Source organism: Spermophilus citellus (genome assembly GCF_964194105.1).
Source record: "Spermophilus citellus genome assembly, chromosome: 9".
In the NCBI taxonomy this organism is placed as follows: Eukaryota; Metazoa; Chordata; class Mammalia; order Rodentia; family Sciuridae; genus Spermophilus; species Spermophilus citellus.
This window is the reverse complement of record NC_138191.1, coordinates 121433522-121684177: the sequence shown is the minus strand read 5'-3', so window position 1 is coordinate 121684177 and position 250656 is coordinate 121433522. Positions and strand designations below refer to the sequence as shown.

Genomic DNA, 250656 nt, shown 5'->3' with positions numbered 1-250656 from the left:
AAAGTATGCAGTAAACAGGTCCAAGTACCGGATGAGCTTACCACATAACCGGTTGAGAAAGAGCACTGTACCCACATCACAGGACACAGGAACATATAGTGAAAAACAAGTTTACCCTTTAAGTGACCTGTATGCTGGATTCAAAGGAACCAATGAGACACCTGTTATTGTGCTAGGCGGGAAAACAACTCCTTTTGCCCTATAAAAGATCTGTACCCCAAAGCCCGGTGTGCCAGTTCACCAAAGCTTCGGCTGAGGTTTTGCTGTGCACCCGCAGGCGCCTGTGTATTAATAAACTTGCCTCTTGCTTTTGCAGCCAGTGTGACGCGTAGATCTCTTTTGGACGGGGGATCTGAGGGTCTTTCACTGCAATAAAGATCTCTTGTTGTGGTCACTTTCCTTTCAACTGCCAGTCTACTTCTGGCCTCACTATGTTACCACTCTTTAAAATAAATCCTGCTTTAGGGGCTGGGCCTGGGGCTCAGTGGTAGAGCACCCACCTCGCATGTATGAGGCACTGAATTCAATCCTCAGCACCACATAAAAATAAATAAAGAGGGGCTGGGGATGTGGCTCAAGCGGTAGCGTGCTCGCCTGGCATGCATGCGGCCCGGGTTTGATCCTCAGCACCACATACAAACAAAGATGTTGTGTCCGCCGAAAACTACTAAAAAATAAATATTAAAATTCTCTCTCTCACACTCTTTAATAAATAAATAAAGATATTGTGTCCAACTACGACTAAAACATATATATATATATACCTGCTTTATATGCTTGCCTCCACATGCTTCTCTAATGTTCTGACTTAAACGTGTGAGGGAGCAGGACTCATCACTGATAACCCGTGGTATCACTAGGCAAGCACTTTACCACTGAGTTACAACCATAGCCCCTAAATTTTACTTGTTTGTCTGTTTGTTGTACACAATACCTTTATTTTATTTTTATGTGGTGCTGAGGATCGAACCCAGAATTTCAGTTTTTGGTTGTTTTTTTTTTTTAGTTAGACACAATACCTCTATTTTTTATTAATATTTATTTTTTAGTTTTAGATTGACACATATCTTTATTTTATATTTATGTGGTTCTGAGGATCAAACCCAGTGCCTTATGCATATTAGGCGAGCTATCACTGAGCCACAAGCCCAGCCCCCTTTATTTTATTTTTATGTGGTGCTGAGGATGGAACCCAGAGCCCAGCACATGCTAAGTGCTCTACCTCTGAGCCACAACCCCAGCCCTTTTTTTTTTAATATTTATTTTTTTAAGGGTGTGGAAATATAGCTCAGTTGAGCGCTTGCCTTGCATGCACAAGGCCCTGAGTTTAATCCCCAGTGCGTCTGTGCGCGCACGCATGCGCGCACACACACACACACAGAGATATTTATTTATTTGTTATCTGTATACACAATATCTTTATGTGGTGCTGAGGATGGAACCCAGTGCCCCATGCATGCTAGGTGAGCGCTCTACCTCTGAGCCACAACCCCAGCCCCCTAAATTTCCACTTTTGATAAGTAAAAACAATGTGTTGGGGAAAGGAAGGGAAACTATACTGCAATCTTGAACTTTTGGTTTTGAACCAGGAAGTGGTGATAGGAGTCTTTGAATAGTACATAATAACAAATGTGTGACAAAAATGATGACCAGAAGCCAGACACAGGGGCATAGGCCTATAATTCCAGCAGTTTGGGAGGCTGAGGCAGGAGGTTGGCAAGTTCAAAGCCAGCCTCAGCAAGGGTGAGGCACTAAGCACCTCAGTGAGACCCTGACTCTAAATAAAATACAAAATAGGGCTGGGGGTGTGGCTCTGTGGTCAAGTGCCCCTAAGATGATCCCCGGTACCAAAAAATAAATAAATAATGACCCTAAGAATCCTGGATGTTAATAGGCTATTGGAAGCACAGTGTGAAATGTTACTTTGTCCTGGTGCCAAATGCAGGTGTATTTGCCTCTTGTCAGCTACCTTTATTTCTGTCAATATAATTTCTGAACAACTATCTACTTACCTGATGGAAAAATTCAACTTCAGTTATCATTAGTACATCTAACTCTGAATGTGTGCGCCAATTTAGGCAGAAATGACATATTTAATTAGGAAATCTTCTCATCTAAAAATAGGACATTTCACCCTTTAAGATTTTTGTTTCATTTGGTTGTTTTTGCAGTGCTGGGGATGGAGCCCAGAGCCTCACACATGCTAGGCAAGGGCTCTACCACTGAGCTGCACCCCTAGCCACCATTTGAGGTATTTTTGTTTTTTATGTCCTTTACTGTGGTAGACAAGACTAATGGCACCTCAAAGATACCACTATTAATTTCCTGGAACCTATAAATATGTTGCTTTAACATGGCAAAATAAATTTAGCAGGTGTAATTAAGGTTAATGACCTGGAGATATGATTATGTTAGGGTAAGCCCAGTCTAATCACAAGAGAGTCAAAGCACAAGAATTCCATGCCCTGTTGCTGCTGCAGAAATGTGGAGAGCTATGAGCAAGAACCAGAAAAGGGCCTATAGGAGCCTCCAGTGGTTCCCAGCTGAGAGTAAGGGAATGAGGACCTCAGTCCTACAATCTGGTAGAACTAAATTCTGCCAACACCTGTTTGAGTTGGGGCTTCTCCCTTTGAGCAGCCCTGCTGAACCACTACTTTGGCCCAATGAGACTAATCACCTACAGAACTGCAAGATAATAAATTTGGGTTGTTTTAAGCCACTGAGATCATGGTTGTTTGTTACCATAGCAATAGGAAACCGATACATTCAGTGAAATTTTGCATTTTTCATATATATCTTGCTTATGTCTTGCTAGGTATATTCTGACATATATGATGAACTGTGAATAGAATCCTTTCATAATCTGTTGGCATTGTTTTAAATGTTTCAACAAGTAAATAATACCTAGAAGAATTAAATGAATAATATCTAATTTACTTAAATCCAAAATGAAAGGTTCCCCTCCCCCCAATATGTAAATTTCATCCTTTTACATTTATTGGAGCAACTGTAATGTTGAAATATAAGGGTAGGCCCCTTATGTTCAATGCAATGTTGGCCTTATCGTTTCCATTGGTGTCTTTTATTAATTAATTAATTAATTTATTTATTTATTTATTGGTACTTGGGATTGAACTCAGGAGTACTCGACCACGGAGCCACATCCTCAGCCCTATTTTGTATTTTATAAGAGACAGGTTATGACTGAGTTGCTTAGCGCTTCACCACTGGCTTTGAACCTTCGATTCTCTTGTCTCAGCCTCCCAAGCTGCTGGGACTACAGGTGTGTGCCACCCCACCTGGCTGGTGTCTGTTATTTATTACACTTTGTGTTTTTCACTTTTCCATTTTATTTTGCCTGAAAAAATGCTGGCTCGGATTCCCCCTGGCCCCCGGGGCTTGGCGCCAGCCCTGGTTTCTTGTGTGCACGCCAAAGAGGCCAGCTCCCAAGGCCTTGAAAGATTTGTGGTTTCTGTTTTCATATTCAGCCTATAACGGTCATGTGGGAACGTCCTGACCTGCTTGGGTCTGATAAGGTTTCTGGTTGAAGGCTTAGTATGAGTCGACAAGGACCACCTGCCCCCCTCCGTCCTTGCTCCCGCCTACCAGTAACTTTCCATTCTGTCTGCAAGAAATATATAAGTATGAGCTGAGATAATAAAGTCAGTCTCTCCTGGATGAAGAACCTTGGTGTCCTGTGAACTCTTTTAACCCCGACGTCTCTCGCCGGACTCGGTCCATTTCGCCGGACTCGGCAAAAAAAGTATCTCTTCTTTCTTCCCATTGTTCATTTAGAAGTTCTGCAATGTGTTGTCATGCCATTATATCAAGCCATTAACGGTTATCTTTCTATCTCTACCAAACAAACTTGTTTTTCCTCCTCTCCTTTTGTTGTAGGGTCAGATGAGGCAAGGACCTGAAGATCCCAGGAAACAGTTTTATTTGGCTGCAGCCAGGTTCAGAGGGCACAGCTTTTGCTGTAATCAATTAATCCCCTGAACCCTGAATTCAGGGAGTTTCAGAGTTTTATCCCCAGCATGTAAGGGGAGGGGCTCAGAAGTTCACAGTCTGCAGAAGTTCACATATAAGCAGCTTTTTCTTTCACTGTTTTGGGTAAGTTAACCCTTCAAGGACAACACCAGAGGAGGGGAGAGCTTCTTCTCCACTTTCTTTTCTCCCCCTGCCAGCTGTTACCATGGAGCCCAGTTGTAACTTATCTTAGAAATGTAGACATCTCTGTGAAGCCCAACTCAAGGCCAGAGGCCTTGTTTGCACATTTCTAAAAACTACTATACTGGATATGTTTATAAAAAACTAGTAAGGGGGTTTCCAGCACCTGGAGTGCTGGTATCTTCCTGGCAAGTAGTCAAGTAATATAGGGCAACACGAAAATAGGAAGTTTATCTACATTGAACTCTTTTTTTTTTTTTTTTTTTTTTTTAAAGAGAGAGTGAGAGAGAGAGAAAGAGAATTTTTAATATTTTTTTTTTTAGTTTTCGGTGGACACAACATCTTTGTTTGTATGTGGTGCTGAGGATCGAACCTGGGCCGCACGCATGCCAGCATGCCAGGCAAGCGCGCTACCACTTGAGCCACATCCCCAGCCCCAACATTGAACTCTTTTGCAGAGACTCTTTTGCTGACAGTCCTAAAATCAGCCATGGAGAAGATTCCTGGAGAAGCCCAGTTAAGACTTTTTTGTGGACAAATATTTATAAAATGTTTATTGTATTGTATACTGTTGGATAGGTGAAGAAAATTTTTATACTCATCCCTTACGTAACCAAAATTAAGTTTTTTAAACTAAAAGTTTAATGAAGGGGCTGGGTTGTGGCTCAGCAGTAGAGCGCTTGCCTAGCATGTTCGAGGCCTTGGGTTCGATCCTCAGCACCACATAAATAAAAATAAAGATATTTAAAAAAATAAAATAAAATAAAAAATAAAAGTTTAATGAAAACAAAGTTTTGACAAGAAATTTTGTTTTGCCTAGGGATTGAACCCAGAGGAATTTAATCACTAAGCTACATCCCTAGCCCTTTTTATTTTTTATTTTGAAACAGGATCTCACTAAATTGCTTAGGGCCTCATTAAATTACACCCTGCCATTTTTCTTTCCGGTTACCAGGAATTGAACTCCAGGCCACTCAACCACTGAGCCACATCCCCAACCCTATTATGTATTTTATTTAGAGTCAGGGTCTCATTGTGTTGCTCAGCACCTCACTTGCTGAGGCTGGTTTGAACTCATGATCCTCCTGCCTAGGCCTCCCAAGTGTTGGATGACAGGATTACCGTGTTCAGCATGTGCCAAATATTTTTAATTGGTGTATTATAGTTGTATATAATGATAGGATTTGTTACATATTCGTACCTGAACACAATATAACAATATAATTTAGTCTCCATAGTTTTGAAGTGTCAGAAATTATTCTAATTTTTTAACTTAAGGACTTGCCCATGGCTCCAGTATTTTCACTAAAAAAAAAACGTGTCTCAGAAACATCCAAAGGTGTCAGAGCAGTAGCAGAACTTCCTGATCCACAAGTCAAGGTCAACAGAGCCATGTACAGGACTCAACCTGAAGCAGCTGATCGCAGTGAAGACCCAGCACTACTCCAAGAAGTGACCTCCAACAGTGGTGGGGGTGAGCACAGTTCCCTCAGAAAGACAGGGTTAGAGCAGCTTCCACATGGAGCACCTCAAAATGGTGAGAGCTGCCAAGCAGAAATGAGCCTTATTACTTTCCTGAATAGTTGTCACAACAGTGCATGAGAACACCTTTATAACCCCCAGACAGGCCATCCCTCATTTTAAGTCATTATACTCTCCTGTGCTTATTTTTAGCACTTATCACAACTGTAATTAAATACTCATTTATTCATTTTGTAAGTGTGTTATTCCCATCAGAATGTAAATTGCACAAGGACAGGAACTTATTCTTTACTCTAGCATTCTGGGCAGCAAAATGCATATGGTAGGAACTCTGAGTTTACTGAATGAAGAAATGAAATAGAATCTCCAACAGGTTTTGAAAGACATAGGGAAAGGAAGGGAATATTTTAGAACAAGGTCTTAGCAAACTTGGAAATAGAAATGCCTGTTTCAGAATTTTGGGACAGAAAAGAAACCAGCTTGACTAGAGGAAAAGGGTTGGGGTGGGGGTTGTAAGATAAAGGGGCAGAGGGTGGGCCATGGGGGTGAGCATCTGCTTGTCAGACCAGCAGGGCCCTGTTTATCAGAAGCACTGAGTCCACCTTCCAGTTCCCTGGACCTACCAAGGTACCACACACTCTACCTGCCTGGATGGGAGGAAAGGAAACATTGGGGAAATAATGCTCAAAAGGCTTTTAACTCTCTTTTTAACTTTTTGATGAAATGTCCAGCTGTTTTACATTCCTGCCAGCAATGCATGAATGTTTCAGTTCCTGCACATCTTCACCAACACTTTATTCTTTTTAAATTATATTCCTCTTAGAGTATGTGAATTTAGAGGAGTTTCATTGTAAAGAGAAGACAATAGTTGGACTGTTGGCTAGAGAATGTGGTCAGATCAAGATTTTATAGGCAGGAATATATGTGGCGTGTTTATACACTGATGAAAATCGTCTGGTAGAAAGGAGAACATTGATGATACAGGAGAGGCTGGACAGCTGGGGAGCCTCGCTCCTGAGTAGGGGAGAGGATGCTTTCTCCAGACAAGTGGAGGGCTTGGCCTTAAGGGAACACAGGCCATTTACTGAGTTTAACAGGTGGAGAGGCAGTGCACAGACACACAGGTGAGGCTGGTGTGATAGCTTGGTGGTGAGTGCTTACAGAAGTCCTCTTGTAATTTTTCCCCCCAGGTGAAATAAGTAGTTGAGATTGAGAAAGGTAGGAGATATTGAAAGTCTGAAGAGAGAAGGTCTAAGGAGGGTAGGAGATATTGAAGATCTAAAGAGATCTAAATATAGTAATTTGGGATGAACTTGACCATAGCAGGACGACTGGGCATCACATAGACTCAACTGAAGTTAGCAACCATGAAGTTTTGTTTGTTTTTTTTCTTGAGTTCTTTTTGGATGGAACCCAGGACCTACAGATTGAACTGCCAGGCTACACCTCCAGCTCCAGTTTAAAAGGAGACCAGTCTATTATTTTTTCCTCCAGCATGTGATCTTATCATATTAGAGATTTTTGGTATTTGAATGAAGAAGTGAGTTAATAATGAGTTTATATTGCACAGAGAGGTTTTTTCCCCCTATCTGCTACTCATATTAGTTAAAGATGCTTTAACCTTAATTACTTCTGCTACATTTCTTTTGCTCTTAGATATTGTTAAAATAAAGCACCTAAGAACGGGGCTGGGGTGGTGGCTCAGTGGTAGAGTGAGTGCCTAGTATGTGTGAGGCCCTGGGTTCAATCTTCAGCACCACATGAAAAAAATAAAATAAAGGTACTGTGTTTATCTACAACTAAAAAATAAAATAAAAATAAAAAACCTAAGAACAAATTGAACATTTAATGTCAGTTCTTCTGGTCAACATAATTAGAATAAACAAGGATTGTATTTTAGTGCCTTTCTCTTGAGGATTATGTTGTTGAATATATAAAGGAAAATGGAAAACTATCAAAAACATTTTCAATCTGTCCAGTTATTGTTATTTTCAGAGAAGGGGGAAGCCAAAAGAAAATGGTAGTTTCCTTAAAGATCTGGCATTCATTTTCTTAACAGTTTCTTTCTAGAATTCTGAATATGCTTGATTATCCATTAATTTATTCATTTCTCAGTATTTCCTCTTTTATCAGTTATAGGAAAAACAAAACTTCAGGCCCTACCATGAAGTATATCATAGGCATTTGCATGCTACACTGTTTTTAGAAAAGGCAGATATACTTTTTTATTTTTTAAGATGTCTTTTTTTAATATTTATTTTCTGGTTATAAGTGGACACAATTTCCTTATTTTATTTTTATGTGGTGCTGAGGATCGAACCCAGTGCATCACGAATGCTAGGCAAGTGCTCCACCTCTGAGCCACAATCCCAGCCCCCATATATACTTTTATTTAAACCAGTTCTTTCAGAGAATTTGATCCTATGTAACATCACATAAAATTAGCACTAGTAGCTGGTGGTGCACTGCTGGCTCGGATTCCCCCTGGCCCCCGGGGCTTGGCGCCAGCCCTGGTTTCTTGTGTGCACGCCAAAGAGGCCAGCTCCCAAGGCCTTGAAAGATTTGTAGTTTCTGTTTTCATATTTCAGCCTATAGCGGTCATGTGGGAACGTCCTGACCTGCTTGGGTCTGATAAGGTTCCTGGTTGAAGGCTTAGTATGAGTCGACAAGGACCACCTGCCCCCTCCGTCCTTGCTCCCGCCTACCAGTAACTTTCCATTCTGTCTGTAAGAAATATATAAGTATGAGCTGAGATAATAAAGTCAGTCTCCCCTGGATGAAGAACCTTGGTGTCCTGTGAACTCTTTTAACCCCGACGTCTCCCGCCGGACTCGGTCCATTCGCCGGACGCGGCAGTGCACGCCTGTAATCCCAGCTACTCAGAGGCTAAGACAGAAGAATCATAAGTTTGAGGCTAGCCTAGGCAACTTAGCAAGACCCTGTCTCAAACTAAAAAAAAAATTTTTTTGAAGGGCTGGGGATGTGGTTCAGTAGTAAAGTGTCCCTGGGTTCAGCCCCCAGTGGCCTCCCACCAAATTAACACTGGTAAGGACAGAAAGTTATGAAATTTGTCAGATAAATTCAACCAATACATTATTATTTTCAAAATATAAGATTTTTAAATCTAAAATTTTTCTGGTAGCCAGGCGCGATGGTGCAGGCCTATAAACCCAGCAGCTCAGAAGGCTGATGCAGGAGGATCACAAGTTCAAAGCCAGCCTCAGCAACTTAACAAGGCCCTAAAGCAACTTAGGGAGATCCTCCCCAAAAAATAAATATCAAATGAAAAAGGACAGGGGATGTGGCTCAGTAGTTAAGCACCTCTGAATCCAATCCCCCGTAACCCCTGCCCCCCCCCCGCAAAAAAAAAAAAAAAAATGTCTGGCAGGGCCACTTTTCTGACAGGTAGCAGGGAGCTCACAGAGACTGCTTTGTCATAGCAATCCTGTGCTTCATTGACTCTTAATCAAAACATACGATTAGAATCTCAAGATATTTGTACTTCTTTTGTGAAGACTATTCAGTGCTTTGAAGAATTAACAGCTTTGGGCTGGGGATGGAGCTTAGTGGCAGGGCACGAGCCTGGCATGTACAGAGGCCTGGGTTTAATCCCCAGTATTGGGGGAAAAAATTGCAGCTTTGTGAACCTTTAGTGCTTGTGCTTTAGCCCTCCTTTGCGACCCAAGGGAGAACTTTGTCTTTACCCAATTGCAGGACACAGAGATTATCAGTGTGGGACAGTTTTCAAATACTCTTCTAAAAGCTTGATGCCACACCTCTGATCATTGTTTGCAAATGCATGTCAGCATAATATTTTTCTATTTCTCCGTGTCATGTGTCACACTTTACCAGACAGACGTGGAAATGAATAGGCAGTTATCTTACACAAATGTTAATAGCTATTTGGTCAACATTAACTCCATTGCTTAAGAAAAGCATAAACAATTTAATCACTGACTCTGTCCATATGTATCATCATTTTTACTGTGGGGAATCTTGTTTTGACCAAAGTATTATTTTCTTTGAAAATTCTGCCAGGCATGGTAGTGCATGCCTGTAATCAGCGATTTGAGTGGCTGACGCAGGAGGATTGCAAGTTTGAAGCCTGCTTCAGCAAAATAAAAATTAAAAAAAAATATATATATATATATTATGTATACACACACACACACACACACACACACACACACGTCTAGGGATGTGGCTCAGTGGCAGAGCACTCCTGAGTTCAATCCTTACTACCATAAAAGAAAGAAAGCACAGTGAAAAATAAAAAATGAACAAGCTATCAAATTACCAAGTTTACACTTACATGAATATAGTTGTATATTTAAAATTTGATTGTGAAGTTTTTTTTTCAGAATTTTTTCTTTTCTTTTCTTTCTCCAGACAGGGGCTGGCTAAGTTGCCCAGGCTGGTTTTGAACTTGTCATCCTTCTGTCTCAGCCTCAGGAGTTGATGGGATTATAGACATGTAACACCAAGCCCAGCTATTTTTTCACAACTTTTAAATTACAAGCACTACTTGGAAACAGAACCAATGTGTTGATTGAAAAACATAGTATTTTATTTCACAGGTTTTTTTTTTCCCCAATATAGCACAAAATGCAGAAGGAATCGGAGGTTTCCCTCCCAGTACCAGGAAGGGGTGTGTGTGTATCTTCATTTTGTCCTTCACATTCTAGAATGATTCCACTCACCACAATTGGAATCTTTTTTTTTCTTTTTTAATTTTTTAATATTTATTTTTTAGTTTTCGGCAGACACAACATCTTTGTTTGTATGTGGTGCTGAGGATCGAACCTGGGCCGCACACATGCCAGGCGAGCGCGCTACCGCTTGAGCCACATCCCCAGCCCCACAATTGGAATCTTGAACAGTTGTATTGGTCTGCTTGGGTTGCCATAACAAAATTCCACAGACCAGTGGCTTACACAATAGAAATCTATTTCCTCACAGTTCTGGAGGCACAAGTGCAAGGTCAAGGTGCCAGCAGACTTCTAGTGAAGCCTTTCTTCCTGTCTTGTAGGTCCCTGCTCTCTTGCTATGTCTTCACATGGCCTTTCCTCAGTGCTTGCACTAACCTGGTATGTCATCAACTTCTTATAAGGACATCAGCCCTATGAAATCAAGAGCCCACCTTTATGACCTCATTTTAATTATTGCCTACTTTTTTTTTTTTTTTGCAGTTTTGAGGATTGAACCCAGGAGAGTTTTGTCACTGAGCTATATCACCAGTCCATTTCTTATTTTTAATTTTGAGACAAGACCTTGCTGAATTGCTAAGGCTGGCTTTGAACTTGGGATCCACTTGCCTCAGTCTCCTGAGTCACTGGAATTATACGGATGTGCCACTATGCCTGGTTGTTTGTTAAATTTTGAGACAGGTTCTTGCTAAGTTGCCTACTGGCCTCAAACTTGCAATTTTCCTGCCTCTGTCTCAAGAGCCACTGGGATTACAGGCTTGTACCACAGTGCTGGGCTCAGTTACTGCTTGTTAAAGGCCCCGTTTCCCAGTATAATTATATTGAGGACTAGAGCTTCAACATATATATACATTTGGAGGGGACAGTATTCAGTCCATAACAGTAGTCATTAACAAACAGCATGCAAATGAAGATAATTTTAATTTGTGATTATTGTCCCAATGTATAAACCTCAGTGTTCCGTTGTCTCTGCTGTCATACAGAATTTGCTTTGAGAAAATTTGGATCCTTATTCCCTTCACTGACAATTCCTTTCCAATTAATTATACTAGATACATTTATTCAGCACTCAATGGTATTCTAGGAATTATTCTAGATCCTGGGGATATACCCATGAATGTACTAAAGCTCCTTTTCTTAACTAACTCGTAGTCTGTTTAGACTGTTAGAAAATCAGAAAATTGTTGCCTTCAAAGATATGTCGGAGCCAGGCATGGTAGTGCATGCCTGTTATCCCAGCAACTCAAGAAGGAGGTTGAGGCAGGAGGATTGAAAGTTTGAGGCCAGCAATTTAGTGAGACCCTGTCTCAAAATCAAAAATAAAAAGCGCTGGAGAGGGGTCTGGAGTTGTGGTCAGTAGTAGAATACTTGCCTCACATGTGTGAGGCACTGGGTTCAATTATCAGAATCGCTTATAAATAAATGAATCAAATAAAGGTCCATTAACTGTAAGGTCAGGCACAGGTGACCAAAAGGAGGAAGATTAAAAGCTGTTGACCAAGCCTTTATTGAGATTCCCTTGGGGGCAAGACCCTCCAGTCCAACAGAGTTGCACCCAGGCTCAGTCAGATTGGAATTTGGGGGGGCTTAGAGCAGGAATGGAGGGCTTGGGACAGGAAAGGGAGGTTTTTAGAGTCCCTTGTCCTCCTGCTGAGCTCTGTGTCCTTCCAGGATTGGTCAGGAGACCCCGCTTATTGACAGGTGGTTATGCAGCACCTGATTGGTTGTTCTTTCCTGCCTGCGGGTTGCCTGGTGCTTTGTCCCCTTAGCCACCTCCAACATCAACAGCTAAATATACCCAACTAAATTTACTCCAGGGTAAATGATGTCACTGAGAGACCCGATGGCAGCTGGTAAGGATTGAAAAGGGGGTCAAAAGCCCCAAAACTTAGTGTGTGTGTGTATATATATATATATATTTGTAAAAAGGGCTGGAGATGTCGTCCGTGATAGACTGTAAACCACTGTACCTAATAACCCAACTTGCTTATAGAAAAGAAAAATCCCATTCATTGGTTCACCTGTTTAACCAGTATTTATTGAGTGATAACTTTGAGCCTAAGACACAGTGATAAGGAAATAGGCTGAAGTTCCTGCTCTCATGAAAGAGACAAAGAAATAAATAAATAAACAGACACAGAATGTAATGCCAGATAGTGGCAAATATTGGGAATTAGAACCAAGGTAAGGAGAAAGAGGACGACTTATACAGGAGGCTGCCATGCATGGCATCAGGAAGCTTGTCCCCAGAGGCAGCCCCGGGGCAGACTTGAATGAAGGAGCAAGCCACATGCAGGTGTGCAGGGGAAAGTTCCAGGTGGAGAGGAGGAGCACAGGGCCTTGGGCAGGAGTGTGGTGACCTTCAAGGTCAGCAAAGAAACCCTGTGACTGACAGAGCCCAGTGAACCAGCAGGGGGGACAGATCAGCTCCCCTCAGGGCGGGCCCTCAGGAGCCAGGGCAACAAGGCTGTCATAGGATTTTACTTTACAAAAGCAGAAGCCACTGAAGCATTGTGAGGACAGCCTTGGGCCGGAGCCTAGCAACTCCATTTTAAAACTCCAGTTTGAAACCTGCAGTCTCACCAGGCTCACCTAAGGGAAACTTCCAGAATGTTCCTCAGGCACAAACAAGTCCCTTCTCCCCACCCTGACAAACCCAGAGTGAAGCCTCTGCCAGGCTGTCATCCCCCCAGATAAGGGGGGAAAGGCAAAAAGATCAGGGTGGGGCCACCAGACCAGATGTTTTAACCCCAGGGTAAATGATGTCACTGAGAGACCGGGTGGCAGTGTAATGCCAGATTCGTGGGACCCCAATAGACCTCCAGGAGCCGAATCCGATGCAATCACACAAGAGTCTTTATTGCAAGCTCGAGCCTGGATTCACAACCCTTTCCAAAGCAGTGGTCCCAGGGTGTGAGTCCTGGTCCTTTGTTCAAGTGAGATTTTATAGGGTTTTTTGCATCACTACATCACACAGCAAATAATTTCACACTGCGGGAAAATCAAACAACAACTCTTAACTTTGATTAGCACATTCACTGGCAGGAACAAGTTGGGTAGGGGTGATTGGTTAGTACAAGAGGGGGATTCCTTTGAACTGATTGGTTTAAGCCACGAGGGGTGTACGTGCTAAACTACATGGTTTCCCAACGTGTTATCAGCCACCATAAACTACTGGGAGGGGGTCATCTGGCATCCCAGGCATTTTCCCTGTCTCATGCTGATTGATGGTTGCTAGGGGGTTGCTATGGGTCCTCACCTAGCCTGAGTCAGGGACACCTGGCGCAGCAGATCTCTCCTGTTATTTGTAGATAAACAACTCAGCAAGGTGGGTATGTGCCTAGGAGTGCTCTGTGGGTCTTTCCAAGGACAAGGGTCACACCCCCTTCTTTGGACAGGCTTTGCTCTGAGGTAGAGGCTGGTTTCTCAAAAATGGAGTCACATCAGTTTCTCAGCAGCTGATAATGATTGAAAGGGGGTCAAAAGCCCCAGAGGTTAGTATAAATATTAAAGCAAATGAACAGACACTCAGCCAGCCGACACTGATGCCCTCACGCTGAGAGCCTGGTGAGGACCTGGGCTGACATCCCAGCTCTTCTCCTTGTTGGCTGATCCTCTGCGTCTTCCTCACCGCTGTCAAACTCTCCAGCCACATCTTGACCCTAGCGAGAGCCACAACTTCCCCCTACGACCCTCTCCTCAACCAGCCATCAGCTCCACCCCAGGAGAAGCCTGCCTTGGTTCCTGACCTGATCGCGGGGTCTGAGTGAGTGTGCTTCTGTGGACTTAGAGCCTAAGGCTGGAGACTTTTGATCTGACACTTGAGTTTAGCGCGCAGAGGAAATGTTTATCAAGAGCCTGTCATGATTAAGTGTGTTTGCGCTGGGTATGTGGCTCAAGTGGTAACGTGTTCGCCTGGCATGCGCAGGGTGCTGGGTTTGATCCTCAGCACCACATAAAATAAAAAAATAAAGATGTTGTGTCCACCGAAAACTGAAAAATAAATATTAAAAATATATATATTTTTTTAAAAAAGTGTTTGCAGTGCTTAAGTTAATCTAGAATTGTTTGCTGTGAATGGATTATCCTATTGCAGTGCCTAGCATTAAGGATTGTCGTTTCCTTGATTAAGAACCTAGAAAGTGAAATTGTATTGAGTGATTTGAGTGAATAAAGTATTGATTGGAAGGGGCAGAAGCGCATGGAGATTCTTTACTTTTCCCCCTGAACTGCATCTTTTGCCCATCTCGACAAGCATTCGGAGAAAAGAAATAGTATCTGTTTTGTATTTTTCAAGTCTCTGTTTGGCTGCTGTGTAGAGAAACAGGGAGGGAGATGAAGTCAGATACAACTGCAAAGGTTGAGTGGGAAACAATGGGGGGGGGGAGTGTGTGTGTGTGTGTGCGTATAGGCAGGCCCAACAGTATAATGATGAACCCAGCCTAATTCCATCTCAAGATTGGGAGCCATTTCATCTCAAAGTCATGAAAAGTTAATTTCTGTTTTACTATAAATTACTGTGATTTCTAAACTTGTTTGAAATTTCTGCCCTTGTCTTGAGCTCACCCCTGCCTGGCTCCCCTGACCAGATAAAAACCCTCTCTGAAACCTCAGTGGTACCTCATAAATTTTGATGTTGGGATGTGAATTTACTCCCTACCTTGAAATATCATGCCATCTAGATCATTAACCTGCTACCTGCCTTTGTATTATGCTTGTCAAAATCCTGTCAGCTGTAAGTTCTCAAGACACTCTCCTTTGCAACTTTTTGTGCTATAGAATCTTGTTCCTGGAAAGCTGGGGGGCTGGTCTCTAGCCTGTGTTAGGGGAGACAGCCGCTGATCAGATCTCTTTGTGTACACAAATACAAGCTTGCTTCAATTTGATTTAAAATTGGAGTTGGTGGTCTTTTCTTTGTGTCAGGGTCCAACAGTAATCCTAATTAATTAGAAATTTTAATCATAAAATGTTACACACGTTACACACATGCCTACAACATTCCTGCATGCACTCCTCTAATCTGTCATGTCATCCAAAACAAGGAAGAAGAAACTGTTGCAGCCACGAGGAGACTAAGGAGATACGACGACAAAGTGAAAGGTGGGGTTCTGGATGGGCCTCTGGAACGGGAAAAGGACAGTAGGTAAAAACCAAGAATCTTCAATATTAGTCCATCAATTGTGACAAATATTCCACAATAATGAAATATAATAAGGAAAGCTGAGAGGTGACATTTATATGGTAACTTTCTGTGGTATAATTTTTCCATAAGTTCATTTAAAAAGGTAAGCCCTCCAAACAATGTGACTGATATCCATGTATAAACGGAGATGGTTACACAAAATGTGAATAGACTTAACACCACAGAACTATGTACATTAAAATGGTTAATTTTAGATTACATTATATTTTGTAATTTTTTTTTTTTTTAAAGAGAGAGTGAGAGAATTTTAATATTTATTTTTTAGTTTTTCGGCGGACACAACATCTTTGTTTGTATGTGGTGCTGAGGATCGAACCCGGGCTGCACGCATGCCAGGCGAGCGCGCTACCGCTTGAGCCACATCCCCAGCCCCTTTTGTAATTTTTTTTAAAGGTTCCCTTTTGCTTCAAACTTTTTTCTGTCGACAAGGTTTAGAATTGGGTGACTTGGGGCTGGGAATATAGCTCAGTGGTACAGTAATTGCCAAACATGCACAAGGCCCTAAATTCAATCCCTAGCATGGGCAGTCGGGGGCACTAGGAATGGGCGACTTGCTGAAGTCAGAGCTGATATTTGGATGCAGGTTTGGCTGCCTTCAAAGTCCAAATTCTTTTTTCTTTATATATTTTTTAGTTGTCGATGGACCTTTATTTTATTTATTTATATCTAGTGCTGAGAATCAAACCCAGGGTCTCACAAGTGCTAGGCAAGCATATGGCTACCATTGAGCCACAACCCCAGCCCGCCAAAGTCCAAGTTCTTAACCACTCTGCTTCATTGTTATGAAATTCCTTAAGAGAGTCTTCCTGTCACTAATTGAATCCTCCTTCAACACGTCCTAGCAACTAATGCCCAGGTGATCTCCAGGTCCCTCAGAACATCTCACTCTCCTGTGCAGGGGATTTAAAGGGAGATCCACTGCTACCCATTCACATTAGGCATTCAGAAAGCCCTTTGTGGTCCAGGTGCCACGGGGCACACCAGTAGCTCAGGAGGCTGAAGCAGGAGGATCGCAAGTTCAAATCAGCCTCAGCAACTTAGTGAGGCCCTAAACAACTTAGTAAGACCCTTTCTCAAAATTAAAAAAAAAGGCTTGGGGATGTGGCTCTGTAGTTAAGTGCCCCTGGGTTCAATTCCTGACCCCCAAACACCCCCAAACGAAAACCCTTTATGAAATGATTGCAACTGACCTTTTAGGTCAAATGAATCCCTTTATTTTTCTTTGACAAGTCAACACGCACCCAGTACTGGATCTTTTCCTAATTCAACTGTTTCTCTCTCCAAAGTCTTTCCTTGGGTTTGTCTGTGCAGGCCCAGCTCAAACTGAAAGGTCTGCCTTATCCCATGAGCCAAAAGTAATTATTCAGAGCTTCTCTTCACGAAGGATAATTGGTCCTGAGGGGAAAAGCCACAAAGAGAATCCACTTAAAATAGAGACCAAAATGTCATAGTTAAGAAGCTTAAAAGGCCTGATTGTAGGAAGACAATCTAGGATTAAGCCCAAACAAACCTACCGTAATACCACGTGTAGAGCACTTACACACGTTTGTTATTCTTAATAAAAAAACATGAAAGGTGTCTATTTAAAAGCATATAGGCTATATTATTTATCTTTCAGCTACATAAATGTGATTATTTAAACAAAAGGACCAGTTAAAAGAGACAATAATAATTAATAGGAATAAACAATGTCTAAGAAATACAGAACAATTTTATATATTTCTATACTGATACAGCAATTAACTTTTAAAATTCATATTGAATATTTACTTCTATATATTCTTTTTTAAAAAATATTTTTAGTTGTAGTTGGACACAATATTTTTATTTTATTAATTTTTTTTTTATGTAATGCTGAGGATTGAACCCAGCGCCTCGCATGTGTTAGGCAAGCGTTCTACCGCTGAGCCGCGTCCCCAGTCTTCTCAATATTCTTAAAATGCAAAAAATAAGCTTTTGAAACTACAGTGGCCTGTTTGTCTCATGATTTCATGGGATTTGTGTGTGTGTGTGTGTGTGTGTGTGTGTGCATTTGTGTGTATGTTACTAAGAAAGGAACCCAGGCTTCACACATTCTAGGCAAGTGCTCCACCACTGAGCTACACCCCCAGCCCTTTTTATTCTTTTATTCCGAGACACAGTCTCACTAAGATATCCAGGCTGCCTCGTACTTATAATCCTCCTGCCTCCGCATCCTGATTAGCTGGTGTTACCCACCTGTGCCACAACACCCAGTTTAATAGGATATTTTTAAACTATTTTTTTTTCCTTTGAGATGAGGTCTCACTATGTTGCCAGGGTGGCCCCAAACTCCTGGGCTCAGGCAATGCTCTTACCTCAGTCTCCCAAGCAGCTGGGACTACCACTGGGCACCAGATGCCTGGATGTGTAAAGTCTTACTCTTCTGCCTTCCTTTTCCAGTAATACTTCTCTGAACCACCTGCAACCTGGAGGACACCTTTCTTTTTTTGCAGTGGTAAAACTGAACACAGTCAGATGTGAAATTCTCCTGGACTTGTAGCTTGCTCTTATCAAGTCCACATTACACGGACTCCTGGTGTCAGTCCAATGTGATGACATCACTCGGAATATTCTCTCAACAAAAACACTGGGCATGGAATACTTAGGGTTTTGCTTACTGGCAACAGCAGATCTTCAGACTTGTAGGAATTTATTTCTAGCTCTCCAAAATATGTCCATCTATCTTTTAGATACTGGGTAGACCACCTGTTTGTCAGTCAGTTCTCTGCATCCTCTACATCATAAAGGCTATGCGTGTCTAAAATGCTCATTATTTCTAAACATTCTGAAGTACAGTGAATGTTATTAAGTTAAACCTCTCCTCGGGGAAAATGGTTTTAAATCACAAAGGTAATTTTTTTGTTTGGAGGGTTTAGGATTGAATCCAGAGGCACTTTACCACTGAGCCACATCCCCAGCCTTTTTTCTTTTTTCCTTCTCTCTCTCTCTCTCTCTCTCTCTCTCTCTTTATGTTTTTTTTTTAAGAGAGTGAGAGAGGGAGAGAGAGAGAGAGAGAGAGAGAGAGAGAGAGAGAGAGAGAGAGAGAGAATTTTCAATATTTATCTTTTAGTTCTCGGCGGACACAACATCCCTGTTGGTATGTGGTGCCGAGGATCGAACCCGGGCCGCACGCATGCCAGGCGAGCGCGCCACCGCTTGAGCCACATCCCCAGCCCTCTTTCTTTCTTTCGACAGGTTCTTACCAAGTTGCTTAGGGACTCCTTGCTAAGTTGCTGAGTGAGGCTGGCCTTGAATTTACAATCCTTCTGCCTCAGCCTCCAGAGCTGCTGGGATTAGAGGCATGTACTACATGCCCAGCCAAGCACCAGAGGCAATCTGAATTTGTAAAATTGAAAGTGGATTTCAAAAGGATTATTGTTCTTATAAAGTAATTGAGAAAGTCTGTTTAACTTGGTTGCCCTTTTTTTTTTTTTTTGGTGATGTTTTGAATTCTAAAGCAACCTTCTTTCAAAAAAACAATGAGTCATTTTTTCACTGTTAGGAGTTTGTGTTGCAACTTATTCATAATATTAAATAACTCAGGTGCAGTCAACCTGTCCTTTCTAGGCTCCTTATGGCTTCTTCAAAGGTCTAAATAGTTCTGGACAAAAAGCATATAAATTTCTATTGTAGTTTAACACTTTTCTTCATTCTCATCCTCAATTTCCAAATTAAAGATGGACATTCTCAGGATTTCTATTTATATATTTATTTATTTGTGATGCTAGGGATCGAACCCAGGGCCTAGTGCATGTAAGGCAAGCATTCTACCAACTGAGCTGTATCCTCAGTCTCCTTTTCTTGCATTTTGAGAAGGAGATTTTACAGCAAAACAACATTGTAACATCGTTTCTATGACTGGCAACAATGACAGCCACAGGACAGGTACAGATCTAAACAGTCTATCTCCTTCTATTGCTACAAAGTAAAAAAAAAAAAAAAATTCATCTGCATCTTTTGAGGAAACTGAGAAGTAATGAAAAACTTTTATTAAGAAGGCCTCAATATCATGGAAAAGTAAATCACAATCCTTTTCAGCAGTCTTGTGTACAAGCTGAATAGGACATTAAGCATGTAAGATCTTTTCATTTTCTCTGGTAAGAAGCTTATAGACAGAATGGAATTTGCCAAAATTTACATGTGTACTCTATGCTGAATACATAGATAGGCAAAATCTAGTCTGTATGTGGACAAGCTGTCAGTAATTTTTTTATTTTTCTGTGGTTTCATCAAAATCTTCACAGATATCAAGAAGACCATTTGAAACACAGTTTTTCAAATCAAAGTACCAAAGAGCTAGGGGGAACAGTTTTTTTTTGTGTGTGTGTGTGTGTGTGTGTGTGTGTTGCTGGGGATTGAATCCAGTGCTTTGTGCATGTAAGGCAAGCACTCTACCAACTGAGCTAGATCCCCAGCCCTCGAACAGTTTTTTATTGCCATGATTCACCACTTGATATATTGTAGAGAGCATGATCACAGATAAGATCTGACCAAATCAGCTCTGCACTGCATGATGCTAACACACCTGTTATCAAAATTTCCCCTTTTGTTCGCCCACAGGACATTTAAGTTGCAACTTCTGAATCAGGAAATGCAACTTTACTCAGTCTCCCATAAAACAATCAAGGGGATGATATGATGATGAGTATTTATGTAGTGTGCTCAAGCTAATTCAGTGGCTACTGTTTTCAACTGAACATTGATGTCTTTGGGGGGTACCTTTTGCACTGATTCAAAAGAACTTTCATGTCTCATCCTGGACTTGGGAGATTCAGTCTCCATGTGTACTTTTATGTCTCCTTCTCCATCATACCCAAACCCGCATTTCTGGGGGGAGGAGAGATACTGGGGATTGAACTCAGAGCCACTCACCACTGAGCTACATCCCCAATACTTTTTATTTTTGAGACAGGGTCTCACTAAATTGCCCAGACTAGTCTCAACCTTGAAATTCTCCTGCCTCAGCCTCCTGAATTGCTGGGATACAGATAAGCATCACCACGCCCAGCTCCTCCCCAATTTCTTTTCTGTACCTCCTGCATGATCATGCTCTCTACAGCATATCAAGTGATGTGGTGAATCATGGCAATAAAAAACTGTTTGCCTTAGCTCTTTGGTACTTTGATTTGAAAAAAACAGAGTTTCAAGTGGTCTTCTTGACCTGTTTGAATAATTTACCTCCCTAAACCAATTATATGTGTCTTTCACTTGTCATTAAAATAAAGTAGCTGTTTACCTTTTGGTAATGTCTGGGTCATGCTGGCCCTGACGGTGTACTCAGGATACTATCACAAAGTTAAAATTAGATGAGCAAAAGCACAACAGTTAACTGGAGGGTTAACACCGATTAGAACTTAAGCTGCACACGCTTCAGAATTTAAGTTGCTCTGAAGGAATCCATCAATGGAGGACCCATTACCATAAACCTAGGTAACGAATGCCAATTCAGCCTCCAGCAAAAGACAGACCACTGCCATATTCATTTACCGATAAAAAAGTATTTTTTTTTTTTTTACCATTTCAGGCTCTTTTTTGGGCTACCATGTGGTTTTATATCACCCCTCCCAACTTTTCATGCTCTGCTGAAAACCACGACTTTTTGCACCCAAGAATGGTTTCCTGAAATGTGGAACTTTCAAGAACAATCCCAGACAATCCAGAGTAGCTGTTCACTAAAAAAATAATCGCTTACTCTCCCATTTTTGTGGGGACAGTTTGCTTGCTATTTTCATGTTTGCTATTCCGACTTTAGCAAATTATATTTTGATAATCTTTATATTTATCTGAGATAAATCGAATAAAAATGGTGAATCACATGTTTCTGGCAATAGTCCCTAAAAGCGTTGAATAGAATGCAATTTGTGTGTGTGTGTGTGTGTGTGTGTGTGTGTGCTGGGGATTGAACCCAGGGCCTTGTGAATGCAAGGCAAGCACTCTACCAACTGAGTTATATCCCCAGCTAGAATGCATCTTGGCATCACTACTTGGTACACCTGCTCCACAAGCTTATTTCTTTAGCTCTGAGACTCCTTGGCAAGTCAAGGTTGGTTGTTTCTAAAGTTTTCCCTGCACTGTTTTCTGCTATTTCCAACAGCTCCATTCAGTCTCCAAAAGACAAACATAGACTCATTAATTCCATACATGTCCCCCAAAAGCTAAGAATAACAAAGCATCATTTTGTTATAACAGCAATATAAAATGCTTACTCATGTTTATAAATCACATGATAATGATGTAAAAAGTAAAAAAAAAAAAAAAAGGTAGAGACAGAATAAAAGAGAAAGGTAAGTCAATGCCTTTTCTCCTACAGTCACCAGGTAGCTTTAGTCAAGGTTTGAAAATGCTTCTAAGAGCAGGGCATGGTGGTACACACCTGTCATTCCAGCAACTCAGGGAAGGCTGAGGAGTATCACAAGTTCCAGGCTAGCCTCAGCAAATTAGCAAGACTCTAAGAAATTTAGGGAGAACCTGTCTCCAAATAAAATATAAAAAGGGCTAGGGATGTAGCTCAGTGGTAAAGCACCCTTGGGTTCAATTCTCAGTATCCTCTTTTAAAAAAAAAATGCTATAAATGGTTAGGCAGATAGCTCAGTGGTAGAGCACTTACTTACTATGTACAAAGCTGTGGCCTGGATCCCCAGCACTGAAAAATAAATAAATAAATAAATAAATAAATAAATAAATAAACAGAAACGCAGCTAAGAGCTGGTAAACTAATGTTAGTCATTAATAGACATTTAAAAAGTTTCATTAAGTACTGCCTGCAGGGTCTGGGGGATAGCTCAGTAGTACAGCTCATGTTTAGCTGAGTTGGGTCCTCAGCACAACCATTAAAAAAAGAAAAAAGAAAGAAAGAAAAGAAAAGAAACAATATAACAATTTTAGCCTAACCACACACTGGGTCCCCGCCCCCCACTCTGTTTCTCCTTTTCTTTCCCTTTTGTACTGGGGATGGAACCCAGGGGTACTTAACCACAGAGTCACATCCCTAGTCCTTTATATGTTTTATTTCAGGGTCTCACTAAGTTTCTTAGGGTCCCGGAAAATTGCTGAGGCTGGCTTTGAACTTGCGATCCTCCTGCTTCAGCCTCCAAAGCCACTGTGATTACATGTATGTGCCACCGCACAACCACTGTGTGCCTCTTTTAATGACAAATGTTGTTTTCCTGGACCTCTCTCTCGATCTAGCCGGTTTCTCTCGGTATACCCTTGGGCCAAGGTCGCGTCGCGTAGCTCTTTAATAGTACGACCTTCTCCAGGAGCAGGACCTGCTCCGGGATCGGTGCCGCGGAGACGGGTAATCCCTCCGGGGCAGCAGCGGCGCCTCTCGGTACAGGCGCTGAGGGATCACGTCGGGCTCTGCGGGTGAAACCTCCAGCAGCACCTAACTCCACCGGGGGCGCCTTCTCCATCAGTCGAGACCCTGACCCGCTTCTGTCCCAGGGCCGCCTCCCACTCCTGGACGCCGACTGGGACCCGGACTGAGAGCTTCTGCAAGAGGGGCTCCCGTCTTTCGCGTGGCTAAGACAACTCTGCTCCCGGCTTATCTTCCTTTCTTTGAAAACGGTTGCTTCCCGAAAATCCAGGATATCTCCTAAATAAATAGTGGTTCTCAACCTTTTCCCCCGAGGGCGTATTGGGCAAAGCCTGGAGACACCTTTGGTCGTGACAACCGCTTGCAAACATTGGGTGGACGGCAGGTGAGCACAAGACAGCCACCCACAAACAGAATTATCCGACCCCAAACGTGAGTAGGCTGAGAAATCTTTCCCTGAAACAAATCGCCAAGGTCAAGTCCTGAAAGAGGGTCGAGGAGGCCGGCCTGGAGCTCAGGGAACCCACTGATAAGCCAAAGTGACAAGCCCCGCCTCCAGATTTGAGCCTGCCCCTCGCCGGGAGGTGGAGCTGCGGAGCTCCAACAAAAGCAAACAGTCCTTTAAAGGCCTGAACACGTAGGGCGAGTCCGCAAGCCACCACGTTTTGCACCACGAGACCCGAATGTTCACCTGCCGCGCACACCTGAGTTAGCGGCGGGACCAACCTCATCACTAGAAAATGCGCTGCGTCACTCAAGACGGACACTAAGGTCTAATGGACGCCTCCCTGTCTAGAGCTTAGGACACAGATAGACTTCTCACACTCAGCCTCGAAAGGCTTGCTCGGCTCTAGCACGTCCCGCATTCAGCACCGAACGTGAACTTGGCAAAGATGACTCCCCACCAACCGCGCCTGCGCATGCGCAGACGCGTCGGCGCGGTAGGCGTGGCTCCCCTAAGGCCGCCCCGTCTCCTCTCGGCGTCCCGCCCTCCGCCCTGTCTCCGCTTGCGCATCGGTCCCGGGGCGGAGCTGCTACATCCGGGCGTCTGGCGGCCTGTGGCTGTTTTGTTTTCTTGGCCGAAAGTCGGGGAAAGTGAGGCTGCCCGGCGCGACGCGACCCGGGGCTCCGGACCTACTGCACCCGCGGGGCTGGACGTAAGTGCCCAGAGACAGTGGGGGCGCGGCCGCCCAGGCCTTACAGCCTTGACTGACGCGGTCCTGTCGGGTTCCCCGCCCTGCGGGAGGCTGCGGGGTCGAGCTGTGCCCCGCTGGACCCTCCCCGGCCACTTCCTGCGGTCCTGCGCCCCGTCCTGCGCCCTGAGCCCTGCGCCTAGTGGCCAGACCCCCCGGGCCCGGAGGAGCGGGGCGGTTGAGAGGGCACGGCGGGCCTACCCCTGGGTCCTGGGACCCCCCACCCCCACTTCAAGGCTGGACGAGACCCCGAGAGGGAGTGTAGTCCGGCTGGGTCGCACGGCCAGGGGCGGCCGCGCCTCAGCCGGGACCCGCGTCACCTCCCCCCGGCGCGTCCACCCCCAGAGCTCCAGTCCCTCCGCCGCGCGGAGCGTGGGCTGCGGCGGGCTGCGGTGGTGCCTGCAGCAGATGCGGGGCGGGGCCGCTGGGCGAACGGAAAACCAAACTGGGTTCCTGTTCCTCCCAGGGAAGGAGAAAAGGGTGGATTTTCAGAATGGAACTCATTGGTTATCATCATCGGTTTTCGTAAGGAAGCTAAAAATTGAAGTGGTTGCACTTTTTAGGACATCCTGGATTTTGGACACCCGTAACTGCTGGCTGCAGAGCAGCTTAGTGCACGGGTTCTGATTTGCGGCAGGAGTTTGGGTGTTTCTGGAACGTTAGCAAGTTACATGTAATTCAGGCTCGGCGTGGAGGAGTGTTGTATGTAATTTGTTAAAGACAGTTTAGTTCTGCTGTGTTGATTTAAATAGAAGTGGATTATTTATTTATGGTCTGAATTAATATTAACCTCAGTTACGTGCTTGTGACGGAGGGGGTTCTGTTAGAACCAGAACTAGAGGTATTAAAATAATATGTTTTTTAATAGAAATGACACCAAGGGCTGGGGATGTGGCTCAAGCGGTGGCGCGCTCGCCTGGCATGCGTGTGGCCCGGGTTCGATCCTCAGCACCACATACCAACAAAGATGTTGTGTCCGCTGAGAACTAAAAAAAATAAATATTAAAAAAAAAAAAAAGAAATGACACCAAAAGGTTTGGAAAAGGAAAAAAAAATGAGGTGAAAGAAAGTGATGTGGGTAGAGGTAAAATGCAGTGAGGTGTTTTCTTTTTATTCTTTTTATATCTGGATATGAAGAAATATACGTTTTATGATAAAAAAAATGTGTAAATTTCCACGTGAAATTTTAAAAAATCAGGTTCTATGCTCTTAACTCAGCCAAAGTTTATCACTCCCCCACTGTCCCCAGGACGTCGGTGCTCCTGGACTGTAAATATCAAAAACAAATAATAACTTAGTTTGGAATTAAAGCAATACAAAAGAATTCTTCTGAGTTAGTCATCATTATACTGTTATTTAACATCATTTAAATGATCACTTAGGACTGGGGATATAGCTCAGTTGGTAGAGTACTTGCCTTGCATGCACATGGCCCTGGGTTCAATCCCCAGCACCATGAAAGAATAAATAAATAAATAAATGATCACTTAATGTACTAAATAGGATGTGACCGCTTTCAGAAGTTAAATTCTTAATTTTTTTTTTCAATATTTGGATACCCACCTTTGTTCATATTACTTAAATGTACCAAAACTGTCTTTTTTTTTTTTTTTTTTAAACAGTATTAGAGTAAACCCAGGGTCACTCTACCACAGAGCCATGTCCCCAGCCCCTTTTAAATTGTCCAGGCTGATTTTGAACTTGTGATCCTCCTGCTTCAGCCTCCCTAGTTCCTGGGACCAGATTTTGTTTTTCAAAGTTATGTGGCAGTTCATCAGAAACTAAATTGAATATTCTGAAGCAATATGTGGAACCAAAATACTTTACTTGTGTTAATTCTCTTTTGGGGGGCAGGTATATTGAGGATTGAACCCAGGGATGCTTTATCACTGAGCTACATCCCCAGTCCATTTTATCTTTTATTTATTTATTTATTTTTTTGAGACTGAATCTTTCTAAGTTGCTGAAGGTCTCACTGGGTTGCAGAGGTTGGCCTTCAACTGCCTCAGCCACCTTGCCCAGTTAACTATATTAAGTTATTCTTGAGCTAGTAACTATTTTCCACGAACACAAATCAGGTTTTCGAAGAGTAAATGAAAATGCTTTATTTAGTTGTGTTTTGTTTTCTTTTTAAGTGATCTGAAAAAATGTCTGGATTTCTAGAAGGTATGAGATGCTCGGAATGCATTGATTGGGGGGAAAAACGAAATACTATTGCCTCTGTTGCTGCCGGTGTTCTGGTAAGTGTCACTGATAATTTTGTCTATTATTATGACGTGTTTTTGCTTATGTTTTGAATTCTTCGTGATGTTTCAAAATATGGACTCTTTTTTTTAAACTTTTTTTAAAATTGTTTATTTTATTTATTTGTATGTGGTGCTGAGAATCGAACTCAGTGCCTCACACGCATGCTAGGCAAGTGCACTACCACTGAGCCACAACCCCAGCCCCTCAAAATATGTACTTTTTAAAAAACCTCTGAAAAACCAATGCATTTATTTTAATAAATTTTGATGTTTTGTTTATGGGGAGGGTTTGTTAATGGTTTGAAATTTGATTCAGTAGATTGGTTGGGTTATTTTAACTGCATGGTAAAAATGACATGATAAAACATTTTTTATGGGCTGGGGATATAGCTCAGTTGGTAGAGTGCTTGGCTTGCATGCACAAGGCCCTGGGTTCGAACCCCAGCACCAAAAAAAAAAAGAAAAAAATTTTTTTATTTAATAAAAAAGTATTATGCCTCATCATAGTGAGTACTGTAAGGTACAAGGCAGTATTGAAGAAACAATCTGGTTAAAACCAGTCAAAAGATATGATTGCATTTTTCCATAATCCAAAGTTGACTTTCTTCTCAATCTCATAAGAAAAATAGGAGGGCATCATTAAAATATATTGCTTAGAAATAATTTTCAGAATAAGATTCTTATTTACATGCAAATTCCTCAAAGGTCTGATATTTGTATGCTTTTTTTTTTTTTTTTTTTGATACTTGGGATTGAACTCAGGGACACTCAAAACACTGAGCCACATCCCTAGCCCCTTTTTTTATATTTTATTTAGAGACAAGGCCTTGCCAAGTTGCTGGGGCTAGCTTTGAATTTATGATCCTCCTGCCTCAGCCTCCCCAGTCACTGAATTACAGGCATGTGCCACCATGCCTAACCTACACCCTTTTTTTAATTTTAATTTTTGAGACAGGATCTCACTAAATTGCACAGGTTGGCCTAAACTCACAATTCTCCTGCCTCAGCCTTCTGAGTTGCTGAAATTACAGGCAAGTACCACCATACTGACTTCTTATAAACATTTTTTTTTTAATTTTTAATATTTATTTTTCAGTTCTCGGCGGACACAACATCTTTGTTGGTATGTGGTGCTGAGGATCGAACCCGGGCCGCACGCATGCCAGGCGAGCGCGCTACTGCTTGAGCCACATCCCCAGCCCCTCTTATAAACATTTTTAAAAAATATTTATTTTTCTAGTTTTCAGAGGACACAACATCTTTTATTTGTATGTGGTGCTGAGGATTGAACCCAGGCCGCACGCATGCCAGGCAAGCAAGCTACCGCTTGAGCCACATCCCCAGCTCCTTATAAACATTTTTTAAAGCTTTATTATTATTTTTCCATGAAGAAAATATTTTGAAGCCAGGCAGAGCGGTGCATGCCAGTAATCCCAGCTATTCAGGAGGCTGAGGCAGGAGGATCACAAATTTCAGGTCAGCTTGAGCACTTAGCAAACCCTGTCTCAAAATAAAAAATTAAAATGGCTGGGTATGTAGCTCAGTGGTAGAGCATGCCTGGTTTTAGTCCCCAGTACCACAAAAAAGAAAAGAAATTTGAATACATCAATCTGAGGGTTAAAAAAAATAGTCATTACTCATGCTAGCCAATAAAAATGTCATTAATAGCTTATGGATCTGTTTTTAACCTAATAGGAGTAACTTGATTAATCTATAATTGTTATTTTAAATAATGGCCAGAAGATGGCAATTTCTAGAGCTAACTGGGTCAGGGATGGGAACAGGGGTAGAATAGGTGGTTACTTTCAAAACCTTCAATCTTCTTGTCAGAATTTGGTTACTTTTATTATAAATTTCTGCTCAGATGATAAAAATATCTATGTAGTTTTATTTTATTATGTATCTGCCCTTGATAATATCCATAACCAAATTTCAGTTAGATAGATTATGATAGATTATACATAACCAAATTGTATTAAACTCATATCTGAAACCCTCTAAGATGTACTGTAATTCATCAAGAGGAGAAGCAGCTGCAGAGCTGTTATTCCATGACACTCAGAGGACAGCTAACTCTACAAACAATAATTGTTCCCCATTTTTAGTTTAAATAATTTTTCTTCATTTTAATCATGTCTTCCTACAGGCCTGTAATATATCAGTAACAGGGCAATTCTTGTGTCACTTGGAATCTGATCTGTTTTTTTTTTTTTTCTAGTTGTAGTTGGACACAATACCTTTATTTTATTTATTTATTTTTATCTGGTGCTGAGGATGGAACCAGGGCTCTACCGATGATCCGCAACCTCAGCCCCTGATCTAGTTCTCTTTTTTTCCATAATATTATTGTAAATTTTTCCTAGTTCACAAAGTTAGATTGAATACTTTATCACAACAATATAAAGTAACAATTGAAAGACTTTAGGGCATGTAATGCTTAACCAGCTATTAAGCCACGTGCAAATTATATGCAAGAAAATTATATGCAAGAAACAGAACATTTAAGAAATTTTTGAAACTCATTAGAAGGGACCTCTTCACTTAAATACCTTGTCTTCATTCCAGCCAGTCAGATGTGATAGTGCTGATATATATGAATAGTGTGAGAGAGAGAGAGAGATAGGGTCTCTCATTGGTGTCATCTGTTTTTGTTTCAGTTTTTTACAGGCTGGTGGATCATCATAGATGCAGCTGTTATTTATCCCACTATGGAAGAGTTCAACCACTCGTACCATGCCTGTGGTGTGATAGCGACCATTGCCTTCCTCATGTAAGTGCCATTGTTATTGACAGCACCTGCATAGGTCACCACAAGGTCAAATTGTTTTATGTATAATTGCAAGATTTACAGTTTTTTTTTTTTTTTAAAGATAGAGTGAGAGAGAGAAGGAGAGAGAGAGAGAGAGAATTTTAATGTTTATTTTTTAGTTTTTGGCGGACACAACATCTTTGTTGGTATGTGGTGCTGAGGATCGAACCCGGGCCGCACGCATGCCAGGCGAGCGCGCTACTGCTTGAGCCACATCCCCAGCCCCTCTTATAAACATTTTTTAAAAATATTTATTTTTCTAGTTTTCAGAGGACACAACATCTTTTATTTGTATGTGGTGCTGAGGATTGAACCCAGGCCGCACGCATGCCAGGCGAACATGCTACCGCTTGAGCCACATCCCCAGCCCCAAGATTTACAGTTTTAAAATATTATCAAGTTAAAATGTTGGGCATGATTTCAAAATCAAATAGTGGAGAAGGGCATAAAGAAAAGTGACAGTCCTCTTTTCCAGTCTTCCTTCTGTTCTCCTCTCCCATGTCTGTCTCCCCCTTTTCTCAGCTAGACTTTTATTTCTGCACTGCTAGAATTTAAAACCTCACATTTAAATCAAAAAACATGTTTAGGGAGGCTTAGACAGGAGGATCATGAGTTCAAAGCCAGCCTCAGCAAAAGCAAGGCATAAGCAACTCAGCGAGACTTTGTCTCTACATAAAATACAAAATAGTGCTGGGGATGTGGCTCAGTGGTCGAGTGACCCTGAATTCAATCCCTGGTACCAAAAAAAAAAAAAAAAAAAAAAAATCCAAGTATTTTATCTAAGGGATTATTCATTCTTCCCTCAAATATTTATTAAGCTTTTGTATTCCAGGTTCCTGTTCTAGGTGCAGGAGATACAGTAGTGATTAAAATAGAGAAAAATTCCTGCCCTTATGGAATTATACTCTAATGAGTGGGAAGACAGCAGCTAAGGAGAAGTTAAATTCACAGCATGTTACATGATGATGAGTGCAAGGAAGAAACGCAGAGAAGGAGCTGGGAGCTCTGAACAGGATGGGTAGACATTTTATATAGGATCCAGGAAGCTCTCACAAGAAGGTGGTTTTAGTAAAGACTGGAAAGAAATGAAGGAGCTGACTGTGGGGATAGACAGCAGAGGATCATCCAGGCAGATGAACAGCAGGTGCTCTGCTCTACAAAGGCTCTATGGCAGGGCAACGCATGGGACTGGAGAGTGTGATCAAGGGAGAGGGTGATGGGCAAGGTGGTCGAGCTTCTCTGTCACGTGGTATAGAGTAAAGCAATGTGAGGACTTTGCATCATTGTGAGCGTGATGGAAGCTGTTGGAGAGTTTTGAGAGTGATGTGACCTGATTTAACAGGATCATTTCCTCCTTAGAGACAGTAGACAAGGCCAGATGCAGTGGTATACACCTGTAATTCCAGCAACATGGGAGGCCGAGAAGGAGAAGCCAGCCTCAGCAACTTAATGAGACCCCATCTCAAAAAATAAAAAAGGACTGGAGATATGGCTGAGCACACCCCCGGGTTCAATCTCCAGGACCAAAAAGAAAAAAAACAATTAACACAATTCACTGCAAAGCCAGTGTGTTATGATAGCAGTTTGAATATTGTAACTCCTCACTTCTCAACAGATTTTCAAATGTATTTGGACAATATTCTTATACTCTATGAGCTTCTCAAATCCCTGTTGTACGTTAATTTGTTTCATACTTGGGTGATGCCTTTCTTTTGTTTTTTTTTTTTTTTTTTAGTCGTTGACGGACTTACTTGTTTATATGTGGTGCTGAGAATCGAACCCAGTACCTCACACATGCTAGGCAAGCACTCTGCCACTGAGCCCCAGCCCCAGCCCTCCTTTCTTACTTAGTACTGTTTTTCCTGGCATTTCTGGTTGCCTTGTTGACAAAAAGAATTATGTTTGCTGGAGGGTCCCTTTCATTCTGCTAAAAGCTATTCTGATCTTGATGGTTGCTTACTGTGTGGACTGAAATATAATCATGTTCAGCTTTATGTTTTTCCTGGAGTTTCTAGCTGCCTTTTCTCTCTTTTCTTGCATATTCTGTCATCATTCCAAAGTCTCAATGATGTTTGTTACTGTATTGTTATCCACTTTGGTCTAGAGCTCTCCATTCCAAAAGCCCCAGTCGGTTTCAGTGTGAAGTGTATAAGTGTATAAGCCACCTGTAGAGCTGCACAGTGGAACTTCCCCTCCCTGTTGCCTCAGGATTGGGTCCACTTTTTTCCCTAGTTTCCAGTCTTCACCTTTCTTCATCTTTCATACTGATTCATGCTCAAACAACTCTAAGAAAATAGAAGGTAAGCTCTCGGATCCTTGTTTGTCTGAAAATGTTTCCATTTCCCCTCATGCTATATTCATAGGTTGGTTAGATGTAGAATTCTAGGTCAATGTCATTTTACCTCAGAACCTGGAGTCCCTGCCCTGGGGTCATTGATGGGTATCTGATCTTATCCTTCCTATGCTGCTAAGAAGACTCAGAGGACTCATGTGTTACCTTTGCTCCAGGAGATTGTCTTGGATTCTGTCTTTGAGAATGAAACTGTCACCTCTCTGGCACTCCTCTTGGAGGCTACTATCTTGTTAGCTTCTCCTGTCTCTCTTTTTGCTCCACATTCTAGGAAATCACCTCGGTATCATCTTCCCACCTGAGCCATATTTTCATTTCAGGTCTTGTTTTTTTTTTTTTAATTCCCAAGGGTTTTCTTGTTTGAAGTGCCTTTATGCTTCTTCTGTGTTAGCCCTCAAGGTCTACTGTTTATCTGACATACTGCAGGCCTCTGCTGTAGTGTCTGGTGGCTCTTGTTATCTACTACTTGAACATTTTTTTTTTTTTTTTTAAGATCTTATAGTAGGGCTGGGGATGTGGCTCAAACAGCAGCGTGCTCGCCTGGCATGCGTGCGGCCTGGGTTCGATCCTCAGCACCACATACAAACAAAGTTGTTGTGTCCCCCGAAAACTAAAATAAATAAATAAATAAATATTTAAAATTGTCTCTCTCTCTCTCTTAAAAAAATGATCTTATAGTAGGCCTTTAATACATATAGAGTCTTTCCCATTTTTTTATATTTATTTTTTAGTTGTAGTTCAACACAATATCTTTATTTCACTTATTTATTTTCATGTGGTGCTGAGGCTTGAACCCATGGTCCTGCATGTGCAAGGTGAGCACTCCACCACTGAGCCCAAGCCTAGCCCCCCATTTTTAAATATATATCATTAAGCACATTAAAACATTCAAAATAATTTTGCATGTAGTTTAAGAATTTTTAGATTCATATTCAGTCTGTACCACATTTTTATGAGGAAGGAGTTGTGATTCCCCTTTACCAAATAAGAAAACTGAAAGGCAGAGGTTAAACTATTTGCCCAATAGTTACTTGATCCTGAGCCTATTTGATCACTTCAGCCCACTGTAATCAGGCTTTCTAGCCTGCCCACCACTTCACTGAAACCTTTTTCTAAGTGATTTCTCCATTGCCAAATCCAAAGATGATTTTTGGTCTTATTGTATTCCACCTCTCAGTAGCACTTAACACAAGTGATCACTTCCTTTTTTTTTTTTTTTAATTGATCAATTTATGTTACAGTAGAATGCATTTTGACATGTAGTACACAAATGGTGCACAACTTCTCATTCCTCTGGCTGTACATGGTTCAGAGTCACTCCAGTAATCGCACACGTTTATTTATTTATTTTTGTACATGATTAGAAACTTTAAATGGTTTTTTATTTTTTATTTTTTTTATTGGTTGTTCACAACATTACAAAGCTCTTGACATATCATATTTCATACATTAGATTGAAGTGGGTTATGAACTCCCAATTTTACCCCAAATGCAGATTGCAGAATCACGTCAGTTACACATCCGCAATTTTACATAATGCCCTATTAGTAATTGTTGTATTCTCCTACCTTTCCTATCCCCTACTATCCCCCCTCCCCTTCCCTCCCATCTTCTCTCTCTACCCCATCTACTGTAATTCATTTCTCTCCTTGTTTATTTTCCCATTCCCCTCACAACCTCTTATGTAATTTTGTATAGCAATGAGGGTAATCGCACACGTTTATAGGATATTAATATCCGTCTCTTTCTACCGTCCTTCCCATTCACACAGCGCCCCCTTTACCACCCCCCACCCCCCCCCTCCCCTCCACACAAACCAAAGTTCCTTCCTTCTTCTCTATCCCCCTGCCCCACTATGGATTAGTATCTTTATCAGAGAAAACATTTGGCTTTTGGTTTTTTGGGATTGGCTTATTTCACTTAGCATGATATTTTCTAGTTCTATCCATTTACCTGCAAATGCCATAATTTCATTATTTTTTTAGTCTGAGTAATATTCCACTGTGTATATATATACACCACATTTTCTTTATCCATTCATCTGTTAAAAGGCATATAGATTGGTTCCATAGTTTAGCTATTGTGAATTGAGCTGCTATAAACATTGATGTGGCTGCGTCACTATACTATGCTGATTTTAAGTCCTTTGGGTATAATCTGAGGAGTGAGATAGCTGGGTCAAATGGTGGTTCCATTTCCAGTTTTCTGAGGAATCGCCATACTGCTTTCCATAGTGGTTCACCAACTTGCAGTCTCACCAGCAATGTATGAGTGTGCCTTTTCTCCCACATCCTTGCCAACACTTATTATTGCTTGTATTCTTGATAATTGCCATTCTGATTGGAGTGAGGTGAAATTGCATTTCTCTAATTGTGAGAGAGGATGAAATTTTTTTCATATGTTTTTTTTTTTTTTTAAAGAGAGTGAGAGAGAGAAAGAGTGAGAGAGAGGGAGAGAGAGAGAGAATTTTTAATATTTATTTTTTAGTATTTGGCAGACACAACATCTTTGTTGGTATGTGGTGCTGAGGATCGAACCCGGGCCACACGCATGCCAGGCGAGCGCACTACCGCTTGAGCCACATCCCCAGCCCTTCATATGTTTGTTGATTGATTGTATATCCTCTTCTGAGAAGTGTCTGTTCAGATCCTTAGCCCATTTATTGGTTGGGTTATTTGGTTTTTTTGGTGTTAAGTTTTTTATATTCCCTGTAGATTAGTGCTCTGTCAGAGGTGCATGTGATGAAGATTTTTTCCCATTCTGTAGGCTCTGTCATTGCAATATTGTTTCCTTTGCTGAGAAGAAGCTTTTTAGTTTGACTCCATCCCATTTATTGATTCTTGATTTTACTTCTTGCACTTTAGGAGTCTTGTTCAGGAAGTCAGGTCTTAAGCCAACATGATGAAGATTGGGGCCTATTCTTTTTTTTTTTTATAATTTTTAGTTGTTGATGTACCTTTATATGTGGTGCTGAGGATTGAACCCAGTGCCTCAAACATGCTAGGCAAGTGCTCTGCCACTGAGCTACAACCCCACCCATACTTTTTCTTCTATTAGGCACAGGGTCTCTGATCTAGTGTCTAAGTCTTTGATCCGGTATGAGTTGATTTTTGGGCAGGGTGACAGAGGTTCATTCTGCTACATATGAATTTTAGTCTGAGTAATATTCCACTGTGTATATATATGAATTTCCAGTTTTCCCATCACCATTTGTTGAATAGGCTATCTTTTCTCCAGTGTGTGTTTTTGGCGCCTTTGAAATAACTATATTTATGTGGATTTGTCTCTGTGTCTTCAGTTCTGTACCATTGGTCTACATGTCTGTTTTGGTACCAATACCATGCCTTTTTTGTTACTATTGCTCTGTAATATGGTTTAAGGTCTGGTATTATGATGCCTCCTGCTTCATTCTTTTTGTAACGGACTGCCTAGCTATTCTGGGTCTCTTATTTTTCCAAATGAATTTCATGATCGCTTTTTCTAGTTCTGTGAAGAGTGTCATTGGGATTACTACTTGAACTTTTGATTGTCCTGCTTCTGAGGGATACAGATTCTAAGTGCAGGCTCCTCTTAATCTGTGTTGATTTATATTTCACAAATGTAAAGAAAACTTCATCTGCTGAGAACTACCTCATATTCTTTTTGTTTTTCTGGTATTGTATTTTTTTCCTCCCTATACTTTCATTTTTAATTAGGCTTTTGGGAGGGAGATGAAAAGGGGAGTCATTTTTCTGACCTTTTTAACCCAAATCTTTGTGGTTTTTTGGTTTTGTTTTGTTTTGTTTTGGTGGGGGGAGGTAACCAGGGAATGAAACCAGAGGCACTTAACCACTGAGTTTTGTTATTGTTGTTGTTGTTTGTTTGAGATCAGAGTTTCTTAGGGCCTTGCAAAGTTGTGGAGGCTGGCTTTGAACTTGTGACTTGTGATCCTTATGCCTCAGCCTCCTGAGTCTCTGGGATCACACACATGTGCCACTGAGCCCTGCAAGTGGTGTTTTTTTCATCTTCCTCTATTATATTAAAACATAGCATCAAATATATTCAGTGAGGAACCCGAAGTGCACAGATCATATTACATCTTAATAAGTCTTTGCTTATGTATAGACTTGTATAAGCACCACCCAGGTCAAGACTGAAACATTTTTGTCACCCTGGAATGTTGTCTTGCTGTTTTGCCAGTCACTACTTCACCACCCCAGCACACGCCCCAGTCCTGACCTCCGTCACTGTCGAGGTTTCTGAACGGTTACCTTGAGTTTTGGAGTTCTCTCTTCTAGGCTTTCACCTAATCCAATTGAAACTTCCCACGTTAATTTCAAGTTTTCCCTATACTTCTGTAAGGGTAATGTGGTTCTGATGGGGCTACCCTCAGCATCAGAACAGTTAACCATGCACAGGGAAAGGGTCTGACCTCAGGAGCCACCTGCCAAGCAAAGGGCTGGACTCTTTTTCTTTGAAGTTCAGCTGGTAAGCAGCTGTTTCTAGTTCCTTTCATTTTGTTGCAATTTATTTTATTGTAGCGATTTTGCTGTTAAAGTCCCTTGAGAGAGCTGGCACATTTATATTTCAACGTTGGTCCCAACTAAAAAGTTTTATTTTTGTTATATTGTTCATTCATTTTGTCCTCAGATCTTTAAAAAAATCATTTTGTTCCACTGTGGAGCGGTAGCAGCCCTGACTGGAGGAACGTGCTGAGGAGGTTGAGTGGACTGTGTCACGCAGCGTTCCTGCTGCGTTTCTGGCACTTAGCCATCGCAGAGCTGACTCAGGTTTTCATTAGATTTCGCCATCTGTTTGGCTTCAGTGAACGTCTTTTCAAGGTAGTGTCCAACCATGACCCAGCTGGCCTTTTAAGCCAGAATTCTTAATTGTAATTCAAGTGCATAGGAGTCAAAGAGCAGCTACTTTTTTGCTAATTACTTGTTGATTGATTGATTGATTGTTTAATTTTGAAGTACTGAGGATTAAACCCAGGGGCATTCTACCACTAAGCTACATCCCTAGCCCTTTTTATTTATTTTTTATTTGTAAGATAGGGTCTCACTAAATTGCCCATGTCAGCCTTGAACTTTCAATCCTCCTGCCTCAGCCTACCAAGTAGCTGGGATTACAGGCATGTGCTATCACACCTGGCTTTTTCTCTTATAAAGTTCTAGGGGCTGGGGTTATGGCTCAGGGGTAGAGTGCTTTCCTAGCATGCATGAGGCACTGGGTTCGATCCTCAGCACCACAGAAATATAAAAAAAGATTTTTTGTTTTGTTTGTTTCTTTTTAGCTGTAGATGGACACAATACCTTTTTTATTTTATTTATAACTAAAAAGTAAATATTTTTTTAAAAAAGTTCTAGTGTGGCTTTTAAAATGTTAGTAAATGTTTTATGTATTACTCTTTTTAATTAAAAATGCAGAATATACCAGATGCAGAAGAGAAACAGAAGTTACCTATAATCCCACCAAATTATAACATTTTGATATTTGTTCCACCTTTTCTTATACATATATTTTTACATACTTATTTTTTATTTTTTTGTAGTTGGACAGAATGCCTTATATTTTATTTGTATGTGGTACTAAGGATTGAATCCAGTGCTTCACACATGCTAGGCAAGCTCTCTGCCACTGAGCTATAACCCCAGCCCTATACATGTATTTTTAAAGTAGTAGTTAATTTATTTCTCCTTTCCTATACTCTTTTTTTTTTTGTACCAGGGATTGAATTTGGGTGCTCAAACACTGAGCCACATCTCTAGCCCTATTTTGTATTTTAGAGACAGGGTTTCACTGAGTTACTTGGTGCCTGGCTATTGCTGAGACTGACTTTGAACTTGAGATCCTCCTGTCTCAGCCTCCAGAGTTGCTGGGATTACAGGTGTGTGCCACTGCTCCCAGCCCCTTTTTCTATACTCTTAAACTGAATGATTGATTGATTGGTACTGGGGATTGAACCCAGGGCTCCTTACCACTGAGCCACAACCCATTTCTTTTTATTTTTGTTTTGAGACAGAGTCTCACTAAGTTGCTTAGGGCCTTGCTAAGTTGCAGAGGCTGGCTTTGAATTTGTGATCCTATCGCCCCAGGCTCCCAAGTTGCTGTGATTACATGCATGTGCCACTGTGCTCAGCTTTTCCTCCATTCTTCCTGACAAAGTTTAGTTCAGATACCATTAGGTGGGGTCAGGGATGACAGACATCCCCAGCAGAGGGCCAGGTGCATGCCAGGGCTAAGGCAGGGTGGTAAGTGTCTGCACAGGTGGACATCCACCTCTGGCTCTTAGGTCTGCACAGGATGGGTGGCGGGGCTGTAGGGAGGGCCGTGAGAAGACAGCCCTAGAGGGATGTGGGAGTCTTTCGTAGGGTGACAAGGCTGTCCATAATGGGGGTGAAGAACAGTCCAAGGACAGCTATACCTCCAAAACAAAGAGTGCACCTATACCCCGATCTTAGATTATAAATACCATTCTCTGCTGAAAGGGTTCCAGCTCTTTTTTGTTTTGTTTTGTTTGTTTCCTTTTAGCTGTAGATGGACACAGTACCTTTTTATTTTATTTATTTGTTTTTATGTGGTGCTGAGGATCAGACCCAGTGCCTCACACATGCCGGACGTGTGTGCTGTCCCTGAGTCCCAGCCCCAGCCCAGCTCCAGCTCTTTAAGCACATGGCTGCTTCTAGAGTGCGGGCGCACAACATGCGAGGAGAGTGGACCCTCCGAGAAACGCTCGACGATGGGTGGGATGTGTCAAAAGAACCTCAAGGACATCTCGACATTCAAGGCACCCTCAGGAGTCACATGAGGGACAGATAAATAATGGTGGAAATATACTTTAACCTTCAAATAAAATAGGAATCTATGGCTCTATAATGATATGAATAAATACAAAAATAAAAAGAAAATTTGTTTTATAGCAAGACACACGTAGTACTTCCCCACAGAATACGAGCTGCCTTGGGAGAAACCTAAGGTGAAGTCTGGCAGATCCCACCTAAGCAATCAAAGTCAACGTCATCATCAATGGGACAAATCAAAGCCCTGTGCCACCCGCTGGATGCATTGACAAGAAATCTGTTGCCTGTGTGTTCTTTCTGCCGCAGATGCATCTCCAAGATTAGTCATGAGCCATTAAGCAAACCCTAATGAGGGAGAGTCTGCAAAATAACTATCTTGAGCTCTTCAAAAGCATCAAGGTTATAAAAGTCATAAAAGGCTGAGGAAATGTTCCACTGTGAGGACAAAATGTGTCCCATGATTCTGGACAAGATCCTTTTGCTAGTGAGGATGTAAGTGGGGAAGCTCAGATAGGGTCCATAGAATAGATGACTAAGGGATCATGGTTTTGATTGTTGTGGTTCTATAGAATAATCATATCTGTAGAAATATGTAGGAATTTCTGGGATTATGAGGTATCGAGTTGAAAAATGTCAAATGCTGCAGGAAAAAAAAATATACTGTTCTGTAAATTCGAGAATAAATATGTCCCAATGCCAGACAAAAAAGTAGAAATCGTACACTCCAAATGTACCTAATGGTGGAGAGAAGGGCAAGGTATCTCATAGAGAGCTATGAAGTTTATTCATGTGGCTTAGCAAGAAAAAACAAGAGCTAAAAATCACTAACCTGAACATTTGCATTTTTTAATATGAAGGTTATTTTAAAATAAATTTTATGTATAAAAGTTAGTATTGAGTTCATAAAAATAATTGTAAGTATTTTGAATCATTCTAAAACTTTGATTTGTATGAATAAGTTAAGACCTCATGTTAATGTGTAAAACAATTAGGAGATAAATGTATTTTTGAACACTTTTATTGAGCATCTACTTTATGCCAAGCCTTGGTCTGGCACTGAGAATAAAAATAGGAAGCAGGATAGACATGGCTCTGCCCTCATGAATCTTTTTTTTTAAAGAGAGAGAGAATTTTTTAATATTTATTTTTTTAGTTATCGACGGACACAACATCTTTGTATGTGGTGCTGAGGATCGAACCCGGGCCGCACGCATGCCAGGCGAGAGCGCGCTACCGCTTGAGCCACATCCCCATCCCATGAATCTTACATTTTAGTTTCACACACACCAAGTGGGTATATGTAAGATGAATGCAATATTTTTTACTTGGTTTTTTTTTTTTTTTTTTTTTTTTTTTTTTTTTTTTAATAAAGAGAGAGTGAGAGAGAGGGGGACAGAGAGAGAGAAAATTTTAACATTTATTTATTTTTTTCTTAGTTCTGGGCGGACACAACATCTTTGTTTGTATGTGGTGCTGAGGATCGAACCTGGGCAGCATGCACACTAGGCGAGCGCGCTACCGCTTGAGCCACATCGCCAGCCCCATTTTTACTTGTTTTAATTAGTTATACATGACAGTAGAATGCATTTATGCACTTTGATATATCATACATAGATGGGATATAATTTCATTTTTCTGAGTGTATATGTTGCAGAGTCATATTGATCATGTAGTCACATATATACATACAGTATTAATGTCTGTTTCATTTTACTATCTTCCCTATCCCCTCATCCCCTCCCTTCCCCTCACTTCCCTCTACCTAATCTAAGGTAATGCTATTCTTCCCTAGTGCCCACCTGCTTATTGTGAATTAGCATCCGCATGTTAGAGAAACATTCAGCCTTTGGTTTTGTGGGATTGGCTTATTTCGCTTAGCATGATATTCTCCAACTCGAACCATTTATTGGCAAATGCCATAATTTCACTCTTCTTTAAAGCTGAGTAATATTCCATTGGAAAAAATATATATATTATATGTATATGTAATATATATCACATTTTCTTTATCCCTTCATTTATTGAGGGACATCTAGTTTGGTTCCATAGTCTAGCTATTGTGAATTGAGCTGCTATAAACATTGATGTGGCAGTGTCACTATACTATGCTGATTTTAAGTCCTTTGTGTATAAACCAAGGAGTGAGATAGCTGGGTCAAATGGTGGTTCCATTCCCAGTTTTCTGAGGAATCTCCATACTGCTTTCCATAGTGCAACTCACCAATTTGCAGTCCCACTAGCAATGTATGAGTGTACCTTTTTCTCCACATCCTCGCCAACATTTATTGTTGCTTGTATTCTTTTTTTTTAATATTTAATTTTTAGTTGTAGTTGAACATAATACCTTTATTTTATTTATTTTTACATGGTGCTGAGGATCGAACCCAGGGCCTTGCACATGGTAGATGAGCACTGTACCGCTGAGCCATAACCCCAGCCCCATTGCCTGTATTCTTGATGATTGCCATTCTGACAGAAGTGAGATGAAATCTTAGAGTAGTTTTGATTTGCATTTCTGTAATTGCTAGAGATGTTGAACACTTTTCATATATTTGTTGATCAATTGTATTTCTTCTGTAAAGTATCTGTTCATGGAAGTTGGCCCATTTATTGATTGGGATATTTGTTATTTTTTTTGTGTGTGTGTTTTTTGAGTTCTTTATATATCCTAGAGATTAATGCTTTATATGAGGTGCATGAGGTAAAGATTTTCTCCCAATCTATAGGCTCTCTCTTCATGTTATTGTTTCCTTTGCTGAGAAGAAACTTTTTAATTTGAGTCCATCCCATTTATTGGTTCTTGACTTTACTTCTAATGACCCACTTTGAGTTGATTTTTGTGTAGGGTGAGAGATAAAGGTTTAATTTCATTTTGCTACAAATGGATTTCCAGTTTTGCCAGCATCATTTGTTGAATAGGTTATCGTTTCTCCAGTGACTGTTTTTGGCATGCTTGTATAGTATGAGATAACTGTATTTATGTGGGTTTGTCTCTGTGTCCTCTATTCTGTGCCATTGGTCTACAAGTCTATTTTGGTGCCAGTACCATGTGGTTTTGTTAATATACCTTTGTAGTATAGTTTAAGGTCTGGTATTGGGATGCCTCCTGCTTCACTTTTCTTGCCAAGGACTGCTCTAGCTCTTCTGGGTCTCTTATTTTGCCGAATAAATTTCATGACTGCTTTTTCTATTTCTATGAAGAATGTCATTGGGATTTTAATAGAATTGCATTGAATCTGTATAACACTTTTGGGTAATATGGCCATTTTGATAATATTTATTCTGCCTATCCAGAAGCATGGGAGATCTTTCCATCTTCTGAGGTTTTTCTTCAGTTTCTTTCTTAGCTCTGTAGTTTTCGTTGTAGAGGTCTTTTACCTCTTTTGTTAGATTGATTCCCAGATTGGTTGGTTTGTTTTTGAGGCTATTGTGAATGGAGTACTTTTCATAATTTCTCTTTCAGTGGATTCATCGCTGATGTATAGGAATGTGTTTGATTTATTGGTTTTTGATTGTATATCCTTATACTTTGCTGAATTCATTTATTAGTTCTAGAATTTTTCTGGTGGAATTTTTTGGATCTTCTAGATACAGAATCATGTCATCAGTAATTAGTCGTAGCTTGAGTTCTTCTTTACCTATTTGTATCCCTTTAATTTCTTTCTTTTTGTCTAATTGCTGGCTAGAGTTTCAAGGATGATGTATGTCTAATATTTTGTAACTTCAGCTTGATATATTGTGAACTTATACCCCCGACATTTAAATTTTTCCAAAGATTCAATTTAGAGTGATACTTTATGAAACAGTAAAAGACTTTTTATGTTAGAATATGTATCAGGGATTGAAGAAAACGAGATTCTACCACCTGAATCTCTTTGATAATGGCATCAAAGCAAAAAGTTACTATTTTATTTGAACTACAATTATGCTCCAAACATTGGGCACTAATAGAAAACTATTACAAAAAAATTATTCCAAATTACATTTTAAGTAAATTTTGGATTGATAAGGGCCCATTTCCTTTCTACCACTGCCACATACAGTTCACTGTTGAGTGTGCCTGATGTGTACAAATGAAACCAGGAGAACTCTGCTGAACATTCTTTTACCTATTCTAATCTTAGCAAAAAATTTTGAGAATCTCGTACTCAGAATCACTTGAAGATCAGAATCCAGGTTTCTGAGCTCCCAGCCTGAAGGTCCTGCTTTAGTAGGTTGGGGTGAAGTTAGAGAATTTTCAAGCAGTTGACAGGTAGTGCTGACCCTGCCGTCTGGGGCCACAGCCACAGCTTTGGCAAGTGGCTGGCTGAGATGACTCAAGTAAAGTCACGTGAACGTGTTACCCAGGACTCATGAGGCCTGACATCGAATTTGGGAGACTTTAGCTTATTTTATCTAATAATTTGACATCATAGGCAGTTTCCCCTCAGGGTCTGAGGTCCTGACTTCTTGGTTTTATTTATTCACACAGGATTAATGCAGTATCAAATGGACAAGTCCGCGGTGATAGCTACAGTGAAGGTTGTCTTGGTCAAACAGGTAAATAAGTGCAACCAGCGTTTTACTATCTACGTTTTCATCCTCAAAATGAGAACTGCATTAAAGGGCAGAGGGAGGATGGTATATAGAGCAGAAAGTTGAAGTCACCTTTGGTCAGAGTTGGCCGACAGTGCAGAACACTGCCCAGGTTAAGTGCATGGCCCTCAGCAGTAGCAGGTAGCCATTGGTGACCGCTGGATCCGGTGGGGAACAGTTCATGGGAACACATGCAAAATAGAATATGTGGTATTTTAAACTATACCATATAGGGCTGGTGTTGTAGTTCAGTGGTAGAGCGCTTGCCTGGCATGTGTAAGGCCCTGGGTTTGATCCTCAGCACCATATGTAAATGAATAAATAAATAGACGATCCATTGACAACTAAAAAAATTTAAAAATAAATAAATAAATAAATAAACTATACCATATAAATTCTTTTTTCCTCTTTTTTTGCCTACCATATTTGGTTGAATTAGCATTTTGAAATAGAATCATAGAAATATTTTTAAAATTGTGGTAAAATCCTATAAAATTCACCATCTTAACCACTCACACATGTACAATCCTGTATTATTAAGAATGTGTCAGGGCTGGGGATGTGGCTCAAGCGGTAGGGCGCTCGCCTGGCATGCGTGCGGCCCGGGTTCGATCCTCAGCATCACATACAAACGAGGATGTTGTGCCTGCCGAAAACTAAAAAATAAATATTAAAAAAAATTCTCTCTCTCTCTCTCTCTCTCTCTCTTAAAAAAAAAAAAATCAAGGCTTTTAAAAAAAAAAGAATGTGTCAGGCTGGGCGCAGTGGCACAGGTAGTCATCGCCGCGGCTTGGGAGGCTAAGATGGGAGAATCATGAGTTCAAAGCCAGCCTTAGCAACTGCGAGGCGCTAAGCAGCTTCAGTGAGACCCTGTCTTTAAATAAAATACAGAGAAGAGCCAGGGATGTGGTTCAGTGGTTGAGTGCCCCCGAGTTCAATCCTCAGAACCTAAAATAAAATAAAATAAAAGCACATTTGTGTTATCATTTGAAAGTGTTCTTGGAGAACTTCAAACTTTGGAGCACAGTTTCTAGAAATATATAAGAGAATGAGCCTCTGAATATAGTGAGAAATGTGAAATGTTTTGTAGGAAGATTAAGTAAAATGTTTTTTAGCAAAGGAAATTGGGAGAAGTAAATACAGAATATACCCACTTGGAATACACAGACCAATAGATTTTTAGAGACACACATTCTGTAACCAAGAAAGAAAAAGGCCGACATCTCCACCAGTGAGGTTCCTAACACATCTTCTCCCACTGTTCCTGTTGTAGACATTAATGCATTTCCTGTTTGTTTTTGTTTTCTTTTTGGAAGTTAACTGAGCCGGCTGTGCCCTGTGCCAGGCAGCTCTGGTAACAGTCCCTCTTTGCAGGTGCTCGCATCTGGCTGTTCCTGGGTTTCATGCTGGCCTTCGGCTCTCTGATCACATCGATGTGGATTCTCTTTGGAGGTTATGTTGCTAAAGGTAAGAGAGATGCCGGCTGCATTTTACTTTAAGGAACACTGAAATTTTGCATTGAAGTCGGTTATTTTAGAATGAAGCTTTTTTCATGTAGATGGGCCAGCTCCTAGCAACGCATTTATACCTGAGCACATCCCTCCTTCCTGTTAGTGTGTGGTTCTGTTTGTTTTATATGTTTGTAGCCTTCCTTTCTTCTGTATCTTTTCTTCCAGTCCAGAGTCTGGTAGCAATGGCAAATAACTCAGAACTTTTCTGGCCTCCCAAAGTCTCAGAAGCATAATGTGTATGTTCTCTAGCTATTAAGCAAGTTTTGACTTTTAGACAGTGTCTGTACAAACTCTAACACCTGAGACTTGAGATGTATTCAGTTACGTCTCCCTGGTAATATGATGATGTCTTTTCCTTTTACATGGGAAAATTAACTAACATTTCATCCATGTCTGCCATAGAAGCCAGGGTAAGGAAAGCTCAGGAGAAGGCGTGCATTAGATCCCTGGTTGAAGTTCACCTTGAGGGACCCAAGAAAAATATGAAACCCATTTAATGTTACAGATGAAATCACCTGTACTTCTCATAGTAAAAGCATAACAAGAATGATATGCAAGAAGTGGACCAACCTAGATCTAATTTAGTTCTTTTTAAAAAATAACAATGTACTTTTTTAAATTTCTCCTTTTGGAGAATAGTTAAGATGTGTGATAAGTGTGGTGGTGCACACCTGTAATCCCAGCAGTTTGGGAGGCTGAGGCAGGAGGATCACAAGTTCAAAGCCAGCCTCAGCAACTTAGTGAGGTCCTAAGCAACTCAGCAATAACTTGTCTCAAAATAAAAACAAGGGGGGCTGGGGATGTGGCTCAATGATAAAACACTTGCCTGGCATGTGAAAGGCACTGGGTTCAATCCTCAGCACCACATAAAAGTAAATAAATAAAATAAAGGTATTGTGCCATCTATAACTAAAAAAAAAATTATAAAAATAAAAAAATATCTTCGGATATAGCTCAACGTTAGAGCGCCCAAGTTAAATCCCTAGCAAGAAAACACGTGTTAAATCCTTAGGTAAGAAAACCCCCATGCCTCAAAAATGTGCTGGCTCTTAGAGAATCACCAGTTCACGGGTCCAGAGGTCACATGGAAGCAGAACTTGGAAGGAAGCCCTGGATGCACCCCTCAGCACCAGGCCAACTCCCCTGCACACTCCTCCTCCCTCTGGTGCTGTTGGTCCTGGCCAGGCTGTCGCATGCCACTGTCAACTCTCTGAATTGAGATAATTTAGCTCCTATTTTAACACCTTACTTCTAAGAATAAAACGGAACTTTTATATTAAAATCATGGGTTTCATAAATTTTTATTAAAATTATTTAAATCTTATAGACAGGAATGATAGGCATTTGTAAGATGTATGTATTTTTTCTTTTGTTTACCCGATTTATTATCAAAACTGTTACCAAAAATGTAGAAATGAAAAAAAGCAAAAGAAGCTGTAATAACCTTACCACTCTTAAATATTTGGGAATGTTTCCCTTCTGTCCCTTTTGTTTGTTTGCCTGGTTTCCCGAGGGTGTCTCCACATCGGGTCCCGTCTCTCCCCTGCCCCCTTCATAATCTCGTTCAGCACAGCAGCCAGAGGAATCCTGTTAAAATGTGTCACCTCATGCCACATTTTGTCTCAACCGTCCAGTGGCTTCTCATCTCAAAATTAAAGTCAGGGTCCTTATGAGGCTGCAGGGCTCGGCAGGACGCTCGCCACCTGCCTGCCCCTTGCCTCTTTGATCTGTCCCATTTTCCCTGCTCTTCAAGGAGTCGTCCCTCTATGTCCCCCCTCAGGGCCTTTGCCCTTGCTCCCCCACTACAGGGTCCCTGCCCTCTCTTCCTCATGTCCTCACTCCAGTGTCAGCTTCTCAAGAGGTCTTCCTGGCCACCTGTGTCACATGTCCTCATTTGCTGTATTTCCTATACCAGTCCGCTTTATTTTCTTTCTAGTTTATTCTGCTCCGTGAGGGCAAAAAAAAATTTGTGAAGGGAAGGAAGGGAGCTGCTGTTTACTAAGCCAGCCCTGTGCTGTGGCACGTGTTACATTACTTAATGCATCGACCATAGTAACCAGAAAGATCAATTATCTTAGGCAAGAAAACTGACATTTGCTGGTACATCCAAAAATAAATGTTTTGAGGTCATAACCTTCTAAATATTTCATTTGTTTTTTTACAGAAAAACCCATAGTGTATCCTGGAATCGCTGTGTTTTTCCAGAATGCCTTCATCTTTTTTGGGTAAGTTGGTTTTGCGCTTTTCACCTCTTGGGCTTTTAATCCACTTTTTTTATGTTCTATGTTGTGTTTGCTTGTCCTGCCCTGCCAGCCCCGCCACCCAGCCACCCAGCCACTCCAGGCTGTGTCTCAGGAGTTCCCGCTGCAGGGCCACGGGGGCTTTGACAGCGGGAGCCACCAGGCCTTGCCAGGTACAAGCAGTGGGGGGGTTCTGCTTGTTCCCGGGCAGAGTCTGTGGCTTTCTTCAAGTTTTTAAAGAAGGTCCTAATCCAGAAACAGTTGGGAAACTATAGAACTTTTTCTTCCCCATCCCTTCCCACCTCTTAAAAAAAAAAAAAAAGAAGAGCCTCTATCCACTTGAACCATTAGGTACTACTGGTTGCCCTTAGTAAGAGCCAGCAGTTGGTATTCACAGTTAGTCTTTTCCACCACCAGGCATTTTTGCCATTTTATAAAGTCAGTTTGAAAATAAATATAAATTTAGATGTGGCAAGATACATGTCCTTGGGCTGGGGATGTGGCTCAAGCAGTAGCGCGCTCACCTGGCATGCGTGCGGCCCGGGTTTGATCCTCAGCACCACATACCAACAAAGATGTTGTGTCCGCCAAAATAAATAAATAAATATTAAAATTCTCTCTCTTTAAAAAAAAAAAAAAGATACATGTCCTCTGCAGTTAAACCTTGTGTCCTGAAACTGATGGAGAAACCTCAGAGGGTTTTGTTTTTAAGTAGAGCTATTGACTTTTTTTGCAGAAAATAATAACTGAAGCTTATTGAACAATTACTGTGTGCTAGGCACCATTCTTAGTGCTTCATTTACATGTACACTCTGTTAATCCCCATAGCCACTCTTAAGGTGTCACACCATTTTATGTGAGCAAACAGGCACAGAAAACATAGATAACCTGAGACCAGGTGGCTGAAATTCAGATTGAGGTTGTCTAACTGCACAGCCTGGTGTGGTGAGATCTGAGGTGAATTCAGCTGGCACTTTCTCTTTTGCTAAGTCTTCAACCAGTTGCTTAGTTAGTTATTTCCTTTCTCCCTTTAAGATTATAACACTTGGGCTGGGGATGTGGCTCAAGCGGTAGCGCGCTCGCCTGGCATGCGTGTGGCCTGGGTTCGATCCTCAGCACCACATACAAACAAAGATGTTGTGTCCACCGAAAACTAAAAAATAAATATTAAAATTTCTCTCTCTCTCTCTCCTCTCTCTCTCAAAAAAAAAAAAAAGATTATAACACTAAAAAAATATAAAATGAGTAAATCTCTCCTCCCCCTTATGAAATAAAATCTGAGTGAATCTGTTAGTCTGCAGGGAGGTGTGGCTGTGTGTAGGAGAGGGAATGCGGCCATGTTCAGAGCTCTCCTTCAAGTCACATGCTGAGGTTCGAACTTAAAGAAGAACCGTTATTCAGTTAAAAACAAATTAGGTTCCATGGCAGTACTAAAAGCAAATTGAAACTTGAGTTCAGCTGGTGGGCACTGCTGTGGGAACAGTTGTAGAGATTGCCTGCGGTTCTGACGTGCAGCACAGCAGTGCTTAGCGAAGGTACGAATTACCATTCCAGCAATCAGAGGCGGATGTCCGTACTAGAGGTGACCAGTCTCCTTCTAAAACAAAACCTAGCTCTGAGGGGTCTAAGAGATCAACTGGCCGTCCAGCCCAACCTGCCACAGCTGTTTTATTTGGCCAGTATAGAATTATTTTTGTTATTGAGCCAACATTTAAAAATCAGGAGAGTTGACATAAAAATCTGAATTTTGACTTTTTCATTAACAACCAACTGGAGCCACCTGGGTGTCCCTTTTCAATAGGAGCCGTTCTTCCAAGCAGTCCCACTGCCTGGCACTGAGGACCAGCTGCCCCTCGGCCCGCAGGCTGGCCTCTGCCCTGTCCACTCCACATGGCATCATGGGAGCTGGCCGCCTTGTGGTTGGCTCCCTGAAGCCTGGCGGCCTCTGTGCCCTGTCCTCCTCCTCGTCTCTTCAACAGTCACCTGGCCATGATGGACTCTTACCTGTCCTTCTACACTCCAGACAGCTTTTCATAAACATGGTTGCACTCTGGGCTTCTCCAGTGGGGCCTGGAGGACAGCATGGACACAGGTCACCCGAGCCCAAGGCCAGAGCGCTGGGAGGGCATCTTCCTGACACACCCGTCACTTGGGCTTTTCGTGGGTTTTTTTGCTTTGTTTCTGGCTCTGCCATGCCCGGTGAGATTTGGGGGGTGGGGCAGTGCTGGGTGGCACCCAGGGCTCTCATGTGCTGGGCAAGCGCTGGACTCCTCCCCGGCCGCTGGTTCTCTGAGGCCTCTTGCCTTTTGAGGTGCTGCTTGCTCTCCCTGAAGCATCTAGTCCATCCCTTGCAGGCTCTTGTTCCCACCAGACTCCAACTGAACTCCTGTTTGTCCCCAGAGCGACCCATACATTGTCACCTACCAGCCTTCCCTGCCTTCCGGGTGGGCTGAGCCCTGCATTTCTGTGCCGCCCCCCGCCCCGCTGGCCACATTGTGGTAACATACGTGAGCAGTTTGAGGACAGGAACTCTCAGTTATCTTTATGGCCCTCACATCTATCACATCTGGACACCCAAAAAAGGTGCCTTGCTGGCCAGATGAGCAGCTCAGTGAGGGGGCACTTGCCTGGTGAGCAGAGGCCCCAGGCCCCAGCCCGCCCTGCAACAGGGTGTGGAGTGAATTTGACAGAATCAGGTATGTGAGGGTCACGAAGCGTCAGCTGACTTGGAAGCATCCCATGCCCGTCTAGCACCTCTGGGTGAGGTCTGGGAAGGCGGTGTGGCCAGTGGCATGGCTGAGCAGGATGGGAGGGCACTGGGCCGCGGAGAGGCAGTCTGAGCAGTCACTCTGGTGCTCCTGTCCCGCCATTCTCATACTGTCCCTTTCTGCCACTCCGGGCAGTCACGTGGTGTTTCTGCTTTATCCACAGAGGACTGGTTTTTAAGTTTGGCCGCACAGAAGACTTGTGGCAGTGAAGGCGCGGTTCATGCAGCTCGCAGCCCTGCGTGGGTGTCCCACCGCCCACCCCCCGTATTTTGTGAAGCCATTTTCTAAACTTATTTCCGAGTGTAGTCTCCGCTTCGAGGTGCGCAGTGCTGAAGTCACGAGGGCAGCCGCGGAAGGCCTGCGGCAGCCAGCCCAGTCACCTGCGGTGTGCACTGATTAACTCGCAGCGCCGAGGGACACTGTTTCACACGAGGACTCCTGTCGGGTTTTATCATGGTCTGATTTGTAAAATTAAAATAAGTCACAAAAGAAATTATGGATTTATGAATATAAGAATTGTTTGATTTGAGGTCCAAAACTACAGTGAAGTGCCCCAAGACTTAATGTGGTTATTTAATTGTAGCCTCTTTGTGTCAAATCTTAAATATAAACATTTTCTTGTTTTTCAAAACTATTCAGTGGCCAGCCTTCTTTCTCATTATACTTTGGTTTTGGTTTATGCAGTTTTATCAACAATTTCTTTCCACATTTCTGAGGGGCTCTCATGGGGGAGTGAGCACATTGGAAGAGAGAGGCCTGTGACCCAGTCTCCGGGCACTCGTCCACTGCCACGGATTCGGGAGGAAGGAAGAAAGATGTAACGCAGCCAGGTCACAGTGTCCTGGACTCTAATGTTCACGTTTATCGTTGAGGGAAAGAGGGAAAGGAGAAGGACTTGACACCTGCTCTCAGGTGACACCATTTCTTTGTTGTTCTGATAATAAATTGGGACCCTGTGTTTCATTTTATATCTGAGCTGAACCACTCAGCTCAACAGACCAGCAAGGTCAATCATAATGACATATTAGCTACCAGAAGCCCTGAGTCTGTTCCTCTTGGAACTCCTTTGTCCCCGAGGCTTCCTATCTCTGCAAAATAGGGTACATGTTAGCCTGCGTGAAACACAGCTCTATCTTAGATGAATTGGATGTATGGGACTCTTCCATGTCAGCCACTGTCTGCCTACTGGTAGTTTGAATATTTCCCTGTCATCAGGACACTGTTCAAAGAAATGGAAATATTGCTGCTGTCATCCCCCAAGAAATGACTCACCCGCTGAGCCACATCCCCAGCCATTTTTTGTATTTTATTTAGACATAGGGGTCTCAGTGAGTTGCTTAGGGCCTTGCTAAGTTGCTGAGGCTGGCTTTGAACTCACAATCCTCTTGCCTCAGCCTCCAAAATTGCTGGGATTACAGGCATGTTCCACCATGCCCGGGGGCTTATGAGTTTTTTTGCATAGATGTATAGAATGTGGAAATGGGAGGGCATCTCACAAGTTGAAATCCATCCACTTTTCTATACATGAAACGACCATGGAAACATCTTCCCTCAAGGTCAGGTAACTAGTTCAATCCTGAGACAGTCCATCTCCATCCCACGGTTGACCCCAGCCTCTGTCCCCACAATGCAATTCAGGATAAGCTCAGAGTGCTGGGCTAAGAGCATGTTTGCAAGGACTGAATGTGAGTGAGTTCTTCATTTTCCCAGTTCTTATCTCTGCTCTGCTGCTGCAGACAGTTACCTGTCTAGCACCTTTCTGTTAAGCATGAGAAAGAATCTAATGATTGTTAATAGAATTGAACCAAAACCTTAATTATGTGTCTGCATAGTATCATCTGGTCTGGTAGTGTCATCTTTAGTGAAATCATATTATTTGAAACTACCATTAAATTACTACTTAAGCAAGTTTTCAGTCTTTTATTTTTTAATGTCAAATCCATCTCTGACCTTGTGCCATTCAACATAAGAAGACCTTGCTGTAGTGATATTGCGTACAAAGATGGGCACCAGGGACAGGAAGCTGGCTTGTTTCCAAGATCAGTCTGTCGTGTTATTTTTGGATGCTTTTGCTTAAAATCCGGCAGCCAAGTGAGGAAACTGTAAAAGCAAAGCAAACATTTATATTAGAGATGAACCCTCTTACATTTTATATTCATACTGATTCCAGTTTTATCCTTCTTTTTTTTTCTTGAGACAAGTTCTCATTAAGTTGCTGAAGCTGGCCTCAATCAGCGATCCTCCTGCCTCTGCCCCCAGTAGCTTGGATTATAGGTGTGTACCACCTCATAGAGCTGTGGCTTGAACTCTTGAAGCTTATATGAACCTAATTTTTTTACTGGTTTATTTTAGTTGTAGATGGACAAAATACTTTTATTTTATGTATGTATTTATTTTTGGGTACTGGGAATTGAACTCGCAGGCACTCGACCACTGAGCCACATCCCCAACCCTATTTTGTATTTTACTTAGAGACAGGGTCTCTGAATTGCTTAGCACCTCGCTTTTGCTGAGACTGGTTTTGAACCCGTGATCCTCCTGCCTCAGCCTCCCAAACCACTGGGATTACAGGCATGTGCCACCACACCCAGCCCATTTTATTTATTTTTATGTGGTGCTAAGGATTGAACCCAGTGCCTCACATGTGCTAGGCAAGCGCTCTACCACTGAGCCACAACCCCAGCCCCTGAACACTTTTTTTTAAATTTTGTTACCCAGGCTGGCCTTGAACTTGGGATATCCTCATGCCTCAGCCTCCTGAGTTGCTGGGATTATAGGTGTGCCTCAGCATACCTGGCGCATTTAGATTAATAATCACTTGGTGTTTATTTGAAAACCTCTAGTAATGGAAACTGGGCGCTCACTTTCTTTTTTTTTTTTTTTTTGGTGCTAGGGATTGAACCCAAGGTCTTGTGCATGTGGGGCAAGCAACTAAGCTATATCCCCAGCCCCGATCGCATTTTATAGATTAAAAAAAAAAAAATGGAGCCCAGCAATGTGAACTGCCTGGGCCTCTGCCTTCCCGGTGAGCAAGGACAGCATGCAGAGCCCCTTCCAGAACAGAGCTCTTAAGCCTCTGAGACCGGAAAAGGCCACCGCAGGCTCCTGATCTATTTTCCTACTTTAAAAGCTGGCTTTTCTCCTTCCATTGACAACCATTTATTGGACCCTCCTGTGTGCTTAGAACATTTATTTAAAACCAGAAGGGGGTGATACCAGGGTGGCAAGGCTAGGTTTTTTAAATTGCATAATTTAAAAAATTACGCAATAAAACATCTGCTTAAAACAGCAAGAGGAACTCAACACATTTTGCTGCATTTTTGGGTCCAGAGGGTACCGATGTTTATATTTCTTGGTATAAAATCATTTAAAAAGCGACCTCCAGGCACTAGAGGTGTAACTCGGTGGCAGAGCACATGCTGAACACACCAAGGCCCCGGGCTCCACCCGCAGCACCAGGGGCCTCCTGGTGTGGTGCTGCAGATACTGCAGTCAGAAGCCCATGGATGATCCGCAGCGCACTGTCCACCCTGCCCGCTGGTCCTGCCACCCTACTGAGTGCAAAACTTTCTTTTTTTTTTTTCCTGATACTGGGAATTGGAACCCAGGGCCTTGTGTATGTAATGCAAGCACTCTACCAACTGGGCTAGATCCCCAGCCCCTAAAACTTTCATTTTATGGCGAAATTGCCCCACTGCAGCTTGGGAGTTTCCAGTCACCAGGACTCAAGCCACCTCACAGCCTTTCCACAGACTCCACCGATCCGGGCTGCTGCACACTCCATCTGTCCTCGCAAATGGTCTCTTCCCCTGGAGGGCCTCTCAGTTCCGGCTGCCTAGCCCAGTCCAGCGCAACTTCAAGTTGATTTTCCGTGACGTCCCCAACCCCTGACCTCCTTCCTCTTATTCTTCCAGCAGCTATTGCCAGGGTGACAGTCCTACTAGGTAGATCTGTGCACATGCAGATTCTTCCCAGCTAAGTGCTTAAGCCCCACTTCCTGGGTCCTCCTCACCATGCTCAGAACAGGAGCTTGCCCTCTGTAGACTCACAAAAAAGCTCCTCATCCGACTTCAGAAAGGTTGATTGTGGAGTTAATTTTAAACAGTAGATGTCAGGGAATCTGTGTGCTTTGCAAAGCATGAAATAAAGTCCATGGTTTATTAATTGAAATAAAGAACTGAAGGAGCTGAGAGACGATTCATTCTCTTAGCAAAGACAAGACCCATGAAAAAATATGTTCTGAACTGAATTTTATAAATCAGTATCCACTGAGAATCACCATGACTACAGGGAAACAAAAGATTAGCACATCTGTGTCCTTGCGACCCAGAACCGTTTTCCTTTAGTTGGTCTCCCAGAACTTAAATGTCTGTCACAGATTAGCAGTTCATCTGTAGGGGAATAAGTTAGTGCATGAATGTGTATGTGTTCACAAACCAGACAAGGAAGAGTTGGACACCCCCTCTCAGCACCAAAGTGTGGGTCCCTAGGGAAGGAACAGCTGAGCTAGCTTCATTTATTATTATTATCATCGTTATCATCATTATTATTATGCACTGGGGATCGAACCCAGGGCCTCAGAGAAGCAAAGCACATGCTCTACCACTGAGCCCCGCTCCCAGCCCCAGAGCTAGCTTTAATGGTCCTTTCAACTCCAACTGGTTCAATGAAGTACAATAAGGGTATCCAATAATGTTTAAAATGTCTTGTTGGAATCTATGAAATATGATGTGTCATGAGTTTTGTAATGTTGTGAACATCCAATAAAAAAAAAAATTAAAAAATAAAAAAATAAAAAAAAAAAAAAAAAAAAATTTGGGAGTTCATAACCCAATTGATTCTAATCTATGAAATATGATGTGTCATGAGTTTTGTAATGTTGTGAACATCCAATAAAAAAAAAAAAATTAAAAAAAAAATAAAATAAAATAAAAAAAAAAAAAAAAAAATGTCTTGTTGGACAGTTAAAACAAACAAAAAACACTCCTGGATTTATCAGCTCTGCAAGTTTGAATCCTTGCCTCTTTAATGGATATTTGGCTTTCAAATGTAAGCTGAAAATGGTATTATTCTGAATAAGTGGTTCCACTGAGCTGCAAGAAAATAAATCAGCAGACCGCCCAAGTGGTGGTGGGCAGAAGAGCTGTTCTCCGCTGGCTGCCCGCAGCACGTGCATATGTGGTGTCTCTGGAGCCAAAGAGACATCTGTTCTGATTCCTCTCGTTCCATCTACTAGCTGTCATTTTGGACAAGTTACTTAAACTCCTTCAGCCCCAATCTCCTTATCTTTAAAATTGGGATACTCGCCCTCATGCAAGCTTATTGTGAGGATAAAATCTGATGATGCTGAAAAGCATCTAGCACAAAATCAAAAACAGCAGGCTTGCTCTGAGAGAGCCACTGTGTTCACACAACACTCCCTGGGTGGCTAAACCCCTAGTGATAAACTTCCACATTCACTTAGTGGTTTGTATTTTCCAGGATGTTGTTACAAATATTATTGCTTCATTTGATCTTCATACAGCCTAGTGAGATAGGGCTGGGCACTGGGGTGCATGCCTATAATCTCAGCGACACAGGAGGCTGAGGCAGAAGGATTGCAAGTTTGAGGCCAGTCTCAGCAAGTTAGTAAGACCCTCAGCAAGTTAGTGAGACCCTGTCTCAACGTTTTAAAAAATGCAAAAAGGGATGGGGATGTAGCTCAGTGATAAAGAACCCCTGGGTTCTTAAAAAAAAAGAGAAGAAAAGAAAAAAAGAAAAAGCAAACTATACTTACAGAAAGTAGTTGAGCAAGTGCCAGGGAATGGAACAAGGAGGGATAAAGAGTGAGCAATTTCAAAACGGCAATGTTTGGGGGTGATGAACGTGTTCCTTGTCTTGATTGCGTGATGGGGTCACAGACATGTGAAATGGATCCAGTTGTGAGTATACTTTAAGTAAATGTAATCCATGGCATGTCAGTAGGATCTAAATAAAGCTGTTGGAAGGGAAGGAGGAAGGAGAGGCCCTTCTCTCTCCAGGTCCCCTCTGCTTGTTCCCTGACAGCACGCTTGCCCAGGCCCACAGCAAAGCTGCTTCTGTGTCTCCTTCGTGGTCAGTGTGTTGGAGGTTGGTGGAGGAAGGACTGGTTTGGGAGAAGAGCTGGTGCCTCTTCTGCTCACAAGGCACGAGGCTGGGCCTTCACCTGACCTCTCTCGGCCAGCCTCCCTTGGCCATACTGACCCTGCTTGCCCAGCCTGCCATGACACTGGTTGGAGGATGGGTTTCCCCAGGACACACATCAGAGTGCTTTGTGTGCTGGGGGCGTGAATCTAAGGGAGAAGGGCAGCGGGCATGATCCTGACCTCCTTTCTAGAGCAGTCACGACCGTGAAAGCTACGCTGTAGGAGTCTGCCACAGCCCTTGAGTCCTAGAAGTGCTGAATCCTTTGGCTAAGAGACCCCAGATTCCTATTCTACACGTTTCCCTGTGTCCACTCTAATTTATCCAGAATTGTGTTCTAGATTCAGGGCTGTCACTCACTGTGAGGGCCTGCACCGGCCACGCCTCCACTCTGAGCATCTGTTAAAGGTTTCTGGGGTTTCTTCGACTCCTATAGTGAAGGTTCCATGACCCTCTGGTCCCACTATCTGCCTGCTTAGTCATCCAGATGGGAGGGCCAGTGTGGCCAGTGGCTCTTCTCTCCTCCCTGATCTTCAGAGACATCGAGGCCTTGGGGTGACCATAACCTTTACCAGCTCCCACCGACACACACACACACACACACACACACACACACACACACCTCTCAGGCGCGTGCACCATGGATTTGCTCCTCCCAGATGCTGTTCACCTGGTTTTTTGTCTGATAAACACCACGTTAACATGTGCACCCAGATATATTTTTAATCTTATCCACTCAGAAGCTATCATGTGAGTTGGTAAAAAAAAAAATCTTACCTCCCAGAAAGTTTGATCTTCAAAATATTTAGCCTCATGAGGTGCTTTCCAGATTTTGAGTCTTAGAAGCAAACCTTAAACAAATGATAATTGGGTGTTAAAACATGCGGAGCACAGCCTTTGTGGTCTCAAGATGAATCAGGATACTGTGCGTAGACTTTGGGGTCTCAATAGAAATCCTGTGGGGCCCACCTTTGGGGTCAGGCAAGTGGAAGCACTGTCCTTCCTGGACCCGTTTCACTAATTCTGTGGACTTTTTCTAAAAGGAACGGGCAAGAGCAGCATTTGCCAAAGGGTCCAGATGATGCTGAGCAGGTTCGGTGGCCCAGACTCTGACACCCTTCCCGAGTCGAGCAGAAAGTCCATGGCAACCGGCGCCTCACTCAAAAACTGACCTGTTCAAAACACAAGAGCCACCATGGACGGAGACTCCCCACACGCCCTGGCCGGTCAGTCTTCACCAGCCTCAACACCTCCCAGACTTCAACTCAAGACTCCACCTGTGGGGGCTGGGCTGTGGCTCAGTGGTGGAGCGCTGCCTGGCATGGGTGAGGCCCTGGGTGCACTCCTCAGCACCACACGTAAGTAAATAAAATAAAGGCTGATGACAACTAAAAATAATTTTTAAAACAGACTCCACTTATGTAGAGAGGATAGTTATAATCACTTGCTTTTATTCCTATTCTTTTTCCTGTCCAGTCTCTGCCCAGAGAGCTTAACCCTCGGGATCCCTTGGCTCTGTAGCCAGGTGAGCTTCCCAGAACATGTCGTGAGTGACACGTCATGAGTGAGGGCTGACCTTTTATTTGCAGCCAGAAAATGCTCCTCTTGGGTTTATCCCTATACATACGTGGAGAGGTTTTTAAAAGACAAGGGTCTAGCTAGGTGTGGTGGCGCCCGCCTGTAATCCCAGCAGCTTGGGAGGCTAAGGCAGGAGGATCATGAGTTCAAAGCCAGCCTCAGCAACTTAGTGAGACTCTAAGCAACTCAGTGAGACCCTGTTCCTAAACAAAACACAAAACAGGGATGTGGCTCAGTGGTTGGGTTCAGTCCCTGATACCAAAGAAAAAGACAAGTATCTGACTGTATTACTGAGGTTGGCCTCTAATTCCTAGGTTCAAACAATCCTCTTGCCTGAGCCTCCTGAGGAACTGGGACTAGAGGTACACACCACTGCACCCAGCTATCTTGGCATTTTAAATTATGATTGGTTCCAGTGTATTGAATAAGATTAACAAGAGAAGTCACGTGCTTTCTGAATTGATATTTTTCTTTGTGAATTGATACCTCTCGTTGATACTGGCATGCAGGGTGTAAACAGCACTCATCACATAGCTAGAATTATTCAGAAATCCTCTCTAGTGCCTATGTGAATTTTCCAGATAACTAAGGCTTCCCCTTATCACTGATGAACAGCTCTCTAAAATGTTTTTTTTTTGTGTGTGTGTGTGTGTGTGTTGTGGGGGGGAGGGACAGAGGATTAAAACCAGGGACACCTAACCACCAATCCACATCCCCATCCCTTTATATTTTTTATTTGAGACAGGGTTTTGCCAAGCAGCTTAGGGCCTCGCTAAGTTGCTGAGGCTGGACTTGAACCTGCAATCCTCTTGCCTCAGCCTCCCAAGCACTGGGATTACAAGCGTGCACCACCACACCTGGCTTAAAATATATTTTCTTGTCTTAAGAGACGACACTGAACAGATTTAGAGACTTAAAAAAAAAAAAAAAACAGCCATCGTTAGGAACATCCATCCATGAAACGCGCCGTGCGCCTGGAGGCCTGTGTCCAGCCAGCCTATTGGTCTGCGCCTGGCTGCCCAAGCGTTCCTTGTTCTGGGCTCTGGTTTTAAGAATTGCTTGTCCTCTCCTGGGTTCTGTGTTTCCACCTCCAACTTCTGCCCATGTGTGTCACCCCTGGAACCTATCCCTCCTCTCATCTGCTGCTTGGAATCTACCGGTACTGGGAAGCCCGCCCAGCTGGACAGTATTGTAGACAGGCCCCAAGGCTCAGTGGGGCCTCCCTTAGCCAGCCCCAGGCCTGGCTTCGGCAGTTCAGCGGGTGCTTTCTGGTTGTTTTGAGGCTTTTGGCCCCTCCCACTGTCCAGGTTTTTTCAGAGTTTGTGTGTGGTGTGGGCAGGGACCCAGGGCCTGGAGCTGGCCAGGCAGGGACACTAACTACCATGGAGCCACCCGCCAGCCCTGCCCAGTAGTTTTAGGCACCAGCTCCCTAAAGAGTTGGCCTTTGCTCTCCAGGAGTGCACAGGTGTCCTTCCCACTGTTCTGTTTTTGGCTCCCAGGCGCCCACCAGACAGTGTGCAAGTCGGTGTCACCCGTAAATACCAGCAAGGACGGCAGCTGGAGTCCGAGAGTCCCCATGCAGAGTTGCCAGATAGAATATAGGGTGCTGGTTTAGTTCCGAATTTGAAAAGTGGGTGCCTTGAGTTTCCATTTGCTAAAGGCAGCAGCCCAGCCTGGGCTTGGCTGGCGGGGCTTGGCTAGGCGGCCACTAGGAGCAGAGCGTCGGCTCACAGGGCCAGCGCTCCTCCGTGTCCACTCAGTCATCTCAGATTTTATTGACAGCTAAGGCCAGGCATTGAGCCAATCTCATGCCCTAAAATGACCCAGGTCCCTTCAAGAATCATCTTCATATACTTTCCCCGTGGGCAGGAAGCCCGGTGGTTATTACTGCAATCCTTTCATTTGCAGAGAAGCTAACCAGGCCCAGACAGAGGGAGAAAAGGCCAGTGTCACCCAGCCCATGTGTCTCCTGTGCCACTGGGCCTCTGTTTGGCTTCCACCCCCTCCTAGGGCACGTCCCACGGGGGCCTGACCAACAGGAGGGTTCGCTTGTGAAATGCAGCCGGCAGCTCTGGGCAGGTGTGATGGCCTCTCCCAGATGCCGGTCGGCAGCAGGCAGCCTCCGAGGGCCTTTCCATCTCTGAAATTATTCTATGATTTTTTTTTTAAATCAGGGTCTGAGCCCTTTGCCTCGTTGAGCTGGAGCTGAGGGGTCCGTTGGGGGGGTGGGGAGGGGAGGGTGCCCACAGAGCCAGCCCGGGGTGCCCACGGAGCCTGGGCCCGCGTCATACCGACCTGTCAGGAGACCGGAGGCCAGGCTCATCAACACGGCGAAGCTGAAAGCCCCCATCACCGTGAGCATCTGGTTGCCAGTCCTAGAGATGACAAAGCGGAGGGTCACTCAGGCACCCACGGCAGAGGTCGTCAGGGACGAAAGGACAGTTGGCATCAGCCACTGCCAGTATGGGCCACACGAGGAGACCACGGTCCCCGCCCCAGCTGGTCCCTATCATCACCCCATATTCCTGGAATACACTTCGGGCTATATTCCCAGGTCCCCCATCTTCCCAAGGCCACCCCAGGGCATCACTTTCTCTTGCTGAGAATCCAACCCAGGCCTCGCACAGGCCCCTGAGCCACCACCCCAGCCCCCAGGGCATCGCTTTCAAAGTTAAATAAGTACAGGGTCCCTGGGAGCTGGGAGTGACTTCCCAGGTTAGCCTCGCCCTCCCCTCCACTGCAGCCACAGACCGTCCTGCAAAACACGTAGTTTGTAAGTCTTTTCTGTTTCTCATTTCACAGCTCTGCAGGCGGTGGGCAGGTCCCCCTTTGGAAAATGAGGAAAGAGGAACCTCACTGCACTTCTGTTTCATCTTGGCCAGTCAATAAACCTGGCTTTCCTGGCCACTCGTTGTGCAGTGGGGGAAGGGTGACAGTACCCACCCGGTGGCATTGGGTGGGGGGTCCTGCAGACCCTCGTGCAGGGCAGGGGTGGAGGATTAGTACCTCGGCTGGAAAGGCAGCCAAGGCCCCTCCAGGTGGCCAGGCCAGGCCCCTATCTCTACGTCCTTTGTCTACCTTGAGAATTGGGCCTCCTCTCCAGCACCCAGCACAACTCAGGCCATCAACAGCTCAGGGAAGTGTTTGTTGAATGAATGAAAAATCAAGTAAATTGCCCAATTCCTTGATTCACTAACAGCAACTTTTAGAGAAAAACGCAGCACGTGTGTGTGAACCTGCAGACATTCTTAAACAGATGTAAAAGAGCTAAACATAAGGGAACAGTGATAAATTAGACTGCATTAAAATTAAGAACTGCTATTTATCAAAAGACACAAGAAAGTGAAAGTAACTCACAAAATGTGAGAAGATATTTATAATATGTGTGAGTGTGTTTAAATATATATATAAAACAAAGGACCCATATTTTGAATATATATAGAGTTCATACCAATTAATAAGTCAGAGAACAACACAATAGAAAAATGGTTTAGGAACCTGAACAGACATTTCACAAGATACTCAAATGTCCAAAAAGTGCCCTATGAAAAGTTCTCTCCCCACCCACCCAGTCCTGGGGATCGAACCCAGGGTGCTCTCTCAGTGAGCCACCACACCACCCCTTTATATTTTATTATTTGTTTATTTATTTTTTAGTTATAGGTGGACACAATATCTTTATTTTATTTTTATGTGGTACTGAGGATCGAACCCAGTGCCTCATGCACGGTAGGCGAGCCCTCTACCTCTCAGCCACAACCCCAGGCCCGTCCCTTCTCATTTTTTTTTGAGACAGAGTCTCACTACATTGCTGAGGCTGGCCTCAAATTTGTGATCCTCCTACCTCAGCCTCCTGAGTAGCAGGATTATAGGCATGCACCACCATGCCCAGCTAAGTGCTCCTTTTAACTAATCCTTGAGGAAATTAAAATTGAAACATTATGTTGGTAGCTAAATGGCTAATTAAAAAGAAAGAAAACACTAAGTGTTAGAGAACACAAACAGGGGAACTCTTCCATTCTACTGGTGATTAGATATGCGTGCACTGTCATGGAAAACCAGTGATATTGACCAAGACTTCGCATTTGGACACCAAATGATACAACAGTTCCACTTCTAGGCCTAAACTCAACAGAAGTGCATTCGCATTCTCAAAACAAATGTGCTAGAACATTCACAGGGGCAACTCCACAATATTCATACTCCCTCCAGACTTCAAACTGCCCACGTGCTCATCAATAAGGGACACTAAATCACATCATCTTCACACGTTGGGACACTTGTCCTCCAGCGACTCATCAACCATAAGGCCAAACTCATGGCCAGAGTTATTTACCTCATTCTCCTTCAACTTGGCTCTCTGCAGACAAGGAAGCTCATGAACTCCAACACGTGTGTCCTCACTTCCGGCCCAACAGGGGACATGCCCACCCAGTTACGCCCCTGCCACTACTGTCATAAAGACATTGGGCCAGTTACCTTCTCATGCTCTCTGCCACCTGGCCCCTGCATGTGATATGGTTTTGTGTGGCCCCCGCCTAGGGTGCTGGGCCTCTCCTTGCAGCGGAACATTAAATTCTCCTTTCCAATGACATTGGCCCCCTTAGCATTGCCACTCGTCACCTGTATGAATTAAGACCAAGCACGATGGAACACTATACTTCAGTGAAAAAGGAACAGTCTGGATGAATCGCCACAGCGCCGAGCAAAAGACTCCGGGCACGCAAAGCACAGGCCGCCTCTGCGGCTGCACCTACATAAAGCATAAAAGCAGGGGCTGGGGATGTGGCTCAAGCGGTAGCGCGCTCGCCTGGCATGCGTGCGGCCCAGGTTCGATCCTCAGCACCACCTACCAACAAAGATGTTGTGTCCGCCGAAAACTGAAAAATAAATATTAAAAAAAAAATTCTCTCTCTCTCTCCTCTCTCACTCTCTCTTAAAAAAAAAAAAAAAAAAAAAAAAAAAAAAGCATAAAAGCAGGCAAAACTGATGGAAGCTGCAAGAAGCCAGGTTAGTGGTGACCCTGGATGAGGCAGGGAGAGGTGTTGGGTGCTGTTTACATGGATATGTCATCAAATGGTAACTTCCTTTTCTGGATATAGATTATACTCTAATTAAAAGATTTTTTTAAAATAACAAGTGGCAGAATAGAAGTTAAACCTGCATCTACTGACCCATAATGCACGTTTTTGTTTATTTATAGATTTTTTTTTCCCTTTTTTTTTTGGTATCGGGGATTGAACCCAAGGGCACTTAACCACTGAGCCACATCCCCAGCCCTTTATTACACTTTATTTAGAGACAGGGTCTTGCTGAATTGTTCAGGGCCTTCCTAAATTGCCGAGGCTGGCTTTGAACTCGTGATCCTCCTGCCTCAGCCTCCTGACTTGCTGGGACTACAGGCGTGTGCCACTGCATCTGGCCCATAACAGTTTGGACTGTCCTGAGGCCACGGGAAAGCAGAAATGGATGAAGGAGAATTCATCACTGCATTAATAGTTCCCGGGAGTGGTATGTCCCCACCCCAGGCCAGGCCCTGGCTCTGCCTGCAGATTTCACACAATCCTGTCGGCAGTCTTCTGGGCCAGACTTTACATGGGTGCTTCCCAGAGCGGAAGTCCAGGTGGGGAAAGTGAACAAGCACCCAGCTCTGCAGCTTGGAACCAGGGGCTCTTGGGATTCCAACCAGGCAGGCCTGACTGTGTCAAGACCCTGTCTCAAAATAAACACAAAAAAGGGCTGGGGATGTGGCTCAGTGATTAAGCATCCTGGGTTCAATCTCCAGTACAAAAAAAGAAAGAAAGAAAAAAAAGAAGATGATGATGATTGTTAGGTCCTATTCCCAGTAGGTTTGGGTGGGGCCACAGGATTTGCATTTCTAGTAAGTTCCCTGGTGATGCTGAAGAGAATCACCACCCTGGAGAATCACAGAACCACACAGAACCCCGGGGACTTGAAGGTGGTTGGTCCGCAGGTTAAAGGTCTGCAACTCAGAACAGAATCCGGTCCACCCAATGTTACTCATGATTTTGAGTTTTTTCACCAGGGTTTGGGGAGCACGTGCCGAGCTGTGGACCCTGGCTTCCCTTGAAAACACTGGACCTGGTGACACTGAGCCTGGGTCCCTGCACAGTGATGGTTGCCTAGGCTCCCTGGGTGGGCCTCATTGTGTACGTGATCTGCCTGGCTCCTCCGGGCATCTGAGTTTGGGACGCTGCTTTTACAGAAGGGAGTTCTGAAGCCCAGAGAGAGGAAGCAATTTACCTAGAGTAACACAGCTCTCAGAACAGTGGCAGACACATCACTGGTGCCCGTTGCCTTTCCACACAGACCACCCTCCCCATTCCCGGGGGGTGTGTGGGGGGGTCCTCCTCACTCAATACTCCTGCATGGACAGCTCCCCACCCCAGAAGCTTCCTACAATTTGGGGCTATGGTCACCTCAATTGTTGGAGCTCCCCAGGATCCAAGAGGTGGAAGAGAACTCCACCCCTCCACAGTTTCTCAGAGATGCTTCCAATCACAAGCCACCCTTAGAGTCAGGTTCCAGCCAAGTGACCTTGGGCAGATCACTGAAGAGATTTTTTATATATATTTTAGTACAATGAGTAAGTAGCACTTAGAAAGCAGGCAGCAAGCGATGATATGAGTGATCACATCAACACTGTATCAGTTCATCTGTAAAAATGTTAGTCTCAATTTATAGGAGCCGCATCCAGCAAAAGTTCACACAAGCTGGGCACGGTGGTGCACGCCTGTAATTCCAGCAGCTCAGGAGGCTGAGGAAGGAGGATCATGAGTTCAGAGCCAGCCTCAGCAAACTCAGTGAGACCCTGTCTCTTAATAAAATACAGAATAGGTCTGGGGATGTGACTCAGTGGTCGGGTGCCCCTGAGTTCAATCCTGATAAGTTGAGTGCTTATTGCTATCCATTTTCTGGGGGACACATAACCTGCCTCTTGTCCAGAAGCCCATGATCCCCCCTCACAGTGAGAAGGCCACCAAGTCCCTTCGCTCTCTGTGCCTTGGGGCTGGCTTAGGACTTTCCTACCTCAACTTTTAAAATCTTAACCTTACATCAGGGGCACCCCGTAGCCTCCCAACAACCCAAGAGCAGAGACAGCCTCACTGTCCCCAGTCACACTTGGACAACCAAGGAGGGAGAGTTTCTGTGTCATCCCAGCAGGACACTGGAGGGAATGACTTCAAGACCAGCCCCTGCGGGCTCTTGACCTCAACCTGAACTCTGTAGCTTGCAAAACGGGCCCAGTGGGCTTTGGCGGATTGACCTGCTCTGCCTGCATTGATCGGGGCTCCTCCGCCCCACACCTGGGCCCTGCACCCAGCTGCCCCAGGGAGGAAGCGGCCTGGAGAAGTGACAACCGTCACATAGGAAGAATTTATCTACCAACTTATTTCCTGAGGCCTACTAAGTGCCTGGGCCCGAATGCACCCGCCTCCCAGGGCTCTGGGGACACTTCCTAGTGCACTGCGACAGGGCTGGGAAGTGAGCCGAGGTACCCACACCTTGGATGAAGAGGTCCAGAGCAGCAGCACAATGTAGGTGGCCACCCCGAGCAGGCCCGGCAGGCCGAAGGCGTAGTGCACACCGCTGAAGTCCTGGGTCACCTGCGCGTAGTTAAAACTCGCCTGGGGACAAATAGCATTATAAGTATATCTGCAAGCGACACTCCTCTGTTCCCTCCCCACCCTTTTTTACAGATCCTAGGTATCCAGGCCACCAAGGGTGATGGACGTGAGGCTGGCCTAAAGAAGCCTTTCTCACAAAAAAACAAATAACCCAATCAATAACTGTGCCAAGGAACTGATGGACACTTCTTGGAAGAGGATATGCAATCAATCAACAAACCTGAAAAAAATGTTCAACATCTCTAGCTCTTAGAGAACTGCAAATCAAAACTAAGATTCCATCTCACTCCAGTCAGAATGGCAGTTATCAAGAATACAAGCAACAATAAGTGTTGGCGAGGATGTGGGGGAAAGCACACTCATACATTGCTGCAAATTGGTGCAGCCAATCTGGAAAGCAGTATGGAGATTCCTTGGAAAACTTGGAATGGAACCATCATTTGACCCAGCTGTGCCTCGCCTTGGTCTATACCAAAAGAACTCAAAAACAGCATACCACAGGGACACAGCCACATCCATGTTTAAAGCTGCACAATTCATACTAGCTAATTTATGGAACCAACCTAGATGCCCTTCAGTAGATGAATGGATAGGGAAACTTTGGTATATACACACGATGGACATTACTCAGCACTAAAAGAGAATAAAATCATGGTATTTCCAGGTAAATGGATGAAGTTGGAGAATATAATGCTAAGTGAAGCAAGCCAATCCCTCAAAACCAAAGGTCGAATGTTTTCTTTGATGTAAGGAGGCTGACTCATAAGGGTGATGGGGGAGAGCATTGGAGGAAGGGAGGAACCTTAGAGCAAAGGGAGGGAGGGGAAGGGAGGGGGCAAGGTGATAGAAATGACGTGGAACGAGTAGACATCACTACCCTAAGTTCAGGTATAAGACACAAATGGTGTGAAAATACTTGGTGTACAATCAGTGACTTGAAAAACTGTGCTCTATATGTGTAATATGCAATGAGTTGCATTCGGCCACCATGTATAACAAATTAGAATAAATTTTAAACAAATAGAAGAAGCAGCCCTTCTCAGACTTGAACGTGCACTTACATCCCCTGAGACACTTGTTCAAACACAGAGAAGAATCAGTGGCTCTGAGTGGGGCCCGAGATTTGTCATTTCTGCTATTATTTTACTTATTTAGTTTTGCATGGTGCTGAGGATTGAACCCAGGGCCTCACCTGTACTGGGCAAGTGCTCTGCTGCTGAGCCACGGCTCCAGCCAAGACTTGGAGTTTCTGATAAGCTCCACAGTGGTGCCAACGCTGCTGCTCCGCAGCCCGCACTCTGAGTAGCCAGGGACTTGTGCAGTCATTACTCACATTCGAGGCTGATAATTCCGTGCTGGGGGCAGGGAGAGGCCGGCCTGTCCTTGTAGGATGTTTAGCAGCAACCTGGCTTCTACATTCTTTTTTTTTTTTTTTTTGGTACCAGAGATTGAACTCAGGGGCACTCGACCACTGAGCCACATCCCAGCCCTATTTTGTGTTTTATTTAGAAACAGGGTCTCACTGAGTTGCTTGGTGCCTTGCTTTTGCTGAAGTTGGCTTTGAACTCACCATCCTCCTGCCTCAGCCTCCCAAGCCGCTGGGATTACAGGTGTGCGCCCGGCTTGGCTTCTACATTCTACACGCGGGTAGCACCCCGCCTAGTTGCACCAAGGTGTTGTCACATATCCCCTGTGGCGGGGCGTGGGGGTGAACCTTGGTGTAGACAAGTTGAAGGTGAAGTCCGAAGGAAGGCCCTGACCACGCCACCGACTCCCATCCACTGCTCCCTCCTCCGACAGCCCAGGTGCAAGCTGCGTCAGGCTGTCCCTCCCGGAACCTCCACTGTCTTCAGAATAAGAATTTAGGTCAGTCCTTCAGCTCCGGCGATGCGACCTTCCACCTCTGTGGTTCCACCAGCTCCAGGGAACCCCCGTGCTCTGGCCACGAGAACGTCTCTCTGTCTCTCGGTTGGCCACGTGCTCTCCTCGCCGCCGAGCTGTTGTTCACGCAGCTCCTTCTGCCTCAAATACATTTCTTGCTTCTTCAATGACTTACCTGTCACCGCTCTCCTCAGATGTCTTCTGCTCCGGGACAAATTTCCTGACCCGACCCAGGCCAGCTTAGACGTCTAAACTCCAGGAGCGCCTGGCTGACCTTGCTGAGTTGCTGAGGCTGGCCTTGAACTCTTGATCCTCCTGCCTCAGCTTCCCAAGCTGCTGGGATTACAGGCGTGTGCCACCGTGCCTGGTCCCTTTTTATTCTTATTTTGAGAAAGGGCCTTGCTAAATTGCTGAGGCATCCTCCTGCCTCAGCCTCCCAAAGTCGCTGAGATTACCAGAGGGCACCACGTGCCCAGCCTTGTTATGCACCCTTTGTTGTTTATATCCTCCTTTCATCTCAGGGTTTCAAAGTCAGAGGACATGAAAAGACATCTGTTCACATGCAGAGATGAAAAGCAGAGGGCCTTATCTTTGGTCAAATCAAGCTTTGGTCAATTCTTTATTTTGAGTTGGAAATGACTCCTGGAATATCCATCGTTTATCCAAATTCAGTCTTCAAAAGTCCTTTTTCTCTGTGTCAGTCTTCAAACTCTTTAGGATTTGTTGTCCTTAGACATTTCTCTTAGAAATACTTGATAACTTAATACTTGATAAATACTTGATTGGCTAGTGTGCAGGATTCTAGTGTAATCATTACCTGCTGAGTACTGAAGGAAGAAAAATCCATCCCTGTGAAGAATTAAACTGTGGAGAGTGGACAGCACCTGGATTATCAGCTGGGTTTTCCCTCTCTGGGTGCTGCTCCTCCTACCCACACAGTTTTTTTTTTTTTTTAAAGTTGTTTTAATTGTAGTTGGACACAACACATTTATTTATTTTTATGTGGTGCTGAGGATCGAACCCAGGGCCCCGCACATGCTAGGTGAGTGCTCTACTGCTGAGCCCCAGCCCCCAGCACACCTTTTCTATTTTTTTTTAAGAGAGAGAGAGAGAATTTTAATATTTAATTTTTAGTTCTCGGCGGACACAACATCTTTGTTGGTATGTGGTGCTGAGGATCGAACCTGGGCCGCACGCATGCCAGGCGAGCGCGCTACGGCTGAGCCACATCCCCAGCCCCCTACCCACACAGTTTGTTAGCAGCAGCCCATGCATAAGCCCCTCCACCCCAGCCTAAGTGACACAGTCCAAGTTAAACCAAGGAGCCCCTTTTCCAGAAAATTTGGAATTGGGACCAAGAGATTCTACTTGGCTGCTTTTTTTTTTCTGGGGATTAAACCCGGGGCCCTGTACTTGCACTCTACCAACGGAGCTGTATCCCCAGCCCTACCTGGCTGCTTTCTTGAAGCAAAAGACCACATTCTACTGTGTGGAGCAGAAGAGGAGGCAGGTCCACAGAGTGAGAATAGAGCAGATATTCAGGAAAAGCAAAGAAAGAAGCAGAGCAGAAACTTCTTGGCATCTTTTCAAATGCAGTCATTCCAGGGTTTCCAGAAACATCCCTGTCCTTGGGTTCTAGAAACCCTGGCATCCTTAAAACAGATCCTTCTTATGCCTGAGCAAATTTGAATGAGCCAAGTACTTGTTCCCCAGCACCCTTGCACCAGCCAACCAGGGTGGGTCCCTCTCCCAGGCTTTGAAGCCAATCTAAGAAGGACCAGCACATGCCTACCACAGCCCATGCCCCCCCAGAGTGCCCATTAGGGACTCAGGAGTCTGTTGATTAAGCCCAAGCAGAGGGTATTCCTTGTCCAGTTCCTTACCAGGCACTTGGCTCCCCCAATGGAGATCAAGCCAGCCAGCAGGCCCAGCACCATGGCAATCCAAGGGGAGGAAATCAGGTAGGCTGGCGCACTCGAAGCCACGCCTCCAGCCAGCACAGCGTTGTGCACGTGAACCTGCAAAGAAACAGCAGGGGTGAATGAGGCGAGGCCGGAGGACTTGCCCCAAGCTGGAAAGTGGCTGCACAGCAACCCTGTAATGTCCCTCCTGCTCTGTTGTCCCTCAGTGGGGACAACATGGCCTTCATCCATGGGCCTGCCCCAGTCCCACCCCTCAGGCTGGGAGCCAGCAGTCCTTCTGATTGGGAAGCACACAGGGAATCAGTGGGCAGGGGACGTTGCCCAGCACCCTGGCCACCCTTATTTGTGATGTGTTCTTGGGCACTTCGAAGAGCAGGGTTTCGCCACTCCTTGGGACGGGATCCAGTTCAATAAGCCAAGCCTTGTCCCTGGGTCCCATCTCTGGGTGTCCTTCACTCCTGCAGAGCTGGAGTCTGGTCTTGCTCACATCTGGCCCCAGACCCCTGGGCTCCGGCACAGGTTCTGGGCTTTCCTGACCCGATGCCAAGTCCTGCCTCCACAGACGACCCCACCTGTGAGCTCCTAGACTGTCACCATGGAGTGCGCACATGGCAACGTCAACCTCCCCTCAGCTCTAGAACTAGGCTACGAATTGTCATCGGTGGCCACATTCCCTCCCTCTGCTCCATGCCCTCCATCCGTCATTTTCTCCCCAACACCTCCGGCTGGTAGATCTCTGCCTGATCATCATGGGAACTGGCTTTGCCTCTGGATTTCTCTTGTGACCCATCTGTCCTCCCCAAACTTGTACCTAGCCCCCTCACTACGTCAATGACGGCAGCTAATGCCGCCACTCCACATTAAGCGCTTTATATGCATCTCTCTTCATTCCCACTTTACAGATGGGGAAACTGAAGCTCAAAGAGTTGCAGTGGCAGCTTGGCCAAGGTCATGTGACTATTGGAACATTTTTTTCCTTTTTTTTTTTTTTACTTCTGATGATGTTAATTCCATCTGGAGATTTCTTGGGAAAAGAGGAGAGGCTGACTAACCCTGATCTAGTCTGTTCGGCTGACCGGGGTTTATGGTGGGTAGCTGGTTTCAGTAACTGGCAGAAATGGGGCTCAAATGGGGGCCTGTGTGTATAAATACTGGTGATTCGACTACTCCCTGCAGAGAGCCTGTGACCCTTTGACAGCCTCTAAGTCCCAGGGCCGTGGTGGCCACCTGGCCTCCTTCCTGTTTTGCCCACAGGAAGGCTTTGTCAGCCATGATCTTTCCGTGTGGCTGGCTCTGGGGTGGGAGCAGGCATGGATGCACCCAAATGCTGCCCAGGGGCAGCCCCTCCTCACCAAGTTGATCTTCCCATGGGGGTGAGCCAAAGCTGACACTGAGGTGGCCGTCACCGCGCTGACTGCCAGGGCGAAGTAGGTGTTGAGAAGAGCCGTCCTCTTGTTATCTAGAAGGTTCAGTGGAGCAGAGTTGAAACTTGGCCAGAATATCCACAAGAAGAGAGTACCTGGGGGGGACCAGAGAGGGTCACTGGCCAGAGCCACACTCGGGCTCCAAAGTCCTGAGCCTCCGGGGCTTCAGAGGAGGACCCTAGAGCTGGAGAGCCTCAGCTTGATCCCTGTCCAGCTGCACCACCTCGGGGACATCCTGGCTCCCCTGGACCCACGAGTTGGCAGGAGCCAGCTAGCACGCTTCACAGGCAGGGAAACCAAGGTCCAGGAGTTGAAATCTGTAACCCCAGCCTCCCGAGCCTGTCTGTGTTAACCCAGGGCTTAGTTTCCTTTAGTTTTGCAGCACTGGGGACCGAACCCAGGGCCTCACACACGCTCACAAGTGCTCAACCACTGAGCCACAACCCCGGCCCCCAAAGGCTCATTTTTGAAAATCAAAGTGCTGGGCTTGGAATGTGGTTCAAGCGGTAGCGCGCTCGCCTGGCATGCGTGTGGCCCGGGTTCGATCCTCAGCACCACATACCAACAAAGATGTTGTGTCCGCCGAGAACTAAAAAATAAATATTAAAAAATCTCTCACTCTCTCTCCTCTCTCACTCTCTCTTAAAAAAAAAAATCAAAGTGCTGCTTCAATTTGGTCCCATGGCCCAATACTCACATACCTGCTGCTGTTGGGCCCTCCGCCTGACTTCTTTTTTCTTTTTTTGGTGGGGCAGTACCAGGGATCAAACCCAGAGGTGCTCAATCACTGAGCCCACAACCACAGCCTTTTGTTTTTGTTTTTGGTAGATGAACACAATGCCTTTATTATTTACTTATTTATTTATGGATAGTGGTGGGTGCTGAGGTTTGAACCCAGTGCCTCATACATGTGGGGCAAGCGCTCCACCACTAAGCTACAACCCCAGTCCCCACAGCCCTTCTTTAATATTTTATTTAGAGACAGGGTCTCATTGAGTTGCTTAGGGCCTTGCAAAACTGCTGAGGCTGGCTTTGAACTCATGATCCTCCTGCCTCAGCCTCCCAAGCGGCTGATTTTGCAGGCGTGCTGTGCAGTAGCGCAGGGCTTCTGCCTGATTTCTTCCAAGCCCCTCCCAGCCACCTAAGCTGGTCACTCCCCCGCAGCTTTTCAGATACATTACTCCCTGTTCCTTCCCACCCTGTTCCTACTCACGGCCCCAGTTTTTCACTTGCCCGATTCCCTCCTTTCAGCTGAGGACCAAAGGACTGGATGAACCCAAACTCCACTGTAGTGAGCCTCCCTGTCCATCGGGCACTAGTGAGGAAATGCTTCTTTCAAAGGTAGGAACTCAACATGGGTCCCCGGGAAGGGCCTCAGGCCCTCCATCGAGGGGGGAGAGAGCCATTTTCACCACAGCCCTTTGGGAGGAAGGATGGAGCCTCACCCTTGCTACGACCTCCAGGAGGACCCTGAGCCATCTGCTGTCCCCTAACCCCGCACACTTCACCTCCGCCCCCTTGAGGCTCAGCCCAGGCAGGGGGTCGCCAGGCCACCTTGTCCTTACCCAGCATGCCAAACAAATTGGAGGGCGTAGCCATCTGGGTCTTCTTCTCCGATCCCTTGGGAAGAGGCTTTGCGAGGCACCTGGCCACAATCACCCCAAAATAGGCCGCGAAGATGGGGAAGAACATGATGTCCATGTGGTGGTCCAACTGCAAGGAAAGCCCAGGGGTCGTGAGTGTCCCCATCCTCTGAGCCTCCTGGAGGAGGCACGACTGGAAGTCACCAGGTGCACTCCGAGCTTCTCCCGCCTCTGCCAGCCGCCTCCCCCTCGGAGGTGCCCAGGGGCAGCGGGGTGAATTCCAAGGTCCATTTAGGTGAGTCAAAGGGCCACATGGACGTCACCCCCTTCTTCCCGCTTTTCAGCTGCATTTCAACTCTGCCTGGAGGGACGAGGGATAGAAATTTTGCAACAGGCAGCAGCCAGTCTTCCTCGGATGCCACACCACAGCCCTGAGCGCCTGCTGGACACAGGCTGGTCTCACCTCTCGGGTGTTAAGTTAGTGAGACTTCATAGCTCACTTAGGGGGCTGCTGGGAGCGGCTGCAGCTGTGCCTTCCCCAAATGTCCAGAATTGGCGGAATTTTTACTGTCTCTCCCCGTGGACCCCACCTTGCTTTGAGCCACTCTGTCACCCCAAATTCCTGCAATAACCTCCCACAGGACCCCTGTTCCCACCCTACCCCACTGACTGTTCTCCAGGCAGCAGAAGTTGACCTGAGTCCCACCTCATCTCTGCTCTGCCCAGAGTCCTGCAGGGGGTCCCGCCTCACTCAAGGTCACCCTTGCTGGGCCTCAGGACACCCCCCGCCATCTGCTCCAGCCCTGCCCCGGCACTCAGCACCTCCTGCGCACCCCCTTCCACCTGCTCCTTCCTCACCCCGAAGCAGGCCCCGGCTCTAGGCCATTCAGGTGCCTGGACGCTCCTTCCAGCAGGGGCAGAAGAAGGGCAGGTGGAAGCCGTGGTCTGTCCTGGGTGCAAGCAATAAGGTGCGTTGTCCCCAGAGACTTCACACCACACCAGTGCCAAACAAGGCTCTGTCCGTTTCTTATTGTCACCCTGTGTGACCTTCTGAACTCCTCTGGGCAGACACAATCTACAACCCTGCCTTGCGGGGGTCTTGTGCCACTGTCCTCAGACACCCCTGTGCTCACTGCCCTCAGTTGCTTGGGCAAGGCTTCCCTGCCCGCCCTCCCTGACACTTTGTCCCCCACCCCCAGCTCTTCGCATTTCCTTTCTTCATTTTATTTTTTCCCATAGTATTCTTTACCACTGAACACACCACACCTTTTGGCTATTTTTTGTTCATTGAACCTGCCTTCTGGAATGAAGTTCCAGCAGAGTTGAATGGTTTCACTGCCACAAGAGTTCCCGGTACATAATAGGTACTAAATAAATGCTCCTGAAATGGATGAAAGACAGTAAGAATCCCTCTGTTGTACATAAACATGCAAGTCTATGCAACTCCCTTATGAGAACTGCAAAGAGCCAAGCACACACCTCTAATCCCAGTGACTTGGGAGGCTGAGGCAGGAGAATCGCAAGTTCAAGGCCAGCCTCAGCAACTTAGTGAGACCCTCAGCAACTTAGAGAGAACCTGTCTCAAAATAAAAAGGGCTGAGGATGTAGCTTAGTGGTAGAGCATCCCTGGGTTCCATCCCTGGTACCACAAAAACCTGAAAAGAGAGCACATAATACATATATTTTTGGGGGGTACCAGGGATTGAACTCAGGGGCACTTGTCCACTGAGCCACATCCCCAGCCCTATTTTGTATTTTATTAGAGACAGGGTCTTACTGAGTTGCTTAGTGCCTAGCTGTTGCTGAGGCTGGCTTTGAACTTGCGATCCTCCTGTGGGTCCAGTCCCTTCCTGAGTCTAGCTGCATTTTCCACCCTTGGAGGTTGGAGGGTTTCTCTTTGTGGTGTGTGTGTGTGTGTTTGTGTGTGTGTGTACTGACTATTAAACCCGGGAGTGCTCTGTGACTGAGCTACATCCCAGTTCTTTTTATTCATTTATTTATTTTGAGACAGGGTCTTCCTAAGATACTGAGGGCCTTACTAAATTGCTATTGAATTTGCAATCTTCTTACCCCAGCCTCCAGAGTAGGTAGGATTACAGACGTGTGCCACCACACACAGTTTTGAAATCTTCATTCTAAATTCCTTTCATTCTGGGGCTGGGGATGTGGCTCAAGCGGTAGCGCGCTCGCCTGGCATGCGTGCGGCCCGGGTTCGATCCTCAGCACCACATACCAACAAAGATGTTGTGTCCGCCGAGAACTAAAAAATAAATATTAAAAATTCTCTCTCTCTCTCTCTCTCTCTCTCTCTCTCTCTCTCTCTCCCCTCTCTCTCTCTCTCACTCTCTCTTTAAAAAAAAATAAAAAAATAAATAAATTCCTTTCATTCTGCCTAAGAAAGCACCGATGATATTCTCTCCCTTGGAACCAAGGAGTTGTAATCTATTATTATATGAAACAGAAGAAGCAGGAAATGAGAGTGTGCCTATGTGAGTCCATGAGCCCATAGTGATATAAATAGATGGATGAATAAATAATAGACGGAGAAGGGAACATGGAATTAGAAAACAGAGGTTGGTAATTGTCAGAGTATTGATTGACTCAGGCCAGAATCAACGCTAATCCAGCTGGTGGAAGCCGAATGAGAAACAGAGTATTCACAGGAAGCATTTCCCAACATAGGTTTATTAATTACAGAGGGCAAAATAGTAACTTCACCGTGGAAGATCCTGGCAGCCACCACCTTAACCAAGTGATCAAAGCTAACACATCCAGTTAACAGGACAAACCAACAACATATCTCCTGAAACGATGTGCTACAAAGGAAACATTGCTGTTGTAGGGTTTCTGCCAAAAGTTGCATGCACTCAATCTTACCAGGAGGAAATGGAAGACAAGCCCACATTTTGTTGAGATGACTGGCTTGTGACTTCAAAACACATCAAAATCATGAAAGATAAAAGGATAAAAGGATTAAGGGATTAAGGACAGATAAGCTTCTAAAAAGACACGAGCCCTCAATGGAAGAGGTGATTCTGGACCAGAAAAAAATACTTTTTTCTTTTGTTATAACAGGATATTATTAGGACAATTGGTGACACCTGAATAAGGTAATAATATTAATGTCAATTTCTCAATTGTCATCACTGAACAATGGCTATGTAGGAGAACATGTTTAGGAAACACACACTTGGTCTGCAGGGTTATAAGAAAGTCCAACGCGCTCTCCCTCCCACTGTCTGCTTCCTGGCTGCCTTGATCCCTGTGGCTTTCCTCAGCCAAACCCTCCACCATGACCCTCTGCCCCCTCTGGGGCCCAGAGCCAAGGAGTCTGCTGACCACCCAACCTCGGAGACCATGTGCCTACAACAAACTTTCCCTCCTCTAAAAAACAAAGAAGAAGAGAAAATGCTGGTGAAGAGAGCTAAAGTGAAGGCACAGTCAGAACTTCCTGCAGTTCCCTGCGGACCACGGCCCTGCCTCCTCCCACTCCTCCAGCTACCTGGACGACCTGCCCACACCTGCCCCTCCCAGCCGCAGTGACACGCTGCCTCCTCCCGGAAGATGTTGGCACCTGCCCTTCCGCCTCTGCCCCCGTCACTCTGCCAAGGACACCTTGGTCCCCGCTCCTCCCCTCTCTTCCTTCACCCTCTCTGCTCTGAAACCTTTCCCTACATTTGACTTCTGCCACCCACACCCACCGTCACACCTCAGGCTTTGCCACTCCTGACCAGTAACAGCCACCTCCAAAATCTCAAATTGAGCCCCAGCCCCTGTGGCCCCGCCCCCTTCCTTATCCCCACCTCAACAATGCCCGTCAATCAAGCCTGAGGATGATGGTGAAGAGGAAAACATCATTGCCATGGCAACGCCCCCCCCACACCAGGCACCGCCCCCATCACTTGTGGACTCCTCCCAGCAGCCCCAGGTGTGGGGATTGATGTCACCCCAATCTACAGATAGGGAAACCAAGGCACGGGGGGGGGTTAAGTGCTCTGGTGATGCTGAGCTGAGATTTGAACCCAATGGCTGCAGGATTAGTGGCAGAGCTGGGAGACAAACCCCAGTCTTGGACCCCAAGTCCAGTGCTCTCTCTCCTAAACCAAGCTAGAGCTCGGGTTCTCACGTGGGCTCTGCCACTGTCTTGCTGTGGGACTGTGGGCAGTCCCTTCCCCCCTCTGGGCAGCTAGGAAGTTCAGCCAGGCCTTCACTCGGGTCCTGGTTATGGCAGAGGAGCTGAGAGGGGCCTCTAGAGGGGCATCACCTTCACCGATTGCTCCTCCAAACCTACATTTTTTATTTTTCTTTTCAATACTAGGGATTGGACCCAGGGGTGCTTTTGCCCCAGCCCTTTTTTAGTTTTTGTTTTGAGTCGGGGTCTCACTGAGTTGCTGAGGCTGACCTTGACTTTAGGATTCTCCTTCGCAGCCTCCTGATTGGCTGGGATGGCAGGAGAGCATCACCATACCCGACTCAAATCTCGACTTCGAGTGAATGTTTCTCCCGGCGAGATCACAGAGGTCACTACGGACACACTGGCTGACTTAAAAGAAGACACTGGCCAGACAACCTGCTGGACGCTCCGCAGGTAGGGCCCGGGAATCCCTTCTCTTTTTAAATATCCTGTAATGATCTTGTGAATATCCAATCCGACAGGTTCCTATTGTGGAAATAGAGGCCATACTCTGCGGTGTTCAAACACTGACCACAGACCACCCCTCTGCGACCCCCTTGGCCCTGTCTTTATATTTTTAAAGGCCCTCCGCACCCCCACTCGCCTTCTCGCCCCTCTTTCCAAGCCCCCCTCAGCACCGGGAGTCACCTGGAATACTGTCGAGCCGACTGTCCTCATGATGCCAATGGCTGTCACTTCCAGTAGCGTCATCACTGTCAGCTGCACCAAGTTGGCCTTCCCCAGGACCATCCCCGCGGAGATGAGCACGGTGATGGCGCTCATGGAGGTCGGGTAGACACTGGAGGACACAGGGAGGGCCAGTGTGACCACGTGGGAAGGCCACCTCTCTGCCTGGCCCTGCTCTAGGCACTGAGGACGCAAGGTGGGGACAAGGAGAGAAGGCTTCACCCACAAGAGGGCTGTCGCTGCGGTGGTACCTTTTGCCCTGTCCCCCGCAGAGCGAAGGTGGCTCTGCGTGCCCATCCTACCCACGGTGCTCGGAGGCTCTCACAGTCAAGGAGGCGGCCCGGGCCCAGGAGCCCCCGGGCCTGGCCACTGGGGTTCTGCCCGGGACTTCTTTTCGCCGTCACCATGCACAGACGCTCGATAGAGGGCGCCCTTGGCCTGTCGGCCCACCCGCCATGGGTCCCTGACACCCTGTCTCTGCGTTCCTTCTGCTGGCAATGGAGAAGTTGGCTGTGGATGCAGGACGTGCTTGGCTCCCATCCCAGCCTTGCACCCTGAGTAGCTATTTGATCTCACTGAGCCTGATTCCCCGTCTGCAAAATAAGAATGATGATCACACTTATCTCCTGGTGGTGCCCTGGGGATGGGAAGGAACAGTGCACCCAGCACCCCCACGGGCAGGAGACCTGGCCCATGGCCAGAGGCTGGCATCGGCCGCTGTGCCAACCCCTTCCTCCTCTTGGCAAATGAACCTGCTCCTTGTGGGGTGCAGGAGGGAGGGAAAGCCACTGTTGGTTGTCTTCAAGGTGCTTATGACTGAGCTGGGGAGTAGGCTTCCCCCCCAGCCTGTGGGCTAAGAGCCTGTGCTATCGAGAGGCCAGAGGGGTCTTGGGGAGGAGAGGGTGGCGCCAACTGGACTCCTCAGGGGACTTCCCGGAGGAGGCAGCACTGAGCCTCACAGTCCACTTTCCCCTGAGCATCTTGCTCTGGGGACCCTCCACCCTGGGAGTCCTTGCTGTTGTGACATCCACCACAACTATGATCACAATGCTATACAACAGGCTTGTAACAACGTCACCACCAAAAGCTAATCCTCAGGGTGACCACTGTAAGACCGTGATGAGTGACCACTCAGGACCCCATCGTGCAAAAGACACTGGACGAGAAGAACCAACTCCTGGCAATGGCCGCACTCCAGGTGGTGACCCACCTGCCCGGATCCAAAGCCCGAGCTCCAAAGTCTGGACACAGATCCTCAGTGTCCACTGCTGACATAATGTCCTGCTCCAGGCTCAAGGACTTCAGAGGGGGCACAGGGAATGGGGAAGGGACCAGGAGCGACCTAGCTCAGGGGTGGCTGCACGTCCATCATGCCTGGACAGCTGGGCCTTTTGAGGACTCTCACCGACAAGAGCTTTGTGGTTTTTTGGTTTGTTTTGTTTCTTGTTCTGGGGGTTGAACTCAGGGTTGCTTTATCTCTGAGCCATATCCCTAGCTCTTTTCACTTTTTATTTTGAGACAAGAAGAGTGGTCATTGCTATTATCACCCAGGGACAGTCCTCTGGAACTTTCGAAATACAGCCTTAAAAATATCACTCAGAGGGCTGGGGATGTGGCTCAAGCGGTAGCGCGCTCGCCTGGCATGCGTGCGGCCCGGGTTCGATCCTCAGCACCACATACCAACAAAGATGTTGTGTCCGCCGAGAACTAAAAAATAAATATTAAAAAATTCTCTCTCTCTCTCTCTCTCCTCTCTCACTCTCTCTTTAAAAAAATAAATAAATTTTTAAAATAAATAAATAAATAAATAAATCTGCCTCCTTTGGTTGCTGCCCGCCTCACCTGATCTGACAGTAGCTACACAGCTTTTAAAAAAAAAAATATATATATATATCACTCAGAGGGATGGGGTTGTAGCTCAGTGGTGGAGCACTCGCCTAGCACGTGTGAGCCCGGGACTCAGTCCTCAACATCACATAAAGATAAATAAATAAAATAAAGGTATTGTATCCATCTATAACTATAATAATAATAATAATAATAATTTTAAAAATTAAAAAAAAAATCAGAGCCGGGCATAGTGGCGCACACCTTAATACCAGCGGCTCGGGACACTGAGGCAGGAGGATTGCAAGTTCAAAGCCAGCCTCAGCAATAGCAAGGCACTAAGCAACTCAATGAGACCCTGTCTCTAAGTAAAATACAAAATAGGGCTGAGGATGTGGCTGGAGAGGCTGAGGCAGGAGAATCTCAAGTTCAAGACCAGCCTCAGCAACTTAGAGGGACTTGCAGAAACTTAGTAAGACATTGTCTCACAATTAATTAAAAAAAAAAAGAAGGAAAAGGAGGGGGGAGGGGGAGCACAGCTGGGAGGTGGCTCAGTGGTTAAAGCACACCTGGTTCAGTCCCTGGTATCAAAACACAAAACAAAACAAAAATCAGGATGGTATTGGGGTGTCATTTGGTGCTAGAGCACTTGCCTGGCACACATTGAGCCCTGGTTCAAGCCCCAATACCACCCACAAAAATCACTCGTACGGTTCCTTTGGTTTTCATTTTCTCTCCCGATAATCATCCTCTATCCAGCTTTCACTATGTGAGGGAAACAAAGGACGCAGCTCGCCGCGTGGCCCCACCCTGCCAGAATCAAGGCAGAATCCATTCAGTGCCAAGCCAGGTGGCATGATTTCAAGTGAGGCCCAGGAAGACAGGCAGAGGACCCTGCCCCAGGACGGCCCAGGCGCCCCCATCAGCCCAGCTCTGGTGACTGGCAGGAGGGATCCCATTGTCCCAATGTAGCCCAGTGAGGGTCACAGCCAGGAGAATCCAGGTGGTCTGGGGCAAGGTGGCACAGGTCCCCAATGGCCCCATCTTGTCTCCAGGATTGAGTCAGGGACCAGGAAGTCCCAGGGGACATCAGAAAGGAGCAGCCCTGAGACACTGCCCACTCTGACCTGCTCAAGTGCAGAAGTCTGAGGGCTTGAGTGTCCAGAGACAGGCCGTCAGAAGTCCCTCAGGGGACCCTTGTTACTCCCAGGTGGATACCAGGGTTGATCCAGTTCCCTTGGGAATCAGCGCCACAACTTTTTAAAATGAAAACTGTGGAGACCCCCCTCTACCCACCCAGGGCCACTGGGGAACTGGCTAGGCTGTGTTTCACGTCACGACCCCTCTGGAGTATGTGAGGAAGCCTACAGATAGTTATATAAGCTGAAGCCATCGCCACCGCTTAGCTGTGTGACCTTTCCCTCTCTGAGCCTTCATTACCTTATATATAAAGGTTGGACCTCAACCTATAAGGGCTAAACAAAACACCTGTGAAGGCTCATGGACAGCTAGCTGTTCAACAGCAGTGCCCAGAAGGTCTAGGTGGGGCTGAGGTGGCCCCCCATCAGGAGGGCTTCAGATGCCCCAGGTGCCTAAGACGGTATAACCATTGTATGGACACAGCAGAGTTGGAAAAAAAACAATAATATTCTTTTTTTAAAAATTTTTTTTTCGTTGGGGGTGTTGGGGATTGAGCCCAAGGAATGCTGAACATCTACCAATGAGCTACAGCATTCAGAGAATCTTTTTTTTTTTTCTCAATTTTTTTTGTAGTTGTAGATGGACAGAATACCTTTATTGTTCATTGAGAATTGAACCCAGTGCCTCACACATGCTAGGCAAGTACTCTGATGCTGAGCTACAGCCCCAGCCCCCTAAAACAACAAAATTCTTAAGGTAACAATGTCACTTAGTTCTTCCTATCAAGTGCTGAGCACCCAGATTAACACCCTTAACCCCAAGAACGTGTATGGCCCCGGGTTATTCTGTGCTCCTCTCTGATCAGTACCACTTGTTGTCCACTGTTCGGACTTCTAGCACCACGCTTTAGCTTAGCTGGCTCCTGATGTCTAATACAAGTGTATCTAAATGCAGCAAAGTCAGTTTAAGGTCAGCAACTCCTGGTTGTTTCTTAGCCTCATCTCTGAAGATGCATCTTTTCAGGAGGCTGTCTCTGCAGGTGGGATATGACTGTTTCTTTCTGTTTACTCTTTTTCTTAATTTTTCCATGAGCCTTTGTTGATTGAGTGACTTCATAAAATCATAATCAATCATAAAGAAAGCAAGGACCCCGGGAGGGCTGCAGATCTGAAGGCCCATGATACCACCGACCAGGGGTATCATATAAAATGCAGATGCCCAGCTAACTGTGCATTTGGGATAAACAATGAAGAATATTCCAGAATACGTATGTCCTTAGCATGGCATGGCCTCAGAGCTAGAAAGAGAAAGAGACATTCCTACTCTTCTAGAACCTTCCCTCTCAGACCCTATTTCCTCAATGACCCAAAGGTTACCTGGTCAGTTTGTTGGGCACCTTCCCACTGAGGAGCCACTCGGTGAAGCTGTCTGTCAGGATAGCCCACTGGATGGCCAGGACCAGCATGAAGAGGCTGAAGGCCACGCTGCTCCAGCCTTGTTTCTGCAAAGACGCGTTGAGGAAGCCCAAGCCCAGGACAGCCATGATGATAAACTCCTGGAAGACTGCTCAGAGAAGAAGGTGGGGAAGGAAGAGGAAGAGAACAAAGAGAAGTGAGCGTGAAATGAGTTTTACTGAAGGCTGCTGGAGGGCCACTGGGGATCACTTAAGGGTGTTTGGTCAAATCACTTTGCCTGCTGGCCTCAGTTTTCTCATCTGAACGATGGGGATATCGCCCATTTCTGCACAGGGCTGAGATGAGACAGAGGAGCTAATGCTGGTTAAGAACCTCAGGCAGGCCTGGCCCACTGTGAGCACTCGGGAAATGTAGCAATTATTTTTATTAATGAGCATAATGACACGGACAAGGGCCGAACACTGGGATCTGTGCTTGGCACATAGGTGACACTTAGTAAAGGTGATTGCTGCTAATACTAGGGATCAGGGACACCCCCGGTCATGCACGTGAGAAAATGAGGCCACAGCGGTGACTCGGTGACTCGACCCAGGTCATGCAGGAAGGAGGAGGCAGAGGCAGGCCGAGAGCTCCTTTGGATATGAACCAAATTACCCTCCCAGAAAACAGTTCTCCCCTTTGCCACCAGCTGCGAGGGTCCTGGTGGGTCAGCAGAAAACATCCAGTGTCCCTTGCCTTTCCTGGCCTCAGAGCCTGAGTGGAGGTTGCTGAGGCAGGGGAGTGGAAAAGTCCCACCTGATGGCAGGGAGAGCCCCCACAGAAGGAAGAGCGAGCACTGTGATTTGATTCCAGTTTTGAAAAATGGTTAGCAGCTTTACAGTAGCACTAGGCAAACTTGAGTTCAAATGAGCACTTTCCAGCTGTGTGGTCTTGAGCTGGTTACTCAGCCTCTCTGAGCCTCCGAATATGAAGTGTATATGATGTGCTGACAGTGTTTAAACACTTTTCATATTCCATCTCCCTTGGTCCTCAGAACAGCCTTTGAGGAGGTTACCATCACCTTCCTACAGATGTGAAAACCAGGGTGCAGAGGCTGTAAGTAACCTGCCTACAGTTGGCCCTAGCCCCTGCCTTTGACATCTCCGCTCTCCGCTCCCTCCTCTTCCCATTCACATTTATTGAATGACAACGGGTTGCCAGAATCACATGGTAGAACACACACAGGGACTCAGAAGGGCACAGGCCACTGTGTCAATAAGCACTGTATTAATGCCTGGAGAGAGATCCTGGAGGGTTTTTCTGTTTTTCCTCCTATGGATACTGTCTCTGGGTTTGGGAGACTTTTACTTTCTTTTATTTTCCATGTTTAACGTTGTCTCTGCAGCCAGCATGGAGGCAGAACACACAGGAAAGGAGAAGAAGGAGGAGGAGGAGGAGGGGGAGAGAAAAAAGCATAATCTCCAAGTTCAGAGGTTCTGTTTGGTCCTGACTCCATCATCTCCTATCAGGTTAAACCTTATTAAACTGCCAACAGGGGGCCAGTTTTGACCTATTAAAACGTTGGTTGACATGTCCACCTTGTGGCCTTAAATGCTGCTTACATTCCTTCAGCTTAAAGGGGGCGAATCTTCCCTCCTCGGAGGGGGCTGGCAGCTCTGGAGGAATTAACACTCTGTTCCAGTGTTCGGTGTGGCCGGACACAAGGAAGACGCTTGATAAACGGTGGGTGTTCATTACCATCATTATGACAATCAGCACGATAAGAACTCGCTGCCTCTGGTCTCCAGGCCTGGAAGTTCTTACCACTGAGCCCTCCCAGACCCGGAGAGCCCCTGGACTTGGAGGCCAGCTATCTATCTATTTATTTATTTAAAGGCTCAAGCCGAGATTGATTTAGGAAACCAAGGATTAGCTACTTGTAGGGAGAGAGAGCACCCGCTATCTTGAGAGTGAGAAAATCCTACAGAATCCTTTCAAGTCCACTTCCATAGAAGAGGGCACACACCCAGGGTCCTCCACATCTGGGTACCTTTGGTGGCTGTTGATGTTTCCAGATCAATCAGACAACCCCGGGATGCAGGAGGCCCCCAAGGAAGGACGACTACCCCAGGATCTGGGGGCTTGGACAGTGGGTGGGGACAGGGTTAGGAGGATCCGACTCTGTACCCCCACACCCAGACACGGTGCAGGAAATGTGTCCGTCTCCTGCTTGTGTCCTCCTGGCCATAGGGCAAGATCCCTTCAGGAGCCCGTGGGGCCCAGGGAGGTACAATGGCCAATGGCAGGCACCACTGGGAATGGGGAGGCCTGTGGCCGGGTGGGCACAGCACACCCCACTTGAGATATTTAAGTTCCACCTTTTGGCAGACACTGTTGTTAAACAAAGCTCAGCCGCCATTTTGCTGCAATGTTGTCTGCACAGGGCCCAGACCTACTGAAGATCCAGGGATAAGGGACAGCCCTTTATTTTCCTCAAGGGGACCAAAGAGAATGTGTGACTTTCCCAACGCCACCCGGCACACCCCAGTGGATCCCAGCTCTGAACTCCTGGTGCAGGGTCCCTCCTCCAGGCCTCGGTTTCCCTATCTGCAACACGTGGAAGCTGGGGTTCACATTCCTACAGGCCCTACAGGTCCTTGCAGTTCTAGAATATTCTGAAGAGCCATTTAGGGGAGGGAGGAGAGTGAAGACTCCCCAGGATGAGGGCAGAGGTGGGGCCCTGGGTCTAGAATGTCAAAGAAGAGGGCCGGAGAGGGGAGATTTCATGGCCTAGATGTCAACTTGATTCCAGGTGTCAAAGCTCATGGCCTTCTTCCCCAAGTCCCCGTACTGTCCTGGAGGGGGGAATCGTGCCCTGCCAAGAAGAGGAAATTAGGGCAGCAGTTTCCAGGAGCTGTTGACAGGACCCACGCACCCCAGCTGGTGGGTAATGTTCAGCTCAGGCTCCTCCTCCCTGGGCCCCTGTACCCTCTCACTTCCTCCCGGGCCCAGACCCACTCAATTCCTGACTCACTCCCTGGGGCCCCACTCAGGGCACCTCCATTGGTGTCAACCGCCCGCATCAGCCATGGGTCTGATAAGCTAATGGACACAAGGTGTTCAGGGGTGATAAGAAGTGGGTGTGCTGCGGGGGCCTGCAAGAACTGGGCCCAGAGATGGATTTGAAGTCAGGCCTTTTGGAGAGGTTAATGAAAACCCATGACTTGGAGAAAGAAGGCCCAACCAGGCAGCCGGCTAGCCTCCCTGTGAACAGCAGGGACGTGGAGGATGCCCACCCTCAGGGCAAGTGCTTCCCAGCCCCGCCCTCCACAGCCCAGGATCCCCTTTTGCATCTGGATCAAGGGAGACATGGTGCTGTTTACCTGGCCGGTCCACACAGCCAGTGCGGGGGCAGGGTGTGAATTCCAACAGTCCTCCCCACTGTGTGGTCCTGCCTCTCCATGCAGCGTGGACCGAACAGTGGCGAAGCGTGTGGGCATCTGTGCAGGTGCCAGGGTTCAGGACCTGGCTCCGCCTGTGTCCCAGTAAAATGGTGGGGAAACAATGGCATGAGCCACCCTCAGAGGAGCCTTGTGGGCACTGAGCTCACTGGCCCTGCAAATTGCTTCACCCAGCCTCGGGGGCCCACTCCCGGCCCCTGCCAGTCACCAGCTGTGTGGCTTTGGACAAGACTGTTCCCTCCCCAGGCCTGGTCATTCACTTGCAAAGAATGAACTGTGGATAATGCAGTTCGCCTCTCAGAGTCCATCTCATGGCCAGCGGCCTCCTGTGGGGGTGCCCCTGTGATTCTGGATGTGCCCACGCCCATCGGCCCCTCCCTCTGGCCCATGGAAAAGTGAGCACTAATATCCCTGAAGCCTGGGCCTGTTTCTGTGTCCAGGCCCTGGGATGGACCCCCACCCTGTGCTCCCCTCTGTTGATTGGGACGACCTCCACGGCCTGCCTGCCTCCCTCCTCCACGGCCTCTACACCCACTCAGCTCCCACCGGCAGCAGCTCAGGAAGAGGAAAGGAGATTTCCCAGAGGGACAGTCTAAGACCGAGCTACGGAAGGTGCCAGGGTTCAGGGTATTTCCATGTCGCTGGAAAAGCCCTCCTGTCTTCCCGTAGCCCTTCTCTGTGCTCTGAGAAGTACAGGGGCACCGGGTGGTGTCGACAGCACAGGATTGGGATGGTCTCCCAATGAGGCAGCCCCCAATGAAACATGGCTTTGGCCAGTGGGACAGGCAGAGGCTTGCCAAGCACCCCACACCAGGGCTTACCCTCTCTTACTGTGGGGCGGCTTCTAGTGCCAGATGAGGGTATGGGAGAGCCCGCCGCCACAGTCAAGGTCCTAGCTGCCACCAGTTCTTACTGCTGGCAGGCAGATGAGGTCATGAGAGATGATCCCACCCTAGTCAAACCTCCCCAGTACAGATGCAAGAGTGACCCTCAGCGAAACCACCAGAAAATTTGTCCATCTGATGAGCCCCACTCAATTGCTGAGTCACAGAACCCTAGTCATAAGCAAATTAAATGGTTGCTATTTTAAGTCACTAAGTTTGGGGTTGGTTGTTATGGTGCCATTGATCATCAGTAGACTTTGCTTCTCCTCAGTATCACACAGGCACCTCTGTTCAAGAGGACAAGGAACACATCATTGTGCATTTGCCCCACATCTGTTCCCTGTCCTTGTACTTCTCATCTCAGGAACGGGCACAGCCATCCACCAATCACAAGCATGGACACATGGTTGACTCCTCCCTCTTTCACCAAGTACAGCTGATCTTCTCTCCTAAACATCTCTTGCTCCGATGCTCATCTGACCTCATTTATAGTCAGTAGAACAAGGAACACACTCCTCAGAAGATGTCCCAGACATCCACAGGGCTGGAGCAAGAAACCATTAACATTTCTAGTTTCATTTTCACCTAAAAAGAAATTAAAGCTGATAAAAATATAATAATGTAATAGTAGTAAGAGCTGATACTGTTTATCAATCTATATAATTATTCTTTGGCATCCTTTTGATAACTTAATGCAATAAGTATTGTCACCGTGTGACAGAGGTTGCAAAGAGGCAGAGAGAGGTTGAATCATTTGCCTAAAATCTCACAGTTAATAAGCTGCAGGGGCAAAATTTGAGCTGGTCTAGCTTCCGTAGTCTCCAGCTTTCATGTGCATTAGAATCTCCTAGAAGATTCTTAAAAACACAGATGGCTGGGCCCCGTCCCCAGAATTTCTGTTTAGTATGCCTGAGAATCTGCATTTCTCATGGATACTGAGACAGCTTGTTTAGGGACTACACTTTGAGAACCACAGGTCTAGGTTATTCTTCCAAAAAGTACTTAGTCAGTTTTCAACTTAATATTCAGGTCAACCCGGGACCCCCCTCAATGTGCTTGGCCTGTCAGTCTCCATGCTCCTGGGCTCCGAAGCTGTCCTGAGGGAATACTGGGCTACTGGGAAGGTCCATAAGTGCTTCTTCATCATGATCACATTGCAAGGAATGGCAGAGCTTTTAAATTTTTTCTTAAACTGTTACAGAAAATGGTAAGCATACAAAGACAGAGAGAGAGAGAGAGAGAGACAGAAGGAGAGAGAGAGAGAGAGAGAGAGAAAGAGAGAGAACATAGCATGGTGATTCCCACGTACCTATTACTAAATTTCGATGATTGTCACATGAAATTGCTCCTCTCCATCTTTTATTTATTTATTTGTTTGTTTATTTATTTATTCATCTATCTATTTATTTATTTTTGCATTAGGCAAACCCCAGATACCACACCACTTTAATATGCTTATCAACAGATAGGAACCTAAAACAAAACAAAACAAAAACATATGCTTTTACCACACCTAACAAAATTAGCAATCTTTCTTGTATGTCATACAATATTCATGTTATATCCAAATTTTCTGATTAACTCAAAATGTCTTTTTTGATTTGGCAGGTTTAATTATTTACTATCGTTTACACGGCCGGGATTAGATTAAGTGGACAGACAGATCAAGCTACCTCGGTTTAACTCAACTAACCTACACAAAATGGACTCATGACTTAACTGACACCCGCAAAGAAACACAGATGGCCGGCCAAACGCTAAGGCCAGCCAGGAGGACAGAAAGAGAAGGGAAGAGCAAGATGCCTCCTGCACAACCCTCCATTCACTCAGAGGCTAAAAAAAGTCCATCAAAAGTCAGATCTGGCCAGGTGCGGTGGCACACACCTGTAATCCTAGCAGCTCTGGAGGCTGAGGCAGGAGGATCACAAGTTCAAAGCCAGCCTCAGCAAGGATGAGGCTCTAAGCAACTCAGTGAGACCCTGTCTCTAAACAAAATACAAAATAGGGCTGGGGTGGTTGAGTGCCCCTGAGTTCAACCCCCAGTACCAAAAAAAAAAAAAAAAAAAAAAAAAAGTCAGATCTGAGAGGAACTTAATCAAGACAACTTGAGGACTGGGGCTGTGGCTCAGCGGTAAAGCACTTGCCCAGCATGTGCAAGGCCCTGGGTTTGATCCTCAGCACCATGTAACAATAAATAAGTAAAATAAAGGTTTTGTGTCCAACTACAACTAAAAAAAATAAATATCTTAAAAAAAGACAACTTGAAATTATTAAGAAGGTACTGAATATCATGTGCTTCATTTTGATCTCTTTAAACATTTTAAATGTGCGCATAGTTTATATATATATAGGCTTTTTTTTTTTCAGGCAGAGTCTTGCTGTGCTCCCAGTCTGGCCCCGGATCTTTCAGCCTCGGCCTCCCAAGTAGCCTCCCAAGTAGCTGGGTCTACAGACATGCTCAAAAACGCCTGCCTACAGTTGGGGTGCGGTCAGTGGGCAGCGCTTGCCTAGCAGATGGGAGCCCTGGTTCCATCCCCAGCATCGTGGGAAGAAGAAAAAGAAAGGTGGGCACCATGAGACGTTTGAAGCCCTCTGCAGGTGGACAGTTGGGACGACCACCTCACTGGTCTCATGCCCCGGGTTCCCCATGGTCCAAACCCAAGCTCTTGCGGTTCCTGCGTCCTGTCAGGTCAGCAGAATGGAGGCCAACTCCCTGCTCAACCGCTGGGGCTCCCGCTCCCTTTCTGCTCCAGCAACACCACAGTGTCGAACCCTGGCCAGGACCCCGCTCCGGGGGCTGCCCTCCCTTCCCTCGTGGTTAACTCCTATGGAGCCCAGAGACCTGGCTGGGCAGTCCACCTCCCTTCAGGAGCCTCCCTGTCGCCCCGGGTCCTCCCCCTGTGCGTCCACAGGAAGCGAGTTTCTGACGACACTTTAAACTCAGGTTAGCCGCACAGAGCGGGTGGAGAACGAGGTCCCAGGTGCCAACCTGTGGGTTTGGATGAGTGGCTCCTACACCTCCTGGTTAGGTGACAAATGAGTGACCGTCCTGTACAGAACACAATGGTTCAATGCGTGGAAACTAAAACCAGGATGCCTAAATTTAGATCTGCTATGCTATCACTAGCTGGGCAACCTTGGGCAAATTACTAAACGTCCACGTGGGCAGTTTCCTCGTGAAAAACCGAGACCATAATAGGACTTACGTCATAGTGTTGCCGTGAGGCTTAATGTAAAGCACATGGTGCGTTGCCTGGTACCAACAAAGTAGGTGCTCAGTAAACACCAGCTCTAACCTGCAGGTATCTGGAACCCAAGCTGGATGTGCATGATTGAATGGAGAAACAAACGGATGCACTGAATTGGAATACAGATCGTACTGGATTAAGAAAAATAAATAAATTGAGGGCTGGGGTTGTGCCTCAGTGGTAGAGTGCTTGTCTAGCATGTGTGAGGCACTAGGTTCAATTCTTAGCACCATGTATCAATAAATAGAATAAAGGTCCATTGACAACTAATTTTTTTTTTAAATGAACTAAAATTATGCCCAGGTCTTGCTCCTGTGGCGCTGAGAGCCAGGCTTCAGTGGGTGGGCGGTCCCTTCCCTGAATTGCTTCTGTTCGCATTGCCTCTGCCGGGGAACCCTGGGTGCCTCCCCTTCAAATCCAGTTCACTATTCCATTGACATCACTTAGGAAATGCACACATCTGGACTCGGGCTGCATTGATACCTTGAGGACATCTTGCAAGGAGACCATCTACTGCCATTAACAATCTATCAGCCCAACCAGAGACTTGAAATATGTCTCAAGATTAAAAAAAAAAAAACAAAAACAACCAAGTCACACCGCAGTGGACATCTGTCTTGTTTATAGTTGTTCTCATCACAGTCTCGGGATATTTTTAGCTGCACATAAAATAACCACCATCCTACACGCTCCTTCAGTCATGCCTTCTGGCTCTGGTTTTGCAGGCAGAATGCAGACTTTCCAGCCAGTAAGAGAGAAGAAGGCAGGGGAGGGCTGCCGAGAGAGTACCGGAAGGAACAGGAGGGACCCCCAAAAGGAAGGAAACTCCCCAGATCAACAGCCACCACGCGAAATTCCTTGCTGCCAAAGAAGCAAAGAAGCTGAGAATCACAAAGACCCCTCGGCCCAGGGAATTCGGGGTACACCCAAAGGAGGCCCCAAGCTCTGTGCCCACAAACCCAGGAGGGCTTCGTGGAGGAGTTGATGCCCGCTGCTCACATCTCCAGCTGGTGCACTCCATGGAGGAAGAAGAAACCTCCTCTCCTTGGGACTTTGGTGGAAAGGAACACCTCCGTCCTGTCCTTGGGGAGCCTCAGACCTTCCGCCCCGGGGCCCTGTTCACCTCTGTGAGCACCTCCCCAGCGGGGAGGTGTGGCCCTCACCTTGATAGGTCCCCATGAACGTTTTCTGGTCCATTAAGGGAACGTCATAGGCGGTGAAGAAGAGGAGGAGGAGGAGAGCTGTCTCCAGCAGCAGGGCCAACAGGGGCAGGCAGCTCCGGATCGACCGCGGGTACCTGGAGCCCATCCTGCCACGTCTCTGTGCGCTGGGCAGGGGTTCCACCAGTGCAGCCCTCACTGGGTCCCCCACACCCACTTGAGGGCGTGGTAGGGGAGACACCCGCCAAAGCCCTTATCTCAGGACGCAAGGCGGATCCCACTGGCCTGTGTACAGAGCTGAGGCAGAGCAGAGGGACCCGATGGGGATGGAGCCCCAGGAGCCCTGGAAGAGAGGGGGATCCCAACTCTGGACCAGCGGGGCTCTCGGCCTGGCCTGTGTGATGGAGCCAGACAGAGGCGTCGACAGAGGTTGGTTTAGGAAGCAGACAGACCTTCAAGGGAGAATGTGGGTGGTCTCAGAGCCAGAAGCAGCCCTGACTTGGGCAGGGGTTCCAATATTTATAAAAGGGCTGTATCAGGGGCTGGGCTGGAGGTGGGTCCGGAAGGAGCTGCACAATTTTCTACCAGTTTTCCTGCACTTGTGTATTTCCCTCATTTTACAGGGGCACAGGCCAAGGGCGTGGGTCCAGATTTGGGACCGTGTTTCCTGCCTCTGGTGGCTGGATTCCGAATTTCAATGGTTTGAGGGTGTGTCCCTCTAGATTGCAGGTCTCTCTCAGTCCTGACTCTATTAATCCATCCAAGTTTCCCAGTCTTTCCTGCGGCAAGTTCCTGCTGTGACCATTTTAAAGTGGGGCCCTCTATTCACCAGGCCCCAAGCAAAAAAATCCCCATTACTCCTGTTCACGTGGCCTGCATCCCTGTGAGGCAGCTGGGGATACGCTGGGGTGAGCTCAGGGTATAGCACCTGCCTGGCATGTATGAGGTCCCAGGCCCCAGAAATGCAAAAAAAAAAAAATTAAAAATAAATAAAATCATCCCCTAACAAAGAGGGCACCCCGGGAGTCCTTGTCTAGAACATAATGAATGGAAACAAAACCCCAAACTAAGTCCTGGGGAGGGTTCAGGCAGGTCCTGGCTGCTTAGAATTACCACTATTTGATTTGTATTTGAATCTACTCATTTCTAAGCATTATAAGATTAGGTTGTTGTAGGGACAAATGAGGCAAGGCACCAAAGATACTGTTACTGCTGTTGACCGGTGACGAGTCCTTGCTTCCCCGATGTTGAAGAATAACACCAGAGAAGCACGCCGAGGCAAGGTCAGAGTGGAAAATTAGAAGTTTATTAAAGGACAGCAGAAAAGACTTCTCCCGGAGGAAGAAGGGGACCCTAGAGGTGAAATCCGTTGAAGGGTGAATGTATTCCCCTTTTTATAGTTTTAGGTGATGGAATGTAGGTGGGAAGGTCCCAAGGGTTGGGACACAGGTGGGCCAAAGAAGTAATCTGGGCACTTCTGAGTCAAGTTTGCTGTTCATTAACATTTCTTTGGGATGGGCTGTCTTCATATCTGTTGGGGGCTGTTTCCTGGGCTTCATTAACATTCCAAGAGTTGCTCAACTTTTCCGGAAATTCATTCTCAACACGGCCTCCATTTTAGATTTCACTCGACTTGAGACCCGATTTACCTAACTACACTGACTACCTAATTTTAAATCTGGCTTCAATAGCAGGAAGCAGTTTTATTTGGCTGCAGCCAGGTTCAGAGAGTACCGCCTTTGCTGTAATCAATCCATCCCCTGAACCCCGAGTTCAGGGAGTTTCAGAGTTTTATCCCCAGCATGTAAGGGGAGGGGCTCAGAAGCTCACAGTCTGCAGAAGTTCACATCAAAGCAGCTTTTTCTTTCACTGTTTTGGGTAAGTTAACCCTTCAAGGACAACACCAGAGGAGGGGAGAGCTTCTTCTCCACTTTCTTTCCTCCCCCTGCCAGCTGTTACCATGGGCCCAATTGTAACTTATCTTAAAAATGTAGACATCTCTGTGAAGCCCAACTCAAGGCCAGAGGCCTTGTTTTGCACATTTCTTCAAAGTACTATACTGGATATGTTTGTGAAAACTAGTAAGGGGTGTCCAATACCTGGAGTGCTGGTATCTTCTCGGCCAGTGGCCAAGTAAAGAGGGCGACACGAAAATAGGAAAATGGACACTTTTGCAGAGACTCTTTCCTGACAGTCCTAAAATCAGCCATGATGAAGAGGGCTTTTCTGTGGAGAGGGGGGGGGGGGGTGCCACTGCAAGGTGAGGGAGAAGAAATGAGGCTTGGGTTTGGCTCTTGTGAAATAAAGGGGGTCCAGCCCTAGGCCGGAGTTGCCCCACCTCTGGTCACCTTGTCACAGAGCCCAGGACTCTGGGGCCTTTGAAGAAGGCCACACTGATGCCCCTCTTGAACATCAGGACTGGGTCCTTGTTTCCCACTGTTGAAGATTAAACACCTGAAGCAGAGTGCAACGGCACACGCCTGTAATCCCAGAGACTCAGGAGGCTGAGGCAGGAGGATGGAGAGTTCAAAGCCAGCCTCAGCAAGAGCAAGGCTCTAAGGAACTCAGTGAGACACTGTCTCTAAATAAAATACAAAATAGGGCTGGGGATGTGGCTCAGTGGTCAAGTGCCCCTGAGTTCAATCCCTGTTTCTAAAAATAAATAAATAAAAATAAACACCAGAGAAAGGCGGAGGCAAGCTAGAAAGCAAATTTTATTTAAGAGACAGAAGAAGGCGGAGGACTCCTCTTCCTCTGGAGAGGAGGAGACCCGGAAGAGCTCTTGCCCAGGGTCCAGGTGTCTCCCCTTTACGGATTTTAGGTTTCCTCTCTTCTCAGCCCCCCTCCTTCTCTTTTCTTGCCTATGAAAGGCAAGAAAGGAAGCTCCTAGGGTGCTCATTAGCAGCTCCTGGGGCTGGGGAGAGCTGCTCCCTGGAGGCGTCAGTCACCTTAGTGGGGGCAGGGAGTGCTCTGGGAGTATTAGCATTTCATTTCCTTTTCTTTGAATTAGCCCCTTCTTTCCCACTGATCATTTGTAATCTGCCCTCTCTGTCCTTTGCCCTGTCTACTTCAGTATCCCCATCCCACGAGGACAGTTCCCTGGCTGGGGTTTAGGAGGCCCGACCTAGCCCTGACCCTGCAGCTGACTTCCCCATGGCCCACACCTTGTGCTGTGCAGAAAGCCTGTGCAGGGTCAGCATGGAGGGGGGGGGGAGGACTGGGTTTTCCTTACTTCTACACTGTCCCCAGCCACTAGCCACTGAGTATAGATGATATGTGGATCCCCAGAGAGTAGAGCTAGGCTAGGAGGGGATGATGGCCCCACCCAAGTGGCTTCTTTATTCATCATTATTGTTGTCCAGTGAAAAGGACCGCTGTGTGGTCACAAGCACCCTGTCACTAAAGAATAAGTTGAGGGCTACTTTCAGAGATGTCTTGGAACACCCAGGAGGAAACTGTTGTTATGCTTGAATTCAGGACTCCCAAAAGACCACCAGAGACTGAGATCGATGTTAGCAGCAAAGAGGTGTTTATCGCGAGCTAGCTAGGTCCTCTGCGTGCACAGCAACTGGTGACGCGGAGAGGCCCCGAGTCCAGGGTTTGCAGCAGTTTTATATACTCTCTGGGGAAGGCAGGGACCCCCACATACATCATAGCATCTCTTAGCAAATCATCAAACACCGCGGGAAAATCATAAAACAACTCTAAAACATGATTAGCACATTCACTGGCGGGAACAACATGTTATCAACCACCATAAACTACTGGGAGGGTCATCTGGCATCCCAGGTATTTCCCTATCTCATGCTGATTGGTGGTTGCTAGGGGGTTGCTATGGGTCCCCACCTAGCCTGACTGAGTCAGGGACACCTGGCGCAGCAGATCTCTCCTGTTATTTGTAGATAAACAACTTAGCAGGGTGGGAATGTGCCTAGGAGGGCTCTGTGGGTCTTTCTTTTTTCTTTCTTTCTTTCTTTCTTTTTTTTTTTTAAGGAAGAGAGAGTGAGAGGGAGAGAGAGAATTTTAATATTTATTTTTTAGTTCTCGGTGGACACAACATCTTTGTTGGTATGTGTTACCGCCTGAGCCACATCCCCAGCCCTCTGTGGGTCTTTCTAAGGACAAGGGTCACGCCCCTTTCCATGGACAGGCTTTGCTCTGAGGTAGAGGCTGGTTTTTCACTCGTCTTTTTTTTTTTTTTTTTTTGGTGTGTGTGTCTGGGGTGGGTACCGGGGAGGGGATTGAACTCTGGAGCACTGAGCCACATCCCCAGCCCTACTTTTTTTTTTTTTTATTTAGAAACAGGGTCTCACTGAGTTGCTTAGTGCCTCACTGTTGCTGAGGTTCGCTTTGAACTCGGGATCCTCCTGCCTCAGCCTCTGGAGCCACTGATATTACAGGCGTGCCCCATCGCACCCGGCTGTTATTTTCCTTTTACACGAAGAAACTAAGACCCACAGAGGTCATAGCCAAGATCACATATTCAACTGGCACTGTCTACTTCTTGGTCAGTGCAACTTTTTTTTTTTTTTAAAGAGAGAGTGAGAGAGGAGAGAGAGAATTTTTTTAAATATTTATTTATTTATTTTTAGTTCTTGGCGGACACAACATCTTTGTTGGTATGTGGTGCTGAGGATCGAACCCGGGCCGCACGCATGCCAGGTGAGCGTGCTACCGCTTGAGCCACATCCCCAGCCCAAGAGAGAGAGAATTTTTAATATTTATTTTTTAGTTCTCGGCGGACACAACATCTTTTTTTGTATGTGGTGCTGAGGATCGAACCCGGGCCGCACGCATGCCAGGCGAGCGCGCTACTGCTTGAGCCACATCCCCAGCCCCACTGTGCAACTTTATTTAGAGAAGGAAAACATGGGAATAACCTAAATGTCCAATGGAAGGAGACTGGTTAGGTGAACTGTAGGGCATGCAACTCGTCTTCAATATGACAATTCTGAACACACGCAGCAAAAGATTTAAGTTTATCAAAAGTGCTACACAGGATATACTCTTAGGTAAAAAGCAAGTTACTGAACAATATGTATACTACATTCTCAATTTTATAAGATAATAATAAGCAGTGCTAGCACATGCATGGTTTTAGTCAGCTTTTTCATTGCTATAACCAAAAGACTGACAAGAACAATTTTAGAGGAGAAAAAGGTATTTGGGGCTTATAGTGTAACCCCGATTCACTTGATGCTTTGATTATGCCTTTGTGGTTTTGAATTACATGTTTGTTTGTTTTTTTTCATTTTCCCCAAACTTCTTCTCCCTGATCTTCTCCTTCCTGATCTCTCCTCCCTAATCTCATTTTCTCTGAATCACCTCTATAAAAGCCCCCTCTTCTTGCTGAAGGGCAGAATCACAGTCTTTGGGACAGGAGTTCCCTGTGTTTCTCCTTTGCTAGCCAAGCAATAAACTGTCTTTTTCCTTTTTCTCAAGACTGTGTCCTCGTTACTGGACGGGAATCTGGGATAAGGAGAGTTCTGGGCAACAATAGTTTCAGAGGTCTTAGTCCATAGATGGCCATTACCTCTGTGCCAGGGATGAGGCAGAATATGACAGCTGGGGGTGGGGGGGGAATGACTCAAGATTGACTCCAGGACGCAGAGAGGGACTCCACTACTCAAGGACAATTTGTATTCCCCAGAGGCACAAGGGCAATGACCCACCTCCTCCTACCATACCTTAGGTGCCTTCAGTTCCTGCCCAGTTGATCCCTATGAGGGAATTAATTTGGTGGGAGAACTCTGGCTTATTTATTATCTGCCTGCAGCAGACCCGGGCAAGCTAGTGCTCTGAAGTTCTGGGCCCCAAGCTGAGTCACACGGGTTGGCACCCCAACTTAACCATCACAACATTGGTGGGTTTGAATGCTTGGCCTCCATGACCAAAGACCATGTGCAGAAATTTTATGGGAAGTAGTTCACAGGTGCAGTACAAAGACTGTAAAACACCATGATCATGAAGCGGCCTTTTGCACAGGCGGCAGTATCTCAAGATGACTTGAGTTTATCTTCCTAAGAGCTATATATTTTACGAACTACAAAGTTATAGTTTAGACAGCAGTTAATTGGCCTAGCAATTAAGTGATGTAGCTACCTTCCTAGAGTTCAAGTAAGAAGGAGGGCTGGGGCTAAGGCTGGGGCTCAGGGGTAGGGCAGTTGCCTAGCACATGTGAGGCCCTGGGTTCCATCCTCAGCTCCACATAAAAATAAATTAATAAAATAAAGATATTGTGTCCATCTACAACAACAACCACAAAATTAAAAAAACAAAACAAAACAGGAAGAAAAGACCCTTTTCATAGGCACCTGTTGAATTCAGGCCTGCAGAGCCTGCCCAGGGGTGTTTACATATCAACAGGGCATCCTCAGGCTCCTGGAGACAGATACTTACAATCCAATAGGTAGGGACCAAAGTTAATCAGGTTCCCCACAGAAAGGCTGCCCAGGGCGCGGAACTTTAACCCTCCTCCCCACCTTTTTTTTTTTTTTTTTTTTTTGTGGTGCTAGGTTTTGAACCCAGGGCCTTGTACATGCAAAGCGAGGACTTCACCAGCTGAGCTATATCCCCCAGCCCCCACCATTGGTTTTCTCATCATGTTCTTAAAATTTCATTTTATAATCAGGTCTGGATTCTCTCTCACAAATTCACGGGGTGAAGGCTCCGATGACCCAATCATTTCACCTCTCAATCTTCTTGTCTTGTCTCACACATGAGCTTTTGGGGGTCACTCATATCTAAACCATGATGTGGCTGCAAACCACTGAACCAAGGCTGTTCCTGTCTTAGGTGTTTTCAGAGCTAACATGTAGGAAGCCGAGGCAAGGCACTGTTTTGAACACCTTTCAAGGCTTGGCCCCTGTGAGGTGGTGCTGTTGGTCTCACTTTACAAAGGAGGAAACTCAGGCAGAGCCAGGTTAGGTGACCTGCGGGAGGCCACAGGGCCTTTCAGCCGCGGAACTGAGATGAACCTAGGCAGTCCTGACACCCTGCGTCTGAACCTCTTAACTCCAGTCCAGGTGACTCCTAGGTCTCTCCAGTTCTGGAATTCTATGAACACAGAATCTCAAGCCCTCTGCCACTCCAACAGCTGATGAAGGAGCGGGGCTCTGGTTCCGGGGCTCAGGGGTCTCCACTTCCCACCAGGTGACGCTGGTTGATTCCCAGCCTTCCTCTGAGCACTGCTGCAAACTGGATTTTCCCAAGGAGGAGACCCTCTGGGCAGGAGATAAAAGAATGTGACCCCCACGGGCCTGGGCCCAGGATAAGTGGCTCTGTGAACCAGGCGAGCCAGGACCTACCTGCCAAGGGCACCGAATGTCAGCTAGATGAATGCCCTGCGGCCCCTGTGCCCAGAGCCCTGACCGTACACTGACCAGCTGGCAGACTGAGCTCTGTGGCCCCTTAAGTCCTGAGCCTGCAGAGGGCCAGGCAGCATCCAGAACAGAAGGTCTTCACTTCTTGAGGAGGGACCTTGTCACAGGTGGAATTTTTGCTCTTCCCTCCCCTCTGACCCTTGAAGAAGGTCCTTGTCTTATGATGACAATTCCAGATGTTCAGAGGTTTGGGGTTGTTTTTGGTGTGTGTGGGGGTGGTGCTGACGATGGAACCCAGGGCCTTGTGCATGCGACATGAGCACTCTACATGGTGGCAGCATTTGGTTTCTCACTGCAAAATTCTTCCAGTCTATGTCCCCCACCCCCGCCCCCTCCCCGGGGGTAGAGGATGGTATGTTTAACATTTTTCATAATAAAATGCTGGAATGAAACACTCCTGGCAGCTTGGTTCCTTCTGCCCCAAGTGCCTCCTGGCAGATACCTGCTGCTCACTTCCCTGGCAGGCAGGCAGGGTCCTCGGTCCTGGTCCCCGCCCCCTCTCAGGAGGGTTCCCCCCATGCCCAAGTGCAGCATAGCCAGCACATGGGTGGCATGTGCCTGTGGTACCAGCTGCTACAGAAGCAGGTAAGACTGGAGGATCCCTTGGAGCCCAGAAGTCCAAGGCCAGCCTGGACAACATGGTGGGACCCCACCTCAAAAATTTAAAAATGAAATCAAATCAAAGGGCAGCACTTACTCCATCCCTTATGTTCCTGTGCTCCCCTCCCTTTCTTCACAGCCCGCGAGCCCTTCTGACGCAGTGTGGACTTTCACTTGTGCATTTATCTGTTGATCGCCTTCCCCTATAAGAATCTGCACAAGTGAGAATGGGGACTTTCCAATGCAGTGGCATCCTTAGCACCAGCAGGCTAGCTTCATACAAGAGGTTCGAAGCATAGAAGTTAACTAGTGAGATCAAAATAAACACACAAAACTCCATTCATCTTTTTCTTTGACCAGGTCTGAGACAGCTCTCCCCTCTGGCTCCTGCCTGGAGCCACCCGCCTGGAGCCACCTGGTGGGGCAGCGAGGTTTACACGGACTAGCAGGAGAGAGAGAGACAGGGCACGCCAGGGAGTGGCCTTTTATTGGGGAACAAGAATTTCAGGGGAAAATTCCATTCAATGAAGGTCGAAGGGGACAGCATTCCAAGGTCAGGGACAGTGATTGGTCTCAGGGTCAATGGTCCATCACACCCCCACAAGGATGAGCACCTAGAGAGGGTGGGGATTAGTTCCAACACAGTTTGGCCAGAACGCCTCACACCCAATCAGGGAGGTGCCCAATCACATTCGAACGGCTTCCCACACTGCTCACCTGAGCCAAGCACAGCCTGGGCAAGATCCAGGAAGTAGGCAGGTCCTCCACGCCCCACAGGAAGGTTGTCTGCATCAGGAGTGACCTCACTCCCAGCATGCCTGGCTAGTGTGGCTAAGGCATCACCATTCATTCACTCTAAAACCATGAGCTCTGGAGTCAGGCCACTTGGGTTCAAATTCTTGTTTTTCTAATTTATTAGCTGTGTGACCTTGGGCAATGTGGTCAGTCTCTTTGTTTCCTCATCTATAAAGTAGAAAAAAAATCTGTTATGATGATTGAACAGAGTCTTGCATAGTGAGGTGTGTAGAAAATGGTCCATGCAAACTTGGCATATTTACTGTAGAAAACTGAAAATATAAAGACACATAAAACACCTATGACTTCAATATCTCTAAAAAGTGGCACTACATTTTGGGTATATATCCACTCAGATGTTTTCTTTCCTTTTTGGGGGGGGGCAGGGCGGATTGAACTCAGGGTTATTCTACCACTAAGCCACATTCCCAGACTTTTTTATTTTTTATCTTGAGACAGGGTGGGGCCTAAATTGCTGAGGCTGGCCTCTAATTTATGATCCTCCTGCCTCAGCCTCCCCAGTCACTGGGATTATATGCATGTACCACTTCACCTGACTCAGAGCTTTTCTATGCATGTAGATTTGTGCCTTTTTATTCCCCCTACAAAAATGGTGTTACATAGTACACACTGTTTGGTAACTTGCTTTTTTCATGAACAGTATATGATGAGCAGTTTCCAAGTCAGAAAAAAATCCTACAACACCACAGTCTGGTGGCTAAGAGCCCAGATTCTGGCAACAGACTGCCTGGGTTTGAATCTCAACTCTGTCACTTACCTTAGGCAAGTGGATTAACCCCTCTGTGCCATGATTTCCTCATCTGTAATGTGGCCAATAATAATCTCTATTTCATAGAGTGTTTGTGAGGATTAAAACAAAATGTGTACGGTATTTGGAGCAGCGATTGTGCTCTGTATAACCTTTCTATACACTACACCGGCTTCCATGATAGGAATGTGCGATAATCTGTTTGACCAGCCCTCTTTGTGGAATATCTGAGTTGTTTCCAAAATGTCCCGATTGAACTCAGGGATGCTTTACCATTGAGCTACAGCCCTAGCACCCCACCTTTTTTCTTTCTTTAGAAACAGGGGTCTTGGTTGCTGAGGCTGGCCTCAAATTTGTGATCAATTCCCCTGCCTCAGCCTCCCAAATTGCTGGGATAATAGGCACACGGCAACGCAGCTAGCTCTCAACTGTCCCTGTTCAAAACACTGCAGTGAACATCCTCCGTATGGACACATGTATGAGAGTTTGTCATCCACTGTTGGACTCTGCTGTGACTCCCGCAGACCAGGAACAGAGCTCTAGGCAGGTGGGTCTGAAGGAATCCTAGCTGCTAAAGGAAGCAGGGAGGTCCTTTCGTTATCTGTGAAACATGACCTCTCTCCAGGGCTGTCCTGAACTCAGCTCTAAGTGCAAGACCCAATCCCTTGCTCATCAAAAAGTCCCAGGAAGGCTGGGGTTGTGGCTCAGTGATAAAGCGCTTGCCTAGCATGTGTGAGGCACTGGGTTCAATTCTCAGCACCACATATAAACAAACAAATAAAGTCCATGGACAACTAAGAAAATATTAAAAAAAAAAAAAGTCCCCGGAAGACTGGCCTTAATTCCTACCTGGTTCTTGGTCAAGTGAATGAGAGCAAACTATTTCCCCTTTTCACTCGTCTATAAAATGGCCACTGAGGTTCTCCTTTGCTCCCAGGTCAGTGAGTTGTGGGGGCTGGAGGCGCACTAGCATTCTCTGTGCCCTTAGAATTCCAGAGGCCCATCTCAGGGTTCAGAGTACACCTGGCTAGAGCCAAAGGGGCTTCAGGGAGGGTGGGCCAGGAAGAAAGAGCTGGTGGAGAGGAGTGAAGAATATGGAGAAGACAGTTTTACTCTGGCCTGTCCTTGTACTCTTGGCAAGAGGGCTATTCCTGCCTTCCCACCAGATAGATCATCACCTCTACGCACCAACAGCCAGATACAGCTCCAGGGTCTGTGCCTGTAGCCTCAAGGCTTACCCGTGCTCAGCTTATTCTTGAGCTAAACTGCTCTACTATATTGATGATGTGACCTTGTTTTCTATGAGCCTCAGTTTTCTTTTCTGTAAAACGGAGCTATCATGACCTGCTTTTATTTATTCATTTTTTTTAGAGAGAGTGTGAGAGAGAGAGACAGAGAATTTTTAAAAAATATTTATTTATTTATATATTTAGTTAGTTTTCGGCGGACACAACATCTTTGTATGTGGTGCTGAGGATCGAACCCAGGCTGCATGCATGCCAGGCGAGCGCGCTACCACTTGAGCCACATCCCCAGCCCCTCATGACCTGCTTTTAAACATAGGTTAGAAGCATTTCCAGAGGGGACCCTAGCACAGGGTGGGCAGGTGACTCAGCCAAGGATACCAGTGAGTTGTCATCTGAATTGAGACTGTAACCCAGGCCTCTCTAGACCTTTGTACTGCTTCTTCTTAGCCCATCACCCCGAGATTCTCTCCGACCTTTCTCTGCTTCTATGTAGCCTCAGCCACACCTGCCCATTGCTCCCAGCCACTGTGCACTTCTGTCACAGCCCAGGATGCCCTTGCCAGGAATCTGTATGGTGGCAGGCTAGACACTGAGCTCCAGAGAACGGGCACGTGTCCCCAGTGCCTGTGTCATCTTTCCCCTGGGTTACTCACCAATCCATTCCAAGCCATGGCACTGTCTTATCAGGGACACGTCTGGGAATGGAAAGGATGACAGATACGGCCTCTCACCTCAAGGAGTTGACTGTCTTAGTCTCTGGCCCAGGTTATATGGAATTCTGTCATCATCGCAAAGAGGGATATTCAGATCTGGCTCCCCATGGAGTCTGGAGACAGGTCCTAACAAGGTACCTGTCTCCCTCGATCCAGTCAAGCCTCCAATCCTATTGATTCAGGTCCCTCCTGTACTTTCCTCAGTGAACCCTCTGTCCTGGCAGCTGAAGCCTTTTCCTGCTGCTCCAGAAAGAATCATGTTCATGTCCTTTCTAAGCACCAGGCAGGCTTGGTGGAACTGAGCTCACAATTTCTTATTCTTGGTCACCCAGTGACACTTTATCAACACGTTGGAGTAGAGGCAGGGATGAAAAACAAGTATACTGTTAAGAGCAGTTACTTGCTTTACCTGCTGCATGCCTGGCTCTGAGCTCATTATCCTCCCAGTCTGAGTACAAACCTGAATGTAATCAGAGGCTCTGAGAGATTCAGTAACTTGCCCAAGCTAGTAAGTGGCCAAGCTGGAATTTCAACCCTTGTCTGAAAAAGCAGATACCCTTGCTATTTTCTAAACTTCTGCCTCCACAGGGTATAGATCTGATGCCCAAGGAGATTTTTGTTTAGGTGGATGGATAAACCTCACCTATGAAACCACACACCAGAGGCAGTAGTGATGGAAATGCTCTGTGTGGAAGCAAAGAAGGAAGGAAGGGATATAAAGGCACATGGGTTGAAGAACAGTAGAGATATCTTGCTGGCCTGGGGAGACATGGAAGAGAGTATCTCCCCATGGAGACCAGCTCTGGATGCCACACTAAAGAAAATGGATTTTCTGTTCCAGGCACTGGGAACCTTTGAAGGTTTGTGAGCAGGAGGAAGTTAACAGAGAGCAGCAATGGAGGACAAAGCATTGGTGGGTGCTGATCAATGGGTGATCATACGGCAGGGAGAAGTCTGCTGTGTCCCAGGACAAAACAACAGGGCACCTTCTTTCTGGAAGTTTTAAAAATGTGCTCCAAGGCCAACTGCTCCGATATTGTTGAGAAGTTAAGATAGTGAAGCCACTTGGTAGGATGTTCTGCAACCACCAGGAACATTTATAAAGGATGCATAATGTGTAAAATGCTTATGTTAAAAAAGACACAATTAAATTTCTAATATGAGCACTATTCTATTTAATAATAGATTAAATACATCAACTATGGAAGAAAATTGGGATAAAAAATAAAAATAAAATACGATGCCAACAGCGGTGGTTTCCCCTCTTCCAGCTACTTTTCTTCGTTTTCCCCAGTTTTGCCAAATGACTTACATTCTGCTTTTTCTTTTTTCCACTTAAAAAGAAATCTTCGTTGTCCTTCCTAGTTGTTGTTTGGCATACATACTACGTGGCAGAGGAGTTAGGAGGAGTAAATGAGCCAACAGACGCAACTTGCCCAGCACCTTGCCCGGCACCATGCCCGGCACCACATCCGCGCTCCCGGAGCGTGCGCAGGGTCGCTAGCTAGGCGCCCCCAATTCGGAGGCACCGGGCCTGAGCCCGGACCCGCCACGCACCTCCCGCCCCCCGGCACACACGCCCCCGGGGCCGACGCTCGGCGGCCGCGCCCTCGCGTGTCGGACCGACTCCGAGCCAGCGAAGCGCACCGCCCAGCCGGGTCTGCGGACGTGGAGCCCCGGCAGCCTCGCGCGACGTCGCGCGCCCCACGCCCCCGCCCCCGTGACGCAAACCCGGGGGCGGGACCGCGCAGGCCCCTCCCATCGCGGCCTCCGATTGGCTGCCGCGCTGTCACCACGTCGCGGGAAGCTGGCAGGGTGGGTGTGTGTATGTGTGTGTGTGTGTGTGTGTGTATGTGTGTGTGTATATGTGTGGGGTTTGCTTTGTCATTCGTACTGTGTGTGTGTGTGTTGTGGTGTGTGTGGTGTGGTGTGTGTGTATGTGTGGGGTTTGCTTTGTCATTCGTACCCCCGTCGCGCGCTGACGCGGCCGGCTTGACCGAGCGCTTCAGCGTCTGCAGAAGGGACCCCGGCGCTGCTCCCGGTACGCTTCCTTACATAATGACGCGCTGACTGAAGCACATGTCCGCGCAGAAACCCCACATGCGGAAAACCCGGGCCTCCGGATTCATACATTGCTAGACGAGAGCCTACAGTGCCACACAGCACGGTGCGCTCTGGTACGGATTGCCAATCCGAAGCGCAATCCAATAATCATGAGGCGTACCTTCGCAACAAGGCATAATATAGGATGTTATATTTATAGGGCCTATTTATAAGCCTGTATTTAAATCTTTTCTGATAGGCCCAGCCATGGGTCCAGACACCATAATGATTGGCGCATTCTTCTGTCCTTCAAAGAGGCGGGTTCAAGAGTCCGTTTTGCCTCAGCGGGCCCTACTATTGGCCGTCAGCGGCGCAGCGGCGCCTTCGATTGGCCCCGCGGGCCGTCCGTCGGGGCCAAGAAGGCGGGGCAGGCGGCTGGCTGGTGCTGGGCGGGCGGGCCCCGGAATTGTCATTTCTTTGTTTCCGAAGGCGGAGGAGGCTCTGAGCCCCCCCTCCCCGTGCCACCCCCTCCCCCCGGGTGCTGGCTCCATGTCTGTGTGACCGGCCCCAGGGGTAGAGTCCAGGCCCGACGCGGGGCGGGCCGGCGGCGGCGGCGGCTGAGGTGAGAGGCGGCGGTGGCGGCGTGGGCACCGGCCCACCAACGGGAGGATGAAGCGGCGGAACGCCGACTGCAGTAAGCTTCGCCGCCCTCTAAAGCGGAACCGGATCACCGAGGGCATCTACGGCAGGTGAGCGGCGGCGCCCCTTCCGCCTGGCGCGGCCCCGCGACCCCCGGCCGGCTCCGGAGGGGCCGGTCCCCGTTATGTAACCCCGACTAGGCCGCACGCCCGCGCCGGGGGCTCTCCTGAGGAGCGCGGCCCGGGAGCCGCCGGTCGGCCCGCTGGGGGTCCGCCCCGGGGCTCGGGGCGTGGCGAGGCCCGCGGGCAGGGCGGGAGGGCGCGGCGGGCGCGGGCCGGAGCAGCCGCCTGCCGCCGTTGGCTGCGTCCGGGCCCGCCGGGGGGAGGGGAGGCGCGCCCCCTCCTCGCCTGGCGCCCCCGGCCCAGCCCGCGGCGCCCGGCAGTCACTCCGGGCCCCGACGGACCTCCGCTGGCCCGGGACCCGCTGTGGCTAGGGAGTTTGCGGGTGGGAGCGCGAGGCGCGTGGCCCCTGTGCCCGGGGGAGGGGGACTGACAAAGTTGGGAGCTGACAGCGGCCCCGGCCCCCGGGGGCTGCGGACACCCTGGGCCGGGCCGTGCCGGCAGCTCTTTGCCTTCTCCTCCCCTCATGGGATCTTAAACTTGGCATCAGGAACCGAAGCTGATACCCCCAAATCATGCCCTGTGGCCCCGCTCCAAACTGGGGCTGATGTCAGTTTTGTCAGCAAACATTATTTTTGACAATGTGGAAGCAGATATTTTTCCTCGAACCTTTTAAAAGAGGTTTTCTCCAAACTGAGATTTCCCTCTACCCTCTTTTAAAGGAAAGCAGTGTTCCTTTAAATAGAAATTGGATTCAGACCTCTGGAAAGGACAACAGGTTCATGGGGCAACTCAGGGACTATCATAGTGTCCCCAAGCCGGATTTGTGTACGTCTGTTATTTTCTGGTTCTTTTCAGAATGTTCATTCTCAATGGTACTTGCCTTGAAAAAGAAACGATTTTAGTGGAGAAGCAATGAGTTTGTCAAGGAAAATTCTCAGCATGTAGATATAGGCTTAATTGAGTCCTCATGGTGCTTTACAATTTAACTCTTCTAACTGGGACTTAGAGAAACGTGGGAAGTAGCTGATGACACCTAACTTGCCTTAACATAACTGTACACCTTGCACATGCTGTTGTTTACACATTTGGAATGATTGCTTTCCACAGGCAGCTGACCGATGTAAATAAACATTGGGGGTTTTCTTCAAGTTTAGAAGCATTAAGAAATCAAAAAGTTCTTGGATATACCCTTATGTAATGAACCATAACTCGTAGGAATAATTCATTCATTCAACAATAAATGTTGAGTGAGCAAGCAGTGTTCTAGGCAGCCAGGATACAGCAGTAGGTAAAATAAAACAAAATACATTCTAAAATCTATCAGACCTGACTATTTTAATGGTAAAAGCAAAAACGATTTCTCCTATAGATTTAATGGGTTCGGAGAAAGATCTCTTCAAGTTACACGTAGTATATATTCTTGAATAAAGAAAGACTTTTTTTCTTTAGCAGTTGAAAAAGACTTGAACAACTTCACATTACTAGAATAGAAAGAGTGTATTAAACGTAGTTGGTAGACTTAGGACAACTGTGGCATTTGAATGGCTGCTATTTACAGTAACATAAGATGATGTACCTCCATTTATAGCAAAAAGATTGAAAGCCTGTATTATTCACATGTTTTTTGCTGTATTTCAGCTTCTTGTTGTATTTAAACAAATATACCCAGTTTACTACCTACACCATCGTAGCCACTCAGTGTGACTTAATATTGAAGAAGTGAATTCATTGTTTAATGAGGACCTATTATTTTACTGATGGCTTTTGGAAGTTGAACTTTATTACTGTAAAGGTTAATGGTAATACTCTATGCAAGTTACTCAGTTTCATTTGTAAGATTTTTAAAAACCAGCCATACCTCAGCTCTCAAATCAGTCTGCTCTTTTCTGTTTGGTATTCTTTTAAGTTAAATGTTGATAAAAGAACCTAAATATATTTCGTCCTCTTTCCTGATTGGGGCACCATATATCAAAAGAATATTTCAATTCACTTGATTCCTAGTTTACATTAAAAAATATTGAACTGAAGAACAAGATTACGTTTTTTTCCAATTGTTTTTAAAGAGAGATTTGGAAAATTTCCAGTTATTTCCAAAGCAAGCCAAACAAGTGGGCTAGATGTAAATTAGGATGTTTGAGAATTCATGAATATCAAATTTCTGTTCATGATCAAATTTAAGACTACTGAATTGTTTTCATACCATCTATTGCCGATTTTGTTTCTCAACAAAACAATCTCAATTTTAGTGTCCATTAAACAGAGTTTATCCCCGCCCCCACTGCCCCCCCCCCCATGCTGAGGCTGTGTTGACAGTTTTGATAACCACTGTCTACTGTGGCATAGCCTAACCTTTCATAGCTTATTTCATGTTCTCAGCCTGTACAACTTTCTGAGCCTGGAAGAGAGCAGCTGGCTGAAGACAGCACTGGGCTACAGGCTTCAGAAAAGCCAGATTCAGACACAAAATCCCAGCTTTGGACACGCAGCATCCACTACTTTGAGCCTCATTTTTCCCATCAGTTAAATAAGTTTTAAGGACTAAAAAAGATGTCTCTAGTTTGTGAAACTCTTTATAAATTCTAGTGTGGTGTAAAAATATTATTTGCCATGTTGTTGCAATCACAGTTTAACATGTATGGCTTATTCTTTTTTTTTTTTTTTAATTTTTTTTTAGTTGTTGATAGACCTTTAATTAATTAATTTATTTATATGTGGTGCTGAGATTCGAACACAGTGCTGCACACATGCTAGGCAAGTGCTCTACCACTGAGCCACAACCCCAGCCCCTGGCTTATTCTTTTAAAAAGGCAGGGGAAACTAAAATTCGGTGCAACTATAAACAAAAAATTGAGTAGTCAAAACAAGAAGCCAGTTACTGCTTGGTTTTACTTTTTAAAAATCCTGTTGCTGAGACACTTTTAATCATGGTCTTTAGTCCAGCAACTGTTACTGAAGCGATTGTCAAATGATATTTACTGTCAGTATTATGGCTGTGTTGGAATTCTCTTTCAGGGGAAAGATATAAAAAATTAATATTAGATATTATATTAGTGCTATCTGCATTTGTATGTATGCCTGTCATTTGAAAATTCAAGCATGCTTTAGAAATGTTATTCCAGTTAATAATCAAGAATAAGATCTTTTGGTGATTTTTTTTTTTTTTTCATATTGCTAAGGGCTGAAATTCAGTGTAGTTTTTTAAAAGTCTGAACCAACACAGGTTCAATCATAGAGTAGGCAGTTGGTGTTCAATAAATGTTGAGTGAGCAAATGAATACATGAAAATAAGCTAATCTGTTCCATTCATTAAAAACCTAATTGTTCAGTGAGTTGTGGAAGCTATAGGATAAGACATAGTTCCTTGTCTTCAAGGAGTTTGCTTTCTACTTGGCCATAGTAATACCCTCTTTAAAAAAAAAAAATGTTAGTGCCTTATAATCATACATAATTGTGGGATACATTATGCTGTATTTGTAAATGTACATAATATAGTTTGATCAAACTCATTTCTGCCATCCCTTTTCTACCTCTCATAATCCCCATAGTAATATTCTTTTAGATTTATACAGTGGTTTAGAGGTTCCAAAGAAGGTTAAGTTTCAGTCAGGTAAAATATTTCTGTTAAGCCACATTTTAGCTTACTGTTTTGGTAGTTAAAACCTGACACATTAACAAGTATATTTTGTCCTGTGCTATTTTATGAAGTAAGACAGTTGCCACTAAGTGTGGGAGTATTTTCTAACTCAAATGGGATAGATACTTGGAAAATTATGAAAATAAGTCATTAATAATGAAAAGTCTCCTTAACTATTACTCTTCTGAGGTCCTTGGATTTCTTTATGATTCTTTGCCCTGGTCTACCTTCACACACAGACACTTGCCACTCCCCCAGCAGCATCTCTTGTAGCAGCAGTTCTTCAGGCGAGGTGGGACTGTTGCTGTATAGTGAAGCCATAGGGGCTTCTTGATACTTCTCCCCACCCCTCATCTCCTGGAACTACTGACTTTATAATAGGAAGAAAAGGAGATAAAAATGTAGTAAATAGAAGATGGGACAGAAACATTTATATTAAAAGTATATTCTGAGTCTCTCCAGTTAGAATTATTACTTACACAGCAAATATATTAAGAATTTTAAGTAAGTCCTATGTTTAGCTTCAGGAAATATTTTATATCTTTGTTACTGGTGGTTGAAGGAAGCATACCTTCCATGTAAATTTATGACTACTTCCTGTGCTGATTCTGCTTGTAGTGTTGCCTGAAAGTCATGTTTTCACAGCTTAATGCCTTAAAACTATTTGTAGGAACTTATGACTGCCCTAGTGTATATAATACTTTTCCTCATCTTTACTTCAAGAAGTGTTCTCTGGTCTTTGGGACACTAAAAGTGACATTTTAAAATGATCACATTTGCATCCTCCTCAACTTCCCACTTTTCCTTTTCTAAACCCTTGTCTAAATAGTCTGGTCTTTAGAGATTTCACTTGACTGCTTTTCCTGTTTCTTTAATGATGCTTTTTTTTTTTTTTTTAGCCTGGTTTTAGACTCCTTTGGGCTATGGTTATTAAAGTCACCAGAGGCTGCCTGCCTTGATTGTACACGTGTTCCTCAACGAGAATCCTAGATACCAGTGTTGCAATCTCACAGCCTAAAAGCATTTCAGTAATCATGGTAGGCTTTACCTTCAGCAGTGTTGAACCTGACATGAGAGAGCGATTCTGTATTGTTTTATTATTATTATTATTATTTTTTGGTACTAGGGATTGAACTTAGGGCTACTCGACTACTGAGCCATATCCCCAGCCCTATTTTGTATTGTATTTAGAGACAGGGTCTCACTGAGTTGCTTAGCGCCTCCCCTTTGCTGAGGTTGGCTTTGAACTCTTGATCCTCCAGAGCAGCTGGGATTATAGCTGTGCCCCACCATGCCCAGCTGGAAATGTTATTTCTATAAAGTGTTCAATTTGAATTTTTTTTTTAATATTTATTTTTTAGTTTTTGCAGACACCACATCTTTGTTTGTATGAGGTGCTGAGGATCGAACCCGGGCCACACACATGCCAGGCGAGCGCGCTACCGCTTGAGCCACATCCCCAGCCCTGAAATTTTTAATGCAATGTCATAGTATATTTACATTAAGTTTACAAATTGGAAATTTATGAATTAAGATATTGAGTGTTTATTCTCATAATGTACATATTCTTACTTTTTAAAGGCTTGGTTCTCTTGGAGGATTAAGGAATTATATGATTTGAATATATATATATATGCATATATATGTGAAGGCATATAAAGAAGAAAATATTTATATAAAGAAGAAAGCATTTAATAGGATAAGAAAGTTGAATATGGTAGATAAACACACAGGCTTTGAAGTCTTAAGGATGTGGGTTCAGATAATACCTCTGCTTCCAGTTGTGTTGTGTGAGCTTGAGCCAGTCATTTACCTATTTTAACTCTAAGTTTTCTCATTTATAATACCTGTTTTTATAGGGAAGTTATAAAGCTATAGTAGTCCTTCCTTTCTGTGGTTTTACTTTCCTCAGATTTTTCTCTGTTTTTGGTATGGGGATTGAACCTGTCATCACTTAACTATGAGCCACATCCCCACCCCTTTTTAATTTTTTTTTTTTTTTAGGGGGTACCAGGGATTGAACTCAGGGGCACTTGGCCACCGAGCCACATCCCCAGCCCTATTTTGTATTTTATTTAGGGACAGGGTCTTACTGAGTTGCTTAGAGAGACCTCACTTTTGCTGAGGCTGGCTTTAAACTTGTGATTCTCCTATCTTAGCCTCCCATGCCTGGCTTACTTTCCTCTGATTATTACCCATAGATACCCCAAATTGGAAGATGTTTAATGAAAAATTCCATAAATAACCAGTTTTTAAGTTATTTGTAAGTTAACATTGTTTTTATAATTAGTTATTGTTACTTTCTTATGGTGCCTAATTTATAAATTAATCTTTATCATGGGTATATATGAAAAAAACATAGTATGCATAGAGTTAAGTACTATCCAAGGCTTCAGGCATCTACCGGAGATCTTGGAAAGTATACCTAGAAGATATGGGGGGAATACTGTAATTGAGAAAGGTCACATAAAATACTTGGCATAAGTTTGGAGATTCCTTGGAAAACTGGGAATAGAACCACCATTTGACACAGCTATCCCACTTATAAACAGCATACTACAGAGACACAGCCACATAAATGTTAATAGCAGCATAATTCACAATAGCTAAATTGTGTAACCAACCTAGATGCCCTTCATTAGATGAATAAGGAAAATATGGTATATATACACAATGAAATATTACTCAGTATTAAAAGAGAATAAAATTATGGCATTTGCAGGTACATGGATGAAGTTGGAGAATATAATGCTAAGTGAAGTTAGCCAGTCCCAATAAAAACAAACGCGGAATGTCTTCTCTGATGTAAGAATGCTGATTCATATGGGGATAGGGGAAGAAAGGGAGGAATAGAGGAACTTTAGATAGGGCAAAGGGGAGGGAGGGGAAAGGAGGGGGCATATGGGTAGGAAAGATCATGGAATGAGACAGACATCATTAACCTAAGTACCTGTATGAAATCACAAATGGTGTATCTTCTTTGTCTTCAACCAGAGACATGAAAAATTGTGCTCTATATGTATAATGTGAATTGAATTGCATTCTGCTGTCATATATAACTAATTAGAATATATAAAAATAAAAAAAATACTTGTCATACTGGCTTTATCTTTGTTATCTTATTTAGTCTCATTAAAGGCATTAGCTTCAGTTTCTCAGGTGAGGAAACTGAGGTTGCCAGAGGTTTAGTTTCTTGCTAGAGACATATATCTCCTCATTCCAAAGTCTGTCCTCTTTGTTTCATTGCTTTGTGTCCCTTCATCCTTTCTAAGTGGTGCTTATGTGTCATAATTTATATGATCCTCTCAAACTCCTTCTACACATAGGGCAAGTGTCATAATGTTCATTTCCATGTGAAACAATAGGAGTTTCAGGAGTAGCTTGCCCAAGGCCATTAATCTTTTTTCCTTCTCAAAAAGAGGATCTCTCTCTATTAAGATTTTAAAAAGTAGACATGGTAGCTCAATGCAAAATATGATCCTGGACCAGGATTAATTTATCTTTATCTATAAAATAAATTAGTGAGGTAATTACTGAAATTTGAATAAGGTCGGATATAGATCAGATAATAGTACTATATTAATGTTAATTTCTTGGTTTTTTTTTGACAAGGATTCTTTTTTTATATTTATTTTTTAGTTTTAAGTGGACATAGTATCATTATTTTACATCTATGTGGTGCTAAGGATGGAACTCTGTGCCTCAAGCATACTACACAAACACTGAGCCACAACCCCATCCCCAATTTCTTGGTTTTGATAATTGTGGTCCCATTGGAGAATGCTCTTGTTTTGGAGAAATTTAGAGATAAAGTAGCATTACATCTACAACTTATTTTCAAATAATTCAGGAAACATATGTAAACATATATAGGGAGAGAATGTTAACAAATTTTAATGTCTTACCATTTGTGGAATCTGGGTGAAATGTATAAGGGAATTCTTTGTGTTAGTCCCAAAGTTATTTCAGAATGAAAGTTGAAAAGAAGTATCATATGCTTGTTAAAAAACAAGTAAAAGCAGTATGATGATACAGAAGAATAATGTGAAAGCCCTTAGTAGTTCTGTCTTCGCATAGTTGCTGCTGTATGACTTATAAATATAGGGTTTTTTCTGTATATAAACAAACATACATTTCTTACTTGACAAAAATAGGCTTCTATTTTACATGTTCACTTCTTTATATAGAGAGTCACCATAAAGACATCACAGGTTTCCATGCAGAATGAACACAGTTCTTTGTGGTCGGTCTCCTAACTTGTCTTTCTGTGCTTTTTCAACAGTTTCCTGTAGCCTGTTAGAGTTCCCTATTCCTCATTTTTTTTTTCCTATAAAATAACAATAACTGCCTCGCCTACTTCACAGTTGTGGAGATAAAATGAGATAATTAATAAAAAAGCATTTGGGAAAGATTACAAGTGTGATTAAAAATGTAAGGTATTGTTAAGTAGATTATCACTATCAATGATAGTAATATTTGATTCACTTTTGAAGTGAATTTCAAATATTTATACAATGTTGACACAGCTCTTTTAGGGCCTGAGCATTGCTTTTATTTTTATTTTCCTATTTTGTTTCTTTATCTCTCCCCATCCTAAGCCCCATAGACTTCACACTGTTAAAAGTATTTTTGGCTGGGTGGGTTGGCGACACTCCTGTTACCCCAATGATTTGGGAAGCTGAGGCCAGAGGATTGCAAGTTCAAGGTCAGCCTGAGCAATTTAGTGAGGACCTAAGCAACTTAGTGAGACTGTCTCAAAATAAAAAATAAAAAGGGATGGGAATGTGGCTCAGTGGTTAAATTCCCCTGGATTCAATCTCCAGTATCAAAAAAAAAAAAAAGAAAGAAGAAGAAGAAGAAAGTATTTTTGAAGCAGAAATTCTAAAATTCCAAACTTTCCACTTAGATTAGGTTATAATACATTGCTATACTTGGTATCTCTGTAGTATGTATAGTCCTTTATAAAAATACTATATCACAAAATTCTTACAAACTTTTAAAATTTATTCCCATTCTGGGTAACTTTTTTCTTTTGTTTCACATTGTTATATTAGTCGTTGCAGTGGCTGTTTAGGTATTTGTGTCTGTGTGTGCAGCCATGTGTCTGTATGTGTAGGCATGTGTCTGTATGTGTAGGCATGTGGCTGTATGTGTGTTTGACTCTAGAAAGGCTTCCTTTGTTTTTTTTTTTTTTTTTTAGAGAGAGAGAGAGAGAGAATTTTTTAATATTTATTTCTTAGTTTTCGGCAGACACAACATCTTTGTTTGTATGTGGTGCTGAGGTTCGAACCTGGGCCGCACGCATTCCAGGCGAGCGTGCTACCGCTTGAGCCACATCCCCAGCCCAGAAAGGCTTCCTTTGTAGGAGGCTTAAAATAGAAAAAAAATATATAGAATAGCTTGGATCATCTCAGCCTGCTCTCCTTTTCTGAATTGTACACAAGGATATGCTTTCAGACTATAGCAGTGGTTCTACTTTTTTTTTTAAATATCTTTATTTTGTTTATTTTTTTGTGGTGATAAGGATGGAACCCAGGGCCTCACATGTGCAAGGCAAGCGCTCTGCCACTGAGCCACAACCCCAGCCCTGTTCTACTCATTTTTATTTAGAGGCTCGCACACAATTATCCATAATTCAGATTTCTCAGAAAATTTTTTTGTTTTTATTTTAGGACCTTACTTAATGCTCTTAAAAATAACTGAAGCTGGGCTGGGGTTGTAGCTCAGTGGTGGAGCACTTGTCTCGCATGTGTGAGGCCCTGGTTCAATCCTCAGCACCACATAAAAATGGATAAATAAAAATAAAGATACTGTGTTTATCTACATCTAAAAAAATATGTATTAAAAACCAAACAAACAAACAACTGAAGCCAAGCTGGGCACGGTGGCACAGACTTATATCCCAGGGACTCAGAAAGCTGAGGCAGGAAGATTATAAGTTCCAGGCAAGCCCCAGCAACTTCGTGAGACCCTGTGTCGGAATAAAAAATAAAATGGACTGGTGATGTAGCTTAGTGGTAGAGCACCTTTGGGTTCAGTCTCCAGGACTACCCAAAAAAGATCGAGAACCTCAAAGAGTTTTTTTTTTTTTAAACATTTTTTTTTTTTTTAGAGAGAATGGGAGAGAGAGAGAGAGAGAATTTTTAAATATTTATTTATTTTTTTTTAGTTCTCGGCAGACACAACATCTTTGTTTGTATGTGGTACTGAGGATCGAACCCGGGCCACACGCATGCCAGGCAAGCACGCTACCGCTTGAGCCACATCCCCAGCCCCGAGCTTTGTTTTTTAATCTATCGATATTTATTGTATTAGAAATTAAAATGACAAAGATTGAAAACATTTATTAGTTCATTTAAAAATCACAATGATGAACCCATGAGAAAAGAAGTGTGATTTTATATTTTTCTGTACCTCTTCAATTTCTGGCTTACTAAAGGATACTTTGAGAACCATTGCTGGAGTCAGACCCAGTAGCAGGTAGGCCAAATGAGATGATAGTCTGGCACCCAGAATAAGGCTGATTACATTTGTTTCTTTCTAGTGAGGAACAGGCAGAACAGATTGGAAGCAGGTGCATGGTAATCCTTTAGGCAGATGCTGTATTGATATCTTTGTTGCTGTATTTGTTGTTTTGATCAGACACCCTCTTAGTCACCTGTGCATCATCTCTTCTATTTTCATTTTAACTGTGCACATTGATAAAAGCCCTGTTGGTCCTAAACTCTTCTGCATTGCAGGTCATTCATTCAAGAAGAATTGTTGGGGGAAAGAAGTTCAAGTTCCTGTAATGTAGTGTGCTAGCTGCTATGCTGGGCACTGAGGGTATGAAGTGGGGAACACAATGGCCAGATCATTTTGTTTGTGTAGACTTTACATCTAAACAGCTATTATACAAAATAGTATTTAATTTTAATTGGTTAAATACTTATATAGTACAGGATGCTCTGTGAGCATTTAATGGGGTCCCAGTATTTATTTTGGGGCCAGTAATGCTTTTTTGAGGAAGTGATATGATACTCATGCTGTGTGCTGAAGGATGAGCAGCAATGGAAGTTATTCTTTTATATTTATTTGTACTTAGATGGGATCTTCTCTGTGATTCAGAAAGAATTGTAGAAAAATGGAAGAACTGACCCTGAACAGTTTCTGGTTGAGGGAAGGATGGTTAACAGTTTGGAGATAAGTACTGATTATCTGTACTGATTGTCTTCTTTCTGAGACATGGAATTTAATCGAAGTTCCATGACAGCTTGAAGTTGCCTTAATCCATTTCCTTTTGCTCTAACTGAATACTTGATACTGAGTAATTTATTTAAAAACAGAAATTTATTTCTTATGGTTGTGGAACATAGTTCTAGCATCTGTTTGGCATCTGGTAAGGGCCTTCTTGCTGTATCATAACTGCTCAAGTCTCTCTCTTCTCCTCTCCCCTCCTCTTCTTCTTCTTCCTTTCTCCCCTCTCTCACTTTCTTCCTCCTCCTCCTCTTCCTTCACACAGTCTCACTTTGTTGTCCAGGCTGGCCTTGAATTTGTAATCCTCCTGCCTGAGCCTCCCAAGTAGCTGGGATTACAGGCAAGAGCCACTAATCCTGGCTCTTCCTCTTGTCATAAAGGCATCAGTCCTATCATAGGGTTCCCATCCTGATGAATCTAATCCCAATTACTTCAAGGCTCCACTTCCAAATAGCATCTGTTATGTGAATTTAAGGATTAAATCTCAACATGAATTTCAGAGAGATTTTTAAACTATGGCATGGAACTTGTGTTTTTCTCAAATTTTAATGTATGCATAAATGGCCTAGAGGTCTGGTTAAAATACAGGCTTAGATTAAATCAGTTTGGAATGGGCCCTGAAATTCTGCTTTTCTAAACAGTTTATACATGATGATGATGCTGGGTCATGAACCATACTTTGAGTAGCAAGACTGTGTGTAATTACATCAGCCCACGTGAAACTTTAGCATGAGTATAAGACATATAAGGGGCTGGATAAATATTCTAGAGATGATGTCCAGTAGGAAGAGGTATTGGATAAGAGGTAAGACAAAGCAGCTGGGTGTAGGAAGTATCTTGCCATATACTGAATGCTAAAGGTGATTTACAGTTGCCATTACCAAGAGGTCAGGAAAGCTAGGATTGAGATAGATGGCTACCAGTACAGTCAGTGAAATATTCCACAGGCTTATTTCTGTGGTGAGGATCAAGTGAACTAAATGGCCATTAGTCTGTGCAGGGAAAAGGTCAGGTACTGAGGATTGATGGCCTTCCTATGGTAATTATGTGGGCTCCAGAAAATGATGTAGGTGACAAGCAGCTAGAGATACTGAAGAGAAGGTGCACTTTACTTGGAAAAAGAAGAATGTTCTTTACCACTTCATATTAATCATAGATTATTAATCTGTAGATGGAGAATTCAGGCAAAAAAATGGTTGTAAGTAGCACGATAGGAATAGAATAAAAAATTTATAGAAAATATCCACTTTGAAGACTTGACACCATAAGCCTAATAATTGCATTTGCCTTTTCTTTATTTCATTGGCATTCAGAATAGTTTACAAGATCATCAGAAGATATTACTGGCCTGCCCTGTTTCAATATATAATTTTGAAGAATAATTTTTTTTTTGCGGTTAGGCTTTATTATTTTATCATTATTAGCAAATTTACTTGGATTTGGAGACTCAAAATAATATCAAGTTAGCCATAAGTCATATGAACCATATAAAAGTATATTTAATTATATCTTCTTCATGGCTTAAAATAAATATTTTGGAATTCCATAATGGTTTAAATTCCCCTGTGGAATATCATCACTTTGGATTTGGCAAAATCTTAGAACCTTCAGAATTTGGATGGAGAAGGATTAGTCAGGGTTTCTACACTGATGAGCAGTCATTTTAGATTACTATCTTTTAACTTTTTATATGTACCTACAAAAGGATAAACATGATTTTCTGATGTAAAAAGCTAAATGAATACTGAATCAGGCAGCTTTCTTAAATTTTCTAAAACTCTTTTAAGATTGAAATGGTTCAACAGAACTTAAGATTATTTCTTGAGAAAATCAGCTTTGATAATTAGGTTGTCTTTTGATTTTAGAAGTAGGCCCACCTGAAAGGGGAGCCTGGGGAAAGCTGAGGGTGTGGCATATGTTTGTAAATGATCAGGTTTGCTTATTAGATATTTTTACTTCTAAACTAAGACTCATTAAGAACTAGGAGTCTAGAACATCAAAGGTATAAAAGTAGTTGCTTGAGCAATTAAATGTATAAGAAACCCCTCACCTTGAAGTTACAAAATTGATAAAGAATAGTCACCAACAAGGTTGATTGTTTTTGTATTGCCTTAGTTTTAAATGATCCAGTTGCTAAAAGTATTCAAAGCAGGCTGCTATTCTTTTGGATAATGCTTTCTAAACAGTGAAATGGAGTATTGCCAGCTAGACTGGGATTCTGCCATGCCTTGGGGGAATTTTGGGCAGAGAGCATTTGGTATCACTGTTCCTTTTCCAGCTGGGGAATGGTACCATGAGGTACACATGTCTCATTCAGCAACATTCCAGAGACAGCTCCCTGGGAAAAAGGATTAACCAGAAAAATTAATACATTTTCATGCCCCTTTTAATTAATTAATTAACTAACTAATTAATTTTGTAGTTTTGGGGATAGTACACAGGGCCTTACACATTCTAAGCAAATGTTCTACCATTGAGCTACAACCAGCCCTATGCTATTTTTTAAATGCTTTAAAAAGATGACCAAGGGCTGGGGATATGGCTCAAGTGGTAGCGCGCTCACCTGGAATGTGTGCGGCCCGGGGTTCGATCCTCAGCACCACATACAAACGAAGATGTTGTGTCTGCCGAAAACTAAAAAATAAATATTAAAAAATTCTCTCTCTCACTCACTCACTCTCTCTTTAAAAAAAAAAAAAAGATGACCAAGAGGCTATCATACCTTGTTTAAGGTAGAAACAGTTCTAGACACAAAGAAAATTCCTTTTAGTTTTAAAGTCATGTAGCTTGGAAATCTAGTTTCAAACTAGATTTGTGATCCCTAATACCTGCCTGACTCAGATGTTCCTTCTAATAAAATGTGCTTTGCTCTCTATTGGATCAGTTTTGAACTTAATGAGAGAATGAGATTGAGGGCTCTGTCTTCAACAGGGTGGTAGAACTGTAGTGAGTGAAGCTAAAAGAATTCTTAGAATTCAAGAATGTGTTCTTTGGGTTTGCTCTGGGTTTCTTGATTTTAGGCAAGTCTCTATGGAAGTTCAGGAATTAACATTAGAAATAAATCCTAGATGACAAAATATGCCTCATTATGAATATTATATCATGAAGGGCAAGGGTGTCTGTTCTTGATATCTTTACCCTAATGGCTTCAAAGGGCGCAGAAAAAATCCTCAATGCTGGATCTTGCCCCCCACTCCCATGTAACTCTTTTTGTATCTTATTGAAATATCCTTCAAAATTAAAAAAATCTTGATTTGAGCTGGTGTATAGCTCAGTAGTAGGACATATGTTTAATATACATAAGACTCTAGACTCAATTCCTAGCACCCAAACAAAAACAACAAATTTTTGATTTTGTTGATATTTATTCAAATAACTAATTTGACCATTTCAATATTGGAATGTTTGCACTGCAAAATGCCATGTAAGTTTCTAGCCCAAGTCAAAGTGAATTTTAGGTATTTTCAATCTGTTTATTTTGAAACCTTTTTTTTTGGGGGGGGGTGTGTGCTGGGGATTTAACCCAGGGCCTTGTGCATGAGAAGCAAGCACTCTACCAACTGAGCTATGTCCCTAGCCCTAGAACCTTTTTTTTTTTTTTTTTTTTTTTTGCGGGGGGGGGGGTACCAGGGATTGAACTCAGAGGTACTCAACCACTAAGCCACATCCCTAGCCCTATTTTTTTGTATTTTATTTAGAGACAGGGTCTCACTGAGTTGTTTAGAGCTTCATTTTTTGCTGAGGCTGGCTTTGAACTTGTGATCCTCCTGTCTTAGTCTCCCGAGCTGCTGGGATTACAAGTGTTGTGTCACTGTGCCCCGCCCTAGAACCTTTTTTAATACCTCAGTTTGATCTGCTCTAGAATCATCAGGATTGGGAACATAGAAATAAAAGTTTATTAATAGGTACAATTTAAAGACCTGTATTATCCATTGTACAACTAATGGACTGGAAAATGGACTTTCAGATTTCATGAAAAAATAGTAATTTTTTATCCATGTCCTTACCTCGTTTTTGAGCTTAGTGCAGTGGTTAGTTGTATCCTGACTGGCTTGTCAAAGTTGTTCTGTTTAACATAAATCCTAAGGGAACTAGGAACACACACATATACTTCTCAGCTAGAACAACGCCTGGATACTTAAAGAGTTTTTTCTTCAACATGTATTTTTGCATCCTCACAGTCCTTTGGTAGTGATTGGCATCTGCTCCCTCAGTTAGTTTCTATTTTGGGAAGCCATTTGGTTTTTGTTTGGTTAATGCAGATGTAAACTATATGGAGAGGCAGGAGAAGGGGAAAAAAGACAGAATTCTTCAAGCATATAGGGGTTTGCATGAACAATTTCAAAGACTTTCAAACAGATGTAGAGGGGTGGAGAAGCAGCACATTTGAAGTCTTTCAACCATGACATTTTCTGCTAATGAAGAACAGCTTGAAAGCTATAATTTTGAGAGTGTTGCAGTATTTTAAAGCCAGACACTTAGCACATTTTTAAAAGAGTGTTGAGATTTAAATGTGTTTTTTTTTTTTTCATCTTAAATGGGATTAAGCAATTTTGGTCATCATCTTATCTCAAGAGTTATGAGTCTCAGAATGAACACTAGAGCTTTTTAAAATTTGGATAGGCCAATGGCAGCATCTCTATTTGTGCTTTATCTCTATTGTGCTCATGGTAAAAAAAGTTATTTTGTTTGTGTCTTTTAAACCTAAACAGTGCATTTTCTGTTTCTAGTTCTTCACAAATGACCCTGAATTAATTCTTTATTTTTATATTTTGCAGTACATTTTTATACCTGAAATTCCTGGTGGTGTGGGCACTTGTCCTCCTTGCAGATTTTGTCCTGGAGTTCAGATTTGAATACCTGTGGCCATTCTGGCTTTTCATCAGAAGCGTCTATGATTCCTTCAGATACCAGGGACTGGTATGTTTACTAATATATGCTCTCCAACACTGAGGGATTTGATGACCCTTCTCAGAAAATCTTCAATATCTGATGGTGACCTATTTACAGTAGATTTTATAAGCAATGTTTAGGAGACTGCTGTACTGGAATGAGCTAATAGGGTCTATGGACTGAAAACTGGCCTCTTGGGCTATTTTATCTAACCCCAGGTATTCATATCTTTTCCTTCTAGCCATTCAAGTAGAAGGAAGAGATTGGATAGATACTTAAGTAAGGAGATAGTACTGGAGGAAGCACTAAATTGTTCAGTTCTACACAGAAGTGCCTCTGAAATCCCTGGTAGTAATGGAATTGGAGTTAGAAAAGTGATTCTCAAATTTTTGACTCCAGACCCCTTTACACTCTTAAAAATTATTGAGTACTTCAAAGAGAAGTATTCATGTGGATCATATCTATCCATATTTTTAATATTATAAATTAAAACAAAAATTAAAATGCATATTAACTTACTGAAAATAACAGTAGTAAGCCCATTATGTTAATATAAATTATTATTTTTTTAAATATTTATTTTTTTAGTTGTAGTTGGACACAATACCTTTATTTTATTTATTTATTTTTATGTGGTTCTGAGGATCGTACCCAGGGCCTTGCACAGCACTCTACTGCTGAGCCACAACCCCAGCCCACAAATTATGTTTTTAAACAAACAAAAAAAATTTTTAAAAATATATTAAAAATAGAAGAATGGCTTCATTTTTGCAAATCTCTGTAATGTCTGGCTTGATGGAAGACAGCTAGATTTTCATATATGTTTCTGAACTCAATCTATTGCAATACCAAATGTCATGTAACTTTTAGAAATTTCTACTATACACATGAGTGTGAAAAAGTCAGATTATATCTTAGTATTATTACAAAAGCAGTTTTCGGGCTGGGGATGTGGCTCAAGCAGTAGCACGCTCACCTAACATGCGTGCGGCCTGGGTTCGATCCTCAGCACCACATACAAACAAAGATGTTGTGTCCGCCGATAACTAAAAAATAAATATTAAAAAAATTCTCTCTCTTTAAAAAAAATTACTGAGGTCACTAGTGATTTCAGTGATTAAAAAAAAAACAAAAGCAGTTTTTACTTCAAAACCATTTGGAAGGATCTGAGACCCTCCAGAAATCCCCAGACCGCATTTTTAGAACTACTGGGTTAGCAAGGGCACAGGCCAGGGCTTGTTCTTTGGGTTTGTGTGTTGGTTCCATTGTTGTTTCATAGCCACACCTTAAATCCCTAAATCTCCAACCAGGCCTGGTGCTTTGGTCAGAGCAAATCCATGCTTTAAAAAGATGGTGTCAAGCTCATGTCCAGCTGGTAATAGATAGTGGTAACCAGAGGATGGTAACTAGAGGAAGGCTACATTATTAAGATTAGTAACATCAGCTTATGTCTTACTAATATTATGGTTCACCTGTGTTCCAACAAGCCTATCCTTTAAGAATAAGACTGGGTGTGGTGGTACATGCCTGTAATCCCTGAACTGCAAGTTCAAGGCCAGCTGCAGCAAGTTAGCAAAGCCCTAGGCAATTTAGTAAGACCCGGTCTAAAAATTAAAAAAATAAAAAGAGCTGAGGATGTAGCTCAGTGGTAAATTATCCCTGGGTTCAATCCGCAGTGCCCACCCTTCCCAAATAAAAAGGCTTTTAGCTGGGGTGTGGCTTGCTGGTGGAGTGCTTGCCTAGCATACCGAAGCCCTGCATTCAGTCACCAGCGCTGAAAACAGAAATGAGACTCTCTAGGAGTGGTTTGTGAGGGGAGAGGCTTTTCTGGGTTAAAATTATTATTCTTTCAGGTAACCCTCCCATAGCTCATTGTGGTCTAGCCTCAGTTTGTTCTGGTCTAGTTCTTCATGATTGAAAGACCATAAATGGCACTAACTCTTTAATGTTGATTTAACCACTACTTTTTTATATGAGGGATTTTAAATGTTTTAAAATGATCTGTTATTAATTTGCTCTGTTTTCATTAATTTTGTTCAATAAGCTTTTAAAAACCAGTGTTTGAAAATAACAAGTTCTAAGATGTGATTTCTTTTCTTCCGTAGGCCTTCTCAGTATTTTTTGTTTGTGTAGCATTCACATCCAATATAATATGTCTGCTCTTCATTCCCATACAATGGCTTTTTTTTGCTGCTAGCACATATGTATGGGTTCAGTACGTATGGCACACAGGTAAGTGTTAATTATTTCTTAGATGGATAGAAATCTTAGGTTCAAGTTTTTAAAATATGGTCATTTCTTTGAAAAAATTATTTACAATTGATTTTATGTGTTTTAAAGTTGCCTTTTCTTAATAGATTATAATATACTTTTACAAATTTTTTTGTATTATTTCAATCAAAAGTCTGAGCCTTTATGATTTGTCTATAATAGACATTTCAATCACCAACTCTTATTATGAAGATATCCTTTTTTTAAAAAAAAGTTGAAGTGGTTTTTGTTTAAAAACAATTGAAGACAGCTGTGTGCCAAATTTTAAAAAAGGTTCCTAGAATAGGTGAACCCATAATTTGACAAAAGAATCCTCACAGTAGCCTTGGCACATGAGGGTTTTAACTCTGATTGAAAACCTACAGTGATAAAGAATTTAACTGCCATTCCTGGTACTCTATTACCCATTTTGGGGCTGCTGTGATAGGAAGTTCTTCATAGTGAACCAAACTCATCCTCCTTTTATTTTATTTTTTATTTTTATTTTTATTTTTTTTTAAAGAGAGAGTGAGAGGGGAGGGAGGGAGGGAGAGAGAGAGAGAGAGAGAGAGAGAATTTTCAATATTTATTTTTTAGTTCTCGGCGGATACAACATCTTTGTTGGTATGTGGTGCTGAGGATTGAACCCGGGCCGCACGCAAGCCAGGCGAGCGCGCTACCGCTTGAGCCACATCCCCAGCCCCCTCCTTTTATTTTTAACCCAACATATCTCAGCTATTTGGAAGCTCACTGATTATTAGAGGATCTGAAACGGTTTTCACCAGAAAAATATATGGGTCTGTGAAAACCTTTGCCTTAACATTTCAAGGGGTCTATAGACCATCCCCTCAAGCCCAAACTAAACCTCTCCCACCTTAATAGGTGTAATCTCCCTTCCCAGTTAACATTTCTTTAGAGATCTGAAGTTCCTGTCATATCCTTTTAAGTCTTTTCTGTTGGCGAAAATGCCTGGTTTCATCAGTTTTTCTCCTGTGGCATTTCAAGCACACGTCACCAACCTGATCTCTCTAGTTTTTATAGGTTCTGTGTATTATATTTCAGGTATGTTCTAACTAGAGTGGAGCTACACAGCTACCTGCTGCCTTCTTAGAGCTACACTGTTAGTTCAAACCAAGAAAGATGAGATATTTTGACAGCTCCAGCCCACTGTGTTAGCTGGAATGTGGCATGCAGTGGGATTTGAGGATTGGTTCTCAGAGTCACACTTGTGTACAAAGTTACATGAAACTTAATTCTTAGGCTCAGCTGTAACCTGTAGGGTTTTGACCACTGAGAGAGTGCCAAATAATAAAAGCTCTCTGGAGCAGCATTCATACTCTTCCCAAAGCTCCTAAGAGGATGATGTGAGCCTGATTAGAAGACACAATTGAGCCCTGTTATTCAAAGTATCCACTATCCACTGTATGCTTGATTTTCTCCATCTTGAGCACTCTTTTGTATTTGACTTGATTTATAAGCTACCACAAGCTGTTTGTAGTCTGCTGTCCTCTAATTAGAGTGATTTTTCTTTGCACCAGTTTTTACTTATGTGTCCTTGGCCTGAACTTGGGTTTTTTTTTTTTTTTTTTTTTTTTTTTTTAGAGAGAGAGAGAGATTTTTTTTAATATTTATTTTTTAGTTTTTGGTGGACACAACATCTTTGTTTGTATGTGGTGCTGAGGATTGAACCCGGGCCGCATGCATGCCATGTGAGCACGCTACCACTTGAGCCACATCCCTAGCCCGGACTTAGGTTTTTCTTAAAAAGCAGACTCAATACTATCTCTGTGAACCTAAACCAAGTTCTGGCCTTTACTTTTCTCGTCGACAAGATGAGGAGGTTAGGTATAATTGTGAGTGAGTTGCCATTTACACTAGCTCCTCTCTCTAGGTCTCAGTTTCATGTCTTGTCATATGGAGGTGGAATAATTTAGATAATGTAAAAGACAGACCCTTCCAGTGCAAATATTTTGGGACTTTGAGGAACTATGGTGATTCTCTAAATTTCTTCAATAATATTTTAGTAAGGGAGAGGAAACTAAGCATATAACTCTTAGTAGAACCTTTCAGGAACTGTAGTTGAGTGAGTGACCCACCAGATAGCAGGTAGTTACATCATGAAATGATACTTGGCTCTCTTCAGCCCTTGGCTCAGTTCATTAGAATAACTAAATTGTGAAATATGTTTTAAATTGGAATAATTAGTACTAAAAAAAAACAAGCAAAATAAAATGAAAACTTGTAGTTTTATTGGGCCTGACAAATGAGTACAATTTATATAACTTGGGGCTAATTTTTTCTCTAGTTCTTAAAATTTTAAATTGTTTCTTAAGAATGTTAGGAATATAGGGGCAGGGGCTGGGGATGTGGCTCAAGCGGTAGCGCGCCTGGCATGCATGCGGCCCGGGTTCGATCCTCAGCACCACATACCAACAAAGATGTTGTGTCCGCCGAGAACTAAAAAATAAATATTAAAAATTCTCTCTCTCTCTCTCTCTCCTCTCTCACTCTCTCTTTAAAAAAAAAAAAAGAATGTTAGGAATATAGGGGTTGGGGATGTGGCTCAAGCGGTAGCGTGCTCACCTGGCATGTGTGCAGCCCGGGTTCGATCCTCAGCACCACATACAAACAAAGATATTATGTCCGCCGAAAACTAAAAAATAAATATTAAAAACTCTCTCTCTCTCTCTTAAAAAATTAATATTAAAATTCTCTCTCAAAAAAAAGAATGTTAGGAATATACAAATTATATATGGCCACAAAATAATGATAATACACTGTTGTAAACTTTTTCCTTGCTATTAAGAGAAAAAAAGGCCAAGATACAAAACTGAATTTATAATAGAATTATTACTCTTATTAAAAAATGCTTCCAGTGTAGCTTTATTTACTGAGTAGATGTAGAAATATGAACATTTGTCTTTTTTCTGTAATCTGCTTATTATGTTTATAATAACTTAATACATTCATACAGGAAATAGGGAATATAAATTTTTGAAATGATTCTAAAAATTTATATTATAGGTTGCTATTTTTCTTTCTATATTCTGAAAGTACCTATTTTTGCTGTGTTAAGTCCATAAGAATGTTTGAAGTCAATAATCACCTTCACAGAGCTTCCCTTATTGATTTAACTTAGGGACCAGTCTTAAGAGGACTTTGGTTTTTCTTAAAAGCAGATTCAATACTATCTCTGTGAACCTGAACCAAATTTTGCTTAAGTTCTGGCCTTTACTTTTCTCCTCAACGTGATGAGGAAGTTAGGCATAATGATCTTCCTAGTTTCAAGATCCTATGCTTTTTTTTTTAATATTTATTTTTTAGTTTTTAGTTTTCAGCGGATACAACATCTTTGTTTGTATGTGGTGCTGAGGATCGAACCTGGGCCACAAGCATGCCAGGCGAGCGCGCTCCGCTTGAGCCACATCCCCAGCCCTCTATGATTTTTTTCATCTCAAAAATCCATAGCAGAAAACCTTTAGGTCCCTAATTTTTCCCCCTTATGCCTATGTAGTCCACATTTATAATTATCCCGTTGTTAATCATGTCCTAATGTAAATGAATCTAGTCTGCAGGTTTTGAGTCCAAGTCATTTCCCAATATTTACATCTTGTTTATTCTGTTGCAGGTTGATTTTCCTCCCTTGGAAATTGTTTTTAATTACAAAATGAGTATGAGCTGTGGTTAAGAAAAACACATTTTCAAATAGTACTTAAATGTCCAAAAAATACTATATTGTTTTACTGTTACAGCTGATTCATACTTAAGAATTTTATTTTTTAAAACATTCTGGGTGGGGTTGTGGCTCAGCAGTAGAGCACTCGCCTAGCATTTGCGAGGCGCTGGGTTCGATCCTTAGCACCACATAAAAATAAATAAACAAAATAAAGGTATATGTCCAACTACAACTAAAAAATTAAAAAAAAATACTTTAAGGGAAAAAAACCTCATAATTCCATGAGAATACAGATCTTTTCCATTCTTCAGATAATCTGCAATATATTTAAATATATAAATACATTTATCACAATTAAATAGCTGCCTATTGATAGACATTTAAATTAAAATAAAGTTTTTATTATTGCAAATAATACTATGATTAATATTCTTAAACATTTATCTCAGGGCTCTTATATTTCTGTAGGGTAGAGTCCTAGAAGTGGAATTTCTGGAATAAAAGTACAAGTTAAACTGGGTGCCGTGGCACATACCTGTAATTCCAGTGGCTCAGGAGGCTGAGATAAGAGGATTGGGGCTTCAAAGCCAGCCTCAGCAATGACAAGGTGCTAAGCAACTCATTGAGACCTTGTCTCTAAATAAAATATAAAATATGGCTGGGGATGTGACTCAATGGTTAAGTGCCCCTGAGTTCAATCCTAGGTACCCAAAAGAAAAAAAGTACAAGTTAAACCAAAGAAGTACAAGTTGCCACAATTTTGATTATTGTCAAGTACGAGGCTAAACCTTTCCTTACACCTTTCTTGTACTTTTATTAGACTTTAAAATTTTTTCTCTAGTGGGTTAAAAAAAAAATGAATGTAATTATTTTATTTTGTATTTCCCTAAATTGTACTTTTTCATATTTTTTTCTAGTCATCTATGTTTTGTGACTTGTAAATTTTCCTCAGTTCCTTTTTTTTTGTTTTGTTTTGTTTTTTTTTGTTTTTGTTTTTTGGTGGGGGTGGCGACAATGCTGAAGATTGAACCCAGTGCCTTGTACACACTAGGCACATTTTATGCTGTTCTATACAGTTCCCTGACATCTACACACTCGTTTTTGTTTTGGGATGAGGTCTTACTGTGTTGCCCAGGCTGGCTGAGAACTTCTGGGTTCAAGTGATCCTTCCCCCTCAGTGTCCAGAGTAGCTGGGACTACAGATGTGGGCACCCCCCACCTCCGCTGTCTTCAGTACCTTTTTTTAATTGATTTGTAGGAGCTTGTTGTATATTAGGACTATGAATATTTTGTTTTATGTATTTTCTGCCAGAATGATTGCCTTTTATTTTATCAGTGATTCTATGAAAATGTTTGTCATATAAGAGCTTTTAATTTGCATCAGATTGCTTTTTAGTTTAGTGGAAAGTCTCAATGAAAGTTATTGTAGTTGAATCAGTGTCCCAAATAACCCATCTGTTGTGTTAGTTAATGTTTCATTGATGCTTGTTTCTCTGCTGCTTTCCCACAGAAAGGGGAGTGTGTTTGCCTACAGTGTCCCTCTGGATACTCTTTGTTTATATTGAAGCAGCAATTAGATTTAAAGATCTCAAAAATTTTCACGTAGACCTTTGCCGTCCATTTGCTGCTCACTGGTAAGTATTATCTATACTCAATCTATAATTCACTTCTTAGTGGAATGGTAAGTTCAGCTGTGAATTTTTTCTTATTGTGAGTCCAGGAGCAGAACAGCACTGGTGGTAAATAGCATGGACCCTCTTTTCAGGCAGATGAGTGCTGGAATCCCAGTTCCTGTTCCAACAGCTCTAAGCTTCAACTTTCTTACTTGTGTCTCCTGGGGTCACAGGAAAGAGTAAATGAGGTGATACATGCAAACTATTTAACTTAATGCCAAGTACATTGAAGTCTGATAAATGTTAACTATTTTTATTATAATCTGATATGATTTCAAAAAGTCTTCATGAGAAATACACAGCTATTTTATGAAGCTTAAAAGAACTTAGAATTTCCTTATTTATAGAGTAAGAGAATATTACTAATAATTCTTCAAGGAATATTATTTCTTCTTATGAAATATAAATGAATATCAAGTCATTTTTCATTTAGGCTTGATCAGAAACTTCTTTTTTTTTAAATATTTGTTTAGTTATACATGGACACAACATCTTTATTTTGTTTACTTATTTTCATGTGGTGCTGAAGATTGAACCCAGTACCTCACATGTGTGAGGCAAGTGCTCTGCCACTGAGCCGTAACCCCAGCCCCAGAGACTTCTTATTTCCAGAAACTTTTTTTGCATTTATTATGATTTTTGTTTGCATTTATTATGGAAATCACCACTAAATGTATGTTTCTCTTAAACACACCATTTTTTTATTTGCTAATATTTATGGAAAACCTAAAATAAACAGGAATCAACTAAAAAAAAATATTGTTTCCAATATTTTTAGTCTTCTCACTAACAAGTGAATTAAATAACCTGGTCATTAAAACTTGTCACTTTAAATTTGTAGTGAGACCACATTTAGACTAATTACAAATTGGTAAGGTTTAATGTTAATGAAGCTTAATGTATGTTCCACAATATTTGAAGAGTTTTTGAAACAGTATTAGGCAGGTGATAAGCTGAATTAAATATTTCAACTTTCTATTCCAGAAATTAAAGTTGTTGGTACACTTGGTTTAATTTGGTGGCACAACCCAAATGTTAGCTTTCATATTAGATACTTATTTAAATTATTCTGGAATTTATGTGTGACAGTGTTTGTGGACTAAATTTCCAGGAATATATGGTGTCATTACCCCTGAGACAGCAAGACTGTGTCAAAGTAGTTACCTAAATTTGACCCTGCTTTCTAATATTAAAAGCCAAATGATATCTTTTTGAATTTTTATCTATCTATTTATTTATATGTGGTGCTGAGATTTGAACCCAGTGCCTCACACATGCTAGGTAAGCATTCTACCACTGAGCCATAACCCCAGCCCCTTGAATTTTTAATACATAGAATGTTTACTTGTGGCCACCCATAAATTCTCTACCCTTTCAATTTTTAAAAGCATACAGATGTCTCAGTTACAATGCATAAGGCAGGTCAGTGTTTCTTCAAGGCATTAGCTCTGCATCTGAGAGTCAGCTGTGGTGGTGACTCCTTGAGTAGTTCAGCAAACACCAGAGTCTGATGAGAAGGGTTTTCTTTTGGCCTAGGAGTTCTGTTGATCCTTTGGGGGCTTGTTTTCCATGCAGCTGCCTCAGATTTCCACAGACATTTAATAAATGTAGACATGACATTTGTGTTTATTGAATACTTCTTCAACTACCATCATCAACTAAAATTTATTTTTTGATTCTAGGAATTTATTTTCTCATTTAAATCATGAATAGCCTCATGTGCTTGATGCATGTGTTGTTTGTTTTAAAGTTTGTTTATCTGTTTTCTAGTATTGGGTACCCTGTGGTGACTCTGGGCTTTGGCTTCAAAAGTTATGTGAGCTACAAAATGCGGTTAAGGAAGCAGAAGGAAGTGCAAAAGGAGAACGAATTTTACATGCAGCTTCTTCAGCAGGCCCTCCCTCCAGAGCAGCAGATGCTACAGAAGCAAGAAAAAGAGGCAGAGGAAGGTAGGTCTTTACCCTAAAGCTGTTGACTAAAAGGCTAGTTGTGGTTTTTGACTCTCAGTATAATTATCTTTTAAGGAAAAATAGCTAGAATTTTAGATTTTTCTACTTTTTGGTGTTCCTTCTCAGGGCCATTGTTTGATTGTAAAATAAGGAGTGTAGATCATTTTTTTTTTTTTAGTTTTAGGTGGATACTATCTTTTTTTTTACGTGGTTCAGAGGATCGAACCCAGTGCCTCATGCATGCTAGGTGAGCACTCTACCACTGAGCCACAACCCCAGCCCTTGATGAAATTTTTTATCTATTCTCTGAAGGCCATCAGCTTATAATTATAACTATGTTTATTTCATAATTTTTATTTTTAATTTCTTATTTTATGTCATAAATTTTTTAAAACACTTATTCTCGGAAACAAAATACATAACTGTAAATTTGTAATTAAAACAAGCCAAGAGGGTTGGGGTTGTAGCTCAGCGGTAGAGCGCTCACCTCTCATGTGCGAGGCCCTGGGTTCGATCCTCAGCACCACATAAAAAAATAAATAAGTGAAATAAAGGTATTATGTCCAAAAAAAAAAAAAAACAAGCCAAGAACCAAAGTATAAGCAAGATAGAGATGTGGACATAGGAAATTGAGTTTTATATGTCAAAAGTCTTCAATGTAGAGCCAAGACTGATAGGTTCTATTCTTGAGTTTCTTGCAATGTAATGTGGATTTATTATTATTATTATTTTTTGTTTTCCTTTTTTTTTTTCCTTTTGTACTGGGGATTGAACTCTGGGTATTGAGCCACATCCCCAGCCCTATTTTTTAATTTTATTTAGAAACAGGGTCTCACTGAATTGCTTCGCACTTGGTTTTGCTGAGGCTGGCTTTGAACTCACAATCCTCCTGAGCCACTGGGATTACAAGCATGTGCCACCATGCCCAGCATAATGTGGATTTTAAATTGGACCATATGTAATGGAACCTGTCTTGTGGGCATTTAATGAATATAGATAGATGAATTCACAGTAATACTAGTTTTCTCAGTTTAGGAGTTGGAAGTTTGAGGTCATGTTTTTTGTTAATTAATATATGTCAAAATCTTTTTCTTTGTGGTACAGAAATCTCTTATGTAGACCTTCAACAATTTGGAATGTATAGAGCTGATACAGAATATTCTTTACTAGTGATCTAATAAATAATATAGACTATTACCTCAGCACTGGACTTAAGAAAAAGGATATATGTTCTGCATCTTAAAATCATACCTCTTCTTTTATTTTATTTAATTTCTGTGTTTCTGTAAACAACAAAAAAAATGTCTGTGAAGTTGCTAGAAATTTATTCAATAGGCATCTTTTAAATAGGGCCTCTTAGGAGAAAATCTGCCTTTATTTTCTTAACTCCATGACAGACAAGTTTGATTTGACTGATATATGAAGTATGACTTGAATATAAAATTTCTTATCCTACTTTAAGGCCCAACCATAAAAGACTTCATATGTGATGGTGTTTGATAAATGATGATGATTTTCAAATTTTGCATCTTCTCCAATGTGTTTAGATTGGCTTCTTGAATTCAACACAGTGTGCTGTGACTCTTGCTTCTAAATGAGTTTGCATATTTATATGGTGAATTTCTAACCATAACTAATACAATTTGTTGAATCAGTACAGTATATGTTTTTAAAAAACTAAATATTCCGGTATGGGTTTTTTTTTCTGTTGGTTTGTTTTTGGTATTGTAGCAGCCAAAGGATTACCTGATATGGATTCCTCGATCCTTATACACCACAATGGAGGCATCCCCGCCAACAAAAAACTGTCCACAACTTTGCCAGAGATAGAATATCGAGAAAAAGGGAAAGAAAAGGACAAGGATGCCAAAAAACACAACCTTGGAATAAATAACAACAATATACTACAACCCGTAGACTCTAAAATACAAGAAATTGAGTATATGGAAAACCATATCAATAGTAAAAGATTAAATAATGATCTTGTGGGAAGTACAGAAAATCTCTTGAAAGAGGACTCATGCACTGCTTCCTCCAAAAATTACAAAAATGCCAGTGGAGTTGTGAACTCCTCACCTCGAAGTCACAGCACCACAAATGGGAGCATTCCTTCCTCATCTAGTAAAAATGAAAAGAAGCAAAAGTGCACTAGCAAGAGCCCAAGTTCACACAAGGACTTAATGGAAAACTGTATTCCTAATAACCAGCTAAGCAAACCAGATGCACTGGTAAGGTAAGTGTGTGTGCTGTGTCCCTGCCATCACTTTCCAATGAACTTGATATGTTCTTGAAAAACAGTCTCCCCTATGGGCCTGTAGGAACTATTGGTGATCAGATATTGTGAATAGGTGAATGGTGACATTTGGTGTTTGTTTTGCATAGGTTTGTTAACCACCTGATGCCATTGTCTTGCAGCATTGACTTAACTTTTTCATGTGCTCTAAAAAAGTAATGATGGTGATTACTTCCCATACTTGACAAATTTACATGTAACCATTCTCATAGGTATAAAAATAATCCATGTCCTTTTATGTTTGTATATCCAAAGTTGTTTTTGCCCTGTTCATGCAAATTTCTTTATTTGTCAAACAGATACAGAGAGTAGGGGTGGGGTCAGAAAGTTCTTTACCACCTTGGGCTTGATTTATTTATTTTGTTTGTTTTTCTGCACATAGAATGTGAATTATTCCTAGATAACTCTGGTAAAATTAGGTTTGAAAAATAATCTCTTTGTAAAATGTCCATAGACAAATACAAGTTTAGATGGGGATTTTAATCAGAAGTGTTTGTTTTCTCATCTTTAATTAGAAGAATGTCATTGTTATATGACCCTGCCTGGTTCAGACTGTTAGGCAAATACAAATATGTTGCTTTTACCTAAAATCTTTATCTGGAAACTGATATCTGAACTGGAGCTTTACTTGTTATTACTAACTCAAGCGGGCAATTATAACTCTACTCATCCATAAATTATATTTCATTTCTGGTGGCTTAAAGGCCAAGTATAATTTATTCTAGGAGGGAGGGTTTCTAGTATTATAAATTTTGTTAACCAGATTATTAATTTGTTTTAATTTTCTGATTAGCAACTGGATTAAGGGAAATATATTTAGTTTCTACTGGTGTAGGCTCTAGAAGTTTCATAGTCCCATGCTACTTTTGCAAGCCCACATGGCTGATGCTGGGTTGGGCATCCTCGCAAGTTTATATGAGATTCTGCCCCCCATCATGCCCTACAGAGAAAATGCTAAGCAGAGAACCCTCCTCCTCTCCATGGGAGAAAGACCTATTAGTGGACCTTCTATTTCAAAAGGAATTTCCTACAAATCTACTAGATGCTATAGATAAAAATCTGTCATAAGCTATTTTTTTAAATATATGTATTTTTAGTTGTAGATGGACACAATATCTTTTACTTTTATGTATTTATTTTTATGTGGTGCTAAGGATCCAACCCAGGGCCTCACATGTGAGGCAAGCGCTCTCCCACTGTGCCACAACCCCAGCCCTGCCACAAGCTATTTAAACATCCCTTTCTTCTATATGATTTTAATAATAGTAGACAAGCCAAAGAGTTTTCCTCTGTTGGTTTTTGCTGAGAGTGGTTAAAACTCAGTCTTGTGGGGTGCGGTGGCACACACCTGTAGTCCCAGTAGCTTGGGAGCCTGAGACAGAAGGATCACAAATTCAAAGCCAGCCTCAGCAAAGGCGAGGTGCTTGAGACGCTTAGGGCTGGGGTGTGGCTCAGTAGTTGAGTGCCCCTGAGTTCAATCCCTGGTACCAAAAACAAAACAAAAACAAACAAACAAAACCCTCAAGCCTTGTGAAACTTGGGCCCTGGTGGTAAGGTTAATTGTTTTGCTATCTCATATATCTTTAGTAGAGAATATTGAGGGCCCAAATGGCTAATTGGCCAGTAAACTAGAAAGGATGCTGTGTTTTTTGTGCCCCCCTGTCTGCTCCTGGGAGGTATGCTTCCTCCTGTGGTCACCATTGTGTACTATGCCTTGACCTACAGGGCCCCAGGGCATTAATCTGTTTTAGAGAACTACTTGCTATCAAATAAATATAAAATGTTACATTTAAGTAGTTTTGTAAGCTTCCATGGGATTATTTTCAACTTGCTATTTATTTTTTTTTGGGGGGGGGTACTGGGGAAATGAACCTGTGGGCACTGAGCTACTTTCCTAGCCCTTTTATTATTTATTTTTATTTTGAGAGAGGGTCTTGCTAAATTACCCAGTCTGGCCTTGAACTTGTGATCCTCCTGCCTCAGCTCCTAAATCGCTGGGGACGACAGATGGGTGCCACCACACCTGGCTTATTTTCAACTTTTAATGCAGTATAAAAATAAAAGAGATAACCTAAATATCCAATAGTGCAAAGTATTTAAATAAATATGGCCCATTCACTTGGTGGACTTTTATTTTATTTTATTTTTTAAAGAGAGTGAGAGAGGAGAGAGAGAGAATTTTTAATATTTATTTTTTAGTTCTCGGCGGACACAACATCTTTGTTGGTATGTGGTGCTGAGGATCGAACCCGGGCCTCACGCATCCCAGGCGAGCGCGCTACCGCTTGAGCCACATCCCCAGCCCACTTGGTGGACTTTTAATACATTACAAAATTTTTGAGCCTTATTAAAGAATATATGAGAATATACATGGTATGTTTCATAAGAAAGGAAAAACCATTTTAATTAAAAATAATTTTTTTCTTATATACACAGAAAAAGAATTGGAAAGGAAAAGAACCAAAGTGTTACAAGTTATTGCCCATGACAATACTGGACATTTATTTTTTATTCTTACTTTCCCACGTTTTAAAATTTTTCCATGAGGAACAACAGTGAAAGAGTTTGAAGGAAAGGTACTTATCAGCATATTATCCAGCTGGCCTGGAGAGGCCTTATCTCACTTCCTCCCATACTTGCCTGTCTCCTCCAGTTTGACTTCATATGTTTTTGAGAATGGTAATTAGACTGATGGATCTAAATCTGCCATGTTTGAGTTGCTAGCTAGGGGGTGTTTGTTATCTTCAGATGGAGAAGGCTAGACTCAGTGGTCTCTAGGGCTCCTTCTGCCACGAACACACCTGGGCCGACACTGAATACACATGCCCTTTGCTTCTGCAGGCACACCAGGGGTGTGCACAGCTCCAGGCTGGCTATAACTTCCACAGAGATGCTTTCTGTCCTCTTTCAAATGTTTAAGAAAAATTTTGAAAACTAATATTTATTATTTTAATCATTAACTCTACTACAATAATAAATTAATTGCAACACATTCTATACCCGTTTGTCTTAACACCAGGTTAAGAGCTGCTATTTTTGAGGGACCAATTCAGTGACTTTGAGTAGAAAATTAATTGCTAGTCCACCTCTTTTTCTCTTTTTTACCTCCCTCTCACCCTCTTTCCCTATTTCATCTTTTTCCATCCCTTCCACCCTTCCTCCTTCCCTTTCCCTCTTTTTTCTCTCCCTCCTTTCTTTTTTTCTCTCCTTCCTTCTCTTTTTTCTTCCTTCCCTCCCTCCCTTCCCTGCCCTTTTTTTCTAACAGGGTCTTGTTAAGTCGCCCAGGCTGGCCTCAAACTTGAAATCCTCCTACCTCAGCTTCCCAAGGCTGGGATTTACAGGTGTGAGCCACCATGCCTGGCCCCTGGTTCACCACTTCCAAGGAGAATTTTTTGTGGATTGTTGTGTCTGTCAAATAAGATGCGATGGCATTCACTGTGAGAGGCCTGCAGTCCTGCGGGTCTTTTCTCAGACTCTCCAGGCTTCAAGGATGTTCCTTAGGATGCTGTATACCACAGGTTGGCAGACACAGCAGCACCCAAGCCAAATCTGGCCCACTGCCTGTTTTTGTAAATATTCATTTACTTAATGCCAGTGGTTGCTTTCATGCTACAGTGGCAGAGTTGAGTAGCTGTGACAGAGACTGTATGACCTGCAAAGCCAAAAATACTTTCTGGCACTGTACAGAAAAAGTTATATGACCTCCATTGTACAGTAGTTATTTGTTTGGAGGATCTTTCCCCTTTATTAGACTGTGAGCTCTAGAGGACAGAACCAAGGCTTCTTTTGTTTTTTTATTTCTCTGTAAATATAAAGTTCTTAATAATCTACTCAGAATGCTGAGGCAGGAGGATTTCAAGTTCGATGCCAGCCTGAGCAACTTAGTGAGACCCTGTCTCAAAATAAAACAGGGCCAGGAATGTAACTCAGTTCCTCCTTGCCCCTGGGTTCAATCCCTAGTACAGTATGCAAAACAAAACAAAATTAATGTTCTTAGTGAATGTTTGTTGAATAAATGAATAACATGAGGGCAAGGAACTGAGCCAAGGCAGAAGGCTTTAGTCTACAAAGAAGCAGAAATCCCAGCAGCTTGGGAGGCTGAGATAGGAGAATCGTGAGTTCAAAGCCAGCCTCAGCAACCATGAGGCACTAAGCAACTAAGTGAGACCCTATCGCTAAAAAAAAAAAAAAAAAAACAGGGCAGGGGCTGTGGCTCAGTGATCAAGTACTCCTGAGTTCAATTTCAATCCCGGGTAACCACCTTCCCCCCTCAAAAAAAAAAAAAAAAAAGAGAGAGAGAGAGAGAGGGGCAGGCAGATTGCTAAAGGAAAGGAATAAGAGAGAATGTGGGGAGCTTGGGAATAATAAGTGTTACCTATAGAATTCTGCCCTGGAAAACTCTGAGAACTTACCGAATTCTGTCCAAAGTCCTCTTTTGGTTGGGGAAATATATACCTTACGAAATGAGTCTTTTTCCTAGTTTAATTAATGAATTCTTTACCCAAGGTTTTTAAAAAACAGACTTTTAATTTTATGGGAAAAATTCTAGCCAAAAGCAGACAAAGTAATGAAAATCAGTCTTTTTTTTTTTTGTAAATTAGAATAAGATTTTAAAATTTTCCAGTGGTCAATTAAAATATATTTCAAGTTTCCTCAACACTGTAAACTTTTTTTTTTTTTAATAAGCACTCTACTGACTAAGCTATATTCTCAGCCCTGATCTGTAATCTTTTTTTTTTTTTTTAATTTTTTATTTACATTTTAGTTTTCGGCAGACACAACATCTTTGTATGTGGTGCTGAGGATCGAACCCAGGCTGCATCCATGCCAGGCGAGCCTGCTACCGCTTGAGCCACATCCCCAGCCCCTGCAAAAAAAATTTTTAAAGTTATGTTTTGTTTTTTAATTCTGGGGATCAAACCCAGAGCATTCTGTCACTGAGCTATATCCCCAGTGCCCCTTCTCCCCCCTTTTTTTTTTTATTAGTACTTTTTTTTCTTTTTCCTGTGCTGGGGCTAAAAATCCAGAGCCTAGCACATGTTAGGCAAGGGTTCAACCACTGCACTACACTGCCCTTCCCCCTTATCTTTTATTTTGAGACAGGGTGTCACTAAGTTGCTGAGGCTGGCATCAAAATTGTACTACCTCCACTTCCTGAGTAGCTGGAATTACAGGTGTGTACCACCAGGCCCAGCTGTGAAAAAAGTTCCTAATAAAGTGGGGGGAATAGTCCCACCACTATAACACAAATCACTGTTAAAATTGTGTTGTATTTTAAAAATATCTATATATGTGTATATATAGATATTTTTTATTTTTATTTATTTTTTTTAAAGAGAGAGAGAATTTTTTTAATATTTATTTTTTAGTTTTCGGCGGACACAACATCTTGGTTTGTATGTGGTGCTGAGGATCGAACCCGGGCCACACGCATGCCAGGCGAGCACGCTACCGCTTGAGCCACATCCCCAGCCCTATATATATTTTTTAAATATTTATTTTGGTTGAAGTTGGATATAGTAACTTCATTTTATTTTTTAATTTTTATGTGGTGCTAAGGATCAAACCCAGTGCCTTGATGTGCCAGGCAAGCGCCCCACCACTGAGCCACAACCCCAACCCAATATATATAAAATATATGTATTTTAGTTGTAGCTGGACACAATACATTTATTTTATTTATTTATTTTTTACTTTCTTTTTTTAATTGGTTGTTCAAAACATTACAAAGCTCTTGACATATCATATTTCATACATTTGATTCAAGTGGGTTATGAACTCCCATTTTTACCCCATATACAGATTGCAGAATCACATCAGTTACACATCCATGTTTTTACATATTGCCATACTAGTGACTGTTGTATTCTGCTACCTTTCCTATCCTCTACTATCCCCCTCCCCTCCCCTCCCATCTTCTCTCTCTACCCCATCTAATGTAATTCATTTCTCTCCCTTGTTTTTTTTTCCCCCTTTCCCCTCACATCCTCTTATATGTAATTTTGTATAACAATGAGGGTCTTCTTCTATTTCCATGCAATTTCCCTTCTCTCTCCCTTTCCCTCCCACCTCTCATCCCTGTTTAATGTTAATCTTTTTCTCATGCTCTTCCTCCCTGCTCTGTTCTTAGTTGCTCTCCTTATATCAAAGAAGACATTTGGCATTTGTTTTTTAGGGATTGGCTAGCTTCACTTAGCATAATCTGCTCTAATGCCATCCATTTCCCTGCAAATGCCATGATTTTGTCATTTTTTAGTGCTGAGTAATACTCCATTATGTATAAATGCCACATTTTTTTTATCCATTTATCTATTGAAGGGCATCTAGGTTGGTTCCACAGTCTAGCTATTGTGAATTGTGCTGCTATGAACATCGATGTAGCAGTATCCCTATAGTACGCTCTTTTAAGGTCTTCAGGGAATAGTCTGAGAAGGGCAATAGCTGGGTCAAATGGTGGTTCCATTCCCAGCTTTCCCAGGAATCTCCATACTGCTTTCCAAATTGGCCGCACCCCTTTATTTTATTTTTATGCGGTGCTAAGGATCAAAGCCAGTGTCTCATACATGCTAGGCAAGTGCTCTGCCACTGTGTTGTGTTTTTTTATCAGCTAATTCTGCTACTTGTTGCCATAGTATTTGGTATTTGTGTAGGGTTTTTTATTTGTTTATTTGTTTTGTTTTTTTAAGATTTTATTTTTTAGAGCAGTTTCAGTTTAAAGTTCATAGAAAAATGAAGTGGAAGGTACAGAGATTTCCCGTTGGTCCCCATCTCGACATTATTAACAACATTCCCTGCCAGAGTGGAACATTTGTTATAATTGATGAACCTACTTTGACACACATCATTATCACCTGAAGTTCATAGTTTGCCTTAAGATTCACTCTCAGTGGTAAACATTCTGTGAGTTTGGACAAATTTACAACAACAGTTATGCACCATAATGATGCATCCAGAGTAGTTTCCCTAAAAGTCCTTCTCATGCCTATTCATTCCTCTGTTCCTTCTAATCCCTGTCAAGCAGTGCTATTTGACTAATGTTTTGCCTTTTCCAGAATGTCATATTATTTGAATCATATAGTATATAGCCCATTTAGACTGGCTTCTTTCACTTAGTAACATACATTTTAGATTGGCACACACCTGTAATCCCAGGTACTTAGGAAGCTTAAGTAGGAGAATTGAAAAGTTTGAAGCCAGCTTGGGCAACTTAGCAAGGCCCTACCTCAAAACTTAAAAAAACAGAGCTGGGTATATATATCAGTGGTCAAACACTGCTGAGGTTAATTCCCAGCCTTGGGTGGGGTGGGAGTGGGGGATTCCTCCATGTCTTTTCATGGTTTGATAGCTCATTCCTTTTTAGGACTGAATGACCCGTTGTCTGGAAGTATCATAGTTTATTTATTTATTCATCTACTGAAGAACATCTTTATTACTTTTAAGTTTTGGAAATTATGAAAAACTGCTATAAATATGTGACAATCCAGCTTCCCAATTCTTTCTTTCATGCCTCCTTTCATTAAAGTTGTATGCGTAGTTTTTGTGTCCTTAATTTTTCACTTAAATTGTATCAAAATCATTTTCCCAACTTAACCTCATTTTCTTGTGGTGTGGAATATTCCAAGACAGTTCTGTGTGGCCATCTGCAGCTGCTGTCTAAGATGGGCAGATCAGGTAGGACATCTGAACTGCTACCTGGGGTTGGGAGGCCTGCAGGCAGAGGATCAGCAGTTTGATTTGCATTTGGCACAAAGCTCCCTCTTAAGTACTACCCGAGACAGTGAGGCTCCTTTCTGGTAATGGTTACTTGTTTTAGTTTTCTGGGTAAGGGAGAGAATTCAAAACTCCAGGTTAACAAAATGTAAAGTAATCCTTATTCTGTAGAAATGTTGAAGCAAAGTCTCTTCTAAATTGATTTCCATTCCATTGCTTTTTGTATCCAAAACAGAAGATTCTTTTTTCTTTAGTGTTGTTTTTAATATGATATCAACTTATTAAAGTGGTTGTATTGTATCAGGTGTGAAGAGTCATTAAAAAAGAAGTATCCAGAGTTCACTTGGCAAAATATCACAAACAAAACTAAGCAGAATTAAGAACAGGTTTTTATGTTTTGTTTTGTTTGGGCTTATCTTTTTTTTTTTTTGCAACTGGAAGACATCTAGACCAGTTTTCCCTGACCCCACTGTTTTTTATCTGTGAAGTAAAGGAGTTGTAGAAGATTAAGTAGCTAGTGCAGGGAGCCCAGCTCGAGTGGTAGTGCCAGGACCATACTGAAGTTTCTTGACTTCTACACTTTCAGTTATACATCCTGCATTTAAAAAGTTTATCAACCTCCTTTGTTTTTCTGCTTCATGTTTTTGTTTTTGTGGTTTTATTTTAAATATACATACAACCAACATTGGCTCAAGTATTGGCACCAGAGTTCAATTTTATGATCTCAATGCTGAAATCTATAGAAGAAATGTTTGGAACTTCAGACTTTCTTTACTTTCCTTTCTGCTAGAAGGGTGACGTCCTAAGTGTTTTAAAATTTTTTGCTCTTGCCAAAGACACAAGGATATACTTATCTGGAATAAATTACAGGGGCCTGCTACTTGTTTCTCAAAAGCTCATATTAGGCCTAGTTTAGGAATCAGTCTGGTCCACACAACCTAGAGCAACCCAGCATGGGATTTGCCATTAATTGCTTGAATAGGTTTAGCTTGGCAACAGCAGACCTAAGAACCTGAATGGAAAGACCAGGGGTGAAAGCATTAGCTTACCTGCAGAAAGGCCCCTATTGACTAGATTCCTCTTTCTGCTTAGGAGGCCTGGGTTCCTCAGGTGTGGGCACTGCTGTGATGGTAAGTTCCTAAAATTGTGAGCTGTGGAAGAGGGAAGTTCCTTTTTTTAAGGGGAAAATGGAAATCTGGGTGAAGTTGTAACGTACTGAACACTCAACTCTTATTTCTTCCTAAAATTCCTGCGGTTGATTTAGGCACACCATAATGTTATTACTAAAACTTGGTTTGCTCCTACAATTAATTCTGTTTGTTGACTTGAAAGCCCAGGGTGGGGGTGGGGTAGGGAGAGTGGAGAAAACTTTTCCCAGGATTTTTCCTGAAATCTTTAACAAGTGATGTCCTGCCTCTGAGGAGGAAAATAGAGAAATGCTTATAGAGATTTCAATTTATTCATCTGCGCTGAGGATATTTAACTTACATGCATATCCAGGAACATTATCAGATCCAGATCTTAAAGAAATGCTTTCAGAGTTTATAGATTGAAAATATAACTTACAATATAATGTTCTAATTAATCAATGAGTTATGTTGATTAGTATTTGTTTTAATAGTCTATGATATACTTAGTAGTCTTTGTTATGTGTATTTCTTGTTTAAGCTTTGAGCAAAATATTGGCCTTCTGGCCCACATAAACCTGTGTTTATAGTTTATGATTTTAAGTTTCTCTTTAGAAAGGCAACAAAGACAGCAAAAACCAAAAAATAGTCAGCTTTCCCCCTAACTTGTGGTTGGCACAGATTGTTCAGATGTGAAGATTTGACTGATGGTTCACAGACTTTCGTATTTCTGAATCTAATTGTCTTCTTGATACCAAGATTTAAGATCTCTGTGTAACCTTACTGTTAGAAGGCCCCTTGGTGTGTGTGCGCTTGTGGTGTTTGCACAGTTTATAGTGTTTCCTGTTTTCTATTTGCCCACATTATGTAAGATGTCTGCATACAATATAAAATGATATATCCACTGAAAAGAAGGAGCATCATTCTATTTATTGATTGCTATATGGGTAGATAGATAGATATGGGGGTTGAACCCAGAGCACTCTATCACTGGGCTATATATCCCCAGCTCTTTTTATTTTTTATTTTGAAATAGGGTCTTGCTAAGTTTAGGAGACTAACCTCAAACTTGAAATCCTTCTGCCTCAGCCTCCCAAGTCACTGGGGTTACAGGCGTGTGCCACCATGTCCAGCTGAAAGAGACATAGTTTTAGATGCTGATTTTTAATTGTCACTAGATTCAGTATAATTTGGTGAGAATAACTATGAAACAGCAAAATGAAGGAATACTCTAGGGAGGTCCTATTTTGTGATCTTTGAGAAGTATTTCAAAGCAACAAAGAATATTGAGAGCTAAAGTTCTTTGCTGGAAGAACAGAAAGTTCCTAATTCTTCTTACTGTTATCTGTCTTTCTATCTTTCCTATCCCTTTTTTTGTATATCCCATCTACTCTTAACCCTTGGATGGATCAGGGTTAAGAGTAGATGGGATATACAACCAGTGACATGAAAAATTGTGCTGTTTGCGTAGTATGAATTGAATTGCATTCTGCTGTCACATATAACAAATTAGAATAAATAAAATTAAAAAAAGAATAATGTATAAAATCCTTAATCTGTTACTATATTAATTCTAATCAAAATGTTTTAAAAAGTTACATAAGATATTGTTGTAGTTTACAGATTGTAGGTAAAAAATGTTCTTTTTGTTTGTAAGATAACTGGTATTAAAAAAAAGAAAAAGAGGTATATAAAGATCTGTGTCAGGGGGCTGGAGATGTGGCTCAAATGGTAGCGCACTCGTCTGGCATGCGTGGGTGTTGGGTTCGATCCTCAACACCACATTAAAAATAAAAAATAAAGATATTTAAAAAAAAAGATCTGTATCATGCCTTAATCTAATTTAAGGGGATCAGGAAAATCTTTGTAATAGGAGTCTGACTTAATTCAGACATATTAGCAAGAATTACCCAAGAAGAGAGGATATGAAATTTTGATCAAGAAAGATATTCTAGGCAATTGTCAGAGCAAGTAGAAAGTCAGGAAAACAACAGAGATAAAAATATAATAAATATTTTCAATGGAAAAAAAAACAACCAGTAGATGGGAATGGCTCCTAGCCCCAGGGGGGAGCAAGAATGGTGCTACAAGTTGCCACAGAAAGTGAGGAAGTTGCTGCAGAAAGTGCCAAGTTGCTACAGAAAGTGTGGAAGAACATTCAGAGACAAAGCAAGAGTAGAATCTAAAGCTAAGATGTGACTCGGAGGAAGCTGGCAGAGCAGGTAGTTCAGGAGCTAGAAGCTCTGAGCAGTCTCTGGACTGGGAACTAGGAGGAAGGGGCCTTATTTTTGAGCCATTCCATTCCTCCTCCAGACTCCAAATAGTCCAAAGTGGGGAATCAGCACTTAAGGAAGAAAGATAACAGATTCTCTTGAACAGTGGAAACCTGTCTTAAAAGAAGGCAATGAGCTGGTGCAGTGGTACAGGCCTGTGATTCCAGAGACTTGGAAGACTGAGGCAGGAGGATCATGAGTTCAAAGCCAGCTTCAGCAACTTAGTGAGGCCCTAAGAAACTCAGTGAGATTCTGTCTCTAAATACCAAAAAACCCCGAAAAAACTGGGGGTGCTGGGGATGTGGCTCAGTGGTTAAGTACCTCTGAGTTCAATCCCAGTACCCCCCCCCCCAAAAAAAAAGAAGGTAATGAAATGAAAAAAAACCTAGGGTTGATTGTCAAAGGGAAGTGGGGAGTCGAAAAACAGTTTATATAGTGTGAACTCGTTACAAAATATGGGTAGATGTGTTTTTAGGTACACAAAAATTAAAATAAATACCAGATTCTCAGTTGTAGTTTTAGGGGACGTTTACTTCCTGCATCATTTCTTTCTGGATAGTTTGAATTTTTACAACCGGCTTAGTATGTCCATAATAGAATGTCAACTCAGTGAGGGCAGAGACTTCCTTTCCTCTTGACCATTATAGTATACATGGACCTTGTCATAGAATAGGTGCTTGGTTAATATCTGTTGAATGAATGAATATTTCCTTTGTGTAGGGAAAATAGTGGAGAGGAGGTAGCTGGGGCTCAGTAATTTCATCACAGTGCAACTCAAAGGCTTTTTGACATTAGGAAATGTAAATATTACTGAGGACCAAGCTGAGGACCAACATCCAGTGTCAAATGATTTGTAGTTTTTGAGAAGGTCATTATTGATTTTATTTTTTTAAAAATAAAAGGCTTGAGGGCTGGGGCAGGGGCAGAGATCTTGCCTAGCGTGTGTGAGACACTGGGTTTGATCCTTAGCACCACATTAAAAAATTAAATAAAATAAAGGCATTCTGTCTATCTACTAAAAAAAAAAAAAGAAGAAGAAGAAGAAGAAGAAGAAGAAAGGCTTTCTGCTTCACACACCTTTCCATGGTATTTTCCAGGAAGTTGTAGAGTTTGTTAGTCTCTCAGTACTTTTTCTCAAGGCTTTGCAGAAGGTGTAAGAAATTCTGTAAATTACATGTGACAAGGGGAGTGAAATCCTGAGAGACTGCTATTAAGCAGGCCATTTTCTCTGGCAGTGGGTTGGTTATGCTCTCAGCCAAGAACATGCAGGAAACCTCCGTTTGCCTTGTTCCATGCCTCTGTCCTGGGGGTGGGTCTGGTTTTCTGTCTGCCAGCTCAGAACCATCCTCTCTTTGTGGCAGCTGAAGAGAGTTCAGATTCCACATTTCTGTTCCACCTTTCTCTAAGGAAATCTCCCAGGTGAGGAAATGTGTTTGTTTGCTCATATATTACCTCCAGTGCTGCAAAGAGAGCGGTGCATTTGTTTGTTCTCTTATGCGTTTGAATATATTTTGCCTATGTGTCAGAATAGTTTGAGAAAGAACATTTGATCTTGGGAGGCAGTGATTTGGGCTTCAGGGGCTTTCCCCTGGCTGCTGCTCTTGCACTCACCACCTGCTCTACAGCTGCTGGGGTGATGGCTCCTGCGAGTGATGGCTACTGAAATGGGCCTCTGCTTCTATAGGCATAGAATAATGATTTGTAATGGCATCATTTCTAATTGAGAGGAAAAATGTATGAAATTTTAGAATAAGGACTATAAGGGGCTAGTGATGTAGTTCAGGAGTAGAGTGTTTGCCTAGTTATTTAGTGAGTTGCTACTAAATAATTTAGAAATTATTAAGTAGAAAAAATGTTGAAAAGCTGTGTATGTATTTAGGAAGTTTAATGTGTATTTCATCTTTATTGGAACGTGTTTGATTTAGTTTGTCATTGTGCCTGAGCAGATATACATTGGCAGACCTGATTTATTTACTGCTATGTTCGTAATATTTTAGTTTCCATAGTTTTATTTAGTTAACCCTATTTATATTAATTTATAATAGAGTTGGAGTTTATTTTAACCATTGCAGAACTTTATTTATTTATTTTAAAATATTTTTTTAATTGTAGTTGGACACAATATCTTTATTTTATTTATTTATTCTTATGTGGTGCTGAGGATCGGACCCAGGGCCTCGCACATGGTAGGTGAGCACTCTACTGCTGAGCCACAATCCCAGCCCAGGACTTTAAAACCCATAATATTCTGTGACGTAAATATGATTTTTTACTTAAATACAGCTATTTTGTGACTTGAAAAACCATACAGCATCTTAGAAACCAGGTATAAATGAATTTAAGCAAGCAGATTACCTAACGTCTCCTTATCCAAGGAGTCAAAACAGGAAGGAGATTATGTTGTGTAGATTATGAAATAACCCACAAATTATTTGGAGGGGTCCACAAAAGAAACATTGTAAAGTTGAGTCCTGGGTGTATATTCTATCAAAACAGTGATTTCTGAAAGTTTCCTGACTAGAATTGAGAAGGAACTACTGCAAAACTTTTGGTTTTGGAAAGGCTTTGTGTTCAATACAGAGTCAGGGCCTCTGCTGGCACATAATGAGTTGAAATTTCCAGCTAAGGGAATTAGGGGGAGATTCCCTCAAGAGGAGGTAACCTCAAGGAAGAGGAACCATGTTTTTAAAATATTGCTCATGCTGTTATTTAGAAACTGGACCTTTGGATACTTTGCCAGCCAGTGTGGGCATATTTCAGTATTTGAAAAATCTCTTGAGGACCTTATCGTCTTGAGGCTTTATCGTCTAGTCTGTTGAGACTCTTAGGATTGTTTTTTCTTTCTTTTTTAAGGAAGAACAGCTCCTCTCCTCCATCACAAAATACATTTCATCTTTCTTGTTAATGTTGGAATAGATTCAAAACAGAAACTAAACAATGAATTGGAAAGGAGCGCTTCCATTGACACCCCCCCAACGCCCACATACACAGAGGCTCTAGGGCAGACTCACACTCCTGCCAGAGTGGAAAATAGGCCCAGGAGTGAGTGCAGCAGGAGGGGGAGTGCTCTGGGGTCTGTGTCGTCATCATCATTCAATACTGCATCCTTCACACCCAGGAGTTTGAGAAGGAGTTTGGGAGCATACACTCTTCCAAAGGGTTCAGCCAGCTGTTGCCATGGGAGATTATAGGCCCAGTGTTGCCAAATCTTCTAATATTTTGGAGATGCCAAAATAGATATCTATTTTTGTGAAATCTTTTAGTTTAAAAACTTTTTTTTTCCTTTTTCTTTGAGCATCATGTTGGAAAGGGCTAAATAAAACATGTTTTATGAGCCAGATTGTTTCACCAGTTTGCAAACTCTGCTCCCTACCCTTCTTATGCTTGTATGTTGTTCCCTCCTACTCTCTGGCCAATCAAAATTTGATTCTCCTATAGCAAGTGCTTTGGGCTTTTCTATCAGGAAGTATCTGGTTTTGTGTAAACTAATCTGCCATGCTTAATGGGACCTTTTTGCTTTCCTGAAAAGCAAGCAACGTATTAATAGCACCTCCCCAGAGTGAAAGACCACTTCCTACTATGGAATCCCTATACTTAAGTGTAAACTTTAAGACAATTGAGAAGGAGAAGCAATAACCTTGGGATAAGCAGGGTAGTTTGGAGCCATCTGGCAGCATTCCTCAACCAGTGCAGAGAGCTGCTAGATTATCTGTGGCTTCTTCCATGTCAAAATGTTTTTCTATTGTGTTTTTGAAGCATAAACCTAGCATAACTCAGGTTGTGGGCTGGGGTTGTGGCTCAGTGGTAGAGTGCTTACCTAGTATGCATGAGGTACTGGATTCAATCCCTAGCACCACATAAAAAAACTAAATAAACAAAATAAAAGTATTGTGTCCACGTATAACTAAAAATATTAAAAAAAACAACAACAACAAAAAAAACACCTCAGGATGTGGGCCTGGTTATTCACAGACTTCACAGGCTCACTGGTTTAGAATCTGGACCTCTCAGCAGTGCCCTGGTAAATGTAATATGTGGTAATGCTGAGTCCACTGCTGGGGCAACGGCTGCCTCCTGTGTCCGGTGTTGTAAGAGATCTTTCCATAGAAAGCCATAACCGGATGAGATGCGATAGCTCTGCAGTCTACAGATTTAGAAAAAACATTCTTTTGATGGGAACTGATAAATAACAAGTAGTTGGTGTAGATTTAGGAACTGAGGCAGTCTCTGTTTCAGAAAGGTAAGTTCCCCTTCTTTGGAATGATGTTAAAAGATTATGAAGTAAAGGATTTGGGTTTTCCAAACTAAATCTTTCAGGTTATTCTGAAACTGACCTGACAAGGCAAGCCTAAGCATAATGGGGAACGCTGGACAGCCACAACAAGCAGACCAGCAGTGTCCTCTTTTAAAACCAGTTTTCTTCTAATTATAAAAATAATGATTAAAATGTTAAAAATATGTTATAGCATATTTATTATCTTTGATTCTGAAGGTGAAGAGATAAGACTATTTAATATAGCTCCTCTCAGCATCTTTTTACAAAACTAAACCCAGGGTTGGGGATATAGCTCAGTTGGTAGAGTACTTGCCTCTCGTGTACAGAGCCCTGGGTTCAATCCCCAGCACCACAAAACAAAACAAAAAGCTAAACCATTATGTATGTTGTGATATATGTATATATATGTGTGTGAGTGTGTTATATATACAAACATTATATTTAAATGTCTTATAACTTGTTTTTCCACTGACTTTATCATGTGTATTCTCCCATGTTATCAAATGATCTTTAGTGACTTTTCTTTCTTTTTTTCCCCTCTTTTGTAGTAATCAGGATTGAACTCAGAGTTGCTTCATCACTGAGCTATATCCCCAACCCTTTTTTATTTATTTTTTTAATTTAATTTTGAGCCAGGGTCTCCCTAAGTTACCAAGGCTGGGCTCAAATTTGTGATCCTCCTGCCTCAGCCTCCCAAGTTGCTGAGATGAAAAGTTTTGTGAAAGCCTCAATGATTTTTCAGTGACTTAGGTTTTTAATGGCATTCAGATACATGAATATACAATAACTTATTTAGCTGGTATTCTGTTAAATATTTAAGTTCTTCTGTTTTTTGTTTGTTAAATATTTAAGTTCTTCTGTTAAGTTATTGTATATTCAGCATATTTGGTTTAACAACAAACATGCTTTTACACAAATCTTCCTGTGCCTCTTGGCTTGCCACAACTATGAGCATTTTAGACATTTGATACAAATCATCAAATCTGAGCACATTCCTTTAAGGACCTTATTAAAAACCGCTCGTTCTTGACACTAGTAGCTTTGTTCCTGAAGAGCTTCAAGAAGTCTGCACCATATTATCCTGAATGACCAGTTGTGTGAAAGAATTCTTTTTTTGTCTCTTTTTCTAGAATTCTTTTTCTGTCTCTGTTTCCATTCCTTAAGGAAAATTAATGTGTTTCCTTTTGTGGAGCAGAGACATAAGGTACTTTGTAATATGATTTCACCTAGTAATGAGGTCATCAGGCTGTTGACTATTTCTGGATGATTGTGCCTGGTAAGCATTGTAGTCACCACAGTGAGACCAGAGGCAGCTTCATTTTGGTGTTTCCAAAGTTGTGATTTATAGAATGTACTACAGCATTGCTTTAAGTTAGTGTGATCCTCACTGTGGATGGGCTGTGTCACCATATGCTTGGCACATACTTGATCATTCACAGAAGTGAATGACCCATATGCTATCCTTTCCATCTGTGTGAATGACCCAGAGGCCAGAGGAGCATTTGGGACACAGGATATTTGGTATTTCTTCTGGGGACAGAGTTTTGATTTGTGAGCTCAATTTTCAGCTGTGCGTTTCCTCAAGTCTTGTCTTTGTGATCAGTGTATACCAGGGATTCCTAATGGAATTAGGTACTTATCCAAATGAAGCAGTTGTTCTTCATTCATTCCTTTATTTTTTTTGGTACCAGGGGTTGAACCCAGAAGCGCTTAACCACTGAACTGTATCCCCAACTCTTTTTATTTTATTTTTTAAAATTTATTTATTTAGTGGCGCTGGGATTGAACCCAGGGCCTTGTGCATGTGAGGCAAGCACTCTACCAACTGAGCTATATCCCCAACCCTTTTTTATTTTGAGGCTACGTTGCTTAGGGCCTTGCTAAGTTGCTGAGGCTGGCTTTGAACTTGCAATCTTCCTGCCTCAGCCTCTGGAGTCACTGTTATTACAGGTGTACAGCACTATGCTGGCTCATTTGTTCCTTTCTTGTTCACCTACTTTCTTCATAAGCAGATCTCACCCTGTCTCCTTCAGTTGCTATTTAAGTTAAAAACTCGATGGTCTGCTGTAGATAACTTCCAGAGCCTCCTATGTCATAACACCACCCGTGTTCTATTCTGAGCATTGAAGAGACGGGCGCAGCTTGAGGATTAATCTGTAAGAATTAGAGAAACTTAAGAAAATACAGTTCCTGCTTCTAATTTTACATCACAGTCAGTTTCTGGCTCCAAAGAACTTACAGTCTTCTTAGAAATAAGATACCTAACACAGGAAAAGATTAAACACCAGAATGACATGAAGTGCTAGCAGTGAGGGCTTTAGGGCTCCACAAGAACGAACCTGGGGTACCTCATGCAAATTAGTTTTTGTGGATGTTTTATAACTAGGCCTTAAAGAATGGATAAGAGTGAAAAATGGAGATCTTTCTTCTCATGGGGTGACATCATTAAGGCAGAAGGCACTCATTGTCTGAAAACAAGGAGTGGGTCATTTGGGTTGGTGTGTGCGGTTCAGAAGGAAACCTGCCTCGGTCCCTGGGCTGTATAACTTGGAGAGGACTTTCTGAAAGCTCCTTTTCCCTCAGAGCTAGCAGCAGGATTGATTGAGTGCATCCCTGTTGCCAGTTTTTAGTGCACAGAGATAAAGCCAAGCTGAGGCTCATCCTCCCGTGGGGCTCATAGGGCCCAGCCAGCAACCAAGCCTGTGGTTTTCTGGAGTGCGTGTGGGCGTGACTGCTAGAGTGCTCAGAGAGCCTGTCATCCGTAGGTGAAAGCCTATGTAGAGTAGCTCTGCCTCTTTTTTACAGAATTGGCTTCATGGGTAAATTTTCTGCCTTTGCACCTTCAGCTTCCCCTGTGCTCCCAATTTCTTCAAAAGCAGGAATTTACTGGCAGGGCACACTGGAGACTTTAAACTTCAAAGAAGTTACAGTATTTGTTGTGGGCTGTAATTGAAGTCATTTATCAAAGATAAGAATTACAAACATTTAGACTCAGTATCTCTCTACCTTTTCAGATACTTAAATACCCTTTTCAAATAAAAGTGGACACTTGTATACTGTACTTTGTTTTTCTACTTGCTGTCCTTCCAGATACTCAAAGATGTTTTTGCTATTTAGCCTGCCTAAGGCTAATATTCGACTTTCTTCTCTTGATCAGTTAGGAGATTATTCCTTATTAAAATGTAAATCTTTTCCTTTTTATAGTTAAATTAATTATCAGTTACAAAATATGGCTTGCATTGGGAAGAAGCTAAAATATAGTTGAGTTAGAGTGGGTAAGTGGAAGCCTCAATTTGATAAATCTGCTTTGAAGTCAACCTTGTCATCTGACTTGGGGACCTGAGGAAGCACTGTTGTAGATGGTCCTGCCTTTATTAGTAATACGCCAGGATTCAGAGGTAACCTCAAAACATCCTTATAAATTATCAATAAAAAATATCCTTTTAAATTATCAATAAGATAACTAGAAAGCTTACCTGGACCTAATATATAATATATAAAAGTTTAGAATCTAGGTTTATACAGTTGGGCAAAAATGAACATAGTTTGGTACACATACACGTAGACTCCACCTTTGCCATGGGCCCTCTTTGTATTCAAAGTGGTGATGACACTCAGCAGCCTTTGTGAGGGTGAAAACTGGTTCTGCAGGAGCTGGGCAAACAGGAAGTGCATGCTTCCTGGTTAAGTCTTACTGAAGTTTGATTAAGTGCCTGGCCCAATATTTTGGGGGGATGGGTGGAGGATGAGATTGTAACTCTTCTGGGGAAAGTTCTCTTTTATCCTTTCAGGTTCCATAGGGTAGGGAAGAGAATAGGACTTGGCTCTGATAAGAAGGTTCCAAACTTATAGGTGAATATTTTTCCTCAATTCTTATTTACTGAAATTAGTTTCAAGTGTTATAAACTCTTCTAGCTCATTTTCTTTCTGACCACCTGCTTCTAATTTAGGTTGTAGCTATTGACAGTTTAATAAAATCTCAAAAATAACATTTGAAGATTTTGCACTAACCTCTTAACTCTATTTAATTAGAACTGCTTAGTACTTAATACTAATTCTATATCTGTATTTTATCTGGGAAGTATTGACCTTCACCACCTAGGAACTAAGTACACCATTAAAAGAAATAGGAGTTATCTGTTCAATAAATGCCCCAGCACTTGACTGGCTTTATTTGGTTCAATTTATTAATTCACGCAGTTCTTTTAAAACTCGTGGCACATATCTACTGAGAAAATGCAAAGTTTGAACCATATCTTAGAAAATAGAATTGTAGAGTGTATCCATACAGTGGAACACTATACAGCAATTAGTTATATGAAAATTTTCTAATAGTGTGAGAGATACTTAGGATATATAAGTTGTATATGTGGTACTCATTTACCAATATGAAATATATTTACATGTATGGAAAAAACTTAAAAAGACATACAGAAGTACACCGAATACGAACAGTGAATGGTTCTGTCTGGATGAATGGATTGTGAGTTATTTACATTTTTATACTCGATGCTTTCCTATTGTATTCTGTTTTTTATACTGACTTGTTATCATTCTTTTTTTGAGGGAGGTGGGTACCAGGGATTGAATTTAGGAACCCTAAACCACAGCCATATCCCCAGCCGTGTTTTGTATTTTATTAGAGATGGGTCTCACTGGATTGCTTAGCACCTTGCTGTTGCTGAGGCTGGCTTTGGACTTTTGATGCTCCTGTTTCAGCTTCCTGAGCTGCTGGGATTACAGGCAAGCAGCACTCTGCCCTGCTCTGACTTGGTATTATTCTTGCAATAAAAAACAAATCCAATATGAGGTTGTATATTGTTTTACTGCCTACCTCAGTAAAGATTTGAAATAGGTAGTGAAACTTCAAGGTTAAATTAATGCTTTCTGTAGAGAGGCAGTGAAAAATTGCTCATCATAATTTTAAAAGTTCCTGAGAGTTTTGCTACTAAGCACTGTAAGTTATTTTATATGTCATTAGGCAATGTTCCTATAGTTCACTATTTCTTAAATCGGAAAGCTGATGTTAACTCAGAGATTTACTTCAACAGTTTAGAAAACAGTAATTCATAATTTTATGAAGTGAATGATAGCAGTTAAAAAAATCATGAAGTATTTTACTTCTACATCTTGTGAAAGTATATTTTATTTATTTATTTATTTATTTTTTTAAAGAGAGAGGAGAGGGAGGGAGAGAGAGAGAGAATTTATTTATTTATTTATTTTAGTTCTTGGCGGACACAACATCTTTGTTTGTATGTGGTGCTGAGGATCGAACCCGGGCTGCACGCATGCCAGGCGAGCGCGCTACCCCTTGAGCCACATCCCCAGCCCGAAAGTATATTTTATTAAGAACAAAAACAAAAAATAACCAAAAAAACCCTTTTCTGCTGGGCGTGGTGGTGCACGCCTGTAATCCCAGCCGAGGTAGGAGGATCACGAGTTCAAAGCCAGCCTCGGCAATTTATAGAGGCCCTGTGCCTCTTAATAAAATACGAAAAATGGCTGGGATGTGGTTCAGTGGTTAACTCCCCTGAGTTCAATCTCCAGTATAAATAAATAAACAAATAGTATGTGTGCAATGTAACACACATATACAGCTGTGCACAAACTTTACATGTAAAATTTATGAATTTTCACAAAGTGAACATACTCTGTCTTTTATTGATAATGTGCTGTTTGTCTTTGACAAAATTTTCATAGAAGTTCCACATTTTAAAAATACATTGTTGAGTGTTTGGTGGGTTTCAGAAGCTGTGTGTTGCACTTGTTGATCTTATAACTGCCTTAGCTTTTTGGATTTTGCAGTTTTCTAGGAACTCTGAAATTTGCTGCAGAATAAATATTGTTGTTCTTAGTTTATGGTAGAAAAATGGCTTTTCAGGATTTAAAAATGAAAGAAAGCAGTAACTACAAAACAATTGACTGTAGCCTCTGCAGATTTAGTTTTGCTGTCATTCCCAGCTGTGGCACAAACTTTGCCTCAGTGGGCTGGGCATGTGGAACTTGATTCCTGTGCATCTGCATAGAACACAGTTTAGTTTGCTAATCTGAAGCAGCAAATTAGCAGGCGTCTGTTAACATGTCAGCTTTGGAAATCCTAGACCAGCCCGGGAAGAACTTTAGAGAGTGCCAGGCTCAAATGAGGAAACAGGCCTGGAAGGTGACAGCCTTGCCCAGGGTCACAAAGTTGGCACCAGAGCCAAGTCCAGAACCCTGACCTCAAATCCTGCCAAGTTCCTTTCTCAACTGAAAAATTACCTTTTCTACCAAAAACTGTAATCCTTTAATAGCAGTTGACATTGACATTAAGGAAAGTGATTATCTAACTTATTTTCAACTGAAGTTCTTAGTGGGGATAACCTGACAGCATTGAATTGTTTTGGAATATGTCCCTTGGGTTGCTTCAGGTGAATGAGGGGCGATGTGGCAATGGTATAAATGCTAATCTGTACTGGTTCAGAGTAGTCCAAGAGTACTCTGAACTGGAATAACCCTGGCAATAGGGAAAGTGTAGCATGACGTCAACTGGTGACCCTTCCTGTGGGAGTGAGCTGTGTCAGGAGACCTAGCAGTGCTTCTGGAACACAAGGTTCCCAGGCTGTGTTTCTTGGCCATGCTCCCAAGCACTGGACAGGGACACTTAGGGCTTGCACCTATAAAATGACCATCAGTGTTTCATGATTTGGGGTACTTGAGAATTTTCAAGCTGTTCAATGGTAGATAGGGGAGTAAAGCTGCCCTTTGGCTTTCTAAGGGAGGTCATTATTGAGTAAGTGTGGGTCACTGTGGTAGTCCCCAGAGTTTTATTGCTTAGTAAAACATGTCTAACATCTGTGGAGTGCATAGTTCTCGAGAGAACACCAATGCTTTGCAGAAATCTTGGTTCTCTTAGATTAGTGACATGTTCAAGTTTTTCTTTCCTTCCTTCCTTCCTTCCGTCCTTCCGTCCTTCCGTCCTTCCGTCCTTCCTTGGTGGTAGTGCCAGAGAATGAACCCAGGGCCTTGTGCATGCGAGTCAAACACTCTAGCAACTGAGCTATGTCGTCTCTCCCCCCCACACACCCCCGAGTTCAAGGTTTTAATCAGAGGCTGGGAATGTGGCTCAGGGGTAGTGTGTGTGTTTTGCATGCAAAAAGCCCTGGATTTGATCTTCAGCCTAAAGATGAATAAATAAATAAATAGAACAAAGTGACCTTTGTCTACCTGTGAGTTTGTATCCTGGTAGAAAGTCTTTTCAGTCTCACATGGCATGTTCTTACCCTGACCGTCAGCACCACAGTCCTATCTACCACATCCTTTCCCTCTCTGACTTCAGTACAAGCCTTCCTAAGAGGCCACACCTAGTGCTTGCCCCCAGATATCTATGGCTGTCCTGGCTCTGAGTTTTTGACTATGTACCACTCTCCCCAGTTTAGAATGTCCGGCCTCCCCTCTGCTTCTCCGAATCCTGTCCAGCCTACAGGGCCAACTCAATTCTCATTCTCTTGGCAAAGCCTGTCCCAGCCTTGTCTCCACAGAGCCCAGGTAGCACTTCTGTCTTGTGCTATGGATGGTGCAACTGCGTTTGGCCTTGTGGAAAAGAGCATGGAACTCTGGGGCTGCTGCCTCCGGGATCTTGGGCTGCTAGGATTTCCTGGCCTGGGAATCCTAATTGCACTTTAGCAGGATGGAGATTAAATGAGTGCACAGCACTAAACCCGTAGGACAGGGTCTGGTCCATCCGTCCTTGTGAAACAACAGCTACTGTTTTTTATTCCTTCTAGCATGAATTTTATCATAGCCTCCTTTTTAGAGTATGTCAGTTGTTCCTCTTTTCATTCTTTCCCACAGTCTCCACTAGTACGAACATTTTTAGCAAGGAGCTAACATGTCAGGATGTTGGATGTGAACATTGTTTCCTTCTCAGCCATGGTGGGAGGGAATTTCAGACCCTAGAGGCTGAGCTATCAGAGTATCTTAGAGCTGTAAGGGTGGGTCATGAGCTGGTTGTTTTAACATACTCCCCTTGCTGAGGGGCATGGAAAAGTCATCCACAGGGAGGCCACCCTATCTTGCAGCCACACTTTCTGCCTTCTCTCATCCTTTATTAGCATATGCACAAGTACCATCTTTACCCATCAGTGTCGCAAACATTTAGGGCAAATCAAATTACCCTTAGTAGGAAAGGGTAGGGACTTAGGTGGTATCCTGCGGTAAAACTAAGCAGATTTCATACAGAAGTCCAGTGGGACAGTTTGCCACCCACCCAGCAGTTCAGGACTACAGGCAGTGTCCTTCACCCAGCCCTGGGTATGTCCCCTCCCAGATGAAAATGCTACATTTCTCCTTCTCCTAGGCTGGAACAAGACATTAAAAAGTTAAAGGCTGACCTGCAGGCCAGCAGGCAAGTGGAACAGGAGCTCCGCAGTCAGATCAGCTCCCTCTCCAGCACCGAACGAGGGATCCGCTCAGAAATGGGCCAGCTCCGGCAGGAGAACGAGCTGCTGCAGAACAAGTACGCGCACCTGGCGGGTCTCTGGTGGCCGGACGCACTCTCCCCTGTTCCCCATATAAAATGACCATCAGTGTTTTTATATGTTCCCAGGGATGGGAGCACAAGCCTCCTGGTGACAAAGGGACCTGGCAGAGAAGTTTCTTTTCTTTTTTTTTTTTTTTTTTAGTTTTAAGTGGACACAATATTTTTATTTTACATTTATGTGGTGCTGAGGATCCAACCCAGTGCCTCATGCATGCTAGGAGAGCGCTCTACCACTGAGCAAAAACTCCAGCCCTTAGCTATATTTCTGGCAGAGAAGTTTCTAAGTAAAATGTTTAAAATATTTAATGTACTACCAGATGTTCAAGATCTATAAAAACTTACTTAATTGCAACAAAGGTTTATTCATATTTTGTCCTTCTCATTTAATAATTTAAAATAGTTTCCATGATAAGTAAAGTTGTTAGGAGTAGTCATAGTTGGAAAATCTTGTTCCTCTGCGTGACAATTTCCAGAGGGGCAGATTATATCTACTTTGACTTATAGAACTAAAAAATGACATTAAACTTTGATTTTCTTGAAGAGGCAATCAAAAAGCCAGATCTGGGTGAATTCTCTTAAGCTTTCCATTAATTCATTCTGGAATTACTTGACTCAATGTAAAGCTGTCTTTTTTTTTTTTTTTTAATATCTAAGCAATATGTGCCCATCATAGTGATTACTATTATAGACTCTGGGCTTTTCCTGTTGGAAGAGGAGTCCTGCATTTTTTTAATGTAACTTCAGAATTTGAGCATTACAGGCAAAAACTCTCTCTAGCATTGATAAGGAGGAATGTTACCTCCTCACTTTGATATGTAAAGCTATGGGTGACTCCAAAGAGACTGATTCAGGGACATTAAGAAAATGTCTTACAGCTGGTAAGAAAAGTCTGCAGTAGGTTCCATCATGATTGTATTCAGGATAAGAAAGACTCCTCCCTTCTAGCCTTATTTCCTTTTTGGTGGGGCTGGTTCCAGCAGCGTTTTTGTTTTTGTTTTTGTTTTTTTACCCAGACAAAAATTCTTTTAAGGTGCTACAGGACACTGGAATTAGTTCTACAATGATTGTCCCCTCTGTTAGAAACTTCTTGTATCCTATACTCTGGACTACCTGCGTAGATCACTTACCTTAACAAAACAGAGGGTAGGACTGATTCTGGGTCTTGTAAGCAGCCTGTTTGTTAGTGTTTAGGCATAGTTATGACGCTGTGTTTTCCCAGGCACACAGGAAGTTGGTACTTAAGGTTTGCTGTTCATACCTTTTACTTGACCTTAAAATGAGAAAAAAGAAGCCTGTTTCTTATTATAAAAACTTTGTATGACAATTGTTTTCATATAGGTTACATAATGCTGTGCAAATGAAGCAAAAAGACAAGCAGAACATCAGCCAGTTGGAGAAAAAGCTAAAAGCTGAGCAGGAAGCACGAAGTTTTGTAGAAAAACAGTTAATGGAGGAAAAAAAAAGGAAGAAGTTAGAAGAAGCCACTGCTGCACGGGCTGTTGCATTTGCTGCTGCATCTAGGTAAGTTCATGTCACCGGAGTGTATAATCCAGGTTGGCTTTCCTTGTCCCAAGACATATGTGGGAATTTGCTGCCAAGGGTAGGATTGGACAGACCACAGTCTTGCATGGATGGATTGCTTTTAAGGGCTGTGTGTCTTGTAACAAATTCATTCCTTAGTGACCTCACTTATTAAGTGGGCTTAGCATCCCTGCACCAAGTGCTGCTTATAGAATGCCTCTAGTTACTTTCAGAAAAACTGATAATTAATAAATGTGTTGAGAGATCCCATCTGGAATTTTACTCCCTTTATAAGGCTCTTAAGTGTGGGTGTTTCTGAGTTTTTATCTTAAAATGGAAGAATGATAGAATCTTGGTTACCCAGGCACTGTGTACTAACTGCTCCTGGCTTTGTTGGATATCAGCAAACTATCAAATAGATGGAAAAAAAAGGTGAAATACAAGTTTCTATTAGATTTGTGGAGTGCTGAGCCAGGCATGATGGCAGTGACTATAATCCTAGATGCTCTGGAGGCTGAGGCAGAAGGATCTGCAAGTTTGAAGCCAGCCTCATAGCAAGGCCCTAAGCAACCTTAATAAGGGCTGGGATGTAGATCAGTGGTGTAAAGTACTCAAGGAAGGGAGGGAGGAAAGGAAAAAGAAGGAAAAGCAAGAAAGAAATATTTGTGTGGATTGTGTGGGGTGATGAAAACTGGGAACTACTTCTCATACCATTGAGAATTACCTCTGCATGCAGATATTTCAAAAACTGATATGTAACTGCCATATGAATTCCAGTAAAGAAGGAAGATTGTTCAGTCTCCCCCCACTCCTTTGTTTCTGCTTCTGCTGAGGGCCATTGCCGGCCCTCAGCATGCTTCACCTTCTTTTTGTTTGTTTTTTTGACTCGTGAATTCCGTCTGCATGATTGGGGTCAGTTATGGGCTTGCAGATACAGAATGAGGGTAAATTTTTTATTTCATGCTGAATTTTTGTCCTAATTTGTATCTATGTGGTATAATTCAACCACAATTCTTTCTTGAGTTTTACTTTATTGCATTAAACAAGTAATTTACTTGCCAACCTTTGGCATGTTAATAACCTTCTTTAGGATTCTGGCATTTGTAGAATAATTGGTGAATCATCTTGTCACCTTTCAGGAAATAGCAGTGAATAGTGAGAATGCTTCTTCCCAGTGTGCCACCCCCTACAGACTGTAGATTGCAGGTGATTGAGACTGGGGGACTGGGGGCCATCTGATCTAGACAGACTCAGACTCTGATCTAGACAGACCCCTGACTGCCTGCTGCTGATATGGGTTGTTTGTGTCAAGGTGTGTTAGCATTTCCCATACACTTGCACTTGCAGGATATTTTCTTGAATATTCATCCAGCATGGCCTGTGTTTTCCTTAACTTATCTAGCACCTACCTTTTCTAAAACCTTGTACTTAGTAGGATATAGCAATACTTTTTTAAAAAAATATTTTTTTTCTAATTGTAGTTGGACATAATACCTTTATTATTTATTTATTAATACGTGGTGCTGAGGATCGAACCCAGGGCCTCGCATGTGCTAGTTGAGCGCTCTACCTCTGAGCCACAATACAGCAGTACCTTAACCACATCATTAGTGTCTCCATGCCTGAGAGTCATCAGTCAGTTGGTTTCAGGGTCTACTCTAAATCGCTTTTGCTTCCAGTTAAGCTTATTTGTTTGGGTCTTGTCCTTGGAGGGCTCTTGTTTGCCATCTCTTAGGTGGAATGGCTTTTACTCTTGGGCAAGTCTCTCACTGGATCTTCCTTTGGTAATCAGAGGACACCTACTTCTCAGGCCTGGAACCTCAACACTTAGTAGTTCAGCAGCTCTGGACTGCCTCATCCCCTTTAGCTCATCCTTAGCCCTGAGAAGCAGCCTAATGTTGCTCTTTTGTTTTTCTGTTTATTCCAGGCTGCAGCAACTTTGTGACTAACCAAAGGTGAAATTTACAGTGCATAATCCCCCAAAAGTGGAAAAACAAGGGATTTTTGTGTGTTTATTGAGCCTTACTAGAGATAGTACATGTTCAGTTCTACCCAGCTCTGCTCTGTGTGTAGTAAGTCACTGTGGCCTGGTGGGAAGAATGCTGGACTGGGAAGCAAGAAAGCCTGTTCTTATCTCAATTCTGTGACCTACACACTAGGAGACTACTTTATCTGTGTTACCTCAGCTTTCTTATCTGGGAAAATGGGATAATGTACTAAAGGGAGTTTGGGTAAAGTACCTAGCTTGTAGAGACACTCAGTTGATGACAGTTATTGCACATATTGAGCCAAAAGTTAAAAACTTACAGACCCTTGAGTATAAGAAAAAACCTCAGTCCTATAATATAGGTACTGTCAGCCCTCCACAGCTGTAGGCTCCATCCGCATCAGCAGATTCAGCCATCTCAAGATAGTTAATATTTGAAAAAAATAAACTGGATCTTTATTGAACATGTACAGACTTTTTATTTTTAATCATTATTCCCTGAACAATGTAGTATAACAAGTACGTACATTTACATACATTTACATTGCTTTACATATTTTAAGTAATCTAGAGATAGTTTTAAAATATGGGAGAATGTGCAGAGGTTATATGCTAGCGCTAAGCTATTTTATATACAGAAGTTGAGCATACATGGATTTTGGTATTCGTGGAATCTTGGAACCAATCCCCCATGGATACAGAGGGAAAACTGTAAACCTGTAGTCTTTGAAATTCATTTATTTCCTTCTCTTATTTTTCAAAAGGGGAGAGTGCACCGAAACCTTACGGAATCGGATCAGAGAACTAGAAGCAGAGGGCAAGAAGCTCACAATGGACATGAAGGTGAAAGAAGACCAGATCAGAGAACTAGAATTGAAAGTTCAGGTAAGAAGGAAACAAAAGTCTCCTCTTGACCTGGAACTCCTTTTTCAGTCTAGATTTTTGTGTGCTGTGCCGCAAGGTGGAGACAGTGCCTTTTGATACAGACCAAATCCCATGGCTCTAAAAATTCATAGGTGATAAAAAGATTGAACTCATAATTTTGTCTAGCTCATTTCATATTATAGCCAGATTCTAATACAAGCCAGAAGTGTTGGCAATCCCTGAACATGTTTTACACCAGGATTTGACGTTCTGTAGATCCATTTAACATTTTCAGGTTATAGGCCAGATTAGTGTCCTTTGGGACCTAACATCTTTCCTGAGCCTAACTGTCTATCTGTCCATTGCCAGGGAACAGATCCTTCTGGATGACTCTGAACCTTAGAGTCTGTAGTCTTGAGCAGTGCAGGGTGAGGAAAGATGCCAGGACGGGGTGTAGCCAGTTTAGGGGGCCATGTGTACCTTAAACAGGTACTTACCATCAGCTCTTCATTAATGTCATATATAGTAAAGTTACAGTAATTTACATCATGAGCAAATGGTAAGAATTACTGGCAAGTCAGTGGAGTAGAGACAAAGCCTCAAGTATATAGTAAAGGTAATGCAGCCAGGAGAGGTGAGCAGGAGTTAGTAACAGGCTTTGGAACTGGATAAGTGATGAAAAAAATAAAATTAGAAGCTCATCTCACAGCACACAAAAAGAAATTCTAGATAAAGGGTTGAATGCAAAATAGCTAGGCAGAAACATAGTAGACTTCATCTTGAAACAGGGATACTTTCTAAACCTAAAAGCAATGGAAGAAATCAGAGTAAAATAAAATCAGCTGGGGAAGGTACACATATTGCAGCAAGTATAAATAATTACTGAATATCCTCAACATGTAAATAGCTCATAAAATAACTAAGAAAAGTTCAGATATAGAGAAATAAACAAAAATATGAACAGATAATTGACAGAAGAAATACTAATGACTGAAAAAATGTAAGAATATATTAATCATCAAAGACATGCAGATTAAAATTAGAAATAATTTGTCTTCTGTGAAACTGGCAAAGAATTTTTAAGTGATAATATCAGTCTTGGTGAAGATGCTACAAAATAGCTTCATGCATTGTTGGTGGATGGAAATATAACTTCTGGAAAAAAATCAGGTACTTTTTAAGTATTTACCTTTTTAGGAATTCAGCCCTAAGGCAAATATTGAAAAATATTACCAATGATTGATATATCAAAGATGTTTTGTGTAGTGGTATATAAATGTAAAAAAAAAAAAAAGGAAACTTAACAATGGAAGATTCATTCAAATTATTATATATATATACATATAGGAGTATTATATATATTATTAACAATTTGATTTTGGAAGAATATTTGAGAGGACAAGTTTTTAAAAACTATACAAATTATATATGTATTATTTCAGTTATGCTAAAAGATACACATAAACATTAAAAAGGCTCAAAGAAAATATATCACATTTTGCAGTGGTGTAATTATGGGTAATTTGCATTTTCTTTGAACTCTTCTGTATTTTTAAAGTCTCCATAATAGGTTTGGATTTCTCTCTTAAAAGAAAAAGTTCAAATATATTTTTATTGGCTATATTCCCAACTATTTTAAGTGGGCTTATTTTACAGTTTGTCCTGTCAAAATATCGAATATTTTTGCAATTTTTAGTGCAAGTTTAGAGAAGAGTTTTGGCAAATTTGACAGCAGCATTACACCAGCATTTGCAAGTAGTCAGCAGGGAAAAGTTCTCCATGGTTCTGAAGTAGGCTTGCAAGAAAGAGTTTGCTTTGAAGGCAGAGGCCATTTTTAGCTAGATTGTGCCTCATATAGTCAAATGATTATCTACTAAATGTTTTTGTGTATACATGTCATCATATAAATACATTTGCCATATGCTTGTAACTAGTGAGAATACCATGAAAGTACCAGATTTCTGTGTTCTATTGGCCAGGTCAAGAATAGTGGGATTTAATTTGTGATTTCAGGCTAATTTTTAGACATCGATGCCAAAACTACCATGTAGCATTGCTGTTTTGATGATATTGATAGGAGCTTCGGAAGTATAAGGAAAATGAGAAGGACACCGAGGTGCTAATGTCAGCCCTCTCCGCCATGCAAGATAAGACACAGCACCTGGAGAACAGCCTCAGCGCAGAGACAAGAATCAAACTGGACCTGTTCTCTGCACTGGGCGACGCAAAACGGCAGCTTGAGATTGCCCAGGGTAGGAGAGTGGTGGGCCCTGTTGGGGTGGTGGGGCTTCCGAGAGCAGACCTCCCCCGTAGAGCTCTGAACCAAAGGGCATTTCAGTTTTCCCTTCAAGTGGTTTGGTAAGTGCCCTGCAGACATATTTTGAGATGGAAGCATATTAAGTGCAGGGTGTACAGAAAAGACTATGAGTGTCTACGTTCTAGGAGCTCAGGGTGTTGTTGAACAAGTAGGTGACTCTGAAGTCATCAAAAGGTGCTGACATAGCAGCATGTACCAGCCCTGTGGGAATCCAGAGAGAGAGGTAGGGACTGAACTAGTCTGGGGAGTCAGAGGAAGCCATGTCTCAGAGGAACTAATGTCTGAGCTAGAGCTTGAATTATGGGAAGGGGTGGCACAGTGAATAAGAAGCATAGGGGAGCACAAGGGTTCAGGAGGCCACTTGGCAGAAGATATAGACTGACCAAGTGCCGGAGGTGAGGCAGGGCCTTATGCCTTCGGAACTGCAGCTGGCTCTGCTTGGATGGAGCTGTGGGAAGAGAGTCTGGAGAGCAGGACATCCACTCAGCAGATTGTCACTGAGACCTGCTATGTGTCAGGCATCCCGAGAGTCCCTGGGGATTCTAGGATTTAGCCCTGGTGAGGGACAGTGGACAAGCCAGTGGGCAATATGTCAAAGGAGGATAAGGTTGATGGCAAAAATAAAGCAGTGGTCCCAGGGCTTGTGTGTGGGGGGCTGCTCTTTCTACCTGGCATCGCAGAAGTTCCCTTGAGTAGGCACCATTTGATCAGAGAGTGGAGGTAGCTGGAGGAAAGCACTTCTAGGGTGGAGGGTAAGTACAAAGTCCTGCAGGGAGCGGGGAATACAGCCTCATATCAAGGGTGGGAATAGCAGCAACCAGGTTCTATAGGATTTGTGGTTTCCAGAAAGAACTGGGGACTTTTACTCTGAGAGACAAGAGGAGCTCTGGAAGGAATCTGAACTGAGGCAGGACGTGACCTGATGAAAACAAATTTGGAGGCCTGGAGTCGTGGCTCAGTGGCAGAGCACTTGCCTGGCGTGTGTGAGGCACTGGGTTCGATTCTCAGTGTCACATAGAAATTAATAAATAGATAGATAGTTAAAGTCCTTGTTTTTTTTTTTTTAATTGGATTTTCTTCAAGAAATTGATAGCCACCTAATTGACTAGATTCCTGAGTGGGATACTGAAAAAAACCTCCAGTTAATTGGCTTAGTGGATGGGAAAGACTGTTTCATCAGGACTTTTCTAGTAATTGCACTCTGCAAATCCTTATCCTGAAAACTCCAGGGGAGGCAGAGATGAACACAGCATATCAGTGGGGGATCTACCAGGGCAGTGGTGTGCAAATTTTTAAAATTATTGAGTAGCACAGATAGGCTTATTTCAAGTAGATTATATCTATCATTATCTACCTATTTGAAATTAAAACTTAAAATTTTTATTTACTAATCTATTATTTATTAATCCATTTTAAAATAACATAAACATATTCTATTTTAACATAAATAACATTTTTATGAAAAAAAAACTTTTTTCCAAAACAAAAACAAAAAAATGTAGAAAAGATTTTTAACACGCCCAAAATGAGGATGAAGAAACCAGCTGATGTCTTAGGGTACATGAATTTGGTTTGAGGTGTTTTGTTTTAGAGGTGCACCCCAGACACCCAGATAGGAGAGATTTGTCAATCAGTGCCCAGTCTGCTGGGTGTGGTGGTGCATACCTATAATCCTAGAAACTTGGGAGGGAGGCTAAGGCAGGAGGATCACAAGTTTGAGGCCAGCCTCAGCAATTTAGCAAAGCCCTAAGCAACTTGCAAGATGCTAATAGAAAGGGCTGGGGATGTGACTCAGCCTCTGAGTTCAACCCTTAGTATAGGAAAAAAAAAAAGAAAAGTGACATTGTTTTACATTTAGCATGTATTTGTGTGTGTGTGTGTGTGTGTGTGTGTGTGTGTGTGTGTGTGTGTTTAATTTTTTAGTTGAAGATGGACACAATACCTTTATTTTTATGCGGTGCTGAGGTTCAAACCCAGGACTTCACATGTGCTAGGCAAGTGAGCCATTCACTGAGCCACACCCCCAATCCTACATTTAGCAAATATTTTTAATGCTTGATTTAATGAAGGGTATTTTGATTCTCTTCTGGTTTTATATTCATTCTGTTGGGTTTTTACACTGTGTGTAATTTATAAGAAGACTCCACTTATATTCATTACAAAATGAGGGTGCAGAAGCCAGCTGTCTTGGTGTTATTATCGAGGCAGTTCTGACACTGTGGACCCTGCCTGCACTTCCAGAATTGCTGCACGAGGGCAAGCCAAGCAGATGGCCTCTCCACGAAGCAGAGGCAGAGGGCAGGAGAGGCCAGAGAAGAATTCAGGGAGGCTTCCTGGAGGAGGGGGCTTTGAAGACTAGGCTTGGAAGGATGAATGAGAACAGAGAATGACAGGGAGAAACGCTGTTACATGAAGGAGTAAGTAGTATAAGCAAGAGAAAGAAAGTGTTGGGGATGTCTGGGTGAGTAATCTAGTGGCCTCAAGCTGGGGGATGAAAGAAAAGAGTGGAAGGTTAAGAGGACACTGATGAAGCCGTGCCAGAGAACATATTCCCCAGATTTTCCAGAGGTGTGAGGTGATGTGTTCTGGCTGCTAATTTGGATTTGAGAAGTGAGATTGAGAGGAGGCAGAGGGGTCAGATGGGAGCTTCTCCCTGTCTTCAGTGCAGGAGTTGAAGTACCGGGTAGTTGACTACTGGAGAGGGAATGGTCCTGAGGTCAGGAGATGCCTGAGGTCCAGCCGGAGCCAAGGAAGGGAGGTAGCACAGCTTAGGGAGCATGAGTTTGGTTTGGGGTGTTTTGTTTTAGAGGTGCGCCCCAGACACCCAGATAGGAGAGATTTGTCAATCAGTGGGAACCTTCATCCTAAACCAGAGAGAGAAGCCAAACCCCTGGGGGTGAAGGGTGGGTGTAGAAGTTGGGGGAAGTTAGTGAGGCCACAGAAGTAGCTGGGGACGGCCCAGGTGATTGACAAGAGAAGGGGATTGGGCACCAGGCTACCTTAGTCTGTGGACTTGGGGGAAAGGTGTGGCGAACAAAGGTTCCTGAGAAGCCACCTCTGAAGCTGAGTTTCTGACCCATTACTGGCCTTTTTGCTTGCCTGGTTCAGCTCCCTGGGGAATGGGCACCCGGCTACTGCATGGCTACTGCATCCCGCTCACTGGCGTTTGCATACTTGAAAAGATCCCCTGGAGCGGAAGCAGCACCTGGTCTCAGGAGCCAAGGGGCCTTCCCAGCCCAGCTGTGCTTCGCAGACAGCACAGGAATCCTCGGAGTGAGGGGGGCTCTTTCCCAAAGCTTGTGAGATGTGTTCATGTTCCTGATGAAAGAACTCAAATCTGCCCTGGAAAAGATAGAGTGGCTCACGTATCAGATGCCATTAGGTATTTTATTCATCTGAAGCTTATTTTGTTCAAAGCGGAGGAGGATATTTGATGCTCATTTGAAGCTTACAGGAGAAGAAGGAAGTGAGGGAGCAGTCCCTTTCAAACACTGCTCCTGGCTGCTGCCTTCCCCACTGCCCGCCTCCCCTGTCCTGCTTAGAATATTCTAATAAGAATCCAGCTTTGTAATTCAAATCAAAACCCCGTTGCTTTTCTCCTTCCTTTCTGTATCATTTGATTCATCCTGGTCACAAAATGACTTTCATCTCTACTACATCCTTTTAAAACATGTGCCTCAAGCACTCTCACTCCAAGTACACGGTCCTCTTCCCGGGGACTCATGAGCGGTCTCAAAATAAGGGCAGTTCACAGTCAACCTCTTTTGTTTTCTTTTTCTTTTTCTTAGTTGTAAATGGACACAATACCTTTATTTTGTTTATTTATTTACTTATTTATTTTTATGTGGTGCTGAGGATCAAACCCAGTGTCCCACATGTGCTAGGCAAGTGCTCTACCTCTGAGCCCCAGCCCCTCTCTTTTCTTATTTACTTCCCCTCAGAGCCACATAACACAATGGCAGTGGCTTTTGAACATAGTGATCCTGGGCTTAAATCCTGCTCTTGCTAACTAAGTGACTTTGAGTGAGCTACAGAGCTTGCAGAGCCTCCGCTTTTCACTAGGCTGGGCAGTGGAGGGATGGCGATGGGAAAAAATGGAGACGCAGTGTCTGCTCTCACAGGGCTCAAGTTGAGCAGGGAGATGATGGACACAGATCATCACTCAAAGAATTAGTTTCAGGAGGCAGAAGAATGCTGCAGCAGGCTGCATGGAGTCGAGCCCTGGCTCTCTGCTGTCTGTATTCCTTGGGCAAGTCACTCGACCCCTCTTATGCATTGGTTTCTTTATCTGCAGAATGGGTGGTGATGATAATTCCCACCTCTTAGGGTTGTCCTGAGAAAGAAATGAGCTAGTAGATGTGAGCACTTAGAACAGCTTCTGGCACCTGTGAAGCCCTATGAGTCAGTCACTGTCATCATGATTATTGTGGAGAATAAGGGACAGAAAGGAAGGTTGTTAGGGCATGTTGAGAGTCTGAGAGCCGGGGGAGCTGATTTAGATGGCAGGACCAAGGAGGGCTTTGCTGAGGAAGTGGAAACCCTCAAGTTAGTGGGGCAGGGACAATAGGAGAAGACCCAAAGGGGACAGGCCATGAGGCAGCCAGAGCTGATCAGATCACAGAGCTGAAGCCCAGTGATCACACAGAGGGAGGGTGTGCCGAAAGCTGAACGGGATCTTGGTGCTAACACGGCCAGCCAGCTGCACACTGGGCGGGGGTCAGAGGCACACTGTGCCAAGAGGCAGGGACACAGTGGCAGCCTTGGCCACTGGAGAGTTTCCCTAGGGCAGCAGTCCCAGAGCTTCTGCTTCTGTGAGGGAATCTGGCACCACTAGTTCTGAGGCCTCAGTTTTATATTCTTTGGTCTGACGCTCAGCCCATCCCCCCCAGGAAAGAATTCCAGCCCAGTGGGTAGAGCTACAGTTCAGAACCAGTACCCCTCTTAGGCTGTTAGAGATGACTGCCAGTTCAAGATGTGGCTCCTGGAAATTGATTTTGTCACTCTTGTCACACATATGTGAGCAGAATTGCTTTTTACCTCTAAGCTAGGAATCAGTAAACAGCATCCCATAGGCCGAATCTGGCCTTCTGCCTATTCTTACACCATTGTGAACTAAGAATGGCTTTTTCATTTCCTAGGATTGGGGAAGAAAACAATGACAAAGACAGCACACGGCCCACAGTGCCTAAAATATTCACTATGTGACCTTTACAGTAAAGGAAAAGCCTGCTTTGCTCTTATAAGCCATAAGCCTCGTAAGCCTTGGAGTTGTTCCAGGGGAACCAAGGCTGCTCTGGGGTTGGCCCAAGGGAGCATTGTGCCGAGTGAGCCCTCCCTCCTTGCTAATGGCAGGTCTTTGATCTTACAGGACAAATCCTTCAGAAAGACCAGGAAATCAAGGACCTAAAACAGAAGATAGCCGAAGTCATGGCCGTCATGCCCAGCATAACGTACAGTGCCACCACCAGCCCCCTGAGCCCCGTTTCCCCCCACTATTCTTCCAAATTTGTGGAGACCAGCCCATCTGGACTTGATCCCAATGCCTCTGTCTACCAGCCCCTGAAGAAATGAAGGCTAGCTGTGGGTTTGCCCAACCATTTGGTTACCAGAAGGCCTCACAAAGCAGCATCTCTGGCAGTCAAGACAAAAAAAGTTTATATTGTATTTTGTGGGACTGTATATGTTGTCATTTTTAAAAGGGGGGAAGATGACATCCAAGTCTGATTAGAACTGCCCATCAGTTGTAAATTTTTAGAAGACCTCACAGAACTTTGCAGTTTATTTTTCTTGGCCAACACATTAAAACCATTCTTGGATTTCAAGTAGCCAATTTTGCCTTTTCTGTATTCTTAAATAGTTTCCTCTTGAAGAAAAAAAAAAGCAGAGTTTTTGCTTTTCAACGCTTTGTTTTGCTTTATTCTTAAATAAATAAGCAAAAACTGCACATTGGATTTACGTGGGATGAGGACAGAAGCTTAGTTTTTAGAGTGAATGGTTAAGTTACCTAACAGCTTTGATTTATAGCTGCATTAAAGAAGATGATTATTGATATTTTAGAAAGTGAAAATTGATAGCCCCTCCAAGGACCAAACCAATTCAAGGAGCATCATTTAGGCAGAGAGACTTGAGCGAGGTGACTAGCGTAGGGACGAACAGGGTTATGTTCCAAAAATTCACCTCTCAACGATATTTAGTCCTAGGAAATGGCGGGCAGCAGTCTTCTCACAGTGCCTGGGCAAAGACTTCAAGAGGAAACTTGACCACTCTAAACTGTTTCCCCCTTCAGTCATCTCTTTCCTGTCTGTATCAAGCTCACTGCAGATCCTGCTGTGAAACTGGCGGGTAGCGGCTGTCCCTTGCCACCTGGCCTCCTCTTCCATTCCCTTTGATGGAAAGCACCTGGTGTCCTGTGCTGTGTCGAGCGCCTAGGGAGGAAGCTGGTGGCTATTGTGTATGAGACTGTAACGTGGCTAATAAAAGCTGTGGTCTAGGTTGTTTTTTTTTCCCCTCATTTCACGTAACTGTGCTTTATCGACTTTTCATCATCTTGTGTTTGACACTTTAAAAGAGGCGTGACTATTCCTCAGCTCTTGTGCCAAGGAGGGTTGGTTTTTTGTTTTGTTTTTTTTTTAAGAATTTTAAAATCAAAACTGCACAAAGATATTGGTTTCAACTCTGTATTATACATTGGTAGAAAAAAGTGTTTGCACAGGCAACTTTTGGAAGTGTTTTAAAATCTGGGTGGGGTGGGGGGAGGGACTGGGAGAGAGGGACAAAGCAAAATTGTATTGGAAACTAGGAAAAATTAAGAAACCAAATAGATTGGTTTTGCTTCCTTGCCATGGGTCCTGGAAGGACATAGTTCTAAAATTTCCTGTTAATTGGCATGTATGTCTCATTTAAAGCAAATTAAGTAGGACAAGTCAGTGAACTAGAAGTATTAAAAAGAATCATCCTTTTAATCACAGGTCTTATTTTGGGATTAAAATAAAAACTCCTAGCTTTAGCCAGGTGTGCATGTTGCTGCCATTTGCATTTTTGAATCATCTTGTGTAATTGTCACCATGAAAGTGTTATCAAAATTGTCATAGATTTTTTCATCTTTGTGCAAAAACATGGAAAATTGTCACTGACTTTGTGTTGAGGTTACCCCCATTTTGCTGCCCTTCAGACACTATTTTCGTTAAATACTTGGTCTTGGCTGCATTCTTTTATTTTTTCCCCCTGTGGGGTTCAAAAGAATAAACATTTTCTTACTGATAAAACTAGTTTTCTGCCTTTTTAACTTTTCAGGAGGACACAGCAAGGTAGACAGTCCGAGTGGGGCTGAGAGGGTTGTCCTTTTGTTCTCTCTTGTCCTGCCCTCGTCAGGTGTGGCGAGGCAGGGCCGCTGCCCAGGGACAGAGGGTCTTCATTTGCTGTAGTTTCTGTCGGGTGCTCTCCCAGCTCTCCTGTCCCCGGCATCTGATGAGAGCCAGCACTGCTTTGTTTTCTGGTGTGACCCTCCTTTCCTTAGAAAGCAAGTAAGAGCACGGTTGGGGGATATAGTTGGTGAGAAAATCTCGAGGGCAAATTTCCTTCACCATGCCTTGCCCTCTCCCGTTTTCCAGAATCTTGTTGGCTACCTAGTGACCAGTGTCCTGCTGGGTGCCCTGTCTGCTGCAGTCCCGAGTGCCTCCTTTGTCCTCACTTGTTTTTAAAGGCTTTGTCTATTTTCATCTTCTGAGAAGCCAGCTGCCTCTCTTGGCCCGTGTTTTCCTCTCTTGGCCATTGTTACAATTGATCTTGGCTTGAGTTTTGGAAAATTCTGCTCTTGGCACCTCACCCTCTGTCCTTGCTGCTGGATAGCCTGAGTCTTGGCCAGTAAGTCTCTTGCAGACACCACACTTAATACCATGAACAGAGTTCCCCAGGGAAACGCTGGGGCTGGGCTGGGCTTTTGCCTTTGCCTTTCCTGAAGGAATGTGCCCAGTACTGAGTTCTCATTGGCACGTTCTTTTCCACCAAGGAAATCTTGAGTTGTTGTCTTTGTCATTTTAGGCCCACAATAAAGTGCCTCCACATCTTCGTACGTTGTGTTTATTACATGCCGCCAAGCACTGTTTGCCACTCTAGATGGTCAAACATTTACAGGAAGAATGGGCTGCGTGTTTTGACTCGCTGAAGAACCTCTTTTTAGCCACATCTCCCCACTTTATATATATTCATCCTCCCTGTGAAGATCTTTCCAAGGCGTCCTATAAAAATCCTTGCCTCCTGGTCTGGAGGAAGGGAATGGCCCTTTCTCCCATCATCCTCTTCCCCCATGTTCACTGGGCACCTGAACCTGGCTCTCAAGGCCTCCCAGGCGGACCGAACGTTTCCAGCAGCTGCCATCAGATCGCTGCTGGTGCCGTTCACACTACAGCAGAGGGAGCTGGAGAAATAGAAGAAAACCTACCCGGAGCCCATTCTGTGAAGTCAAACTAGTAAACTGTTTTGGGGGAGCAAGGGGTGGGGGAGGGATTGGTAGCCAGGCCCATGTGGGTTAAAGGGCCACTGAGATAAATGCTGGTTGGTGTGACAGTGACGTGTACAGCCGAGCTGGCTTCTTCACAGGCCTGGCAACTCTTGCCAAAGGCTCCTGCCACCTTGAGGGCCACTCTGCTGGAGTTCCCGCAGAGCCCTGGAGCATGCATGGCCAAGCCCCCGGACAGGAATGGGGATCTGCTCCTGGCCCCGCCCCTGCTGACCTCCGCTGCCCTCGGCCTCTCTGGGTGCTCCTCCCTCACCTTTAAGGAGTCTTGTTCCCTGCCACCCCTCCTGCTTGGAGGGGGTGCTGTGGGGACTAGGGGATCAAAGAACACTGAATCTATCAGCTCAGACTGGCAGCAAGGAGTCCTGATGAGGACAGGGGATCCCACCGAGAACTTCTGCTCTGGGGCCAGCTCTGTCCTTCACAGCTGGAACCCTAAACCAGTGCTACTCAAGTGTCCTCAGCTGCCGCAGACCAGCAGCACCAGCACCCGTGTCAGGACCAGGAACTCGGGCTCTCCCCCAGAACCATCAACCTCATCTGAATCGGTATTCTGAACACATCTCCCGAGATTCCACTGCATTTTTTTAAAGTTGTAGATGAACACAGAAAATCTTTATTTATTTTTATGTAGTGCTGAGAATCAAACCCAGTGCTTTGCACATGCTAGGCAAGTGCTCTGCCACTGAGCCCCAGCCGCAGTCCCAACTGCATGGTGTTCTAGAAGCCCTGCCCTATGCTGACTTTCCTTACCTGAATCAGCAATGTCGTCTAGTTCAGAATAAGCCCAGATTTGGGCTTTGAAAATCTAGAATTGAAGAGTTAATTGAGGCCAGGTTCAGTGGCACATGCCTGTGATCCCAGTGACTTGGGAGGCTGAGGCAGGAGGATCTCAAGTTCAAAGCCAGCCTCAGCAATTTAGTGAGGCTCTAAGCAACTCAGCAAGACCCTGTCTGTAAATAAAATTAAAAAAAAAAAATGAGAATGTGGTTTAGTGGTTGAGCACCCCTGGTTTAATCCCTAGTACCAAAAAAAAAATGTACATTGATGAGGAGACATGCAGGAGATGAAGCTCTCCAAGACGTGCCCCTTTTACAAAATTTGTTTCCCCACCACTGGAACAAAAGATCCATGAGGATCAAGATTTTTGCTGGGGCTGGGGATGTGGCTCAAGCGGTAGCGCGCTCGCCTGGCATGTGTGCGGCCCGGGTTCGATCCTCAGCACCACATAAAAACAAAGATGTTGTGTCCGCCGAGAATTAAAAAACAAATATTGAAAAAAGTTCTCTCTCTCTCTCTCTCTCTCTCTGTCGTTAAAAAGAATACTTAAAAAAAAAAAGATTTTTGTCTGTTTACTGCTGTAAACCCAGAATCTAGAATAATGACATCTACACAGTAGGTGCTGAGTAAATATTTATTGAAAGAGTAAGGGTCAATTAATAGATGGAGCGTGTAAAATATGGTGTTGTCAGAACACCTCTGCAGCAGTACCAGGAGAATGACAAGTCTACACAGAATTGCTTCTGGAAAGAAAAGAAGAAATTTGAAATAGCGTATTTGCTGTGACATCTCCCATCTGCCTGTCTCTGGCTTCTGCTGAAACCTTGATTTTCTTGTCAGATTTTCTCTATAAACTCCTGCTTAACTCAGCCAGGTGCAAAGATTATCCTAAACAGCTGGATGCACTGAGAGCCGTCAGCTGTCTGGAAACCCTTGCTGCAGGGAACCTTCAGGGAGCACGTCCATTCCTCACCCCGTTTCGGAGCCTTAGACCTGACTTCCCCCAGAGCCAGCCCCCTGCACGGTGCGTTGGTGTGGGGATTTTTCATTTTGACAGTAATGGAATTCTCAAGCATTTCCTCCAGGAAGGGACCTGTTGAATGAGTGTCTCAGAGGCTCTGGCAAAGAGAGCCACGCTTCCTTCCTTCTTGGGTGTCCTTTGAATGCCTGTGCATTATTCCCTTCTCAGCATTTGCTTTTAGTTCCTCTGCCTTTGTCCCAACTTAGTTGGAGTCTTGCATCCCCCTGAGTTGTGATGCACCAGCTGGCAGGTGCTTAAAATTATTATTATTATTATTATTTTTAGTGGTGTTATGCTAGGCAAGCACTCCACCACAGGGTCACATCCCCAGCCCCTTAAATCACAATTCTAATAAGTTCCCAAGTGAGGCTGAGTCCTGGGCCCCCACTTCCAGAACCACTGACTTGAGCATAAGATTGACCCATGACTGCCCAAAGTCATCCCCCCCGGCTGCCACCAGGGGGCACATGCAGCCTCAGCCAGAGGTCTTGGTTCATTTCCAGCCATCAGCACAGCACCCCTGGACAGCAGAGGTGGTTCCCTAAAATATCTCTATAATTGTAAGATGAATTGTTGTTATTATTAGGAAGAAGAAACGTAGACCTCACAGTGAGGTGTTCTCTGTCTGACAAGTATCAAAGGTCAGAAGGGTCAGCCCTGTGGAGGTGATGAATGTCCTGGCTCTTGAAAATGGCAACCAGTAATCCCCACTGGAGAAGGTCCTGGGTTCTCATCTACACTGCAGCAGGGCCACTCTCAGAACACCCCAGAATCTTTCAAATTAAGATGGTACGTGATTTTCATTTCCTTCTTTATGCTTCACATCTCCAAATTTTCTACAATAAACTTAATAATATTTTTACAATAAAGGTGATTTTTAAAAATACATTTTAAGTGCTATTAAAAGCCAAAACAACTCAAAAGAAAGACCCAAGAGTGAACTTGGGGTGAGCAGCTTTGGATAAGGAGAAAGCCCCCACTTGGACTTGCCTCCCTCATTCTTTGTTCTGCTGGAGCATCTTCCCCGGGGGTGGGGTTCAAGTGGGATCACAATCAGCCAAGTGCTCAAGAAAGCAAGGCTGAGATCAAGGGAGAGATGGTTATGTGTGCGGGGTCAGCCCATCATCTCTGCAGTGCACCTGTCACTAGGACTTGTGGTTGGCTTCAGGCAGCTCCAGCCAAAGCATAGTGACTTCCAAAGACCACGTGTTTGGGAGCAGGATAAAAAATGTCAAAATTTCAAGACTTTATAGGTCAGGTGCTTCTTTAGTGGCTTGCAGATCTATTTTATTTTATCTACATAGAATTTAATACATTTGAACTAACATAAAATAAGGAGATGTCATATTATCTAGATTTGGGGATTTCCTGTTGAAAACTGAATATCTGGCATCTCGGGGATGGCATCTCCCTCTCCACCCTCTGCAGGGCTTGGGAGAAGTAGAACGGTGGGTCTTGGCTCTGGCTGCACCTCAGAATCCTCCTGGGGAGCTCTCAAGAATGCTGTGTCCAGGGCCCACCCGGGGAGCCTGCTCGCCTGAGCTGGGAGGAACCTGGGCACGAGCTGCTTGCCTCATTCCCCTCGGGGCTTCCTAACGGGCAGCAGCATTGAGAAGCTGGGACTAGACGGGGAAAGTGGAAGCCTTGGTCCTAGCTGGGGTCTGCACCTCAGAGGCTGGGTGGGTGTTTGTGGGGCTGGGTCAGGAGCTGGGCTGTCAGATCTGCAGTCTCTGCTTCCTGTGGAGACCCCTGTCAACTCTCCTTCCTCTGGTCCCTGGGCTTCCCTCCAGGCCCTGGTACCGGTGTTTACCAATGTCACTTGTTAGAGTTTCCATGACATCACCTTGATTTATGGTGTGTGTTCTCTTCTTATTTGAGGCTTTGCTTTGGTTTGTTCATTGGAGATGGGGTCTTGCTAAGTTGCCCATGCTGGCCTCAAACTCCTGGGCTCAAGCAATCCTCCTACCTCAGCCTCCTGAGTATCTGGGACTACAGATGCATGCCACTGTACCCAGCTTTATCTGGGGTTTTTATATGGAAAGTCATAGAAACTTTTACACTGACTGTAGCCAGTGTAAGCCCAGAGGGCAGCTGAGTGGAAAGGACAGAAAGAGGGCCAGGCCAGCAGGGCTGTCTCCCAGTAGCCCTGCCCCTGGCATAAGCGAGTCCATGTCCAGCCCCGTGGGAGCCAGAGTCCTCCTGGGAGGCTGCAGTAGATGGGTACAATTGTTCCCAGTGGCTCCTTCCGTCCCCACGGGGTGGCCAGTGCCTCGCCCCGGTCAGTGGAGCATGAGAGGACATCCCAGTGCCAGGCTGAGCAGAAACTTCTGTACCTGCGTGGTTCAGGAAAGCCCCTTGCTTCTCTCCTCAGGATGGACAATATTCCCAGTTGGCGGCCACAGATGGTGAGGATTGAGCCAGTAAGAGTCACCCCCAGACCTGGGAGAAAAGATGTATGTTATTGGTGTCAGCCACTGAGGTTCAGGGCTGTTTGTTACCACTACAAACAGAAGAGCCCAGGTTTCAGTCAGCTGGCCTGCCCTGCCCTGGAGAGAGGGAGCCTGGGAGGGAGACCCAGGCCCTGCCCAGCTATGAATACTGTGTCTCCCTGCAGATTCCTATGTTGAAATCCTAACTCCAGGGAAATGGAATTAGAATGTGGAACCTGGAGATGTGTTTAGGCCCCGGGGCAGAGCCCTTTGAATGGGATCAGTGCCCCTATGAGCCAGGCCCAGGGAGCTGCCTCTCCCCTTCCACCAAGGGAGGGGGGGGGGTCTCACCAGACCTATGGACTCTGCAGACGCCTCAACCTGGGATGTCGTGGCCTCCAGAACATGAGGACTGAATCTCTGCCTTATCAGCCGCCCACTTTGTCATCGCAGTGCACACCGACTACCGAAGGCCCCTTAGCTTCGGTGGGGGACAGAGCTTGTGGCCCCTCCAAAGCTGCACACGGAAACTGGGAGTTTGGATGAGAAAGCAAGCAAGATGCTCCTGCAGGAGGGGCCGAGAGACCTGGCGACGTCCCCGCGCAGGTGGTTCCAGAAGCCCAAGGCAAGGCGGTGAGCCCTCCTCGTCCAAGGCCGCTTCACTTCCCTCATCTCCCAGGAGTCCCAGGGTTTAAAGGTTTTACCAGCAAATAAGACTAACCACCTGTTGTACCCATCACCACCCACCCTGCGTCAGTCATAGGACTTCTGATCCACTGACTTGGCCAGCGGAGCAGAAAAGCCAGAGAAGCCACCTTTCTGGTCACCTGTGCAGCCTCCTGCTGGCTTTCTCCAACAGCAAAGATAGCATGGGAGCTGGTACCACCTTCCTGCCTCTGTTTTGGGACCCCAGATGGGAACCGACAGCTTAATGTGCTCCCTCTCCTGAGATGTGTCCCTCGAGCAGGCTGCACTGGAGCCCAGAGCCCTGAGAACTGGCCCAGCGGGGGCGTTTCAGGGTCAGCAGACCCTGCGGGCCAGGCTGTTCCCCAGAGCCACAGCCCCGAGTGCGAGCAAGCTGTGTTCCTTTTGAGAGCCAAGGGGGTGCGAGGCCCCCTCCCTCCAGGCTCTCAGGTAGACACACCTGGGTCAAGTGGCCTCACTTTCTGTGATCACCCAGGTCCCAGGGTCAGCTGGGGATTTCAGCCAACAGGTTCTGGCGTGGTCATTACCAGTGCTTCCCCCACCCCATTGCTGAGCCCCAGCTGCTGCAGGGGGAGCATGCAAGGCGCGGGCTGGGGAGCGTGGCAGGATGACAGGCGCGTGCCTGTGAATCTCTAGGTGCCGTTCAGGGCCCCTGGGTGCAGGCACTGTGCTCATGCTCCCCAAGGACCTCACACCCCGGCTTCCACGGATTGAGACGCCGTCTCTTTGCTGAGGACTCCCACATTTATCACCTCCAGCTTAGACCACCTCCTCAACTCCAGAGCTGAATTTCCAGAGGCCTCTTGACATTCGCTCTCGAATGCCTGACTCCTGGGCACCTCCAGTTCAGTGTGTCTGAGCCAAGGTCCTCGTTTCCCTGCAAACCTGTGTCCCTCTCTGATGTAACGGCCACTCCCTCCTTCCAGTTGCCCACCCCCCACCTCCTCTCTGCATCTGTCAGCTCTGCCTACACGGCATGTGCAGAACCTGGCCACGCTCACCTCCTCCATGGCTTCCAACCTGGACTGACCCTCCATCCTCTCCCTGGACCTCGCAGGAGCCTCCTTGCTTCAGCCCCTGCCCCACAAGGTCGGATTTCAGCAAGCTAGAGAAACAGAGTTAGAACCCAGGTCAGATGATGCCGCTTCTGTGCTCAAAGCCCCCCTGTGGCTCCACATTGACCCCCGAGCAGGGCAGAGTCCTGAGACCGCCCTGCCGGCCTGTTCACCATTTACGCCCGCTGCCTGCCTGGCCTCCTTCGTCCCACTCTCCCTGGAACAGTTCCCCCGTCAATCCCACCAGGCCCGCTCCTGCCTCAGGGCCTTTGCATTGATCCCCCGCTCCCATATTTATTTTAGAACAGTTTTAGATTTAGAGAAAAATTGAGAAGATACACAGAAACTTCCTTACACTTTACATTAGTATGGAAGAAAGATTTCAGATGCCCTTGGGTTTCATTCACTGTCCTCCCTGTCTCCCAGGATCCCCGGGATGCCACATTACATCTGGTTGTCACGTCTCCCTGGCCACTCTGTTTAGAATGCCTGCCTCCTTCCCTTCCCCTTCTGATTGTCACATGTCACCTCAGTGATGCCTCCCTGACCATCCTTCCCGGCTCTATTCCTCTCAATATTTAGCACTACCTATTTTATTTTTATTTAGTCTTTTATATTGTCTATTATCATCACCATCTATCATGTTTTTTACTTATTTTGTGGTTTGTTTCCCCTGGCAGAAATGCCAGGTTCAAGAGTACAGAGGTTTCTCTGTTTTGTTCACTACTGTATCCCTGGCCCTCAGAATAGTGCCTGGTGCCAGGAGCAGTGGCACATGCCTGTCATCCCAGCCACTCAGATCACATGTTCAAAGTCAGCCTCAGCAACTTAGTGAGACCCTGCTCAAAATAAAGTGAAGAGGGTTGGGGACATAGCTCAGTGGTAGAGCACTTGCCTAGTATGTGCAAGGCCCTGGGTTCCATCCCTAGGACCACAACAAAACGAAACATGTTGGCATGTAGTAGATGCTCAGTAAATGTTTGCCAACTGGGAGAGGGAGCACTGGAACCCAGAGCCTCCGGCTGCTCATCCCACCCACATTTTCACCCACCTCCTTCCTCCTCAGAGCTGCCCATCCCAGAGCCACCAACAAGGAGCCACCTCTCTGAGCTCTTCCCCGTGCCAGGTCCTGAGTCCACTTTTCGCGTTTGCTTCCGCAACAACCCAGGGGTTGGTCTATGGTGACCTTGTAGATGAGAAAACTGAGGCTCAGAGGCACAGGGACCTTATCCAAGGTCATGCAGATGGGAGCACCCAGTCTGGTCTGGCCCTGAAACCCCAGTGCGGTAGCCATGACATTGGCCATGGCAGTGTCCCTCTGGGCCTGGGGCAAGTCCCAGCTGTTCCCGTGGACAGGACACTTTCAGGCTCCTATGAGGGAGAGGTCACTCAGAAGGTGAGGGTGTCCCCAATGTTACCATTGAATGGCTTCTTCCCCCCAACCACACCCTAATTTTTGCTCCTGGTGTTGACCAAACAGCTGTTCCATTCAGTCAGACCACAGATGCCTGTCCAGGAGGACCTGTGAGCTACAGTGGCCACCCGCAGCTGCCAAGACCAACACCCTCTGCTCATTCTGGAAGTCACCTGTCTTCCAGGAACTTTTGTGGCTGATACTATCAGCCTGGCCAGGAGGAGGGGACCTCTGTCCAGCTCTGCCCCAGGGCCTAGAAGCTCCCTGCATGAGAGCCGGACCCCACCCTTCTCTCACCACCCCCTTCCTCTGTCCTCCAGCCCCAGGACAGATCACTCTTCTGCCAGAGACAGAAAACCCAACAGGCTAAGAAAAGAGGAATTTCTTTGGTTGCTATCCTTGAAATTTCCAGAGGGCGCAGCTGGCTTTGCCTTTGGCCAGCTAAAGGGGCGTGGCTGCCACCGGGTCTGGTTCCTCCAGCCACTGGCTTCTGCACTGCCGCCTTGAGGGGTGCTGGCTTCACTGGTGTGGCAGCATGGTGATGAGATGGTGGCAGCAGCCCCAAGTTCCATATCCACCAGGGCTCCCCTTCCATGGGAAGGAAGCAGAGGTCTGAGGGCCACTGTGCTGATTCTGCCTGGACCCTCAACAGTCCCCAGGGAAGGCCACACACTGGTGGCTCACAGCGAGGGTGGAGCCCACCTTGTGCCCGAGAAAACTGGGTACTGCTCTAGAAAAGTAGGCAGGCACCGCGCAGGGTGGGCAACAGACGCCAGGCCCTTCAGAGGGGCCCTCCTGCCCTCTCCAGGACGGCCGTGGGGTCCTCCGTGGGCCAGTCTCCCGAGGCCCCATCCTGGCCACCTAGGATTCCTCTGGCCATCTCACTGCGGGGAAAGCCAGGCCCGGGGAGAAGGCTTTGTGCGCAGGTTGGCTGAGCTGTGGGGGGAGGAGCCAGGGCGGCCGGAGCCTCCTGGGTCACTTGGACGCTCACCTCAGCTTTGTGCAGGCAGGAGGCCCAGGCCCCATCCCTGCCCCCCCCCCCCCAGTCAACAAGGGAGCAGCTGGGCAGGAAGCTCTCTCCTGGAAGCAAGCTCAGGGCTGAGCTCAGGCAGCAGCTCCCTTGGAGACGGTGGGCTCCACCTGTGAGCTCTCAGCTCTGGGAAAAAATAGAAATCAAATGTGCCGCCTCCTGGCCCCATCCCCTCCCGCCACTGTGGGGCCCGACCTTCCTTGGGGAGACTCCCTGCTCCTCGTCCTGCTTTCAGGGCCCAGCTAACCCACCCAACCCTCCTTCAGGCCACCCTGATGGTTTGGAGGTGGACATTCCACGCACACTGACCCATGAGATGGAGGAGGTTGGCCAGCCGCTGTGAGGTCCTGGCCCTCCCTCCAGAAGTCCTGGAGGCTCTCGGCCCGGACCTTGTGGTGCGAGGATGTGAAGTTTAAGATGGTCAAGGCCATCTGGGGCCATGTGGGAAGAGCTGCAGGGACCTGGGCGGGGGGTTGGCCCTTGGGGTTGGTCTACAAGGTGCCGAGGCTTGGGTCCAGGCTGCTTTGAACCCCAGCCAGAGCGAAGAGGGTGTTCAGGGGACTGTCGCCACCTCTGTGAGCTCACACACCCCACGGCCCAGCAGGGACTAGGAATCCCATAAGTGCTAACCCCACAGGCCTCTCCTAACTCAGCCAAGCATTCTGCCATCGCCACCGCGCTGTGGCCGGGACATGTTACGCATCCTTCAACTGCTCCCCCCATCCCAGTCTCTGAGCCTCATTTCCTCGCTAAGGGCGCTACCTCCTGGGATGTGGTGGGGACTAGCTGCGCAGTCCCTGTCACGCACGCTGTGGGCTCACAGCCACCTCCTCAGCCTCCTTTCCCTCTGGGAGCCATCTCCTTGGCCGTCAAATGGCAGTTCATTCATTCATCAGCAGAGTTGTGGTCAGGACCTAGGACAGTTACCGAGGTGAAAGGCCAGGGACTCTGCCTGGAGGGACCAGTCTTTTGGGCAGGCGGTCAAGAGTTGCACCCGCAGGGGTGAAGCCACGGTGCCCGTGAGGTCTGCTGGCAGAGGGGGCTGTCACCTCAGAGCTGGGGCAACTAAGGGGAGGGTGGGAGCGGACTCTACCCCTGCTCCTTCCAGTGACTGCAGTTGGCATGAAGCCATCTGGTCGTTGACCAGATCCAGACAGAAAGGGGAAGACAGACCATCAGGAAGCCCACGGTTTAGGGCAGAAAGATCAAAGTTAAGGGTCAGGGAAGAATGAAGCAAATTGCATCACAGGCATTGGAATATCTTAACCTAAGAAATTTAATTTAAACTATATATAAATCTAATCCCCCATATCTCCCCATTCACAGTATAGATGAGGCACAGGGCCCGGGCAGGTGCACTTGGGGTAGGCTTCCTCTGTCTACACAGTCGGTGGAGGAACACAGCCTGCAGCCAGCACCAGGAGGTCCTAATCCTGATTCTTTAAATACACGGATCTTTTTGGAAAAGGACTGAAATGTTTGTTTTAATGGGGTTGCATCTGCTACGGGTAGCCAAATTGTACTGCCACCTGGTGGCAGCATACCAAAGTCACAGGTTTGTTTTCCGTTGGGATGAACAAAACTTTGCAAACAAGACTCTTGGACCCCACTGAAGATACTGAAGTCATTGCCCCCATCTCCCCATCTCCCCACCCCTTTGATAAACCTACTTGCTTAGTGGAAGCTCACAACTCCCAAGTTCCCAGCCTTTTTATCCCGAGCCCCGCTTTCTCCAGGTGCCAGTAGACTCTAGCAGCCTGGCCACCTCCCTACTTCCCACCTTTGCCCTCTCTGGAGAGCCTCAGGCCCACTCAGGCCCCCAGCCTGACTGTGAGCTAGGCCCCAAGGGCAAGGTAGGACGGGCAGGGAGAGAACCCTTCAGGGGTCAGGGTTAAGCACCCAGATTCTACCCCCTGACGACAGTGGGCTTGAATCCTGGTGGACACTCACTGGCTCTGGGTTTCCGGGCCTCTCTAAGGCCTCTGAGCCTCAGTTTCCCCATCTGAAGAGTGGGGTGGAATCTGGATTCAAAACGAGATTTCTTGTCTTTCCATACGTGTCTACCTACTGTTCTTTCCACAAGAGCTGGAATCAACGGGGACGGGGACACGGTGGGCAGGGGGGCTGGGCCGGGGCCCTGGCGGGTAGAGCGCCCAGCACCCGACTGCAGCCCCGCTGCCTGGAGCTCCCTCGTGTCTCCTGCCAGCCTCCCGCCCTTCCCCATCCCCCTGGCTCCCTCTTCCACATTCCTCAGAACCTGGTCCCCAAACCCCAGATGATCTTGTAACCCACTTAGCACAAGGGACAATGACTGAGCAGAGGTCCATTCCACCCATGGGACATTGGCATCACAAGCCCCTGCCCAGAGTAAGTGATGTAAGTCCCTCAAAAGGGACTTAAAGGTAGTGTCCCAGGCTCAAGGGAAGGGGGCATCTTGCAGCTGGGTGTCCCCGACCTTGGCAACCACCAGAGCTGCCCTGAAGCCTGGGAAACCAGCTTCCAGCCAAGGCTCTCTCTGTCTGGACCTGGCTGTGTGGCCTCAGACAAATCGCTCACTCTCCCTGTGCCTTGATTCCCCTCTCTAAGAGAGCTGCCCGCCTAGGTAGCTGCTGGCTGCTGAGGGCGTGGGCAGGGCGTGGGCAGGGGTGGGCAGGGGCGGGCAGGGTGGCAGGTCCCCTCCCTGCCCCTGCCTCCTCAGGGAACCCGCCCCAGGGACGCGGACTCCAGGGGACCCGCGATGCTCCCCACACTCCCGTGGGCAGCGGTAGTAAGCGCTGTATTAATTATTACCACCTCCCCCGGGGAGGCAGATTCAAAGTGAGGTCACCATGGAAACCCAGACGTGGCAATGTGACCACATTTTTAAAGTGCTGAACATGTTCCAGGCAAATGATATCTTGGTGGAAAAGAAAAGAATGGGGCCTCAATTCTCCTCCTTGGTGGCCTCAGGAAGAAAAGCCCAGGAGCCCCCGTGGGGCCTGGAACGTTTCTACAAAGAACGGGGAGGCTAGAGCAGGGGTGGAAGACAGGAGCCCCTGCGCAAGGGACCAGAGCGGAGCTGGAAAGGACAGCAGGATACCCTGAGCAAGCTTGGATGGCTGGCCAGAGAATCCGAGGCCCAGGTTCTAGTACTAGCTCTGGTGTCAGCTTGCTCTGAAGTCCCAGGCTGATGCCTTGCCCTCTCTGGGCCTCAAAAAAAAAAAAAAAAAAAAGCCTCCCAGCAGTATTTCTTAAAGGACCAGAGAAATGAACTACTGGGTGGTCAAACTCACATAAAGTGGTGGGGATAAGCGGAAAAGTGGAAGGCCAGCGGGTTTTGTTCCTCAGGCCTCCAAGGCAGAGAGACCGCGATTCAAATCCTACTTCTGCTACCCAGAAGCTGTGTCACCTTGGGCCAGTGACTTCACCCCTCTGAGCAATGACTTCCTTACCCTTAAGAGGCAGCTCAGCCAGGTGTGGTGGCACAGGCCTGTAACCGCCTAGGAGGCTGGGACAGAGGATCACACGTTCTAGGCCAGCCTCAGCAACTTAGCTAGGCCCTGAGAAACTTAGCGAGACCCAGTCTCTAAATGAACAGTGAGGGGGCTGGGGCTGCGGCTCAGCGGAGAGCGCTCGCCTGGCCTGTGCCTGGCCTGTGCGAGGCCCTGGGCTCGCTCCTCAGCACCACTAAAAATCAACAAATAAAATAAAGCCAGTCTGTCCATCTACAACAAAAATATTTTTTCTTTTAAATGAAAAGGGCCGGGGGTGTGGCTCAGTGGTAAAGTGCCCGGCTAGAAAACAGGGCTCACAGTGGCACCACCGGGTGTTTGGGGGCATTTACTTATTTCTCAGTGCTGGGGTCTGAAGCTGCGCTCCCGCTGGGACCGTGAGCATGGACACACACCCCGCTGTGGGTTCCAACAAGGTGACCCCAGAGGGGCTCCACACGGCGCCCCGCACACAGTGGTGTTAGTGTCACCGTGCTCATTAGTAGGGACCCCACGCACCGGGCTCTAAACGCCATCCACCCCCACATCCTTGCGGGTCCCTCCTGAGCGACGGGGCCACAGCTCACCCTGTTTTAAGGATGTGGAACTGAAGAGAGCAGCTGCGGAGGCTCACGAGGTACAGGGTGCAGGGAGTGTACCTCCTCAGAACCCAGCCCTGGCCATCATCACACTCCTGAGGAGGACACAAGGCGCCAGCTAGGGCCCAGCGAAAGTGTTGTGGCTCAGTGAACAGTGCTCACGAGAGAGCAGGTACCCAGGGCCAGGTATGATGGCACGTGCCTGTAATCCCAGCCCCCTGGGAGGCTGAGGCAGGAGGCTTGCAAGTTGGAGGCCAGCCTCAGCAACTTGAGAGACCCTGTCTCAAAAAATAAAAGGGGCTGGGAAGGTAGCTCAGTGGCAGGGAGCTCGGCTAGCATGTGTGAGGCCCTGGTTGTAATCCCCAGTATCACAAAAAACAAATAAATAGGGCTGGGGATGTGGCTCAAGCGGTAGCACGCTCGCCTGGCATGCATGCGGCCCGGGTTCGATCCTCAGCACCACATACCAACAAAGTTGTGTCCGCCGAGAACTAAAAAATAAATATTAAAAAATTCTCTCTCTCTCTCTCTCTCTCTCTCTCTCTCTCTCTCTCTGTCTCTCTCTCTCTCTCTCTTTCCACTCTCTCTTAAAAAAAAAACACAAATAAATAAAAAGTAAAAATAGCAGGTGCCCATCAGCCTCTGTTTCGCCGCTGGCCCCTTTCTTCTGGGACTCAGGTGAGCTCAGGACATCCATGGCTCAGGTGGTGACGGACATGAGAAGCAGAAAGCCCAGGGCAGGGGCCACTTCTCAGGCCGCTGCCCAAAGGGGTCACTCTGCCCTTGCCGAATGATCTGGTGGCCCTGAGGCGCTGGCTGTGGTCACACTGTGGGGACCCAGACCTCTAGGAGCTGCGCCTGAACTCAGCCAACCCTCCCTACTCTCAGGCCTTCCTGCTAGGTCAGCCACCCATCCCATGCTACCCGCAGCCAGCCCCAGGCAGGACTGGCTTTCCCAGGACAGAATGAGGTCAGACCTGCCGGGTGATGGATGGACTTAATAACCAGCCTTCCCTACCACCAGCCCATTTGTCCTTCATTGTCCCAGGTCCATGAGGAGCCAGAGTCATCCCCATCAGTCGGAAGAGCAGGAGAGGGGTGGAGGCCACCATCCCAGTCATCTCAGGGCTCTCGAGGACCCCGGAGCAGCCCAGATGAAGACCTGGACCAGGGACAGCCAGGCTGTGGTCTTCCCCCTCAGCGGCCCCGCGAGCCGCCTCTGAGCCTCGTCTCTGTGCGTGCACTGGAGGGGACGACGGCTGCTGGTGCCTCCGGGGTCACTGTAGGGACTGAGCAGCAGCAGACATGACCTCACCTGCAGGCAGTGGAGGTGACTCAATCTTGGCTGCTTTTGCCTGGATTCCACCCCCACCTCCCCAGGGTGAGGAGAGAGCAAACAGTTCCCTGGGGCGGCCGTCGAGGTGGGGAGGTGAGGCAGGGCCGAAGGAAGCCATTTCTGGGTGTGCTGGTCACGGGGTACGGTGAGACCGCTGGCCTCATCCCGCCACAGACCCCAGGCCCAGGGTGGAAGGGGTCTTAGATTGGTCTTCACGCAGGCCCTGAAGGCTGGGCCCTGGATCCTCCAATCCCCATCCTCTTCCTGCCCTTCCAGCCTTCTCTGTGGGGCTGAGCCTGGCCCACAGAGGGCCCCAGTGGCTCAGAGCAGGAGTCCGTCGTGTGCCCTGGAACCTCTCACGACAGGGGAGGGACTCTTACAGCCCATTTTGCAGATCAGGAATCTGAGGCTCACTCAGAGAGGCGAGGTTCCCTGGCTAAGGCTACACAGCTCAGAGAGGGAGATGAAGACTAGAAAACTCTAGAGTCTTTGATTTGTTCCCAGATAGGCAGGACTTGACTTATTAAGTCATGTGGGGTGCAACCAGTAGCGTACCAAAACGATGTTCAACAAGGGGAGAAAAGAAGCCTGACTTACATATTTGCCAGTTATCATGGTGTAAATACTCCCTGGCCAATTTTAAGCTGCCACAGCGAAGTCACTGAGCACAGAGTTGGGAAAAAATGGTCGGTTCCCGTGAGCTGGTATGAAGCATGACTCATACCAGAGCTCCAGAGCATGAAGAGCTGGGACATTTTGATCTCAACTCCTACCTAGCCACATGGCCCACAGTGCCAATCAGACTGAATTTTCTCTCTAGGGTAAATTTCTCTCTATATTAGTCAGTTTTGTGTCACTGTGACAATAAATACCTGAGATAAACAACTCCAAAAACAGGAAAGGTTTAGCTTGGCTCAAAGTTCCAGTCCATAGTCCCTTGGCCCTGTCACTTTGGGCCTGTGGTGAGGCAGAACTTTGTGGTGGGGGGAGTGCGTGCAGCCAGGAAGCAGAGAGAGGAGGAAGCCAAAGTCCCAATGCCCCCTTCAAGGGCAACTTCCCAATGACCCAACCTCCTTCGACCAAGCTCCATCTCCTAAAGCTTCCAGTACCTCCCAACAGCACCACACACAGGGGACCAAGCCTTCAACACATGAGCCTTTGGGGACAGTTTAAGACCCAAAACATCATGGTATCGCACGGGTTCCGGCTCCACCCCTTTGCTCCTGGGTTAGTCCTCCCTCCGGAAGGAAGGCCCTGTTCCTCCAGTCCGCGTCTCCAGATCTAACTCACCTTTTTTTTTTTTTTTTTTAAAGGAATGACATTTATTCCTTTTCCAAATGTTACAGTAAGACCAGGTGGAAGAGAATAGTTTTAGCAATTAGGGAAAAAAAAGTACAAATCTAGGGTTTGGCCATTAAAAGTCATTTACAACAGTGGGAGAAAAAAAGACAACAAGAAGCTGTTTCACCTTACAGACCTCCCTCCCCCAGAGCCCGACACCTGCTTACCGCGTCAAAGAAGAGACACGGTGGATCCACAAGCTGGAGGTTTGAACTTGAGTAAGACATTTATAAAAACCCAGACAGGGGCAGTGTCCTCCCCAGCCCGGGTGCCACTAGGCACAGCACAAGAGACTAAAAACTCAACAGGGGGAAGGCTGGACCCTCGGGGTTTGGGAGTACAAGCACCCCACTTCTGGCTCAGGGATTGGGGAGTGGGATAAACAAAACCTACTTGGAAAAGAACTGGGAGAGAAAACCAGCAATTGCCTTCTGCGGGGCTGGGGCCAGGGAAGGAGGTGGGGCCAGGGACAGGAGCATTTCACATCACTCGCCTAACTTGGGACATCGTCAGGGACCATCCTCAACTGGCCTTAAGAGAAAAACCAGGTGGCTGATGGGAGAACCCACAGGAGGGAGAGGAGAAAAGGGAACGTGGCTGGGAGGGGGCAACAGCCCCTTCCTTCCTGGGCACAGGAAGGCAGCCAGGGCACCAGGTCCAGGCAGTGACTTCACAAGGACAGCACAGTTTTTGCAGCTTAGAGATCACCCACCTGTCCCCAGCCGGCTACCCATTCTGCTCAGTGCTGGCTGATGCAGGGCCACTTTCTGACCCCAAGGGAGTGGACGGCTCTGCAGCCTGGGGCCCTGCCCCTCTCCTGTGTCTCCTCCCTTGGAGGCAGCGCCGGCCTCTGCCCCTTTGGCCTTCCCTTCCTGGGCAGAGCCCTCCTGGCTGCAGGCCCCGATCTTCCCCTGCTCCTGCTCTTCCTCTGGGGGAAGAGGCAGAAGAATCACCCCCACCCTCCTTCCGATTGCTCTTGAAGGACAGGCCACTCAATTTAAAAGGCTTCTTCAGAGAGAATTTCTTCTTCTTCTTAGGGGTCTCCTTGGGAGTGGTCTCCCCCTTGGCTAGGGGGTGCTGGCTCGATGGCATCCCCAGTGCCCCCCCCCCCCCCCGCCGCTGCCTCATCTGTTCCATTCAGGGTGGGGGATAAGTCTCCATTGCTTTTCACGTGGCCATTCTCCTGTCCCTTGGCCTTCGTGGGGGGGAAGTGCCTGCTGCCTGCTCGGGGGGTCACTTTGCCCCAGGGAGCCTTGGAGCTCTGGCTGCCCATAATGAGGGATCTGCTGGAGGTGCCCAGGATCACGCCACAGGGGATAGTCCAGCGGGTGGAGGGTTGGGGCTGGCGCCTGGCAGGGAAGGGTGTGTGTGGGGGGGGACCAAGCTGCACCCCTGCTCCACGGCCGACCCGCCAGCATGCCGCCTCACCCACCTTTTCAGAGCCTGTTCTGGTCCCACCTCCTCCAGATGTATTTGTCAGGATAAGTACCTGTAGCTGCTGTAACAAACAACCCACAATCTTATGACTTAGTCTAAGTGATTGCTCACGTGTCCTGTACACCCATGCGGCCAGAGGACCCAGGTTCATTCCACCATCAACACTTTATTTCCAAGTTCACCCCAGAACTTGGTGAAGCCAATGCTCACCACTTAGACCTGTTTCAGCCACCTCTTCCAGCTGCAAGGGGGCCAGGAAGTGGGGTTGAGATGGAACAGCAATTTTCTTCCAAGGGGAAAAATGAAACATAAAAATGAACAACAACAACAAAAAAAATAGCTTTGGATCCTACTTCTCCACCTTCCACAGTCTAACCCAACTTCTTTCTCTTCTAGAATCTCCCAGAACATTCTTCTTTCTCTTCTAGATTCTTCCAGAACATGCTACCCAGAGACTATGGCCTTTGATGTTTGATTCAGACTCACCACCGTGCTTTCTGGATGGGCCTCTTGAGCCTCCATAATCTCACAGAGGCTCAGGGCAGGGCTGCTTATCTCAGGCTGAGGATTCAGGGTTCCTGGGTCAGACTTGCAGGTCTGAGACAGGGCCAGGAATGGCCATTTGTAACCAGGTGGTTAGGTAGTTCAGCTGCCCAGGTCACCCTGGGAAGCACAGAGAGGGTCCAAATGTCCCATTCCATGGTTGTGGACACTGAGGCCCAGGGAGGGGAAAGGATTCGCCCTGAGCCGTGGAGTAAGTTAAAGCTACATTGGATGGGCTGGGGATGTGGCTCAAGTGGTAGCGCGCTCGCCTGGCATGCGTGCGGCCCGGGTTCGATCCTCAGCACCACATACCAACAAAGATGTTGTGTCCGCCGAGAACTGAAAAATAAATATTAAAAATTCTCTCTCTCTCTCTCTCCCCCCTCTCACTCTCTCTTTAAAAAAAATAAATAAATAAAGCTACATTGGAAACTGGAACACAGGAGTCTGACTTTTCATCCTGGGCTCTGTCATAGCACTGGTGTGTCTCATCTGAAAGGCCTGATTGCACACTCCAGGGATTGTGGAGTCAGTTACAGATGACTCAGAAGACCTCAGGGACCAAAAGGTGTAGGCAGCCGTGGGATCAAGCTGTACGCCTTCCACCAAACTGGTGTAGGGACTTGAGAAGATGTTACTTTCTCTGAGTCTCAGTTTCCTCTTCTGGAAAATGGGGATGACAATAATACCTACCCCTTAGAGACTCTAGGAGGATAAAATACAAGACAAATGCTCAGAGGGTACCTGGCAAATCCTCAGTATCATGGGATCAGATGGTCTGCCAAGCTGAGCGGTTGTTCCCCAGGTGCATGAGAGGCACCCGGAAGCCACCTCACAGATGAGACTTCTGAAGGGAAGAGTGGGCAAAGTTCTGGCCACCACGTAGACAGACTTCATGAAAATCAGCTCCCTGAATGTACATGCTGATCCCTTGGAAACAAGTGCACAGCTTGATCTCAGTTTTTCTCCAACTTGGCACAGAATGGATTGTTTTAAAAATACTCCCAGGCTGTGTCTGTATGTGCCAGCCCAGACATGCTCCCCATAACCAGGGCTGTGTGGGCCTCTGGGCTGATGGGGAGGACCAAGCTCTGCTGCAGTAACAAGCAGCCCCACCTCTCAGAGGCTTTTGAGTCTCTTTCCCAGTCTCTCTCCAAGTCCACGGTGGGCCTCTGCTCAGGTGAGGTACACAGGCACGCAGGTGAAGGAGAGGCCATCAACTCAAATGTTGCTGTCCTCTGGGGTGGAGGGGAGCAGGCTCTGGAAGGCCTCACTCTGGCAGTTCAATGCCCCCCACCCCCAGAAAGGGAGTCTCATCCTGGTGGCACCCCCATGCAGACTCCATGGCACAGAGGCAAATCCTGCGGCAGAAAGGAGATTCGAGCAGGACCTACCTCATCAGATGGGTGTGAAGGGGAACAGATCCGAAGCTGGGGGATGCTTGGAACAATGCCTGGAATGGAAAGTGGACGAGGGGGTCATAATATCTCAAAGTGAAATCTGCCTAAGTGTCCATCACCTGAAGGATGGGTGGAAATGTGGTCTCTCCACACAATGGAGTATTGTTTAGCCATAAAAAGGAGCGAAACACCGAGACACTTGCAAGCAGGCCAAGGGAAAGAGCCAGTCACCGCAGGCCCCGTGTGTCGCCTTCAATTGATCTGAAATGTCCAGAACAGGCAAGTCCACAGAGACGGAAGGTAGATGAGCGGTTGCCAGGGCTGGGAGGGAGGAAGGAGCTGGGAGTGACTGACAAAGAGCTCAGGGCTTCTTTTTGGGGTGATGGGAATGTTTTGGAACTAGAAAGGGGGGATGGTTGGACTACATTAGGAATATACTAAAAGTCACTGAATTGTACACGTCTTTTTTTTTTTTTTTTTAGAGGAGGAGAAGTTATTTTGGGGGCTCATGGTTTCAGAGGTCTCAGTTCATAGACAGCAGGGTCCCTTCCTTGGGTCTAGAGGTCAGGCAGGACAACATGGTGGTAGAGATGGCAGAGGGAAGCAGCTCACTGATCAGAAAGCAGACAAAGTGACTCCACTTGCCAGTCACAGAATATATTCCCCAAACTCCCTGCGGCCAAGGACCCTCCTCCTCCATCCACACCCTACCTGCCTGCGGTTACCACTCCATCCCATCAGGGAATTAATTCTCTCATAACCCAGTCATTTGTCCTCTCACACGTGAGCTTTTGGGGGACACATCATATCTGAACTATAACAGCCCCTGAGCCCTAGAGCCTGATGAAATTCTTCAGGGTACTGAGTCCCAGGCTGCTCACCAGGTCTGTCACTGCGCATGGAAGCACAGGACAGGCCCCTGCTTCTGATCCTCCTCCCCCTCTGCCTCCTGGTCTCCTGTGCTGCTTTCCTGCGCAGACAGTGTGATGTGAGGAGCAACGCGCTCCTCCTAGCAAGGCTGGGTTACAGACCATCTTCAGGCCTCCTGGTCTCCTGGCCTCACATACCCGAATGATAATAAAGCCTACATTGCAAAGCAGTGCCTCAGACCTGGGCTTGAGGCTCTGAGCCAGCTCCGGAAGTGGTCAGCTTTGCCCTGAGTGATGTACACCGATGAGCGACAAAGGCGGGGACACCTGTGCTTTATCAGGAGGATGACAGTGAAGTTTGTGCCAGGCGAATTAGATCTTTTCTTTTTTTTTTTTCTTTTTGTTACTAGGGATTGAACTCAGGGGCACTCGACCACTGAGCCACATCCCCAGCCCTATTTTGTATTTTATTTAGAGACAGGGTCTCACTGAGTTGCTTAGCACCTGGATGTGGCTGAGGCTGCCTTTGAACTTGCGATCCTCCTGCCTCAAGTGGTTGAATTAAATTGTTTTTTTTTTAAAATCACTTTTAACCACTTTATTAAGGAAAAAATTAAAATTACCAAATTAGTATTTTTGAATGTACAGATCTGTGTGCTTCGACAATGGTCTATGGCTGTTTAACAATCATCACAATCAAGTTACAGTTTTCCAAAACCCCCAGAGCTCTCCCCTGACCTCTGCAGAAACTCCTACTTTCTGTCACTGAACTTTCACCCCCTCTAGAACTTCATGTCAATCAATTAGTATGTTGTCTTCCGTATCTGGTTCCCTCCTCTACTTCGCATAATTGTTCAGAGATTGTAATTCAGATTCATTTCGAAAGACCATCGCTGCCTACATTGAATTATCCAGGCATCCTTTGTAGGAAATCAATTGATCATATATCTGTGAGTCTATTTCTGCACTTTCTATTCTGGCCCATTGATCTGTGTGTCTATTCTTATATGCTATTCACAACATGTTCTGACAACACACTCCGTCAGTCCTGGGAGCATTTATAAATTCCCCAATTTTGTTTGTTGTTTGGATTTTTTTCAATATTTCAGGGTTTTTTTGCATTTATGTATACATTTTAAAATTAGCTTTCAAATTGATAGGTAATTCTACTGAGGTTTTCAGGGGGGAATTACATCCTCACGATATTGCACTTTCTGGTGCATCAAGATGGTGACTTTTCCATTTCTTTAGGTCTTCAGTTTCTCTCAGCAATATTTTGTGATTGTTAGTGTGCAGATATTGCACATTTTTTGTTAAACATATCCTAAAATATTTTTTTAGGCTATGCTAAGTAGTAGTATTTAAAAAAAATTTACCATAGCTTTATTGAGGTAAAATTGAAGTACAATAAAATGCACATATACGAAATATGCAATTTGGTCAGTTTTGACATGTATGTAACCAATACAATCAATATAAAAAAGCATTTCCATTCCTTTTTTCATGATTTTTTTTTGCATGATTTATTATATTAGAAATCAATCACCTTAAGGGCTGGGGATATAGCTCAGTTGGTAGAGCACTTACCTTGTATGCACAAGGCCCTGGGTTCAATCCCCAATACCACACACACACAAAAAAAAAATCAATCACCTTAAAATATGTAGAGCCCCACCCCCACATGTCATCTATTTCAAAATTAGATGGCACACTTATAAATATCTCAGAGGTCAAGAAAGAAAGCACAAAAAGAGTAAAGAAAAAGTACTTTGGATTAAGTGATAATAAAAGCTTAAAATATCATGATCTCTGAGATTAAACAGTATTCAGGTGAACATTTATAATTTAAAGTCCTTGTGTCAGAAAGAAGCTAGAATAACAATCAAATTATTTTCAAATTATGTAGTAGGAAGGAAAAAAGAAGAGTAGGAGCAGAAATATATGAAATAGAGAATAACTAATGCAGCTAGAATCTGATAAAAATAAGCAAATCTAATCAAGAAAAAAGCAAGAACACAAAAATTAATACCAATGGAAAGGGAGCTGTCAAAATAACCCTACAGATGCTAAAAATATATTAGAGGATATTACAAAAATTGTTTGTCAACATATGTGATCGCTTACATGACATGGTCCATATTAGAGAAGGAGCCGTGTGCTGCTGGGAAGAAAGTGTGTTCAGCCGTTGACGGATGAAGTATTCTATATACGTCTGTTAAGTCTAAATTATCAATTGTGTTTTTTACTTCTATAGCTTCTTTATTTAGTTTTCATTTGGAGGATCTATCCAGTGGTGACAGAGGTATGTGAAAGTTGCTCAGTATTATTGTGTTGTGGTCTCTTTGATTCTTGAAATTGAGAAGGTTTTGTTTGATGTTTGCAGATGCTCCATTGTTTGGGGCATAAGTGTTTAAGATTGTTATGTCTTGTTCATGTATAAGTCCCCTAAGCAGTAGGAAGTGGCCTTCTTTGTCCCTTCTGATTAACTTTGGCTTACAGTGTCCTTTATCTGATAAAAGGACAGAAACCCCTGCTTGTTGACACAGGCTATGTGAGTGATATGATTTTTCCATACTTTTACCTTCAATCTGGAAGCCTTTGCCTATGAGGTGAGTCTCTTGGCGACAGCATATTGTTGGGTCTTGTTTTTTGACCTAACCTAACCTAACCTACCAGCCTGGTTTTTTGATTGATGAGTTCAGGCCGTTAATGTTCAAGGTTATTATTGAGATATGATTTGTATTCCTGGGCATTTGGGTTTATTTCTAGTATTTTTTTTTTGAGAGAGAGAGAGAATTTTTAAAAATATTTATTTTTTAGTTTTCGGCGGACACAACATCTTTCTTTATCTTATTTGTATGTGGTGCTGAGGATCAAACCCAGCGCCTTGTGCATGCCAGGCGAGAGCAATACCGCTTGAGCCACATCCCCAGCCCAATTTCTAGTTTTTAATTGGAATTAATTTCTCCTCGGATTGATTATTTTTTAGTGTAGTTCTTCCCTTTGCTGGTTTTCACTTTTTTTTTTCATTTCATCTTCATGGAGTATTTTTAGAATGTTCTGTAGTGAAGGATTTCAAATTCTTTTAACTTCTGTTTTTCATGGAAGGTTTTCATTTTGTCTTCAAATCTACAGCTTAATTTTGCTGGATACAGAATTCTTGGTTGGCATCCATTTTCTTTCAGAGCTTGGTATATGTAATTCCAGGACTTCCTAGCTTTGAGGGTCTGGGTTGAGAAAGCAGCTGAGATCTGTAATTGTTTCCCCCTATACATAATCTGTTATTTTTCTCTCACAGCCTTAAAATTCTATCCTTATTCTGTATGTTAGGCATTTTCAGTATAATGTGCTTTGGTGTGAGTCTTATAATTTTTTACATTTGAGGTCTTGTAAGCTCTTGAATTTTTTTTCTTTCTTTTCTTTTGGTGGGGGGAGGGTTACCAGGGATTGAACTCAGGGGCACTTAACCACTGAGCCACATCCCCAGCCCTATTTTGTGCTTTATTTAGAGACAGGGTCTCATTGAGTCACTTAGTGCCTTGCTGTTGCTGGGGCTGGCTTTGAACTCATAATCCTCTTGCCTCAGCCTCCTGAGCTGCTAGGATTACAAGTGTGTGCCACTGGGCCCGGCTAAGCCTCTTGTGTGTGATTTTCCATTTCATTCTTTAGGTTTGGGAAATTTTCTGATATTATTTCATTGAAAAGATGGTGCATTCGTTTGGTTTGTATCTCCACACCTTCATCTCTCCTGATGAACCTTAGAGTTGGTCTTTTCATGTTATCCCATGATTCTTGGAAGTTCTGTTCATGGTTTCTTAACCTCTTCTCTCCATGATCAACTTCATTTTCAAGATTATATATTTTGTCTTCATTGCCCGAGGCTCTGTCTTCCAGGTGCTCTATCTGTTGGTGCTGCTTTCTATTGAATTTTTAATTTAGTTGATTGTTTCCTTCATTTCGAGGATTTCTGCTTGTTTTTTTTTTTTTTTCAGAATTTCTGCCTATTTATTGAAGTGTTCTTTCACTTCCTGTATTTTTTCTCTGATTTCATTTCTTTTTTTTTTAAAGAGAGAGTGAGAGAGGAGAGAGAGAGAGAGAATTTTTAATATATATTTTTTTAATTTTTTAGTTCTCGGCGGACACAACATCTTTGTTGGTATGTGGTGCTGAGGATCGAACCCGGGCCGCACGCATGCCAGGCGAGCGCGATACCGCTTGAGCCACATCCCCAGCCCCCTGATTTCATTTCTTATGCTGTCCTTTGCTTCGCGAATTAGTTTAACTATGCACATTCTAAACTCCTCCTCTGACATCTCTTCCCTGTGGTGTCCGTGGATTCTCTTATTGGAATATCTGGTTTGTTGGGGGCAATTTGTTCCCTTGCTTTTTCGTGTTGTTTGTGTGTCCACCCGTGTAACAGTGTGGATCTGAGGCAGGAGAGTTTCCTCCTTGTGGATTTAGGGCACCCCTGAAGGTTCCCAGTACCTCACTGTTTAGGGGGAGACAAATAATAACAAGAAACAGCCTTAAACCAACTGGTTCCTACTGCCACGTCTACAGTGTTGATTATCACAATAAACAGAAGTGATGTGATCCGTTATCGCCTCCAATAAAAAGAGAAAGTTTGCTAAAGGATTTATAATTTCAAATGGTGGACAGTGGGGGAACAGAAGTGATTTAGAATGTGAGGATCATGAAGGAGGAGGAGAAGAAGAAGTAAAAACTTCAAGGAAGCGTGAGAGAGAACAATAGATTGGCTGTTAGTAGAAGAAAAGAGAATCAAGGGAGTCAGGTGGGAGAAAAATCTACATACACATATATATGGTAAGAATTTCTAAAAATTAAAAATAAAAGAATACAAAACAAAACTAAAATATACTAACCAAACATCCTAGTTCTCTAAAAACTAATCCATGAAAAATAACTGGCTTCAAAAATGCTAAAAATGAGAAAAAAAACAACAGATATGAATAAGCGTCCTTTAAGGTCACAATTAAACAGAGAAAAGGAATAATGATAATAATAAAGATGTTGATGAGAAGTTAAGGAATTCTTTCCACTGGAGTTCAAAGGATTCTCGGCCGCTCTCCTCAGCAGTTGTAGGTGGGGTCTTGGGAGCCCGATGCCCCCCACCTCTGGGCTCCTGGAGGCAGGATTGGGGCTTAGGTGGGCTCCAGGCTCTTTGCTGAATGCCACTTGGGGGTCTGGAGAGTTTAAATCAGGGTCCCTCCAGCACCCAGTACTTGCTGGTGTTCTTCCCTGGGTTCCAGTGGTGTGGTGGGGGACCCAGTTCTCGGTCCCCTAAGTCACCTTTGGACCCCGCGTTTCCTGGTCTCAGTCTCCAATCCTCCACCCTCCCCTTTCCAGACCTGCATCTCTGTCTGTCTGACGGAAAGCCACCTCCTCTATTCTGCCATCGTGGGAAATCTGAATTAAACCTTAATGAGAGGCAGAGCGCTTGCCTGGCATGCAGGAGGCCCCGTTCACTCCCCAGCACCAGAGGGAAAAAGAGACACTAAGTGAATAAATAAACGGTGGCTGGTGTCCCCGCCCCCCCCCCCAGCCATGGGCTCCACCCTAGCACCGTGGGCCCCCACTATCGTCCTTACGCGGTCACCTCTTAAGGACCGGCAGTCCCCGCTAGCTCAGGAGCCCTTCAAGGCCTGGCTATTCTGTGTCCCCTTCTGCAGCCCCAGGTGGGTGCAGCCAGCTGTACCAGGTGCACAGCCCGTTGCTGTCACTGTCACTCACAGAGCCGTGGCCGTGCGAGCAGCTGGGGCTGCACCCTTGGGTGGGGCTGGCTCTCGTCTCTCTGTGGCAGGACTTCTTCCTCCCTGGTCTCCCCAGGGCCCCATTCTGTGCCCTCAGGACCACGTGGGGTGACCATGGGCCACTCAACCCTTCCAATCAGGGGGGCATGCCCAGGGCCACACCGTGGGGTGGTGTAGAGCTGGACCAAGACCCAGGATCCTCACAGCTGCCTGGTGTCCCCTCCAGTGTGGGACAGGACATGGGTGGCACTGGGAGGCTTGGGCCTTCCTGAGGCCCTTGCACTGGTAGGTCATCAGCCTGGGGTAAGAGGACATGGGGGGACCATGCCAGGGGAAGGTCCCAACCACGGTCCTGCCTCACTTCTTGTTTCCATCATTGCTGTGGTTGTGGGAGACGGTTGTCACCACAAAACCACACACCAACCCACCTGCTTCCCCCGGCCAGCACCTGTCCCCCAGGGCCTGCCCCCGGTCCTCCCCCTCTGGGCCCACAGGTCTGGGTCCCCCACATCAAGGATGGAGCTGGACCCTGATATGAACCAGCCTCTCTGGGAGCCACTGCTGTATCCAGGCCCACAGCCTCACTGAGGCCTGTGCCATTCCTCTTCCAAGGGTTCTGTGGTCATGCATGTATTGTGAAACTACTGTGTTCTGTGCATTTATTGAGCACCGACTGTATGCCATGCATATACTGAGCACCAACTATGAGCCAGCTCCTTTGGCATATGCTGAGGTTAAAGGTGAGAGTATAACCCATGCAGCCCTCATGGAGTGAGAGGTCTGAGGAAAGATGGCGGCCCAACAAATGGACCCGGCCCTCATGCTGGGTCACAGCACACACGTAGGGAGCTTTACAAGGAGATCCTGATCCAGTCTGGGGACTCAGGGAAGTTCCTCTGGGGAAGGGAGGCCTGCGGGTAGAGGGCAAGTCTGGGGACGCAGCCCCCTCTGCTCTCTGGCCTGGGCTCCCTCCCAGAGCGCCTCCCAAACAGGGCAGAGCAGGGGCTTTGTGAGCCCCACAGCGTCGGTGGCCTGTGTGTGCACGTGTGTGGCGTGTTCTGTGTGCACATGGCCAGCGGGGACGTGGTGAGGGGAGGGAGGGGGCTGTGGAGCCCGGTGGTCCTGGGGGACACTGGGTTGGAACTTGATGGCCCGTGGGCAGCGGGACGGGTGCGGTCCCTGGTGGGTGGGCCGCAGCCCCTCTGTGCTCCGTGCAGGGCCACCGTGTGGTTCCTTCTAGAACACTGCGTCCTTGCGTTTTCCTCCCAGGAGGCTTCGGGGGCTCCAGTGGATCTCCCTGACCTTCCTGACTGGTGTCCTCCTGCCTGGTGTCCACTCGTCCTGCTGCTCGTCCCTCCAGGGCCCTCCCCACCCTGTCCTCCCTTCCTCCCACCTGCCCCTCAGCCCAGGTCCCGGGCCTTGCCCTGCTCAAGGCCTCAGACCACACGCGGACTGCCCCGTCTGTTGCCCCAGCAAGGCCTGCGGGCAGGGCCTAGGGCCCCTGGGTTCCTGTTTCTGCAGCGCCCAGGAGAGGACCTGGCAGCCGCTCGGAGGCCTCTTGTGCTCAGGGTCCAGGTTATAGGGAGAAGGCCTCAGAGACCCGCAGGCACAGACCCCGCCAGGTGGAGGGTCCCCGGGGGCAGGTGTCCGTGGGCGGAGGCTGAGGTGCCTCCCAGGTCCCAGGTGGTCCCCAGGGCCACAGTGTTAGCTGCTACTGTCCTAAGCTCAGGACTCCCCAGGGGCCCTTTTTCACAGGAGGGGACCTCTGTGAAATGAGATGCAGCCGGTGGGCACAGACGCCACCTGGTGAAAAGGTGCCATTTCTGATGAGAAAGGAGAGTCTCAGCGGGAGCCGCCTGTCCTGAACCCCGCCCACCTCACCTCTGCAGGAGACTGGCCTGTCACGTCCTGAAGTCTGGGGACACCTGAATCCAGCTGGACTCCACACAGCAGCTGGGCTTATGTCCTCCTCGGCCATTGCTGAGCACCTGTTTGTGCACTGCACCGTCTTCCATTTACATGGTCTCCTTCAAAATAAACTAAGACACTCACACTCACACACACTCACACCCCCCTACACTCACTCTCATACACACACTCACACTCACTCTCACTCACACCCACCCCCCACACACTCATACCCCCCCACTCACTCTCATACACACACTCACACACACACCCACACACTCACACACACACACACACACTCATACTCTCACACACTCACACACACTCACACACACTCACACCCCCTACACTCACTCTCATACACACACTCACACTCACACTCATACTCACACTCACACACACTCACACTCACTCACACACTCACACTCACACACACACACTCACACTCACACCCCAAACAGCCGCTAGTCTGGGAGAAAGCAACAGTGATGAGAATGGTCAGAAGTTGGGGAGATGCAGCTGTGCTGTGGCCAGGGCACGTCCTCCCTCTCTGGTCCTGCCTTTTCCCCCCTGATTGGATGGTCACCCCAGAGGGTCCTGAGGGCAGCAGGATGTGGCCCTGGGAGACCATGGAGGGAGGAAGCCCCTCAGAGTCCTTGTCCGTCAAAGCGTCCAGGTCTGTCAGGCGCCTGGTCTCCGAGGTGGCCTGGGGAAGACTTCTGGTGGCTCCGAGGGCGGGGGCCTGGCCTCAAGCCTGTGCTCAGGGCGGCCTCCCCCTGGCCTGGGAGCGCAGCCAGCTGGCCAGGTCCTCCTCGCCTTCCCACTGCCCTCCTAGCTTCCCCTAGAGCCTTGGATCACAAACAAGGCGCCCCGGGGCCTGGCCTTTCCCCTCCATCTCCCTTTCCTCCTCCCTCCTCTCCCATGAGCCGACACTGCCCTGGGTCCAGGTGAAGCTGAGGTTCCTGTGCACAGAGCGTCGCGGGCACCCACTCCCCTGGACCTGGTCTCCCCATGACACCAGGTGCCCACATCAATACCAAGAGGAGCCACCCCCCGTGACTTGAGGTGGTTCCTGGCACCATCACCACCATCAGACCAGGGCCAGGGCGAGGCTGGTGAGAGTCCTGGCTCAGAACTGAAGGGTCCTGGGCTCTCGTCTTTGGAGATCCCCCTGGAGATGAGCGACCCTGGCCTCACACTAGCCCCAGCCCTACTGCAAAACACAAGAGAGAGAAAACCTGCTGGACGGATGGGTGCTCTAGGGGTCATTGGGGTCCTGAGCTGTTCTTGCAGGTTATTCTTTGATACAACGTCCCAGCGAGGCTGATGGGCAAGACTGCTGCTTTAACACAGTTGTGTGGGTTGTGCACTGCACAAAGCCATGAAGCAAAGCAGGAAGCAAGAGTGGCTGCAGTCCAGCCTGCTCCCGTGTTGTGTCTGAGTATGGGGGAAGGGACACGTATTTTGTCCACTGGTGAGGAAACCTTTCCGACAAGGATATCTAGTATGCTGCTGGTGGCCCTGCAAACAAGGTAAAGAATTTGAGATGAGAGAGGGACAGGGACTTGCCCTGGGATACACAGCAGCAAGGCTGGGATCCAGATTTCTTCAGTCTTCACTTCATAGTCCTCCCTTTACTTCATGTCACTCTAGTAAAATGTGTTGGGGAACTAAGCACTCCCCCAGGCCGAGATCCATCCAAAATCTGTCTTGCTGGGCGCACGCCTATAACCCCAGCAGCTCGGGAGGCTGAGGCAGGAGGATCAAAGCCAGCCTCAGCAATGGCGGGGCCCTAAGCAACTCAGTGAGAACCTGACTCTAAATAAAGTACAAAATAGGGCTGGGGTGTGGCTCTGTGGTCGAGTGCCTCTGGGTTGTCCCAGTATCTCCTCTTCCCTGTCTGACCCTGCCTGTCCCTGTCCCTTTGCTCCTCACTCCCCCACCCAGGCCCTCTCTGCCTAGAGATGAGGGTGTCTAAAAGCCAAAGGCACCTCTGGGGCAGAGCAGGGGCAGGTGTTGCCACCAGCGGGTGGTCCTGTAGAGCTGTCCTTGTCACCCCGTCAGCTCCTGGCTGCTCCGCCAGACCCCGACTCCCAGCATCCCCTGCAACACTGAGCCCTTGGCTTGGGATGAAGGGACGTGAGCAAGCCTCTCCCATCTTCCGCCTTCCATCTCGGGGGCTCCTCTCTGTCCTTCCTGCTGGCTGACCCCAGACTTGGTGACAACCATAAGGACGTTGGTAAAGCTTCACAGGACAGCATCACGCTGCGGGGGGGGGAAGAACCTGGGTCTGAAGCCATCCCGGAGCAGCAGTGCCGTCCAGGCCCAGGCTGAGCTCGTGGGTACCAGGAACACTGATCTGCACTCTGGGCGCGGATGGGGGGGGCGCGGCTGAGAGCTGCCCCCCGCCCCCCCCTCGGCTCTCCGTCTTCCCCCTCCCCCCCACGGCCTCCTGAGGAGTGGAGGCCAGGGTTCTCTGCAGAGGAAAGAGGGAGCAGCGCCAGCACGTGGCCATGTGGTGGCTCCCTCGCAACCGAAGCTGCCTCTTGTGTAACCAACGGGGAGGGACGAAGACTGGGGTCACAGGATGTCAGGGCTGCCGGCCAGAGCCACCCGGATACCACAGGGGCCACTTTCATTTTATCCCACGGGCTTCACTCAGTCCCTCCCCCCAGGAGGGAGGCAGTTAGGCCTCCGCCCTCCATCTTCTGTTCACCAGGGCCTCCCCCAGGAGAGCGGCTGGCTGGCCCAAGGTCACGGTGGCCATGAGTGGCAGAAGGGCCCAGGAAACCCTAGGAGAGGATTTGGAGCCAGAAAGGATTTGAAGCTGGAAGCAGATGGGGAGCCACGGGGACTCCCGGGGGGGGGGGGATTAGCTCAAGAAGCCCAAGACAATGGGTGGAAGTGACCTAAGGAATCCCAGGACCAGGGACTCTGCCGTCCAGGGTCTGGAACGCCGTGGAGCCCGTGGTGTGGCCGCCTTCCTACCCTCAGGCCCGAGGCTGCCCGGAAGTGGAAGGGCTGATTCTCCAGGGCCTGGAGAGGAAGGCTGACCGCAGCATTCTGGCCTCTCAGGGACCAGATGACAAGGGAAGGGATCTGTTCATTCCACCGTCCCCCGTGCTGGCTGGGCCCCCCCCCCGTGTGCTGGCACCTCCGTGAAGCAGGCCACTGCCCATCCTCCCAGAGCCACGTGCGGGTGGGGGGACAGACCTCACACAACCACCGTGACACACGCCCATCACCTGGGTGCCAGGGTGCGACAGGTGCTCCTTAAAACCAGACACGGCAGGACAAGGGGGACCCAGAGCGAGAGGGACAAGGCCGGCCCTGGATTGCAGAGTCCAGTGCAGAGGGATCACAGGGGACCCCTCCACGAGGCAGAGGGAAAGTGCTGTGAGAGGGGTGCTGTGCCCTCCCTCCATGGCTTCTCTCTCAAGCTGTCACTGCATTTATTTATTGGCTATTCATGTGCTAAGTAAAGGGAAGTTAAGATTTTAAATTATCAGTGTGCCACTTCGCTCCTCTGTGGGAGGTCACACACTGCTTAGCTCTGGGTTCACACCGAGGGAGCCTCAAGCCCGCTAGAAGGACAAACAGTGTGGCAGGAGAAGACCGCCCCTCCACCCGGGTGAGGGGGCCTGCAGGTGCCCGGGTTTCCCCTCAAGGCAACGACCCTCTGAGGACCCTGGAGTCCCCACCCCAGCACCGAGGGCACCCCAAATCTCTGCAGCAGGACAGTGGCCAAATTCCCCACCTCAGCCAGACCCTGGGCTGCTCCCGTCACCCCAATGTGGACAGGATCTGCAGAAGTCAAGCCAGACGTCCCTTGCCACAGGTCTGCCCCTCAAGAGATGGCACACCCAGTGTCCTTAGACCCCCAGGCCAGCAAGTGCCCGGCACCTGGATGGGAGTCTTCTTTCCCCTGAGCTGGGCTGTTAGCTGCCCACGCCCCACATGCTGCGTCAGAGGAGGGGAATAAAAGGTAGAGGAGGTAGCTCTAGATAACAAAGCCCCCCACCAGAGCACTCCCACCCCTCCCCAGGCTGGCTGCCCCCCCACCAGAGCGCTCCCACACCTCCCCAGGCTGGCTGCCCCCCCACCAGAGCGCTCCCACCCCTCCCCAGGCTGGCTGACCCCCCACCAGAGCGCTCCCACCCCCTCCAGGCTGGCTGCCCCCCCACCAGAGCGCTCCCACCCCTCCCCAGGCTGGCTGACCCCCCACCAGAGCGCTCCCACCCCCCCCCCGCTGGCTGACCCCCCACCAGAGCGCTCCCACCCCCCCCCCCCGGCTGGCTGCCCCCCCACCAGAGCGCTCCCACACCTCCCCAGGCTGGCTGGCCTTCCTGGCAGGTCCCTCCAGATTCTTGAGAAATCTGCACATCTTAGTTACTGTGGCTTCACTCATCTGTGAGCATCACCTGTCTCAATGCTGATGGGCACTGTTTGTCCATTTACTCATGTATTTTTAGATTAGATAAATAAAGGGAGATATATTTTAGGAAACCCATAATAAATAACCAATCAGAGGACAGCCGTGAACCCAAAGATCCTAAAAGAAGACCAGACCCCCACAAACGTCTTGTGATTACTGGCTGAAGCCGTTCCCACCTACCTTCCCAGCCCACCCCCCCACCAGGGTTACTTTAAAAGAACATCCTGAGACCCCCACACCCATGTCACTCGGGGTGGCCCGGGCCCTCCTGGGAGCAGACCACCTTCCCTCTGGGATACATTCTCTTCTTTCCTCCCGAGACCTGCCTTGTCCCTAAACTCTTGCCTGCCAGGGGTCAGGGACCTGGCCGCTCTGAAGCAGACCTCCTCGGACCCCCATCCGGTGACAGTGCTGCCAGCCGAGGGTGAGGACCGCGGCTGCCAGGTCCTGTTCCCAGGACGACGCGGGACTCGTGACCTGAACACGGGCCATGTCAACCAAGGACTGCGCCTGGGCCCCGTCACAGCAGTGGAGCAAGGCAGGAGGAGAGGCTGAGGGGACCCAAGGCCAGGGAGGGGCGGCTGGGACGCCCCTGGGCCGCAGCTCAGTCCCTGGAACGTGCTCAATGTCCCATCCGACTTGGCTTCCAAAAAGGATAAAGTGACCAAGCCTCACAGGACAGTGATGGTGAGGCACTGGGTGCCCTGTGAGGGGCCTTCTGCCCCCAGAGGAGAGGGCAGTGGGAAGGGCGGGGGGGTACACAAGCCCTCTGGTCTCCGTGGTGACCATGGCGCTCTGGGGCCACATTTCACTCATCATGGGTGGAGACAGTGCTTCTGTAACCTGGTCCCTCCGGCTGCGGGAAGGGCCCCTCTTGTCCACCCTCAAGAGTCACTGATGGATGGCCCTGTCCCTTGGTGTTTCTCTCCCAGTGCGGAGACAGAGCAAGAGCTCCACAGGCCTTTATCCCAAAGAGCGAAGCACCCGGGCTGGGGGAGGGGAGAGGAGTGCCCACCTCTGCGTGGGGCAGGCCTGACCCGTGGCCCTTCTCTGGGTGGCCCTCGATGTGTCCTGGGCCAGAGCATGGGAAGCTCAGCCCTCAACTGGGGCCCACACCTGCTCTGGGTGCTCTGCTCAGAACCGTCTCTCCCAGTAGGGTGCTGGAGCTGGGGGGCCCCCAAGACCGAGGAGCGAATGTTCAGGAATTTTACAAGACAGTCTTTAAACTTTTGGTGACTTGAAATTGGCCGCAGATCTATCTTAAATCCCTGCTATGTGTCACGGTGCCAGGATCTTTTCTCACACCATCTCGACACCCCATTGTACAGATGGGAAAAATGAGGCTCAGCAGTGTGTAAAATCACCTGCCTACGTCTGAAAGCCACATCACCCTGACCCCTGCTCTCGTAATTTAACTGCTGCAACGTTCAGCCTCCATACTGTATGGGTACCGAGGAGCAGAGAGGATAGACAACTAATCCCATCCAGGCCGGGTGCGGGAGGGCATTGAGAAAGACTTCTAGGGAGCGGAGCCATTTGGTTGGGCATTGCAGGGTGAATAGGAGTTTGCCAGTTGGGAGGCAAAGTGGGGAAAGCCTTCCAGGTAGAAGGAACAGCACAGGCAAAGGCCCGGGGGATACCGGGGCGGGAAGAGGAGCCGGGCGGCACGACGAGGTTGTGTGACTGGGTGGGACTTTAGGAAGAAGGGCCTGGAAAGGCAGCCTGAGTGATCTGGTCTTAATTTTGCAATCTTTGCACAAATTGGAAGTTCCTGGAAATCAAGCTCTAGGTGAGATCATGCCCGGGGTTTTAAAAGTGCACTTCTCAAATCATCGGAGGAGAGGGATTGCTTTTAAAAATGTCCTAGTCTGCCCTAGACGGATACTTTCACAAAATATAGGAAATAAGGGAAACTTGATCTTAAATAATGAATTTATAATAGTAAAGGAAAATGAATGACTAGAAAAATAAAAATAAAGACTCAACTAAGCCTATTTCTCATTGTAAGATTCAGTCGATATCAAATGACTACGGAGCTGCTCCCAAGTCCTTGGCTCTTACCACCCAGGCTCACTCTGACAGCAATGGCCGTCCTGGGAACTCCTGCGGAGGCTCCTTTTCCTTCTTTTTGTTTTTTTGGTACCAGGGATGGTACCCAGGGGCGCTCTCCCGCTGAGCTGCGTCCTCAGGCCTTTGTATTTTATTCTGAGACAGGATCTCACTGCTCTTCCCAGGCTGGCACCAAACTGGCAATTCCCCTGCCCAGGCTCCCCAGTGGCTGGGGTTGCAGGCTGTGCCGCGCAGACTGGCTGCCACAGGCATGTTTTCAGGATAAATGTAGGTTCTTCTGGTCAGAGCTAAGTGCCCTTGAACACATACCATTTTAGAGGTGAGGAACCTGCTGCTTAGAAGGTGGGTAGGTGGTCTGCCCAAGGTCACATCCCTGGCGAGTCGCAGGGCTGGGACCTGAACCTGGGCTGTCCACCCTGTCCTTCACCAGCCTGGCCTCAGCAGAGCCCCTCTGGCGGACCTCCAGACCTTGTCTTCCTCTTCCTCTTCTCAGTCCAAGGTCAAGAGCCTGCGATGGGAGGAGAAATGAAGCCAATCTGAGAAGCGGACGTCCTTGCCCAGGGTCCCACTGTGACAGGGTGGCAGAGGCAGCCGGCCCCGGGTCTCCTGATGCCACCTTGTGCTCATGACCCCTCCCTGCCCGCCTCCGGCTGTCTGTCGGCTGTCTGTCGGGAGCTCCAGGCCAGACAGTGCTAAGGAGGGGCAGGAAGAGGCAGGGGACTCATTAATTGCTGGCAATTACATGGTGGTTTGTCATTCTTAATTAGCTCCACCGTCCAGAGATCTCCCTGTGCCCGCCCAGGCTGGGAGGAGACCACTGCCCGGCCACCAAGCAGGGCAGGCTGCACGGTGGGGACCGAGGGATCCCTCGGGAACACCAGCCCCACTGGGCACTGCCACTCCTCCGACTGCAGAGGCCCCCAGCTGTGAGACACACTTTGAGAATAGTGGGCCGGACTTCCTGGGTCCCAGGCACTGGTCAGCTCTTCCAGGGGACCCTGGGGTGAAAGATGCTTTCCAGCCCCTGTGCTTGAAGCACGTCCAGTTGCTGGGAGAGGCAGGTGGGTCACCATGACCATGACATTAACGGTGACCAGAGTGACCATTTATTGACAGCCAGAGAAGCCTTACCAAGCCCTCTTGGTGGGCATCACGCCCATTGTGCAGATGAGGAGACCGGGGCTCTAGTTAGCTAAGGTTACATATCTAAGTGGTGGATCTGGCTGAAGAGCCAAGTTATGTGGGACTCTAGGGCCAAAGAGTTGTTGTGTAGAGGTGTGTGTGTGTGTGTGTGTGTGTGTGTGCACGCGCGCGCATGTGTGTGTTCAGGAGAGAACAGTGGTTTGCAGGCAGCTGTGACAGTGGACATCGGGGGTTGGGAAGGAAGCCAACTGGATGTTCTGGACCAAGGTAGGAGCCTGGGAAAGCTGAGGAAGCCAAGTGTTTCGGGAAGAGGAAGAGTGAGGCGGTCCTAGCTGCCCACTGAGGGTGCCATCGGGACTCTGGGTGAGGCTGGACGGCCACAGCTCAGACAGGGCCAGGCTGGTTCCAGTCCCCAGAGAGCGTCCTTCCTGGGGGACAGTCGAGGATTAGATGACAGACTACAGAGCCCCTCCCGCCACGCCATCTTCACGCTCATCTGGTCGGGAATGTGAGTTGAGTTTCACAAAAACCGGCAACGTTTAGCACACTCACGGTATACAGGCGGCATTCAACCCGTCACAACATGGACTCCTGAAATGCTCTCTCCGGGCCACCCCAGGAGGCGTGATCCCCATCCTCGTCTGCCCGGGCTGCTGTAACAAAGCGGCTTCCAAACAAGAGGAGTCTATTCCTCACAGTGCCGGAGGCTGGGGGTCCCAAGACCAAGGCCCAGCAGATCCCTGTCTGGGGAGGGTCCTGGTTCACTTCCTGCGAACCTCCCTGGGCAGAAGGGACTGGGGAGCTCTCAGGGGTTCTTATATACTCATCCCACTCACAAGGGCTCTGCTTTCTTGAGGGTCCCCTCCCAAAGGTGCCACCTCTTGGGGGTTAGGACTTCAACATGTGAATTTTGAGGGGACCTAAACTTTCAGTCTATTGCATCAATGTTACATTTTTGAGGAACCAGAGGCCCATGGTATTAAATGACTTGTCTGAGGCCTTGAGGTCATGACACAGGGAGCCCTGCTGTCCCCACCCATGACCCTGTAGAAACGCTGGTAAAGGGGTGATCAGGGGAGCTGGGCGGGTAGGTTGCCTGAGGGGGCCAGGGCTTCTGACCCCCAGCCTCCACTCGGTCTTGGTCTCACTTTGAGTTCAAGTGCACCTAGAGAGAGAGGGGCTGAGAGCCCACCCAGTCCCGGCACCCACTGTCTCCTGTGAGAGTCCATCAGGGAAGACAAGAGTCAGACTGAAGTCCTGCACTTGATCTTGGTCAAAGGGCCAAGAAACAAAGTAAGACTGTAGTTCCGAGAGAGTCGTTGGACTAAACACAGAAGCAGGCGGGACGAAGTGGCACAACCCTGTCATCCCAGTGGCCGGGGAGGCTGAGACGGGAGGATCGAGGGTTCAAAGTCAGCCTCAGCAAAAGCGAGGTGCTATGCAATTCAATGAGGCCTTGTCTCTAAATAAAATACAAAATAGGGCTGGAGATGTGGCTCAGTGGTCGAGTGTCCCAGAGTTCAATCCCCTGTACCAAAAAAAAGGACAGAAGCAGGTTACCAGGGAGTTTCCCCTCCCCCTCTTTATTGCTTTTCTGATTACTAAAGAATTCATGATCATTGTAGAAATGTTCGCAAAGTTGGATCAGATAAGATTAAAAAAAAGGGTGGGATCACCTTAAGGCCTTTTCTTAAATATCAATGTACTTTTAAGATTTCTTTGTTCCCTCCCTGTGGTTAGAAGAATTGTGGAAGGTCAGGAGACTCGGCTTCTGGTCCTGACTTGCTGTGTGACCTTGGACAAGTCCCTGCCCCTCTCTGGGCCCCAAGCTCCTCACCTGTGAAATGAGGATTTGGGCACAGTGACCGCTGAAGAGGCCCCTCGCAGCTCTGACCTTCTGTTCCTGCTTCTGTTTCTGGGAGCAGCAGAAGGGGCGCTGGCAGGCTGCCCCTCTGCAGGAGATACATGGCTGACAGCTCTCAGCGAGTCACCTCCGGGACGATGTGAAGGCCAGTTGACAGACTTTGTTGCGGGCACAGTGTTCCAAAGCTGCCTGCTTACTGGGCCCATATGGTGCCTCCTGCCAGCCGGACACCACCAGCTGCTCTTGGCTGGTCAGCCTTGGGTGACTGCTTTTCCTCTAGGTGCCAGAAAGTTCTCTGTGATTCTAGGGCCCATATGTCCTGGGAGGGCCCAGCCCTTTGAGAGAGAAGGCAGCCCCGTGTGGTGACAAGCTGGGGGGGGGAGGAAGGGAAGAAGGAAGGGGGCTCTGGCTGTGTTCCAACTCCATGTGGGCCCCTTGCTAGGCATCTGGATTCAGAAATGAATCAGAAAATCTTCCTGCCCTTGAAGGACCAGCCTCTGACGGAGGTGAGAACAGAGACAGGCAGCAGCCGCAGAGCAGAGAACACAGGACTGTGGGAGTCTATGGCGAATCCTCGCTCCTAGGCCCCTGGGGGGTGGGAGGCAACCTTGAAGTGGGCTCAGGCCATGACTCTGCTCTTCTGACACCTGAGTGACATCCTGTGGAAGAGATATACTGTCGTCCCTTTTCCAGATGAGGCTCAAAAAGGGGAGTCCATGATCACCACAAGGACAGTGCTGTTCTAACCCTGGCATCCTACTCATGGGGCCTACAGGCCTAAGTGGGACCCTGGCCTCTGACCCTCAGAGCCCCTCTGAGAGTGTTTCTTTCCTGGGCCCAGGGATCCTAGCTGTCAAGTGGCTCCATTGCTGGCTGCTGGGTCCAGCCGAGTAGCATCCGAGTAGCATCTTCAGGAAATGGTGAAGGACAGAATGGCTGCCAAGGCACCTAGTTTAGACACAGTGGCCATCAGCAGGCCCCTTGTCCAGCTGGGGCGAGCACAGCCTGTGTTCCTCCCAACACAGACAGGTCTGCTGGCTCCTGAGCAGTCACAGAGGCTGCTTTGCCTTGTCTGCAAGAAGCCGGGCAGGGTCTGCGTTCCACAGTGTGATGGGAAGGCCCAGGAGCTTGGCGTTGGAATTCTAAAATCCTGGGGTTAGGAGACCAGTGCTTGAGGAATTCTAGAGTTTAGCTTACCCTGGAAGTGCTTCCCAAGAAGTAGGGCAGGGTCTGGGTCAAGGTCATTGTTATGGTTTGGATCTAGAATGACCCCCAAAGGCTCCTGTGTGGAAGGCTTGGTTCCCAATGCAACAGCATTCCGAGGTGGGGCTTTGGAAAGGGTTTGGATCAAGAGGGCTCTGATCTCATCAACCCACTCACTCACTGGGGGGCTCATCATCGAACAGACGATTAGGAGGTGGTGGAAACTGCTGGAAGTGGGGCCTGGGTGGAGGAACTAGGTCGCTGGGGGAGTGTCTTGGTCCCTTCTTCACTCTTTTGCCTTCCCAGCTGCCATGAGGCGAGCAGCACGATGTTCTGCCTTATCGAAGGCTCAAAGTGGTGGGGTCTCAGTTATTCTGTCACAGTGATGAAAAGAAAATACAGCCAGTAAATAGGCAGGCACCCACCTGTTGGAAGGATCACATTTCATTTTACAGATAAGAGTAAGATCCAGGGGCTGGGGATGTGGCTCAAGTGGTAGCAGGAGCACCACATAAAAATAAAATGAAGATGTTGTGTCCATAAATAAATAAATATTAAAAAAAAAAAGAGTAAGATCCAGAGGGGGGAAGACCTGCCTGGAGTCCCGCAGCAAGTCCCTGTGGGAGGTTAAGGCCTCTTTCCCCAACACCTCAGGGTAGAACACACCATCTCTGAGACTACCTTGGAATGGGGTAAGCAGGGGGCAGCTCAGAGTGCCAGCAGGTACCCGAGAGTAACCTCGTGCTATGTGGATCAGTAAGGAGCCCAGAGGTTGTGCTCAGGGTCCACTTTCAAGATGCACCCCTTTTCGGCAAATTTCTACTGCCTTCGAAGCCTCCCCCACCCTGGACATCCCTTTTTCTCATTCCTGAGCTTTTCACCGCTCGAGACCTCAAATTCCTGATTTGTAAAATGGTCTGCAAGCACCTTTCAGAAGCTGTCTAGAATCCTAGGCCCTGGCCTCCCGCGGCGGGAAGGGGCTCTGGGACCCTCAGTCCGCTAAGGGCGACCGGGGATGGGAGAAAAGGTGGGCGTCCAGCTTTCAGCGCCGGTCTCTGCCTGGACGCCTCCGGGACCGCCCACCTTGGAATCCCTAGCACAGTCAGGCCGAGGCGGGGCGAGTCTGGCATAGGGGCGTGTCCGTGGGCGTGTCAGATGGGCCTCGCCCCGCCCCTGGACGTAGCCGCGGAGCTCGCGCCGGGGAGGGGAAGGAGGGAGGGAGGAGCGCGCCGACCGCGCGCCGCCTGGCCGGGCGGAAAGTTTCTCCTGACAGAGTTTTGGCTGCGGCGCCGGCGGCCGGAGCGGGCCATGGACGCGCTCAAGTCCGCGGGGCGGGCGCTGATCCGGAGCCCCAGCCTGGCCAAGCAGAGCTGGGGGGGCGGCGGCCGGCACCGCAGTGAGTGTGTGCGCGCCCGTTGGGCCGGGTCGGGCGGGGGTCGAGCCAGGCGTTCGGGGCCTCCCGCGGGCGCCCGGAGTCGGGCCAAGTTGGCGGAGAGGCGGGGCCTTCCCCGCGCTCGCGTCCCGTCGCGGCCTTCCCGGCCCCGCGGGGTTGGGGTCGCCCGGGGTCAGGTCGTGCTCCCACTCCCCACCCCCGCTCTTTGCGGCGGGGAGGAGGGCGGAGCTGGGGAGGAGACCGAGCTGGGGGTCTCCAGGTGCCGGGGGAGGGAGGTGCAGGTAGGAGAGGCCTGGGCGACCCCGGGCAGCTCCCGCCCCACCGTCCTGGGCTGCCCGCGGGAGGCAGGAGCTCAGCGTCAGCGCCCGGGGGACGAGGGGCGCGGGCGAGCGCCTGGGAAGATGCCCCATCCCCGCGCCTCTGCTCCCCTGCGGGGACGTGCGGCGGGCGGAGCCCACTAGCCCCTCCACCAACCGGATTCCGGCCTACGGGGTCATCTTTGAACTCCTGGGCCTCAGGTGTGAGCCCGAGGTCACAGGTACCTACCTACTTGTTGGGAGACCGGCCTGGAGTGCCTGAAGAGGCCCCCGCCGCGGGCGACCTGGACCTAAAGCCAGATCCAGGTGGCCAGGCCGGCGGCCAGGCTATATTTGAAACCTGTTTTCTCTCGCACCTTCCCCCAGGGTCTAACGAAATCCCTGGGCTCCCAGGCAAAAGGCAGACGCCCTGCCACCTCTCCTGGGGGAGTCTGGGAGGCTGGGAGGAGCTCACCCAGGCCCCCCTTCCTGTCCTCTAGGCTCGGGTTACTCTCTGGGAGTCCGTCACCTGGCACCTTCCCCTGGGGCCTCGGAAACCTATCCCAGGTCCCTCCTTTTCTGCGAGTTGTTTGCCCAAGTTCACACAGGCCTTCCGGGCTGATGTGGAGCCAGATCGCAGGATTCCTGCATACCCATGTCCCCACCTGCCACCCACCTAGGGCCATCCTCTCCCCCGACCAGGAAACGGCACAGCCACCCCCACCCCTCCTTGCCTTTCAGGGCTCCGCCAGGGGAGCCCGAGTTCCCTAGTCCCTGGAGCGCCAGCGTGTCTGGGCCTAGGGAGTCCGCCCTGCCCCTCCTCTTGCCCCGATCTGCTGCTCCAGACTGGCATTGGGAACGTGGGCTGGGTCCTGCTGGTGGGGGTGGGGTCAGAGACCCGTTAGGGCCAGGCCGGGCATGTACCATCTCCCACACTTACTGGCTCCCAGAATAGTCCTTTATGAGAAAGCGTTCAGTGGAGGAACCCTGCCGATTTTCTCTAGGGTGAGCCTGGAAGCTCCCTGGGGCAGTGGTTCTCAAGGGAAGGGAGCCTAGAAGCACTGCCGAATCTGGGGAGAGGAAGAAGTAGCCACTTTGGGTGGTGGAAAAGAGTGTCTTTGGTGTGCTCCAATTGAGGACAAGTCATTTGTCCTTAATGATCCTCAGTTTCTTTGCTTGCAAAATGGGGTTAAAAAATTTTTACCTGGCAGGGTGTTATAGGAAAATTGTTTTATAATGCTCCCTTCTGATCCACCCCTCTCCCCTTCTCCTGTCTGTATAGACCTTCAACATGATTCTTACTGTGATGGACCAGGTTTGGGGGGCTTAGAGCCTTTTTATACCTTGAGGGAAAGCTGAGGAGCGCCCCTTCCCTCCCCCACCTCCCACAAGTTGAGAGCTCAGTCCCTGTTGTCCCAGTGCCTTCTATACCCTGAATGAGCTTACCCAGAGCCCCACCTGTCCCTCATTATTAATTCTCAATTTCCATCTGTAAATTGCAAATAAGAGAAATATCTGCCTCAGGCTTTTTGTGGGGTTACATCAGTGTGTTTTGCCCAGTACAAAGGAAGAATTCAATAGGTGGTAACTAAGGCTTTGGTCACTGTGTTTTACAAAGTATTTTGCTGCTTGTACCTCATTTGCTCCTATGATCAAAGCAGGGGATTCTTATCAGACCCATTTTAGAGATAAAGGAACTGAGAAGTGGAGTTGCTGGCCCCAGGCATATAGAGCTTCCAATGACAGAACTCCAAATCCCCAGCCAGGATCTATCTATGTGCTGGGGATCTTACCAGTGTGGCCTCTGGCCATGGAGAACCTCAGTGGCAGGTCCCACCCCAGGTTGGGCTGGCAGCCCCTGAAAACATTTGTGACCCACAGGTTAGAGATGTGACTAGGGGAGATGCTAGAGTACCCTTGCTTAGGGTTGTGACCCAACCAAGCCTTGGGCCTAGCCTTTGAGATCTGAGGCCTGTGGCTGAGTTTTGAGGCCAGACTGATGCCACTGGAGTTACGTAGGCCTGCCCCTCGCTTCTCAGGTCTTCAGCTGGGATTTGCACGATCATTCTTTTTGTTTGTAGAGAAACTGAAGCACAGGACTGGCTGCAGCATGCCTGATGTCACACAGGAAAGCCAACATCCCAAGGCTTCTGGGTTCTGAGGCTCACAGCTTCTCTCTCCAGGTGTCCTGACCTGGAGGGGTTCTCTCCCTCTCCCACATGTGGCTTCTTCCCATCTCTTAGGGAACCATAAATATTTTATCTTATTCCCTGGTCAAGGATTTTCCTTTCGTTCAGCTGCCTGGAAAGATGGCTCACCGTGGCTGCTCAGTATCCTTCTTCCAAAGGAATTGGGGTCATTTGACCCTTGGGCTCCTTTGGGAGTTGTGCTAACCTGTCAGGGAAGCAAAAGAGGAAGGATAAATATGATACCATCATGATACCAGTTCATGATGGTAGGTGGGGGAGGGAGGCGTCTGTTCATATGTATTTATGAGATATAAATAGGATGAATAAACTGCCAAACCCTAATACCTGTTGGGCACTGAGAGGCTATAGGGACCTGGGGACTGGTCGCTGCTCTTCTGGTAGTCCTCACAGTCTGGTGGAGGAGGTAGAGAAAGGGACAGGACTGTAGAGGGTAGCGATGCTGTGGATAAAGGCAAAGCAGGCTGCAGAAGCGACAGCATGGCTCTGCAGATTGGGCGGTGGTGTCTTTGAGTTCTTCTGAAAGTAGATACCAAGACAAGGATCTGAGTGCAAGTTCTGTATTTGAGAAGCGATCCCAGTAAATATTGTCAGGACAAGTGAGAAGGGAAGGGGGTCCAAAAAGTGGGTATCCTGAAGCAGATGACCACTGTGGGCCACTGGAGCTTAATCCCTGGGGAACTCTGGGAGCCAGGTAGAACGTGCTGCTCAGGGTTGTTCTTTTTTTTTTTTTTTTGGTACTGGGGATTGAACCTGGGGCACTTGACTACTGAGCTACATGCCCAGCCCTTATTTTTTTATTTTAAGACAGGGTCTTACTAAGTTGCTGAGGCTGGCCTTAAACTTGCGATCCTCCATGCTTCAGTCTTTGAGTCATTGGGATTATAGACACACGCCACCATGCCTTCCCTTTGAGGGACCCTGATCAGCAGTTGTAGCTGGAGGGTTGCAGTATGCAGGGGACTGGCCCTCTAAAGCCAGTGAGCCCGCAGGCAGGGTGGCAGGTGCTGGTAGACCAACATGAATGGAGGGCCTCTGACAGTATCACCTCTCTGGGGAAGTAACTTGGGCGATACTCGTGAATCCAATAGGGAAGAATCTGGGATGCACCTTCTAGGCACTGGGAATAGCAAGTGGCAGGGGATGTTTGACTTGGGGGCTGGGACTCTGCTCCTCCCAGATCTGGCCGCTGAGGGAGGGACATGAGGGAGTCAGAGGTTATCTACTGCCCACTGAGGGTCACATGCTTCTTTTTAGCAGCCCTGCAGGGCAGCAGGCCCAGGCCCTGCTGGAGTGACCCTGAGCAGGGCTCTGCATGACCGCTGCCTTGCCAGCAGGAGCGAGTGTCAGTTTGAGTCCCAGTGCTGTCATCTGTCAGCCCTGCGCACTCTTGCGCTGCTGTATCTGTGAAGTGGGATTGCCGACCTGTCTGTGGTGCTCTTAGAAAATACTCTGCATGGTCACGCACACAGTAAAGCCCTTTGCACCTGACATTGGTAGTGACAGTAGCTTGTACTCTGGTTCTTGGTGTGTGTCACACAGGGTAGTGGGGGAACTTGCTTCATCCTCATGACAGCCCCTGGGGTAGGTAGTATTATTGTCCCCGTGTAAAGGGGGGAGGCTGGGTGGCCGGCTGCCCTCCTGTAGAGCCTGTTTTTCTCCTGCAGTGTGTGTAGGTGTTCAGGAAACGGAGCTGCTGCAGTGATCACTGTTAAGTTAGTAAGTCTCACTAGCTTTCTGACTTCTGAAATTAGCCTACACTCTCACCTCTGAAAGCTCCTTCAGATGATGCTCCCAGAGGGCTGAGCATATTTGACAGGAGGAGACACTGCAGCCCAGAGAAGCAGCCATACTCCTGTTAGGGCAGAACTTGGGTCCCCTCCTGAGATATTGTCACTCTGTGGCTTCTAGGCCCCTGCTTTGGCTGAGACTTGGATGTCCCAGACACCATCCTGCTGGGTCTCCTGGGGCAGCAGAAGGGGGACAGGTATGCCCTGCCTGTCCCTAACTCCTGGGTAAGGACCTTCATGAGGAAAGAGCACATGGTCACAGCTGAAGTTAGACTGGGCGTATGGTCTGTCCCAGCTAACTATGGCAGCAGGTCATCTGTAAAATTGCACAGTTAAAATAGCATAGTCATTACCCACCACAGGGCGCAAAATAACCGGACCGGAACAGGCCTGCGGACTCAGGGAGCCTCTGGGAGCTTCCCCTGGAGTCCTGGGCTCCTTCTGAGAGCATGTGGCATTGAGCCGGATGCTCTGAGTGGATCCTGTTTGAGGTGATGACCGGTGAGCAGGACGAGGGTGGTGAGAAACTCCGTGGGTCTGTCGGTACCAAGGCCTGGTGCTGCTGGCTGCAGAGGGGAAGATGTGGGCCCCAAAGATCTCACATCTCACGAGAAGAGCCATGTGCACAGGAAGACCAGAGAGGAACCAGGCCTCCCAGAGGAAAGGGAGGACCAGTGACAGGAATGGGGACAAGGCAAAGCAGGACAAGATTGGATGGCACTGCTGGTCAGGGCACCCCTGCTGCATACCAGGTCCTGGGAGGGCGGATGTGGATGGTGGGTCCTTTGAGGTGAAAACACAAGCAGGCAGCTCCTTGGCAGTGGGGGTGTGGCTGTGGAGGAGGTGGAGGCTCACACTCGCAGAGGGATGAGAGTGTGGAGCACCTGCCACCGGCTGGCCCTGGCTGAGTGCAGTTTACAAGCTCATTATCTCAGTTTATTATCCAAGGATCAGAACGCCCCTCGGTGGCCAGCGCATGCCTGCAATCTCAGCATCCCAGGAGGTTGAGGTAGGATGGTTACAAGTTTGAAGCCAGCACTTAATAAGACTATTCCCCCCACCACAAACAAAAAACAGGGCTGGTGATGTGGCTCAGTTGGTAGAGGGCCCCTAGGTTCAATCCCTAGTAACTACCCCCGTCACACACGTGAAAGACAAAACAAGACAGCCCCTTACACTAGGAACTGTTGCTTCCCGTTTTACAGATGAGAAAACTGAGGCTTAGGAAGATAATTAACTGAGGATCACTCCACAAAGCACCAGAACTGGAATGGTAGGACTAAGGCTCTTGCTCCTAACCACTGGGCTATGCTGCCTCAGAGCTTCCTGGAAGAGCCTGGATGAATGAAGTGAAGGATCAAGTGAAGGGAAGAAAATCATTTTAGATAGAACTATTTGAACAGAAGCTCAAAAGTTGGAAAGTAGTGTTGCCTTATGAGGAGGCAGTTCTGCACAGTTGGAGCTGCTGGGGTCTCTGTGTGTGTTGTGGGAAAAGAGATGGGAACAGTCACTGTGGGGCTTGGGTGTAGGGGTCTGGGGTCCCCTCCCCTGCCCCCACTTGCTATAACTTCAAACGGGTACTGTCCCTCTCTGGGCCTCAGTTGCATCATCTGTCAAGCAAGGTGTGGAGACCCGGGGCCTCCGAGGCCAGGGAGTAGCAGCCACTTTACGAGGAGGGAGTAGAATATGGAAGGGTCAGTCCACGAAGGGAGGAATGCAGAAAAATGGCAAGCATTTTTCAGAGGTCAAGGAGGACAGGGGAATGTTTTGACAGCAAAGAGATCACCAGTGACCTTGGCAAGCTTTGGCCCTTTGGAATGGAGGGATCGGAAGTGGCTTTGGAAAGGGGCCAGAAAAAGGCTGAGCCACAGGAAATGAGAGAGTGGGGTCACAAAAATAGGGGAGGAAGGATGTTTGCTTTAGGGCAGGAATGGATAATGAATGAACAAGGCCAGCCCTGATTGATTGGTGTGGCCTGCCTTGGGGCCCTGTTTTGAAACTGAGGGAAATCAAGCTGCCGTCAGTTAGCAATGTCTGCCAAGGACACAGGCAATGGGCAGTGCAGCTCTGCCTGTGCCATCTTTAGATGGGCTCAGGTCCAAAGTGGTCTTGGTATCTTGGCCCACAGAAAGGAAGCCACTAGTGTTAGGAATACCCAGTCCAGGTGGAGCAAATACCTCCAGCTATAAGAATCTCTCCCTCTCCCTGACCCTCTCCTAGAGGTAAGGCAGCTGGCCTCAGGGACAGATGGTCTATCCAGTGATCAGGAGCTTGGGTTTTAGAGCCAGAGTCCTTGGAGCCTGAGTTTCCTTGTCTGTGAAATTGGAGTGAAAGAACGCTTGCTTGGAGGGTAGCTTTTTATTATTATTCTTTTTCTTTTTCTTTCTTTTTTTTGGTGATGCTGGGGACCTTGTGCACGCGAGGCAAGCACTCTACCAACTGAGCTATCATCCCAGCCCCAGCTTTGATTATTCATCTTTATCAACACGGTAGCTCTGATTCACCCCAGAGATGATGATGTTAGTCTTGGCTTCCTTGAGAGCAGGGCCTGAATTGTACCGTCATCTGACGTGGTACCAGGGACACACCAAGAAGAACTTTCTGCTGCTTTTTTGGAGGATCAAATGGATTAGGCTTCTGGCAGATGGGACAGAGGATGGGTTTACTTTGGGCTTTAGGGTCATCTCAGTGAGGACCAGGCCTCATGTTAGGGTAGAGGCCCAGGAGGGAAGGCTCATGGGCAGTGCATCAGGCCAGAGCTGGGGATGAGGTCTTCCAGGTTGTTCTTTTACCCAGCAAATGTGGGGTGCTAGCTGCGTGCCAGTTCTGGGTCAGCTAGCAAATCCCTGCTCACCAGGATCTCGGGAGGGATAACACGAGGCCCCCATATGACCTCCCCACCCCAGCACACACACGCACGCACACACACACTCCCTCTCAGACGAGGAAATAACCTCCGAGGGGGACAGTGGCTTGCTCAGCCCCAATCCAGAGGAGTGTGAGTGCAGTCTCCTGACTGTAGAGGAGGGGGACAGCCCTCGGACCTTGTAGTGCTGAGATAGGTGCTAGGAGGGGCCGTGGGAGACAGACTGCGCAGGGGGCCTGGTGGTGCGCCCTGGGCCCAGGACTCTACTCCTGACAGTCCAGCAACACCAGAGCCCAGCCGAACCTCGTGGGGAGACCCGTGACCATGCCAGGGCTCAGCTGCCCTGGAGCCCCTGATGCCAGAGCTAAACTTGCCTCCTGTGGCTGAGCATCAGTGCTGGTGAGGGGGCCCAGGAGGAGGCAGTGTGGACACAGACCTCTCCCAGACCCCGTCCAGAGAATGGCCTAAGGAGGTGGCTACCTCTCTGGTAGCCCCTTAGAAGCTGGTTCCTGTGTGGATCCTGCTGTGTCCTCAGCAAGATTGTGTGTGCTTCTGAGGAGTTTCTCATCTATAGAATGGGTATGGTCAGCGTGAACACCTCCCCCAAGGGCAGCATCTGCGTGGGCTGATAAGGACAGACAGGGCCCTACAGGTGAGGGGCTAGTGTTCATCCTGGGGCCTGGGGACCTTCGTACTGCTTCCTTACTGTGCTTCCCTCCCAGGGATGGATGCCGGGCCTGAGCTCCATCCACCGAGGAACCTAGGACCGGCAAAGCCTCCCATGCGGGCTGCGCCTCCCCTGTGTCTCTGCCTCCACAGGGCCCTTTCCTGAGGGGTGGGGCTGTCTCCAGCCCTCCCTCCTGCTCTATGTCCCTATCCAGTGACTGACTCATCCCTCATTTCCCAGCCTTCCTTACGTTAGTCTTCATCCAGAGTTCTCAGAGGACCCTTCCCATGTAGCCTGCTCTGCCATTACTGTCACCCTCAGAGGAGGGCATTATCAGTCTCAAAGGGGATGTGGCGGGGGGGCTCTTCTGAGAATGGGTTGGTGGGAGCAGGCAGCAAAGCTGGAACTTGAACCAGGTCTGCCAGAATGATTAGGCGACATCGCCCAGAGATCCTTGAGCTGCTGCCTCTGCTGCCGCCCTTCCCCAACTCTTTGCCCTCCCCAACCCTTGGGTCTCGGGTGCAGGCAGAGTGAGGCAGTTCAGGCTGGGCCATGGTGGCCACCCGGGGCCTCATCCCTCTGCTGTGGTGTGTGACTTTTGTCTCATGTCCCTTCCCCTCCATTCTGCCTCCTGACTGTAGCGAGGGCTCATACCCACCTCACCAAGGCTGCAGCAAGAGAAGGGGCAGAAGTTAGCACTGGCGTTCGCTTCCACAGCATTGATGGTAAAATTGGAATGAAACAGAGAAGAGTAGCATAGCCCAGTGCAAGGGTGACAGGCAAATTCCCTAAGTGCTCCATATTTTTGACTACCTGTGGCACCCACAGGGCTGCCAACCAAATCTAGGTGGCATCAAATTTTTAACATTTTGACCAGTCTCAAAGACCAAAAAAGTGAGCTCCATAAGTTAAAGAAGCCTGACACAAAAGGCCCCTCACTGAGTCTATTTGCATGAAATGTCTAGAAAAGGCAAATCTTGAAACAGAAAGATTTGACACCGAAGGTCCCCAAAACCTTGAGACAGAAAGTAGCCTGGCAGCTTCCTACCACTGGAGTGGAAAGAGAAACAGGTGGAGGCACCTTGGGGATGACGAAAGTGTATGGGTTGTGATGACAGGTGCTCCACTTGTAAGTTTACCAAATATTACTGAATTGTCTCCTTAAAACAGATGAATTTTATGACATGTGAATTGTGCTTTAATAACATTTTAAAAATATTTTTAGTTGTAGATGGACACAATACCCGCATTATTTATTTATTTATTTTTATGTGGTGCCACACAAACCCAGTGCCACACATGTGCTGGGCAAGTGCTCTACTGCTGAGCCACCACCCAGCCCCAATAATAATGTCTTTTAAAAGTAAAAAAAAAAAAAAATGGATTTTTTTCACTTGGGGAAGAAGAAAAAAAAAGAAGCGTTGAAGTTGAGTTTGTCTGGGGACTTGGACACGTGGCCAAGTCAGCCCCGGCACTGACTGGCTCTGTGGGCTTGTGTGGCAGCCTCCTGGGCCCCAGCATCGTTGTCTGCAGTGGCTGTGATAAAAGACCTGCTCGTGGGCTCTTTGAGAATTCGTGGGGGCAGTTTGTGGAAAGCTGCTTATCAGTGCTGGGTGTGTTCTAGAAACTGTTCTTCATGGGTAGTAAAAATGGTGGCAGGGGCACCACAGTGTTCCTTCCTGGTTTTCTGAGGGCCTCCCTGTCCTACCCCAGAGCTGCCTGAGAACTGGACGGACACCCGGGAGACGCTGCTGGAGGGCATGCTCTTCAGCCTCAAGTACCTGGGCATGACACTGGTGGAGCGGCCCAAAGGCGAGGAGCTGTCAGCCGCTGCTGTCAAGAGGATCGTGGCCACTGTAAGTGCCCTGGGGAGGGGGGCAGGTGCTACAGCCAGGGCCAGCTTCTTCCCAGCTGCCCCTTTTCCCCAGCTCATGACCTCAGTGGGATGTCTGAGCCTGGCCCTGCCCTGGAGTCTTCGTGTGTCAGCTCAGTGGCCTCACATGGAGGAGATCCACTGGACTTGCGTCAGGGTCAGTGTCCTCCTGTCCAGCCAACATGTCTGTGGCTACTTTCAGTCACAACTCCATGGCTCAGCCTCCTTGCCTGAGTTTTGGTGGCTTACCAGTGCTGGGGAGGTAGGGAGGTTGCTGTCATTTGACCATGTGCACAGTGGCCTGAGAGAGTGTAGCCCACGAGGGACCAGATTGGTCCCTCCCAGCTCCTAGTGAGTATGGCCCTTTAATCCACTTTCCTTAGTGACCTCGACACTATGGCTCAGGTGCTGGCAGGAGTGGTGGGTGGAGCACTCCCACGTCATCCTGCTGGTGGAGATAGCCGTCTGGCATCCCTCCCAGCTGTGTGCCCTTGGACCAGTCCCTCACCCTCTGAGTTCACTTCCTCCTGGGGGGGAAGGACGAGAGTCCACCCCGCTGCCTGTGAGGTCCAGTGCTTGGCAGGCTGAGGGTGCTGGTGAACAGCAGCAGTTGTTATCCTGTTTTTATTGCAGGAGGGGCTGGCTGAGCACCCTCCCCATGGCACTGGCCTGAGCTGAGGCCTCACGCAGGCCCTGCCTGTGGGTCTGGGGCAGTTAGGCGCAGCCTTGAGGCAGGGCCCCACGTAAACAAAACAGGCAGCTCCTGACCTACCTCTGCCTTCCTTCTCCCTTCCCCAGGCCAAGGCCAGTGGGAAGAAGCTGCAGAAGGTGACTCTCAAAGTGTCACCCCGGGGCATTATCCTGACTGACAACCTCACCAATCAGCTCATTGAGAACGTGTCCATTTACAGGTAAGCTCAGCACGGGGGTGGCCCATGTCACTGCCTCTTGGGGTGGTGCACCGAGTGGTCTAGTTGAGTCCAGGCTCTGTTGCTTTCTGTCACGGTGATGGTGGAGTCTTCGTGTCCTCATCTGTTAGATGGGATGGGAGCAGGTCCTGCCTCCCTGAGCTCTAACAGAATGCTCCCACATAGCACCCAGCTCGCAGCAAGTCTTCCACTAAGGTGCAGTTGCCTGGCCCTGTGCGCCCACCTCAACCTGCACAGTGCCAACTCGGCCTGGAGCACAGAGCTACAGACTCCCTGCCTCTTCCACCGCAAATGCAGTAGCTCAGCCCTGGGCAACTGGCCGGGCATTCCAGAGGGTCACCCAGGATCTGCACCACAGTGTGTAGATGGTCCCTCTGAGGTTCTCTTGTCCCACAGAGGCAGGGTTTAGCCCTTGGAGCCTCAGGCTGCCTCCACTTCTCTCTTGGCTGGTCACCTGTAGAACTTACGAACTAGAAGGGGTCCCAGTCCATTCTACAGAGGGAGAAAGTGAGGCCCAGAGAGGGAATGGCCTCTGCTACAGTGAGGTGGTACCTGGACAGGGACCAGGCTAGAGCTCTGTCTAGCAGGCCCCCATCTGCCAGGCCTCCTTCCACTTTCTTGCTTTGTCCCCAGGCAGCTGGCTCAGCTGGCTGCAGCCTGGGCCAGCGTGGGGGGCACATGTGCTGGGGTCAGAGTGTTGAGCAGATGCCTTTTCTCACCTTGCTGATGCCACCAGCCTGTCTTTCCAAGTACCTGCTCTGCTGATGTCTGTGCCAGATGAGGGATGTGACTCACGCTCTGTCCTCCAGGAGCTCCCAGTCTAGGAGGGACAGGAGGGGAGGAAATAGGAGACAGAGTGTTGGGGTGGGGGGAACAGAAGAGGAAGGGCTTGCCTGGGGAAATCTGGGAATGCCTCTCAGGGGAAGTGACACCCTGCTGGGGCTTGAAGAATCACAAGATCTGGCTGACTGATTCCAAGGACCCAGGGCCATTTGGGCAAGAGGCTGGATCCCTAGAAATAAGAGGCAGCTAGGGATGTGCACCCCTTCTGTCCACCTGCAGGTCTTCAGCACTGCCACGGGAGTGGTGTCATTGAAGCATGAAGCTGGGGCCTCTCGGCTCCTGGTCTGTCGGCTCCTCCCCAGGTCACGATTCCTAGGACGGGAGGAGTGGGGGAATCCAGCAGAGAGGACCAGCAGATGAGGGCTGGGGAAGCAAGAGGGTGTTCCCTGCAGAACGAGTTGCGAGTTGCGGAATCTCCACCCATACCCACTGGGGATCCTGTCACCATCTTCACATGCCCAACCCTAGTTCTAGGTCCCCACCCTTGGCAGCAGCTCCAGAAGATGTGCTGCTCCTGATACCAGCCACCCTGGGGGACATGGGCTGGAGTTCCCCTGATGACCTGGCAGGGGAGGCCGGGTGACGGGCAGAACGAGCAGGGCGGTGTCCCTACCCCCAGTTAGAACAGACCTTTCAGGGACAACTCTGGAATCCCACAGGTGAGTTTAGGTCCCAGCTCTGCCACCAGCCCTGTTGTCCCAGACCTTGAGCCTCAGTTTTTCCATCTCCAAGGGAAGCTCTGAGAATGAAGCAAGGCTCTGTCTATAAAGCTTTGATCCATTGCCTGGGGAGCAGCTGGGCATCAGCTCCTACTATTTTGGAGTGTGGCTCAACATGGGAGGGGGAGGAGGGAAAGGAGGTGGCTTCCTCTGGTCTTTACCCCCAGTTCCTGTGCCTGGCCTGGGTCCTTCCCCCACAGAAGATGCAGGATGCCAGGCCTGGAGGCCAAGGCTAAATCTACAGTCCGGCCTTGGAGAAGAGGGGATAGTAGGCTCTTTGAACTCAGGGGAGATGCCCTACATACAGCACATCCAAGCTGTGGTCAGGCCCTGTTGGGTCTGGTGACACTTCCCACTTACCTTTTAGGATCTCCTACTGTACAGCAGACAAGATGCACGACAAAGTCTTTGCATACATTGCGCAGAGCCAGCACAGCGAGAACCTAGAGTGCCATGCCTTCCTGTGCACCAAGCGGAAAATGGTCAGTGGGGAGCTGGGGCTGCCCTTGGGAGGAGGCAAGACCCAAAGGTGAAAATCCATTAACAATGGACACAACCCCTGGGAATCTCAAGTGGCTGCTGAGAGCCAATGGCATTGTGCAGGCCTATAGTCAGCGGCGCCCCACAGGACAGCCTGGTTGTGCCCAGTGACTTGCCTTTGTCCAGGAAGTACCTGGGCCGCTTCCTCTCTATAACAAGATTTGTTAGGTGTGAGATTACCAGGGGCCACTGCAGCCTGCAGGGTGCAGACCTGGGAGGGCTTAGGCCCTGGCGATGAGAGGTCAGTGCCCAGTTCCTGGGATGGACCCCTCAGGGGACTGTACTTGCTGTGACCAGCCCAGGGAGGGAGAGGCTTCATCACCCTCCGCATGCTCATTTTAGTGCCTGGCTTTAAGGGTTTTCTTGTTTGACCTTCAGGACACTCTGCGCCGGGACACTGTTGTTTGCTGTTGTTTTTCTTTGAGACTTATAATGAAACACCCTCGGAGCCCAGCTGTCTTGCTGAAGATGACGGCCGCCAAGAGCAGAGGCCCTTGAACCCACATTCCTTCCCCTCTGTGCAGCTGGGAGGGCTGCGAGCTTCTGTCCCATTTCCAGGCTGACCCTGACACATGTAGCTGGATGGGTGGATGAGAGACCTCGGTGGTCTTGGGCATTTGTCTTGAATTTGGGAACATGGGGCTGGGGCAGGTCAGCCTTTGGCATCGTGGCTTTGTTTCTGCAGCCCTGTGATTGGAGCATCTTCCCTGTAAAGAGATTCCCACATCTGCTGATTCAGTGTCAGCTTCAGTTGACCTCTGTCACTGCCAAGAGCCTGGTCCCCAGTCCCCATGGCTCTCCCTTCCCTGTGTAAAAGGACCCGTGGAGGACATCAGAGCAGTGGGCCTGGCTTCCTGCGGCCCACCTGCTCTAGGTACTGTGTTTCCTATGACGCTGTAACAAGTGACCACAGACTTAGTGGCTTAAAGTCAGACATGTTTATCTTCTCACAGTTCCAGGGGTCAGAGAGCTGAGGTGGGTCAGCAGGTTGTGTTTCTCCCAGAGGCTCCAGGGGGGACTGTTTCCTGGCCTTTTCTTCCTTCCAGAGGTCACGTGGAATCCTGTGTTCGAGGCCCTGTCCCCCACCTTCAGGGCCTGAGCAGGTCAACCTCCAGTCTTGCTTCTGTCGTCACCTTGCTGTTTCTTTCTCTGGCTCTCCTGACCCCACTCGAGGCCCTGTTGACATTGGGCCCACTAGGTAATCCAGGATAATCTCCACATCGCAAGGTCCTTGACTTAATCCCGTCTGCAAAGCCCTTTTGCCATATACGGTAACATTCACAGGTTCCAGGGATTAGGACAGGGACATCTGTGGTGCCCAGATTCAGCCTACCACAAAGGATCATGGAAGACACATAGTAGGAGACAGACAAGAAGTCTCCTAATGGCTGATGTGCTGTGTGGCCTTTGATAAGATCCTGCCCTTCTCTGGGCTGTTATCTATCAACAGAATGAAGAGATTACCTCAGTGATTTTTTTTTTTTTTTTTGTACTAGAGATTGAACCCAGGGGTGCTTAACCTCTGAGCTGCATCCCCAGCCCTTTTTATTTTTCATTTGGAGACAGGGTCTCACTGAGTTGCTTAGGACCTTACTAAATTGCTGAGGCTGGCCTTGAACTCACAATCCTCCTGCCTCAGCCTCCTGAGTCTGGGATTACAGGCCTGTACCGCTGTGCTGATTTTGCCCCTTTGTTTCTTGCAGACTCTGTGGGACTGGGCACTCACCTGGGGTCTTGTGATACCGCAGGCTCCTGAACTGTGGCGGCTAAACTTCTCCAGTGGCAGCCTTGTTCCCTAGACAGTGACTCTTGGTGTTGGTTCTTATGAGGCCACATGGACTTAAAATACGGGCTCATTTTGTCCCATTGTCCGCCTCTTCCTCCTACTGACTGGAGTGTGTCCTGGGCAGCGGGCCCACAGCTCCTGCTGCAGCAAGAGGGCCCGGTGGAGGGCCACTCCCAGGTGCAGGGGCTCCCTTGTGCATGGGGGTAGGATAAGAGGGAGCTAGCCTGGCACCTCCGAGGGAGCACCTCAGACAGACCTGAAGGAAATCGGCTGCCCCCGGTCAGAAAGGCAGTCAACAGAGGGCAGGGTTCCTGCCAGACACCAGGCTCCTCCCTCCTCTCAGCATATCCTGTCCGTGGTCAGGACTGACTGGCTGCACTGCAGCTTGTCCTTCTCTCCATTCTTTGCTTCCACCCCATTTTTCTGAGACACAGCCCACCCCAGGTGACACACAACACTGCCTGGTGCTCCAAGGCTTTAGCTAGCCCCTGGCCCTGTTTGGAAACCCAGAGATTCTCAAGATTTCACAGGATTCCTCACGGGGAGGCAGAAGACAAGCGGTGCCTTGAGCTCCCACTGCCGTGTGGTGTGCCCTTCCTGGGCCACCTGCTGGCGGACGGGAATGTTTTTGTAGGAAGCTTCTTCTGGCTGTGCCCAGTGGGACCAGAGAAGGGAGGCCTGGGGGCTGTGCCTGGTGGGGAGTGCTGGGGACTCTGGGGACTGAGCAAGTCTGCAGGCAGGGGCTCAGCTTTAGTAACCGGAGGGCTTAACTCCAGAGTGGAGGTTCTCCAACCTTCCTGGAGGTCAGGAAGTCTCCCCAGAGACAGGGACTTCAAAGGATGAGCAGCGAGTAGGAGTTTGCCAGGCGGCCGTGGTGGGGCGGCTGGTGCTGGGACGCAGGACAGCACTGTCTTAACACAGCTGGGACTTGGAGACCGTGAGGGTGTGGCAGCCTGCCTTCCTGGAGTCTCTGTCTCCCTGCACCTCCTGCGGGAAGCTTGGAGAAGGGGTTCATCCCCACGTCACTCACCAGCCAGGCCAGTGCTGGGGCAGCACAGCCCCCAGGCCTCCTTTCCCTGTCCTGTTGGGCACGGCCAGAAGAAGCTCCCTACATAAAGACATTTCCATCCACCGGCAGCAGGTAGCAGTGCCCACCGAGGCCTCCAAGTACAGAAGTGGAGGCGGAGGAACTCAGGGTCACTCCACAGGCCCAGGGACTCTATGCCCCCACTCTACCTGGGCATAGGGGCTGCTGGCCTTCCTGGAGTGATCCTCATGCAAGGCTCTCTCCTTTTAGGGAGCAGGCTGCTCAGGGAGCAGGGCTCAGTTGGCCTAGTACCTGGCCAGTCACTGGAAACAAGGCAGGGACGGGAAAACTGGGTAGAGAGTCTGGTCAGGTAATGAGACAGACCTGTAGTCAGCGGTACTCAGAGGAGGCTGGCACCGGCCCTGGAAGTGGGGAACGAAGGCTGTCCGTGGCAGGCCTGAGCAGTTTGTCCTCTGAGGTTGGTACTAGATCCTGCAGCTGGTACTAGATCCTCACAGACCCCGCCGCGCCTAAGCCTTCAGCCACCTGCACTTGCGAATCTGCAGCTCTGGTTATATTTGGTTTAACTTACAGCCTGGGATGTCAGGGCAAAGTGGCGGGAATGTATGCAAATGAGAAGCAGATTTATGCAAAAAGAGTCTAAGCTTGTATCCCCAGGTTTCCTGCAGGCAAAAATATTGGTGTTTCCACATCCCAGCCACACTGGGTGACCAGCCCTTGCTCTGGTGTATAGTGATCTGACTCGGGTTGGTAATTAGCCCATATTTTTAGTTCATGGGCAATTCTCAATGGTAACTGGGTCTATTAAACTTGATTCAGACATGACAGCTTAAATTGTAAACAGCTGTGAAGAGCTTCATATTTAATTACCATATTTAAGTTTTGCCATAAAGCACCCGTACTTCCATCAAAAATGTAAATGACGGAGACATTCAAATGAGATTTTAAACTTGGTGAAGTTTAATTGGCACGCATCAGTCAGCTTGTTTAGGGATTTTAAAACTTTAAAAAAATTTTTTTTTGGAAGGCAGTGGCCACGGATTCATTTCTCAATTAAACCATGTTGTCTGGTAGAAGGGGGAGTGTGGCTGAGGCTGGCGAGGTCTGAACTTGTGGTGCACTTGAAGGAGTCTTGTGCTTTCTTCTCCTACCCAGAACTTCTAGAAGGAAGTTGGGTGGTGTTTCTAGGGCTCCAGCTCCAGCCGTGAGCTCTGGAGCTCCCACGCCTGGAGTTGAGCTGCACGGGTTCCAACTGGAGGGTCCCAGAGAGGAAGTGCTGAGTGGAGTGTGGCCCAGGAAGGTCCTGGCTGGCTGAGGCCTGCCCCTTTGAGTGCTGTGATCATCCAGCCTGTAGCCTCCTCGGAGGGGTGTGGCCTGCTCTGGGGGAGGAGGTTCAGACTGACCCTTACAGGCAGGGAAGCACACAGCTCAGGGGACACAGGCTAGTGAGCTAGTGAAAATTTCTTATTTTTTTATGGTCCCGGGGATTGAACCCAGGGCCTTGTGCACTTGAGGCAAGACCTTTACCAACTGAGCTACATCCCTGGCCCCAGCTAGTGACACTTTCATATGCATGATGACCGCAGAGAGGTAGGTGATGACAGGAGTGAAGTAGTGACATTTGAGTGGGATTGGAGACCAAGGATGGGGTTCCTTAGGGGTGAAGGGCTGAGGTGTGCCCCACCCCTTATAGGTTGGTTCCAGTAGAACTGAATGGTTTGGTCCCTGACACTCACTGCCATCTTGCTCCTGCCGGGAAGTTTGTAAGGCGACGCCACCCTTGCCGGGACCCAGCTGTCAGCCCTGCTGGCTCGCCTGGCATAGCCCTGGATGCTCTGACCCGCCTCCCTGGCCAGGGATCTTCAGGCCGTGGCTGAACTCTGCCAGCCCCAGCCTCTGACCTCCAGTTCTGTGGGCTCAGGTGTACAGTCCCCAAGTGCTCAGGGGCTTCTCTAGATGTGAGCCTCAGCTCATTGACTTCGGGGAGGAAAGCCTGGCGAGGGCAGCCCTTGCCGTGGGGCAGCTGGAGCAGGGTGGGGACTTCCCTGGAGGTGGGGAGAATGGGGCCTGGGCTGCTTCTCTAGACTGTCTTCATGCCTAGGTTGCTTTGGTATCAGATGAAGAGCCAGACCATACCTGCTGCCCCAGGCATTCCCTCCCAAGCCAGGGATGGAGGCATAGGAGCTACACGAGGGACCACGGCACCTGGCCTGAGTCCCCAGCAACACAAGTTTGCTTGCTCTTCCTTGGATGACACCACAGGCCTCCTCACCCCACTTCCTGTTTTTCAGGCACAGGCTGTCACCCTCACTGTAGCCCAGGCCTTCAAAGTCGCCTTTGAGTTCTGGCAGGTGTCCAAAGAAGGTGAGTCTTTTTCATCGAAGTCATGGGAGGGCGGGAGGGCAAGGGCCCCCAGTCAGACCTGACTGACTCCCAGCCTCATCCTCACCTGGCTGTGACTTTGAACAGGTCCTGCTGAGTCTCATTTTTCCCGCCCAATGGAAGGGCAGTGGCCATCTCCCTCCCTTGGGGTGCTTGTGAGACTTCAGTGGCTTCTTCAAGTTGTCCTTCCTCCTGGCTGGAGACCTAAAACTACCCCAAGACTGCTCGCAGCCTGCCTCCTGCCCAGGGATTGCAGGAGACAGTGCCGGGGTCTGAGGCTTCTGCTTGCTGTGCCTTGATCACACAGAGAAGGAGAAGAGGGAGAAAGCCGTCCAGGAGGGAGGGGATGTACCAGGGACCTGCCGCGACAGCGCCCCATCTTTGAAGAGCTGTGAGTGTTGGCCAGGGGAGGGGCCCTTCAGCTGCAGGGCATGGGGCCTGCCTTCCACTCGGGGGGCCTCCCCTTCCAGGGCTGGGCAAATCTTGATGTTTGATTTTGTTTTGTTGTTAAATCGATAATACATGTTTGTTGTGGTTAAATGAGAAAATGTAGGCAGGAAAAACGAAAGCCCACTTGGTGCACGTTTTTCTAGATGTGTCCCTGGGCAGGGTGTGTGCACTCTCTGTGTACTTGCATTCTGTTGTGCACTCTCTCTGAAAACCTAAGAGCTGTGCAGGAGGATTGCAAGTTCAAAGCCACATCAGCAACTTAGTGAGGCCCTGGGAAACTCAGCAGGACCCTGGGGATGTGGCTGGGTGGTGAAGTGCCCCAGGGTTCAATCCCTGGTACTGAAAAAGAAACCAACTTCAACGTTGTGAAGTTCAGAGTTTCAGGTTTCAGTCTCAGCCCTCAGTGGGAGATAGGTTCTCATCTTGCAGGCGGTCCAGCTTTGGGAGGAGGTGTGGGTAGGGTTCTGGGTGGTCTGATCAACAGGTCAGGGCAAGGCTGAGTCCAAGGAGGGATTCAGAAAGAAGTGACACATCTCCCACTGATACCCTTGACGGACCCCCTCACAGTGGTCGCCACTGGGAACCTCCTGGACTTGGAAGAGACAACCAAGGCTCCGCTGTCCACGGTCAGTGCCAACACCACTAATGTGGACGAGGCACCACGGCCTCAAGTCTTGAGCAGCAGCAGTGTTGTCTGGGTGAGTGACTCTGTGGCCTGGGGACCCCACAGAATTCACTGATCCTTGATCAGATCTCTGGATGAGCCTCAGGCAGCTCCAGGGTCCAGGCCTTGGCACTGTGACCTGTGGGCCTCTAGGAGGACCAGACCCAGCCCAGCAGCACCCAGTCCCAGGGCAGGGGATGAACAATGTCCCCTTTGAACCTGGGGCCACGTCCCCAGCAGGCCTGACTCCCAGCACAGCTGTCTCCTCACAATGCCCAGCCTCTTGGCCTGAGCGTCCACAGCTCTGCCCACTGCAGGACCAGCCAAAGGCCCCTTTGTTCTTGGTGTGGCAGAGTTTGTGCCTGAAACCCCTCCCCGCGCAGCCGTCTAAATGAGGAGTCAAAGACTTGGGCTGTTGTCAGTGTGGCCCGGGTCCCCTATTGTCAGTGTGGCCTGGGTCCTCTGTGACTCAGCGCAAGCCTCGGACTCTCCAAGGCTCAGCTTTTTCATCTTGCAGCGAGGAGGGTGACCTCTGCCCACAGAATCTCCCAAGGAACTTTATTTTATTTTGTTTTATTTTATTTTAGCTTTTCATTTGAAAATGATTTCAGACTGTGTTACAAAAATAATACAAAGAATTCCTGTTGTCCCTTCACCCAGATTCTCTAGATGTCACCATCTTGCGTAACCACATTGCAGTGATGAACATCGGGGAAGTAACTCGGATAGACCGTGTTACACAACCTGCAGACCCTCGCCTTTCTCCGCTTGTCTATTTTATGTCCATTTTCTGGTCCAGGGTCCATTGCAGAATCTTGCACGTACTTTTTTTGTATATCTTTAATTATTAAAAATCTAGAACATTGAGGGCTGGGGATAGAGCTCAGCTGGCAGAGTGCTTGCCTTGTGTGCACAGGGCCCAGCACCACAAAAAGAAAAAAAAATCTAGAACATGGACAGACTTCCACAGTTCTCAAGTCCCTCTGACTGTTGAGAGACCTGGGTGTCTCTCAAACCCGTGGTGGTCTGGGGACCACCCTTGCTCCTTGCCCATCTGCACCGGGGGCAGTGGAGGGACCTTGCTCAGGGCTTCTCCGCTGCAGCTATGGGTCCTGCCACCCATCATGCTGCGTGCGTTGGCATTTGGGCTTTGGGCGAGGATGGAGGCCAGGGAGCCTGCTTCTCCAGCCTTTCCTTTTTGGCATTTTGAAAGCCATGGAAGTCACCCAGTCCCTCACTTGATGGAAGGAAAAGCTGAGTCTCACAGAGGAGCAGTGACTTGCCCCAAGTCTCACAGACGCTGGCGGCAGAGTTGGGAATGAGGCCTCCGTTCCAGTGCCTGGGACGTGCCCTTTCTCTGCCCCACACCCTGCTGTGGGTCCACAGGCTGAGGTGCTGGTGGTGGCAGCCAGGTGCAAGGCCTGCCTGAGCCTTCCCTCTATCACCTCCCCCTCGCCCCACATGGGTCCCTAGTCCCTGTGGCTCACGGGGCTGGGTCGAGCCCCTGCAGTGAGCGTGGGCTTCCCCTGCAGAGTTCTCACCTCCTGCTTTGTCTCCCCAAGGAGCTGGACGATGGCCTGGATGAAGCGTTTTCAAGGTAACATTGACTGTGTTCGTTGTGCTGGGGACAGGGTTTTGGGGTTGGCCCTGCCTGCCCCTCCCTCCCAGGGCCTTTGTTGTGCCTGACCTCCAGAGCAAGATCCCCTCCTTCCACTCGGCCATCACCAGGGACAGGCTCCCCTCTACCTGGGGGGACCCCTTCCAGGGCGGCCAGATGTGTTAGAAAGCTGTTGCCGTTAGGTCAGAAACTCCTGGTGGCTGCTCTGCCACCATCTGAGCTGAACTAAACGCTCTGCAGCTCAGGCCGATTTCCTCTTCCTACGCCTGGGGCAGGCTGCGTCCCCTCCTGGGAGCCTGCTTGGAAGTGGGGCAGGGAGAAGGCAGAGCTTAATTAAGCCCAGGGAGGAGGACCGTCAGGCAGCAGGAGGTATTTTGGTAAAGACTGAGGGCGGAGGTGTTTCCCCACTTTCCCAGAGGCCATCCTGTAGCCATGGCTACCTGCAGTAGCAGGACAGGCTGCCCAAAGGACTGTGGCTGCAGGGAAGCCCTGCGCCCTGTCAGCCAGCCCCTTGCCACACTCCCACTGCTGGGCTCTGTCAGGTGGGGACAGTGCCCGCTTTACACCATCCCCAGAGGCAGCACCTTGATCCCTTATGGGGACAGGGACGTTTTTACCACCTTTCTTGCTTTACTGGCTGATGACCACCCCTCATTTGAAGAAAAGTTTTCTTTTGCTTTTCCTAGCTATTCAAGTATCATATGTCCTTTATTAAACAATTTCAAAATCCAGGGAATCATAAAACAATGTGTACAGCCTTGGTATAGCTCAGGCAAATCCCACAGGGATGTGATTTTTCGTTTGTCCTTGGGGACCTGCTGTCTCTCTTGACACCTGGGTGTCGGAAGCCCCTCTCCTGCTGGTCAAACCACCCAGAGTGCCTTCTGAGGATGTGGGCTGTCACTGGCTTAACTCCCCCAGTTCTGTGGACACTGGGGGGTCCCCCTGTACATAGGGCTAGAGCACGCTGTTGGACGTGGTTATAGCCAAGGAAGGTTCTCAAGTTTAGGCTGGTTCCCGCCAGGGCCGGCCATCACTGCCTTCCTGCACTGCCCTCTCCCTCTTCCTGGTCACTCCTGGTCAGGCCTGTACTGTGCCCTGGCCTCTCTTGGGTTCAGTGTGTCTATTGCCTGGCTTTTGGATTGATGCTCTAAGGACTGCCCACTGGTCAGAGGCTCTCCTTTGTCCTGTGTCCTGCGATCTTCCTGCTCTGCCCTCTCTGGTCCTGTGCTGCTGGGCTGGACTGGCTCCTCAGGCCCTACCAGCTCCTTGCCCAAGCACTCAGCTCACACAGCTCTGCCTTCCAGGCTGGCACAATCGCGGACGAACCCTCAGGTCCTGGACACTGGACTGTCAGCGCAAGACATCCATCATGCCCAGAGCCTCTCGCCTCTCGACTGGGAAAAGCCTGACAGCCATGGCCCCGAGCAGGAGGACCTCTTCAGCTTCTGAGGGCCTGGGCCCATCAGGATTCTACCAGCCTTGACATGTGACAGACCAAAGCCACCTGTGGCAGGGCATCCAGCTCCAGGACCTGCTGGCCACCCCTGCCGGCCCACAGCAGCGTCAGCCTGCAGATCAAAGCTGCAGCCAGTCAAGCAGAGGGGAGAGAGGGAGTTTTTAACCTGCTTCTTTAGAACTGAAAGATGCCTTGAATATTTATTCAGTGACTCCCGGTTCATGCTCAGAGGCCAGTTTCCCATCGGACATGTTATATGTGCAGTGCTGTGACTTCCTGCTCTCTCCCGAGCCAGCTCTGCTCCAGCTGTGGGTATCAGGACAGTGACCAAAGCATTTCATGTCCCTAGGTTTCCCTGGGGACATCCCCTCTCCTGGCTGAAAGTGATGAAGCTCAGCAGCCCCCAGGCAGGACTGGGTCCTCGAGCTGGTCCTCCTCAGGCCCCCAGCAGGCCCAGGCTTGACACCTAGACCCAGGCACTCAGAGGGGCAGCCGCAGACCAAAGACAGCCCGTGGCTTGGCACTTTAGAGCACACAGAGCAGCCGTGCCTGGGGGCTCCTTGATGGTGCTGATAAACAGAGCTTTCTTTCCGCCCTTCCTCCTCCAGGAGGGGCCAGGATCCCTGTGGACGGCCCCCACCACACTGGGACCGGTGGAACTGGCTGCCCAGACTCTGGAGTCCACTGTGACTGTGGGGACTACCTGTGTAGTCACCCCCAAGGCCTCATCCCTGCCTTCGCCCTCCCTGGATGAGGCTCTGCCTGCTTCCTGGTTGTCTGTGTGCGTGTCCCTGCCCCTCCACGCTGTTGGGATGACATGGACCCGACACCTAGGTTCATATAGGAGAGTTTTGAGGCCATTTTACAGATGAAGAAACTGAGGCCACGCCCGTGGAGGGGCTGGTGTGAGGAGTGGGACTCAGATTTTGATGCCAAAGCTGCTTCCTCTGCCGCCACCTCTGGCAACCTGCTCCTCCTTTTTCTCGAGCTTTATTGTCCTCCCAAGAACCAAAAAACCCCAGCTATTTTCTGACCAAAATGTGTTTCATAACAAACCATCTGGTGCCTTTCCACTCAGAGTTGGCACAAGCCTCGTGCCCTGCTCCCCGCCTCACTGTTGATTTCCGGGAAGATGCAAGTGTTTGAAGTCTGCTAATTCCGAGAGTGAAACAAATCAAACTCTGTGCACATCCCGCTGTTCTCTTTCCGGACACTGCGGCCGGTCCCAGGCGGGACACCACAGCAGCAAGCTGTCTGCAGTCTCTCTTTCCTTCCTGGCCCTGCCCTGCGGGCTCTGGCATCCTGAAGCCTGGCCGAGCCGGGAGCATCTTTTCCATCCCAAGGAGCCTCCCCAGAGCAGGCGTCAGCAACCCCAGGAAACAGCATCTCAGAGGCAAGGCTCCGACTGAGCATCTGAATCAGAGCAGGTGCCTGGGGAGGGGGCTTCTGGGGTCTGCACCAGAATAAGAGTAACTTCCCTTCCCCGCCCAGTCGCGCTGCTGTTCCCATCCTAGGCCTCCTTTGTCATGGCCTGTATTTGTCACAAGGCAGCGAGGGTGGGGCAGGACTCAGGCCGTCCTTGGCACAGGGGCCGGGCTCCTGCTGGGCTGTGAGGGCTGCACTGTGGCCTTTGTCTCCTGCTGGCCGGCTGTTGGTGTGCTTCCATGTGCTGCTGCCCAGTCTTGTGCTTTGCCCTGTGATGCTGTAAAGGAAGTTCTAATGAGAAAAAATAGTAATAAATATTCTCTTGAAATATAAGGAGCGCTTAGAAGGAGCTGCTTGGTGACCAGAGTGCTCTGTCCAGTGGCTCTTGCCCTTTGGTGTTGGGAGCAGCAGTGGCCACAGACCTGGGCAGGTACACACTCAGAAGCAGCACCCAGAGTGGGGGTGCTGTTGAAGGTCCAGCCTGCAGACAGGTGTGTGTGGTGGTGAGGTCACCTCTGGACGACTCGAGGCCACACCAGTGACCAGTGTGTCAGCACTAGTGAGTTCTCTAAAAGCTGGTGTCGGGGTCCTGGGTCAAGGTCTGTGAGCCCCTGAAGTGTGTATTAAACCTGTGTGTGCCTCCTGTCCCTGGAAGGACACCTGCCGTCTCCGTCACATTCTCCAGTGACCCACAGCATACGTTCATTTGCAGGACTGCTGCACAAAAATGGCTTCGACTCAGTGCTGGGGCCAGGGCCAGGCAGGAACCACAGGAGCCCAGGATGTGTGGCTTTGTGTGATGAGGACAGTAGGGAGACCCACATCCGGGATCAGTTGCCTCTTTCCTTGAGCCTTGATTTCCCCACCTGAACAGGAACAACTGCCTCCCCCAGTCTCCCTCCCTGGGGTTGGGGGACTCTGGTGACCACTATACTGTGTGTAGCGTGTACACTCAGCTCACAGGTTATTGCAGAGCAAAGTGCAATTTGGCCCAAATATGTTTAAGAAAGTCTGATGACAGTGACCAATGTTAGTGGCCCGCCCACTGCGTGCCAAGGGCTATGTAAGCTGGCTCATAGGATGTGTTGAGCCCAGAGGCTATTAATTCCCTCCTGCCGAGCGCACCAGGGCTCAGAGAAGAAAGCTGTCATGCCCTGGCAGGGCACTCGCATCCGTGTGGGCCTCCCCTGGCCTCCCAGGGTCACACCACCTTCTGTGGTCACACTGCCTGCAGCATCCTGTCCAGCTCACAATGACCATTACAGCAGAGCCACACTCCTCAGGTTCTGTCAGCCACGGTGCAGGGGCTGGCCAGGCCTGGCCCTTTGCTGCGGCTTGTGGGGGACTCCAAGCATTTCTTCAGATGGTGATATTTAAAACATCTGGAACCCAGAGACAGGCTCTCTGCTGTCGGCTGTTGGGCAGACTCCCATGAATTCTGAGTGGATCACAGATGACTAGGAAATTCTCTCCTTTCTTCTTTTCCCTGTAATCTGAAAAGATACCCAACAAGTTCATCTTTCTGTATAAATTTGGCCAATGTCTTTAGTCTCCAATGTCTCAAGTTATGAATCCTGAGGGCCCGACACGCGTCTTCCATGCGTAGCAGATGAAGTGAGAAGAACAAGGTCACTTCTGACTTGACGTGAACTTGAGCTTCGCTGGTGGTCTTCTCTCCAGGAGGAGAAACCATCCCAGTTAAGCCTCAGAGGGGTTTTTGACAAGCCCGGCCAGGGCGTCTGGGCGGAGTCCATGTCTGGGGTGCTGACTTTGGGCCTGGTCTTCACCCAGCTGCTCTGCCCCCTCCCCCACACAGGCTATCAAACAGGTGGCTTGTCTTTTAGGAAGTGACCTTCTGCCCGGTGATGCCCTTTACGCCAACATGGGTGGTGTTGTCCTCAAACCAAGCCACAAGGTGGATGGTCCTAAGCCCACTTTACAGATGGGACAGCTGAGAGTCGGGGAAGAGGAACGGTTGGACCCACAGTGAAAGGTGGCCTGGGATGTGAACCCTCGTCTCTACTACACTGTGCCCCTCATAGAGCAAAGGGCAGACTGAGCCCAGCTGTCCCTGTCCTGCTCACTCACCTGCAGCTGCAGCAGTGGGCTCCCTGGGACACACTGGTTGCTGCCGGCCAGAGGCTATCTCCATGGGCAGAGCATCGAGGAGGGTGACTCCATTGACCAGAGCTGAGCCTGCCTATGTCTTCCCGGGTTGCTGCACTTTGGGGCTACTTCTCTGGACGTGTCTAGGACTCTACAGGGCCATGTCTCATTACCTCAGCCCCATATGGCCCCCAGCAGCCTTGTCCAGCCTGCCAGTGGGGCCCATGAGCTTGGTGTCCTCAGAGGAAGGACAGGGATGGTGTAAGGGGCCCCCTCTGTAATACCCCTGCATCCCCACCAGCTGCTGCGGTGAAGTCGGTCCATATTAACCCATTTTTGAGATGACAACGCTGAGGCTCAGGGAGGTTGCACGACCCTCCAGGCTCACACAGCTGCTAGGAGGCAGGCCTGGGATTCTGAGGCCATGTGTGCACTGTCCCAGATGCCCTGCCCCTCCACAGGTCCCTTGGAGCATTTGAAGAACACGGTGGCCTTGCTTGCTTGGAGCTTCCAAGGCAGCACAGAGTAACCTTCACCGTGTGTGGGCTCAGTTCCCAGGTCAGGTAGGTGCCACGGCCTCCAGCCGGGATAGAGGGGCTGTGTGGTGAGTCCACATTGCCAGGCAACAATTCCAAGTGCACCTACTGAGCCCCAGTCTGGCTGCCTCTGCCTGAGGCCCAGATGCTGACCCTTCACATTCTGGGGACTGTGGGTCTTGGTGCCGTGCAAAGCCCCGGGTGTGGGCTGGGTTTACCCCCCACTAGCAGAACCTTGGCTCCTGGCAGAAGGGAGTGTCCCCACTGTATCTGGGAAGACAAAGGTTGGAAATGGACTTGGCTAGCTTGGGAGCTCTGTGGCCAGGGCCCGTGTCTGAGTGACACCATGGTCCTGTGCCAGGTGGTACCTGGCACAGAGTAGCCATCGGAAGCTCATCAGAAGGGGCAGAACCAGCTGGGTTCCCAAGAGGACTGGCTGGGACAAGGGGCAGCTCCAGAGGGGGCAGCGCTGGGCTGGTGGTGATACTGAGCCTCTGCAGCCCAGTGTCCACCTTGCAGACTGTCAAACCCATTGTCCGACTCACTCGCCTGCGTGTCCTGGACTCAGAGGCTCTGGGTCTCTGTCACTCAGGACGGGGTCCTGCGCATCCCTGGTTTGGTAAACATTGTGCGGACCAACCCTCTGCTCTGACCAAGGGTCTTGATTTTCAGAACGTTTTCAAAGCAAGATTCCAGGATGTTAGTGCTGGGAGAGCCGCTGACAGTGCTCCAGCCCCCCAGTTTACTTCCTGCTGGGAACTGAGACCTTAGAAGAGCGCAGGACTTCCCTGGGACCCCGTGTCAGTTGACCCACAGACTTCAGGACCCGTCCTCTGTCCCCAGTGGAGAGAAGTCCCTTCCATGCTTGATGGTGGGGTCTGCAGGCGGGAGGCCAGGGAAGGAGAAGTGATGCTGATGGGAAGAGCAAGGACCGTGGGGGTTCTCACGCTCCTACCGAGCATCCACTCACCTAACAAGCGTCCACACTCATCGGGCGTCTCTTGTTCTCACTCTCAAGCGCCCCGAGGTCTTGGGCGCCTGGAAGACAGTAGAATTGCGATCACAGGCAGAGCTCTGGGCCACGACTGATTTGCCCCGTAAATGACTTAATGGCCCATGTCTTGATTTCCTCGCCTGTTAGGATGCCAACAGTCCTGTCCCAACAGCCGTGTGAGAGCAGTCACGGAGTTGACGAGTGAGTTAACAGCATGGCCCTCAAGACTCATTCCGCTGCCCCAGTGGCTGGGACAGGACAGAGGCCAGGGGAGACCCAGGTCACGTCCTAGGAGCTTCTGCCCTGATGCCAGCAGGTGCACATGGCAGAGCCCCCACCACCAACCTGTGCCCTCAGGAAAACTTCAGACTTGGCTGCCTGGCCCGGAGGCCGGTCACTGTGGCCGCCTCAGGTGGAAGGTGGAAGGAGCATCCACTTACAGTCACTGGGAGGGCGTGGGGACAAGTGTTCATGGAACATGAGGGGCTGGAGCTGGGGGACCCTGCCAGGCTGCCGCTCCTGCAGCCTCCTGGTGGCAAATGGTTGGCAGAAGCCGGAACCAAGCGGAAGCCTGCAGGGGAGGGGAGACAGGCATGTGGTTCACAGGGGTCCAGGAGGCCACATGGGCAGGGTGCTGGGACAACATCGAGGCCCCCCAACACCCTGGGGGGAGCTGAGGGAAGGCCAGACCTACTGTGTGCGGGGCTCATGCTGAGCGTCCGCATGCGTTATTCCTTAGGGTGACCCTGTGAGACCCGAGTCTCAGGCGAAGTGACCCAACAGAGCCAGGCAGGACTGAAGCCCCCGTCTGTGCACCCAGCCAGCTCTGAGCAGCCACCTGTCCAGGCTGTGCCTACAACAGGGACAAAGAGAGGCTGAGCTAGGCTGAGCCAGGAAGGAACTGAGGGCCGCTGGGGAGGGTCTCCGTGTTCATCCGGCGGCGCCCCAAAGCAGGAAGCGCTGGGCTTGACGACCAACGGGGAATGGCAGGACCTCCCCGTTTTCCACTGGGGGCACCCAGGTTGGTCAAGGGAAAGGACGCCAGGGGCCTGGGTTCAGTGGGGGCCCAGTCTGCATGTTGGTGACTCTGTGGGCGTCCATGGGTCTGGGGACCACTGCCAGGGACCCAGCAGGGCTGGTGTGTTTCTTGGGTCCTGGGTTGAAGGCTGGCCTCCTGGGGTTCTCTGACAGCTGATGTACGGAGGACCCCCAGCCCCTAGTCCCCAGATGCAGGCTTTAAACTCAGAGACCCTCTCTTCCAGCTCCCCAGGCCGAACTAGGGCTCCCACCCCCATAAGGATGGCTGTGTGACGTTTGGGCCCCGCCAGCCCAAGAGTCTGATTCCCAAACCTGGGGGCATTCAGGAGCAGCCAGGACCTCAGCACTGGAAAGAAGAGAGGTGGAAGTCAGGGGGCCCTGGGTTCAGATCCCACTTCTGTCACTTGCTGGTCCCCTGACTTGTGTTAAACAATGGCTCGGGTCCCCTCTGGTGGGGTGGGGACGGGCCATGCTCTGAGTGGGGGGTCTCGAGCATGTTCTGTGCCAGGTGCGGTGCTGACAACCTTAGTGAGTCGCCTCTACTCCTCACGACCACCCTCTGAAGTGCTGCTCTTTCTGTTTAATAGAAGAGAAAACCGAGGCCCAGAGTGGCTCAGTCGAGAAGGGGCAGAGCCTGGCTGTGAAGCAGAGCCTGAGAGCGAATGTGAGGCAGGGCGTCTGAGGGAGCAGGGATGTCTGGCCAAGGTGGCTGTTATTATCAAGGCCCGAGAGGTAGGGGCTTACCACAGGGAGGAGCAGGGCCAAGGTTGGGTGAGACCTAAGGACTCGGCTGCTTTCTCCTCCTCGGTGGCCCAAGGCCGCTGTGTGTTAGAAATTGAGGTGCAACCCAGATCAGGGGTGGAACTGGTTGAAGGTCACTGAAGGTCAGGGACAGGCTTCCTTCCTCTTCAGAGAGCAAGGAAAAGGGCAGAGAGAGACCCCTGCATGGTCAGCCAACCCCGAGCACCATCGGGAGTCTGGGCTGCCCACCCTGCTGTCCTAGGGCAGAGGCACCAGGACTGGTCTGAGGACCAGGAGAGGGGCCATCGGTGTGCGCCAGGCTCCTGTCCCTAAGAGCAGGGGGAGGCCTGAGCTGGGCCATGGGGTCCAGTGGTGGTTCCGGCCTTGGCCTCGTGAGTCAGGCCCAGCTGCTGCGTCTGCTGCGTCACCCCCAGGGAGCAGGCCCAGGGAGCAGGCTGCAGGCCACGCTTCCCCTGCCCGAGAGGGATCAGAGAGAGCACGTCCTGCAGCAAGTTTGCGGATTCAGCTCATTACACTTAATTAGAATTATTTAATTAGAATCTTAATTAAAGAGTAAAGCAGGAAGGAGGCTGAGACTGGGTGAGGAGATCCGTGCTGAGCTTGTGAATAGGGCCCCCTGGGGAGGTGGCGGTGGCGGGGCTCCTGGGACTTACGCCTGGAAGGTTGGGCCAAGGGGCCTGCGTGCGGCACAGTACCAGGACCCTGAGGTAAGGGCACTGGGCTTGTGGGGCAGGACCTCTTTCCTGCCCTCAAGGAATTCAGGGTTTGTGCAGGAAGTGGACTAGAAACTAGAGACTAATAACCAGGCCGAGGCCGAGGCACTGGGCCAGCCAGGGAGGGGCTGAGTGGGAAGCAGGCGACCAGGGAGGGACGCAGGCCAGCGTGAGGGACAGTGACCAGCCTGAGGCAGGACCTCAGACAGGACACAGGGTGGGGTGCAGGTTGGCTCTGGGAAGTTACCTTGGAATCTCGTTTTCCTCATCTGTAGATGGGGGTAATAATGGAGCCACCCGCTGGGCTCCTGTGGATGAGCTGAGCTAATTCACGCACAGCACGAGGAGCAGTGCCAGGTGTTGGCCATGGTGACCATTCTATGACTGTCCAAGTGGGGATGTCCAGTGGGTGGTCAGTTGTACAAATCTGGGGCTCAGAGAATTGCCTGGGCTGGGGACACAGCTCTGTGGTTGTCTGCGAAGCCGCAGGTGGGGTGAGCCACCCCAAGAGTGTGGGAGCCCCCTCCCTTTCTTCTTTCCTTGTTCCCCACAGAACCCTGGTTGTGCTCAGAGCCCTTGTCCTTCTGGAGAAACAGCCCACACCCCAGCCCCAGAGAGGATCGGGGTGAGATGGAGCCAGTCAGGCTGGGTCAGCCGCTGGCGCTGGATGTCAGTGAGATTGGAGAGCCACGGTCAGCAGAGTCTGTCTCGCTCCTGGGACATGAATAAAGAAGCCGGTGGCCCTAAACCTCTAGGATGAGGTTAGTGCTGTACTGACACACAACTTCTCCATTGAAAAGGAAACAAAACCCCCTATTTTGTAGTATTTGCTGATTTTCATGGAATACAGATGCCCAGTTTCAAACTACCAAGAAGACACCCTGGAACACGGAGTCAGGATGCTCACAGTTGGTTCTTGGGAGCCAGTAAGACCTGGCTTCGGCACCGGCCCCCCAGGTGAAGCCCACCCTGGGGATGGCAGAGCTGCAGCAGGAAAGCACCCACAGGCTCCCGGGGACCTGCCTGGAGCTGGAGCCCACCCCGCTGTGCCTCCCGTCCTAGGTTTCTGTCACTTACAGCCAAGCACATCCTGCACTCTTCAGGGCTGCAAAAGCAAACAGGGAAGGGGCCCTGACCCACCCAGGCCGGGCCTCTGGGAGCTGCAGCATCCATTCGTGGGCAGAGGAAGGGCAGGCTGCTAGCTCACCTGCCATTGAAACTTGGCCACACGGAGGCTGAGACTTTGCACTGGTTCTTCATACACTCGAGGCTGCTGCAGAAAGACAAGCGTCCCCCAGGTCCTAGGTTGTGGTCTGTGCCTCGAGCTGAGCTCAGGGATCAAAGCCTGATCTCTTTCTTTCCGGTGTCCAGGTCACAGGAGCAGCACTCCGCCTCTGAGATATCCCTGCCATTCATGTGCTTATAGGCAGAGTGACTGAGACCCTCAAAGCCCCACCGTCAATGGCCAGATGGCCATAGGCCATCATTTAATTAATTCATTAAGTGTAATTTAATTAGCTGTTTCATCACCATATTCCACAGGCTGCTAGATTCACATCCGTGGACACAAACTGGATTTTCCCTGCCTTGAGCCCCGACCACGCCAGAAAATCGTTTCCTCCATTTCTCTGTCTTACCCCTCCGATCAATTCCCAAGCGGTCAGGCTTCCTGGTTGAAAACAGTGGACTCTGGTTCCCACTAATTTAGCAGATCAGGAATTTACTAGAAGGAAACCAGGCTGCTCCTGGGACCTGTTGGAGAGATAGGTTCAGAGAGTGCAGATGTTTGGGAAGCGGGTGGCTCAGGACACAGGCAAGGTGCCCCTTCAGAAAACATTTGGTTCTGTGGCCAGGGCCACCAACACTGGACATCCTGGCTCCAGGGCTGCCACTGCCTCCCACGAATGATCCCTGTCCTCTGCGGGACTTTTCTCTTCCCCACCTTCAAGGCAGGCTCTGAGTGATGGCAGGGGGCAAGCCCACCCCTGCCAGATGGGGACGAGTGTCAGCTTCTGAGTTAGGAGGACAGAACCGCCTCCCCACGCCCACATAAGAAAGGGGTTTGGGTGGTATGCAGAAAACACAAACACAAACCCAGCAGAGGCGGGGCCTGGCTGGACACCATGCTAGCCTTCTGACTGCATCGACACAGTTTCGTCTCTCCAACGTCTGAGAGCGTTATTCGCTGGACCCTGTTTCATGGATGGGAAATGGGTTGTTTCTTTGTTAGTAATTACTTCAGACTGTGGGGGTACCGTGAGAACTAGGCTGATACTGTTGTGCCTGGGGGCTCCGTGGCTTCTGGTGGGGTCGTCCCAGCTCTGGGCCAACCTCAGTGTTTGGGACCCAGCAGGGACGCCAGGGCTGCCCAGTCTGAGGACTCCCTAATTCTGCAGTGCTTCTGGGGTCTTCTGGCTCAGGTCCTGGGCCAAGGGGCTGCCATCCTGGGGATGTAGCAGCCACAATCAGGCCAGAGCTTCTCACCCAAAGCAAGTGGTGTGTGGTGAATGTGTGTGTTCTGTCCAGCCTTGGCGTGGGCAGTCTGTCACAATGCTGGCTGTGGCCAGCAGCCCAGGTGGGGCCCACAGAGTTCAGAGAGAGGGAGGGAGAGAGAGAGGGAGAGAGGGGGAGGTGTGTGAACCACACGCCCCACGACTGGGAAGAGGGGAGGGCATATGAGAGCCAGCCAAGGCCCAGGCATCTAGGCGGGTGGCTGTCTTCCCCATCAGACGGGGTCATCTCCCTCCTGCCTGGAGGTTTCTCAGGGCAGAGTCACACCTCCAAGAGAACTGGAAGCTCCAGTGTGCAGGGCTGTGTCCTCCCCAGACTAGGGGCACCTGCAGGCAGGACTGAGTGCTCCAGGGTCAGATTTGAAGGGCAGGGCTGCATGAAACTGGATTATCCCGAACACGACCTAGAGAAGGGTAGGGGCCAGCTGAGGTCATCCCCCCAGGGAGTAGACTAGGACAGCCTCCGCCTCCCAGCCAGGAGGATTTGGAGTGAGGGTGTTGCCCTGGGAAGGCAGCTCCTAGGGCCAGGCAGGAGGGAGCAGCCTGGAGCCCAGGCGCAGCCCTGGGCTGCCAACTGTGTCCCTTGGAAGTGCCTCCAGCTGTCCCGTCCTTGGCCAAGTTCCTGGCATTGCCTCATCCCTGAGGCTGACAGATGTTCCCAGCTGGGGCAGCCGTCCTGCTGAGATCCAGCCCCACCCCACGGGAGGGGCATGGTTCTTCTGGTTTGGGCCTCCCCCAGACATTTACTAAGGCTGAGGCTTCCTTGGTCTCCTGACTTCAAAAATTTGGGGAGCCCAGTTTGGTTCTGGAATATTTCTCCCCCTCTATTTTAGAATTTGTTTTTTAAAATTATGGTAGAATTCACAGCACATGAGATCTACCGCCCTAAGCATTTTAAGTGTAGGGTTCAGCGGCAGGGAGTGCCCACACCCTGCCCGACGGCCCTCAGCGCTGCCCGTCCCTCCCCAGAACACTTCATCTTCCCAAACCCAATCCACACCTCCCCTGTGTGCGAAGAGTTTGGAACAGTCTTGGAGCATGTCATCACTCCCCATCCATGAGAAAAAGAAGAGTTTCATTTTTTCTTCCTGTTCTCCCTGTCTTCACATAGTTCGGAGTTTCTGTTCCGCATCATCTCCCTTCTCTCCGTGGACTTAACATTTCCTGCAAGCAGGTTTACTTGTAAGAAATTCCCTCAACTTTTGTTTGTTGGAGAAAAATAATTCTCTCTTTTCTCTCCCTCTTCTTCTTCTTCTTCTTTTTTTTTTTTTTTTTTTTTTTGGGTGAGTGTGTATGGCACTGGGGAGTGAACTCGGGGGTACCCTACTACCTCCCCAGCCTTTTTTATTTTATATTTTCAAACAGAGTCACTAAGTGCTGAGGCTGACCTTGAACTTGTGATCCCCCTGCCTCAGCCTGTATAATGAGCCTGTATCAGTTGGTCTCTGGGATGACAGGTGCCACCATATCTGGCACTCTGGTTCGATTTTGGAGGCTCGTCTGGCAGGGTGCAGGATTCCAGGCTGGAGGGGGTTTGTCTCTGAGCATTTAAGCTCACGGCCTCTCTTCTTGCTTGCGCGGTTTCTGGGAAGTCAGATGTGATGATTTTGCTGTGTGATAGGTAAGGCCTTTTTTCTTCTGGCATCTTCTGGGAATTTTTTTTCTTTTTTTTATATTTATTTTTTAGTTTTTGGTGGATACAACATCTTTATTTTTTATTTTTATGTGGTGCTGAGGATTGAACCCAGTGCCCTGCGCATGCCAGGGGAGCGCATTACCGCTTGAGCCACATCCCCAGCCCCCCGGGAATTTTTTTTCTTTATCTTTGATTTTCCGTAGTATGAAACTAATATGCCTAGCTGTAGTTTTGTGGGGTTTGATTTTTAAATAATTCATCCTTCTTGTTGTTACTCTGAGCTTCCTGGGTCCATGGTTTGGTGCCTGGTTACTGTGGGGGATTCTCAGGTATCATGGCTCATAGTACCGCTCTGTTCCTTTCTCTCTGTCTTCCTGGTGTCCTACTGTGTGTTCCCCTTCCTCCAGGAGCCCTGAGAACCCTGACACCGTCCTCCCCACAGCCCCTTCCCATGGCCTGTCCGGATGGAGCCAGGTAGATGGGCTCACACAGCACCTGGCCTTCGGAGACTCGCTTCCCCTTAGCGTGATATTTTCAAGGCTGACCTTGTGCCTGTGTCAGTACTTCATCCCCCTGTTCCACGGGATGAACAGGCAGCTTGGCCCCCCACAGTGCTGCTGAGCCCCTCTGTGGTCCATCCCCCAGCTTCCCCTCCCTCGGGTCGTGGGTCCTTCTGCCTCCAGAATAACACCAGGTCTTCTGGGGCCATTGCCACTGGGCTGGCTGGGAGGGGCCTGGGGAGGAGGGGAGAGAAGATCCACAGCTTCTCGCTCCTGAGGACCCCGAAGTCCTGGAGTGGAGGGTGGGAGGGTCGGGAACATCTGGCCCCAGCTGTTGGGACCTATTTTCAGAGTTTGGGGCCCTTGGCAGTTTTTCACCCCAGCTCTGCCCCCTAGTTGTCAACTGAGACAAACGGAAAAGCTCCCTCCAATACCCTGTTCACACGCCATCTCAGTCCCACAAAGGAAGGCAGGGAGAATGGCCTGGTTGCATCTGCGGTGCCCCGAGGGAGGAGGGAATGAGTCTGTGGGGAAGACCCGAGAGAACAGCATGTCCCCAGCCCTGAAGCAGGAAGGAGTGTGACTGTGGGGGAAGCAGAAAGAAAGGCAGGGAGACAGGGGAGGGAGGTGGGAGACAGGCTGGGCTGGGCCGAAAGGTCACCAAAGAGACAATTACCTTGATTATCTCTCTTTTGTAGTTGGACATTTGCATCTTGCTCAGACAGGTGAAGCAACCCACCTGAGGTCACAGAGCAGGTGTAGATTTGAAGCTAAGATTTGAATCTGGGTCCAGAGGTAGAGCTTTACCAGCACAGGATTGGCCTGGCAACCCTCCTGGGCTCCATGATCCCACAGAACCTGAGTGGGAGAAGGCTGTCTGTCCTGCCTCTTCTGCCGCCTTCTCCTGGAAGCCTGCCTGGGTGTGGACAGCTCAGCCTCTGAGACAAATGAGCCCCCGCTGGCAAGAGAACGAAAGCACTGGTGTCAGCAGGATGGGGTTCTGGTCCTGCGTGTGACCCTGCTCAGACTCTGTCCACTCTGTCAGTTTTCTCAATGGTCAAATCCCATCCTTCTTATTTTATTCTGATTTTTCAAATGGCCCCAAGAGAGGAATAAGGCTCCCAGACCTGGCGTCCAGCTAGGGCTCTCCCCCACTGTTATGCTCGTATTCGGGGCCCCCAAAAGACCACCAGAGACCAAGATCGATGTAAACAGCAAAGAGGCGTTTATTGCAAGCTAGCTGGGTCCTCCATGCACACACAGCAACTGGTGACACTGAGAGGCCCCGAGCCCAGGGTTTGCAGCAGTTTTATACACTCTTTGGAGAAGGCAGGGACTTCACATACATCATAGCATCTCTTAGCAAACCATCACACACCTTGGGAAAATCATACAACAACTCTAAAACATGATTAGCACATTCACTGGCGGGAACAAGTTGGGTAGGGGTGATTGGTTACTACAAGAGGGGGATTCGTTTGATTGGTTTAAACCAAGAGGGGTGTACGTGCTGAACTACATGGTTTCCCAACACCATAAACTACTGGGAGGGTCATCTGGCATCCCAGGTATTTCCCACCTCATGCTGATTGGTGGCTGCTAGGGGGTTGCTATGGGTCCCCACCTAGCCTGACTGAGTCAGGGACACCTGGCGCAGCAGATCTCTCCTGTTATTTGTAGATAAACAACTTAGCAGGGTGGGAATGTGCCTAGGAGTGCTCTGTGGGTCTTTCCAAGGACAAAGGTGATGTCCCCTCCTTGGACAGGCTTTGCTCTGAGGTAGAGGCTGGTTTTTCACCACCTCTGGTCGTGGTCCTTCTGGAGATCTGGGCGGTGCCAGTCCCAGGGGCTTGGTGGTGGGTGATGGAGACAGGTTTGGCAGAGGTCCAGACCTCTGAAGACCCTGGCCTGGGGCTCTTGGGACAGTAGCTAGTGAGTGGCAGCCGAGCCACCTCCCCTCTTGGCACTCATCTTGGTCGCTGCCTGGGGGTGGGCAGGGAGCTCCCTGTGGCCCACCTGATCCGCGCAGGATGGGCCTGCAGACACCAGCCGCCAGCAGTGCCAGTTGCCCAGGTGCCTCGTGCCTAGATCTCCGTGTGCCTGCATGTGTGTGGTGGTCACGGAGGGGACAGTTAGGTCAGAGCGCAGCACCACGCAGGGCTGGAACGTCTGCTGGGGCCAAGGGTGGTCCTGCCTTTGTCCTCACTGGGCTTCTGTCTCACTCCGAGCCCAGGCCTGAGCAACGGGACCCTGCCCAGGAGAGCCAGAGCCTGGCAGTGCCCCATCCTCTCTCAGGCGCCTACTCACACCCTGAGCTCGGGCAAGCCGAACCCTGATTCAGGACAAGACCCAAGACGGAGCTTGACCTCAGCGGCAGGCTTAGCCTGCACACACCCCCAGCCTGCTCTGGGACGGACCTGGACCTTCCTTCTGGAGGGCTCTTGACACGGCTTCCAGGCTGAGCCCCTCCTGCAGACGAAGCCCCAAACCCAATGCAGTCTCCGCTCTGATCAGAAGTTTGTCACAGCCTCCTTTAATCTCAGCCCTGATCTCCTTGGGCAGAGTGGACAGTGGCTAACAGAAATGCCACCCAGAGGAGAGGGAAGAGCCAGGCTGGGATCCAGGGGGGAGAGGGTGTGGGGAGGGTCCTGGAGTTCGTACTGTGATGAGTCCGGTGGCCGGACCGAGGTTCTGTTTCTCTCTCTCATACTAGGGACTGAATCCAGGGGAGCTGTCCCACTGAGCCACATCCCCAGCCCTTTTCACTTTTAATTTTGAGACAGGGCTTCTCTAAGTTACTGAGGCTGGCCTTGACCTTGAGATCCTCCTATCTCAGCCTCCTGAGTTGCTGGGATTACTGGCATCGTGGTGGCCGCCACTGTTTCTGTGTCTTTCTGCTGGGGACGTGGCATTCCCTGTCTTGGCTTGGGGTTTCTTACAACTGTCTCCTTTGTCTGGGCCTCTCTTCTTCCCTTGCCTGCTCCTGCATCCCCAGGGTGAAGTGTCCCTGCCTTCAGAAAGTCTCAGGCCCAGGCCGTCAGCCAGGGTCACCAACTGGGTGAGGGAGAGCCACCCCCGCTGGTGGCCAATGTGCGGTGCGTCCTAGGCCTCCTGAGCCGCGTCCTTCTCCTGTCCCATCAGTACCTGGTCTCCGGCCTGCTGGTGGCCAGTAGTGGGACTCCTCGGCTTCCGCCAGCGTGTGGGCCACTTGTCAGACACACTTTCTCTTAAATCTCTCTCTCTGATCCCCCTGGGGCTGATTCCCTGGAGAACACGCAGGGCTGCGAGCCTGTGACTGTGGGGGACACTTGAGGGCCTCCTGTGCGGAATGGACGCCCTCCGATGCTGACATCAGCGGTCCCTGCAGCCTGGCATGGCCCAGAGGAGCAGCTCCGTGAAGCTCCCCGGGGCAGGGGGACGCCAAGCTACAGGGCCCTCCTGTTTCTCCTCAGACCCCATGCATCCTGCTGGCAGGGACGGAACCTGTCACGGTTCCCGATTGTTCGTGTGGGGGGGTGGGGGGGCATCAGCCAGTGACACCAGGAGCTGCAGGGACTGCACATGCGCAAGGCAGAGCAAGGGGAGGGACGCTGCTTCTCAAAGTCACTCCTGAGGAGGCAAAATCCCACCAGTTAATAACCAGCCAAGGTCAATGTTAACAGGAAGAGCCTCTGCAGAGGCCGGAGTCCGGGCTGGGCTCCTGTCTGCTGGGCACCCCCAGCCCCAGAGCCAGCCGCCTGGAAGCTCCCCTGCCCTGTGCCCCCGCCCTGTTCACCTGCTCCGCAGGGCTGTACCTCCCGGTCCTGTCCCTCTTCCCTCTCTGCCGACAGGGTTCTGTACAAATGCTGTTCAGAGAGGACTGTCTGGCCCGTGCTACACACAGCACTGGCCCCATCCCCACCTCTGTTCTCTAAGACCCCAACCCTGTCGTGCCTGACTCATGGGAACGGTTGAGAACCAGCTAGCCCTGTGCATGGACTGGGAGGCATTTTCTTTTCTTTTCTTTTCCTTACTCTATCCAGCTCCCCCTTCAGTCTAGAGGGGAAGTCAGACAAAGTAAATAATTATTTTTTGTTGTTAAAAATATTTTAAATAAACGTGAATGTTGACTTCTCTGTCTGCACACCTGCTGCATCACCTGGCCCTTCAGGTGACTCAGGCCCCTCAGGTGAATACTGGAGGGGACAGTGGACCACTGAGTCCCGGGCTCACGTCCTCTCTCTGGATGGACCAGGCAGGCTACTACCGAGCAGCTCCTTTACTGGGTCAGGTGACAGTGCCGACAGCCACAGGGGGCTCTGGGAGCAGTGAGGAAAGGCTTTGCACCCTGTCCAGTGGGGAGGACCAGGGAAGGCCCCTGGGAGGCCACATCCCAGATCTCCAGGGAGCTGGTGGCACACCCCGGTGATCCCAGCGGCTGGGGAGGCTGAGGCAGGAGGATCTGAGCTCAAAGCCACACACACTGAGCGAGACTCTCTGTAGCCCTCTCAGTTGTCCTTTAGTCCACTTTCTGTTGCTGTGACCAAAACACCTCTCAGGAACAACTGGGGGGGGAGAGGTTTACTTTGACTCCTGATTGACTGACTAGGCTCTGGGCCCCAGGGGGGCCAAACCTCAGGGCAGAAGGGTGTGTTGGAGGGAAGCTGCTGGGTTCAAGGCCACCAGGAGGGAGTGGGAGGAAGAGGCCGAGAGAGGCCTGGGGGAATACTCTTGGTTGCAGAGCAGGCTGGACAATGTCAGCCGCAGGGCATCCTGGACACTGACCCTCAGCGTCTGGTTCCTTATGGCTTGTTCGCCTCAAGGCTGAACACTCCACCCACTGACCCCACTCCACCCCCACCCGACCACATCTGACCCCTGCCCCGTGTGCCTGAAGGCAGAAGATGACACCCTTAGCAACTGTGTGGCCCAATCACTGTCCGCCAACAAGGCGGCCTGCAGGCCCAGAGAGCCCAGGAGATTTGGCAATAAAAACTCTCCCCTCCCCGCCACTCTCTCTCCTCTCTCCTCCTCTTCCCTCTCTCTTTCCCTGCTCTCTTTCTCTCTCCCCTTTTCTCTTCCTTCCCTGTTAATCAGACACTGCCACAATAAAGATCTCTTGGTCACTCCGAGTGTCGTGGTGTCGTGGTCACTTTCCTTTCAAATATAAACCCCGAGGCTGGCCCCCATCTACTTCCTCCAGCCACCCCCACTGGCCCCCAGTTACCACCCTGTTACCCCTTTAAACTATTAATCCATCTAATGGCTCAGTCCACCGGTTCCGCGCTCTCAAGATCCAAACGTGTACCCCAGAACATTCCCACAGACTCTCAGGAGCCTCACATGTACACTGTCACAGCGGATCTGAAGGGGAGTGGGGCAGGGAGGGGAAATGGGTGGATGCCAAGAAAACCACGACGAGGTCCCCCCTCCTGCCCCCCGCTGCAAACCCATGTCCTCCCCCGCGCTCCCTGCCTGGCGGCGCCGGCGGTTCCTTCTTAGCCTGCTCATCCCAAATCCATTACTGACCCTCCGCTCACCTCCTCAGATGTTTGTCTGCAAAACACGGGTACCCACTGCCCAGCCAACGCCCTCCCGAACGTCCCCGTCCTTCCCCATCTCCCTACGTGGCCACCACCCATCTCTCCAGCCACCTGCCGCCCAGGCTCCCACCCATGTGTCCCACCACTCATTCCACATGTCAGAGTCCCACGTGTTAGAGTCTAGGCTATCGATTCTTCTTCTTTTTTTCCTAAAACAAAAACCATAGCCACGACCTCGGTCACTGATTTCTGATTCGGAAGCTCATTACCTTTCACAAGACCCAGTCCCTGAGCTGACCCCTGGGTTGTCTCTAAATGGAACCTCAGAGAATCACTCTGCTGTCCCTAACCACCCCCCCACCCCACCCCCTCGCCATGTTCTCTACACTATGGGTCTTATTTTCCCATAGTTTTACCAGAGAGGAGTCCTAGATTTTCTTTTCTTTTTCTTATTCTTTTGTTGTTGTTGTTGTTCCTGAGGATTGAACCCAGGGGCACCTTCCCACTGAGCCTCAGCCCCAGCTGTTTTTACTTTTTATTTAGAGACGGGTCTCACTAAGTTGCCTAGGGCCTCGCTAAGTTGCTCTTGAACTTGTGATCCTCCTGCCTCAGCCTCCCCAAAGTCCTAGATTTTCAGAGCTGAAGGGGATGACAGAGACCACGGAGGCCAAGGCTTGCTTTCGGATGGGAAAACCAAGGTCCAGAGCCGCCAAAACGCTCCACCAAGGACACAGGCTGAGGGCCTGGTCCCAGTGTCTGCGCACTTTTCCTTCCCGAGCAGAGTCCTTCAGTTCCCTCAACTCCTCACGCATTTCTGAACTGGCAGGGCCTCGAGTGTCCTCAGATGTCACCTGATTCAGCCGTGGTCCACCCAAGATGGGCCCCGCGGGGGTGGGAGGGCCGGGCCTGCATCCCTGGCCAGCCAGAGACCCATGGATGGGTCTTTCGAGCCAAGGGTCCTGCTGCAGAGAGAAAATAAATAAGTTAACCC

The 250656-nt window shown here is 47.0% G+C and overlaps 4 protein-coding genes, 2 long non-coding RNA genes and 1 pseudogene across 11 annotated transcripts; 3 read left to right on the top strand and 4 right to left on the bottom strand.

Annotated features, from left to right (window-relative positions):
- Positions 1-23903: 23903 nt before the first annotated feature.
- Positions 23904-50005, top strand: TMEM50A (transmembrane protein 50A). Its single transcript, XM_081306635.1, has 7 exons — positions 23904-24054; positions 26226-26330; positions 28994-29106; positions 42749-42816; positions 44227-44319; positions 46528-46588; positions 49535-50005. Exons 2-7 carry the CDS (start codon positions 26238-26240, stop codon positions 49578-49580), a joined length of 474 nt encoding a protein of 157 aa, XP_081162761.1. The 5' UTR covers positions 23904-24054; positions 26226-26237; the 3' UTR covers positions 49581-50005.
- Positions 50006-50644: 639 nt separating this feature from the next.
- Positions 50645-91294, bottom strand: LOC308656021 (RH-like protein). Of its 2 annotated transcripts, XM_081306634.1 has the most exons (10): positions 89549-91294; positions 80775-80961; positions 76393-76543; positions 71553-71700; positions 69916-70082; positions 68525-68659; positions 64636-64760; positions 59407-59486; positions 56311-56384; positions 50645-51471 (listed from the first exon to the last, which is right to left on the bottom strand). In XM_081306634.1, the coding sequence occupies exons 1-10, from the start codon at positions 89691-89693 to the stop codon at positions 51445-51447; spliced, it is 1239 nt and encodes a 412-aa protein (XP_081162760.1). In that variant the 5' UTR covers positions 89694-91294; the 3' UTR covers positions 50645-51444. The 2 variants fall into 2 exon arrangements, with proteins under 2 accessions (XP_081162760.1, XP_081162759.1); XM_081306633.1 differs by lacking the exons at positions 80775-80961; positions 89549-91294 and having other exon boundaries at positions 69916-70022; positions 76393-76890.
- A 6710-nt stretch (positions 91295-98004) lies between these two features.
- LOC308655967 lies at positions 98005-103274 on the bottom strand. Its single transcript, XR_014023566.1, has 3 exons — positions 103018-103274; positions 98245-98490; positions 98005-98141 (listed from the first exon to the last, which is right to left on the bottom strand). It is a non-coding gene; the product is annotated as an uncharacterized lncRNA (long non-coding RNA).
- Positions 103275-103566: 292 nt separating this feature from the next.
- On the top strand, positions 103567-168550 carry MACO1 (macoilin 1). The gene is made up of 11 exons (XM_081306473.1): positions 103567-103843; positions 119504-119645; positions 121724-121850; positions 127055-127178; positions 128988-129166; positions 130898-131399; positions 155184-155342; positions 156705-156887; positions 159639-159759; positions 161816-161990; positions 167424-168550. The coding sequence occupies exons 1-11, from the start codon at positions 103764-103766 to the stop codon at positions 167624-167626; spliced, it is 1995 nt and encodes a 664-aa protein (XP_081162599.1). The 5' UTR covers positions 103567-103763; the 3' UTR covers positions 167627-168550.
- Positions 168551-186338: 17788 nt separating this feature from the next.
- Positions 186339-187023, bottom strand: LOC308656615 (MARCKS-related protein-like; annotated as a pseudogene). The gene has a single exon. The product of its transcript is annotated as an MARCKS-related protein-like (transcript).
- Positions 187024-208716: 21693 nt separating this feature from the next.
- LOC308656310 lies at positions 208717-218178 on the bottom strand. The gene is made up of 3 exons (XR_014023693.1): positions 211718-218178; positions 210333-211540; positions 208717-208767 (listed from the first exon to the last, which is right to left on the bottom strand). It is a non-coding gene; the product is annotated as an uncharacterized lncRNA (long non-coding RNA).
- LDLRAP1 (low density lipoprotein receptor adaptor protein 1) lies at positions 209603-234863 on the top strand. 4 transcript variants are annotated; one of them, XR_014023692.1, is made up of 10 exons: positions 209603-209789; positions 219326-219468; positions 220284-220396; positions 222344-222458; positions 227642-227714; positions 228040-228123; positions 228750-228880; positions 230409-230443; positions 231772-232231; positions 232532-234860. XR_014023692.1 is itself a non-coding variant. In XM_081307274.1 (9 exons), exons 1-9 carry the CDS (start codon positions 209702-209704, stop codon positions 231914-231916), a joined length of 927 nt encoding a protein of 308 aa, XP_081163400.1. In that variant the 5' UTR covers positions 209603-209701; the 3' UTR covers positions 231917-234859. The 4 variants fall into 4 exon arrangements, 3 of the variants coding, with proteins under 3 accessions (XP_081163400.1, XP_081163401.1, XP_081163402.1); XM_081307274.1 differs by having other exon boundaries at positions 231772-234859; XM_081307275.1 differs by lacking the exon at positions 231772-232231 and having other exon boundaries at positions 232532-234858.
- The last annotated feature ends 15793 nt before the right edge of the window (positions 234864-250656 follow it).

Bases quoted from the DNA above. Each gene is read 5' to 3' on its own strand.
- TMEM50A (XM_081306635.1), top strand. From the start codon at position 26,238: ATGTCTGGATTTCTAGAAGGTATGAGATGCTCGGAATGCATTGATTGG. The intron at 42,817-44,226 runs GTAAATAAGTGC...CCCTCTTTGCAG, and splicing joins AGGTTGTCTTGGTCAAACAG to GTGCTCGCATCTGGCTGTTC. The intron at 44,320-46,527 runs GTAAGAGAGATG...GTTTTTTTACAG, and splicing joins TGGAGGTTATGTTGCTAAAG to AAAAACCCATAGTGTATCCT.
- LOC308656021 (XM_081306634.1), bottom strand. From the start codon at position 89,693: ATGGGCTCCAGGTACCCGCGGTCGATCCGGAGCTGCCTGCCCCTGTTG. The intron at 76,544-80,774 runs GTAACCTTTGGG...TGTGTCCTCCAG, and splicing joins GTGCCCAACAAACTGACCAG to TGTCTACCCGACCTCCATGA. The intron at 68,660-69,915 runs GTGAGGAGGGGC...GTTTCTTTGCAG, and splicing joins CCCATGGGAAGATCAACTTG to GTTCACGTGCACAACGCTGT.
- MACO1 (XM_081306473.1), top strand. From the start codon at position 103,764: ATGAAGCGGCGGAACGCCGACTGCAGTAAGCTTCGCCGCCCTCTAAAG. The intron at 121,851-127,054 runs GTAAGTGTTAAT...GCTTTCCCACAG, and splicing joins TCAGTACGTATGGCACACAG to AAAGGGGAGTGTGTTTGCCT. The intron at 156,888-159,638 runs GTAAGTTCATGT...ATTTTTCAAAAG, and splicing joins GCATTTGCTGCTGCATCTAG to GGGAGAGTGCACCGAAACCT.
- LDLRAP1 (XM_081307274.1), top strand. From the start codon at position 209,702: ATGGACGCGCTCAAGTCCGCGGGGCGGGCGCTGATCCGGAGCCCCAGC. The intron at 220,397-222,343 runs GTAAGCTCAGCA...CTTACCTTTTAG, and splicing joins GAGAACGTGTCCATTTACAG to GATCTCCTACTGTACAGCAG. The intron at 228,881-230,408 runs GTGAGTGACTCT...TGTCTCCCCAAG, and splicing joins GCAGCAGCAGTGTTGTCTGG to GAGCTGGACGATGGCCTGGA.